The sequence below is a fragment of the Heterocephalus glaber genome, unplaced genomic scaffold (assembly GCF_053883595.1).
Source record: "Heterocephalus glaber isolate CG9 unplaced genomic scaffold, H.glaber_assembly_v1.0 deba00001757, whole genome shotgun sequence".
NCBI classification, from domain to species: Eukaryota; Metazoa; Chordata; class Mammalia; order Rodentia; family Bathyergidae; genus Heterocephalus; species Heterocephalus glaber.
Window position 1 is genome coordinate 3,397,712 of NW_028258454.1, and position 241,343 is coordinate 3,639,054.

Here is a 241,343-nt window from a genome sequence, read left to right on the forward strand (position 1 = left end):
CATACATCTGACAAGGAACTTATATGTGTAATACCTAAAAATGAATACAATTGAACTATGAAGAGAGAAATCAATTAAATAGTGGTAAAAATATGAAATGACAAACCACAAAAGAGGATATATAAGTGATATATAAATGACTAATAAGTATTTGGAAAGACCTTAATGTCAGTAGACATTAAGCTGCAGAAAATGCCATTGGGCATTAGAAAAAAAGCACATTAAAATCAAAGTGAGATACTACTTTACACTCAATGGGAGGAAAAAGATTATAGAGACAGACAATACTCCATGTCACTGAGGACATGGAGCACATAGAACCTTCCTGCATTGCTGGTAGGAGTATAATGTTACTGCTATTTATGCTAGTAGTTTCTCATAAATATGTACTTACCATATGATCCATTAATCCCATCAAAGTATTTATCCAAAATAAATGAAAACATGTATCCAAAGACTTGTACACAAATGTTCATAGAAGCTTTTCAATATATACATAATATACCTCAAATCAGAAACTAATGTTTATCAAAAGGGAATGGATCAGTTATGGTCTACCTATATAATGGAATACAACTTAGCAATAAAAATGAAGAATCTACTGATACATGCAACACTATGGACGAGTCTCTTAAGTATTATGATAAATGAAAGAGGCCTGATACATTCCATTTGTATGAAATTCTAGAAAATCCAAACTTTTCTTCAGGGACAGAAGGAAAATTAGTGCCTAGGGCTAGGAAGAAGAGATTAATTGCAACAGAATATAAGAGAAATTTTGAGAGTTATGGAAATGTTCTGTGTCTTGATTGAGGTGATGCCTACTACTGTATACATTTCTCAAAACCTATACAACTTTTACATTTAAAATGGAAGCATGTCTAAAATATGTCACAAAGGGCCGGGGATTTACCTCAGTGACACTGTGCCTGTCTTGCAAGCACAAGGTCCTGAGTTCGAGCCCCAGTACCTAAAAATAAATAAATAAATAAATAAATATGCCACAAAAAGCCTTGCTAAAAACTCCACAGGATGGAGTCAGGTTGGCTATCACAATGTGATTCCTAGTAAAGAGAAGGAGGTCCAAGGAACCTCCACTTGAGGTGGGGCCAGAGGCAAGTTGAAGGTCCTACTCAATACCGCTCCCATTCTTGATCCTTCGTAGCTTTCTTATACCCATGTAGAGAGCACTGCTGTCATCAGCCACAGCTTCTCAAGGTGTAACCTCAAGGGAGAAGGGTTCAGGGAATAGAAATCACCCTGTTCTGCTTATAGCTCTCTCAGGAATACTCAGCATCATTTATTGATGATGCTTTCCCTTATTCTCTTCTTACAATTCTGAGTGTAACTCCTGTAGTACAGGTCTACAAAGGAAGGAGCAAAAGGAGTTGAAAGGCTGAGGCTGTTCCCAGCTTTCAGATCTAGTACACAGCATGATGGGACCCTGGAAGCATAGGTCAAAGCCTCTACTCCCAACCGCTGGAGCCCATCTATTCATCCAGGCTCTCCTCACCCTAATCAGAATCAGCCTTGGGCTCTTGTTTAGAACAGATGGGACTGAGACCCAGGAGACAGGGTCTCTGCTCTCCAGCTACATCAACAGGGCCCAAAATTCAGAATCCCATTAAGTCATTTTCTCTGTAATTCAAATACAAAAGAACTTTCAAGAAACGCCCAGCATTCCTACTATTCCTGATGTGCTATAAATATGTAATTTATGGGGGAAAATGGAAACTCTGAGTCACATTCAAATGAAGAGCTATTTGAAGGAAATAGAAAAATAGCCCACTGTACTGAGGCATGGAGGGAAATAACCATAGTACATCATACTAGTAAATAGGAATGTAAAAACAGCTCCTGATCAGAAGTGTAAATTAAATGTTAATGTGGCCTTCAATTTATTGCAGGCATTTTCATTAGGCATTTTCATTTTCACAACTTGATAAAGTTCCTGATATTAAACCAAAGTCAAATAATTTTTTACATGCTAACTTGAAAGACCTTAAGATCAATGTGCTCAAAGTCTTTGTAAAGAAGAAATATAGGACATTTGTTTCTTGAAGACAGATATCACAGCAGTATAGGTCATTGTCAGTGAAGAGCAAGACCTTTGAGATGGAGCCTGTGGCTGCTGTTTCTTTGGCCTGCCTAGAGCACATGTTCCATGCAGGAAGCCACCTCATTGTTCTCCTGTTTTCAGCAGGCCTCTGCACTGGGAAAAGTGCCTGGCACCCTGACCATATGGTTGCATGAGTACTGGCATCCTGAGCAACCAGGTTTGAAAGCCAACCATCTGGGCTCTTCATGTCCTTCCCAATACTTTTTGAAGTTGAACTAAAGAAAGAGGCACAGCTGGGGAAAGGTGAGCTTAGGCACCTCTGGTGGCTTGTTTCTGGCTGAGTGGGGACAGCCAGTTTTCAAGAAATAGCCCTGATACCCTGGCTTGTTCCCTCAGCCACCAACCTGGTGGCTTGCCAGGGTTTGGCTACATGTGAGATCACAGGCAAGACACTGTTTCAAGGAATCTGTACTCTGTTTTGTTCTTGATTCTATGCTAAAGTCACAGAACGAAAGAGCTTTCAGGTGCTATTTACAAACAGTGCACCATGTTTCACAGCTCCTACTCTCTCAGGTACATTATGCAATTCATTTTGTTCAATCCTGACAACACTATGGAAGTCAGTGCTATTATTAATCATCATTTTACAGATGAAAAACAAAAACCAAACAAAATTTGAGGCTCTGAGGTGTTAATTAGCTTGCTCTTTATCCCATCATCACAGCTTCTTCCATTACTCTGAGGGAAACTAGAACTTTGCTTGCTATGGATTTGGACTGTTTGCCGACTGCGCTCATGCAGGCACATAAACCACAAAACGAATATAAATGAAAAGCCTGATATAAATGTTTCCCCTTTTTAAAATGGAGCTGGCAACTGGGAAGCTGAGCCCAGGACCTGCGGCCTGCCAAGCATGCCCATTGGATTGGTCCTTTAGAAAGGGGACAGTTTGGTGGCATTAAGTACATTTGTACTGTTTTGCAACCATCATCACAATCTATCTCCAGAATATTTCAATTTCCCAAAATGAAACTCTGTAGCCAAGAAACACTGATTTCCCTTCACCAGCCTCTGATAATTGCTATTCTGCTTTCTGTTACTGTAACTCTTGACTATTTGGGGCACCTCATATAAGTGGTAGAGCACATCTGTTTGGGGGGTGATATTGAATTTGGGGCATGTGCATGCTAAGCACATGTTCTGTACTGAGCTGCAGCCCCTGCCATGCTTTTCATGTTGATTTTTCAATCCTTCCAAGTCCTAAATAGGCCCCATTTGCTGAGCATTTTACTAGACTTCATGGGGGTCTCTAAAATATAAAGTCTGACCACAGCCACTGAAATCACCCAGTGGAGCTATGAAGGCAAGGCCAGCTTCCAGGAAACAGTGTATGGTGAGCATGGTACTGGTTTGGAGCATGGTACATGGACGTGGTAGATCAGAGAGGAAGAGTTTGGATTAACTAAGTCACAAGTACAGGTGAGTAGGCTGGCAGGTTCCAGTCCAAACCAAAAGGCAACAGCAAGCTGATCTTCTGAGGACAGAGCAATAACTGTAGATCTGAACCAGACTTTTGCTTGTCCCCGCAAGCCACACACACAGGTGAAGATTTCCTTTTCTCCTATTGTAAAACAGACATGAAATAAAAAATTATAATAATGCCAGAGCAGGAGGAACTGTTGTTCTTTGTAATTATCTCGGAAAATAGCTGAAGCAACTCTTTCACGCAAGTTTGTATTTTCCTCTGGCAAAAGGAGTTTGTAAACTTCTGAAGTTTGTGTGGTATGTCTTCTCACCAGGGCCAGGGCACACCAACTCTTACCACAGCTGCAGATGGGCTCCTGGAGTCACGATGAGATAAGCCTGCGGGTGTTCCTTCCAGCCAGGCCCTTAGACCAGCAGCAAGGACACCACCCCCACCGCCCGCACCTCCAGGGAGCAAGGGGCCAGGCTAGCTGTGCAATGTCACCCACGACTCTTGCCTGTTCCAAGCTCTTCTGCTCATCCAAGCACAAGTTTCTCCTAGGGACACTCACATACATGTGACTATGAACAGGAAGTTCTACCTTTTCCTCCTTCTTTCCTCCCCTCCCCTCCTTCCTTCCTCCTCTCTTTCTCCCTCCCTCCCTCTCCCGCTATGGTTCGGACATAGACAGAGGATTTCCCCAAAGCTTTGGATGGCCCCCAAAACGGTGTCCTCTACTTCTTCTGGAAGTTTAGTCAGACCTCCAGGAAGGTGACTGGGTCATGGGCACCACCCTGGCAGGGCACTCATGCAGGGCTTATGGGAGGATGGGCTGTTCTGGAAGAGCCTGGCACCTGCTCCATACACACCACACAATGCTCTCAGTGATACCCCCTCCACTGTTCTGCTATCTGCCATGAAGCCTTCAGTAGATGCCAGCACCATGCTCTTAAACAAACAGATCTGTAAGCTAAATAAAACTACTTTCTTCATAACATACCAGCCTCAGTTACTATTGTTATGGCAAAGGAAAACAGGCTAGGATACCTACCACTTTCCTTTAAGATGTAGCAGTTTTATTATAAAGTATCCCCTACGTTTTTTGTGTGTGTTGTTTTTGTTTTTGGTACTGGAGATTGAACTCAGGACCTTGCACTTGCAAGGCAGGTGGTGGCACCACTGAGCTACATCCCTGGCCCTATCCCCTATTTTTAGACAAGAGCATTTCTCAGTGGGTCCCATAAGAGACAGGTTTGATTGTCACTGTCCCATTGCCTCCATTTATGTTAAGAGGAAGTGCAAATGTGGAGGGAGTGAAGCAGCCAGCGAGGGTACCAGGGAGGAGGTGTCTCAGAATCGCAGGATAGGAAGCATGTGAGGATGCAAGGGTGGACACTGCCCTGACGCCTCTATCCTTCCCCAGGCTTAGGCAAGTAGTACTTTATGCTGAATAGAGGCATAAAACACAGCCAAATGCAGAAAGGCAGACTAATGGATTCTTAAAAGGAGCTGAAATTCTGAAGCAAATCTCTGAGCCATTTCTTTCTAATAGTTCTGAGAAATATAAATTAATTTCTGAGGCTTCCCATAGGAGAAGAACCATTTCTATCTGCTATCAAATGGTCCTTGCTATCAGCAGGATATCAATGGTCTCTGCTATGAGCAGTCTGAGGACACAGCTCTGTAATTCACATCTTGAGAAAACCTCCATAAATATTTTCCTCAAACTCAGTAGCATGGACCTGCCCACACCTTGATTTTGGCTCTAACCTCTAGAACTATGGGAGAATAAATATCTGTCTAAGCCATGCAGTTTGTGGCACGCCTTAGGACCACCTTGGGAAATGAAGAGAGTGGGGATTTTGTATTAGACTTTTAGCCTTCCTATAGCTCAGCCCGGAAAACAGTCTGTTATATCATCCACCTTGGAATTAAAAGGTCCCATTCATTCAGGGGACACAGACACTGCCATATCAGGAAAGCACAAGGGACGCAGTGGGCAGCTGTCGTGGATGGCACCATGACTCTAACATTGATCATGAATTGTATGAGCTACTTCAGAGAGGTGGCCCCTCAAGGGACAGCTTAGTGAAAGCAGACATAGAACCAGATGACACGGACATTACTGCCAACTTACAGAAACAACAGGATTTAAAGGAATATTATTAACAACTGTGTAATAACTATATACCAATTAGAGAACAAATGAAATGGGCAGATTCTTCAAAAGATACAAACACAAGAAGATATAATCTGAACCTGCAACAAATGAAGACACTGAATTAGTAATCAAAAAGGGACCCACACAAAGGAGCCAATCGCCCTCATTGGAGGAAAGATAGCCTGCTCAATAAATGGTGTTGGAAAAACTGGATTTCAACCTGCCAGAGATTAAAACTAGACCCATACCTATCACCATGCACTAAACTAAACCTGAAGTGGATTAAAGAGCCAAATATCAAGACAGAAACAGTAAACTTGCTGGAAGATAAGTTAGGTAGAACTCTCAATGACATTGGCATAGGAAAAGACTTTATGAACAAAACTTCAGTAGCACGGGGGCTAGCACAAAGAATCAACAACTGGGACTTCATCTTATTAAAAAGCTTCTGCACTGCAAGAGAAACCATCAACAGAGCTAAGAGACAACCTACAATATGGGAAGAAAATTTTAACAGCTGTACCTCAGACAAAGGTCTACTATCTAGAATATATAAAGAACTGAAAAAAATCAGACCCCCCAAATTCAAAGACCCAATTCAAAAATGGGCATCCGAAATGAACAGACATTTCTCCGACAAAGTAAAAACAGCAAATAAATATATGAAAAAATGTTCAACATCACTTGCCATTCAAGAGATGCAGATGAAAACAACACTGAGATTCCACCTCACCCCACAAAGAATCGCTGCTATCAAGAAATCAACCAATGGGCCAGGGATTTAGCTCAGTGGTTTCGCTGCCTGCTGCACAAGCACAAGGACCCAAATTCGATCCCTGGTACCAAAAAAAAGAAATCAACCAATAACAAATGCTGGCGGTGGTGTGGAGAGAAAGGAACCCTTCTCCATTGTTGGTGGGAGTGCAGACTGGTGCAACCACTGTGGAAATCAGTATGGAGATACCTCAAAGAACTAGGACTAGAGGTCCCATTTGACCCAGCTAGTCCCCTACTGGGTATCTTCTCCAAAGAATTAAAAGAATCATACCACAGCGATATATGTGCACCTATGTTTATAGCGGCACAATTTGTAATAGCTAAGGTTTGGAAACAGCCCAAGTGCCCATCAACTGGAAACTGGATAAAGAAGATGTGGTTTTTTAATAAAATGGAGTACTACTCAGCCGTAAAGAACGAGAAACTAGAGTCATTTATAGCTAAATGGATGTGTATTGAGGCCATAGTCTTAAGTAAAATAAATAGGACACACATGTGTAAATATCAAATAGTATCTCTAGTGTGAGAAACTGAAAGTATAAATAAGGATGAAAATGATTAAAACAAATAATGGATAATTTGAGATAGGAAAAGGTCCAAGGGTGGAGGGGTGGTGGGAGGGGAAGGGGAAAGGGAAGAAAGGAAAGAAAAAATTATGAGAAAGAAAAAAATGGAAACAAAGTCTATGTAAATAGGGAAGGGGGGGGTGAAGGGCACACAGGTAATGGGGAAAAAAAATAAGAACTAAGATACATAATGTTCAGGTACGAACACCCAATGATAAATGTAAATGCACTGGATACTTAAAATGCACCAATTAATATATAAATTAAAAAAAAATTTAAAAGGGACCCACAAAGAAAAGCCACTGTTAAAAGAATCCTTTACCATTTCTTACAAATTCTTTATCATTCACACCTTTACTAGTTCTTCACAGACCCTACCAAAAAACAAAAGAGGGAGAAATAGTTCTCTATTTCTTTTATGAAGCCATTAGTACTCTTGTACCCAAACCAGATAAAACAGCACAAAAAATGGAAAAGCTACAGACCAAAAATATGTTTAGGATGTACTGAGAACACATGACTCAAGCACATAGCTCTACAATTCATGTCTCTGAGGCAATCTCGTTTCCTTAAATTGGGTTATCAATAAGGATTAGGTGGAGAATTTCAAGGTTATAATTTCAGGGACGAATCTGGAGAGCAAATATTCTGCTTTAACAGTAAAAGGCAGGTCCTTACTCTTTGCCAAATTCTAGAGCAGAGGCTATAAATGAGGTCATTTATGAAAATGAAAAGTTTTGTATTTATTGTTAGAAGAGTATCCAGGGAACTGCCACGACCAAACAAGAACTGAAGCTGAAACTTGAACAAAGAATGTGAAGTGAAGAAGAGTTAGTAGATATTTGAAACATATAATTTTATTTACAATTCCTTTTAAAAGAACAAGGAAGAGATTTCTGATTACAGAAAGTTCAAACACTAGATCAAACATGGGAAGACAGGCTTCTTTTCTCTGGACTTTAAAAAATAAACCCAAACTATACTTCCTAGGATAATGAATGGATAAGGCCAGGAGTTCAAGTCCCTCCATTTCCCAGGTCTTTCCCACTGCTTTAAAAAACATGTAGCTTTCTCAATTTGGTGTCACACTTGACAGTTTCCTCTTATATCATGTGTTCCGTTCTTCCTCTTTCCATTTTACTGGAGTGTAAGCTTCTTCAGAGCAGGAATGGTCTTTTGAAAGTCTAGACTCCTATTGATACTGCTTTGGGAGCCAGGTGTTAAGGGCACTCCTATAATCCCAGCAACTTCTGAGGCTGAGGCAGGAAGATGGCAAGTTGGAGACCATGGGGAACACAGTAAGACACCATTAAAAAAAAAATCCTGATTTTCCCATAACCAACACATAGTGAAAACTCTTCTATGAGCTCATGAAAATGTTTTATTACATGGTCAGTTTAAAGCCATGCAATTTAGCAACTTAATGAGACCCTGTCTCAAAATAAAACACATTAATAAAAAGGGCTAGGGATGTAGCTGAGCACGAAGGCCCTGGGTTTAATCCCCAGGGATTAAACAAAGAACAAAACAAATAACTCAGAAACAAAAACAAGGCCAGTAGCTTAGTGGTAGAGCATTTGCTTAGCATGAGTGAGGTCCTGGGTTTGATTCCTAGCACCAAAAAATAAATAAAGCTTCTTGTTAAAAAAGATTGCTAGATACAATAAACTTTAAAAATCTTTTCATACATTAAAACATGATGTTTTAAAACATGATTTAAAACTTACAGATGTTTTTAACCTGATTCATTTACTTTTAATCATTAGACCACATTAAGAATGTCCTTTGGACCAGAAGAAAAGTGGTAACCTAATAGTAATGATTCCCTTGAAGACACCAACCAGTTTTTCCTTCTGAAATCATTCGAAATTCCATTAAATGGACTTTGCAATCCAGTACAAAGAAAAAAAATCCATTTAAAAAATGACAGGCCAGGAGTGTAGCTGAGGGGCGGAGCACGTGCTGCTTGGTATTCACGTCCTGGGTTTCATCCCCAGTACCAAAGGGGTAAAAAAGTCCAAATCAGTCAGGGTGGATCATATTACCGTACAGTTTGCTGCCAGCCACTTTTTCTTTTAAGAATGACGCTTCCTTCCCGCCCATTGGCTGCAGGCTTAGTCATGTTACTTGCCTTGACCAATAACACAAGAGCAGAGTGTCACGTGTGTGCCGGTCCTGTCTAAAGCTGTTACATCCGGGAACGTCCTACGGCTCCTGTTAAACTATTTGCAGTTCGAAATCGGCGGTGGCAACATGGCCATTGAAAGAGCAAAGACTATAAATCAAGACTTCTCTCCCCCGCCCCTGAAGTTGGTCTAGCAGCTCTCCAAAGAGTGGTCTTACAAAGGAGATCTCAGCTGGATGTGATGGCGCACGCCTGTTACCCCAGCACTCTGGGAGGCTGATCCCTGGGATCACAAATTCGAGCCCACCCTGGGCAATTTAGTGACTTGGCGAGACCTGGTCTCAAAGTAAAAATTTAAAAGAGGCTGATAACGGGGAGGGGTAACTGCTGCAGAGGATGTAACTTCCTTGGGAAGTGAACCCCTGTTCGGAGCTCGGCGTTGCGGGGCGGTTTCTTACCAGAGCCCAGGGCAGCGGGACCCCAGCTAGGACTGGGCACGGGTTTCTCCTCCCAGCCGGGGCGGGGCCGCGGACGCCCGAGCCAGGTCTTGGAAGGTGAATGACGCATACGCGAGGACAGCAGCCCCTTCCCAGCCTCTCCAAGCTCCGGGGACCCCCCGAGACTCGAGAATTGGGTGCTGTGTCTTTAAAGGGAGTGGGGGCTTCCGGTGGGGTCTACGCGCCCTCAGGGCGCCGGGAGAGGACTGGCTGAGGGGACCGAGGGGGAGACGGAGCGGAGATCGTGGAGGACACAGGGGCGCAGGGCTCGGGTAGAGGGGTCCAAAGCCTGCCTACCGCGGCTCCACTCCCTACCCCAGCCTCTGAGGCCACGCCCCCCGCCGTCCCCGCCGGGTCCCGCCCTCCCCGCGGTGCTGAACAAAGGGACTCGGTCCTCGGGGCGCCCTGGGCGGTTCTCTGTGAACACTGACTGCCGGCCGAGGACCTGAAGTTTCGCCAAGCCAAGGGTTTTTAGCCCTAGGAAAGGAAGGAAGAAGGACTCGCCCCAGCTGAACTTGTGATCAGCAGCTACTACAAGGACACCGTGTTTCAGAGCCGCTGCTGTAGAAATAGCTTAGTAAGTGGCCATAATCAGGGTTATTCATTGTTGTACTTTTTATTAACGGGGTTTTAATACATTTTTTTTGGCCAGAAATAGCTCGAGGCAGCCGAGAACAGAAAGCATGCAACAATATGTTGAAATGCCAAGAGAGACCGGGAATTTAGCTCAGTGGTTCCGCTGCCTGCCTTGCAAACACAAGGACCCGAGTTCGATCCCCGGTACCAAAAAACAAACAAAAAAAGAAATGCCAAGAGTCAGAAATGCCAAATGTTCAGTTTAAAGATCTTTTGAGTTAAGGCCTTCAAAGTAGGGCAGCTTTAAGTCCCTCTAGTTCACATTAAATTATTCATTTTTTACAAGAAAAAATAGATCACTACCTTTCTTTTAGGACCTTATATATTAAAATAATTCAGATCTGAAATAAAAGTCTACTTTAGGGCAGAATGCTTTACAACACTCATTTTTAAAATGCATTAATAGAGAAGAGAGTGCATCGTTCCTGTTAGCTAATGGTGGAAATATCTAAAAGTTTGGCATATGATGTTTTGAGAATATCTCTGATTCACCAGATAATTAGCTGTGGGTCCAGTACATTTTTAGTCCATACATAACCTTTTTCTAACCTTTTATTTCCCACCCAGATGTCTATACTTTACAGTTTAGAGGCATTTGTGCCTGCTTTTTAATTTCATCTGAGCCTTCATCCTGATTATTCCAGACTAATTTTTCTAATTGTCTGGACCTGTTTATAAGATGAATACATGTAGATCAACAGATATGGACACATAGTAGATGAATGAATTGCGGTGTTCTTAACATTTCCGTTGTCGAGGTTAATTATTTTATTTATTATGTCTTGCTTTGGTTTAAGTTACTGGTGGATACAGTAAAATGAAAATGTTTTTAGCATTTCCACACAATCTGTGAATTTCATTAGTGTGAAACTAGTAATTGCTAATGTGAGTAGACTTTACTATAGGACAAATAAAAATGTAATTCATTTGTTATTTCCTCTTGAGAACAATTCTTGGTTCTTTGGCTTTTGACCTGCTTACTATCTTTATGTGTACAGGCATAAGTACAAAATAATAAAATTGATCTTTGTGGGTGACTTATAGGAAGATCACATCTATTAAATAAAGCTATATGGGTCTGAAAAGTAATACTTCAGAGAAGAATGCTTCAGAATCTATAAAAATTGAATTTATGAAAATTATAAAGCATTCTTCTTTGAAGATCCATGGGGAAGTTATATTGAAGAATCTGGGTTCTAACTTGATAGGTTATTGGAAGAATAGAACTTCAGGAAAAGATCCAAATGCTGAGAAAATTAATGCAAATTTATGATCTTCCACAGGCTCAGACTTCCCATCATTCCTTCCAGATAATGGATGCTCAAATCTAGTTCACTCAAAAGAGTGTTTAGAGGCACAGTACCCCTTCATTTTCTCTCTCCCTTTCCATGAAATATCTGGACTCTACATTTGTTTCTTTTTTTAAGTTTTTTTCCCTGAAATTAGACTAAAAAATTTCCACTGTTAAATTAATTTTATGCTAGCAGTGCTTTTATGTACCTTCAAGGCATTTTATCTTCAAATAGGAACATAGGCATCTAGATACACATAGAAGAACTGGGAATTTATTGGTGCCAAGCACTGATTGTAATGGGTTTTGTTGATGGACAACACGGTGCATTTTATACCCAGTAGGGGTGGGCACAGAAGGGATGCTGAGCATTATAAACATCGAGGTCAGGGTCCCCAAGTCTCTGCCCCTTGGGCTCCCTTTCTCCAGTGTACACATGTGGCATGATGGAATGTATCCTAATGAATGAATAACAGCCTGACCTTTACCAGGGGTATCACACTTATTGTCAGAAACATCTCTTTCCCCATCAGGTGGTGAACTTCCTGCTACAGACCATATTATATTCCTCTTGGAATTCTTGGGGGCAAGCATGTCTGTGACCCTGACCAGGGGCACAGTGACCATTTGAATGAAAGAGTTGGATAGAGTAAATGGATGTAAGTGAAATAATCACATCTGTCAGCACCTTTGTGGTAGTTTTTTAAATGCCTGAAGAAAAATCAAGTGAGTTCTTATTTTTTATTTTCTTCTTGTTATCTAACCACAAATGAGTGACTCTGCATTTTATTGGGTACTTGATCAGGGAGAAATTCATATCACAAGAAACATGCATTGGCAAATGATCTAAGACACTCCTTTGGGCATCCCAAGGCTAATCAAAACCTCAACTTTATGTCTTTTGACCTGAGTAATGAGCAACCTGTTTTGCATGAAGGTCAGTTTAGGAAGTGAAACTAAATTTGGAGAGTGAAGGTCTTAGATCTATTATTCTTTTTTTGAATTTGCTTTTTGTATTAAATTCCTTAGGGGATTCTTCCAACTTAGACTACCTGCTGTATTGAATAATAGAATGTCAGTCTTAGCCACGTTTCTGAAACTGAAACAAAATACCCAACAACCACAATTTAAAGGAGGAGAGTTTATTTTGGCTCACAGTTTAAGTGGATTCCATCCATGGTTGGGTAGCTCCAAGGCTGAAATAGCATGGCAGAGGAAAGCTGTTCACTTTATAGTGTCCAGGAAGCAGAGAAGAGAGGACTCTGGGGAGAGAATACATCCTCCCAAGTTATTCCCCCAGTGACCTGCCTGTTCCAACCAGATCCCACCTCCAAATGTGAGACTTTTGGGGGACATTTTAGATCTAAGCCATAATATTGCATTCCTGATCCCCAAAAGGCTCATATTTATCTCATTGTGCAAAATACATCTAGTCCATTTCTAAGAGTTGCTGAAGTCTTATCAGTTCCAACATTGCTGAAAAGTCTAAGTCCAAAGTCTCCTCTGAGACTAAAGGCAAACTCTTTAACTGTGAACCTCTCTGAAAATCAATGAGAAAGTTCAACACTGCCAACATACAATGCCACAGGATAAAATTCCCATTCCAAAAGGGATGAATAGGGGAACAGAAAGCAATCTACCAAAAGAATATTGAAAGCCAACAGGTCAAACATTAAATCCTATAGCTGCATGTCCAGCACCCAGGGTAGGTTGTGGTGAGATGTGAGCTTCAAAGGGCTGGGCCATCCCTACCCCTACAGCATTGCTGTTTGCAGCCCATATAGCCTTTCTCTTGGGCTGGCTCTATTTGCTGCCTGTGGGTTTCCTCAGCAGGCGATCTACGTTCCTGACATCTCTAACTTCCTAGGGTCCCCACTACATTTCTGGCTTCACTCTCATAGATTCAAGAATCACCCTTTCAGGGATACCTGTTAGGGACTGTAACCCTGTCACAAATTTTTGCCTGGCCTCTCGGGCCTTCTTCTAAAATCTGCATGTAAGCCTCCCTGACCCAGTAACTCTTACATTCTGTGTGCCTAAAAGACCAGTGCGACATGGATGAGGACAAGGTGGGCTGCTATCTTGAGCAGTCTGGGCCCCCTTCAACTATGACTGCAGTGGTGTCTGAGTGCCTGGATGGCTGAACTCTGATACACTTCCCTTGATGCCCCTGAATGAGTAGACATCCTAGACTCTGTCTTCTCAAATGAAAGATTTAACGTTTTCCACCTCTGAACCTGTTATGGATGGAATCTTGCTGATTCCTGAGATGCCCTTCAAGGTATCTTTCTTTTTGTGCCTGTACAAAGTTCTTAGATTTTTAAAATGCTAATTTTTTCACCAACTGTGCTCTCCTTTGCCCCAAATTTGAAGGTGCTTCCTTTCTGGTGAAACTGAAAACTTTTTACATCTGCTGCTTTTTTTTTCCTGCTTCTCACTATAAATAAGGCTAAAAGCAACTAGCAGTACCTATGCCACAACTTGAACATCAGACTGCCTTGAAATTTCATCAGATCAATTAATTCACTGCAATTAATCTGTCTCCTGAAAAATCTCAAAACGTTAGCAAAATGAAGACAAATTTTCTGCCAGGGTGTAGCACACATGGCCTCTAGTCAAACTGCTATGGAGTTCTTATTCCCAGCTGAAACCCACTAAGCCTGGCCTTTACTGTCTAACCTGCTAATAACATTCTGGTCTTCAGAGCTCTGCCCAGAATCTCCCATCAATCTCTGTTTCCTCTGCTAATAGCCTTCTAAGGCTCTCTACTCAGCACCTTCAAACCTTTCCTAAGTCCTCCCACAAACCAGTTCCAAAGGCTTCTAAAGCACATGATCAGGTACAATGATCCTATACCTGGTACCAATTTTCTGTTATTAGTCTCTTTCCTGCCACTGGGAAACTTAAAGGAGGAGAGGTTTCATTTGGCTCACAGTTTCAGTGAGGTCAGGCCATGGTCACCTGGCTGCTAGGCAGAAATGGCAAAGCAAAAAAGCTTGGGAGAGGAAAGTTGTTTACCACGTAATGGCCAGAAAGCAGAGAGAGAGAGAAGGGAGGATCTGGGGATGAGAATACCCCCCAATGACCTGCCCCTTCCAAGCAGGCCCCACTTCTGAACATGAGATTTTTGGGCAACATTTTAGATCTAAACCATAACAGTGTCCAACAGAAAAATAACACTGCCTTTTAGCCACTGAAATGTCAATGTTAGCATACCTGAGCAGTAAATGTTGATAGCTTCTTTGTGGTTCATACCTTAAATATATATAGCACTGCTAAGTCCAACTGTGATTATTTGGAATACCTGATTTCCGCCACCTGTTTAGAGGCAGGTAACGTTATCATTTCATTTAATGGATGGGGAGACTGAGACTCAGTGACCTGCAGCTACAAAACATTGTAGGGAGGATGTCATTTCATTGAATGCAGCATCCCTCAGTGCTCACCATGAGCCAGAAAGATGAATGAGATTAGCTCCTCCCCCATCACATCCTGCTCCTCCTGTAGATACAGGATCTCCTGCTTGGGCAGGGGACTGGCCCACCAGATACCGAGACATCCTACATACTAAGTTTTCTCCAGCCCACGCAGCAGTACAATATGTGCACGTATCTCCCAAGGGGCCCAGCAATGGGCTTCCCTATGAGGTTGTCCCCTCCAACCTCCAAAGATAAGGCTGGCCTGGCCCTGATAATGCTTATATGCCTGAGGAACCAAGGATTATTTTACACAGCTATTTTTTATTTATTTATAAATCCTGTGTTATATATACAGTCTATGTAAATGCATACACATGATCACATGCATGCTTAATACCTTTCAATTTCATTTTTGGTTTATCTATTCCCCCATTCACTCCTTTCAAATCAGCTGCCATTACCTCAATCCACAATGTCTCCTTCTTTATTTTTCTTCATATCTATCTATGCAGAAGGTACCTGACTAACAATTGTGCAACTTAGGATTTTTTTGACTTTACAGATGTATTAAAACCATATACATTCAGAAGAAACCATACTTGAATTTTTTACCTTTGTCTGGGCTAGCAATATGCAGTATCATACCTTTGTGGTGCTGGGCAGCCACAAGGAGCTGCAGCTTCTAGTCAATCACACTATCACAAGGGCAAACAACAATACAGTACTATGTTGCTGAGCTAAGACGTTGAGTAGGTTAGCTATATTAAATGTGTCTTCTGCTTACAATACTTTCAACTTACGACAGGTTTATAGGGGCACAACCCCACCATAAGTTGAAGAACATCTGTATCTTTGTAATTCCTATACAGATCTATGTGTTATTTAATAATGATGACATCATATTACATACACTGAATGATTCCTCCAGAAATCCCTCTAGGATCTCTGGCAGAGCTTTTATCTTTTCATATGGCTGGGTTATATTCCCTAGTGTGAGCAGATATTAGGTATGCAGCCATTCTCCTGCCTTTAGGCCTTCCTCTGTCTTTTGCCATTCGGAATAATGCTGCAGTTGACTTACTGAAACATATGACTTTGTAAATTAGTACTTTTAGTTCTACAAAAGAGATATTACGTCTATTTTTAGTTAATCTGAAAACTGCCAGAGTGCTTTCCTAAAAGTCCTCGCATCTTCACTAGTAATGTGTTAGTGTGCCCCTTTCTCTGCCTCCCTTCTAGCACTGGCTCTTAGACATCATCATTTTTTAAATGTGATGGATATGAAGTGATGTCTTATTGATACTTTTATAGAATATTTCTGAATATAAGACATGTGTGTCTTTTCACAAAATTCCTGGCTTTTTCAGCCTCATCTTGAGTCATTTGCCTACTCACATTCTTGCCCATTTTTTACTGGGTAACTTGCCTTTCTTGTGTTAGTTTGTAAGAGCTCTTTTGTGGTCCACTGTGGCAGAAGAGTCCCTAAAGGCTCTCTTCCAAGCCAGGTAGTTGACTTTCAGGTCCCCCCTTCTGTGCATAGTCAGGGCAGTTGAAATGAGATCTGGATTGTCTTCTGGAGCCAGTCAGGCTGTCAGCACTGACCACTGACTGTACTCTTCATTCTTGGATATCCATTCTGAACAGATCACACTGAACTGAAATGCAGCCAATGTGGAGGCCGAGAAAGTGAGGTGGCTCTGTACTGTGCTGCCTTCCACCGGTTAAGTCCTCCGAGAGCAAATGGCTGCCCAGACAGGTTATGTCCCTTTGCCACTCTCAGAGGGGCAGCACTGTCCTGGCCAACATTTGTGGTGCTGCGCATGCCTGGCTCAGCAGTGACTGTTGGATTTGACTCTGAGTATACTGTGTTAAAACCTAAGGGACCCACCTTCTCTGTAGGACTCACATGAGTGGGGGCCCTCTGGTAGATCAGGTAGGTATGTTATGGACAGCAGTGTATATGGTTTCTCCCCCAGTTTTGTTAGCACTGTGCAAGCTGAAAGAGTGTGGGAGCAACCTATGTTAGGGCTTCTGCTTGATGAGATCACTACATTTATATTATTTTTTTCTATTATTGCTAAGGGGGTAAATTTTTAGTAGGTATCTTTAGCTCTCCCCTCTCTATGCCTACTTGGGGCCTGGTCATCACCTGGGGATTTTTGTGTCCTGTTTTTTGAGTATTGGACAAAGTTTTAGCAGGACTAGGTTATGGATAAAGTTCAGCTTCTCTCAGCTGGGCTGGGACTATAGCTCAGGGACAAAGTATTCACTCTACATATTCAATTGCTGGGCTCAATTGTCAGCACTTCTTCAAGAGGTGAAAACAACCAACAGTAAAAAAGAAACAAAAACAAACTTAAAGGCAGACCAGATATAGACGTACAATAAAAACCTATTTACAAAAAATATCTATAACACCAATAACCATAGAAAGGAAAATGGCAAAAATAATATGGAATAGACTAAAAGGATAAACAGTGAAAGTTAAATTAATAATTTAAAAGGGGAGACTAAAAAGAAACAACCAATTAAAGAATTAAAGGTATGTAAAATTACATAAAACTGTCAAAGAAATATTGAGGAAAAACAAAACTCCTCTAGTAGCTGAAGATGCTCTCGCATCCCCTGTAGGCATTTTGAATAGCTAGTAGCAGCTAATAACAAATTATCTATATATGGAAGCAGGGTGAGGTTAGGGTGGTGGGATCTAAAACTCACTAAGTCTTTTTAGAGGGCTTCACCAAAGAGGGCAGGTGTGTTTTTGAATCTTTGAGGCAGCCAGGTCCAGGTGAGCTGGCATGAGTCACTGGAAACTGGGTCAGTCCACGCGAAGGGGAAGATGGGCTGGCTAGCTGGGGAAACCGGCACACTGAAAAAAATATCTTTTAAATCTAGCACAGTATATACTTGGTGCTCAGGAGACAGCAAACTGAGGAGGGTATATGGGTTGGGGACAGTAGGGTGTAGAGTTATCACTTGCTGGTTAACCTTTTTAAGTCTTGAACCAGCATGTAATTTGACATCTCCAGTTTTTGTACCAGCAGGAATGATGTGTTTTATGGAGACTGACAGGGAGTTAATATCTCAAAGTTTAGGAGCCTCTTAATGTGAGAGGCTATTTTGTCTGGCCTTTTGAGAGATAGGGTATTGTCAAACTCTCACAGGCGTGGCTGTTGTCAAGAGCTCAACTATTATTGGAGGGTGGTGAGCAGCCAAACCCGGTGGATTAGTTTTTGTCTACACCTTTGGAAACTGCCTGGAGTCTGTTTAATAGGCCCTCAGGGCTTGTTTTTGTTTGTTTGGTTGGTTGGTTGGTTTTGTTTTTGGGGGGGATTGAGAGAAGAGATTTTTTGGACAGGGCATTAGTCAAGGACAGTTGATATGAAGGGAGTGACATCTAAGCCTTGGTTGGAGTGAAAGAAATGGTAGCTTTTAGTTTATGAAGGAGGTCTCATCCCAGCAAGGGGAATGGGCAGTCTGGTATCACCAGAAAAGAGTGAGTTACTTGTTTTGATCCCAGGTTTACCAGTTGTTTACTCATGAGTGGGCAGTTCTGAACTGCTCCCGTGCCCTCATGGATGGGAATGGTTTGTGATGAAAGCTCTTTCAGAGGAGTTTTTAACACTGACCTCTCAGTGCCAGTGTCCACCAGGAAATGGACCCATTGGCCCCCTATTTTAACATTTATAATGGGCTCCTGGGGACCAAGAGAGAAGGAGCCCTGGCCCCCTCAGTCTAAATCTTCTTTTCCCTCAGATATGGGGAGGGATAGTATCTTGGCAGAGGACCTATGGGGGTATTTTTTTTAGTGTCCTTTTTTCTTGTAATAGGCACATTGATTTTTGTCCAATGGCAGGTGTACTCTTGGCCTTTTAGACACCTGTCCTTTGGGCTTTTTGGAGTTGGGTCCTATGGGGTCCCTTCTGATGGCTGTCATCAAGATCTTTGTTTTTTGGCTAATCTTTTTGTCATAGCTGTGGCCAATTTTTGTTTTTTTTAATCTCTATTGTTAAACACCTTTTGAGCTATTTTTAGTAGCTGTGAGATGTTTATTTTGGGCAATCTCTCTAATTTTTGTATTTTTTTTTTTTAATATCAGGTATAGACTGAGTAACAAAAGCCAAATTTATAGCTCTATTGTGTTTTGGAGCTGAGGGGTCGAATGGGGTATAAACCTGGAAGGCCTCTCAGAGTCTCTTTAGGAATGTAGTGGAGAACTCTTCTGGTCTCTGTGTTGTTATTTTAGTGGTTTTTGACAGAATTATGGGTGTTTGAGCTGCTGCCCAGATCCCCTTTAACAAGTTTTGGTGAAAAGTGATCAAATCTTGTTCCCCCTGAAGAATTTGGGTCCCATTTAGGACGCTCAGAGGGGAATCCATGTTTTAGCAATCTGTGGGCCTCCTCTGAATGCCCTCCCAATAATATCTTTTTAGCCTCAAACCTAATCCTATCCCACTTCTCAGTGGTAAACAGGGTCAACAACAGCAACTATTGACAATTATGCCAGATCAGTAGATGAGTCTTAAAGATAGACTCAATCAGGGAAATCAGAACCTGGGGCTTCTCAGAGAGTGGTGGATTTGGGGTTTTTTAGTTGTAGAGGTCAGAAGTGGAAAAGGAACATATACCAGGAACAGGCGGGTTCCTGGTCCTGCCCCACTGAGAGGTAGGGCTTCCCTCAAAGGCAAGAGAGCCTCTGGACTGTGTCTTTTGGAGGTGGTGACCTCCTGCTGGGATGGGATATGGGGCAAGAGGTAGTGGGGGAAGTAGAGGAGGAAATGAGCGAGTCCAGGGCAGGCAGGTCTGGACAGACAGGAGAAGGTGGTGAACTAGGGTTATATGGAGGTGGACAGGGGAGACTTTCTCAGCATCTGACTGTTGCAGAACCAATTTTTGTCTCTTTGGAGTGTGTCCATGAGGGGGACAAAACCTTTTGGAAACAAACCACTTTGAAGAGGCGTTTGTGACACAGGCCTTTATGAAGGAGGATGTTGTACTAGAGTAAACCAGGAGTCGATGTAAGGGAACTGATCAGGGTGTGCTGGTGACCCAGTAACAACCTTTTAAACTGTTTGTTTGAACCAGGGCCAGGTCGAGGGAGCCCTCAGAGGGCCATCCCACACCAAAAGAGGGCCATTTGAGCTCGCAAAAAGTGTGAAGTTTGCTTTTTGACATTTTTATTCTATAATCATCAGAAAATCCTGAGGAAAAATTTTTAAGCATGTAGGCCCGTGACGTAACAGGTTGTGAGGCTGATGACCCCATGGCAGAGAGACTTAGGGCAGGCAGGAGATAACCAAGAATGGGAGCTGTAAGAACAAATGAAAGAGAAGAACACACAGGGGGCATCTGACATAGAGAAAAACCCTCAGTATCTATGTAGTATACCCTTGAACAATGTCATGACACACAAAGGAAGGGGGTGTTTGTGGGAGGAACCACTCAGTTGGTCAACTAGCTGTGGGCCTCTCAGCCACTTTAAGTACTGTCTAGGCTTTGGGGCATATTTATCTCATTGCAAGAGCACCCACTTGGCCTTTCTTAGACAGGTCCATGGAATCACAGTATGACCTCATTCAGACCCCAGCACTCTGAGGGGGAGAAATCCCCCTCTTTTTCATGTGGCATGGACAGGACAGTCTATAGTTTACACTGTCCATTTCTAGTCACACACCCATTTATACAACAGCCATTCAGAGGTTAAAAACATTCCAAACCCTTCCCCGGGGATTTCTCAGGTTGGCTGACTTGCAGCCAGACCAGACCAGATCAGTGGGCCACCCCAGTCAGGGTACTGACCTTAGGAGGAGCCCAGGGAATGCCTTTGTCAAGGACTGTTGTTTTCCACCAGAACCAGAAGTATCCTTACCTTCAGACCAGACCAGGTAGACTCTGGAAAATTTGGAGGTATCCTAGGCATCTCTGCAGTCCTCTCAGTGTTGGCAGTGAGACTACGGGCCCTAGAATGTCTCAGGGAGTACCTCCCCTATAGTTTCCTGCTGCAGATGGGAGGGACCACAGTGAGGCCAGTCCACCCATCATGGCCATCTCACTGGGACCACCATCTGTTATGGACGAGTGAGTTACAACAACAGAGATGTGTCACATTCTGCATCAGATTTGAGTCTGTTTATTTAAGCAAGTGATTGAGAAGGGGCTAGTACCCAGAAAGTATTTTTGGTGCTGAGAAGCAGTTTGATTTTTTTTTAAACCATGTTTTTAATTGGGGAGGGCTCAAGAGAAGCGCCAGTGGAATTTTACAGAAGCAGAACCAAGTCAGGTTAGTGGAGGCAAAAGAAAGTTTCATACACTAGGTGAGCTATAAAACATCCTACAGCTACAACAAATTTTTTTGCCAAGTAAGATGCGGGTTTTGGGTGTTTTATCTAACACAGATACAAAATGGTGTTGAGGCTCAACATAGAGTCAGGTTGACTATCACAACAGCTGGCCTTGCTCCTCAGCACAGAGGTCGGACCACCAATTTTAAATTGAACCGGAGTTTCTCAGACCATCCTTCAGTCATCAGGAGCTCTCTGCAGATCTGTGTCATAGTCCCTTCCTTGGGCCCACACAGTCGATCTCGGGTATTGGAGATACAAAAATGCAGGGCCTTCTGATCCCCTAAGCAGTAAACTCAGATGATAGGACTTAAGATGGGTCCCAGTTACACCCTGGCCACATGTGAATATGCTGGGAACCTCTTGCTCGGCACCAGGTCGCCGTGTGGATCCCACCCAGGTCTCCCGTCTGCTCAGGCCATATGTTTGCAAGGTGCCAGATTCTGCACTTGTGCAATTCACTGGGGCTCTGTCCCTCTCATCTGTTCCTTTAAGCTGGAGCTCTCCTCACCCTGGAGTTGTCCTCCAGCATCTTTATTCAAACTGCAGCACCATACAGTTACACACCTGTTGTTTTGATTCAACCTCAAGGACACACAGACATGCTAGGTATCTCTAATCTGCCGGCTTCTTATCCTCTTTTTTTAAAATCCAAGAGATCTGTTAAATGGCACACCTAATCCTGAGTGGACTTGCTTGGTGGGAAAAAGAATAAATTAGGTTTAGAGAATTATAATGCACCTGTAACAAGACTATTATCAATTGAATTAAAAGCTTCCAATAAATGCTGTTATTGCAGTGGCTTATTTTTCCTGTTCTCATCTTTGTCTCTAGTCCTTCCCAGTTGTGTTTAACCAGAGAGCATCTGGACCTTTAGCATCTCCTTGTTGCTGATTCAGAAGCTGGCATCAGGCACAGGCACTGGAGAGGTCACTGAGGTAAATTCTCTGAAGGCTCCAGGAGTCTGTCCTGTGTTCTCTCACTGTCATGAAATGTCCCTAGAAAGCTTGTCTAAGATCATGTGTTGGGTTCTTTATGAAAGACATTTTAAAAAGCTACTCACTTCTACCCCTAAAGAACCAAAATTCTGATCCTAAAAAAAATTTTTTTTGCTCGTTTCTGAAGTTTGCAGCACCCAGAGAAGAATGGCCCTTGTTCCAAAGAGAAAAAAATAACCTTTTTTAAAGGATGTAAAGACTAGTTAAATCTAACCTATGCCCACAACACATACTTAGGTGGCTTCTTTCTGTTCAAGAAGTTTCACTTCCCACCAGTAGTGTAAATGTTACCTGGAGTAATTTGATCTGAAAGAGGATTCCTAGCATGAGAAAGGCGAGACCCTTGTAACTTGCTTTTCTGTGGCATCCTCGCGGTTAGTACTATAAGGAGGAAGAAAACCCAGGGATCTATAGGAGTTGCACGTGTAATAAACGGAGGCACAGTTTCATCGGCTAATCACAGCCATAAGTTGTGTGTATATGATAATAATTGCTCCTCTTGCTCTCTGGGTGCAGACACTGCGAAAGCGATGCCCAGTGAAGAGCCTGCACTGACCATGGAAGAGAACAGCGGGCTGGACGAAGCTGCGGTGCAGGGCGGCCCATGCCCGGGCCGCCTGGGGGCGCCCTACGCCGAGGCCTGGGGGTACTTTCACCTGGCACCTGCGCGCCCCGGGCACCCGTCTGGCCGCTGGGCCACTTGCCGGCTGTGCGGGGAGCAGGTGGGCCGCGGCCCTGGCTTCCAGGCGGGCACCTCGGCTCTGTGGCGACACCTGAAGAGCGCGCACCGGCGGGAGCTGGGGAACAGCGGTGCGCCCGGCCCTGTGGCAGCCGCGGAGCGCGAGTGGGCGCGGCTGCGGGAGCAGATGGGCGCGCTGGCCGAGCAGGGCCGGCGGCGTGAGCGCGAGCTGGCGCGGAGGGAGGCGGCCGTGGCCCGGGGCGAGCGCGCCCTGGAGCGCGGGCGGAGCGCGCTGCGGGCCCTGGAGCGCCGGCTGCAGGCGGAACGCGAGGCCCTGCAGACGAGGCTGCGAGAGCTGGGCTGGCCCTCCGCGCCGCCCCCGGCCTCCGTACCGAAAGAGGACCCCGAGGACCGGGTCGGGGACAGCTGCGTTGCCGCCAAGGTCCTGCTATAGAGGTTGGCTGATTCCACCGTGGGCCGCGATATGCCAAATGCGGGGCCTCCCACGCAAAGTTCATACCAGTGCGAAACCAAAACCACCACGTCACGGGTGCCTTTGACTTCCTGTGCCTTGACGCATGTGAAAAACAGAGTCGCACAGAAGGGGAACCAAAGAGCCCCAGCATCCTTGGTGCCATATCACTTGAGGCTGGTGACTGAAAGGACAGAAGCTGCTTTACACGCCAAAGACTCTTCACTCTGTGTGCTTTATGCGCCGTGCCAGCCCAGGGAGGGCATGGAAACACGGATCACGGTTTTAACCAGTACGAGTTTTCCTCAACTCTTGGTGGATAATCTGCCCAGCGCTAAGTTGTGAAAAGGGGACTTTAGTTTCCATGACTGCTTTCCACCCTGATTCATCTCTAGAACCTCATCCGGGCAGTGTCCGAGTGCCTCCCACACGGTGCTCATCCAGTGCAGGAAGCACCTGCACCTCAGCTATCTTTTCCCTGAGTTACAACCCAACAGCAGGTGTAGCACATTTCCGCCTTTCTTGCCTTATACTTCCTGCCACTTGACTAGCAGGCCATGACCTCATCCCTTGTCACTAGAGTGCTTCCTTCTCCGTGTCTCCACCATCCTGGCCCAAAGTTTATAGCATCCCTCCCATCCAAAGCCACTTTCCTCTTCTGCGTTTACTGCCTCCGTCCCCGTCCCTATTCGCCTCCCTTTCCCAAGCAACCCTCAGTCTCTCAGAAGAAAACGAAGACTCTCAGCTGACAGGGTGAAGCAGTCCCTGCTGCCTCCCCGCAGGTCAGCTTTCATGGGTCACTCAGGTCTTTCCAAGTCACCACTCTCCAAAGACCAAACAGGACTTCTTTCTGCCTTTATCTTCCTTAATGTCTTGCTTCTTGAAATCCCTCCTTTGGTAGGTGGAACATGCTTTCCCTCCAACGAACTCCTTTTCAAGGTGTAGACCAGTTCACCTAACAATTTTTCCTCAGGCCTCTTTAGTTTTCAATTTTTTTCTGTTGAAAATTCCCAAGCATCCAGAAAGAGTTGAAAAGCTAGTACAATAAATACCATATGCATCCCCTCCACCTAGACTGCACAGAGATAATGTTTTGCCTTATTATCACCACCCCGCCCATGTGTAACCGCTTTTCATCCCTAAGTAGTTTACCTTGTATCTCCTAAGGATAAAGATATTGTTGTCATGGTTACAGTATGATTATCATACTTAAGAATATAAACAACTTCCTTTTATTCTTTATTTTTTTATAACTTCCTTTTAGACTCTGATACAAAGTCCTTACTCAGAGCTCCCCAGTTGTCTCAATGACTTTTTTTCAGGTCGGATCAAGGTTCATGCATATATTACTATTGGTTATAACCCTTCCATCTCTTCCACCCCCAATGATTTCGTGAAGCATCCACTTATCCTGGGTTTGTTTTTTTATTTCTCTGGGCCAATTTCTACAGTCCCCTCCTGGCTCATCTCCCTGTAGAGCTACAATGATCTGTGTCAGTGACTCCTACCCTAACCTCAAATGCTCTCCTTGGGGTCTGGCCCTTCACACCCAGTCCCTGCTCCACATCTCCCCTTCTTTTACATTATGGCACCGCCAATGGAAGGGCAAACCTGCTGCCCTTCACTGATAACCAGTATTTTGTAAGCACTTCAAAGTTCATCAGGTACACAGCCCACATGTCATAAGCATTATGTCACTTTGTTTTCAGCAGCTCCCTGGGGAACAGTTGATAGGACCTGCTTTAGAGCAGAGTGATGTGAGGGATGAAGCAGCCTGAACAAGAAAGAGCTGGGAAGTAGTAGAAGGAATCTGAACACAGTCCGCCTGCCTCAGGTGCCAGGCTTCCAGCTACTGTACTGATTTCCGAGAGCTCTGCGTCCCTGTCCATCACCTGAGTGAGGCACTTGTTCCCTTCCTAATTCCATTTCCAATTTAGTAGAATTAACTGGAATTAGGGACATTATTAACATTTACTGAGCACTCACCATGTGTCACAACTAAGCTAAGTGCTTTAGATGAGTAATTTCCTGTCACGTAGCAACCCCATGATCTATGCGCATTTGGTAGATGGGAAAAACTCAGAAGTTAATATCCTCACAATCACACAACTGCTAAGAAACTGATTTTTTTTATTTTATGAAAAAATAAAAATGTCATAATCAAATAATAGAAGAATAACAAGTTATTATACCATGTATTGTTATCTTTAGTTACTCAGAGTACAAAACATAAACCAAAAAAGGATTCTTACAAAGAAGAAACAAGTAGATAACACAAATCAGTGATCTGATCTCCAGTTTCACTAGATCCTAGACAGTTATTTCACCAAGCCTATTTCCACAAAATCCTGAGCCCCCCTTACTTCTTCTTTCTTTTTTGGTGGGGGGTACCGGGGATCAAACTCTAGTCCTTGGGCTTGCGAGGCAGGTGGCAGAACTACTGAGCTAAATCCCCAGCCCTAGCCCACCTTACTTGTAATGTCATGACACAGCAACTACTTACCATCCATCTGGGACTCATCTTCCCGTCCTTGACTGTCTCGCCACCTCTACTGAGCAACTTGGCCAATTTTCAAAGCATTGACCTAAGTTAATATTGATTAAATCACTTTTCCTGTTCCAAAGCCTTGAAGGTCGCCCATCACTCACTTAGAAAGCTTTGATTCTGTGGCCTTACATTTAAGCCTGGCATGACTGCACATCCCCCCACACGTACTGGATACTCCAGCCAAATTGGACTCGTCTACCCGACACACCCTGGGCCTGGCAACTCTATGCTTCAGTTTGTGCCCCCCACCCCCACAAAGCCCTTCAATCTCTTGAGTGTGAAAAATCCCACCCAGGCCTGGGTGTTGCTCAGTGATGGAGAACTCATCTAGCATGATCCCCAGCATCATCAAAAGACAAAAAAAGCACAAAAACCAAATAACACCCATCTTCTAAGGCCCCGTGTCTTCTTTGACTGTTTCTTCAACTGGATGCATTTCCTTATTTTATACTCACAACTCTGGGAATAGGCCATCCAGCAGATAGCTGTAGGTTCCTGTCTTATTCCTGCCAGACCCTGAGTGCTTGGGAGTAGCTTACTCACCCTTCTACTCACACAGTGCCTTGCAACTAATAGCTGCTCAATCAATATTTGAGGCATTGACTCCACTATGCTTAAGATTTTTAAAGTTGGTTTTCCTGTAATTAGTAATGTAATTCTTCATTATTTTTTTCCGAATATAATTCCTAGTTTTAAAAAACTTAGCCTAAAAGGACGTAGCAATTATCTGTTAAAACTCTTTGGCCAACAAAAATTGTTAATGTGTTATTTATTAGGGTGTTTTGCTTGAATCCATTCAACTCTTCTAGCATAGATTTGTCAAAATGCTTGTGTAGAACTTTTTAAAAAATTATATGAGCAATGCAAATGTAATGCTGTATCTAGGTTATAGTTTAGATCAAGAATAACCCCCAAATTCTCATGCACTCAGAGGCGGGGCTTCTGGAAGGTGACTGGATCAGTTGAGTGTGATGTTAGGAGGTGGGATGTGGTCAGAAGAGGTGGTCACTGGGGGTGACCTGAAAGGATGCATGTCCCTCCCTTGTCCCTCCCTTCTCTCTTGTTTCCTGGCCGCCGTGATGTGAGCGGCCTTCTTTCCCCTAGGCCCTTCCACCATGCTGATTCTGTGTTTAAGCTTACCAACCACAGATAAAATCTTGAGACCATGAGCCAAAATAAACTCCCCTCCTTTAAGCTTCGGGTGTCAGGTATTTTGTCTCAAATACAAGGAAACTAAGACAACAGCAAAAAAAAAAAAAATCCCATAAAGTTCTGTCACTTCTTTTGTCTTCTGTAGCTTTTGTATTACTCTAAAAACAGTGAAAGTTCTCTCTCAAGTATTGGAATTTAACTTCATGTAGATTTATTAATTAGGCTGTAAGATCTGAATTTGGATCCCTTGGGTCCAAAACAGACTTTTATACATGATACTCTTCTCCTTCACCAATTGTCAGAAGCATCAAAAGAAAACAAAGATTCACCTTTAGAATCTCACCCACTCTCCCGAGAGTGCTGATAGGTGGCTGAGGTCCTCTCCTGGATGGAGAAGCATCCGCCTGGCACTGCCTGGGTGCAGGGCGAGGCAGTTAAGGGAGAGGTTTTGCTCTCTGTTCTATATTTCTGCATTGTACTTACTTTTATAATAAAATGAGTTGCTGTTATAATAAAAAATTATATTAATTATAAACAAATCCTCTCCCTCTCCGTTCAGCTTCCTTAAACAGAACCTCCAACACAAGGATGGATGTAATCTCCATTTCCAGAAAAACCTGGAGAGAAATGGAGCCCTTATCCACTCCAGCTCCTCCATTTGACAGATGAGGAAAATGAGTCCCAGTGATTCACCTACTCTCAGGAGACAGTGGCAATGGCAGGTCACCTGAATGCAGCTTGATATCATTAGCTAAGGGAGATGTGAGCGCAGAGGGGAGTTTGGGAGCCTGCTGCGGCTGACGGCTCACAGGGCGTTGTCACTGCTGATGAGATGGCACCGTGCCTTGCACGTAGCAGCAGCACTCCGGACTGACAGGCCTTGCTCACGGTCCCAGCTGGTGCTGCCTTTGGCAGAGGTGCACACAGGGTCAAGGTGGACGGCTGGTGCTAGGGCACACACTGTACCCTGAACTTCAACTCCTTACATTCTGCCCTGAGGTAAAGTACGTGTTCATTCTTTAGACTGAAATCTGGCAGGAGGAGGGGGTAAGGGAAAAGCAGAATAAGAACCAAACCTGCAATGGCTAGGTCCCTTCAGATACCTAAGTTCATCCTTGAAGGCTCCAGAAAAGTTGGCATCCTTTGAGGCTTGAGAACTGTCTGGCTTCATATTATAGCCTGAGTTTCCACTTTATATAGCTGTCTGTGCTTAAAATCTCAGAAGGAATTCATAAACACTGGGTTTATGTTCCTTTTAAAATTTGAGTTTTTCTATTTGTAAAGGGTTCATCTTATTTTTCAACAACCTGAACATGTGTCTTTGCCTGAAAAATGGATGAAGTGATCATTTAGCACTCATATGCTATAATTACAGGAAATACATTAAAACATCAGTCGGCATTTTAGCAAATCAATTTCTTGGCTGAACAGGATTTTCTTATTAACTGCAGATTTAGAAGAAAATGATGAAAACCACACATCTATGCTTTACCAAAAACAACAACTGTATGAAGGCACCAATTCCATCAGCTTCACGACAGAGAACTGAACCAAAGTAACTGCACAGCCTCTTCTGTGCTGTATTCCCTTTTGTCCACACACCTGGCATGGAAGAGCAGACAGAACTGTCATGGTTTACAGATGTCCAAAATCTCAGAAAGGTTAAGTGCCCTACTGAAGAGCACATGGCTAGTAAGGAGCAGATGGGAGCCTGGAGTTCAGCCTGTGAGCCATTCACCATTCACATGCCAAGCACAGCCAGCCGAGCTTCTTTCAAGGCCTCTCAGCCCATTTCCTTGGCAGTCCTGGGACTGCAAGATCTTGACCAGAATGTCTTGTTAACACTTGGGTGCTTGGTGGCTATTCCAGTACAGGAGCTCTGGTGTTGGGACAGGCCAGGTAGCTCTCTCAGAGGAAGCCAGATTAGCACATTTTAGTAATTGAATGAATTTGTCTTCCAGCTCTGCAGGTCAGAAGTCCAAAATGGATCTGAGTGTACTGGCGATCTGTTTCTGGAGATTCTAGAGAATTGTTTCTGCCTTTTCAGCTTCCAAGGACTGCCCCATTCTTTGGCTTGTGGCCACCTCCATCCCCAAGGCTAGCAAGGACCAGTCAAGTCTCACACTGCACTGCTCAGTCTCCCTGTTCCACACTTAATGGATACTCCATTATGGTCAGCTGGCCAGCAACCTAATTCTATCTACTACTGTGCCCCACTTCCACGAAATACATGAACAGGTTCCTAGGACTGGATACAACCTTTGAAGGGATTGCATTATTTTGCCTAGCACAGCATTACACTGTAGGCTAAAGCAGATGTGAGAAAGAGATGTACCGGATGGGTGAGCCCCTTTCCTAAAAATTTAACACTATGGTGGGCCCCTAATCTCTCCCTTCTTGTATTAACCTCTCTTCCAGTGCAGGGAGCACTCGAAGACTTTTCTGGGACATACCTGGCAGGAAGGTGGGTGTCCAGAATTCCTCCAGTGGGGAAAGAGGCCTGCATGTTTCTGAAAATGTTTGTGAATTTGTGCAGTGATGAACACTGTGTGATGGGGTGTGAGGAGTTACCAACCTTCTGTAGTCAAATGTGAATGAAAATCTAAGCTTCTAAGATGGGGCTGTAGCTCAGTGTTGCAGCATTTGCTAGTATCCTTGAGACTGTGGGTTTGATCCACAGTACAAAAAATAAATTTTTAAAAAATCCAACCTTCCTACTGTTAGGAGTTAACTTTGGGAACAACCTAACTCTCTGAAATCCAGTTTCTTCATCTGTAAAATGGGGATACCTTATAGAGTTGGTATAAGGAAGATGGCATTTAGAAAAATTCTGACATATGGTTTGAACTGTATGCCTTCTATTTCTCTTACTTATTGAATAGGAACAGCTGCAGGCAAGCCACAAGTTTGCCAAGTCATTCTCATTCCCAATAGGGCTATTTTTCTACCAAATAAAACTGTCACTCGATTTGTCCAGTGAGCTGTTCCAGTCAAAATTCAACATATCTAGTAGCTATACTAAGTAATCTGATAAATACTGTAAGTTCACTCAAGACAGTTTTCCCTTCAAAGTGGTCACTCTGGAAGACTACAGTTATTCTAAAAGAACTTCCATGCTTAAATCCTTTCTGGAACACCTCCTTTAGAGTGCCCATCCATCTCTGGAACACAGGATAACATCCTTAAGTCAGCAAGTATTCACTTTCCAGGATAAATTTTATTTTTAAGGATAGCTGCCAATTATTCACAGCCTAGTGTGGTGCATATGGCAGGTGATTAACCAGATTAATATTTCTGGTTAGTAAGGTGAGGTTATAATAAAGCAATGTTACTTTTGTGTAGCTAGTAAATTGGTCTTAATAACATTGTACATTAAGGTTAAATAAAGGAAATGTAGCCAAGGTAAAGATAAAAGCTCACTTTAGTTTATGATGAGAATGAATTCAGATAACACTGGGAGTCATTATAGATTTAAATAGTATTAAATGTTTCTCTTAATGAAAATCTTAATTATGATATTCTCTGAAATCTGATTTCATAGTATTAAAATGAGGCTTTAAAGAACATTAAATGGTAGGGCCGGGGATTTAGCTCAGTGGTTTCACTGCCTGCTGTGCAAGAGCAAGGACCCGAGTTCGATCCCCGGTACCAAAAAAAAAGAACATTAAATGGTAACGAGGATTTTATTCTTTCAGTGTATATTCTTGTGGGCTTTTGGTCAAGACAAGTAATGATCAGATGAATGAGTTGGTGACCTTCCTACCCATCTGCTAGTAACTGGAAACTAAGTAACACACTATCACATGCTTAAACACATTTAATAACATCCACCAACTTCTCCTTGTCCTCTGCTTGCTGGCAATGAAACACCACCTCATTTTAAAGCAGATGAAGAAAGCTAGCTTTTCAATGAAAGAACTTCTGAGTCGTCATTCTTCCTCCACATGCAGAAATGACTGGTGCTATTCCTATGATCTGATCTTTCCCAACTCTGTCTGCTCCATTCTCCAGGGACTTTCTGGTTCACATGCTTTCCCTCAACACCAATTTCCAGTGACTGGATTCTAAGTTTTGTTCTGTCTTCTTTCTTTTCACTTGTTGGTTTGGACCTTCAATAACCCATTGCTAAGATTCAGGGCTGTAAAATCCAACATCTGAGCAGGCACTATTACTCCACTAGAGGAGATGGATCATTAAGTGAGGAGCTGCAGCCCTGGTTAGCTTTTACTATTGTCTATGAATCTCAACTCTCAGAAACAGAGGTCTGGTTAAAGATGGATCTGAGTTCCCTGACCTCCTCAAGAATTTTGGCTTTAAAACTTTGGAATGCATATGAACGATCTGAAATTATGGAACCATCAGGGCCTTCCCAGCCAAATGCTATCTAAAAAGAAATGTACATTCATGAAGACAGTGTTTTTTGTTTTATTCATGCTATATCCCATGACTATCTCTAGTCCCTAGGGCACTTGGCCTGGCCTGTGCTGGGTGCTCAATGTATGCTGCTGAAAGCTTTTTACAGACAAGTATCTGAACTCTACTTCTTCCTGGAGCTGTCCCTATAACTTCCCGCTCCCATGGGGTACCTAGAGCTAGGGTTGGCCTGTGTGATCTCCCCATTTCTCCAGATGGCTTCTTTCCTAGTCATGCAGAATCTCTCTCCTCCCAAAGGTTTTTGGCTTTAAAACTTTGGAATGAATATGTATCACAAGTTCCTTTAATTTTTTGTTTTGAGACAGTGTTGCTAAGTTGCTCTGGCTGGGCTCAAATGTGTGATGCTCCTGCCTCAGCTTCCCAGAGTGCTGGGATTACAGATGTGTGCTGCCTTGTCTAGTCTAGCTTCCTGCCACTTTATGAACCTGAAAACTTTGGCTTAAGAGATTTTTATATGGCTCAAAGTAAAAAAGCCTGTGCAACAGGAGTGACAAAGTGGGGGCTTTGATCTTTTCATTCCAGCAGGGTGTGTTAGTCTGGATTGGGTTCACGTTACACTTCCTCACTTCTAAGCTGACAGTACCACTGACTGAACCCTCTATACCTCAGTGGCAGGTATCAGGAGTGTTAGGTGCTATACCACATGGGTACATTCCACATGCTTGCTGAAGGCCCCAGGGCAGCCGACCTCTTATGAGGTACTCAGGACACAGCAGAGAGTGAGACACAATTTCCAGCCTTCTAGGCCTGCACAGCCAACTTTTCCATGCCTGAGATTTGTATTTTCTTTTACTTGTTCTCTAAAGTTATATAAAGTTAATAAATAATGTTTAATATGAAAAACTGGAAGGTTTTTATTTGGATGGACCATTAATTTTAAGATCACAACTAGAATAAAAATAAAATACTAGAGGTGAAAATTGTTTCAAAAGCAGAAAAAAAACCTTTTTGAAAATAAAAGTCTTTCCTCTATCAGAAAACTGCTATTACTTTAACGTGGATATTATCTTCTGCTCTCAACTGTGCCAGTTTCTCATATTCTGGCAAAAATATGAGATGTTAGGTTGTTTAAAATTCAGCAACCTAGTTGGGTGTAGTGGTGCATTCCTATAATCCCAGCACTCTGGGAGTCTGAGGCAGGAGGATCCCAAGTTTGAGCCCAGCCAGGGCAATTTAGCAGCTTAGGGAGACCCTGTCTCAAAATATAAAAAAGGGCTGGGGATGTTGCTCAGTGTGAAGGCCCTAGGGTTACACTCTAGTATTGCCAAATAAATAAAACTACACTAAAAGGCCAGCAACTTTTACCTCTATTTAAAATAAACATTTAAAAGCTATTAGCAAATTTATACTGTGTAAATAACCTAGTATTTAAAATATTACACATAAAACAATTTTGTGCATAAACCAAACTACGTAAGCATAACAATAAAATTATGCTTTTAAACCAATAGAAGCTCACATCTGTACTACTTTTAGTACTTACATATACATTTTCTCATTAACTATCCAACACAGACATGTGACTAAGAATTATTCTTCTTTTACACATGGAAACAGACACAGACATTATTCAGGACATTAAACCCTATACAGTGGAGCCCTGAGAGTCTGGATCTGAAAAAGTGGTTTAATAATGCAGACACTACATATATTTCAATTTTTACCACTATTTTCAACTTTTCCATTTGCTTAGCAAAAGAAACTATGAAAAAATGTTTTCCCCAAATGTAATAAAAATGGGAAATATTATGGGCTGTCATATACTAAGTCAGTGAGATCCAGCACAAGCAAAAGTTTATTTTGAGGACCCCATGCTGTTAACCACTCCAGACAACAGCATGAGAACCACATTTAGACCAATCACTGTTTTGTTCTATTTTAGAGCAAATAATGCAGGGCAGTCCTGGTGCCTCCAAGCCTACTGTACATATATGTGTGTAGCTGGGTAGAAAGACTTCATCTGGTAGGGGATACAGGGCCTAATTATCCCAGCCTAAGCCTACAGGGACTTGACAATCTGGTCCTACCTCTCCTCTGCAGTCATAATTTATTTCTCTCTCCCCTTTCCCCCTAAACCATGTACCATGTAGACTGGCAATACCAAAAGGTAGCTTTTCTTTCTGAGTTATCTTCCCTACTATATAGTTATTTTCAGAATTTTCTTTTCTTTTTCTAAATCTGAAAACATTTATCATAGATGGGGAACCTGTATATTCACTGTCAGAAAAGAGTCAGTTCCACTGTTTATTTCCCAGCAAAAAGTATACAAAAAAGCTGAACAGAAAGGAAAGCAAGAGTAATATATAGAGTGGGGACACCTTACCGGGGAGCTGCCCTGCAGCTCTCCACCACAGGAATGACCTTCCTCTGCCATTGTCCTGCAACCTAAGAGCAAGATGCTGGCTGGTTGCAAATTCGAAGTGTGTCAACAGATTAAAGTCTCTGTTCAATGAGCTAGTCCTTTAAATAGTAAAATGTTTTTATTGTATTTGAGGACATTTTCGATGAATATTTGAGTTGGAGGCCTTGATTAAGAATCCACTAGTACTAGAAATAAAATCTCTCTGGTACAAGTCCATTGCCTGCAATGGTATTTATCAAAATTACAAATGCCAGAACACAGACTATGTCAATGCTATGCTCCATTGTCCCCATCCTTAGCTAGAAACGAACCAAATGTAAACTCGGAATATACAGTGCAAATCAAAAGATTCTTCACAGAAGAAAAGACTAACATACTGATTTTCTACATGTCACCTGTTCACTAGTTCTTAAGTAACATTACTTCGGCTATTTCAAGGATAGTAAAATTTACTGCCCATGTTTTATTAACATGTTTTATTAACATGTTTTATCTAAGTCCTAAAAGGAATACCGAAGGATGTATATAGTCAGAACTGTTTCTGTAAACTTCTGGTATTTCTTTTGCTGTGCATCTTATAACATGTGAAGGAGAATGTACATTTAAGTTGTTAGTGGTTACATGAATTCTGATCATGTGGCTAGTTGCGTATATATGAGTGCTGTAAGAGAGAAGAGAAAGTTTGATATGATCATTTGTGCCTGGCAACTTTGGTCCACTCACGATGTAACTTGATTCAGTCACTGTCCACTCATTCATTAGAACAATGGTTTTTACAAGCTGCAAACCACACTTTATTACACATTTCTGAATCATGAGAAAATTAACTGACACAGCTCTCTGTGTCACTGACTCTACTGGGGGGAAAAGTTTTTGCAATAAAATAAGTCTCCGAATTCTTTTTGGTAAAAGAAGTTGAAGTTTTTTTCTGATGACTGCTCTTCACTCCACAGTCCCTTTTACCCAAGGTGTGGTCCCTGGTGCATCCTTTGGAGGTTTGGTTTCGGGGAAGCTTTCAGCAAACCTCTCTCGTGCTTTGTCCCAGTTTTTTTTGCTCTTGCTTTGGAGAAGGGGAACATCTTCAATTGAGGATGTTTTGCCTGTCCCCAAGCCTGCATGTGTTCGCCGAAGCTGAAGCTGGATCTGTCATCAAAAGTAGAGCAGACAACTTATTTACACACACTGACATCTGCTGTGTCCAACCTAGTACTCTAACTACAATTCTTAGATTTATTAAAGATTTATGTGAAAAAAAATCTGTTAACTGCATCAAATACATACAGGAATACATATACCATTATCTGTGAAAATTGACCTCGCTGTTCACACTGTTTGCTTGTCAGTAAGTACTATAGAAAACAGGGCTGCTTAAGAAGCAACCATCAAAGTACATCCAAATGCTACAGAATACATCATCCCATTCTAACCAGAAGTAAAGGGCATGGCATAAACCTCTCCCACCTTCAACTAAGTAAACAGAAGTTACACATTAAGAATCATAAAGAAGGACTGGGAATGTAACTCAGTGCCAGGCACAAGCAAGGACCTGGTTCAATCCCCAGCACTGCAAAATTAAATAAATAAAAATCATAAAGAGAATTTTATTTTCCTAACATGAAGGAAGGACTTCTCATTATTTTGTAAATGTTAAAACCTACCAGTTACTGAGTGTCTTTATGTAAGTGCCAATCTTAGGGGTTTATCTTCTGGACATCATAGACAAATAGTTTTTATACCCAAGTAAGGTCTAAACTTGCCTAAACCCATAAACTAATCAATGACAGATCATATACATATTCTAACCTAGGTCTCACACAATCTATGTTCTTTACAGTGTGTCTCAATGAAAATGAGAAAACTGGTATCATATTCATACTGACCCATCTATTTCTGTTAAGTACCAAGAAATATCAGGAAAGTTTTGTTACTCGGTTAATTTACAAGGTTTATTTGTGAAAGAGAAGTGGAAGAGCCTATGAATCACAGGATTAAGGAATTAAACCTCTGTATTGTTTTCTAGACATTATTCTTCATACTGAACGTTACACGCTCTGATTCTTAAACTTAATAGATTCTCCAGGTAATACAGAATTCACCTGTTAGTAAACTAACACTGATTATTCCTCCAATGTTCAGTACAGTCACACAAAGAATGTTACTAAAACTAACTAAAAGGGATGGGGATATAGGTCAGTGGTAAAGGACTTGTTCAGCATGCAGAGGCCCTAGGTTTGCTTCCCAGCACCACAAAGCAAACTAACAAAATTAGAAGACACAGTTGGCTCAGGAATTATCACATATTATCCTAGCCTTCCTGTAGGACAGAATGCTAATAAAAGAGGCTTTCACAAAACATAAAATGCCAGACAATAACAAAAACCCACATTTGGGAATGGCAAAGGCCATGAAGGCAGAACCTTGTCTGTTTGGGTTTGCTGTTATATTCCTACGGTTTAAGGCATTATGCCGTATGCAGCAAGTGTCACTGCAAGGACACATGAATGAAAGAAAGCGCAAACCTTACCGGAGTTTTCATTCCTCCACCATCTTTTCCCAGGCCCTCTCCTTTTTTCCAACCCATCTTCTCCAGCATCTTCCGACCTTTGTTGCTATCGGTAATTTCACTTAAAGAAAAATCAGGATGACAACTGATTTATAAAAGATCTTTTAGGCCATATTTGTAATAAATTCATGAATTAAAAATAAGTGGTACAAGTACTTTAGAAAACTCTTTGGCACTACCTAATAAACTGGAAAACAAATTCTACTCCTACACATACTACTTAACAGAAAAGTGTGTACCCATGCTCCTAATGACAAATATAAGAATCTTCTTCCAGCAAATCTAATAGTAATAAACTGGAAGCAATTCAGATCTCCAAAAATCATAAAATGGAAAATAATTTCATAAAACAGTATTATACAGCAATGAAAATAAACTATTACTAACAAAATCATGTAGGATAAAAAGAATATAGGCACACAACAAACTCTATATTGTTCCACTTGTTTAAAATTTTAAAATAAGTGAAATTAATCTATTGCTGTCAGGATGATGGTTACCTTCCAGAAGGAGAGAGGGACAGAGATTAGCAGTGGGTACAAGGAGGGTCAGCTGCTGGGATTACTATAATTTCTTATTTATTGTCTAAAACTAGTATATTCTATAATATATTAATTTTATCAGCTAGCATTGAGCTAGACATTTAAAATTTATACACTTTTCTATACATAAATCAATTAAAAAGCACAATAAACCTTGTCACTAATTACATTTTGTGCTGTGATTTTACATTCTGCTAATTCAAAAGTTTAATTTTATGTTCTTTGTGACATTTTCAGTTCTACTAAAGATGCTAATTTAGCATTTTAGTAATAAACCATGCCATGTCAGACCAATGTTTCATTTTTTGAATCCTGCCTTCCAATTTATATCTAATGTTATCTTCATATTCTCCAATAGTTATTTTTAAAATGTTCAAACAACATGTCATATTGCTCAGTGTATGTAACTAGTAACGATATAGTTCTTTAAATCTGACTTAAATTGTTAGAAGCACCACTGTTTTATGTACCATTAAGAAAAAACTACCACCATTTGTAACTGTAAAGCTCTCACAAGTAAATCTTGGAATCAACCAAATATAATATTGAATCAAAACCTTACAATTAGTTACAATTTCTATATGAAAGATTCAAATTTTGACTCATACTAGAATGAGAAAAAACATAGCTAATATATGACTAAGTATAGAAATCCAGTCATACCATAAGCCTCAAAACCCCATTTTTCATGTTTACTGAAGCTAATCTACCAAAAACAAAGAACTAAGTCAAAGAAACATGAGCAAAATAATGTTTCAGAGTCACCAAGAAAATATTTGAATGTTAAAATAATTATAAAAACCACTAGCATACTAATTTCTTACTAGCCCAAGCTTCCTGATGTCCAGTATTCATAAAAGTATATTTACACGACTGGATGTCTAGAATGTCAGCCATGTGTACAAGGGTGTGATTACATATGTGTGCACAAGTATAATTTTCTGAGAATAATGGAATAAGAGCATTAAAATGTAAACAGACCTCAGTGTTTGCATCTTGTTCTAATTTTCCTTTAAAGGCTCCCTATCAGGATACAGTGCTCTATAAGTCAAATGACCTCTGAATGTAGTTATGAACAATGGCTGTCTCAAGTGGTGTCACTCAATACTCACGAGTGGATGGATGCAGGAGCATCGTCTCTCTGGAAAGTCCCCTCGCTTCCAACCTGCTCCCTACGTTTTCCAGCTCTGTCTTTATATTTTGGATTCTTCAGTGCCTTTTCATCTTCATAATCTGTATTCTTAATGAACACAAAATATTCATTGACAAGAAGAAAGCTAACAGATAAATATATAACTTTTGTACATTTGCTTTACTTAGGAAATAAGGTTTGATGTGGCCACAACAATGAAATAGAATAAGCTATGATATGACATAAGACAAAGTGTTATTAGATATTATGCTGATTTTATTGTTTAAATTTTTTATATTATTTCAAGTTGTACCACAACATAAATACAAATGACAAGGATGTAACATGGTGAAAATGTAGTACATCTTGTCTTAATGTTGTGTTTTTAATTATCATATGAACTACTGGTATTTAAAGAAAAATACAGAGCCCCTGAGGTTGAAAGAAACAATCTGTTTTTCCTTTTCTCTAAAGAACTGAAAGTTTCTATGGATAGAACTTAACACAATATGATACTGCTTTTTGGCTTCTGTCTTTCCTTCCCCATCGTGTGTGTGTGTGTGTGTGTGTGTGTGTGTGTGTGTGCGCGCGCATGCGTGTGTGTGCGCGCGCGCGTGTGTGTTTGTTCAAAAGGGTATCAGACTTCTCGGGATTTGCATTTCTCATCTGTCACTGCATTGCTAAACTAAGGTCCCCCCATTTTATTGTATATAGCTGTGGTTCATTTATGTTTTCTCTTATAAAGTGTTCTATGGTGTGAATATTCTGCAACTTGTCTGTTCACCTGACGATAGGGTTCTGGATTGCTTCCTCCCTTTCTCCCTTCCTCCTTTTTGGTTATTATAATCAGTGCTTTTGAAATTCTTGTATTTATTGCTTAATTCTCATGTGTTAAGATATTCCTAGGCATGGAGTTACTGGGATGCAGGTAGGATGTGAGGTGATCTACTTTAGATAAAAACACTAAATTGTTTTCCAGGGTGGTTATGCAGCTACCAGAGAACTCACTGTTCCGTCTTCCCAATGGTTGGTGTTATCAATCTTTTTAACTTTTGCTAAGACAGTAGGTATAAAATGGTATCTTTACTATGCAACCAAAAAAATATATATGATATTGCTTTTTGAAAGGGAAAAATATATAAAAGTCTTTGAAAAATGAGAAAAAGGAAAATACTCTTTCACCCTGGTAATAATAACAGCTTATTTCTTCTATACCACTTTATTTTTATGACTAATCCACCATCAAACAAATATTCACTGAGTAAAGTGTTAAACTCCATGTCAGGTCGTGGAACATATTTAAACATAATCCTGAAGGAAAAACATCTAACTCAACCTACTACAGTGAGGCTGTAGAGGTATGCCAAACTATGGCAGTGATATGAAGAAGAGACAGATACACAGTGATCTTTCAGTTGAGGTTTCCCTCTCCCACTGTTATTAATTGCTGACGTTTACATAAAAAGAATGACATGAATCCAGGGGTGCTGGGGACTGGAGAGTAACTCCAGGAAAGCACATACTACAGAAGTTTTAATTTTGCTGTTAAACAGACAAAAAACTAGAAAACCACTAACCTCATGAATTTATTCCCCAGAAGATAATATAGTACAGTTTGTTTGCCTGTATATGATGGGTATCCCAGTTTTAGGCTATTACAAAACAGCAGCTACGAGAGGAGGCTTCCAGGTTGCCACACCACCCCCAATAGCACACAGGAGGTGAGCCACATGGGCACCAGCAGAACCTGCCCCCCTCACCCCCGTTGAAATGAGAAGGCACATAAACAAGTTTCAAAACTAGACTTCCAGATTACCTACAGCAACCCCAAAGGGAAATGAAATGAAACACTCTGATACTCAACCACATGGACTCCCTGAACTGGGAACAAAAGAGATCTGGAAAAAATGAAATCAGAAATAATTTGTCAGATAACAGCAGAGGTTGTGCTCATAGTGCAAGACATGATTAATAAATCTAGAGAGGAGCTCAGGAACATGATGGGACCCCAACATAGGAAACAAATGGGATCCATAAAACAGCTGCAAACAGATTTCCTGGAGATTAAAAACTCCACTGAAAGTCTACGCAGCAGAATGAGCCAATGTGAGGAAAGAATTTCAGATACAGAAGATAAGATTGCAATTAGTGACCGAGAAAAGAAAAATTGCTTTAAAATTGTAAGGAACTATGAGAAATCAATCCAGCAGCTGCTAGATGATGCAAAGAAGAATAACATAAGACTGATTGGAGTCAATGAAGAAAGAGGAGAGAGTGCAGATGACATAAAAAAACTGTTCACAGAAGTGATGGCACAAAACTTCCCAAGCAAGGGAAAAGAACTTGACATACAGATAAGTGAGGCATATAGGACTCCAATTAGCTTTGATCAAAAAAAATCTACACACAGGCATACAATTGTTAGGATTCTAGAAACCCAACAGGAGAACAAAGTGCTACAAGCAGTGAGAGAAAAGAAACAAATCACATACAAAGGAAAGCCCATCGGAATCACAGCAGACTTCTCAATGCAAACCTTCAAGGCAAGAAGAGCTTGGAGTGATGTATTTCAAGCCCTAAAGGAGAACAGCCTCCAACCCAGACTGATGTACCCTGCAAAACTATCTTTCAAAATGGATGGAGAAATAAGATACTTTCATGATAAAGAGCACCTTAGGAACTTTATGAATACCAAACCAGCACTCCAAAAAATTTTAAGACAATATCCTAGGAAAAGACAATGAGGATCACAACCCCAGGAAGCCCAGCAGAATGAATCCGTCGGGCGTGACAAGAAATTAAACCCAAAGGAGGAGAATCCAACAAAAAGAAAAAGTCATGACAATGATAAGTCAATATGTATGAGTTATAACCATCAATGTTAATGGTCTCAGTACACCAATCAAAAGAAATAGACTGGCAGAATGGGTCAAGAAGCAAGATCCAATAATATGCTGCATACAAGAAACATATTTAATTCAAAAAGAAAGTCATAGGCTGAAAGTTAAAGGATGGAAAACAATAAATACTCCATGTGACAGGGACCTGATAAAAAGCAGGAGTAGCTATCCTCTTTGCAAATCAAGTGGATTTCAAATGAAAATCTGCAACACTCTGGTCCCAAGAATTTCAGATAAGGGATACTCAACTTGTATGTACAAATCTACTGTGAACATGTGTTTTCATTCTTCTCAAGTAAAAACTTTAGAACAGGACTGTTGGTTCTTAACAGTAATACAAAAAATTTCTATATTGTTTTCCAAAATGGTTTTATCATTTTACATTCACATTAGCAGTATTAGGAAGTTCTAACCGGTTCACACCTAAGCTGACATTTGTTCTTTTAAAACTTTTAACTTCATCTCCCTAATGAGTGTATAATTCAATCTTGCTATTGTAATGATTAGTATTTTTCTGATTCTAGTGTTGCACACCTTTCCTTGTGCTGTACTGACTATCATCTTCTTGTGCCTACTTTTTAATTGGGTTGTCTATTAATGAGGTGTAAGAGTTCTTTATATTTTATGGTCATAGGTTATATGCATTATAAATATGGTCTGTCTAAGGACTACTTTTCATTTTCTTAACGATGTCATTTAAAGTTCTAAATTTTGATGGAATCTCATTTATCAATTTTTTTCTTTTAGACATCATGTTTTTTGTATCCTAGGAAACTCTTGCCTACCCTAAATTCATAAACATTTTCCCTTATAATTTCTTAAAAGTTTTATAGGTTTTAGTCTTTCATATTTAGGTTCACAGATCCTTTCAAGTTATTTTTATGTATGGAAATAAAGGGTTGAGGTTAATTTTTTATATCTGGATACCAGGTGTTCTAGTGCCATTTGCTGAAAACACTATGTTTTCCTCTGCTCTTGAATTGAGTTTATGTTCTATAAAATGTTAATGTTCAATAATCTTTCAAAACTCAGTGGACCATATATGTGTGGTCCTATTTCTAGATTCTCTGTTTTATTCCAATGATCTATATGTCTTTCCTTACACCAACACTGCCTTGATTACTGTAGCTTTAGAGGAAGTCTTAAAATTAGGTACTAAATGTCTTCCAACACTTTTTTTTTTCCTTTTTACTTTTCTAGGTCCTTTGTACTCCTACATAACTTTTAAATTTCAATATCCAATTCTTCATTTATAGCCAGTATACACAGACTTGAATTTTTTTATGTACCTTGTGTTTTCTAATCCTGCTAAATTCAAATACAAGTTTAGGGGATCCTAGAGATTTCTTAGTATATTCCTCTGTAGATAATCATTTCATCTACATATAAAGATTTTAATTCTACTTTGCCAATCCTATGCTATTTGTTTCTTTTTATTGCCAGACTGTTTTGGTTTGGGCCTATTTTTTCAAAGTTTAATGGGCAGATGAAGAGTAGGCATATCTGCCCTTGTTCCCCACCTTAGGGAGAAAGCATTGTATCTTCTCCATTTATATAAGGCGTTCTCGCTGGAAGTATGCAGTACATGTCTTTAATCTGTTGAGAAGGCTCTGTTCTACTTCTAGTCTCCTTACTGCTTTTACCATGAACAGCTATAGAATTTAGTCCAATACTTTTTCTCCAATTACTGACAGGATCATATGGCTTTTTCCTTTCCTCTGTTAAAATGATGACTTTTGGGGGTGGATCTTCCAATGCTGAAACAACACTGCCATCCCTATAATAAAACCACTTTCTACATATTGCCAGATTTGACTTCTAATAGTTTGTTTCATTAAACAAATTTCTATCTATGTTCATACTTTTTTCTTCTCTTTATCCAGTTTTAATATTAGCACAATGCTGATTTCCTAAAATGAGGGGAGAAGTGTTCCTTCTTTCTTCTGCTTTAAATGTTTGATATAATTTATCAGTTAAAATGTTTATGAGCCTGCTGTTGTCATATAGGTAGGTTTTCAAGCTAGGAATATACTTTCTTTAATAGGTGCTATTCAAATTTTATATTTCCTCCAGAGTTAGTTTCATTAATTTGTCTTCCGAGGTACTTCTTAGAAGTTACCAAATTTATTTCAAAAAAGACTTTTGTAATACGCTTTCTATATCCTTTTAAATTCTGTAAAATCTGTGGTAATGTCTCCTAGATCTTGATACTGTAATTTTTAAAATGTATAATTGATATTGTGTAATAGGAAGAAAGGGTCTAAAGGAGCAGGGGAAGTGGGAGGGGTAGGGAAAAAGAAAGAAGGGAAAAGAAAAATATGAGAAAAGGAAAAAAATGGAAACAAGGTCTTTGCCAATAGGGAAGGGTGGAGGGGGTGAAGGGAGGGCAGGGAATGGGGAAAAAATAAGAACCAAGATATTCATGTAATGGTACAAGATCCCAATGATGAATCTAACTGTATTTTATACCCAAAATGTACCAATAAACGTAATGGGGGGAAAAAACCCCAGCAGCTATGAACATCTATTTACTAGTATGTATCAACACATGCTTGTACTTCTCTTGGGTAAGTATCCAGATGGTAGAACAGCTGGATCATACAGCAGGTGTATATTTCACTTTTTTTAAAAAGTGGTTCTGGGGATGGAACTTAGGTCTTCCTGCTTGCTAAGCAAATGCTCTACCACTGAGATAGCCCCTAGTTCCCTTCAGCTTTTAAAAACTGACCAACTGTTCTGCAAAGCAACTGCACCAATTTATACTCTTACCAGAATTATATGAGTTCCAGTTCCTGTATATTCCTTTCAATATTTGGTATAGTGAGTGTGAAAATTTAGCCATTCTAATAGATATGTAATGATATGTCACTGAGGTTTAAATTAATGATTAATAATACTGAACATCTTTCCTTGTGTGTACTTGCCATGTGTGTATATTATTTGGTAAAGTGTCTGTGCATATTCCTGGCATGTATGCATTCATTCATTCATTCATTCACTCATTCATGCAATCCTACCTCAGCTTCCTAAGTAGTTGGAACTACATGTGACACCACAATGCAAGGCAGACATTTTGTTTGGTTTTTGTGTTTTTTGGAGTTGTTTCCTCTCTATTAAATTTTGAGGGTTTTTTCCATATTCTAGATATGTCTTTCATCAGATACATGACTTGAAAATTTTTTTTTCAGTCTATGGTTTGTTTTCATTGTCTCTATCTCTCCCTACCACCAAACTGCCTTCATATCTCTGTTGAAAATCAGCTGTCAGATATATTTATCACACACACACATATATATTGGTCTATTTCTAGACTCACTTAATCCAGTTATTTATCTTTAAGCCAATATGATACTGTCTTAAATATCGCTTATTATGAAAGTCAGATTAGTCCACTATGCTCTTCTATGGCATCGTAGTGTAATTTTTTTGTTTAGAGCCAGAAATGTCTACCCAAATATAAGCTATTATTATCATTTTTATACTCCAATCTCAATAGCTATCAGGTTGGGAACACTAGAACTAACAGAAATAAATCTCAAAATTCAGGCTAAGTATGGGCCAGGGATTTAGCTCAGTGGTTCTGCCTCCTGCCTTGAAAGCACAAGGTCCAGAGTTCGATCCCTGGTACCAAAAAACAACAACAACAAAAAAACCCCGATTTTGTATACCTACAATGTACCAATAAAAGAATTTAATACAAAAAAAAAAAAATTCAGGCTAAGTAGCTTTTTTTGGTTATAATTTATTTAGTATCACTATTTTTTTATTCAAAACCAGGTATATGGTTTAATATATGAAACAATGTTTAACATCCTTACCTGCAAACCATATTTTACTCGTATTTTCTTTAATTCTTTTCTTCTTTCCAATTCTTTTTCTTCCTTACTTAATGCTGGACCAACTAAAACAAAAAAAGTAAGCGGTGAAAAACATCCACTAAATCTGATAAACTCTTCAAAATATTATTAAAATGTTATTTAATTAAAAAATAATATTACTAGTACCCTATTTAGATTAACCAGAAGTTGAGATAAACATTAATGTAAAAGATCTTGGTTATAAACAATGTGCTTTCAGCTTTCTGAAAACTAAATATTCTTGGAAAGCAAACCAAAATCCAAAGATTAGGACATGACAGCACAGATACCAAAATAAACAATGAACATCTTACTTGCTCAATATGATTACTGTAATAGAATCCTAGACACAGAAATATTAAATAAATTGTCCAAAGGAACACAGAAACATACAAAAGGAAAATAAAAATCATAGAACCGAAGATTCACATTACTTTATGATGTTGACGTACTCATTTTCAAATTAGTATCAGAACACAATATAAACAACAATGAATATGTATGCTTTGTATACAGAGAAAAAGCTGAAATGAAAGAATTCCCATAGTAAACTACTGTATTTATTAAAAATATTAGTATACATAGACAATATATCAGAATCAATTAACAATGGAACAGAAATCAATAACCCTTAGTGGTTTGGCCTACTGTTCTCTATCTTAATGTTCTATGATAAAGGAAGGCTGGGAGTACAGTTTAATGGTAGAATGCTTACCTATGATATGAGAGACCCTGAGCTCAATCCTTCACACCACAAAAATAAAACAAAATAAACAAAAGTAAAAGTCAAGTGCATAATCTATTCATCTAGGTCTCAAATTCCAAATATATGTCATTTCTTGGTCTCGTAATATTCACTGAAATAGAAATGCATCCTAATCTACTATTCCATCAACTAGATACAAGGCTAATGGCTTTGAGTATCTCAATACCTATCACAATGATTAGACATGCAGCCCGCAGCTGACACTGCCTTAGAACACTGAGTCAGAACATATTTACCAATATGTTTCACGTACCAAAAGATTCATCTTTCTTATCGAGGCGAAGGTGGGCTCTAACCTGCCCTGGCTCGCAGCCATCACAGGTATCACTGCCAGGGTGAATGTGAAAGGACAACACAGTCTCTCCAATTTTCACTTCATCTCCGTGTTCAAGTACATAAGGGTCACATTTAGTTTTTGGCTGGAGAGGGAAAATTTAATAAAACAGATTCAAAACAGTCGTACATAGTCATTTTATGGTAATATCTGATTATAATAAATATTTGAAATGGTTCTCAGCGAGATTATATGCACACATTTTTACAATGTGATAAATGACATAAAAATGACCTACTAGGGTCAGAGGATATACCTCAGTGGTAGTGTATGGACTTAGCACATGTGAGGCCTCAAGTTCCAAACCTACCATACACATACAAAAAGTTCTACTACAGGAGACAACTGCTGAATCCTACCAGAAACACCCAGCTCTGGACCTCAAACAATGCATTACTACTACATAATTACCCCAGTTAGCAAGATGGCGCATTGAGAGAGAGCTAAAGCATCATCCCTTTCTTTTCTCTTCTTCTCTGTTTATAATTCAATTTTATTTCAATTTTTTCATTCTTAAAGACTGAGAATACAAGGGCCAGGCATTTAGCATAGTGGTTCCACTGCCTGCCTTGCAAGTGCAAGTTCCCGAGTTCAATCCCCAGTACCAAAAAAAACACCTGAGTTTAAAGACTGAGTTTAAAGCTTTCCTCTACCCCTCTCTCCACTTCTTCCATGTATTTACTATAGCTCAAGGTCTTTGCTACGTGCTGGAATAACCAAATTAAATGGACAGATAGTCCCTGCTTTTTAAGCAATTTCCAGTTTAGTAATATTTCCATTAAGACAAAAATTTTTTTAAAAAAACCAAAGGAGTTGGGCTGGGAATTTAGCTCAGTGGCACCACACCTGCCTCACAAGCTCAATGTCCTGAGTTTGATCCCCAGTACCAAAAAAAAAAAAACAAAAAAAACAAAAAACCAAAGGACTGGCGTGGCCTGGTGGCAATGCTTGTAATCAGACCTATGTGGGAGGCTGAGGCCAGAAGGTAACAGGTTTAAGGCCAGCCCGGGCCACTTCCTAAGACTCTGACTCAAAACAAAAAATACAAAAGTATGGGGATGTATCTCAGTGTGAAGGCCCTAGGTCTGATCCTCAGTACTGCAAGTAAATAAATAAGTGAAGAAGGAAATAAAATTTTTAAAAAAATAAGGAATAGATACAAAATCAGAAGTCAATAGTCAACAGCCAAGTATCTACTGATTAAACAATCTTTCCAGTCTTTTCTGGCAATTCTCTTCCAAGTGACACATTTGGGCTTCAACTCTGATCTGAACCAAATGCTATCTATAATGACTACTGCCTAAAGATATAAAAAATTTCAGTTATTTAAAAAGTAATTTCAGTTAGTTTTAATAATAAATGTTTAGATAATTAACATATATTTACTCACCTGAAGAATGTGTTTTCCATTAACAATTGTGCCATTTTGACTGCCTTGATCCACAAGGACATAACTTTGTAATTCATGGTCAAAATAAATTTCTGCATGAAACTTAAAGAGAAAAGAAATCAAGCAATTATAAAGTATCATACATTTTATTAAAACCATGGATAAAATTTCCCTATGATACGATGTGGGTTTTAGTTTCTGGTAATTTACCTTACATTAAAACTTTTTTCTGAATATAAATTTTATACGATTCTGGAAGAAATATGAAGGCTAAAGGAAAAATCTTTTATAATTCCACCTTTAACTACCATTAATAATTTAATATATGTCCTGCCTTTTCTACTTTTTTAATATGCTCCAGGATTAGACCATATATATAAAATGTGAAATTTTTCCCCTAAAAGTAACTATCTATGCCACTGAAAATTCTCAATAGAAAAAAAAAAAAAAAGACTTGAAACAATCAAGGCGAACTTCTCAGAGAAGTTTCCCAGATCTTTGATACACAGGCTTGATCACTCCCTCCTTGTTCTACACACTTTGTGCACATATTCCTCTTACTCTGCTCCACAGGCCTAACATTATGTCATGGGCTTCATCCGATTACTCCATTTTGTTGAACAGTAAACCATTATGCAGATAGAAATCACAATGTACTCTTCTGAAAACAGACATGTAAGTTTTTCTAGGGTTTTATTATTTTCAAAAATACTGTACAAACAATCTCTTTGTATATAATGCAAGTGTTTCTCTAGGGTATATATAAAAGGATACAACTGCTAAATCATGGCATATATAAATCTCAAACTGAATATTGCCATACTGCTTTTCCAAAATGGTGTATCAATACATTTCCACCAGTAGTCTATGACAATTCTTGTTGCTCTAAATGTCCCTAACCAAAACTTGGTATTGTGAGCCAGATATGGTAGCACACACCTATAATCCTAGCACTCAGGAGGCTGAGGCAGGAGAATCTCAAGTTTAACACCAGCCTGTGCTACACAGTGACACTGTTAGACACACACACACAAAGCACTTGATATTTTCAGAATTTTTAATTTTTCTTAGCCTAGCAAGTATGAAATAATGTCTTACAACTGTGATTTAAATTTGTGTTTCTCTGATTACTAGTGAAAACTTTTCTTATGTGTAGTACTCATTTGGATTTTTTTCTGTAAATTTTCTTTATGTCCTTTGTATATTTTTTTCCAACTTGGTTATTCAGAATAATAACTATATCAAAAGGTTTAAACAGTTCTAAGTCTTTGGGTCCTGCCATACTCTATTCCAAAAAGCTGTTCTAAATGATCCTCCCAACAGGAATGATACTTATTAAATAATAAATATGATGAATAAAAACTGACATCTTGGTTTCATCTATATTTCTTAGGTAACTATAAAGAGAAATGGTTTTTCGTCTTAATTCTGTACTTTCCTCTATTGTGAACCGCCTGTTTATATCCTTTCTCATTTATCTAACAGTGTCACAATGGTGCTTGAGAAGACAAATCTGCATGAGCTTTTGAAACAGAAAGGACATTTGTGCTTTTCTAATCTGCTCCTTAAACACTAGTTCTTAACATACAGAGATTTAAATTTAGTCAAAATTACTTCGACCCTTGTGATTTTTACCATTTTTTAAAAATTCAGAAAGCCTTTTGTCTGTTGATTTAACATTTGAACATTTATGTTTGTCCCCTGAACATTAATATCAGTTTTTAATTATTAAGTGTTTTTCATCTCCTTGAATACATGGTATATATGCTGTCAACCTGATTTGTCAACAAATTACTTATCCCACTAGCAGATGTTAGCTTAAAAGAAAGAAATTAAAAACATGAATTCTCTGGTAGTATTTGTTTTTAATTTCCTTCTACCTATACTTTAGATTGGGGGTGGGAAGGACTTCTTTACCACTAAAGTTACAGATTGACTTTTCTTTGGAAGCAAGAAAATCAAGGGTCATAGTAAAGTAAAAAAGCCAGATAATTTGGATAGAGTTAAATTATGAGGATTTTCCCTCCTCCAAATGAGTCTCCCAAAAATTCAAAGTAATTAAAGTTTGAAACTAATAAAAAATTTCATTCCAAATGACAAAAATCACACAAAGGGGTACAGAACAGTGGCAGGGTGCTTGCCTAGCATGTGCAAGGTCTAAGGTCAACCCTGCCACCACAAAAAAAGGAAGACAGAAGGTCCAAAAGAGAAAGACAAACAAAGAAAGAGATAATAAGCACAAAGGAGAAGAACAAAATAACCTTTGTTACTCTGCACTCAAACAACTGCATACTAAAGCAGCTTGAATCTAAGTCTGATTTATTTCTAAATTGCCATAAAGTATAGCATGCATATTTTACTCAATAATCATGTTAAATGGGTACCATCGCTTTAATTTATAGATCAAATAAATCCATGTTTTCTACTCCTACTTCAGACTGTTGAAAAATAAACACAACTAGCAGGGTATAACAGCAGTCCCACAGCTTAGGAGGCTGAGGCAGAAGGACCACTTCAGTCCATGAGGTCCAGATTAGCCTAAACAACATAGTAACATGCTATCTCAAAAAACAAAAAACAAGCACAATTCAGTTTATTCAAATTGTGATGAAAAGCTTTTATTTTCTCAAGCACTGGACAAACAAATCTACACTGCTTTCATGACCACTGCCACAGTGGACATTAACCATTCATTAAATGGGATAAACTTTAAGCTCTCCACATCATGATTTTTTTTCTTATTCTATGATGTTGTTTTTTAAAAATTTTATCTTGGTCACTATACTTGAAAAATCAAGGTCTTACCTTACTAACACCAACTTCAGGGATTCGGAGAGTGTGCTCCATGTCTTTTTCTCTGCAGAGTTGAATAAAGTATTTTAAATAATTTCTGAAGCCTATATAAACACAGCACTTAGTGACATGGTAAAATGTGCTTAAAATGGATATTAAAATGCAAGTCTATGACAGCAGATATCTTTGTTACTCTAGATTTCCTAAGTTTTCACCTAATTACTTTTTCATGTCTTTATCTTCAAACTTCTTTCTCTGATTAGAGATCTTGCCTTAGTCCTCTTTGTATCCACAGCACGTAGGACAATGATTGATACAAAATACATGTTCAATAAAGCCTTTCTGAAGTCAAATAATAATATAGTAATATTAACCATTTTTACCTTCCAATTGTAGCAGGCTTTACAGCTGTGATGATGAAAAGTGATCCTGTCTGCAACACAGGCGACCTAATAACAATGACTCTAATACACGGGGGCCAAATCTTTTCTTCATCTGACAAGGAAAGAAGTGACCAAACATTAACTCAAATGGTACCTAACAGAAAATTTCACATGGATACCCAGGAGGCATCCATAAAACAAAAATGTATCAGTTATAGATGAGGGTAGAGCTCAGTGGAATGGCAGGGCTTAGAATGCAGAAGGCCCCAGAGTCAATGCTTAGCACCCGGATCACAGGCATAAAACTGCACCACTCAGCAGGACATGGTGGCACAGGCCTGTAAGCCAAGCACTCTGGGAGGATGAGGCAGGAGGACCACAAGTGTGAGCTCACCGAGCAACTTAGCTAGACCCTATCTTAAAATAAAAGGGTGGGGGGTTGGGAATGCAGCTTAATGCAAAAGCCCTGGGTTCAATCCCCAGTAACGAAAAAAAGAAATGTAGTGGTTGAACTCTTAATTCCAGGGGTTGGGGATAGATACTTCAGTGGTAGAGCCACAGCCTACCATGGAATGAGACCTTGCGTTCAACCCCCAGTACTGGGAAAAAAAGAAAAAGAAAAAGAAACAGACTAAAACAAATTTCTAACATTCTGCTATATGATATTGATAGCAATGAGTTAGGCTTAACACTATTATCAAAGTGGTCAACATAAAGTTGTACAGCATATTTAGGGTCTATCCAGGAATTTAAAAAAACTCTCTTAAAGTTTTTAAGGATTTTTAAAATATCCCAAATATTTTTACATTAAGTCAGAAAAACTGAGTCTAGTTTTTAAAAATAAGAGAAATTCCTCTGAGAACACAACTCATATACTATAAAACTCTGTGTTTTAAAAGTGTCTTTCATATCAAGTAAAAAATACATTTAGCAGAATACTTATATACTGAACTCACGAGCTATACTTTTTTAAGCACCTGGCTTTTTCCTCAACAGCAAAAGTAGACTACAAATAAGTAACTCACTAAAATAGCCTACAGATAGTAAAGAGTACATATTATGGTTAGATCATAGGAAGCTTGTTCTACTGATTAGGCTATTCAATACAACGGAATGTTTTTAAGGTCAAAGGATTAGTCATCCTACTTCCTAAAAATTACCAAGAGTGGTAGCTCACATGATTTTCAATAATGTCATTAAAATAATCAGTTTAACTTTTGGCACACATCTACATGGGTCACTAACATTTTTAACTATTTTGCTCTTTTACAATTACCAGACTGGGTTATTTATCTAAAATTAAGTACTGGTCACTTACTCACCTTCATCCTCTGTCTCCTCTTCAGTCCTGTTGTCTTCACTGGTAATATCTTCATCATAACTACCTTCAGTCTGAGAGTCTGTGATTTCACCTTCTTCTGGCTCACTATCACTCTCTATGATTATCTCATCTTTAAATGAGGCTGAATTAGAGATGTTCTCATTAACAGGAGATTCTACACTGTCTATTTTGACCTTCTTTTTCACATGTGCAAAATTTTCTCCCTCACTGCAGTTTAAATATTCGACACTGGAGGCTTTTTGGTTTTCTGAATTCAAATCCTGGAAAAAGATAGGAAGGTAGGTGCATAACAGGGAAGAATAATTTTAAACATTACTATAATAATAGATGAAGTGACTACTTTCAATGAATAGTGACTATATACATGGTGAAAAAACAGTAAGTGAAATTTGTACCCATTCTTTCTTGGTCAATGATGTTATCATCCTCTTATGATGCACATTAAAAATCTTATATTCATCACTGACATCCCCTTAACCCAACATGAAATCAACTGCTGAACGCTCTGGACTCCACCTACAATTTAGCCCAAGTTTTTCCCCCTCTCTATTCTCAAGTGTCTCAATATTCCCAACCCAGGCACTCGTTATGTATGGCCTGGACTGTGTGACAGCCTATACCAAAGCTGTTCAACAGAAACATAACTTCAGCCATATTTGTACATTTAAATCTTTTTATAACATTTAAAAAGCAAAATGATTAATGAGACAGTTTACATCCATTTTTGTACTAAGTCCTCAAAATTCAAAGTATACACATACAGCACATCCCAGTTTAGACTAGCTACTCTTCAAATGGTAGTCATACATGGCTAGTTGCTATCTTACTGGATGAACCAGAGCTAGAGAATGCATTTACTCTAAATTTTCTTTTCTTTAAATTTTTAATCAATTAGCAAGTCAATACACATAAAATATAGAATTAGTTTCATTTACAATACAAATTTAAAGATCCAAATGTGCCCAATATAGTAAAACTGTAGTTTAACCAAAACTTAGTACTTTACAGTTGACTCAATAATGCACAGAAGTTTATCTTTTATTCCAAATTAGTTTTATCTTTTATTCTTAAATTTCAACTTAGCGAATATAAGTCTTTTATTATTTATTGTACAGGTATAGCTGGCAAGTCTTGTGAAAACTAAACAAATTGACTATTTTTAATAGATAAAAAGTATATAGTTTTTTCCTGTACTACATGTTTTGAAATATGTATACACTGAATGGAATTACCTTATGTATTTTTTGTGGTGAAAATAACTCTATTGACTCTCAAGAATATAATACATGGGCTGAGGGTGGAGCTCAGCAGTATTTGCTTGCCTAGCATGTGTGGGCCCTGCATTTGATTACCAGCAGGGCAAAGAAAAAAAAAGTGAGAGAATATAATCTATTGTTATTAAATATAGTCACTGTGTTGTACAATAGGCAAACCTATGATGTCAACCTTGGCCAAACCAGAAAGTTATTTCCCTTTTTCCCTTTGGTTTGTAACATAATCTCTATTTTCCTTCTATTGTAGAGCAACATGATGAAGTGAACTGACAGGTTCTTCTGTTATTTTATATAATATGTGAGGATCTTATATACATATTTCTAATAGCAGCATAAATTCAGTTTAGAGACTGGCTAAACATTCACAGTGTGATCAACTATATATACTCCTAGCAATACAAACTCACCAAGGCTAAGAGCTGAAAAATTATTAGTTCTACAGGCCATATGATTTATAGCAAAACATTTCCCTAACTATATGTACTTTTTAAAAAACATTTCTAATTTTGTATAGTTTATTATTATTGCTTACTGGATGACATTTGCTGGGGAAAAATGACTGAAACTGCCAGAAGGGCTGTGTTTTATCAGCTTTGCCCACATAGAATGCTTGATAAATACTAAGAGAAAAGAAGGGGTCTTACAGGTAAGCTTTGAGGCATATTATGGATATCTCAAGTTATCTCCTCCAATCTCTTCACCCTACTGCCTCAGTTTTACATCTCATCATCTACAAAAAGGCTCAAGAGTACCTTTAAAAATAAAGAAGATAGTGAGGATGTTTTAACTAGTCTTGCATGGCTTCACAGCTATTTTTGAGAATCTTCAAAGAATTCTCAAAATTATATAAGGATTTTTCTAAAGTTCCTGTGCTGGAGTTCACATATTTTGAAAAAGAATGGTAAAGATGAACAGTTAGGAGAGCTAGGCAAGATCACACTATCAAAGAATGCTTTTCACCCCCAGTCCTTACAGTTGGTCAGGAAAGGTCACTTGAGGGCCCCTTTCCACTCTTTTCTCACTGCTAGGGAGAGGTGCTTTTACAACCTAGTCTTTCAAACAGTTCAACTTCTAGTAAAAGGACAAGTCACTAAAACAGAAATCCTGAAAACAAATAGAAAAATTACTTTTAGTAATTTAGTCATATACTCTTCTATTCCTAGCACCATCAGTAAAAAAAGAAGAAAGAGAAACAAAAACAAACTATATAAGAAACAGAAAATGAATCAACAGTACACATTCCATACGTGAACTTCAGAATTTAGTATGATTTTCGGTAAATGTTCTTGGGTTAAGAAGAGAAAAATAGGAGATTAAAATTTCCAGAGTAAATTATCAAATACATAGTTGACACAATTCAAAACATGTCAATAAAATAAGCCTTCTGTCCTGCATATAAACTACCAACCTTATCTGCTTAAGAGTACAAATAAGGACACTGATAACATTTTAATTAACATTATATCATAAGTGTTGGAAAAAGTTCCCCTCAGTCTTCACATTTACCATTTAAAGGTCTACATAATATATTTTCAATTAAATAAACCATCTTTTTCATAACTAATGTTTTACAGACTCAATCTTTTTCTGTTTTGTAAATATTGCTCTGTAACAACGCAAAAATTTTTTTCTTCAATATGATTTTAAGAAATCAATTACAAGAAATGAGATTTTCCAATTAAAGTACTATATAAACATTTTAATGATTACTGATACTACAGCTAACCTCTTTTCCAAAAGCAAAAAAAACCCCAATTTACAGTCCTAATATACAGCCTATTCCATTATTTGTCAGCAATAGGCTTTTTTAAAAAATGTGTCCTAAGAAAGCACTCAACGTGACTGAGAAAGTTGAATGTATAACTAAGTCTGCTTATAAACTATGTTTTTCTTTTATTGTGAATGGTGCGATGACACTGACATATCAGTTGAGGCTCTGAATGTTCTTATTCCAAACTGTGTACCCCACAAGGCATTTTATCTGCCCTAAGTGTACCTCCATCAAATTGTGAGAAATACTTCTATTTTTAGTCACTAAGAATTTGTGAAAAGTCCTCATTTGCTCCACTGAATTCTCCTTAGTTGTTTGATTCTAATTATCTTAATAGATATGTTTGAAATACAGTTACAGAATGATCTTGTTTCATTAAAAAATTATGGCTGAATCATGTTATTAAGATTATATAAACTGTAAAAATTAAGAAGACATTACCTTTTCTTCATTTGTTGAAGAACAATCTGGATCCTTTCTTTTCTTTTTCAATTTTTTATTTTTACTTTGTTTTGTGGTAGCAGACTGATAAGGCTGCAAATCTATTCGAGAGTGAAATTGGTATCGACCACTTTCCACATCACAATAGTAATAAATCCCAGTGGAAGGATCATAATATAGTTGATTTTCCTTTCAAAGTCAAGAAAACAGTAAGTTCTATTCATGTATGATAAAATAAAATAGAAAAATAAGCTTAACAGAAATACCAAATACATTCAAATATACTTCGCTTCTCTTAACTACAGTACTTACAGAAGGTAATGAATTAAAAATAATAAAATAAAAAGTGCTTATAATTTTTCAAAATACCACTCAGTATCTGGTCTAATTTTCCTAGTGTGAAAATAAACCTAAATATTATACTGAAGCACATGAAATTGCCAATATTTGATGATTTTTTACTCTATAAGGAACAGGAATTTCATACAGTTCAACTTAATCTATTAACTTTAAAAAATGATAATAAGAATCTTTCTCAAGGCCTAAAAACTAAGGCATGCATCAGAAAAATTCTGTATGAAAGCAATTCCAAAGGCATTATGCTCAATAACTGCACAATGATGCTTTGGTAGCACAAGCCTCCAGAACTTCCTCCCACTGTCATGAACAAGAAATTGCTTTTTCATGTTGACTAGTTAATGTCCCTGAAGAGAATTTGACAAAAAAGAGAAGCTTGTAATTATCACCACATAACATACTATATAACAAAACTGACAAAGTGTCTTACTAATTAATTTCATAGGAAAGTAAATAAGTAAGACTTATGAGTAAAGCAGCCATGCACAAATGAATTTTGGCAAATTGTGATTAAAAACTAGAAAGATAAAAGTATGTAATTACCTGCACTTATTTAAATACTGGACAGTACTCCACAACTAAGATTTAATTGAACAGTCTATATTTTATTAACATCATAAATCTATGCAGACCAGACCTGGAAACATCCTATGATGTACTGAGATTGAGCAACTAAAACTTCCTGAAAAAGAATTTGTTTTTCTAACTGTTGATAGTACTGCAATTTATCATCTTTAATCCAAGCATTTTGCAAATTTCTTACAGAAATATTTAAATTCTCATCATCTTTTCCTTAACTAAGAAATCAAATGGGCTTTTCTAGTCATTATTTCTAGTGATAATGGAACTTTTATATAAAATCCTTTTAAACTGGGTAGGTCTGTCAGTTCAATATACAGGCATTTTCAAAATATAAGAAAAATAGTATCTGATTAAAATAAAGTGAAAAAGCACAATAAAAGTGGCAAAACAATGAAATCCCTAATAAAAATATATCCTGTAGAAAGTAACCATTTAGAAAGTAGATGTCAGGAGGAAAGACACGGAAAGGAAGGCAGAGGAATAACAAAAGCTAATGTCTATGTGGAAACTGTATTTTCCTAATTTTCTGGCTATTATTTGGCATTATCACTTATCACACTCCCATGAGAGAAAATCTCTTCAAACTTAAGTCTATCATGTGCAGATACACAATCTTTCTTAACTAAGCTGTTTAGTATTATCATGACTTCTTCTGATTAGTTAACAATAGTCCAGTAACAGCACTGATAAACATCTACTCCACTTCTGGCCCCACAGTCTGTAATCTCCTAGGATGCCAGATTACATGATAGACCCTTGAGGGTGAGGTCCAGGGTGAGTTCCATCATCATCTGTGTGTGTGTGTGTGTGTTCTGAGGCTTGAACTAAGCGTCTCCTGCACGTTGGCCAAACACTCCACTGCTAAACTAAGTCTCCAGCCCTTTCCCCCTTTTTTTCCCTGTACTGGGGATTGAGATTGATTCCCAGGGATTTCACACTGAGCTACATCTCCAGCTTTTTTTTTTTTTTTGAGAGAAAATCTCCCTAAATTGCTTAGGCTGGGTATAAACTTGCAATCTTCCTGCCTCAGCCTACCTTAGTGCTAAGATTACAGGCATATGGTTAGCCCATCCCTTTATGTTGTCTGAGACATAAACTGGCTAAGGTGCCCAGGCTGGCCTCAAACTTGTGATCTTTTTGTCTCACCCTTTCAGGCAGCTGGGATTACAGGATGTACCACCACATTCGGTGTCATGCAAGCATGAATGAAATCCAAGTACACATTAATTTCTGCAGCCATTATGCTTTATAGTGGTACCAATATTCATCATTAATTTGTTCCAGAAGTGTGACGACTATCAAACGAATTGTTTTGGCTGAAAAAGGTAGTAAATCACCAAGCAGCTGAAACTGACAAGTTCTAGCTTTTCAGTTGAATACTAAACAAAGGACAAGTACAGGGACAAAATGTTCATGTCAAAATTCATTGAATATAAGTTTGATGGGTTTCAAAGCAGCTGAGCACTAGGGTATGACTTTATTACAAATCATTCTAGTCCTGTCTTAATCAGTGGCTCATTATATTTCTAATTTCACATTAATTCTCTAGCTCTCATTGTTAAAAGATTGATTTTGATTTTATTTTTTAATTGTGGTGCCAGGGATCTAACCTAGTGCCTTGTGCATGCTTGGCAAGCACTCTACCACTGATCTGCATTCCCAGCCCAAGACTCATTTCGTTTTTTTTTTAATTTATTTTTTCTTTCCGGTACCAGGGATTGAATTCAAGACTCTGGGCTTGCGAGGCAGGCACAGTGCCACTGAGCTAAATCCGCGGTCCCTCAAGATTCATTTCTTAGTTACACTTTTTTTTTTTTTTTCCAGTACAGGGGATCAAACTCGGGTCCTTACGCTTACGCAGCAGGTGGTGAAACCACTGAGCTAAATCCCCGGCCAAAACATTTGGTATAGTTACACGTTTTTTTTTGAAACACTTTTTTTTTTTTTTGGTACTGCGGATCGAACTCGGGTCCTTGCGCTTGCAAGACAGGCAGTGGAACCACTGAGCTAAATCCCTGGCCGTCAAGACTCATTTCTTAAAATTTAAATGGTTAAAAACCACAGAATAGGCTCCCAGACCAGAGGAGGCAGCTTCTGGGTCACCTTAACACTGATTCCAGCCCACAGGAGGTGAGCCACACGGGCCCAAGGGGCAGCAATCCACCCCTCACCGTCGAAATGAGAAGACACATAAAAAAGTCTCAAAACAGTGGCCAGGGATTTAGCTCAGTGGTTCCAGCACCTGCCTAACAAGCGCAAGGTCCTGAGTTCGATCTCTGGTACCAAAAAAAAAAAAATCTCAAAACCAGACTTCCAGATCACCTACAATAGCCCCAAAGGGAAACGAGATCGAATACTCTAATATTCAACCACCTGGACTCCCTCAACTGGCAACAAAAGAGGATCTGGAAAAAATGAAATCAGAAATATCTTCTCAGATAACATCAGAGATTGTGATCATAGTGCAAGACATGATTAATAAATCTAGAGAGGAGCTCAGGAACATGATGGAATCCCAACTTAGGAAACAAATGGAATCCATAAAACAGATGCAAACAGATTTCCTGGAGATTAAAAACTCCACTGAAAGTCTACAGAGCAGAATGAGCCAATGTGAGAACACAATTTCAGATATAGAAGATAAGATTGCAATTAGTGAAAAAGAAAAGAAAAATTCCTTTAAAATTGTAAGGGACCACAAGAAATCAATCCAGCAGCTGCGAGACGATGCAAAGAAGAAAAACGTTAAGACTGACTGGAGTCAATGAAGAAACAGGAGAGAGTGCAAATGACATACGAAACTGTTCACAGAGGTGATGGCAGAAAACTTCCCAAGCAGGGGAAAAGAACTTAGCATACAGATAGATAAGTGAGGCATATAGGATTCCAACTAGCCTTGATCAAAAAAAATCTAGGGCCAGAGATTTAGCTCAGTGGTTCTGCCTCCCACTTCGCAAGTGCAAGGACCCGAGTTCGATCCCCAGTACAAAAAAAAAAAATCTACACACAGACATATAATTGTTAGGAGTCCAGAAACCCAACAGGAGAACAAAGTGCTACAAACAGTGAGAGAAAAGAAACAAATCACATACAAAGGAAAGCCCATCAGAATCACAGCAGACTTCTCAATGCAAACCTTCAAGGCAAGAAGAGCTTGGAGTGATGTACCAAGCCCTAAAGGAAAATAGCCTCCAACCCACAATGATGTACCCTGCAAAACTATCTTTCTAAACTGATGGAGAAATAAGATATTTTCATGACAAAGAGCACCTTAGGAACTTCATGAATACCAAACCAGCACTCCAAAAAATTTTAGACGATATCCTAGGAAAAGACAAAGAAGATCACAACCCCAGGAAGCCCAGCAGAATGAATCCATCAGGCATGACAAGAAATTAAATGCAAAGGGGGAGAATTCAACAAAAAGAAAAAGTCATGACAACGATAAGTCAATACGTATCAGTATAACCATCAATGTTAATGGTCTCAATTCACCAATCAAAAGAAATAAACCGGCAGAATGGGACAAGAAGCAAGATTCGACAACATGCTGCATACAAGAAACACATTTAATTCAAAAAGAAACTCATAGACCGAAAGCTAAAGGGTGGAAAACAATACCTTATGCGACAGGAACCTGAAAAAATGCAGGAGTAGCTATCTTCTTTGCAGATCAAGTGGATTTCAAACCAACACTGACTAAGAGAGACAAAGAAGGATACTACATACTTGTAAAGGGAACAATCCAACAGCAAGAGATAACAATCATAAATATATATGAACCAAACACTAGTGTGCCCAACTATATAAAACAAATACTAAAGGACAAGAAAAGTCATACATGCACTAATACAATAATAGTGGAGGACCTCAATACCCCACTGTCACAAATAGATAGATCAACTAGACCAAAAATACGTAATGAAATACTAGAACTCAATCAAACACTTGAACAAATGAACAGAACAGATGTTTACAGAGTGTACCACCCCATAAAATCAGAATACACATTCTTCTCAGGTGCACACAGGTCGTTCTCAAAAAGAGACCACATACTCACTCACAGAACATGTTTAAGTAAGTGCAAAGGAACTGAAGTTATCCCCTGTATATTATCAGACCATAGTGCAATGAAACTGGAGATCCATAGCAAAAGAAACTCAAAAAATTTCATAAACATGTGGAAATTGAACAACACACTTCTGAATAACCAATGGGTCACAGAGGAAATTAAAGAAGAAATCAGGCAGTTCCTTCAATTAAATGACAATGACAATACAACATATCGGAATCTATGGGACACAATGAAAGCAGTCTTACGAGGGAAATTCATAGCAGTGAATACGCATATTAGGAAAACAGAATGAGCCCAATTAAACAACCTGATGCTGAACCTCAAGCTTCTGGAAAAAGAAGAGCAAGACAAACCCAAAGCTCTTACAAGGGAGGAAATTATAAAGATCAGAGGAGATATCAATTCAACAGAGACTAAGAGAACGATACAAAAATATCAATGAAGCTAAGAGTTGGTTCTTCGAAAGAATCAACAAAATTGAAAAACCATTAGCCAACCTTATCAGAAAAAGGAAAGAAAAGGCCCAAATCCATGCAATTAGGAATGAAAAGGGTGAAATTACAGCAGACCCAGCTGAAATCCAGAGGATCATGAATACCTACTTCCAGAACCTATATGCCAATAAGATGAAAAACACAGAAGAAATGGAGATTCCTAGATACGTATGAATTACCAAATTCGAATGAAGACCTAAAAATTCTAAACAACCCAATATCAATCAATGAAATTGCAAACATAATTAAAAACTTACCACCTGAGAAAAGCCCGAGGTCCTAATGGCTTCAATGCTGAATTCTACAAGACATTTTGAGAGGAACTACTGCCACTACTGTTTAAAATCTTCAATGAAATTGAAAGGGAAGCAATACTCCCAAATTCATTCCTGGAAGCAAGCATCACCTTGATCCCCAAAGCAGAGAAAGACCCAACTGAAAAAGAGAACTATAGGCCAATCTCACTAATGAACATAGATGCAAAAATCCTTAATAAGATACTGGAAAATAGAATGCAGAAGATCATCAAGAAGATCATACACCCTGACCAAGTGGGATTCATCCCAGGGATGCAGGAATGGTTCAACATACGTAAATCAACCAATGTAATACACTATATCAATAAAGCCAAGGACAAAAACCATATGATCAACTCAATAGATGCACAAAAAGCATTTGACAAAATCCAACACACATTTATGATAAAAACCCTACAAAAATTGGAATAGATGGTCTCTATCTCAATCTGATAAAAGCCATCTATGAAAAACCAACAGCCAGTATTATACTAAATGGTGCAAAACTGAAATCCTTCACACTAAAATCAGGAACAAGACAAGGATGTCCACTTTCACCGCTCCTGTTCAATATAGTTTTGGAAACATTAGCCACAGCAATTAGACAAAGAGAAAGAAATGAAAGGAATAAAGATAGGAAATGAAGAAGTTAAACTGTCATTATTTGCAGAGGACATGATACTCTATATAGAAGACCCCAAGAACTCCACCAAAAGTCTTGTAGACTTAATAACCAAATTCAGTAAAGTATCTGGATACAAGGTCAACACACAAAAATCAATAGCTTTCCTCTACACCAGCAACAGACTCACCGAGACAGAAATAGGGCAAACAATTCCTTTCACAATAGCATCCAAAAAACTGAAATATCTAGGAATCAACCTAACAAAAGAAATCAAATACCTCTTCTCTGAAAACTATAGCACTCCGAAAAGAGAGACTGAAGATGATATCAGAAAATGGAAGACATCCATCCCTTGCTCCTAGGTAGGAAGGATCAACATAGTGAAAATGGCCCATACTTTTAAAACTGCTATATAGGTTCAATGCAATCCCAATTGAAATCCCAGCACCATACTTCATGGACCTTGAGAAAACAATCCAAAAATTCATTTGGAACAAGAAGAGACCTAGAATAGCAAAAGCAATTCTAGGTAACAGAGACATGGCAGGGGGTATCACAATCCTCAATCTGAAACTATACTACAAAGCTACTGTGACAAAAACAGCATGGTACTGGCAAAGAAACAGACCTGAGGTCCAGTGGAACAGATTAGAAGATGCCGAAACAACTCCAGACACACTCAGCCATCTCATCTTCGATAAAGGAGCCAAACACCTTCACTGGAGTAAAGATAGCCTCTTTAATAAATGGTGCTGGAAAAATTGGGTTTCAACTTGCCAAAGATTCAAATGAGACCTCTATCTCTCACCATGCACTCAACTAAAATCTAAATGGATTAAAGATCTAAATACTAAAATAGAAACGTTGAATCAGCTGGAACAGAGGCTAGGTAGAACTCTTGAAGAAGGTGGAGGAAAAGATTTTATGAACAAAATCTCAGTTGCCCATGAACTAGCACAAACAATCAACAAGTGGGATCTCTTATTAAAATGCTTCTGCACAGCAAGAGAAACCACCAGCAGTGGGAAGAGACAACCCACAATGTGGGAAAAAATTTTCACCTGCTGTTCCTCAGACAAAGGTCTACTATCTAGAATCTATAAAGAACTTAAAAAATCAGACCTCCCAAATTTAAAGACCCAATCCAAAAATGTGCATCTGAAATGAACAGACATTTCTCAAAGAAGTAGAAATAGCAAATAAACACAAGAAAAAATGTTCAACATCACTCACTGGTCATTTGAGAGATGCAAATGAAAACAATGCTGAGATTCCACCTCACCCCAGAAAGAATGGCTGCTATTGTGAAATCAACCAATAACAAATGCTGGCGGGGCTATGGGGAAAGAGGAACCTTGCTCCACTGCTGGTGGGAGTGTAGACTGGTGCAACCACTGTGGAAATCAGTAATGGCAATACTTCAAAGAACTAGGACTGGAAGTCCCATTAGACCCATCTATTCCTCTGCTAGATATCTTTCCCAAAGAATTAAAAGAGTCATACCACAGTGATATATGTCTAACCATGTCCACAGCAGCACAATTTGTAAGCGCTACAACTTGGAAGCAGCCCAATTGCCCATCAACTGGAGTCTAGATAAAGAAAATGTGGTTTTTTAATAAAATTGAGTACTGCTCAGCCATAAAAAAGAGAAATTAGAGATGTTTATAGCTAAATGGATGCACATTGAGGCAATATTCTTTTTTTATGTTAAAATGTGAACTTTAATTGTAAAAATTGGTTTCTGTAAATATATAAACCTCTCTGCACACAACTTGATTCATATATACACAGATATGATATACATAGGTATTAATTTTAGCACAGAATAAGATCAGGCTGAAAAACATTTAGTCTCAGGATTAAACCCAGCTTCTTCCAGGCCTTTATGTTACCACTGAAAACAGAAAGCATCTTTTTGATTTCATCACATGAGGTAAAAACTTGAAACAAAAGTAGATTCATTTTTTCTTATTGCTGTAATTCTTAGGCTGGGGTATTACTCAAAATAGGGTTTTTACATTTAAGGTGACAGAGAGCTATACTGATCCTAACTTGGAAAAACCAGGAAAAGAGGTTTTCCAAGGTTACCATGATTTCTTTTTTAGGAACGGTTTATATCCCAGATTATACAAAAATTTAGTCAATAAGCTTTGGGTAAAGGAAGTTCACTTTGTGTCTTCTCTGAGCCCCTGAAGTCCTCATCCAGGCTGTTCAGAAAGAAGCAGTGTCTGGAACATGTCCTATTGGGGACCACTACAGGCATGCTAGACCCAAATTCTCTGTTAATGCCTCTCAATATTTTTTTTGTACTTTATCTTTGCTTGATTTAGCCAAAGAAAGGAGTTTTCACTCTAATGTTAAATCTATTTGCAACCAGCTAACTCAGTTACTTCTGTGTGGATTTTTCATTTTGTGTATCATCTCTGGCCAATTTATAATGCCTTACCATACCCCCCCCCCCCCATACCCCCACTGTCCTTAGAAAGCAAGGTGCCTTATTAGGCTACACAGGCATTCTATAATAAAGAGAAGTCACACCTATCTACTATAGTATTAAATAAACCTTTTGAATTTAGGTAACACTACTTCTAAAAGCCCATGTTATACTGAAATTCTAGAATAAATTCTAAACAGGTGGAACCAGGGATTTATTCTTCATGTCTCTACAGAATACCAGAAAATTCCTCTTCCCTTTCCACATTTGTAGTTTTTCTTGCTTCTAAATTCCAGCTCCCAAAATGAATTAAAGTGCCCCTTATAAGACGACTTCCGATTCCCATCTCTCTTCAGTTGACTGAGAACCTGATAATCAGAACCATCACATATACAAGGCAATACTCTTGTGAAATAAATAGGTCACACATGTGTAAATACCGAAAAGTTTCTCTAGTGTGGGAAACTGAAAGTGTAAATAAGGACTAAAAGGTACAATAGATAATGTGAAATAGGAATAGATAATGTGAAATAGGAAGAAAAGGGGTAAACGGGGAACAGGAAGTGAAAGGGGTAGGGGATAGAAAAGAAGGGAATGGAAGTAATATATGAGAAAATGAAAAAATGGAAACAAAGCCTTTGTAAATAGGAAGGGATGGAGGGGTTAAAGGGAGAGCAGGGGAATGGGGAAAATAGGAATCAAGAGAGATTATGTAAAGGTGCAAATTTCCAATGATGAATGTCATTATATTGTATACCTAAAATGTACCAATAAAATAAAATTTAAAAAAATATATATAAAACAATGACTAATAATAAACATACCACCAACTACTGGAGAGGCTGAGGACAACTGCAAGCTCAAGGCTAGCCTCAGCAACTCAATGAAACTGTCTCAAAACTAGCAGAAAGACTAAGAGTGTAACTTAGTAGTAGAGTTCTTATCTGGCATGCATGGGGCCCTGTGTTCAACCCCTAGTCTCTCACACACACAAATATACACACAAATCGATACTGAGAATTTGGAAAGTCTCCCTGGCTGGCCATGGTGGTGGACCCCTGTAGTCCCAGCTACTAGGGTGGGTACAGAACTGAGCAGGCACCATTTCAAAAAGAAAAAGATGAGTCTCCTGTGGCCTAAAATATATTCATAAAGATAAATATTTGAAACAATTTTTAAAAATCTTATCCCAAGCTGAGAATTAACAATCTCACTTCCTTATACATTCTATGAGAAAATACTAGTTTAAATTCTTAAATGCTTTACACTACAAATAATCATCTGCTTTTATTAGAGATCTATCATTTTAGTATGTTACTTTATAAAAGGTTATCAGACTTCTCTAAAATGTTGATCTATAGCAGTGATGCCATATCTATGGCACATGTGCTGCAGCAGACTGTTATCAATGAAAGCTCTAGGGCCAGGGATTTAGCTCAGTGGTTTCACTGCCTGCCTTGCAAGCACACAGTCCCGGGTTTGATCCCTGGCACCAAAAAAAAAATTCTAAAAAAAAAAAAAGAAAGAAAGAAAGAAAGCTCTAAAAGGTTCGTCATCACTGATCTACAATAATAACATCTAATTAAAAGCTTAGAAGTGTAGCACAGGAAACTATTTTATAATTTTTTTGTCAAATAGCTTTGAATCAAAATTTTACAATGCTGCTTCTTGTTTTTACTTCATTTTAGGGTTTAATACTTGCTATCAGGCAGCTACATACACAAACAAACATTAGAAAGGTCTGAGACACTTACAGAATCATAATAGAAACCAGTGCTGTGGTCAAAGTACAATCCAGTACTTTCATCGTAACTAAATCCTGTCTGTGACACAGCGGCTTCTGCAGCAGCTCTCAAGCTTTCAGCTAATGATGAACCTTCTGAGGATGCACCTTCTGTTGCCAACGCAGATGTTGGCTCCTACAAAAGACAGTCACATCAAATGAGACACAACTTTCATATATCCTTATTCAGACTTAAAAGTCAGGATTCAAACATCGCCTGTCTTAAAGCTATACTCAAATGGTTGGTGACTTTAATTTCTACGATAGAAAGATGTAGCTTTCAATTACAATTTGAATCTTTCAAAACAATATTGACTAGTGTATTATTTAATTTAACTCTGACCCAGTTTTTTTGTCACAGTCCTGCCTTACCAGTTTAAAGACCCAAGAAGCAAGGGAGTAACTATTATCAAAAAGAAAATGTATAATACCATAGGGAAGCAATTAACAAAATACAGACCATGAAATATTTTATAAAACCAATGATCAAGATTGTTCAACACAAATGGGAAGGGGAACAAGGGAGGAGGAACAGAATTAGGAAGGAAAAAGAAAAAGTAAAAATAGAAGGAAAAAATGGAAACAAAGCTTTTGTACACAGGGAGGGAAGGGGGCTTGAGGGGAGAAATGGGATAAAATAAAATAACATTTATTAAAAAAAAGATTGTTCAACAATTATTTGCTCAGTAAGAAAAATAAGAGAGAGGAAAACAGTATAGATTAAATCACATCCTTTGAACAAAATCATGATTCAAAACAATTTAAAACCTAATGTGTAAACATTAGGAAAAACATTCCAAGAAATTTAAACAGTGACAAGACATTTAATATAAAGAAAGCATTAAAAAAATTTTAGGGCTGAGAATGTAGCTCAGCACGCACAATGCTCTGGACTCAATCTCCAGCACTGAGAAAGAAAAGTTTCAAGTGTAGCTGGGTGCCATGGCACAAGCCTGTGGTCCCAGCTACTTGGAAGGTTGAGGCAGGAGGATCCAAATTCAGTGCCAGCTTTGGGCTACAGAGTGAGACCCTGAATCAAAAAACAAAACAAAGTGTAACCAGGTATGTGTCACATGCCTATAGTCTCAGCTGTTCAAGAGGATAAGACAGGAGGGATCCCTTGACCCTGGGGTTTGAGACTAGCCCGAGCCAAACTGCAAAACCTCATCTCAAGAAACAAAACTTTAATATTCTTGGCACAGTTATACATAAGAATATTTATAAACTTTGTATACGACAAACCAAAAAAGTTTCTCTCTATATATAACTACCACAAGGAAGGTCAAGTTCTTGGTATCAACAATTTCATGCTTAATGTTTCAGTACCTGTGAATCTGACATGAAATGGTCCTCTTGTTCACCTTTAACATTTCCTGTTACATCTGTACTGGTACAGGTATCACTTTCTATTTGTGACTGGTCTTTAGAATTAAAAGGAGGTGCTTCAGTATACTGAGATTGCTGAACTGAGAATTCAGTCTCTTTATTTGGAGGACAATCATCATTATAATATGTCTGATGATAATAATCTGTGCCAAAACAAATTGATTCAATTAGTATATGTATAAGGGTCTTAATTCTAAAACACTGGCATTGAGCACAGTTCATACTGAAAATAAACATGATTTTTACAACTGTACATATTTTAAAATATTTAAATTGATAGTGAAAATAAATTTGCAAAAATGTTTATCTCTGATGCTAATGTCTCAGTATCCCAGCTACCAAGGTAAAAAAGTAAGCAGATTTGGACTTTCCACAGTAAGAGTAAAAAAGAAAATACATAGATTGGTTGTCTTCTGTCAAAAACAAAAACCTGACAACTCTTTAACAACTTCTAACTGCATACCTAACATTGATGCTTATCAAATGACAAAAAACACAGGGGACCAGGGTCTCAAATTTATCTTGTGATGCTGACTGCTTAAAAAGCTTATTATACAGATATGCTAGCCCTTTTGCTAAACTGTATCTGAGTGAACCCAGTCAACACATAACGGAAAAGATTCCTGTTTCTGGTGATCCACATTTACTAACCCTCACTGGCTCCCTTATTTTTCCATGTAATACAATGCTGCTGTTGAGGCTGTGGTGGAGGACTCGCCATGCCCACAAGACCTAAGAGCCTGGAACTGCACACATCAACAAGAAAACTTTGCCCTTTCGATCTCCGGTACCAAAAAAAAAAAAAGAAAAAGAAAACACTGCCCTGGTCAGAGAGAGGCCACATAGGAAAAGTAGGTTTACTACACAGTAAAATTTATTAAGTGACCTGGGGATAGCAGTATGCACTTGTCGTCCCAGGTGGGTGGCTCACTTAGGCCCAGACTTTGTGACCAGGCTGGGCAAAACATAGTGAGCCCTGACTCAAAAAAATTGTTCAGTGAGTGAACCACTGAAAACACATTAGCAACATTACAGAAATTACAAGAATGATAATACAGTTCTTTTTTTCCAGAAGGGCAAACTGATTATTTGAAAATACAAAAGGAGAGGAGTAATTATTTTCACTTATGTAGATCATTTTGTATTTAAAATTCAAAGAAAACACCAAACAATTTGAATATTTTCACTGTAAAGTGAATACCTGAACTTGACCAAGAAGCATGGTTTTCTGTTTGTACTTCTACATCAGACTTTTTATTATCTTCACTTCTCCCACAGTGAAGTATTTTACTGAGTTCTTCCACCTGAAAGAAAAGAAGGCTTTAGGAAAAATAAATCATAAAGCAATATAATACACATTCTCTTGATATCACAACACAAAATTATTTTTCTTGGTAAAAGTTTGAGAGCTATGGGCTGGCCACGGTGAATGCCTGTAATCCCAGCTACTCATGGAGGCTGAGGCAGGAGAATCTCAAGTTCAAGAATGACCTGGGCAACTTAGCAAGACTGTGTCTCAAAAAGTAAAAAAAAAAACATAAATAAAAATAAAATAACACTGGGGATACATATCAGTGGTGGAGCTCCCATGGGTAAAGTCCTCATACTGAAAACATAAGTTTTAGAGATGTGCCATGAATAGCTAAAAACTAAAAATAATTCCAACTCTTACAGTTAATTTTCAGAGAATTCAGGGGGGAGGGAGTGGAAGAGACAGAGTTCATTACATTGCCCTGGCTAGTCTTGACCTCCTGGGCCTCTTGAGTGCTGGGACCAGAGGTACATGCCATCATGTCAGGCTCACAAATGTTTTTACTCTTAAGCTCTCTGGCTAAACACCCAAATATCCTCCCCCAAAATGAGACCGACTGAATTAATGGAACTTTGTGAAGAGGACCTTTCATTTCCAACAAATAGTAATGTTTTGAGCTGGGTACAGAGTTTAGTAGTAGAGCGCTTGCCTAGCGTGCAAAGAGGCCCTGGGTTTAATCCTTACTGCCACCCCATGACCATCCCCCAAAGAATGCTTTTGTGCTAATATTTAAAATCAGCAGTTCTAAAAGATTAAAAAATTTTAAAGCTATAAATGTCCATGTGCACTGAATTGTCTAATATCACTCAGTGCCTTCTACCTGGATTTAACTATTCACCTAAATATATTATTACCATTTCTACAATTCAACATGCATATTTTTTCTTTTAATAGCAGTTTTATGATTAAATACAGAAGGGAACAAAGAACACAACTGTCTAAGAAGGGCAACTGTCCTCCATGAGCCTCATACACTGAGGAGGTCAGAACAAGAGTGTGGATGCTCCGGGAATCAGACGACCCGCCTCAGTCAATTCACCCTAGTCTGACAGGATCTCAGTGTGCAACAGCATCTGCTAGATGCATGAAACTGACTAAAAACAGGCTTGTCAATATTTCTTTTTAATGATACATAAGCTTACACTGAGAAGGGATAAGACTGATCATATACAGTTATCAGATCTGCTCCTATCACTAAGACTTGATAGGTGAGAAGGTACCTAGAGTAAAAAACTTGCACTCACAAATTAATGCAAGTACAGAGTCCATACCTGAGTAAGTGTGCCCTGAAGTTTCTCATCCTTAGGAAACTGACCATCTTGCCCTAGTCCTGGCTCTGGCTACCACCATTCATTTTACAATGAACTCCATTACTTAGCATCTATTGCACACTAGGCATGATAGTGGTGCATGTGATGACATCTTAATTCACACAAGCACCTTACAAATTATGTATTTGTCCTAATGCCCATTTTACATATGAAATATCTGAATCAACAAAGTAACTTGCACAGGTTTTTTGACCTCCAAAACTGTAGATATTATGGCTATTAGTTCACAGTTCATTTCTTTCAATTCTCAAGTGCTCTAAACAGAATACATTCAGTAATACACCCACTCTCCCAGCAGGGAAGGCTGACCAGGAAAGCAATCACTATCAGCAGTAAAGACCACCATCACCTCTCCAGTGCTGGGAAATAAATTTAGAGCCTCTTGCATGGTTAGGCCAACATTCTACCACTAAGCTGTGTCTCTAGCTTCTATTTTTTTTTCTATACAAGGTCTCTACATGTTGCCCAAGTTAGCCGCAAACTCCAAGGCTCAAGCATACCCTGCCTCTGCTTTGAGTAGCTGAGACTACAAGTTCCAGCCACTTTATCCAAGCTGTTTTTCTTTGTTTTGTTTTGTTTTTTTGTACTAGGGATTGAACCCAGCCCCTTCACACTGAGCTACATTCCCAGCTCTTTATTTTGAGATGGGGTCTTGGCTGGGCTTGAATTTACGATCCTCCTGCCTGGGACTCCCACAGTACTGGGATTACAGGCGTGCATTACCATGCCTGGCTTGTATTTCCGTTTTTGATGGCCAACCACTATTGTTACCCTAACAATGAAAATACTGGCTCTTGGAAAGTTAGCAAAAAATGTTAGGGTCTCTTAGGCAAGCAATATTTTAACAATATATAATTATAAAAAGGTTTTATTTCAGGCTCTCCTCCCATATTTTTATATTTGTATTTTCCTAGCACAGTTCCTATGTATTGTAGAAGTTAAAAAAATTGCTGTTGAGAAAAACAAAAAACTTTTCTATGTCATAAGGTCAATTATTATATACAATGGGCACAGAAATCATTTCGAATCAACAGCTGTTTTTGTAGCTCAGCAAGAGTATGACGAAGTTTGGTGTTTTAGTGTTCTGCCTATATATGTAGTTTTAGGAAATGAATGAATTAGCTATGAAGGACTAGAAAAGTTACTCTTAAATTAAGTACTTGGAAATAAACTTGTTAGGAGAGTGCAGCTGCCCAACAGCTCGAGTTAGAGTAATTGTTTTCTGAACTGCTGTTTTAATATCTGTCCTTACTGCACATTATCAAAATGATATAAGACGTTTATGTGTCTAACGAGGAAGGCTCTACCTCCCTCCTTCCACAAGAAAACTCAAGACAGGGCTGGGGATTTAGCTCAGTGGTTCAAGAGCCCGCCTTGCAAATGCAAGGTCCCAAGTTCGATCCCCGGTACCAAAAACAAAAAAAGAAAAAGAAAACTCAAGATAATGAACGCCCAGAATAATCACTTCAAATGATTTTATGGGCAACTCAGGCCCAGTCTAAGTTTACACATCTCATGAGAGGCAAAGGTGAGCTTTTGATTCAAATTCAGACCTTTAACAAACTCAAACATAATCTAAAAAAGTATTACAAATGTTCCTACTGGCAGTGGGTCGTTGGGACAAATGAGAATGAAGACCATGTGCCCAAAATACCGGAGTTCAACTTAGGGCAGCTGTAAGACACTCATCCAAATCAAAGACCCGTAAGTCTTAGGTCTACTCCATATGTGACTTAACTATAACTGCTTTGAGGTTTTATTTATTTCAAAGACTCTGTAAAGCCGTGGTGAACCCCAGCCAAGCAGCCTTTCCAAGGCCATCAGAGCCTCGTCCCGGGCAGGGCGGACTGCGCACCTGCGTGCGAAGCTCCTGGTTGTTGCTCTCGGCGCTCTGATACAACCGCTCCGTATGATGCAGCAGCTTCTCAATCTCCCGCACCTGCCGCTTGCAACTCCGCAACTCGCGTTCCAACTTCTCGACCTTCCGCCTCAGCTGGGCCAGTTCAGGTTCTGGGGAGGTAGGCGGCGACAGTGACCGTGAGGGCGACGGCGGCGGGGACGGCGCCTCGGAGGCCATGAGGTCCCGCGCAAGAAGGCCGCGGGCGCGGAGAGACTGTGCTCAGACCGAGACGGGCGCCGGCGGGCCCAGAGGCCACAGGAGCGCGCGGGCGGCAGAAAGCGGCCTCCCGCACGGCCGGCCGCGGCGGCCCCTGGCCATGACGCCCTGAAACTCGTCGCCTGTGGCCGAGGACCGCGGGCAACGAGCAAGGGCGCAAAAGACGGCCCCTTTCCGATCTGCGGAAAACGGCAGTGAATGGGCAACACTTTCGCCAGCGACTGAGACAGCCAGAGAAGCGCTGGAGAAGCAGAAGGGACTGAGCACTAACAGACACAAACGCTCGGGGAGCTCCCGGATTGGACCGGAAACGCCGTGCCGATAGGGGACGGGCCCAAAACTGGAAAGGAAGCTACGGAAAGCCGGAAGGGTCTGCAGTGTACATGCGCACTACCTGTCTGGGGGAGGTCTGGGCGGTACTAAGGGGTGTGGGGAGTTTTCAGGAAAAATGGCTGCCGGTGCTTTGTTGCGGTGGAGGATCACATCTACTGGTCCTACGAGTTTGCAGTTGCGGACCTTATTTGAGAAAGGTTTTCGGATGGACTATGATTCTTAGTGCCTTATTTTCCAGATGAATCTCCCAGAAATGATTTGCTAGTGTTACAGGTAATGATAAACCAGAACTGGAACATAGTGTTTAGTTTGCTGTGCTTGTTTAGTGAACTAGTTGATTACATGACTTTAGAATCCCCCTAGAAAAGAAAGCAAGTTCGACAAGACTGAGTTGCAGACAGGACCATTCCTGGTGGGAAAGTACGGGGCCATATTTCTGTAGAACAGAAGAGAAAAACGCTCTGGACTGGTGGATTTATTTGGGTTTTCGTTTGTGTGAACCTTAGCGTTGTTTCACCACTTATTTATTTTTGTACCAAGGGTTGAACTCGGGACCTTGCGCTTGCGAAGCAGCCGCCGGAACCACTGGCCTAAATCCCCGGCCTGTTTCACCACTTGTTAAACCGATTAGGGTTTTTCTTCAAACAATTCCTCCCTTCTCCAAGGCCTATTACAATTAGATCTTGACCTCACAGTGCGGAGCCTGAGATTTTTCAGAGGCCATCAGTTCTGTTAGCCTGGTTCTTCCCTCTCACTCTAGAGCACAAGGCCTGTTATACCAAGCGCCCACACATAGTTGCTGAAAATAGCTAAACATAAGAATCCTGTTTGGTGTCCTAGTTTAGTGGCTACTTTTATTAACTATGTTTTTCCTTCTGCTTCCTGAGGACTTCGGTGCTTTCCCACATGGCTCTGTGTAGCATGGTGTGCCTCTTCCTCTTGAATAATTAGTGAGTAATAAGCTGTCTTTTCCATGACGGTATCTGGTGGCTTCACCCTACCTGAATAATAAAATCTATATTTCTACAAGTCTGCTAGTAAGGAGGAAGAGCAAATGGATGCTAGGCAGGTGAATAGCAATCTTGCCACACCTAGTTTTCACATTTAAGAGATAATTAATATAGTGGGCAAGTTCCATGCCAACCCTTTAGGGTGTGATTTTGTTTTGTAATATATTTTCCCACATCCTCTCCAACACTTGATATGAACCAATTCTTTTACTTTTTGCCATTACGAATCTAATGAGATTGTTCTTTCAAATTTGTACTTTTCTGATTTATAGAAGATTTCATACATTTGTTGAAATATATGTATAATGGAAGGGCTACTCACACTTCTGTGAATTTCTTATAATATCTTTTGGGCCATTTCTTGATTATTATTTTTCAATTCTTTGTATAAACCCAGTATTATCTCCCAGTTTGAGATGTTGCAGGTATCTTCTCCCAGTCTGTCATTTATATGTTAGCTTTGTCCATGATGTACTTTATTTATCAGAAATTTTTATGTAACCAAATCCATCTTCATTTTCTACCATTTAGTTTAGTCTTTCAAATTTTATTCATGAAGCCTTTCCCCATACAGAGTCATATTTTTCTATAAACCTTATAATTTGAACTTTCACACTTCATTCTATACTCCATGGGGGGGGGGGTTCAGACAGAACTCAATTACCTTAACACCATGTTCTTTGTATTGCTTTTCGAGACTACCATTATCATCTGTCAGGTTCCCATTTCTATATATGGGTTTATTTTCGAGGTCTCTATTTTCCATTTGTCTTTCAGTCTGTTCCCAAACCAGAACCATTGTATTATCATCACTTTGTTTCTGTGGGATGTCTTTTTAAAATCTGCATACAAATATTTCTTTTCACCAAGGCTTGGTAGTACACACCTGAAATCCCAGTTTGGGAGGCTGAAGCAGGAGAATCACAATTCTGAGGGCAGCGTGGACAAGTTAGCTAGACTCTGCCTCAAAAAATATAAATGGGGCAGGGATGTAGTTCAGTGGCAGAGCAATTGTTAAGTGTAAATGAGGGCCCTAGATTCAATCCTCAGTACTGAAAAAAAGTTAATTTCAAGTAATTTCTTCAAACTTTCAGATGCAAAGTTTGAGTGAAATCTTTACTCAAAGATATAAAGGGTTGGGCTGAGGATATAGCTCAGTGATAGAACATGTGTTAGCCTGTGTGATTACCTGGATTCAATCCCAGCAATACACACACACACACACACACACACAAATGGTTAATGAATGATTTCATTAAGTCACAGAACACACTTCAGACACAATCTTATCTTCACACCTGCCATGTTCACAGTGGAAAGAAAAGGCCATTAGTCATTTCATTCCATATGTATAATTACAACACTTGGCGAAGCACATTTGCTGCTTTATACATTAGAACAAGACAGTAAAGATAAAACATTTTACATCATGAGGTCAATTTACAAAATGTTTCGTTAAACAAAAGGACCTTCCTGAAATGTATTATACTGATTAAATTCCTTTAAAAAAATTAACAAAAAGCAAACCCCCAAATAAAATCTAATCATTCCAATCGCACAATGAATTCATCTAAAGCTTTTACTCTGAAACATAGCAACTCTTCAGCAAGAAGGAATTGTGGATTGAATTTTGGATTTTTCCTTTTTTTTTTTTAACAAATAAATGGCTACGCTTATGACAAAGTCTTGACCCTATTTCCAAAACCTGACTTATAGTTTTACCTTGATTAGAAAATGGGAAGACAACCCCCACGCACACCTCTTTTAAACAATAGAGTTTAGATGTCAGAGATTGAAGAATTTGTCAGAGCCTGGGTAGCCCCAGTCACAATACCTGGGTTTCCAGCTCTTGGACTTCCACAAGATCAGTGTTAATAATTGGATTAAAGTAAAGGGCCCCAAAGACAGTTACAAAGCAACTGAGAAATGGGGGCCAAAACATGGTCCTTGTGTTCACACCTTCCAAAAGTGGCTGTACAGGCTTTGAGGTATAGTCTTCAGTTCACTCTTTGACCAGATCCTCCAAAATGAGAATAATTCATCATGGTATATTGATGATGAGAAACTGCAGTGTCCTGTCAACTCCACGAAGATTCAGCAATCAGACAGCATGGAAGGAAGGAGTATGTGACAGGAATTCTCTCCGAAGCTTCCATATAGACTTGCTCGAGTCCAGAAGCTTGGTGGTGATGTCATGCCCATACCTGTCTTCTTCCAGAGGCAGGTCTGGTGGAGAAAGGGCAGAAGGTGTCTGTGTAGTCAGACAGATACAGGTACAGCAGGCCCAGGCCAGGGACCTTTTGAGGGCATACAGCAGGAGTGGTCCTGGGTTCCCAGCCTTATATTCCCAGAGATTTTGGGGGTGCTTCATACCTAGTGCTTTGGCATGGTCTAGCCCCATGAGAATGGCTCTTTTGTAGCTGCTGTTTTCCATACTATGAGTCATTCTTGAAAATTCTACCTCTGGCCAAGTTAAAAATAAAACCTACTTACTCTTTCAGACAAAAACTGCTGGCCCAAGGGCCCAGCTGCTCCAACCCAAGAATAACTTATGCCATCCACTTGACCTTGTGGACTTGGGTCATGCTAAGATTTGCAGCTGCTCCACTTCTACACAAGCAAGACCACTGCTGCACAGTGACAGCCATGGGCACTCTGGAAAAAGATCTCCTTCTCTCTGCTGGTTCCCTTGGCCTGTGTTGGGACCAAAGGGAATCTGATCATTCCTGTATATTTGAAATGCTTCAAAGGCTTTGGATTCTGTCATTTTTCTGATGAATGTCCTCGAGTCTCATTCTAATGGGATTTTTCAATAGTATCCTTGAGGAAAATACTGACTTTGAGAAACCTTCCAATTTTTCTTTGCATCTCAGCATCTGGACACTATTGCTTTGGAAGAGATCTACCATCAATCTAGGCAATGCCACGTAGTCAGAAAAGTAATGGCAAGAAATTCAGTAGTAGAAATCTTAGGGCTGCGGCTTTTGAGAGTGACATTTTTGGCAAGACACATTGTATTCAGATCTTTTTTCTGAGGTTCCTCCATCTCTTAGTAAATTCTAGGAACCACAGAAAATTACAGAATTAGAAAACTTCTACAAAGCATCACTAAATCATTCCATTCCTCCAGGCTGACAGGGTTATCCATGGCCCCACACCTACACCCTGGGGAAGCATAGGAGCTGTAGTGTTTTAATAACTGTTATGGCAAGTCTCCTCTCTGTTTTTCCTTTTCAAATCTCTCTTAATGCAGTTAGGGATGTAAGTCCATTGTACAATGTATTTAGCATGAGCCAGGCCCTGGATTTGATCCCCAGCAACATGGGAGAGGGAAGGAGTCAAAATTGACATAATCATCATGAACTTCTATTTTTCCCTATAAATTTTAGAGTAAGTTTGCTTAGTTCCTCAAACAATCCAATGGAATTTTTATGAAGACCACATTGAATGTGTAGATTTATTGGGGGTAGAATTAACATAAAACTGTACCGATACCAATATCTTTATTTTAGAACTTTGTTATATTTTTTTGTTTTGGTTTAGTTTTCTTACAGTGCTGGGGATGGAATCCAGAGCCTCACACATGCTAGACAACTGCTTTACCACGGAGCTACGCACCTAGCCCCTTGCCTCGGTGTACTTTTAAAACTTCCTGAAAAGGTCTTGGGCATTCTTTCTTATGTTACTTCCTATATAACCTGTACTTTTGGTCTGTAGTTTTATTATGAATTTTTATTTTTTGATATATTAGGGAAAGAAAAGTCAGAGTGGTGAGTGGGTTTCTCGCTGGCACAAAGGAGGTGATCATTGGAGAAGAGTGTATTTCACGGAGGAGGAAGGTATTGTTAGTTTTGATTTTGTTATGTTCAACTTATGGTGTTGGCGGACCACTGTACAGATGTTCAGAGGACTTCAGAAACCTTTCTGAGGCTGGAGAAATAGATTGTGCTACAAGACTAGTACAGGGTAAAGCACCTTCTTGGCAAGGGGTTCAACCCAGTGAGTTCAGAGAGCAGTGAGTGGCTACACCTTGGTTCCTCAAGATGGCAGAACCATGTGGAAAATTTCCCCCTGCCTTGTGGAACTTCCACTTTCAAGGAAAGCCAAAACCCTGTGTTTTTAAAGGTAAAAATCTTTCTATTTAAAACAGATTAGAAAGATTTTTTTTCCTGTGACTTCATTGTCCTTGTCACAATTCCTGTTTGTGTCAGGTACAGCTCTGTGGTCTTCTCATTTTTTAAAGTTAATTTTGCTTTTTTAGTACATGTTGCAGTACATAGTGATTACATTCATTGTGGGGAGCTGGTACGTATACACATCTTAATTCTTTTTATTTCCCCTTTCTATCCTTTCCTGCCCGCTTCCTCCAACTCTAGATCCTTTTCTCATTTACAAAAGATCTCTGATTCCTATTATCTGTCCTCTATTTTGCTCTTTAAATTATTCATACTTTGGGTTTCTCATATAAAGGATGCCATGCAATATTTCAGCACATGTGTCTGATTTATTTCACTTAGTACTGTGGCCTCAATGAGCCCATTTTCTGACAAATGACTCAAATTTATCCTTCCTTAAAGTACTCTATTGTGTATAAATACCACATTTTTTTTTAACAACTCATCTGTTATGGACACATAGCCTACTTTTAAGATATAGCTATTACAAGTTGTGGTGCTATAAACGTGGATATGCACGTGTCACTGTTCTATGATGTCTTTAACTCTTTTAGGAAGATATCTAGAAGAAGAATAACTGGATCAAATGGTATTTCTAGTTTTACTTTTTGAGGAATCTACATGCTGATTTTCATAGTGGTTGTTGATTCACACCAGCAATATAGAAGAGTTCCTTTTTCCCCATAACCTCACCAGCATTTGTTATTATTTGATTTCTTGCTGATGGCCATTCCTCTTGGAGTAAGATTGAATCTGAGTTGTTTTAATTTGCATTTCTTTAATGGCTAGTGATGTTGAGCTTTTTAAAATGTATTTACTGGCCATTTGTACTCCCTTTGAGAAGTGTTTATTCATTTCAGTTGCACATTTTTTGATTGGGAATCTTACTTTTGGGGTCTAATTTTTTCAGTTGTTTATATATTCTTGATGTTAGTCCTCTGTCCAAAGTAGCAGCTGGCAAAAATGTAGGTTGTCTCTTCACTCTGTTGGCTGTTTTGTTTGCTGTGCAGAAGTTTTTAATTTGATATGATCCCATTTTGATTCTTCATGTTATTTCTTCTGTAATTGAAGTCCTATTCAAAAAGTGCTTACCTATGCCTATGTCTTCCAGAGTTTTACCTATTTTATCTTCCAGCAGATTATTTGTTTTAAAATCCATGTATTTGATCCATTGTGATTTCACTTTAGTGCATGGTGAGAGACATAGGTCTAGATTCAATCTTAAACATGTGTATGACCACTTTTCCCAGTACCACTGTTAAACAATCTATTTTTCTTTCAGTGTAAGCTTTTGGTTCTTTGTCAAAGATCAGATGAATAAATTCACCTGGGGTTGTTTCTCTCATCTGTTCCATAGATGCATATTTTTGTGCCAGTATCATGCTGATTTTAAATTTTTATTTATATTTTTATTAGCATGTATATAAATACCACATTTTATTTATCCATTCATCTGTTGATGGGCATATAGGCTGTTTCCAAGATTTAGCTATTATAAATTGTGCTGCTAGAAATATGGATATGCATGTATCACTATGGTATGATGACTTTAACTTTTTCAGGAAGATACCAGAAGGGGAATAGCTGGGTCATATGGAACCTGTAGCTTTAGTTTTTAGAGGAATATCTATACTGATTTTCGTAGTGGTTGTACCAATTTACACTCTCACCAGCTGTAGAGAAGGGTTCCTTTCTCCCCACAGCCTCACCAGCATTTGTTATTGATTGATTTCTTGGTGATGGTCATTCTTTCTGGAGATGGAATCTCAGTACTGTTTTCATTTGCATTTCCCAAATGACCAATAATGTTGAACATTTTTTTGATCTATTTGCTGTTTGTACTTCTTCATATGAGAAATGTCTGTTCATTTCAGATGCCCATTTTCTTATTGGGTCTTAAAATTTGGGGGGGGGTCTGATTTTTTTAATTCTTTATATATTCTAGGTGTTGGTCCTCTGAGGAATAGCTGACAAAATTTGAGCTTGCTCTGTTTTTGTTTTTAATATAGGCTTTCACAACAATAAACTTTCCTCTTAAGACTGAGTTGTCCAGTTTCCTCTTCCAGCCCCACCCCCATACTGGGTTTTGGGTTCATCCCTTCATATCAGATTTTCATTACTGCCCCTCTCAAGGTACCTGCTTTTATCTGGTGCACTATTCAGTGTCTAATCTCTTGCTGCCACACCCTTGCTGGACATGATGATCTCTCCTTGATTTTGTCATTTTTACCATCACCATCACTGCTGTATTCATCCCTTTTCCTCCCATTCTTTGCTTTCTAAATTGTCTATTTCTTCTCCTCTTGCTTTTCCTTATTTTTATGGTTTTGTTTGAAGAAAGTTTCACTGTATGTAGATATCATCAGTTGTTAGACTTCTTTCTCTTGCAGTCAAGGACTCAGAGTTCTTCAAAGAAATAGTAACAACCAGGAGATGTCAGGAATTGGCTCATGTGATTATGGAGGCTAAGAGGTCCCACAAAATGCTGGCTACAAGACAGAGAGCCAGGACAGCTGGTGGTGCAGTTCAGAAGTTGCAGAGCTTGAGTGCCAATGGTGTAGACCATAGGTCAAGTCTGAAGGCCAAGAACCAGAAGTTCCCAGGGTAGCAGACTAATGGTCTACTCCAGCAACTAGGCAGAGTGAGAATTCAGACTTCCTCTGCCCTTTGTTCTGCCCATACCCTCAATGGGTGACTGACGCACACTCATACTGAGGGACATAGAGAGAAACATGCTTACTAAGTTCACCAAATCAAATGCTAATATCTTTGGAAATCAACCCCACACACTCCAAAACTAATGTTTTAAGAGCTAGCAGAGTATCTTCTGGCCCAGTCAAGTTGACACAAAAAGTTAACCACAGCATTTTGGAGATCCCATTAATGGCTCCAATATTTATCTGCCCTATGCCCACATCCTTTGCCACATAGTTTTATGGTTTCTCCCTCTGTCTTTTAGTCTGAATTTGGCCATGTGATTTTCTTTGGTCAGAAGAATGAGGTGATGAGCTGAGGAATGTACCTAAACCTAGGTCTCAGGAGGCCTGAGTGGTATAGCCTGCTCTCAGGGACCCCTGCCATTTACCTGAGAAGTATATACAATGAGTGACATTGGAGCAAATCTGTTCCAGCTGAGATGCGCCAGTTAAGCTCAGCTAGAGAAGAGGCTCCTCGGAACCCTTAGAAACATTAGTGATGCCAGTGTTGATCAGCCAGTTCCACTCCACCCCCAGGCTTTTGCGAAGTAACAAGTGTTGGTAGTTTAATGCCTCTGAGGTGTTGGGTGTTCCTAAGCAGCAACAGCTAACTGTTGCTCAGCCTAATCTGGAGCCATTCCAGGAGTCTGTGAGCTTTAGGAGGAGTTTGGATGCCACAGGATGGGATCCAAGGAGATCTCCCCAGAGAGCAGATGAGACCTCACATTGCTGTCAGCCATAGAATAAGTTCATGGTTTGTTACAGAAAAACATTTTGGGGCACATCAGTAACAGGTATAGACCAGAAGGTCCACACTCAGAAAGGAGCGAGGGTACCCAAGGGGTGGGCCAGATTAAGGTCCAGGTTGGGGGTTTTTATGTGGTCTTGGGGTGTCCTCAAAACAGATGACCTGAGATGTGTATTCCTGAGGTCTGCCAAGTTACCTATTACTGGGCTAGATTAGAATGCAAACCACTTGTATGTGTTTGAACTGAGAGATATGAAGCTTAGAAATACGAAGTTTGAAGCTTGGTCCTTGAGCCTGGAAGCCTGTGGACACTGTATATCAAGAAAAGTGTGGGCTCAATTTACAGTCAAAAAGCACAGTCCCAATTTATAAGCTACTGTATCTTTTAAAACTCTTAGAAATTTTGAATTGAGCTTCCTGGGAGGGAAAAAAGAAGGCCTGTACCCTTGGATAACTTTGTGTCCCAAAGCTACAGTTTTTTAAAAGTACAATTTTACAATTATGATTGTCTTTGTCTTCTTTCTACTTAACTTTATTTTTGTAATCCTGCCACACAAATACCTGAGATACTACTATATTCCACAACAGAGGAAGGGTGTCAACTCAACAAAGCCTGACTTATAGGCAGTTTCTTTTAGAGAGCCATCAATTCTCTATTTAATGAATATTCACCTGTCATAATTTATGTTGAATCCTGGGGGAGCCAGTGCTCCCTTACCCAATCCTGCTGTTTGATGTCACACAAAGCTGCCTAGGGAGCTATAGCATCCCAGTACTTCTGATTTATTGCTCCATATTACTTTTGGTCAATTGACCATTACCTACTTCCTCCCCTGGAGGCCCAAGGAAAGAAGAGGTGGGTGTAACATTGAAAACCTGGGATGATGGTAAAGGAAGCCAAAGAAAACTAGGTAAGCCCCTCTCCTCCACCCTTGATGACAATAGTTATATTTATACCCTCACTGTATGATTGTATCATGATTACTATACTGTAAATTGCCACATCCTCTCCTCCCTCTCCACCCCACCAAGTAATGAGAAAACTGGCCCTAGGAAGACTGTCTTTCTCCACTGGATTAAACCTAGGTCTTCAAGATGCAAAATTTATACTAGAGCTGGCCTTTCCAAACTCTCTGCAGTATGGGGTGCTGTAAAAAAAAAAAGTTCCAGTCCATTATGAACTGAAACTTTTGTAAGATACAACAATGGGTATGAATGAATAGGGGCAAAGAGAGCAAGGAATGCAGGAAAGGTTTCTGGATCATATGAAACATGTCACTTTTAATTGCTTTTTGGAGGTGTAAGTTATGGTTTGGATTTTGAAAAGAAGTTTCTTGTCTATTTGAACTATGTTTTTGTGAATGCAACTGGCTTATTTCACAATCGAATTTCTTATTGTTGAAATCAGGTACAAAATACAAAAATGAGCACACTTGCATCACTGTTAAATCCCTTTGAAGGCCTTCAATCCTTCCTGGACCTTTCAGGCATCCTTCAGCACAGCCAGGAATCTGACCTCCCAGGTCTGTAAGAGCCACTCAAGCCAGTTCATGCTGAACTATGTCCAACTGCCCTCTGGTAGGAGGGCAGGTAATACCTTTAGCCTAAGCATGAGCCTGAAAAGGAGTTTTATTCAAAATCTTAAATAAATCATTTATTTTCTCACTCTTTTCAAAGAGCCCAGGAGTTAAACGTTTTCTAGGTTCTATTTTAAAAAATGTTTTTGTGGCAGTCAACCCAATAGCCATTCTTCCTTGCAAGACAACCCAAATTTTGTTCAAGGTTGCAATACACCTAACTTAAAGTCTATATTTTTCATGCTTCTTTCCAGGTGGCTGACATGTGACACAATTATGGCCAATAAGATATTAAGTGGAAGTCTAGTGGTGGGACTTCTGGGAAAGCCATTGCTTTCTGTTGATAAAGGACAGGTTTAGTCCTTTTCCCCCTCTTTTTCTTTCCTCTTATCCTCCCTTGCTGGAAGGTGGATATTATGCTAGAGGTACAGCAACCATTTTACGACTATGAGGCAATCACAAAGGTGACCACCACACCCCAAGTAAAGTAAGCCAGAAGGATGAGAAGATTCTAGGATGTTAATGGTATTATAAACTGCCTGTCTCTGGAAGACAAAACCTAATTGGAGTAAGTCATCATAATTGAGTTTCTATTTCATTCAGCTAAATTTAATACCTACCTATCACATTTTTATGTACTTTATCTACTTTATTAGACATCTTGGTAATTTTTAATAACCTAATTTTAAAATGACTCTATAATTTACTCTACCAGTCTCTAGACACATGTGGATAAATTTCAGCTCAAGGAATGATTGCTGCCACCATGATAAAATGACACTAAGATTAAGAACCTATGACTTCTGGTGCCATTTTGATTAGCAGTGGAAGGTTAGAGAATATGCAGATTCTTCTTGGCCTTCCTTTGTTCTTCTTTCTCTGTGAATGACCCTAGGAGGCTTCCAGCTAAGAAACATTTCATTTGGCTCGGAGCCAAAGTTTTATATCTTCCACCCTTTTCCCCAAAGGTAAAATATTAACTGACAAATCTCCAGCAATTAATAACTGAAAGCTTAGTAGGACTTTGGCTAGAAATGTTCACAGATGTTTCCTATAAAAGTACTCCTGGTATGTTTTGAAGATTTTGGCTTTTCTCTTTCTCCTTTAATCCAAGATGTAGTGTACACAAGTTGTGATGATGGTAGAGAGAAGAAGCTAACTGTGTGTGTGTCTGTGTGTGTACTCTATGGATTCACTTGCAAATTACAATTTGTTACATTAACAGATGCCTCTTTGATTCAGACATTTAAAATGAGTAGCAAATTTTGCTGTTAACCTAATACTGTCTAAAAAATAAAATCTATCAACCACTGAGTGATTGGGGTGGGGGTGGGGCTCAGTGGTATACTGCTTGCCTAGCATGTGAGACTCTGGGTTCCAGCCTCAGCACTGCAAGAAAAAACAAAGTGAGTAGTGATGAGAACACTGTGTGCTAAGCATAAGCAGCATAAGCAGGCAGTAAACATCTCATATATGCTGCTGAATTGAACTGAAAATCATTTAATGTGCAAGAAAACTATCTGTAAGTAGATGGGTTCCGTAGTGTTGGACTGTGGAACTCAGAGTTTATGAGCTGAAAAAATTGTGAGAACCTGGGCTCAGTGACCAGGGTGCACCTGTAGTCCCAGCTACTCAGGACACTGAGGCAGGAGGACAGCTTGAGGCCAGCTTGGGTTACACAGTGAGACCTTTCTCAACAAAAGTACAGATGTAGGATGAGGTTATCAGCATGAGAACCCTATCATCCAGGAAGGCAGCTCACTCATTAGAAGCATCGTCCAAAATGCAGTGGGAGTCACATTTAAAGAACTAATGTGTTCATGATAATTACAGAAAATAAAGTTAAGGGAACTCTTCTAACAGTGTCCTTGGTTTCACTAACTAGATGTAAAATGGGGGGAAAAAAGCAATGCAGATTCTCTTTTAGAGGATCAAAACAGACAAGCAGGACAAAATAGACCCTCTCTTCTGTAGGCAAACGAAATCCATTCAGAGCATTTCCCACAGCTGCCCCAGGTTCAAATGGTAATGTTCATACAGCTCATGTAGAAAGATAATAATGACATAACAGCACATCAAATCAATATTTTGTGTAAGGCTGAGTGTAGTTCTAGCATTAAGTCAAAGGCCCTGGGTTCAATCCCCAGCAAAAAAAAAAAAAATTTAACGTTTTCTATTATTTTACTAAATTTATGATTTAACATTTGTAACATCAAAATATAAGAATAGTGTAATATAACAAATGTTATAACAATTCATATAAGTGTGTAACAGTATTACTACAAGAAAATAACAGTAGTTTAACAATTATAATAATTTAACAATATGTTAAAATATTACAATAATTCTATATTATATCATTATAAGTAGAATAATTAATTTCACTGATTTTCTCCTCGACACTTACGTGGAAGGGTGTCTTAGTCACTTCCCTTGTCACTCAGACAAAATACCTGACACCCACAGCCCAAAGGGGGAGAGCGTTTTTTAGGCTCACACCTGGAGGCCGTGGTCCCTCAGCTTTCACAGGTTGATGGAAGGGTCGCCAGAGGAGGCTCGCTGCTCACATCATGGTGACCCGGAAGCATAAATGGGAGGCGCTGGGGAGGGAGATGCACCCTTCCAGGCTCCACCTCCAGTGACCACCTCCTCCCACCAGACCCTACCTCCTAATGGCGAGGCAGCTACAGCGCCCCCATTATCCAGTCACCTTCCAAAAGCCCTGCCTTGGAGCACATGAAGCTTCGGGGAAACACTGAGATTTAAACCATAGCAAAGACCTGAAGGTCCCTTTTACCCCAGTCTCAAGGACGGAGGAAGGAGTGAGTTCAGAGGCCCAACGTACTGTCTTTCTTGGAGGAACCAAGACTAAGGTTTGTGGAATGAGAAAGAAGGATCCAAAGGAAGGCCTGGGACAGAGGCATTAAGTATTTTTGCTAAGACCAAGAGAAAATAAGATGAAGTAAGAGGGAATAGGGTGTTTGGGGTTGGGAGCCAGGAAAAGTTGTCCAAGAAGAAAGCCAGGCACGGTGGTCTACATCTGTACTTCGAGTACGCAAGAGGCTGAGGCTGGAGGATTGCAAGTTTCAGGCCAATCTGGGCTAAATAGCAAATCCTAGACCAGTCTGGACTGTACAGTGAGACTTGGTTTCAGAGAGAAGGAGAGGGAGAGGGAGAAGGGGGAGGGGAGGGGAGGGGCAGGGGAAGGGGCTCGAGTATGGTGCCCCGATGCTTTAGGAGGCTTCTTCCCTCCTGCCCTTTTCTCCCCGAGGTTCTTCAAAACTTACTGAAAAGTCTTTTATAATTATTTAAAAATATTTACAAATATAAAGAATGAAGCAAAAATTATTCAAAGCTGGGCTAGGGCAGTGGCTCAATGTCAGAGCACTTGCTTAGCATCCCCAAGGTCCTAGATTTGATCCTCACCATTGCATATGTATCAGCACTGGGATACCATGACTGTATATCTATCATCTTGTTTTAAGGCAGGGCCTTGTCATGATCCCATCATTTATTGATATGTGTAGACGTCTAACCTTCCTTTATTCATGAAGATTCAATCTGAGGGCACATGAATGAATACTTAATCAACAAAGCGATGGATCAGTTTGTTGAAGGAGACTCTTGTACAGCAGGGACAGACTGTTTAGAGCCCAACGACTTCTTTATTATCATCATGTGGATATTGAACATAGTTGTGATATTTTCTTTGGCATTAAATATATCTCAATATAAAATATCTATGAATGAATTAAGAGTCACATAAATATGTACCAAAAAGCTGGAAGAAAAAATAATATTGAGTCTTATACAGCTCACTAAGTTACAGAGGATCCCAAATCATATGGAATCCACTCGACCAGTTAGTGAAATGGTTGACATGCAACAGGGACATACATGTAGGTGTAGTACAAGGACTTTTAGATAGAGACAGATTAACATAGCCTTAGCTCTGCTGCACACTAGCTGTGCCGCTTTAAGCAAGTTATGTAAGCTTTCTGTGTTCAGTGTGCCTCTTTTGTAAAGTGGAGATGCAACAATAGCACCCTTCACATGAGACCCTGGGAGGATGAAAAGCAATAGTGTGTCAAAGTGCTAAATCTAGAACTCATCCATAGTAAGTGTACTGTGAATACGAATCACTATTGTTCTGTTTAGTAAATATTTACATAGTGCTTGCTATGTGCTGTGCACTATTTTAGTTACAAAAATAATTTATGTGCTAGGCACTATTTTAAATATTGTACAAGGTTAGCCATGCTGTAATCCCAGCACTCTAAGAAGCTGAGGTAGGAGGATGGCAAGTTCAAGCCCTGTTTGGACAGCTTGGTGACATAGTGAGACCTTCTCTAAAATAAAAAAGAACTGGGGATGTAGCTCAGTGCAAAGGCCTGGGTTCTACCTCCAGCACCAAAACAAACACCAAAACACTGGGCAGATACTAATTCATCTAATCTCACAGCTGTTCTGTGGGATAGGTAACATTACCACCGCCGCCATCATCATCTCTTCTTCTCCAATGAGGAAACCGAGTTCCAGAGATTAAGTAACTTGCTTAAGGCAACACAGGCAGTAAGTGTCACAGACAGGAATCCAAATGCAGACACTGCACCTTCCAGAGGCTGTGCTCTAACTGCGGGCTACCCACCCCTGCATGGAGGCAGAATGTCCATTACCACCTTAGTCTTCATCCTTGTCATCCTCATCACCAGCATCTTGAATCATAAATTGAGGGTGATGTGTGAGGCATTAATATATCCATGTTCATCTACAGGTTACTAAGGCTTTGTCTACACAGTAGATGTATTCATAAAGTGTGTACATCACTCCTCTAAGCTGAACTCTACTTTCAGTACAAACGCAGGCTTGCCAATGAAAAAGTTGATATGGAATAATTCTAGAAAGGTTAAAAAGATTTGTTATGGATTGAAAGTCTATTAGGAAATTTAGAGCTCATTGACAATTTTATCTCTTTGTGTAGGATTGCTGTAAGAATTGTCCCACAATTAATTCCTCCTTGCTCTGAAGTTAGTAGAATGACCAAACGGAGAACACTTCATAAAATATTCTAAAACCTCAAAAACCTATAGAAATATAAGCCATAGCTATTTGCCTTTCATACCCTAGCAGAAGGAAAGCAGTATTCATTTGTATATATCATAAATGGACACATATATGTATGCACATCTGTGAAGAAATTCTTGAGGGCTCTATACTATTCTGACCATGGTGACTGCCACTGGGGAAGTGAGATTTCTCTTCTGAGAGATCAGGTTAATCACCAACTTTTCTCAAATCCTTTTTACTGGGTTCAAATGATGATATGAAGAAATACGACAAAACACAATTTGACCAAAAGGTGGCAATAAAGAATTCATATTTTCAAAAGGTTATGACCACAAGTTTAATAACATAATATGATATTGGACATCTGAGGAGCCAAAATATTATCCAATGAGTCTCATGGCTCACACTCTATGCCTGATGCTCTTTGGCTGATAACCTGATCAGAGACCTGTGCTTAACTATGCTGAGAACTCTCCATCCACACTCCCACCTGGTGTCCCTAGGGGGGCCCCAGGTTCTGACAAGAGTAGTACAGATAAGGGGTTAATGACACTACCAGGAATGCATGGGGTACACAGCCATTTATCTAAAGAGTATGTCTCCATCTTGTGGCATTCTGAGAGGATATTAACATGAAACCAGTTAGGAATCCAATTTAAGCTAACTTTACTGTGTTAATGGAATGATTACTGGAATGTTGTGGTTATGTTTCACACTTTGGTGTTATTCCATGTACCAATTTTGTTGCATCTAAGGCTGTGATTTCTTCTCTTTGTTCAGTGTCTAAGGAATGGGAAAGAAATACTGGAAGAAAGTAGCGTGTCCTTGGATTTGGTCCAAGACACTCCCACCCCCACCCCAGGTATCCAAGGAATAAGATCCTGCCAGTATTCCCTTGATTCTGGAAGGTCTACATTGTTCTGTCCAGACTAGGATGAGCCTGGGTTTTAAAATTTATTTTAATGAAAAATTATTCTGACCTGTGTTCACACAATAGGGAAGAGTTCATTCAGGACTACTGCAGCAGGTGATAGTGCCATGACTGTTGCACTAGGGGAGAGAGATCAGGTTAATCACCAAATGCAAGGGATCTATAGCCAAGGAGCAGGTTGTGGGCATTGGTGGCTGGGTAGTTACTCAGTAAAAACAGCAAGGCCAGAGGGGATCCTTCCTAAAATTAGCAAGCAAACAGGATGCCTGCTGAGGGCAGGCTGGGGTGATGATTGTCAAGGATGGGGGTGAGGAATTTGCCTCAATATTGACAGCGATCAGATACCAAGGGTGAAAAGATTCTCTCTAAACTGGCTTAGCAAGGTTCTTGCCAAAACTGGGCTGTGCAAAATGAAGGTTACTTGAGAAGAGGTCTCAGAGGAGCCTGACGCAAGTCCAGCAGAAGCGTCTTTGTTGAGTTCAGTGTAAAGATAGCAGCAATACCAGTTAAAGCAGAATTTGGCCCCTAAGCTGGCAGAGTTTTTTGACCTTTTGCCAAGTGAGTGGACAGCCATAAAGATTCAATGGGAATGAAAATGTTTGCTATATTTTCTAATATAAACTTGTTAGTCAATTTATCTTTATCATGGTGTACGAGCATGTAATCAGGTACTTCTCTTTTAACAGCACTTTTTTTTTTTTTTTTTGCAGTTTTGGTGATTGAAACTAGGGTCTCACTCATCCTAGGCAAGCCTTTACCGTGGAGCTACATCCTCAGACCAATGGCACAAACTTACATCAATTAATCTTTATACACTGGTTTTCTTTTTAATTGTTGTGGTGCTAGGGCTGGAACTCAGGGCCTCACACCTTGCTAGGCAAGTGTTGTGCCCCTGTGCTACATTCTCCAATCTTTATATACCAACATACTTCACTTGCATTGTGGTCATGTTGCTTTTGCTGGGCACTTGAAGAACACAGTATGTATATAACAGAGCAGTGAAAGATAGGTTTATATTCTTTCAGACAATCCCTTAAGCCTTAGCTCTTACCAGGATGATAGCTCTTACCAGAATGAAGCAGTGGGTGGAGGATTAAAATATCAAAGGTACCTTGGGTCATGAACTTAATTTGTTCTACCATTCTGGAAAAGATGCCACGTTTGTATTTGTGTGGGAAAGTTTGCAAACAAAAACAAAATTTTGCCAAACATTTCTGTTTGCGAACTAAATTGCAAACAAAAGTGTTCATGAACTGAGGTGCTGCTGAATATAGTAATCTAGAGCCTCCTAGAGACTCTTATTTTTAAAACACTAACAAAGATATGCTGAGTATCTTAGAATTCTTATGTATTTTGTGTTCAAATTGGCACGTGTTTATTTCATAGAATATCTTTCTATGTCATTAATTTGTAGATATTATTTTTGACTTAGCCTGATGTGTGTGCAATATTGGATGGTCCAGGAGTGAGTGTAGATTGATGCAAAGAAAAGTGGCCTGCAGCTTGGTCAGCTTGTGCTCTCCTGACAAATTGGATGGTGTTAGTTACAGCGTTATAGCATAGGCAGGGATAACAAAACAATAGACCAAAAATGAATGATACTACTGAACCAGCTCATTGTTTTGCATATGAGTAAGTGGCACAATTTGTCCTGCAACTCTTGCATAAACCACGCCATTGGCTAAACTGACACTAGATAAAGAGAACTTTCCATGTATAGAAATATTTCAGGTAATAAAAAAATGACAAAATTAGAACATCAACATTTCACAAACTCTAATAAATTTGTTTTCTTTTTCTTTCTTTCTTTCTTTTTTCTTTTCTTTTTGTTTTTTGTTTTTTGTTTTGGTACCAGGGATCAAACTCGGGACTTTGAACCTCTAATAAATTAATAGACCAAAATTTTGATCATTCACGTCTGAAAACATCAAGAGAAACAACCAGACATTGCATGGCTCTTAATAGATGCTCCTAACAATGTCTGTAAATTTATCTTACCCCAAATTCCAAACTGAATCTGCTTAAGTCTCTACCAACTTATGGAAAGTCGAATTGTTTTCACTTGAATGGCTGTATCTTAGGTTGGACTATACAAATTTGAATGTTCATTCTTCCAGTTTGATCTCTCTGAGGTTCCTGAAGCAACCGAGAGGTTACCCATCCTCCCATCTCTAAGCCAAGAAAACAAGGCTTCACCTTGGATGCTTACACCTGAGAGGCTTTAAAAATTGCTTATGTGTGGAGCTAGAGATATTGAGCTAGAGCTCTTACCTGGTTCCAGCCCTATTACCATAAACAAACAAACTGCACATGGCTTCACCTAGTCACACTATGGCATTATAGTCTCATTATACCATTTGTGACATAACCCTAAATAAAGGTTATGGCACAGCTGAAATGTTGGCATTAATAGATGATTTATTTTTGGTAGATTAATGAGTGTTCCATTATAAAACCACATTAATAATGAAGGCATAGTGGTTTCTTTAGAAATGTTTTGAGTGTTGATGTTTATTTGGCTGTCTGCCATGTTTCCTTCCTCATAATAATTATCATGTTCCATCCTCCTTTGGACCATAAGTCTAAGTTTCTATGTCAGTATCTGACAATTAAACATCTGATGTCAATTTAGTCATTTCCTGTCTTCTATAGGAAGCTGACAAGAATTATTTTATAATTCTTATGGGATCCATGTGTTCATTTTCTGTGATTTTATAGATAGTACTAGGTCTGTTACTAGAGGGATGATAATGGCCACTGTGGCCATTGTCCCAGTCCTAAAAATCATACAAATAGTCATTGTCACATAGTGGTGTATCATTTTCCATAGCGACTAGTAGATCTCAGCTGGTGATAGCTTTTCCTCTCCTTTTGGAGACTAGGTTCTTGGTCAGGGATTTTTCCTTGTTATTTACCTTTATGTTTTCAGCAACTTTAAATACAAATGATAGAATTTCATCTTGAGCAGCTCTTTTTTTTTTTTGCGGTGCTGAGAGTTGAACTCAGGGTCTTCATACTGAGTAACATCCCTCGCGCTTTTTATTTTTTATTTTGAGACAGTGACTCACTAAATTGCCCAGGCCAGGTTTGAATTTACAATCTTCCTGCCTCAGCCTTCTGGATTTCTGGGATTATAGGTGTGCACCACTACACCTGGCTCTGAGCAACTCCTTTCACAGTTGTGTGCAACTCAATGGATTGGTGATCTGGACAACATCTGGAGTGTCCCGTATTTTTAATATCAGTGTTACTAGATCCTCAATAGGTCTCCACAGCGGATTAAAACATGGTCTTTAGTACCTTAAATTAGTTTAAGAAGTGCAAACAAACTAGCCATATTTAGAGACAATGTTCAGTCCTTTACTTTTATGTATACCAAATATATAAAACTTGTTAATTTGTTATTCTTATAAAGAATAGTATCCAAATCCAGAAAAACAATAAAGAATAAAAGTGGTATGTATTCCTCTACTCTTACATACTTATTGTCCGTGCAAGCAGAATTCTGCTATCCAGTTAAAGTTTCTGAAAGTACTAAGTACATTATTATTTATGTTAGAAAAGTTTTGCACTATCCAATTAACTTTGCAGAAGTGTTTGTGAGCATGACCTAGAATTTCTGCACTTTGTTAAACTCCTAGAAATTCTTCCCCATAATTGGAGTTGATAATGCAGTGGCATATTAAGAGTGCAGAGGAGGGGCCGGGGATTTAGCTCAGTGGTTCCGCTGCCTGTCTCGCAAGCACAAGATCCGGAGTTCAATCCTCGGTTAAAAAAAAAGTAAAAAAGTACAGAGGATTATTTTGCAATTTCCTTTCTTTGCTATAATTTCACTCAAATTAGATTCATTAAATTTTAAATTTGAACTTTGTTCAACTATTCACCTCTATGCACTGTGTGAAATCTCACTGACTCTACCAGTTGTTGATAGTGGAAATGAGGAGATGATCACAGTGTGATTTCATGAATTGCAGTGTTTATTGCCATAGAAAGAGAACTTGTTTTGTGGTGGTTCTTTTGGTACCGGGAATCGAACTCGGGTTCTTACGCTTGCGCAGCAAGCGGTGAAACCACTGAGCTAAATCCCCGGCCCCCAAAAGAGAACTTTTTACTTAGGTTCACAGTGCTTAAAAGGGAGAGACTATTGTGAATGAACCTTGTGGAAGATACATTATAGGTGATATTTACCACATCGTGAGTTGATTCCAAAATCATTAAAATGCCCTTGCTTAATTTGGATGGAAGCAGACCTCTGTGGAAAATAATGTGTAATTGAAGCTGAGATTTTCCTTTATGGGAGCGCCTCTCTGGAGAAGCTGGCTTGGCCACCACAGCAGAGATCCATGAGAGCGTGTCAGGTCCCTCAGTGCTGGAATGGGTGGGATTGGTGGGGTTGGTGGTGAGGCTTCTGAGAACAGTTCTGAGGCTACCAGGCTATTGCTCTTTCACACCCCGAGCTCTGGGCCTTCAGACAAGTGGCTAACAGGTATGGCCCTGCCTCAGCCTCAGCTTCCAAAGAGTCTATCAAACTCTTGATGTGTCTTGGGAAGTGCAGTTGTTGAGGTCAGTAACTCACATGTAATGTGACATTCATGAGGGTAGGGTGAACTCACCCCAAGTTCTCAGATACGGGGTTTGATAAGATATCTCACCCTAAGGGAGGCAGGAACACATCCCAAAACATCAAACTATGTAAGTAACTAGAATCTTTCCAAAGTTATATAACATATGGCCCAGCACCCAACCATACTGCCCTTCAACCTGGGTCCAGGCTCATCCCATGGCCAGATGCCCATCCCACACAGGTGCCCATTGGCTGAGGTCCTTGTCCATTTAGGAGTCTGAGGGATGGTCACTCAAGAGCCACAGGAACAAAATGAGTAGACAGAATGAATTCTCAGAAGAAAGATCTGGGTGCTCTTACCAGCAGGGCCATGGGTTCTACATGGCAGGAATAGCTCAGCTGTGCACTCCAAGTTTCCATTGATTGTGACTGCTCTTTGGAGGGCTGGCCTCCTCCCCCCGGGCTCTTCAGAAATCCCTCTCAAAATATTACCATCACCCCTAAACCTTGCCATACTGATGAAATCACATTTTCTATGCTTCTTACTTTGCAATATTACTGTTTTCTGCCTCATAACATACTATGTGCTCACTCAGACGCCACATGTATCCTGCAGTGAGATTGGGTAGCTTTTTTCTTAGCTCTGTGTAATTTTTATGTTAAGATTGTCCCTGGGTTGGACAGAATCATAGAAGCTGTTAGAGAAAAGCAATGAATCACTTATAAAGATAAATCCATTAGAATTACAGCCATCTTCTCTACACAAACCTTAAAGGCCAAGAGAGGTTGGAGTGAGGTGTTTCAAGCCCTAAAATAACTTCCAGCCTATACTTAAACATCCTGAAAAACCATCTTTCAAAATTGATGAGGAAATAAATAAAGCATTTCCATGACAAAGAACACCTCAAGAAATTCATGACCACCAAACCAGCACTATAAAAAAATTCTCAAAGATATCCTAGAAAGAGATAATGAAGCCATGAATATAAAAAAGTCAAATAGAATGAATATACCAGGCAGGTGAGCAGTTAAGCAGAAGGGGTGAAGGAGATGAGCAACAGGAAACTAATACAATGGCAGGAATAGGTCAATATCTTTCTGCAATAACTTTCCATGTGAGTGTTCTCAATTCTCCAGTCAAGACACTGCTTAGCAGAATGGATCAAGAAACAAAGCCCAGGGCCAGGGATTTAGCTCAGTGGTCCCGGCGCCTGCCTCGAAAGTGCAAGGTCCCAAGTTTGATCCCTGGTATGAAAAAAGAAAAACAAAGCCCAAGCAGTTGTTGTATATAAGAAATACATTTAATTTAAGAAGAAATTCACAGATTAAAAATCAAAGGATGGAAATCAAAATTCCGTGCAATGGGAACATGTAAAAAAAGCAAGAGTAGTTATCATAATTTCAGACAAGGTGGATTTCAAGTGAAAACTGATCAGAAGAGGCGAACAAGGTCACTACACATTGGTTAACAGAAACAATTCAACAGGAAGAGATAATTATAAACATAAATGCACCAAGCACACTCCACTTCATAAAACAAATATTGCTAGACATTAAAAAATCAGATAAATACCAACACAATGATAATGAGAGACCTTAATGCCTCACTGTCACAAATAGATCAAGAAAGAAAATCAACAGTGAAGAGACAACCTACAGAATTGAAAAAAAAATTGCGAGCTATTTTCCAGACAGAGAACTAATATCTAGTATATATGAAAGACTCAAAAAAAATTAGACTCCCCTAAAGAAAAGACCCAGTCAAAAATGGGCAACTAAAATGAACAGAAAAGCTACGAATAGCCAATAATAATAATAAAAAAATTCAACATCTTGGCCATTAGAGAAATGCAAATTAAAACAACACTGAGATTTCATCTTACTCCAGAAAGGATTGCTGCCATCACAATATCAAATAATATTAAATGTTACTGAGGCCACGGGGGGAAAAGCAGAATCCTTCTACATTGTTGGTGGGAATGTAAACTGGTTCAACCACTATGAAAATCAGAATGGGGAACCTCAAAAAACTAAAACTTCAAGTTCAATTTTCCCAAATATTCTCCTTCTAGGTATCTTCCCAAGAGTTAAAGACATCATATTACAGTGAAACATTTATACCTATGTTTATAGCAGCATATTTCACAATAGCTAAATCTTGGAAGTGGCCTATATGTCTGTTATAACTTGTATCTATATGTCCCTCCAACATTTCATGCACTCATAGATGGGGCTTTTCAGAGGTGGGTGAATCATGGGTGTATAAATGTGGATTAAGGGTGTGTGATAACTAAATTAGTCCATTGATTGGTTTAACATAGTTCTGGGTGTGGATAATGGGAAGACCCACTGTGGGTATGGATGACAACAACCAATAGGCTTATAACCTGAATAGAATAAAGGGGAAAAGAGGCTAGCTACTGCTGCCTGCTGCCTCCTGCCTACCACACTGAACTATTTCTCCTCTGCCACGCACCTCTCCCATGCTGCCCTGCCTTGGAACCAGCTGACTATGGACAGAAACTTCCACAAGTTGTGAGCCATAAGCCTTTTCTCCTTTAACTTTGGGTGCTGAGTACTTTGTCCTAGCAATGAGAAAGTAACTAAGACAATGTCCATCAACAAATGAATGAAGAAAATGTGGTATTTTTACACAATGAAGTACTACTCTGCCATAAAGAAGCATGAATCATTTGTAGGAAAATGAATGTACCTAGAGACCATAATATTAGGTGAAATAAATCAGATATACAAGCTTAAATATTGCGTAGTTTCTCTTATATCAGAAACCTAAAGTATAAGTAAAGAGCAAAATAAAAGATAGGTTATAGGAAATAGGAAAATAGATCTTTTGCAAATGGGAAAGTGATCAATACATGGAGCTAGATATAATGGAGGGAAGGGCAAGGGGAAATAAAAAGAATTAAGGTGTGTTATGTACATGTACCAACTTCCCATAAAGAATGTGATCATTATGTACTACAAACATGTACTAACAAAAAAATATTGAAAAAAAAAGATTGTACCTGGGATGTTCGCATTTTTATATCTACTCTGAAATAGACTTAATCTTTGTTTTAATCAGGTTATTGGTGATAGAGAATCTATTGATATAATAGTATTTTTAGTGACATGAAGACAAATAATGATTAATTTTTATCTTTCTTTTTACTATCTTGTCTACTGGGTGCTGGGATTGTAGCAGTAATATCCTTCAGCATGCTGGCTTGATCCTTGAATATTTCTGACCTTTAGAGAGTGATCATGGTACTGGTTATGGAGTTGAGATGTACCAGGCTGATCAAAAACTATAGTGCATGTTTAAATTTAAAAAATTTATTACAGTAAGACACATTGTCATTAGTCCCTCTCAAAGTACTCCCCTTGCTTTGTATCTATCCGTTATTTTTGCCATTTTCTGAAGCAGTTCTAGAAGTCCTCTTTCTTAAGTGTCTTACATGGTGTGATTAAAAAAAAAACAACATTGAATGCTCCTTCCCAGTGCCATCCAACAGAAAGGCAGACTCGTAAAACATTACAGTGTGTTGTTGGGAGTATTTCTACAGACATTTAGGGGAAAAAATCATTTCATGATTAAAGTACAACTATAACTGTCTAAGGCCCAATGTTGCCTTGCCCGAGAGCCAGATATGGCATGTGGAAACATAACTCTGTTTTGCCTCTGGTCACAGCTGTGGCCTCAATGGTCTGTGAAGCTGTGGCTCTCAATGGCAAGAAGACACTAGCTGGAGACATCTTGGTTCCTTGAGAACCAAGTAATATTCAAGAGAAGGATTTCACCTGGGGAGGGAGGAGTGCCTTATCATCTCAGCTCATCCCACCTACTGAACTGGGAAGACTCCTTACTCCTCTCACCAGCATGAGATTTGCATCGGCACCAGATCAAACATAAGATCACCTCCACCTTCCAAGTCACTGGGTACTCCCTCCAAGAATTGTGTGTACCCAATAAATAATGACTAACTTGGAGAGTCTTTGTCTTTGTCCACTCTGAGGCACTGACCTCCCCCACCCCATACTTTGAAATTACGCAAGTCTCTATTGTCTTTTTTCTTTAGCCCTCATGTAGCTCTATTGTGTCCTCATCCACCTAATCACCATGTGACTCTGGCTCATCTTCAAAGCCAAAATGACTATGAAAGGTAAATGTTTTGAATGAATTCAGGATGCCGAGGCAGCCAGAACAGCACAACTAAAGATGTGAAAGAAGACTTCCAGAACTCCTTCAGAAAGTGGCAGGAACTACCCTCGACCCGGCCCTGAACACCTACCTCCCTGAGCCCCTAGCTCCAGCCCCTGGCTTGGGCTCTCTCTGGGGCAATATGACCTAATCTCCTGTGCTGACTTGGACCCCTTCCCTGACCTTTGTTCTGGTTCCACAATCTGCTGTGGCTTGGCCCTTCTCCAGTCCCCTGTTCCAACCACATGCTCCACTGTGCTCTCCCTTTGCTTAGCCTTGTGCTTCAGCCCCTAACCTTGAGCTCCTTGCTCTGGCCCTTGTATGGCCCCTTGCACCATCTCCTGTGATGTCCCTTAAGCCAGCCCCTCCTGTAGACCACCAGCTGGCACCCCTACCTCTGACCCCTGTGTTGGCCACATGTCTTGGCCTTTGTTCTGGCTACTCACCTGGTCCCCTGCCCTGGCTCCTTTCTTGGACCTTTCCCCTGACCTGGTCCTTGTCTTGGTTATTGCCCCAGTCAGTCACATGAATCTGGTCACGCATGGCCCCCTTTTTCTGACCCCTCTCTTGGTCCCTTGTAAGACCATCACCTTGAGGACTTAGAGGATTCCCTTTTTCTAGCTCCTCACATGCTCCCTTAAGAAAACCCCTTGCCTGGTCCATTTGCTCAAAGCCTTTAATGACCCCTTGTGGGGATCCTTAACATGATCCCTTGCACAAACCCCTTGATTCCACCCCTTGCTTATCTCTATAAGCTGGGCCCTTGCATGGGACACCTGACATGACTCCTTGCCTTCACCCTTATCCTGACCCCTTCTCCTGCTTGTCGTGAGGGCCCTTGCAGAGCTCTTTCCCTAGGCCTCTGCCTGGCCCCTTAACTAGCTGTTTACATTCCCCTGTTCCATCCCCTGCCCATTGCTTGGGTCCCTTGCCTAGAAGCCTTGTCCATCACTTGTCCTGATTCCTTGACCTTATCCTTGCCCTTTCCAGTGCATGGCCCCTTGCCATGGCCCTTTGCATGCCCCTTGCCCTAGACCCTCATCTCATCCTCTTCCCTTAGCCCCTTACTCTCGTCTTACTCCCTGGCACTTGGCCTTACCATCCTGTCCTTAACTGCAAGGCCTATGTGTTGATCTTTCCCAGAACTCCATGCCTGTCCTTCCTGCCCTATCCCCCAGTGGTCCCTTAACCTGGACCCTTGCTCCATTCTTTTTCCCTCTCTCCTGGTTTTCGGCTTCATGCCCTGGTACCCTCCTCAGTTCCTAACATTCTGGCCTGTCACTGCCCTTCTGGCCAAGCTTCCCAGGCCTCCTGTCCCAGCTTCTCACATGGGCCCCGCTAGGGTCCCTTGCCTGCCACCAGCCTGTGTCTCGGTCTTATCCAAGACACTGCCATAATAGTGGCCTTGCCTGCTTAGCCGTAATTCCATGCAAGGGACCACTTTGCCTTGCTCTTGCTGTTCTACCCATCCTTTCCTTTGCCCCTGGCCCAGCACCTCCCCAGGGCCCCAGGCCTGACTCTGTACCCTGTTCTCTTGGCTAAGCCACCTGTCCATAACAACTTGGCCTTACACAGTGGCCCTGCTTACTTATCCAGAATCATGGCCGTCCTCCCTGGTCTTGCTCTTCTGCGCTCACCCCCTACCTGAGCACCTTGTCCAGGCTTATTCCCCAGCACAGACTCCCATCCTGGACCCTGGCCTTCACCCGATGGCCTCACACACAGTCTTGCCCACTGTTCTAGAACTCCATGGTGATGCTCCCACCCTTGCCCTGGCTCCTAGCCAGCATGTCGTCTGGGTCTTTAACAATGGGTCCTTTCACAATGGCCTTGCCCATGAGGCCATTGTCTGTCCTCACCCTTCTTCCCTAGCTCTGCAGGCTCCTTGCCTGGGCTTCCATCCTGTGCCTTGACCCTTTGTCCAGGTCCTTTGTTTCTTCCCTCAGCCCAGTTCCCTGTGCTTGTCCTGGGCCCTGGCCTTAACTTCCTGGCTCTATACAGCCACCTGGCTCTATTTGCCCTCCTGTCTTGCACTCCATGTCCATCCTTCCTGTATTTGCCCTTCTGCTCCCCTCTCCCAGCCCCCTGCCCTGGCCCTGTGCTCCAGCCCCTTGCCCCATCTCTAATCCCTAGCCTTAATCTGGCCTGAACAACTTGCCCTTGGGCACTGTCTTTGCCCACCAGTCCGGAATGTCCCTGTCCTTGCCCTTCTGGCCTTGTCCCCCGGCCTTGCCCATTTTCCTTTATCCCCGGGCTTTGTTCATCTCCTGGCCATACTTGCACAAGTAACATTGTGGCATTACCCACTTGCCTTCACCCACATAGTTCAGACCTCCCTGCCCTACCTACCGACTTGAAGTAGCCACTTAGCTTTATACAGCTGGCCCTTAATCTACTGGACTTATCCAACAGCATTGCCCATTAGGCCTTGTTCATCTGGCCTTAAGCACCAGATCTTATTAACCTCCCACCTTCCCTGACTTTATCCTGCTGGACCTGCTCTCTCTGCCCATAGCCCTTTGTCCACAGACTCTGCCTCTAGCCCTCTGGCACTACTTTGGACATCCACAGACTTAGCCTGCTGATCTTAACCTCTTGACCACACCCCACTTGTCATTAAACTCCTGGCCTTAATCTCCTGGCCTTCTCTACTTGCCCTGACCCACCTCGTGTTACCCACAGAGATGAATTCCATTGGGCTTCACCTCTTGGCCCTACCCTCTCATTCTTATGTACCTGGCTGACCTGCCTGGACATACTAGCCCTAGCCAGACCTCCATGACTACCCTGTCTCTCTGTCAGCACCCCCTCCTGCACCCTTTTGGGCTTACCCACATTGCTTACCTGTTTTGCTTTACCAGCACAGATTCATTAAGCTCCTGGCCCCAACCGCTGGCCTTGTGCACACGTCCTTGCTCGTGAGGCAGGCTGCCTGAACATTTTTGCATTGTTTCTTTCTTGTTTACCACCCATTTTATTTGGCTGGTCCTCCCCTCTTGGCCTAAACCTGTTTTACTTATACACCTAGTGGTAAGCACTGGCACACTGCCCATCAGTTCTGCCACTGGGCCTCCCTTCTTGAGCCTCCCTGCCTGGCCTTAAAGAATTGGCTTTTGCCTCCTAGTGACAAGCATGTGGCCTCACCTATTGGTATTCATCAGCTAGCTTCATTCAGCTGGTCTCAATGCCCTGGACAAAGAGCTTGGCTTGGATCCTGCATGGTCCCCTGTTTGACCACAATGACAGGTCCAGGACAGAGTCTGGATCTTGGTCTTTCCAACCTCTGGTGTTGGTATCTAGGCACATAGGTCCCCACTACAGTTTTCTTTGTACCAAAGCACACTTTCACCTACTTTTTCTGCATAGTACCATAGCAGATACAGTGGCACTAAGGGCCCCTCCAGAGTCACTCCTTACTCTAGTTCTCTAGCTGTCCTTGAAGTTGCATTGCAGGCTCCTGGGGAGTCAAGGCCCTGTGCCCCTGTGCCATTGCTGATCCTGCATGATGGACCTGGACCAGGGCCCTCCTCAGTGTTCAGAGCTAGACACCAAAGGCCCCCATGTGCCCTCTGCATTTTCTTCTACCTCAGCTTTCCAAGTAGGTGGGAATACAAGCACACACCCCTGCACTTTGATCTGAATTCTTTTTAAATATTAAATTATGGCAGGATTAAACACAGAGGAAAGAGCGAAAGCTCCTGAGGCGGGTGGCAGAGGCTTCTCTGAGCATTGTGTTCAAAGTCGGCGGGAAGCAAACGTATCGAAAGCTACAGGCTCCAACGATCCCTTTTACCAGCATAATGGCAGTCCCAGGTTGCAACAAGGACAATGTCAGAGCAGGCTGTAAAAAACGTGGCTATCCTGGTCATCTGACTTTTGAATGCTGCAATTTTCTCCGAGTAGACCCCAAAAGGGACATAGTTTTGGATGTCAGCAGTACAAGCAGTGAAGACAGTGATGAAGAGAATGAGGAACTATATATATTGCAGGCATTACAGGAGAAAAGAATAAATGAAGAAGAGGAGAAGAAAAAAGAAAAAAGTAAAGGGAAAATCAAGTTGAAAAAGAAAAGGAAAGGGTCTTATTCCAGTTCCACTGAAGAAGACTCTTCTAAACAAAAGAAACAAAAATTTCAGAAGAAAGAAAAGAAAAAAGAAAAAAAGAACAAATCAAAAAAAGGAAAACATCACAAAAAAAAAAAAAGAAGAGAAAAAAGGAAAAGCATTTTTCTATTCCTAATCGTTCTGAGTTCACAAAAAAGTAACTGAGACCTTGGCCTAAGTCATTAAATTTAAAATACCATCTTTAAAAATGGCCCTTTCTTGGATTTTGCTATATAATTATGCTTTGTGATAAACCCCATTCTTTTCCATATAGACATTTTTCATCAGTGGGACCATTATCCCTCTGGCCTTATGTATTCAGATAAGTCTTATTACCTGATAGCCATGCCCCAGGTATAGATATTTGGGCATACAGAGCACATGATTTTTGGTATTTGTATCTCTGTTTGGCTAGTGTTATTACTTCATAAGTTGATTGTAAATGACTTTTTTACAGTCAACATGAGCAATCTACCTAACAGTTAATGAATATTCCTGAATCAAGTGTCCACCTTTCAGCAAAGAAGCTAGGTAAAGAGTAATGATTTGTTGTTAATGCTAAAAAATAGAATAGCTTTATATATTATGACATAATATGTAAAGATAGTGAAATTCATTACTCTGGTTTTTAAATCTCTAGGCTTTTTAAAATAGCATAGGAGATGAAACTGCTTTACTGATCTTGAGTAGTTCTTTTTAAATGAATGGTGTGTGCAGGAAGATGATAACGAGAATATTTATCACAAAATTTCATTGCTTTATAAAATGAAGAGTTTCTAGTACCTGCCTCCCTTTTGTTTAGTAATAATTAAAACATTTATTCCTTGGTTAGAAACTAGTTCAACCTGTGAGAAAGTCTGGCAGAGATGATGCTATGTTGGTCAGAGTGTTTAGGGTAGACTCCTGGGTTTTACAAATGTGCCATATTGGCATATCTTACAGAGATACCTCAAAACAGCCAAATCTTCATTAGAAATGATATTTATTGTATTTAATATGTAAACATTGTGAAGCTTATGTCTATGAGTAATGTGGAAAAATTTTATAAACATTAGAGTATATAAAAAAAAACGCAGAGGAAATTTAATTATCATGCCAATTAAAACTGGCTTGTTTGGGAAATTTGGTTGTGACCTCTCATTGCTCCTCGTGCTTTGGAAAGCCAGAAACAACTCAGGTTCAGCTTGGTGATATGGAACTGTAGCATGTGTCACTCTATTTTCATTTTTAGCCAGTTCTGTTAAGGGACTTAGTCTGACAAATGAGGGCCTCCTGTGATTTTTATTTGACACTGCTAACACTCCTCTGTCATCACGTACAGTGAAAACCCGTGAACACTTCTTTGTAAACCTCCAAACCCACCGCTGAGTGAGATGGCTTCCCAAGCAGAATGCTCCCTGCCCTGCTAGGATGGATATGGAGGGGAAGTGGCCAGGGCAGGGTCCTTCATTGCCCATGGGCCAGTCTGTCCCCATGTACAAGCACCAGAGTGGAGAGAAGCCAAGACAAAGAGACAATTATCCCCTTATGGGCCACTGAATGCTATGCAAGATGCCCCCTGCAGAGGGCCTGGACATGGTGGTAAAAAGAGTGGTTTCTTAGAAGGCTCTGAGTGTTGTTGGCCATTGTGATACCGATATATAAATGCTAGGAGGTTATTCTTTCCATGATCTTTTGAGGCTGAGGACTTAAAACACTTTCTTGGAGTCAGCAGCTTTCTGCCCAGCAGATCTGAAACCCAGGTCATCATTGTAGGCAGGAAGTCAGTGAGACAAGCTGTTCCCTGGTCAGAAGGCAGAATGTCTGAGGCGATGCTCAGGATGCTTGTGAACCGAATGCCAAATGAGCACCTGAGCATTCTGTTGACAGTGGTGATGTGGACTGAAGACCGAGCTCAGAGCATTGGAACAGTGGTGCGCACCCAGCCTGGAGGAGAATCCAGTGGTTCCTGGGGCTGCATCTAGAGAATGTCATCTAGAGAAGGATATGGGTGGCTTCTGACTTGGACCTGTTAGGTTTACCAGAATTTGACCTCCATTCTCTAGGAGCTTCTGGGATTTAGGAAATGGGAGGAACTAACAAGAAGGATGAGGTTCCTAAAACAGTGTTGGTTACAATGCAGACCTCCAGATTCTATTGCATTCTCATCAAATCCGAGTCTCTGGAAACATGGAGGTCCTGGAGGTTTGTTTTTTTTTTCTGGTCCTAGGGTTTAAACCCAGGCCATACACATGCAAGGCAAGCACTGTACCTCTGGGCTTCATCCCCAACATCACCTCTTTCCAGTGTTTTTTGAGACAAGAACTCTTTAAGTTGCCCAGGCTGGCCTCAAACATCAGATCCTCCTGCCTCAACCTCCCTAGTACCTGGGAATACAGAAGTGCACCCCCACCCCTGGCTTGGGAATATGAATTCTGGATATATTTCCCAGGGGTTAGTAGAATATCTAGGTTGTAAATGGGGTGACAATATAATAGGAGCTGAAGACATAACTCAGTGCTAGAGGGACTGGGAACAGCATTTTCTGATTGGTCCTGTGAGCAGCTCTGGATTGAGATGACAGATTGAGAATGCATCTATTGATGGCACTTTACTGATGTACAGTGCTCTAAGCCCGGAGTCATTCTGGGTTCAGGGTTCTGCCTGGCTTCTGTTTTTAGGAAACATCTCGCTCAACCTGTTAGCAATGGATTTTTATGAACTTTGACACACACATTCCTCCTGGTTGGTTGTCCAGTTAGCCACAGACCTAATTTTAGCTATAGTTAGCTAGTTAGCATGGCCACAGAGCATGTCATATTCCATTACTCCAACAGGGGGCAGGCTTCCCAAACGTAAATGCTCTGCTCTATGGAGAAGCAAGTGAAGCCAGGGAGTGCTCTCTGGGGTGTAGAATCTGCTGACTTTCCCAAATCCAGTGCAACCATTAAGAAACCTAAGAAATAAAAAGCAACAAAATGTTTCTGAGGTGTAAAAATATTCCTGTTTGACCACAATGGCTCTTTGTCATCTGCTAGACCTGGTCTGCCTCATACTTGTGAAACACGCAAAGGAAATGCCCAGAGTCTGTAGCCATACTTTTCCCTGCCTTTGCTTCCAGGCCCTTGTCCCCTTTCTCCCTGTGTCTTCCTATTTCCCCTTCGTTCCCTTCTCCTATGGTAACCCATCTTCAGGAAGAATAACTGCAATTTAGAAAATAAAAATAGAAGTTCCTTAGTGTCAGGAGCAATTCTACATGAATTTGGGAAAAAATCATTTCATAATTAAATCATAATTAGGGCCTAGTTTTCCTTGCCTACAGGCTAGCTACAGCATATCAAGCTGCAACTCCATTTTTGGCTCCAGTCACAGCTAGACCTCAATGGTCGAGTGATGCTGTGATGCTCCAGAGCAGGATTACACCAGCTGGAGACATCCTGGGAGGAACCAAACCTTCATCTGCATAGTTCCCCTTTGTTCTACTATTATTGTCACCGCCCTCTGAGTCTTTTGCTACTTTTGTTTCTGCTGATGTTCTGAATAAAGGTGTGGCAAGTGTGGGTCTGGGGTCTTTGCTGCCCAGAGCACCATGGATCAGGCCAAAGCTCAGCTTCTTCTCAAAGTCTCATTTCTGTCTATATATTAATTAATTTTCCTTGTGCTGTCAGAGCTCTCAGGAGACTAGGACCTGATGCAGAGGTTCTAGTAAGGTCCCCTTCCCCTGTTCCCTACACCTTAGGATTCTAGTTCACTCCATACATAATTAAGAGTGTGACCATAACTAAAAACAACTTGGATTTTCAGGTGCACTACCTACATTAGTATTAGAAGAGGTGTAGTAGTGATATAGGGGGAAGAGGTGTAACTCCCAAACCTTTTAGATATCCGAAACACGAATTCATATTCTCTAAAATCGAAGAATGAATTCTAGGAACAACGGAGGTTAAGAGTAGGAAAAATTTATTGCGAGAAAGAAAGCTTCTGTCTAATACAGACAGAAGGGGGACCAGAAAGTGGGTTGCCCGCCCACCCTACTTTTCAAGGATGTTTCAAAGCCATGTGGTAAGGCGGGTACAAAGTGGGGCAAAACTATAAGACCCAATGGAAATTTACAAGGTGGGCATGAGGTGGGACAAGACCATGACCAACCAATGAGAATACAAGTACAGCCACCCAGGTAATATTGATTAAACAAGGATCAAATGGGGGAGCAAGTCACATAGCAAATGTACAAGGATTTTCAGTAAGAGTGGGTCAGGGATATTTCCCTGAAAGGCTGGGTTAAGACCTTGGCCCCCCGCCCAGGGGATTGATAACTGTTTAGAATATCAATCACTGCTATTCATCCTACATAGGTGCGGTAGTTTCTCTCCTTTTACAATGCTGACCCTCAGTGAACGAGCCTCAATTGTTCTCCAAGTTGGCTCCTTGCTGTGTTAGCTCCTGGAGGGCTGGTGCCTTAAGTGAGGCCCTGTCTAACTGCCTACTAGATATCTAATTAGCTTACCTATCTGCAATAGTAGCAGTAGTGCTTTCAAGCAAGAACCTCAAAGGGGTCAAATCCTGTTGGAGGATATACATGCATCAGTAGCTCTGAGACCAGGTCCTAGTGCTGTAACATTGAGTAAGATGCTAAGCCTCCATCCTCTCCTCTGTAAAACAGGAGTAATAACAGAATCTGTCTTGGGGTTTCAGGGACAATTCATGTATAGTGACTAGTTTTGGCACAGAAAGCACAGTTGTTATTAAAATAAAAGTGTTATTATTACTTTATTACATTAACAGATTATTAGTGATGATTGTATTTCTCTTTAAAAGTGCATTTTATTTATTTAATTTTTAAAATTAATGTTATTGGTACACTTGATATACATAAAGGTCACATCATAGGGAATTTGTACCTGTAAATAATGTATCTTGATTCTTCTTTTTTTCCCCATCCCCTTCCTCTCTTCAACTCTTTCTTGTATTTCTACTGCAATCCCATTTTATCCTGTGTGTTAGACTGTTGCAGAATTCAAGAGCTCAGAGAGACTAACCGGTGAAACAGGAGAATTTATTTAGGTGTGCACCAGCCCACCGGATTCATACCTGAAGACTGAGGCTGGAACAAAGAAGAGGTTCTAGTTTTATAAATATGGCTGAAGGGGTAGGGCTTCCTACTGGCGCACACTGGCAGGTGGGCAAGAGGGTTTCCAGAAGCAGAACAAAGGCAGTCAATCAAGTAGTGACAGTTTTGCAACTTAGAATAGTTTGGTGGAAAAAACAAGATTTTATAGAAGTGAAGGATCATAAAATCTTACAGGATCAAAATTAACAGCCAAGGGAGAGGGGAAGTCTGAGGGCAAACTGCTTAAGGTTGGGGAGACTTGTTTTTTCTTATTTTTAAAGTTTTGCTTCAAGACAATTTAGAGGGTGCTACCTTCAGGTCTGAACTGGAGGAAGAGGGCACTGAAAGGGTCGCCGAAGAAGGGGGTGCACACACGGACATTCAAGCAAGCTTTATTGGGGCAGCAGTCTGCAGCCTGCCAGGCTGACTCACAGAATGGAGACCAGCAACTGTATGGGCTGAGCTGGAAGCTTATATAGGGGTCTTGCGGGTGGGAGAGCACTAGGCCATTGGTGGGGGTGGGGGATTGGGGCTGGGGTATGTAGCAACAGGTTCGGTTGGGGGGATGGAGTCACCGCTTTCAGGAAGCCCCTATCTTACTGGAACATCTGACCACGAAACCGGTGGGGCAGAAAGACCTTAACTAGGCAGAGAGTCACTAACAAAGGGAGGTCATGCCTTAGTTACGTGGAAGTTCCCTGTTCCTTGTGGCCGGAGTGGGGTAAAGGGAAAGGAGAGGAGGGGGCTTGTTCTGTGGGGGCTCTGAAATACCTAACAGGCACATTTTAAATGGAAAACTGACTGGGAAACACAGACCAAAATGGACAGGATGATGAAGGTTCAGGAAACTCTCATTAAAGTTTGTTTAAAGAGTTGGATCACTGGAACTGGGCAGTATAAGATGGGTAGGGAACATGAGAGTTGTCTTCAAGCATACAAACAGCTGGAGGAGTCCCAGTGGTTTGGACAAGAGCAGGCTTTCACATTTGTTTCTGTTATCTGTCTGAGGGACGTGCTGTGTCCCCCTTGCCTTCTGTTTCCTTCCCAGCTAGGGGTTCTTAGAACCAGCATGATAGATCCATGATTACAGTGGTGCCTTGGTTCATGAACTTAATGTTTTCCACCATTCTGGTTACAAACTAAATTGCCCTGAGTACTAAACTTGAGTACTAAACTAAAACCCCATGTCGTCAAGCCCCGCAGCTCCCACCCTGAGCAACTGTGACACCCACATAGGCACTTCCTGGCGAGTTTTCTTCCCTAGTCCTTTAGGACCAGAGACTTTCCTTACTTTCTTCTAGCATTCACACATACCCTAAGGGAGACTTGTTTGACTGGATCCACAAGTTGTTGCTCTTGTTCCCAAGCCTCAGCTCAGGCTAACTTGGGGAAAGTCAAGGACAAGGTGCTCTAACGCACCACATTTCCTTTCAGATCTCGTTTTCCTTTTTATTCACAATTTTCTTCCCCACCTCTTTCCATTTCAAATAAAAATTGTTTCTCTTCCTTTTCTCTTTCCCCTTCCATTTTGCTATTTGATGACCTATGTCCAAAGGAGGCTATGGCTCTCAAGCACTTGGGAGATGTGTCCCGGAAATGTGTGCCTCCTGGGAGTGGGAGAGCTGCAGTGTGTAAATAGTTTATTTAAAAGACATACTTGAGTGGAACTAAGGTTACTCCCCCAAATAACATAACTCTCAGTCATCTAAAATCTATAATGTTTTGTTGAGCAGCAGGAAAAGATGTGGAGTTATCACAAATTTATCCAGAATTATGCACAACTGATAGTGTTGCTTGTTACTGATCTACATTTAATAACTCTGGCCATAACAAATGAATGTAGTGCTTTATAGCTGCACACACAGAAATTGTTTTTGATTCATTAAAGTCTGAGCATGCCTGTGGGAGTGCTGCATATTTAAGTGTGAGTTATAGAACAAAAAAGATTGAACACAGCTGCTCCAAGAAGCAACTAAGAGAAATCCCATTACTGTAGGGAAGTCTCCAGTGAAGGGTTGATATCATCCAAGAGAAGCTCTCGTGTAATAAATATATTGTTGGATCTCGAGTAGGTCTTAACTTTTGAGGATCATTCCCCCTTTAACATCCCTTTTAAAATTTCTCTTTAAAATTTTTAATTGATAATAATTGTACAGATTTATGGATTACGATGTGACATTTCAATCTACACACACCATATGTAATTATCAGATCATAGAAGTTGGCATATCCATTACTTCACACGTTTATCATTTCTTTGTGTTGAGGATATTTAAAATCTTCTCTATCAGCTATTTTGAAATATACAGTTAATTATTGTCAACCGTATAACACAATGGGCTACAGAACACTAGAAGTTATTCCTTTGGGAAGTCTTGCTATGTTGTCCAGGTTGGCCCTAAATTTCTGGGCTCAAGTGACCACTTGCCACAGCCTCTAAAGTGCCTATAGCTGGAGCTATAGTCATGCTACCCACCACTGCACCCAGCAAAAGAATTAATTTTAAATGTTCCAAAGAATTTCACAGATGCAAGGAATTGAGAAATACTAAGAAGTCTGAACAAAAAATTTCTTTTATTCTTGAGCATTTTGACAATAGAATAATAAAGTCTTTTGAGACTGATTAATACTCTGGCAAACTTTCAAAGTACTGTAGATGATGTTCCCATTTGCTTTATTTGCTTCCACCCGATAATTTCTTGAACTTTTCATACTATGAGCAAGTTCTCTTAAGACATATGGTGGTTTAAATCTGTAAGACCTCCTAGGAGACTCATATGTTGGAGGAGGGGCTCACGGAGAAGATAGGATCATGGGATGCTAACCTTGTGGATGAATTCATCCATTGATGAATTCATAGCTGAATGGGCTGTTAGGAGGTGGAGCCAGGTTGGAGGAAGTAAGTCACTGGGGATTTACCTTGAAGGGTATATCTTGTCCTTGGCCCTTTTCTCTCCTGAGCTTTCCTTCTCTTTCTGCTTCCTGGCTGCCCTAAGGTGAGCAGGGGAATGGGGGAAAAATAAGAACCAAAATACATCATGTAAAGGTACAAGATCCCAATGATGAATGTAACTGTATTGTATACCTAAAATGTACCAATAAACTTAATAGAAAAAGAAAATATATATCCTTTCTTTAAGTTGTTCCCTCAGGTATTTTGTCACAATGATGAAAAGCTGACTGACACACACTATGAATATCCTCTGTGGAGAGCATGCTTTGAACAAGGAGTGGTTGGATGTGGGGAGAACATGTTGGTGCCATTCCTTCAAAGCACATGTGTGGCAGTACACAACTGACTCAACTGGAATGTGATTCCCTTGAGCCAGGGGCTACATCTACTTTGGTCATTTTTGTGTCTTCAGGACATGTCAAGTGTATGGTGTAAGGTAAAAGGCCAAAGACCAAGACCAGGCCACAAAAGACCTTATTAGGGGAATAGATCTGCCAGGCTGTCTCTGAACAAAGGAGAGACAAAAGTGATATGGTTGGGCCAGGGAGAGTCTTTTATAGAGGCTAGGGTGGGGTTTGTAGGGGCTGAGGTGGGGTTGAGTGAGGTAGTGACTAGGGAATGGAGGAGCCAGTGATGTCACTAGGTGGTAGGAAGTGAGCGAGTATTAGGTTGCTTTCTAGACGGGAACAGGGGCATGCTGGGAAGGAGGGTTTATTCTTTGGTGGGAGCAACCATCTTGGCATGACGTCACACAGGGGAGGGGGCAAGGCACGATAGGAAGAGGGCAGGTACTATACATGATAGCTGCTAAGGTAGTGAGAGACCTATCATATGGCACATAGTAGGATATTGATATTTGTTGAAAGAATAAATGAGTGAGCAAGTTAATGAAGTGAGTGTAAGAGCAATTTCTCATATGCCAACTTTAATGAAAAGTGACTTTTCTTGCCAAAATGGCTATCTCAGTCATGAATCTATTGAATAAATGCTGCTCATTTCAAAGGGTGTTGTTACTCAGACTTTAATCATAGGCTGCCTTAGGGATTGTAATTGGATTTATTTGCACATTTTTCAGACTATATTAGAACCTAGAATATTCCTTGAGTAATAGGAGTCTCTATTTTATCTGGAGTATTTCAGGTATCACAAGCTATGTTGAAGGGATGTTGATATTGTTTGAAAGTGAAACTGCAGCATGTTTAAATTAAGTGGTCCTCCCGCCTGCCTCGCAAGCACAAAGTCCCGACTTCCATCCCTGGTACCAACCCCCCTCCCCCCAAAAAAACCCCACATAAATTAGTATGGAAGCTGCCATAGGTCTGTGTCAAGAAACAATGAGATGATAACTTTCTATTTTATGGACCTCTTTCAACAACAAATTATAAAACATCAACACTTTTTTATTATTGTAAAGCACCAGGTGTCAGATTAATAGTTACATAAAGATTTTATTCATTTACTAAGAAAAATCTTAAGCCTGAGTCATAAATAACAGACAATGCATTTATTTTGTACAATTCAATCCTCTTTAATAGCAAGGAAATTGGCAGCGTATTTCCAGAGTTTTAATTCCATTGCAAGTAGATGAATCATAGAATTTTCCATGACATTTTTTAGAAGCCTTTCACTTTATTTAGGCTTAATTACAGTGGCAGTGCACAGTGCACAGTTCTGGGTTGACTGAACACTCATATCTGATCTCAAGGTCCATAAAATGTCAGAAACTCATAGTAATCAGGGAGCCAGTACTTTTAATTTGATATGCTATATGCCCATAGAATTTAATTAATAAAATATGAGCCAGTGATCTCTACTGTTTTTTAACTGCTTTGTGTCGTTTCCCAAATGTTCTCAATTTCTTCCACCCTTCATTATTATTTTTTATTTGGGGTAGTGTGGCACACTTTTATAGGACTCTTAATAATTGAATATCAAGGGCCAGGTATTTATCTCAGTGGTTCTGCCGCCTGCCTAGCAAGCACAAGGTCCCGAGTTCGATCCCCGGTACCAAAAAAAAAAAAAAAAGTCAATAATTGAGTATTAATATATTTTTGTTTTTGTTTTTTTTGGTACCAGGGATCGAACTCGGGTTCTTGCGCTTGCCAGGCAGGCGGCAGAACCACTGAGCTAAATCCCTGGCTTGATAATTGAGTATCATAGGTACAAAGAATCCAGCAACCCTGGGATACATTTGCTATGACTTGGGCTCTGCTTGGATGATGGGACAAAAAGATTAGACAAGAAGGGACCTTGAAGTGACCTCCTCAACATGTGGTCACCACATTTTTCATTTCCACTTCTCCACAGAGTAGGCTTTCCTCTAATGAGCAGGAGAAAGTGACTTCACACGGCCAAGGAGCTGTGGATGGCAACCAGCCAAACCAGCAGAGTTTGATTTCATCAGCCAATGACTAAAAAGAATAGCTTTTAGAATGGATCTTTTTAGTTTATCTATATAAAATGCTATACAGATTAACTGAATATTATTTTCAAGGAGGAAAAAGAAACAAATAAGGGCCAGTGTGAGTACATTACTATTTTTGAGCATCCTAATGAAATTTATAGAAGAAATTTACCTTCATTTTTCTTATTGTGATGAATTCAGATTTCATCATTTCTTTTCAGTGAAGCTGGAGTTTGAAGCTATCAAGTGACTTCCATAGCCAATGAATTCTACTCAAATACTCAGTGTCTTGAGATGTGCTTGGTCATTTAAAAATTTCTATTATATTTTTAGTTATATATTCCTTTTCAAAAGAATGAGGTGGGGCTAGGGATGTAGCTCAGCGATAGAGTGCTTGCCTAGCATGTGCAAGCCCCTGAGTTTGATCCTCAGCATGCAAAAAAGAAAAAAAGAAGAAGAATGAGGAATATTTGATGAATGAGGAAAGATCCTAGGTAATTGGCCACCAGGTAATTCTTCCAAGACACAATGGAGCTAGGGGTTGGTGTAACCACACAAGACATTGTGGTCCCTTTGATGAGTGGCACTCAAGCTAACAAGAAAGTAGAGCCCAAGGAATGTGATCTGAACTGGCTTTGTAAAGTCAAAAATTGAGAAGTAATGTAAAAGTAGACCATAGGCCATATCCGTACAATGAAATGCAGCACATATACTAAAATATATGGCTATGTTGATTATAGTTAATTGCATATTTTAGTTAATATAAATCAGATTACAAAGCACTATACATAGTAAGATTCCATTTCTGTATGTTTATATATGCATAGGAAACAGCCTACATAAATAGCCATCACAAGATATATGAGTGCTATACATTATTGAGAGATTATAGTGTTCCTCTTTATTTTTATTAAGTATACTTCCTAGGTTTTAAAATGACCTTGCAGTAATTCTATAATAAAACTTTAAAGGATGAAATTTTTAAAAAGAGAAGATCTAATAAGGAACTGGTTCTATCGGAATCTGAAAGTTAGCAATTAATTCAGTTGCCATTATTCCCTCAAAAAATACTCATCAAATCTGCTATGTGCACAGATCTTTGATATGTCCTGAAAGAGGTTTAAATATGAGTAACAAATTCTCCACTGTCAAGAAGCTTAATCTTAGTAGCTGTTGAGGCCTACATGTGAACAATCTAAATTAACCCAAAGGTATGACACAGGAAAAGTACAAACAAGGCACTATGGGAGGACAGGGGAGTCAGTGACTGTCACCAAAACACAAAACTAGGACCAGCAGGAGAACAGACACATTCGTCAGTTAGGAGACCCTTTGGATGGGAGCTTTGCACCACACTCAAGTCAAGCTGAGGCCCTCTGATGGCAGAGTTGAGTCCTATCTTTCATTTAAATCAACCACAAACTTCATGTTCTTGCTCTTGGACAGTTTTAGGAGTAAGGTAATTGACAAAGAGATTTTTTTTTTTTTTTTTGTACCAGGCATCGAACTCAGGACCTTGCGCTTGCCAGGTAGGTGGCAGAACCACTGAGCTAGGTCTCCAGCCCCAGGAGTAAGGTAATTGAAACCTACCATGCACTTGCTAATGTCTGATATTGTGTATTCATCAGGAAATAAGTGAACATATTGCCATTTAATGGATGAAATGTACTTCTCATTGCTTGAAACAATATGCCCAGTAATACACTCAGTGAATTGTAAGCAGCTGGGCAGTGGCCAGCAGATGAGCTGCAAAGATGTATGGAAGACTAACTGAGGAGCCAGGCAGCCTGGCCACCAGTTTGGGAGAAGCCAGAAAGGAACTCTTCTTCCTAGGAACACCATCTGGGTTGAACTGCCCAGTAGACCAAGGGGAAGAAGGAGTGACAAGGAGACTGGCTATGATGCTGAGGCGTGGATCTCATCCCCGAATGACACCACTGACATCCAGCAGGGGCCAGTTGTCACTTGGTAGCATACTTTGCATTTTCTCTCCTCTTTATCCAATGCTTTAAAAATAGAGACAAAACTTTCCTGCTCATTTTCAGACTCCACTGTAAATTTTCCTCCTTGGAGCTCAGTTAAGGGTCAAAAAAAGATGTGAATGGAATTGATAATTAACCAACTCTTGAAAGTTCAGAGCGCCATGATAATGGATTCTCTCTTATGGATGCTACCAGGATTATCATATATGTGCATCAGAACACCAACAATCTCATAAGGACATCAAATAATCTCATGCTCTGTTTCATACCATGCTTGCATTTTTGCTCATCCTGTTTTCTTTAAGAGGCACACAAGTGCTCATCATTTTTCCAGGGCCACTACCTCTATGTACTCTGTAACAAAACATCAGGATGGAGATCATATTCTGTTATATGTGATACTGAGTAGGATGTCAGTTGTAGCTGAGCAGGATGAATTTTTCCTATTCCAAGGAATTAAATTCAGCGAGGTGTGCCTGAAGGAATGGCTGAGCACTGTGAATGCAGGACCCCTCAGAGTTTATCCTCCTTCTCAAGTACTAACAATGAACCTGTCCATTCTACTTAGAGAGTAGGCTGATCTCTTCCCCAAGCTGGTAAGGGAGTGTTACGGTGGTATTCATCTGTAGTTAAGTCTAACCCTTCTGCAACTGGAGATAGTCGATCTGCTTGTGTTACAGCTTAACTTGCCACTAAAATATGCACAGAAGTGCCTTTCTTTTCACAGTAGTACTCTCTTGAGGATGGTTCTTTGGCATTGGGATTGGTTCCTCACTGAACTGCATTATAATTTCATCAATGTGATCAATGATTTTTTTTTAAATAGCAATAATTTGGTTTTTATTTCATTTATTTTTACAGTACTAGAGAATGAACCAGGGCCTCATGCCTGCTAAGCAAGAGCTTTACCACTGAGCTACATCCCCAGCCCTAGTTTTCAAATTTTTTACTTTTGAAAAGTTGTTGCATTAAACTGCACTTCATCTTAGCCAAAAAGCCGAGAAGCGATTGCATTAAACTGCCTATTTATTTAGGACTGATAATCTATGGGTATGCAGCTTTCTGGTTACTAAGAAGTATATGCAAATATAAAATATGGTCTCTATTCTTCAACAACCTAAAGTCTAACTATGGAATCCGGATGCACAGACTTTAAACAAGTGATTAAGAAGATAGAAGAAACGACACAGTTTATAATAGCTAAAGCTTGGAAACAGCCCAAGTGCCCATCAACTGGAGACTGGATAAAGAAGATGTGGGGTTTTTTTTTATAAAATGAAGTACTACTCAGCCATGAAGAATGAGAAACTAGAGACATTTACAGCTAAATGGATGCATATTGAGGCCATACTCTTAAGTGAGATAAATAGGACACACGTGTAAATACCAACTAGTTTCTCTAGTGTGAGAAACTGACAGTGTAAATAAGGATTAAAATGATTAAAATGAATAATTGATAATTTGAAATAGGAAGAAAAGGTCCAAAAGGGTAGGGGAAGTGGGAGGGGAAGAGAAAGGAAAGAAGGGAAAGGAAAAATTACGAGAAAAGGAAAAAATGAAAACAAAGTCTTTGTAAATAGGGAAGGGTGGAGGGGGTGAAGGGAGCACAGGGAATGGGGAAAAAATAAGAACCAAGATTCATCATGTACAGGTACAAGCACCCAATGGTAAATGTAAATGTATTGTATACCTAAAATGTGCCAATAAAAGAATTTAAGCAAAAAAAAAAAAAAGAAGAAATGATTGAGTGCAGATAATTCTCTAAAAGGAGGGGATTAATCTGACACAACAAAGTCTCCAGCTGCACTTAAATGACAGTGAATACTTAAATAAGTAAAAGGGAGTGGGAAAGACATTTTGGGCAGTGGGCCAGGCTGGGCACTTAGCTAGTCACTTAGCTAGTCACTATTGAACCTAGTTTATTTAGAGACGGGAGGAGTGTTTGGCAAATAGAAACACTAAATGATAGATAGACAGACAGATAGATGGATAGATTGATAGATAGATAGTGTTACAAATTGTCACACACTCAATAGCTTAAAACAATGCAAATGTATTCTCTTACAGTTCTGTAGGTTAGAAGTCTAACACGAGGCTCACTGGACTAAGATCAAAGTGTTGATAGAAAGTGCTTTGTGATGCTAGGGCACAATCTATTTCTTTGCCTTCTTCCATTGCTTGATGCATGGTTCCCTCCTTCCATCTTCAAGGCCAACAATCTGGCTCCTTTCTGACCATTCTCTCAGAGTCACATCCCCTCTACACAAGGAAAGCTTTTGTTTTTAGGGACTCATGTGATTACACTGGGCTCCCCTGGATTATCCTGGATATTCTTGTCATCTCAAGGTCCTTTATCTGATAGTATCTGCAGTATCCCTTCTGGCACATAAAGTGGCATACTTACAGGTTCTAGGGGTTATGATGTGAACATTTTTAGGGAAGGGGACCATTATTCTGCCTAAGATATCACATTCAAAAAGTGTTTTACTCTTGTTTAGTTTTTGTTTTTTGCAGTCCTAGGAATTGAACCTAGAGCCTCACACATTACACAAGTGCATTTGCACTGAGCCACATCCTCCACCCTGCAAAGTGCTTTTGTTTGTTTGTTTGTGGTTTTTTACAAAGTATTTTAATAGATGGTATTTTGGGAAAAGCTGGGAAGTTGATAAGTAAAGAAAGGCAGGTGATAAAAGACTTTGAATACTATTTTGGAACTAAATCCTAAGCATGTTGGGCAGCTTTTTAGTGTAAACAAGAAAGAAATAGGGTGAAATTGATGTGTTAAGATTTTCTATATGAAATTGATGCATGGGCTGCATCAATACATTGTAGTAAAAAGAAACAACTCTAAAGAGAGCAATCAGCAGGGTATTGTTGGAATTCCACATTTGGGGATAAAAATCCAGACTAAGCTACATTGATGAGATTGGGAAAAAAGGAATTAGAGTAGAATTTAGGAAGAAAAACCACGAACTTTGGAAAGGGTTTATGGGCATGAATAAAAGGAATGAACATTAATTTTTTCTCTCTTCCCCTGTCAGGTAGCCATGATCTGCAAACTGGTGTTTTAGAGCTGTAGAAAAGCCACTCTCTTAAAAGGATCTAGCAGAGCTGGGGATTTAGCTCAGTGATGCTGGCGCCTGCCTCGCAAGCGCAAGGTCCTGAGTTCAATCCCTGGTACCAAAAAAACCAAACCAAAAACATGAAACAAAACAAAAAAACAGTAAAAGGATCTAGCAGTGGGAGTTTTTGCAAGGAAAAAACTAAAACAAAAATGTATTGTGATATTATGATAAAATTATGAGCTAATATATGTTAATTTTTATGCACAGAACATATTTCTTTGAATATAAGTATCTTAGAATAAAGCTTATTCTGCTTAGCCAAAGAAAACTAAAGGTCAATTGAGAAACCTGCCAAAATTGAACCATGAAGGCAGAAAACCTGAACAGACCAATAATGAGTAATGAGAGTGAATTAGTAATAAGAAGTCACCCCCTCCCCAAAAGGCTCAGTACTGGATGGCATCCCTGCTGAATTCCAGAAAACTTTTAAAGAACTAAAACCATTTTTTCTCAAACTGTTCCAGAAGACTGAAAGGAAGATAACTCTTCCAGACTTATTCTATGAGGTCAGCATTACTCTGATACCAAAACTAGATAAGGGTTTGACCAAAACAGAAAACTACAGATCAATATTCTTGTTGAACACAGATGCAAAAATCTTCAACAAAGTAAAAAGCAAATAAAATCCAGCAGTTCACTAGAAAGATCATTCACCATGACCAAGCAGGGATGTATCCCAGGGATATAAGGATGCTTCAACATACATAAATCAGTAAATGTAATCCATCACATCAACTGAATGAAGGATAAAAATCCTACAATCATCTCAGTTGATGCATAAAAAACATTTGACAAAATGCAACATCTCTTCATGATGAAAATTGAACAAATTGGGTGCAGAAGGACATATTTCAACATAGTATCTGACAGATCCACATGTAAAATTGTATTAAACAGGCAAAAGCTGAAAGTGTTTCCTCTAAGGTCTGGAACAAGACAAGGATGTCCACTTGCACAACTCTCACTATATATAACAATACCACTCTATATAACATTGATTACCACAGTAATCCCAACCAGAACACTTAGATAACAGAAACAAATAAAATCATACAAGCAGGAAGGAAGTAAAATTATTCCCATCTGCAAATGATATGACTCTAAACCTAAAGACTTAATCTAAACCTAAAATTCCATCAAAAGATTATTAGCACTGATAAATGAATTCAGTAAAGTTTCAGGATGCAAAATCAATATACAAGAATCAAAAATCAGTAGCATTTTTGTACACCAATAATGAACTTGCTGAGACAGAAATCATCAAGCAATAATAATCATAATAGATACAAAAAATCAAAACTCCTGGGAATAAATTTAACTAAGGAAGTAAAAAATTTTTACAATGAAAATTATTACATACTGATGAAATAAATGGAAAAAGATGCAAAAATACGGAAAGTAGATTGGAAGAATTAATATTATTAAAACTTTCATAATTCCTAAAGCAATTTATAGGTTCAGTGCAATTCCCATCCAAATACCAATGGTATTCTTCATAGAACTAGGGGAAAAAAGTAAAAATATTCCAAATTACCAAAGCAATCTTGTACAAAAAGAATAAAGCTGAAAGCATCACAATACCTGATCTCAAGATATACTACAGGCCTATAATAACCAAACAGAATGGTGTTAGCACCCGAGTTCGATCCCCGGCACCAAAAGAACCCAAAAAAACAAAACCAGACACATAGACCAGTAGAACAAAATAAAGATCCAACAATCAAACCCAGCCATCTATGGCCAACTGATTCTCAACAAAGGCACCAAAAACATACACTGGAGAAAGGATAGCCTCTTCCATAAGTGGTGTTGGGTAAACTAGACATCCATACACAGAAGAATGAAACATTTCTGTTATCTTTCACCCCAACCAAAAATTCATCTCAAGATGGATTAAAGACCTAAATATGAAACTGCTAGAAAAAAATATAGGAAAAAACCTCAAGAAAACATTGGTATAGGCAATGATTTCTTGAACAAGACCCCAAAAGAAACAGGAGACAAAGAAAAAAATAGATAAATGGGATTATATTAAACTAAGAAGCATCTGCATAGCAAAAAAAAAAAAAAATCAAGAGGGTTAAGAGCCAATTTATAGAGTGTGGAAAATATCTACAAGCTATGTAACAAAGGATCACTGTACAGAATTTAAAAACTCAAATGCAAAACCCCAAATAATCAAATTTTTAAAATGGGCGAAAGATGTGAATAGACATTTCTCAAAAGAAGAAATACAAATGGCAAACAAGTACATGAGAAAATCATCATTCGCCATCAGGGAAATGCACATCAAAAACACAATGCAATGTTGTTTCAAACTAGTCAGTGTGGCTATTATCAAAACAAGCAAAAACACAACAAATAGTGGAGAATGGCAGCGATCAGAAAGCTCTCATATACTGTTGGTGGAAACATAAATTAGTTCAGCCATTAAGGAGAACACTGTGGAGGTTCCTTAAAAAACTAAAACTAGATCTACCATATGATACTGCTTCCCACTTCTCAGTATGTATCCAAAGGAAATGAAATCAGCTCTCAGAGAGATATCTGCATTCCCATGTTTATTGCAATAGCCAACATATGGACTCAACCTACATGACATTCCTGGGTGAGGGGTCTGCAAAATAGTCTGCCATAAAAAGAAGAAAGTTTTGTTATTTGTAGTAAAAAGATAGACCTGGAGGATATTTTGTTAAGTGAAATTAAGGATGGAAAACAGACAGCACATATTCTTATTTATATGCAGAAGCTAAAACTTGGAGCTGAAAGTAGGTTAGCAATTACTAGAGACTAGAAAGGCAAAGGAGCAGGTGGATAGAGGCAAGTTGGAGAAAGGATACAAAAGCACAGATAAGAAGAATAAGCTCTAGTGTCCTACTGCATGGCAGGCTGACTGGAGTTCAAAATCCTATTTTATAAAGAACGAGAAGAATGGCAAGCCAAGTCTCCAAAATCGGGAAATGATGAAGAGACAGAAACCCTAATTACATGGATTTGATCCACACGCTTTGTATACATGGATTAAAATCGCTCTCTCTTTTTTTTTTTTTTGGTACCGGGGATCAAGCTCAGGACCTTGTGGTTTCGAGGCAGGCGGCAGAACCACTGAGCTAAATCCCTGGGCCCTACATGTATTAAAATATCACACTGTAGGCTGGGGATTTAGCTCAGTGGTTTCGCCGCCTGCTGCGCAAGCGCAAGGACCCAAGTTCTATCTCCGGTACCAGAAAAAAAAAAATCACATTGTACCAAATAAATTTGTACAATTATTATGTATCAATTAAAAATTTAAAAATGTTTTTTAAGCCAGGCATGTTCAAGCATGCATTTAATCCCAGAACTCAGGAGGCCGAGGAAGGAAGATTGCCACAAGTTGGGGGCCAGCCTGGGCTATATAGTGAGTTCAAAGCCAGCCTGAACCACACAGTGACACCCTGTCTTAAAAAAAAATTAAGAGGCCCAGGGATTTAGCTCAGTGGCACCGCGCCTGCCTCCCAAGCACGAGTCCTGAGTTTGAGCCCCAGTACCGGAGAAAAAAATTAAGAGCTTGGAATGTAGCTCAGGTGTACAGGGCTTGTCTAGCATGCAAGAGGCCTTAGGTTTGATCCCCAATACTGAAAAAAATTAAAAGTCAATTGAGAAACTTTGAGTTTCTGTGAAAGATAGATGAAAAAAATTTCAGTTTCTAAGAAACTAAGATAAGTTTTCTTGGAAAATGTTGTGAAAAGGAGACTGGCCAAAGACAAAGCTGACAATTTTTGAAGACAAGGTTCCTGATGTCCTCTTATGATTAACTACCTCATGACCTTCCTTCTGAACCTACCTGGGTGGCCCCTAATACAGGGTCTGCCTAGGAGCCAGGCAGCTTTGCTCGTTAGGAGCCCGACTTGGGGCCAAACGGTTCTATTATGTCTGGCATTCTCTGTAGGACTCACACTGTTTCAACTTCATCCACACCAGAAGCAAAGCTGGAATACAAGCTAAACACACAGTGTCCCAAAATGATGCAGAGGGCAGAGAAGGACAAAGTGAATGAAGGTGTGTGTGTGCGTGTGTGTTGTATACAATATATATATAATTTATATTTATATTTATACATACATTATGTGTGTTCTTATGCAGATATTGTATGTTGTCTGATTGTTAGGTGCACACGTGTATGTGTGCTTATCCCTGAGCCATGTTTCTATGGTAAAACTCTGAAGGACGTTTGATTAAACTAATGATATGCTACTTAAAATGCTGCTTTGCCTGAAAGTCTCTGACTACATTAGCATAAATGTTTAAAATTGGGAGATCCTTTTTTATGTTACTTGGATTTTTAAATAATTATACATTCAATAACTGCTAATCATGGCCTTATTAGTTTGCTGCGGAACAATATAACATTATTTGTTATCAGGTTATTTCAGACAGGTAAAAAGACATTAAAAAACATTTAAGTCATTAATAATATAGCTTGAGTGAAAAAAGCATGTTGCAGGATGTGTGTAGTATGATTATAGTTTTGTAAAATAAGAAAAGCTAAACATACACACGTATGTTAGTGTTTATACAGAGACGAAGGTCTGGTAGGAGACACACCTAATTGTAAAGAGCATTTATTCCTGGGGAGTGGGAAGTGACACAGGTACAGAGAATATGGACCCTCGGACACCACAGCAGGATCTTTGACCCAGAGATGGAAGAAATGAGAATGGGCCAAATATTGCAAGCACACACTCTTGCACAGGCAAAGCTTTATTAGATTGGGGGAGTGTCAGCCAAATTAGGGCTTTGGCTGAAGGGGGCAAGAAATTGATAGAGACGGTGGCCAAACTGCTAATCCCAGAACAGAGAGAACAGCAAATTTTTATCGATTTGCTGGGGTGGACTAAACTTCAGTCATTTCCATTGGCCAAGGGAATAGTTTAAAAAGATGTCTCTTTTGTGATAGACTTGGATTACTGGGTGGTCCCAGTCAATCTGTCCTAGAAGCTGCTGAATTTTCATGTATCTGGTGCCACCATCCTGAGCAAAACGTCTTGGTCTTGTACTTGATGGGCTAACAGGCACTTGACCTTGCTCAAGAACTGCTGAGTTACTCTTACAGGTGGAGCCCTCATCCTGCATAAACATCCTGGCCTAGTGATAGTGCTGAGGGACTTTAAACTCTTCAAGATAGAAGAAACATAGACCAGCTCCAACAAGCAATAGGCCAAGTTAGCCCTGTATCATAGTCTTGAACAAAATGTTTCTGAAGTGATCCATCCTTACATGTGCAGAGCTGAATAGAATCTGACTCAAGGGGAAAGGCAGTAAAAGGGACAGACAATACAAAGTCACTAAATGCCAAGCCTTTTATCCCATGCCATCACCCATCAGACATCTGCAGGCACAAGTGAACAGTCAGTGCTCACAGCAAAAGTGTCCTTGAGGTTCCTGGAAAGTAACCTAGGCAACTGTTACCATAACCCACATGCTGGTATCGGAAAACAAAACAAACAAACAAAAAACACCTGCCTACTTTTAATTGGTCTTAATGCTATTTTCAATAGTATTGTTTCCCTAATTATTTTCTCAGTAAATTAATTGTTGGTGTATAGGAACACTACTGATTTTTGTGTGTTGATATGGGCTTCTGCTACATTGTTAAATTTGATTATTAAATATAGGAGTCTTTCTAGGTGTGGTGGCACATGCCTGTAATCCCAACACTCAGGAGGCTGAGGCAGGAGGATTGCCATGAGTTTGAGGCCAGCCTGGACTACATAGTGAGTTTAAGATCAGCCTGGACTACTCAGATCCTGTTTCAAAAAAAACTAAAATAAATAAATAAATGAGTCATTTGGTGGAATTTTTTTGTGTCTTCTATGTTGAGGATTATGTCATCTGCAAATAATAATAATTTGACTTCTTTTCTTGTACATATCCATTTTCGCTCTTTCTCTTGCCTGATTGCTCTAGCTAATGTTTCAAGCACTGTATTGAATAGGAGTGGTGATAGTGGATATTTTTTTTCTCATTCCTGATTTTAGAGAGAAAGTACTCAGCTTTTCCTCATTTAATATGATGTTGGCAGTAGGTTTCTCATAAATGGCTTTTATCAGATTGAGATAAGGTCCTTCTACACCTATTCAGGGATTTTTTTTTTTTTATCATGAATGGATTTTGGATTTTGTCAAAACTCCCTGAACTTATTGAGATAATCATGTGATTTTTGCCCTTGCTTTTGTTTATGCTTATTTTATAATAAAATATTCTTATTTTAATTCTTACCAATATGACTCATTACCCAACCCTTTCTCAGCCCTTCCCCTAGCCAGCTGCCTTATTAATAAGCTAACTAAATAAATAATTTTCTACACTTTTCTCTTCTGAAGAAATATCTAAGGGGTGAAGACTGAACCTGGCTGCTTTGAGCAGAGAAGGCCTGATGTAGGGGAGACAGTGGTCTGGAATTTTTTCGAGAGCTAATCTAAGAAGGCTTGGATAGAAGTCATGTTGGGGTTTAGCAGTTATCAAATCTCTTCAGAGGGTCAATCTAATGGACCCCACTAAGAGAAGTTCAGCACATTCATTGTTGGTTCTATCTGCATGACCATTTGGAGTTTTGACAGACTCTACGTGAAAAGAAAAAATTTTAATGCATAGCCCAAACTTAAGAACCAGAATGAAAGACATTGGGATTGGAACCAGCTGGATCCTGAACCTGCCCACTCATGGAGGTTATCTTTATTTTTAAATTTTTATTTTTAAGGTCTATTTTTAACTTTATGATAATTTATCTAAAGATTACAAGTTTTATTTATTAACGTACACGTCCCTCTAGTTTTGCCCATAAGAAGATTGAGGTCTTTGCAGTTTTGAAGAACTATTTTAGCTAAGGAATGTAAAGACTTGCTGAGCTTTTATAGCTGCAAATGTGGTGTTTTAGTTTCATTGAACTATAATAGTGATAAACTACAGGTGTAGCAAGAGACTGCTAACAGAGGTCAGTATAACAATTGGAGTCTCCTTTCTATATCTAGCCATTACCATCATCCTCATCAACATCATATCATCATCATAATCATCATCATCATCATCATCATTATTATTATATACTTTTGTTATACTTTTTTGCTGGGTGTTTAAAATGAAGTTAAGGTGAGACTTGTATTAATTAAAAATTAACCTCTTGATATATATATATATATATATATATATATATATCAAGGTCACTTAAGGCTCCACAGGGGCTACTTTTAGGACCGTGTGTGGAGCCTCTTAACTCCTCTGTCAGTTTTATCTGCCAGGGTGAGTCACGGTCTTGCTTGACCATATAGCTTCCCTTAGAAGCATGGGAGACATTTCCCTCTTTGGTGACCCTCCTTTACCAAAGTGTACACTGGCTGACTCTGTCTTCTGGGGTCCAACAATCTATCTGTACAGGAGTTTGGGTGACTGGCCAGAGCTGTAAGATCTTTTTGGAGAGGTCCCCTCGTGTCCTGGGTCCTTGTTGACCTTGGAAGGCCAGGGCCAAAATATCAGGTGCCCTCTTAGCTCAGTTATCTTCTCAGCTTTGTTCTCTAAGGTAGGAGGTCATTTATACCAATATTGAAGTAGGAGCAGAAGGTTTCACTATTATTATTATTATTTTTTTTGGTACTGGGGATTGAACTCAGGTCCTTGCGCCTGCAAGGCAGACGGCGGAACCACTGAGCTAAATCCCCGGCCCCATAACTATTATATTCTTATCTGGATATCAAGCACCTTGAAATGTAAAGTATGGCCAGAGAATTGTTATTTCCTTACCAAAAATTATTGTATTATCAAATTTCTATAGAATGTTAAAAGATAACAATTGCAAAATTTTACAGGAAAAATTTGAGATCAGTGGTAACATAGCATTTTAGCATAGCAATCATAATGATATTATTATATTGGAACCATTAGGTTTTGTTATTATCTCTGAAATATATTTAAATTTCCATTTTAGTATAAAATAATTTTAACTGGTTACCTTTATCCAATTATAAAATATTAAATGATATAAATAAACCCTTTTAAAATTTCTTATCTTTTAATAAGGTGACATTTAAGTGGAATGTACTTGTTTATAGATGCACTTTACAGGTTATTAATGCCTAATCTCTAATCATTGAAGTGACATTGTCTGGACTACATAGTGTTTAGGTACCTATAACTGTTATAACACAATTACATAAGAATCATACAAGCATAAGCCTTAGATTAACAGGCATATTTCATTACAAGTAGCTGGAACACAAGTAAGGGAAAGCCAGATGCTTGCACCTGAAAAAGTTTACCATCATAAACAACTTTAGCCTGAAAGTCACCAGTATGATAAGATTTTTTGTTTTGTTTTGCATCTTTAAAGACATGTATACTTGGGAAACACAAATATATTTAATATACCATGAGGTTAACACTAATTAACTTCACAGCTATAGAGAAATATTTACATATATTTATTTAGTTTTTATTCTTAAGGTAAAATTTAGACTATTTTAATAGGTTTACAGTGTGTAACTGCACTGACAAAAATTAAAGGACATCTTCAGAGTTCTTATAAATTTAGGAGTGTTGATGGTAAATGGATTTATTACCTAATATACCAGTGTATCTCATGTATATAATAACAAAATCTTTGCTAATCACAGCCAATAGATATAGATCAAGTTTTAAGTAGTAGGACCAAATTTAAAGAGATACCAAATTTTGATCATTTTACATCTCTAAGGTGTATGTCATATAAAAGAGAGCACCTATTAGTTACTTTGTATGTATTAAATTTATTAGTCTAAATTCTACAAATTTAAAGCTTAGATTCACAGCATGCCTTGTTTTCAGATATATTGCCACAACATATAGGTTGTGTCATAAACTAAGGTAATAGTCATTCATTTAACTAAACATAAACTGATTATTGAAAACACTGCACAAGCCAACACTTAAATAATTTTTAAGTCTTAAAATTCACTGTTTAGTAACCAAAAGCCTAATAATGGAAAACACAAGAAACTATCTTAGTAAAATACATAATCTTTGTCTTTCAACGTCGTTTAACCAAAAGCATCTTAACATCTTAAGAAAACTTAATTGTTTTAGACATAGAAAGCTTAACCTTTTAATTATAACCAATTTAAATATATTAAATAATTTATTTAATAATGTTTGTTGGGGTGTGCCACCATAAGACAAGAGAAAAAAAACAAAAGTGTCCCATCAGTTGAGGAATTGGGCAGCTGCTTTTTTAGCCCCAGAGAGGAGTTTTGTCTCACAGTTCCCCAAGCCCAAGGAGTCACCAGTCTGTGACTTACTTAGTTACCTTAATAATTACTTCAGGTGACTCATGAGAACCAAATCATAACAGTTGAAACACTTTTACAAACTATATATATTATCTTTGACCAAGGAAAAACTTAAGCTATTATACACAGACAACAATAGATGCTGCATTTATAAAACCAATTTTTATATTATATCGATTGGCTAACAACCTGAATAGAAATATGTCACCAACTTTGATTTAACTTAGCCTACTCTTAAACTATGTGAATAAGCCTTTTGGGGTAATATCATGAATGTCTATCTATAAGCCAACTTAAGTAGGACTTTTGGAGGATAATATATACCTGAAATGTAACACACAGAAACATGTATATTAACCTGAATCATACATAACTTTTATGTCACCAAATTTTAAGGCTTTTATTTACAAGTCCTATGTAAGTCTCAAGTCTGTCATCCCTCATCTGGTAATGTTTTAAGTGAGTTTGGCTACTCTCAAAAACTTACATGACCAGTTTTTCACAGAAATCCCCCAAAAGAGAAGTTTACAAGGGCAAAAATAAAAGGAAAAATAAAATTGATATGGGCTCAGAAAGTCTTTAATGAAGCAGCTGTGGGTAATTTAACCAATTATTAACACAAATTAAACAGGGAAAGGGACAAACACATGGGACACACAAAACAACTAAACAACTACTTTTAAATCAGAGTGTACCCTTAGATGCATTAGCCAAGTTGAACTATGACAGCCTTTTTATACTTTTGAGTTTGTAACTATAAATAACCTAGCACAGATAACTAACTTGTCCTTATAAGTTATCAATTAGCACTTTTTAGGTGAATCATAACAGAGATCTATTGGAATAAGTTAACACCAATAAGAAGCAGAAGGGGAAAAGAGAGAAAACCACTTTTACATTGTGAAAGCAAGGATTGTTTAAAAAAGGGTTAGGCTGATCATTTATCTTAGTTTTGGAATAGCTGTTACCACAGTACAAGCTCCTCAGGGCCCTCTGTATTAGAGTTACTAGAGTAAACTGGTCTTGTGATGGCCACAGCTGGTTTTTGTTTTTTTTTTTAAACATAAATGTTTCTCCCAAGGGACAGACTGTTAGAGATGCAGTGTTATAATTTATAGCTTTCTTTGGCAACTATTTCCTCCATTTTCCAGGGGGTGTTCAGAGCAGGTACGGATGTAGAAAAAGATTAGGTGATTTTTTTTTGAATCTCAGGTTTAAAGAACGCCTAGTAAGTATGCATTCCAAAGGGTGAGGAAAGTTAAAGGCCTGCCATAGCCCCAACATACCCTACTGCGGGTAAACACCATGGTGCCACAGTGAGATTTTCCATTTTGATAAAAAAAAGTGGGGAGAGCCCCAGACCATCCCTACTTATTTTGTCCCTTTACCTAAAGGCACTCTTAGGTCTGACCCTGTCCAGGGCCAGCAGTGGCAAGCTGGAAGTGATGGAGGGAGTGGCCAAAACTGGATTATCTGATCTCATTGGTGCCTGAACTCCCTTTTTCATGATCTTGTGACCCCTTGGTTCATATTAGCTACAGGGTGTTTTCTTTTTAGCCCTCAGTTACCACATCTGGGTATAGAACTCGACTGGCAGTATGGTGATATGTTCTAGAGACAAATTATAGCAAGAGAGATGCATCTCTTGGCTCTCTTAATATCTTTTTTGTCTAAAACTATTATTAAACTCATAAAGGTCTCTTAAAGTATTTGTTCTCTGTGCTGGGATGGCCTGATCTTAATACCAGTCAGTTTGCCCTATCCAAGCAGCATTCCTGAGGGGAGGGGAAAAGAGTGGAGATATTCCCTAGTTCTCAGCCCTATTTTAAGGGCAGAAAGTCAGACAACATGGGACTAAAACTCTCTCATTTATTTTTTGAGAGTTTGAGGATTAAATTCAGGCCAGTTTTAAAAAAATATAGCCCAGAGGTAAGTCAGAAGAAATAGGAAACACAAGACATGGGTCCTATGGAAATGTTTTATCCACTTGTAAGAATCCTTTAGGATAATGCGAGACATGTGCCTCCTTTGGAACATCCTCCAATTAGAGCAATTTTCCTACCTGTGAAAGTGAAAACCAGCTTCACTCTGGAGTCATGTAACAATTAGCAACAGCTGCAGTCACAAGCCAGACACTGTGGTCACAGGAACAGGGAAACTCACCATCCTGGAGAGATGGAAAACCTGGTCACTCAAGAGTCCTGGAATCTGGAAGCTACAGAGCCAGAGGTTGACAGGGGAAACAAATTTGCCCTGGACAAGTTGCTGCTGCCAGCTGCATTATTTCTTGGGAGAAGGGTGACAGAGAAGAGGTAGAAGAGTGCCTGATCTCTATGCGTGGCACAGGAACACTATCTAGTAGTAGCTTTCTATATAAGGCACAGGAACTTTATTTTCTGGGCTTGTCACTAATGTTTTAAACCCTCACTACTCCAAGGGCAGAAAGAGAATTGGGGCTAAAAGCTTTTTTTAGGGTGGGCTCTTGGTCTTTAGCAAAACATGCCTCCAAGAAATGAGAAAGGAAAGTAGAAGTGGCAGGAGAAAGTTGGAGCTAAGAGGGCTTAGCAGTGAAAGAGATTTGTCTTCATCTTGTTGGACAAGTTAATGAAATAATTCATCCAAAAGCCATCAGTCTCAGAAGACACACCGAGAATGTCAAGAGCTAAAATTGCTCCCTCACCAGTGGGAGAATCAAATCAGAAAGGAAACTGAGGAAGGTTAGGCTCACACTCCCTTCCACGTGCACAGGAGGGACTCAGGCCAGACTGCCGCACTGAAACCCATTTCCGGGAGATTTAAGAGCAGCAGCCAGCACTAATAGCCTTTTAAATTGGCTGATAAGGTCCGCTGTTTTAATATTAGGCATATTGTTCCCCAAATCTACTCACCAGAGAAATGACAGAAGGACCCAGTAACGAAGAGAGAGCCCAAATCTGTCTTCTAAATGAAATCATGGTTTAGCATGAACATATTGCAAGAGGAAAAAGACAATAAAAACTCCCCACTGGGGACTTACTCCTATTTTTTTTTTTTTTGGAACCGGGGATCAAACTCAGGTCCTTGCATTTGCACAGCAGGCGGTGAAACCACTGAGCTAAATCCTTGGCCCGGGACTTAATCCTATTAATCTCATATCTCAGTGGAATCTCCATTTTTGTGATGGGAAAAATAACTCCCAACCTGTTAGAAATTAGATATGTCAAGTTTGCGGTCTCACAACATTGAGGAATAAAGTTGTGAACCAAAGGAGGAGGTTAGGAGAGTTTTATTTGAAATAATAAGAAGAATAGTTCCTGGATTTCCAAGAGGGGTTCTGAATGGGTGGCCACATGGCCTTTCAGTCTAGTTACTTTCTTAGTGCTGGGACAAAATACTCGACCCTCACAAGTTAATGGAGCAAAGATTTATTTTAGCTCATATTTTGTAGAGGTTTTTGTTCATAGTTGGCTGGTTCCAAGGCACGGCAGCATGGAAAAGAAGACAGTTCATGGCGTGGCAGGCAAGAAGCAGAGCCTTCTTTCTTCTTACCCTTTTTATTCCATCTAGATTACTATCTTATTGGTTGATGCCACAGACGCCCAGTGTGGATCTTCCTTCTTCAGTACTCTATTCATTGTACATACCCAGAACTATGCTAAACCAATCAGTGGACTAATCCATCATCACACACCCATGATCCGGTCACTCCCCAAAGCCACATTTATGAGTGCATGAGGCTTTGGGAAGACATCTAGATATAAGCCATAATGCCCTCAATGCAGAGCTAATTATAGATAACAGAAATTGCTCAATTGTTTAGTGGTCACCTATCACAAATAGCTCTGTAGATTTAAAACGATCAATTGGAACTCAAATTTCAAGCCTAGATTTTTTGTTTTTTTGTTTTTTTGTTTAGATATGCAGGGTATAAAGGAAACTGGGAATTTAGAGGAAAAAACCGGATATTTTGCAATTTAAGTTTCTCAAAACTCAGGAGCTTACCAGGAAGTAGCTGCAACTCTGTAGCAGGGAGTAGGTTGTATCCCATTTTACCTGAGGAAGTTCATTCTCTGTTCAAAGTCCTAGTCCACTCTCTATTCTTATTTTAATTCTTATTGATAAGGCTGGTCATCCAACTCTCTTTTGGGTCTTCCCCAGCTAGTCACCTTACTCATAAGCTATCTGATATGGATTGTATTTAGATGTCCCCCCAAAGCCTCATGTGGTCATAGGTGGGGTTTTTTAAGTCCATTATCTGTTTAGTTATATTTTCTTATTGATCTGAGTTTTAAAAAATCTGTTATCTTTTCAAATAATTTGGTTGGGTGATTTTTTATTTCTTCCCCATCAATGCTTCATCGATCAACTTTGGGGGAGTTGGGAATTTTTGGAGGCATTTTGTTCTCTTGTCTTCCCATGTTTCTATTGTGTGTGTGTGTGTGTGTGCACAAGTGCACTGAAGTCTGTGGGTTTGTTTGAGTGGAAGATTGTCTTGCTAATAGAAAATCTCTTCAGTTAATGTCTTTCAGTGATGTACTCTGGACATAGTTCACCATAGGCCTTTGGTTCTGTCTTATGATCCAAATGCCTCTGTTTTTTTTGTTTTTTTGTTTTTTAAGAAGCTAGAGTGTGTTTAGCTCAGCACCTAGTTGTCTGGTAAGAGGCTACAGAATTGGTAATTACACAAAGGCAATCCAGATATTGGCATACAGAGAAAACTGATTATAGCAACAACTATGCCACATTGGTAACAGCAGTAATACCATGAACAGTAATAGACTTTGGACAAACTGGATATTGACGTAACCAAGAACCAATAATGTACCACTCTTAAAAATAGAAAGATCTATGATTATAGTATAAATACTAAGACAAACAAAATATTAACCTACAGTAAATGTCTACTAAATGCAGCAACTATAACTCCACTAACAATAAAACAGTATCCTGTAGCATAGAGTTAACGAATTATCTAAAGATTCATAAAGGATAATGGTTATGCTAGTAAAAATAAAAGACATGGGAAAGTGAATGAAAAAAACAGAATTTGAAAAATTGATCAATGGAAGAGAACAGGAAGAGATAATAGTGAGATAAAGGATCCCATTGAGGAGTAAACAGAAATCAATATTAGATAACAGTAACAGAAAAGAACAAAGAAGGAAAAGAACAAAGAAGGAAAAGAAGCAAAGGCAGAAAGCAAAATAAAGGAAAAAAGAAAAATTAGAAGAAGAAAAGAATTAAAAGGATAAAAGAAAAGAAAAAACAGTAGAAGAGAACCCAAACACCTTCCAAAAATAAGGAAAAAGAAAGAAAAGGAAAAAGAGTCCAAAAAAATTGCTGTGTCTTTTTGAATGAGTATTTTCTTTTCATTATCTGCCTTCTTGGAATCCAGCAAGCCATGATTTTCTCCACCTACTTTTACAGCTTGTGGGTTTGTGAGGTGCCCTGTGGTCCAGATTCCCCTCTGCCCATACACTCCAGACTGGGACAATCATCCAAGCAGTAGTGTCCTTGCTCACATTGGTAGATTGGGAAAGTAATCGACCATTGGTCTCTCCTGGATGTAGCCAGCATGCTGGAGTTGAAGTAGACTGTGAACTTAATGCCAGCACTTTCAAAACCAACCACCTCTGGCTTTGAAACCATATTCACCAGGCCTGGTTTCTCACTATAGAAAGTCAGATCTGTTTCCTTCCTGGCCTGAGTTTAAACATCTCAGAGAGTCTATGTCCAGCCTGCACCCTCTCCATGACTTTGTTCTGTGGCTGTTTCTCACCCAGTCACTGTGGAAAGATAATACTGAATGCCTTGAAGTGGGGTGTTCTATAATTGTTCTGTGGCTCAATCTTAAACAATTAACCCCTTCCCAAAATGGCATCTGATTAAACACTCTGCAATATGACAGGCACTGTACTGAGTTTCTTTTCCAACTCTAGCCTGCTATGAAGAAGTCACTTTTAGAGTAAAACTCCATACTGCATGTTTTTTAGTTTACAATAGTCATGGGTTTTCTTGGGGCTCTTCTTGGCATTTCTGGCCTGTTCCACTATTTCTCCCTTTAGTTGCCAACTCTTCAGGACTTTCTCTCCCAGGGCATTGGCCTCATCCATGGTCAAGTCATCCAGTTAGTTGATACCTCTGGTGCCCCATTCTGAGGAGAAATAAAACACAGAGAGAGTTTAGAGTTGGTGGGGGTCTGTGGCCAGAGAGTAAAATTCATGGATATGGAGTTGCCCTGGGGAAAATGCCATGGGGGTAGGTTTTGTCTGTGATCCATATGGAATGAAATTTTAAAAAAATAAAGATATTGGAGGGATAGGGCTGTATCTCAGTGGCACAGTGCCTGCCTGGCAAGCACAAGGTCCTGAGTTTGATTCCCAGTCTTCGCCCCCCAAAAAAGGATATTGGATTAGAGATGAATTTTCTGAAGTTAGTATAAACCTTAAATCATAAAGAAAAATATTTAATAAAGTTTTCTACTTAAAAATACGAAATGTTGACATGAAAAAATACCTAAGATCCAAGAGCAAGTTATAAATTAAGGAAAAAATTGTCACATTATGTAAGAGTCCTTACGAAACAACTCTTAATGAGAAAAATATCAACAACCTAATAGAAAAATGGACAAATATTATTACCATATAATTAGAGACTTACAGCCAATTAATACTTCAAAAACTGTATAACTTCCTTCACAACTAGAGATTCCAAATTAAGACAATGAAATAGCACTTTTAATTGTTAAACTGAGGAAAAATCAGAAAGTTTTTTTTTCTAATTCTTTTATTGGTACATATCAGTTATACAATACATTTACATTTCTCATTGGGAATTTGTACCTCTACATGATGTATCTTGGTTCTTATTTTTTCCCCATTCCCAGCCCTCCCTTCACCCCCTCCATCCTTCCCTATTTACAAAGATTTTGTTTCCATTTTTTCCATTTCTCATCATTTTTCCTTTTCCTTCTTTCCTTTCCCCTACCCCTCCCACTTCCCCTACCCCTTTGGACCTTTTCTTCCTATTTCGCATTATCAATTATTCATTCTAACCACTGGCACATTTTATGTATACAGTATAATGACATTCATCATTGGAAATTTGCACTTTTACATAATCTCTCTTGGTTCTTATTTTTTCCCCCTTCCCCTGCCCTCCCTTCAACCCCTCCATCCCTCCCTATTTACAAAGACTTTGTTTGCATTTCTCCATTTTCTCATATTAATTCCATCCCCTTCTTTCCTTGCCCCTACTCCTCCCAATTCCCCTTCCCTTTTGCCCCTTTTCTTCCTATTTCACATTATCTATTATACCTTTTAGTCCTTTTTTACACTTTCAGTTTCTCACACTAGAGAAACTATTCGGTATTTATATATGTGTGTCCTTTTATTTCACTTTAGAGTATTGTCTCAGTGTGCATCCATTTAGCTATAAATGTCTCTAATTTCTCATTTTTTATGGCTGAGTAGTGTTCCATTTTATAAAAAAAAAAAGCACATTTTCTTTATCCAAACTCCAATTAATGGGCATTTGGGCTGTTTCCAAGTTTTAGCTATTACAAATTGTGCTGCTATGAACATGGGTGCACACATAACACTGTGGTATGATTCTTTTAATTCTTTGGGGAAGATCCCCAGCAGGGGAATAGCTGGGTCAAATGGGACTTTCAGTCCTAGTTCTTTGAGGTATCTCCATACTGATTTCCACAGTGGTTGCACCAGTCTACACTCCCACCAGCAGAGGACCAGGGTTCCTCTTTCCCCACATCCCCACCAGCATTTGTTATTGGTTGATTTTGTGATAGCAGCCATTCTTTCTGGAGTGAGGTGGAATCTCAGCGTTGTTTTCATTTGCATCTCTCAAATGACCAGTGATGTTGAACATTTTTTCCTGTGTTTATTTGCTATTTCTACTTCTTTGTCTGAGAAATGTCTGTTCATTTCAGATGCCCATTTTTGGATTGGGTCTTTAAATTTGGGAGGTCTGACCTTTTTAAGTTCTTTATAGATTCGAGATAGTAGGCCTTTGTCCGAGGAAGATCAGGTGAAGATTTTTCCCCACATTATGGGTTGTCTCTTCACACTGCTGTTGGTTTCTCTTGCTGTGCAGAAGCTTTTTAAAAAGAAGAAATCCCATTTGTGGATTGTTTGTGCTAGCTCAGGGGCAACTGAGGTTTTGTTCATAAAATCTTTTCCTACACTGATGTCTTCAAGAGTTCTACCTAACCTCTGTTCCAGCTGATTCAGTGTTTCTTTTTTAACATTTAGATCTTTAATCCATTTTGGTTTTAGTTGAGTGCATGGTGAGAGATATAGGTCTAGTTTTAATCTTTGGCAAGTTGAAACCCAATTTTTCCAGCACCATTTATTAAAGAGGCTTTCCTCCAGTTAGAGTGTTTGGCTCCTTTATTGAAGATGAGATGGCTGAGTGAGTCTGGAGTTGTTTCTGCATCTTCTAATCTGTTCTACTGGTCCTCAGGTCTGGTTTTTTGCCAGTACCATGCTATTTTTTATCACAGTAGCTTTGTAGTATAGTTTAAAGATGGGGCTTGTGATATCCCCTGCCATGTCTCTGTTATCTAGAATTGCTTTTTCTATTCTAGGTCTTTTCTAGCTCCAAATGAATTTTTGGATTGTTTTCTGAAGGTCTGTAAAGTATGCTGCTGGGATCTCAATTGGAATTGCATTGAATCTATATAGCAGTTTGGGAAGTATGGCCATTTTCACTATATTGATCCTTCCTACCTAGGAGCAGGGGATGTCTGTCCATTTTCTGATATCATCTTCAATCTCTCTTTTCAGAGTGCTATAGTTTTCAGAGAAGAGGTCTTTGATTTCTTTTGTTAGGTTGATTCCTAGGTATTTCAGATTTTGGATGTTATTGTGAAAGGAATTATTTGTCCTATTTCTGTCTCAGTGAGTCTGTTGTTGGTGTAGAGGAAAGTTATTGATTTTTGTGTGTTGATCTTGTAACCAGCTACTTGACTGAATTTGGTTATTAAGTCTACGAGACTTTTGGTTGTATTCTTGGGATCTTCTATATAGAGTATCATATCATCTGCAAATAATGACAATTTGCTATCTTCATTTCCTATCTTTATTCCTTTATTTCTTTCTCTTGTCTAATTCCCATGGCTAATGTTTCCAAAACTATGTTGAACAAGAGTGGAGATAGTGGACATCCTTGTCTTGTTCCTGATTTGAGTGTAAAGGATTTCAGGTTTTGACCATTTAGTATGATACTGGCTGTTAGTTTTTCATAGATGGCTTTTATCAGTTTGAGGTAGAGACCATCTATTCAAATTTTTTGTAGGGTTTTTATCATACATGTGTGTTGGATTTTGTCAAATGCTTTTTCTGTGTCTATGGAGATAATCATATGGTTTTTGTCCTTGGCTCTATTGATATAGTGTATTACATTAATTGATTTGTGTATGTTGAACCATCCCTGCATCCATGGAATGAATTCCACTCATACTCAGGGACTATGATCTTCTTGATGATCTTCTGCATTCTGTTTGCCAGTATCTTCTTAAGGATTTTTGCATCTATGTTCATTACTGAGATTGGCCTATAGTTCTCTTTTTCAGTTGGGTCTTTCTCTGCTTTGGGATCAAGGTGATGCTTGCTTTCAGGAATGAATTTGGGAGTATTGCTTCCCTTTCAATTTCATTGAAGAGTTTAAACAGTAGTGACAGTAGTTCCTCCCTAAATATCTTGTAGAATTCAGCAGTGAAGCCATCGGGACCTGGGCTTTTCTTAGTTGGTAAGTTTTTAATTATGTTTTCAATTTCATTGGTTGATATTAGGTTGTTTAGAATTTGTAGGTCTTCTTCGTTCAACTTTGGTAATTCATATGTATGTAGGAATCTGTCCATTTCTTCTGTGTTTTCCATCTTATTGGCATATAGGTTCTGGAAGTAGGTATTGATGATCCTCTGGATTTCTGCTGGGTCCATTGTAATTTCACCCTTTTCATTCCTAATTGGATGGATTTGGGCCTTTTCTTTCCTTTTTCTTTTTTTTTGGTACCAGGGATTGAACTCGGGTCCTTGCGCTTGCGCAACAGGCGGCAAAACCACTGAGCTAAATCCCTGGCTCTCTTTCCTTTTTCTGATAAAGTTGACAAAGGTTTTGTCAATTTTGTTTATTCTTTTGAAGGACCAACTCTTGGCTTCATTGATTTTTTTGTATCATTCTCTTAGTCTCCATTGCATTGATTTCTCCTCTGATCTTTATAATTTCCTCCCTTGTATGAGCTTTGGGGTTGTCCTGCTCTTCTTTTTCTAGAAGCTTGAGGTTCAGCATCAGGTTGTTTAATTGGGCTAGTTCTGTTTTCCTAATGTGTGTATTCAGTGCTATGAATTTCCTCTTAAGATAGCTTTCATTGTGTCTCATAGATTCCAATATGTTGTATTGTCATTGTCATTTAATTGAAGGAACTGTCTGATTTCTTCTTTAATTTCCTCTGTGACCCATTGGTTATTCAGAAGTGTGTTGTTCAATTTCCATCTGCTTATGAAATTCTTGTGGTTTCTTTTGCTATTGATCTCCAGTTTCATTGCACTATGGTCTGATAATATACAGGGGATAACTTCAATTCCTTTGCACTTACTTAAACATGTTCTATGTGTGAGTATGTGGTTTATTTTGGAGAACAAACTGTGTGCCACTGAGAAAAATGTGTATTCTGATTTTGTGGGGTGAAACACTCTGTAAACATTTGTTAAGTTCATTTGTTCAAGAGTTCGATTGAGTTCTAGCATTTCATTACATATTTTTTCTAGATGATCTATCTATTTGTGACAGTGGGGTATTGAGGTCCCTCACTACAATTGTATTAGTGCATAAATGAATTTTCATGTCCATTAGTATTTGTTTTATATAGTTGGGTGCACTAGTGTTTGGTGCATAGCTATTCATGATTGTCATCTCTTTCTGTTGGATTGTTCCCTTTACAAGGATGTAGTGTCCTTCTTTGTCTCTCTTAATCAGTGTTGGTTTGAAATCTACTTGATCTGCAAAGAGGATAGCTATTCCTGCTTTTTTTCGTGTTCCCATCGCATGAAGTATTGTTTTCCACCCTTTCACTTTCAGTCTATGAGTTTTTTTTTGAATTAAGTGTGTTCTTGTATGCAGCATACTGTTGGATTTTGCTTCTTGACCCATTCTGCCAGTCTATTTCTTTTGATTGGTGAATTGAGACCATTAATATCGATGGTTATAACTGATACGTATTGACTTGTCATTGTCATGACTTTTTCTTTTTGTTGGATTCTGCCCCTTTGCATTTAATTTCTTGTCATGCCCGATGGATTCATTCTGCTGGGCTTCCTGGGGTTGTGATCCTCATTGTCTATTCCTAGGATATTGTCTAAAATTTTTTGGAGTGCTGGTTTGGTATTCATGAAGTTCCTATGGTGCTCTTTGTCATAAAAGTATCTTATTTCTCCATCAATTTTGAAAGATAGTTTTGCAGGGTACATCAATCTGGGTTGGAGGCTGTTTTCTTTTAGGGCTTGGAATACATCACTCCAAGCTCTTCTTGCCTTGAGGGTTTGCATTGAGAAGTCTGTTGTGATTTTGATGGGCTTTCCTTTGCATGTGATTTGTTTCTTTTCTCTCACTGCTTGTAGAATTTTGTTCTTCTGGTTGGTTTGTGGAATCTTAACAATTATATGCCTATGAGTAGATGTTTTTTGATCAAGGCTATTTGGAGTCCTATATGCCTCACTTATCTGTATGTCAAGTTCTTTTCCCCTGCTTGGAAAGTTTTCTGCCATCTCTTCTGTAAACAGTTTTTTATGTCATCTGCACTCTCTTCTGTTTCTTCTTTGACTCCAATCAGTCTTATGTTATTCTTCTTTGCATCATCTAACAGCTGCTGGATTGATTTTTCATGCTCCCTTACAATTTTAAAGCAATTTTTCTTTTCCTGGTCACTAATTACAATCTTATCTTCTATATCTGAAATTCTGTCCTCACATTGGCTCATTCTGTTGTGTAGACTTTCAGTGGAGTTTTTCATTTCCTGGAAATCTATTTACATCTGTTTTATGGATTCCATTTGTTTCTTATGTTGGAATTCCATCATGTTCCTCAGCTCCTCTCCAGATTTATTAATCATGTCTTGCACTACGAGCACAATCTCTGCTGTTATCTGATAAATTATTTCTGATTTCATTTTTTCCAGATCCCCTTTTGTTGCCAGTTCAGGGAGTCCATGTGGTTGAGTATTAGAGTGTTCCATCTCATTTCTCTTTGGGGTTATTGTAGGTGATCTGGAAGTCTGGTTTTGTGACTTGTTTACATGTCTTCTCATTTTGACCTGGGGATAGGGTGCTCTTGTTACCCATGTGGATCACCTCCTCTGAGCTGGCCGTGGTGGGATGCTGGCCCAGAAGCTCATTCCTCTGGCCCAGGAAAGGGAGAAAGGAAGGCCGCCTGAAAGACCCTACCTCTGGGCTGGGAGTGGCGGGTCGGATGGCAGCACGGAAGTCCCTTCCTCTGAGCTGGGAGTGGTGGGATGGATAGGAGCCCAGAAGCCCCTTCCTTTGGGCTGGGAGCAGTGGGACCAAAATCAGAACGTTTTTTACCTCCAGTAAGGGCCTAAAGGAACAAGCATGCTCACTGTAGTGGGAGTAGAAATGACTGCAAATTATTTAAAGTGCTATTTACCATAATTATCAAGAGATAAAATGTTTCTTCCATTTTGTTAAAATGTTTCACTTTTAGTACTGTATACTCACACAAGTACACAAAGTTGTTCTTTATATTAGAAAACTGGAACTGTAATCTCAAAGTCTGAATCTGTAAACTGGTTGTGTGCCTTGGTACATTCATCCAGTGGAATAGTGGGCACACCATGGTAGAACTTTGTGGATAATGTAGAAATATTTCCATGATAAAATGTTAAGGAAATAGCTAATATCAACCAACATTTACTGAGTTCTTACTTCAAATCAGCATTGAAGTCTTAATAAGTAAACTATGTGAATATATTTAAGGTATATAGGTGCTCTTACTTTCATTTTTCCAGTGAGGAAACTAAAGAATAAAGAGGTTTAAATAATATGCCTGAAACTCACAGCAAGAAGTAGCAAAGCTGAAGTTTTCCCTGAAAACTCACCATCTTGGCCATTTCACCACAACATTGTCTCTTTAAAATAAAGATCAGTGAGGGCTGGGGATTTAGCTCAGTGTTTCCGGCACCTACCTCGCAAGTGCAAGGTCCTGAGTTTGATCCCTGGTACCAAAAATAAATAAGTAAATAAAAAAATAAATAAATAAAATAAAATATAGATCAGTGTTATATGCTGCTCCAATTTGTGTCTGTTGGGTGTTTGCAGTGATTCACATGTATTCTGTACTCTCATATAACTTTTCTGAAAGGATACCCAAGAAAGTGCCATGGAGCCTGGAATGTAGCTGAGTGGTACAGTGCTTGCCTAGCAAGCATGAGGTCCTGCGTTCAATTCCTGGTACCAAAAAAGAAAAAAAACAACAACAAAAAAAGCCCCTGAAAGAAATTGTCATGGCCTGAGATCTGTTATATGACAGTGGGCAGAAAACACATGGACTGGGGATAGAGGGAAGGAAACTTTAACTCCCATTTCACATCTTTCATCATGGAGTTTTTGTCATGTGCATGCACTCTATGAAAATAAAAAAGCAAACTAACTTCCATGAAAAATTATATTTATTTATTTTTATTTACCAAAGATAACTTAGAGATGGAAAGAAAACATTATGACTATTTTTTCTCCACCCAAGCATAACTACTATTTGAATGAGTGAAATGTTATTTTTAAAATTTTACCAAAAATGCTTTTTTTAAAAAAAAAAAAAAATTAAGAATGGTTAGATACCACCACAACATTTTTCCTTAAAGTTCTAAACAAAAAGTTCTGAGCATGGGGCATGTACGGAGATAAATACTTCATAAAATGCTTGTCCTGATAGAGGCCTCCTGGGAGGGAGATGAAACAAAGATGAGCATTCTACAAGTTGATAATCCAGTGGATAAGTAGTTACATGCACTGCTTCTTGAAATTTAAAAAAAATTAATGATTGTGGAAAGACTGTTACACTGATAACTTGGTTAACATTTACAGATTATGGTCATAATGAATTAGTGCTAGGGTTTTTTTTCTCCTGGGAAAACCACATACAGAGACAAGGGAGAGAAATACTATAACATTTTAATTAACATTCTTCTCCCGGGAATTCACCGTGGAGTCAGATATCCAGGATTTAGATCCAAGTTCTGGTTTTTAGGTTTGTTTTTTTCCAAGATCCATGATTTTGGAGAAGTTGTCTAACTTCCCTAAGCCTCGCTTTTCTCATTTGAAAAATAGAGATAGAAATGGTGGTTGCAGGGACTGAGTGAGATGAACCTGGGCGCTGTGTTTGGCAGAAGAGTTGCAAGGCCCTAGTCAGTCTGGCCTGCCATGAGGTATCCAGCATGACCTCGTAGATCTTTGTTGGTAAATAAGTTAGGCTGATGCAACCTTAAGTGATTTTTTTTAAATTTTTTTTTTTTTAATTTCTAAATCAAACCAGTTAATTACAAAAGTTTGGGAGCAATTCCACCATTATAGCTGAAGTACAAAACTCAGACAAAGAGAAAGCTCTGCATCTGTGAAAATAATGAGTAAGGTGTGGGGGTCATGCCTGTGATCCCAGAAGCTGTGGACATGGAGGCAGAGACAGCAGAGTTGAAAGTTCAAGGTCAGCCTGGGAAACTTTGTGAGACCAACTCAAAATAAGAGAAAGAAGGTTGGGAATATAGCTCAGTTGTAGAGTGCTTGCCTACCAGGTATGAGGCCCTGGGTTCAATCCTCAGTACTGCAACAGAATAATAATAATGAGAAGGAGGAGGGGGAAGAGGAGTAAGTTATCTGGCGCTGATATAGAAAAAAGCCTCAAGACATTAATTATATGAGAAAAGAAGAAAAGCAAAAAATATTTGTACACGATAGAGTTCTCGGCCAGACAAAATGGCCTCAATGGTCCTATATTCTAAAATGGCTTCCATTCCTAAAATGGTTCCCGCTTTTGGAAATGAGCCACTTGGAGAGGGGGAGTGAAACCTACCCCTTCTGGAGAAGCAAAACCTAACTTGTTGCCCCACCCTGCTACCCATGTGATCCTCCCCTTCCAATCATACAACGAACTGTGTCCTGTTGCTCAACTCTCCCCACCGCACCACCCCATACAAACCTCACCCGTTAGTCTCGCCCTCCCTCACCATTGTTCAAGGCAACCCAGAAGCTTCTTCCCCAATAAAGCCTTGCCTCAGGTGCTCCTGTTTTGGCTCGTTTTCTTTCAGTACATGCTTTTATTTACATAATAATGTCTATAAACTAAAAGTGGTTAGCTGTGGGGATGAGGGAGACCCAGAATTCAGTGGATCTGGGAGAAAAATGGGAGAGATAATTTTTATTATTTTTTTCATATATTTTGAAATGTTTCAAACCATATATTTCTAAATTTAATAAGTAAAAAATTTAAAGAAAAGCAAGGAGCTGGATGAATGTTTTTACACCAGTGAGTGCTATGGTACAATGTTAGCAGGTTTTTGGTTTTAGTTTTATGTTTTTGAGATAAACTTACTTTGGAAAGAGTTCACTCATACTGATCAAAATTCAAAAGTACAAAGAGCAATAACGAAAAATTTCCTTCCCTCTCAGTGTCCCCTTACTTTAGGCAACCAATGCTTTAAGATTCTCGAATAAGAGAGAAGTTTTCAGATGATAAGAATGTGTTCACTGGGGCTGGGGATTTAGCTCAGTGTTGCTGCCACCTGCCTTCCAAGCACACGGTCCTAAATTTGATCTCTAGCACCAAAAAAAAAAAAAAAGAATGTGTTTGTTGCTGTGATTTCAAGGGAGATGATGCAACAGTGGTTTTAGTAAGTCAGGACTCTTACTAGGAGGTAGCTCTTCAGTTAAAATATTGCTTCTTGTATTGTAGATGAGACATTGCTGAGAACACTGATGAGTTCAAGCAACACACAAATATGATGGTTATGGTAACAGGCAGATGAAGAGGAAACTGATTCCTATGGAGGTCAATGACAAAGAAAATACATAGGCAGAAAATTCTCACACCACACCTGTGCACCTGCTTCTGCCCAGGCTCCAGGAAGCTAGGGGTGCTTCCCTCACTTCCAATCTCCAGGAGAGGAAGTTGTGAGAAAATGGCAGTGAAGTCCAGAGATACCTGTCAGGAGCATCTTTGGTGTATAATGTTTCCAAGGCAAAGGAGTCACCCTAGGAAACTGGATTGTTTAAAATCAGAGATTCTCTTGAGCAGCCGTATCAACACCAGCTGGGAACTTGTTAGACATGAGAAGTCTCAGGACCTGCCTAGACACACCAAATCAGGAACTGGGAGTGGAAGGAGGATGAGGGCTAGCAAACAAGCTCCTTAGGTGACAGTCATTCAGAGAGAACCTCTAATTTAAGGGTTTTTTTCTTTGGTTGTTTTTGCAGTGCTGGGGATTAAACCCAGGGATTCTTGAAGGCTGGGCAAGTGTTCTGCCCTGAGCTGCATCCCAACCCAAGATCATTAGTTTAAATCAACATTCTGTCCCTTTCCCTGATGATGACAGTCATTTAGAGGGGAGTAAGAGGACAGGAAACTTGGGGAAACATGTCCTCCCAAGTCCCACCTCAGACCTACTTTGTTAGAACTTTGCAGAGGGGACTGAAAATCTGGTAATAACAACCTATGGCCAGATTTGTCTGGGAATGTGGATTAAACAATTCCTGTTATCAGATTGCTGATGCTAGAAAAACATACTTACTTTTCACTTACTAAACATCAAAGTTGATTTTTCGCGGACTCAAACAAACATACTAGCCTTACACCTCAATCAAGATTCTTTCAAAGTACCAAAACAGCAGCCTCTTCAAGGATATGTGTGGGATATCTGATCCATAATCCCATGGCATGGCAAGCAACATCTCAGGAATTCAAATTCAGTGGTCATCAGAATAAGAACATCCAGATCCTTTGGTTGCTTTGTTGATACCCAATCCCATCAGAAATTTACAGATGATCCATCTATGACCCAGGACCTACCATTATCACACAGGAGTGGGGTTTTCAGGAATGAAATCTGAGATAACAAATGTACCTGGAGGAATTTAGGACTGTGGTGCTTTCATTGTACCTGGTAGGCAGCTCTGAAGGCCCAGGGTGACAGAAGCATCTGAAGGGCAGTGTCACCATGTCCTAAATGGAGTCACGCCACACAGGTGATAGAGTGGCTGCACTATTTCTTATTGCTAAGCAGAAAAGAACTTTCCCAGGCCCAAACCTCCATTCAAACTCCCCATCTTCTGCCCAAGGCTGTAGAGACAGGAAACTGGAAGTGAACTGGGAATACATGTTGTAGAACAGGCTTTTTAAGCACTAACATTCTGTTCCTAAAACCTAAAGCTCTCACATCCCATCTAGGGAAGGATCCATGGGCTAATGGAGACCAAAAAGCAATCCAGTTCACAGCGATAAAGATAGCACACTCAAAAAAATGGAGAGCAAACATAATTTAAACAACAACCTTATGTCTCCTGTTCGTTACACATACTATAAAATAATGAAAACCTTCAGCATTTTCCTTCCAAGTTCAGCTCCTTTGGGTGATCATTTGCTGGTCTGGAGTGTGTGATCAGACAGATCACAGGTACCAAAGACTACGCTGCCCCCTCTACCAACAGCATTGGTTCAGAGCAGCACTGTAACAGAAGGGACCACAACTGTTAAAATCACCCAGGGTTCCCAAACAGCAATTGCCACGAGGTGTTTCCCTTCAGCTGCCATGGACCACTGCCTGTTGAGTGAGACAGTGCCTGGCTTTTCAACCTGAACTCACTAATGTCTTAGATTGGAACATCCGCGTGCCCAGGCCCCTGGTCTAGGAGGATAAAAAGCTCCCAAATTAAACATGGAGCTCCACCATTGCAAAACTTCAAGTGTGAGATGCCTCAAGAACACATTTCAATTCTCACCTACTCTTGGGTGCCATTCCATGGCAGGGAATTAGGTTGCCTTTTTGTAACATCATCATTGCTGCTGTCTCACTTACACAGCTTGCTACATGTTACCTACTAACAGGATTAAAAATATAGACATCTGAGGGGCTGGGGATTTAGCTCAGTGGTGCTGTCACCTGCCTTGCAAGCACAAGGTCCTGAGTTCGATCCCTGGTACCAAAAAAATATATATATACACACACATACACACACACACACACACACACACACACACCTGGTGGAAAGGACAGAGGCTGGCTCCATCTACAATGAATATACATTCCATGAGGTCAAATCTTTGTTGGTTTTAAAATATGATCCTCAGTATGTACAAAAGGGCCTGGAACATAGTAGGGGCTCTGTAGATATTTATCATAAAAATAGTATCCAGTTAAGAGTAGAAGCCAGCACTCCTAATGGTCATTGGCAAAAGGCTAAAATGGGCTCTGTCCTTGTAATGGTCTGTTTTTGTTAGGATAATGAAATACCTGAGGTAACAATAACTTTGTAAAGAAAAGAGGTTTATTTAGCTCATAGTCCTAGAAGTTCAAGTGCATCAGCTCAGCTCTGATGAGAACCTCATGGCACAGGCCACCACAATGATGGTATTGTAGACAGATAAGTTAGTTAAAAATATAGGGAGTCAGGGCTCAAAAAAGTCAATGCAGAAGATAAGAACACATCAAAACTGTGGCTGGAGGTGAATTTGTTGAAGGCCACACTTTGAGACAAATAAAATCAACTACACCTACATACTACCCCTAGGGATGAACAGCAGTGATTGATATTTTTTTTCCCTTAGATTCTTTCATTGGTATATTTTAGGTCTACAATACATTAGTATTTATCATTGGGTACTTGTACCTTTATATGATATATCTTGTTTTTTATTTTTTCCCCATTTTCTGTCCTCCCTTCACCCCCTCCACTCTTTTTTATTTACAAAGACTTTGTTTCCATTTTTTACTCTTCTCATAATTTTTCCTTTCCCTTCTTTCCTGTCCTGTACCCCTCCCACTTCCCCTACCATACTGGAATTTTTCTTCTTATTTTCCATTATCAATTATTCATTTTAATCATTATTTACATTTTCAGTTTCTCACACCAGAGAAACTATTCGGTATTTGCATATGAGTGTTCTATTTATCTCACTTAAGAGTATGTCCTCAATATGCATCCATTTAGCTATAAATGTCTCTAGTTTCTTGTTCTTTATGGCTGAGTAGTAGTACTCCATTTTATAAAAAAAAAACCCTCACATCTTCTTTATCCAGTTTCCAGTTGATGGGCACTTGGGCTGTTTCTAAGCTTTCGCTATTACAAACTGTGCCGCTATAAACATGGGTGCACATATATAGTTGTGGTATGATTCTTTTAATTCTTTTAGGAAGATACCCAGCAGGGGAATAGCTGGGTCAAATGGGACCTCCAGTCTTTTAGGAATCTCCATACTGATTTCTACAATGGTTGCATCAGTCTGCACTCCCACCAACAATGGAGAAGGGTTCCTTTCTCCCCATACCCCTGCCAGCATTTGCTATTGGTTGATTTCTTCATAGCAGCCATTCTTTCTGGGGTGATGTGGAATCTCAGTGTTGTTTTCATCTGCATCTCTCCAATGACCAGTGATGTTGAACATTTTTTTATGTTTATTTGCTGCTTTTACTTTTTTTTCTGAGAAATGTCTGTTCATTTAAGATGCCGAGTTTTGAATTGGGTCTTTAAATTGGGGGGGTCTGATTTTTTTCAGTTCTTTATATATTCTAGATAGTAGTCCTTTGTCTGAGGTACAGCTCCTAAAAATGTTTTCCCACATTGTAGGCTGTCTCTTAGCTCTGTTGGTGGTTTGTCTTGCAATGCAGAAGCTTTTTAATAAGATGAGATCCCAGTTGTTTGGTACTGAGGTTTTGTTCATAAAGTCTTTTCCTATGCCAACTTCAAGAGTTCTACCTGATTTATCTTCCAGCAAGTTTAGTGTTTCTGTTTTAATATTTAGACCTTTAATCCACTTTGATCTTAGTTTAGTGCATAGTGAAAGATAGGGGTCTAGTTTTAATCTTTGGCAGGTTGAAATTCAGTTTTTCCAACAACATTTATTAGATAGGCTATCTTTCCTCCAGTGAGGATGGTTGGCTCCGTGGTCAAAGATGAAGTGACTGAGTATGTCTGGAGTTGTTTCTGCATCTTCTAATCTATTCCACTGATCCTCAGGTCTGTTTCTTTGCCAGTACCATGCTGTTTTTAATCACAGTAGCTTTGTAGTATAGTTTCAAATTGGGGATTGTGATACCCCCAGCCATGTCTCTGTTGCCTAGAATTGCTTTTGCTATTCTAGGTCTCTTCTAGTTCCAAATGAATTTTTGGATTGTTTTCTCTAGTTCTGTGAAATATATTTTGGAATTTCAATTGGCATTGCATTAAATCTATATAGTAGTTTTGGAAGTATGGCCATTTTCACTGTATTGGGTCTTCCTACCCAGGAGCAGGGGATGTATTTCCATTTTCTTATATCCTCTTCAATCTCTTTTTTCAGAATGCTATAGTTTTCAGTGTAGAGGTCTTTTGCTTCTTTTGTTAGATTGGTTTCTGGATATTTCATTTTTGGGGATGGTATTGTGAAAGGAATTGTTTCCTTAATTTCTCTCTCAGTGAGACTGCTATTTGTGTACAAGAAGGCAATTGTTTTTTTGAGTGTTGACCTTGTATCCAGCTACTCTACTCAATCTGTCAATTAAGTCTAGAAATCTTTTGGTGGAGTTTTTTGGGTCTTCTATGTAGAGTATCGGATCATCAGCAAATAATGACAGTTAACTTCTTCCTTTCCTATCTTATTCCTTTTATTTCTTTCTCTTGTCTAATTTCTGTGGCTAATGTTTCCAGAACTATATTGAATAGGAGTGGTGATAGTGGACATTCTTTTTTTGCTCCTGATTTTAGCGTGAAGGTTTTCAGTTTTTGACTATTTAGTATGATGTTGGCTGTTGGTTTTTCATAAATAGCCTTAATCGGGTTAAGATAAAGACCTTTTATTCCAATTTTCTGTAGGGTTTTTATCATGAAAGGGTGTTGGATTTTGTTGAATGCCTTTTCTGCATCTATTGAGATGATCATATGGTTTTTGCCCTTGACTCTATTAATACAGTGTATTACATTTATTGATTTATGAATGTTGAACCATCCTTGCATCCCTGGGATAAATCCGACTTGGTCAGGTTGATGTATTCTGTTTGCCAGTATCTTGTTGAGGATTTTTGCATCTATGTTCATTAGGGAGATTGGCCTGTAGTTCTCTTTTTTGGTTGGGTCTTTCCCTGGTTTTGGAATCAATGTAACACTTGCTTCCAGGAATGAATTTGGCAGTATTGCTTTCCTTTCAATTTCATTGAAGACTTTAAAGAGTAATGGTGATAGTTCTTCTCTAAATGTCTTGTAGAATTCAGCAGTGAAGCAGTCAGGGGCTTTGCTTTGTTGGTAAATTTTTAGTTACATTTTCAATGTCACTGATTGTAATTGGAATGTTTAGAATCATTTTTTTTTGGTACCGGGGATCAAACTTGGGACCCTGTGCTTGCGAGGCAGGCGTTGGAACTACTGAGCTAAATTCCTGGCCCTGTTTAGAATTTTTATATCTTCTTCATTTAACTTTGGCGATCGTATGTATCTAGGAATCTGTCCATTTCTTCTGTGTTTTCCATTTTATTAGAGTTCAGGTTCTCAAAGTAGGTATTGACGATGTTCTGGATTTCTGCTGGATCTGTTGTGACTTCACCTTTTTCATTCTTAATTGCATGGATTTGAGCCTTTCTTTCCTTTTTTTGATAAGGTTGGCTAAGGGTTTATCAATTTTATTTATTCTTCAAAAAAATCAACCTTTGATTCATTGATTTTTTTGTATCATTCTCTTAGTCTCCATTGCATTGATTTCTGCTCTGATCTTTATAATTTCCTCTCTTGTACAAGCTTTGGGTTTGTCATGCTCTTCTTTTTCTAGGAGCTTGAGGTTCAGCATTAGGTTGTTTATTTGAGCTCTCTCTGTTTTCCTAATATGGGCATTCACTGCTATGAATTTCCTGTGTAGAACTGCTTTCATTGTGTCCCATAGATTCCTGTATGTTGTACTGGCATTATCATTTACTTGTAGAAACTGTCTAATTTCTTCTTTAATTTCCTCTGTGACACATTGGTTGTTCAGGAGGGTGTTATTCAATTTCCATGTGTTTGATGGGGTTTTGCAGTTTCTTATGCTGTTGATCTCTAATTTTATTACACTATGGTCTGATAATATACAGGGGATAACTTCAATTCTTTTGCATTTACTTAAACATGCCCTATGAGCTAGCATGTGTTCTATTTTGGAGAATGATCCATGTGTAGCAAAAAAGAATGCATATTCTGATTTTGTGGGGTGGAACACTCTATAAACATCTATTAAGTCCATTTGTTCAAAAGCTTGGTTCAGTTCTAGAATTTTGTTGTTGATTTTTTGTCTAGATGATCTGTCTATTTGTGATAGTGGGGTATTGAGATCCCCCACTACAATTGTATTAGTGCTTATTTGGTTTTTCATGTCCATTAATATTTGTTTTGTATAGTTGGGGCATTCGCATTTGGTGCATATATATTTATGATTGTCATCTCTTCCTCTTAGATTGTTCCCTTCACAAGGATGTAGTGACCATCTTTGTCTCTCTTAATTAGTTTTGGTTTGAAATCTATTTTGTCTCTAAATAAGGTTGCTACCCCTGCTTTTTTCTGGGTTCCTGACACATGGAGAGCTGTTTTCCTTCCTTTTACTTTCAGTCTATGAATGTCTTTTTGAATGAGGTGTGTTTCTTGTATAGAGCATATGGTTGGACTTTGCTTCTTAATCCATTCTGCCAGTCTATTGCTTTTGTTTGGTGAATTGAGGCCATTAACATTGATGGTTATAATTGATAAATATTGACTTATCCTTGTCATGATGCTTTACTGTTGTTGGCTCTTTTATTTTTTGTTTTCCCCCCCTTTCCCTTTAGTTTCCTGCCTTGCCTGGTGGCTTCACTCTGTTGGGCCTCATGGAGCTGTGACCTTCATTGTCTTTTTCTAGGATATTATTTAGAATTGTTTGGAGTTGCTGGTTTGGTGTTCATAAAATTTCTCAGGTGTTCTTTGTCGTGGAAGTATCTAATTTCCCAATCAATTTTGAAAGATAATTTTGCAGGATACAACAGTCTAGGTTGGAAGTTATTTTCTTCTAGGGCTTAAAATACTTCACTCCAGGCTCTCCTTAACTTGAGGGTTTGTGTTGAGATGTCTGCTGTGATTCTGATGGGGTTTCCTTTGTATGTGATTTGTTTCTTTTCTATAACTGCTTGTAGGGTATTTTTCTTCTGTTGCATTTCTGGGATCTTGACTATTATATGTCTAGTTGTAGCTTTTTTTTGATCATGGCTAGTTGGAGTTCTATATGCCTTACTTATCTGTATTTCAAATTCTCTACCTCTGTCTGGGAAGTTTTCTACTATTACTTCTGTGAACAATTTTTTTTATGTCATTTGTACTTTCTCATGCTTTTTTGTGGACTCCTATCAGTCTTATGTTATTCTTCTTTACATCATCTAGCAGCTGCTTGATTGATTTTTTTCGTGGTCCCTTACTATTTTTAAGGAATCTCTGTTTTCATGGTCACTAACAACAATCCTGTCTTCTATATCTGATATTCTATCTTCACATTTGCTCAATCTGCTGTGAATACTTTCAATGGGGTTTTTATTCTCCTGGATATGTGTTTGAACCTGTTTCATGGATTCCATTTCTTTCCTATGTTGGGCGATCATGGTTTCCATTTCTTTCTTATGCTGAGCATTCATGGCTTCCAGCATGTTTCTGAGCTCATCTATTTATTTATTTTTTATCTATTTCTGTTCTAGAGCCTCTAATCATGTCTTTCACTCTGCTCACCATCTCTGTAGCTATCTAGAAAATTATTTCTGTTTTGAATTTTTCTATAGCCTCATTCTGTTTTGTTACTTCCTGTGCTATCAGTTCAGGGTGTCCAGGTGGTTGATTGTCATGTTTTTCCACCTTGTTTCCCCCAGAATTTGCCTTTGGTGAGCTGGAAGTCTGTGTTTGTGTCCTGCCAAGGTAACTTCTCATTTTTAATTCTGTTGTTGGTGCTGTTTTTTGCTTTAATTCCTATGCTGATACTCCAATATTTCTTATTTTGAGTATCTTTATTACTGGTGTTTAAACCCCCTATGGAGTGATTGCTTCTCAGAGATATCTTCCAGGTATAGCTGGACTTTTTAGGCTTTGAGTCTCTAATGACTCTTAGGCAACCTCATTTTCAATATACCAAGGAGGACAAATGATGAGATCAATCACAACACCTTAGCCCAATTGACACAATCAGCATCAAACACAGCTTAGAAAATGACAATTTGTGGTAGAAGTTAATCTGTCACCTTTAACCACCAAGCTAGATCAAAATGTAGGGACAGACCAAATATGTTTGTAGTAAGTAAACCCTTCCATATGGCAAATTTACCCTTCGGGATAAGGATTTAGCAGGGGTCAAGGAGGGAGTGGTGGAGAGATAGAGGGGGAGGGAAAGGTTAGAGGTGAGGCTACAGTGTTCCAGAAATCACAGAAAGAAAGACACGGAGACACAGAATTCGGTAAAATACTAAAAGTTCTACTTGCTAGCAGGCGGAAGCCCCAGGAACTGGTCTGGTCAGTTTCTGTTCTGTGTTCTTTGTTAGTCTCCTACTTTATACCTTTATTAGTCATTATCTCATCCCTAGTGGTCTTTGACATAGAAATACAATTCCAGTTCCTATTTACAAGTGACAGATGCAAGAAAAGCACATATACATTGTAAATTTACCCAGGCATTGTAACTTTGTTAGGTGAAAATGCTATCTATAATGAAGTTACTGTTAAAGAATCTGATAACCATCACCTTAAACAAGAGTTAGGGGAAAAGCAAATCTTAAAGGGATACATTACTTATTTTGCTTCTAAAATTACCTTAATATTCAATCTACTAAGTTATCTAAAACTTTTCCCTATCAAGAGGACAGGGGAAGATCATGCAAATTGTGGGGATCTGTTGAAGACAGGAGGAGAAAACAGAGTGAAAGGACAGAGACAAGTGCAGAACAAACTGACAGTAGGGAAGCTAGAAATTGTATTCACCTTCCTATAAAAGTGACAGTTGAGAAGACAGAGAGAGAGAAAAAATTCAGAATGGGACAGGAACAGGAACAAAGAGGGAGAGAAATATAGATCCAGAAAGAAGTATATATAGAGAGAAAAAGTAAAGAAATATATATATATATATATATATATATATATATATATATATATATAAAACAAAACAAACAAACCAAAAAAGGTCTCCCTCAGGATATGTCTCTGCTGTCCTAGTAGGCAATGTGGGCAGCAGTGTGCGAGTCTAAGCCAATTAGTCTCAGCAAGCCAGCTGTAGTCTACTGAGATTCAGACTGATTTCTGGCTGCAAGGTCCAAGTTGAGATCTCTGACCTCCTGCAGGATTAAACTCTGGAAGGTTCTACTGTAGGTTCCAGCTGTCCTCCCCCCTATGCAAATCTGGGTTTCTATGGGAGGTGCTGATCCCACCAACTTACAAACCCTAATGGTCCAGTATGCTTTTATTGGAGTTTTTCTTCACTTTCCCAGTGGGCTTCAATTTTTGAGGAGCGTTAGAAAGGATCTCTCTGTTTTTCACTTCTGCTGTATCTTCTAGGGCTCATAACCATGGCCTTTATGTTCCCCCCAGTGCCTCTGTTGTGCAGACTCGGATGCCACCAGCATGCAGCATCTGTGCTGTGCACATGGTCGCCAGCAGGGTCCGCAGGCTGCTGGCCTCCATGCCTTGTGGTGTCTGGCAGGGCCAGTGATTGATATTTTTAAAAGGCAACAATCACCTTGGGTGGGGAACCAAAGCTTCCCTAGCCCATTCCTCCCTAGGAAAGTCCTTGTTGGTTCCATGCATGCTTGCTATGTGACTTGCTTCCCCATTTGATCCCCATTTAATTAATATTACGTAAATGACTATATTTGTAATCTCATTGGTTGACCATAGTTTGTTCCACTTTATACCTGCCTCACCTCATGGTTTTGCTCTATCAAACTCCCTTGAGAACCAAGATCCATGGGCAACCAAATTTCTGATCCCTCTTCTGTCTCTCAGACAGAAGCTGTTTCTCTCAATAAATTCTTCCTACTCTTAACTTCTGCTGTTCCTAGAATTCATTCTTCGATATGAGAGAACACTAACTCCATGTGTTGGACATCTAGCTGGTTGGGAATTATAATATTTCCCATATATTATTTGGAGGCCCATATATAATCCTTATATCATATGCCCTATATCAATAGGAAGAGATCACATTGCTAGACTGGAAGCCAGCAAGGTGGAAAAATGACCAGGCTTGTTCTTTTATAAAAACTCTCTTGTGCAAACTGTATTAGAGAGAGAGAGACCATCTGGGTAGGCATTGTGTGGGCAACAAGGCAGTTTATGCACTCTGGTGGGAGTGGGATGACTCGGGACTCAGTGTACAGTGGGCAGAGAACAAAGAATTTAAAGGGAAGGGGCAGGATTATTGCAGTGAGGAATTTGGGGGCATATAGTGAGGTCATACTTCTTGGGATGCGTGGTGGTTGTACAGGTCATCAGGCTTCCTGGAACTGCATCAGCTGGGCCATGACTTACTGTCTTTGTTCATATCTGCCAAAGGCTGGGGGGGGGGTGTCGGTGTGCCATGGAGATGGCATGCACTCTGGCCCCTGTAGTTGCTTTACCCTTGGGGTTTGACAGGAACTAATCTAGTATCCCAAGAGAGATAGTACACTTATAAACAATGGAGCTGAGAAAGTCATGTCCTTCCATCCATTTAATTCTTTTTGGTTGATTTTTTTTTGGTACCGGGGATTGAACTCGGGTTCTTACACTTGCAAGGCAAGTGGTGGAACCACTGAGCTAAATCCCCGGCCCATCCATTTAATTCTAAACAGCACCCTGTGGCCCATTCCTCCACTGTCCTAACAGAGGTAAAAAATAAAATACAAAACTCCAGGAGATCTGTGATGCTCTAAGTGAGAGCACATGCATGTTGAATCTCTTAGCCTGACAATCACTCACTTTCTTCCTACTCCTACCTCATTACAAGATCATAAATATGGACCACATGTCATGCATGTAATTAAGATCAGAGTGAATTCTGAGACAAGCATGTGTGATGAGAGGCCCTAAGATGACTTAGCACTCTGTCAATCATTCCTGTCAATTACACTTAGAGATTCAGGGGAGGCACCTGGACTGAGGTGCATACCCTTTAAACTCCAAAAGCCTGATCTACTAAGGGTTGCTGTTGCTGCTGTTGTGTGCAATGCTTTCAGTTTTCTGTCAACCCAACACCATTTTTCTGTCTGTGTCATATCTTTTGTCCACATGGACTTGCCCTGAGCACATCTTCCTGTGAGCTTCGATAAATAGAGCTGCTTACCACTTGCTACTGGGTGTACACTTGGCAATTCATTGCTCACTGTACACAAGACCCTGGGCCATATCTGCCCACTACATGGCAAGAGAGCCACCTCAGAGAGCAACCCCATGGCCTTCTAATAGACTTTGCCTCTTAAGGATCCCACTCTTCTACACTGCCACACAGGAAGATTTGGAGAAGAAACCACATCCAAACCAAAGCACACTGTCCTCCCCATCAAGATTTTTTCTGTTTGTCATGCTGAGGAGAGCCAACAAATGACTCCATTACACATCTATTTGGGTTTTATGAATTTTCTTTGCATGATGTTTTATCAATTGAGTCTTGCTTCATCACTACATATACATGTTTCCCTTCCTTGGCATTTTTGTCCTTCAATGCCTCTGAGAATCACAGATGAATATTGTGTGCCCTTGCAGAGTCAGGTCCTCACCCACATCCCTGGGACACACTGATCAGCTGAAATGAGTGACTAGGTATAAGCAGAGCCTTGGACATTATATACTTCAAAATCCTTGTTATCAAGACAAAGGCACTTAGGTCAGGAAAGGGAAACCATCTACCTGGGAGCCCACAGACCATCCCCTTCAGAAACACCATAGCCCATCATAGCCCAACCATAACATCACTCTGATATTCTCATCATTTCTTTGGCTTCTGAGTCCCAGCTAAACAATATCTGTTATTTGAGAAAATAAATTGGCACTGAATCCATCTCAGAAATCCTAATTCAACAATAATCAGATTTCTCTAGTGGTTATACTAGTTTATATTCCCACCAACAACGTTCCCAAAAGAATTAAAAGCATCATACCACAGTGATATATTCACTCCCATGTTTATAGCAGCAAAGTTTGTTTTAGCTAAATCTTGGAAACAGCCCAAATGCCCATCAACAGATGAATGGATAAAGAAGATGTGGTTTTATTTATACAATGGAGTAGTACTCGGCCATAAAGAAGGATAGACTTGAGGTATTTCTAGGTAAATCAATGCACCTTGAGACCATATTCTTAAATGAAATAAATCGGACACGTGTGTAAATATTATATTGTTTTTCTGGTGTGAGAAACTGGAAGTGTAAATTAAGACCAAAATGTATAATAGATATTGTGAAATAGGAAGAAAATGTTCAAATGAGAAGAGGAACTAGGGACAATGGAGGGAGAAAGGAAGGAAAGGAAAAGAAAAAAAAACAGGGAAAAAAGGGTAAATTGAAGCAAAGATTTGTAAATAAGGAGGGGAAGAGAGGTTGAAGGAAAGGAAGGGGAATGGGAAAAAAAGAATCAAGATATGTCATGTACAGGTACAAATTCCCTATGATGAATGCTATCATTATGTATATCTAAAATGTACCAATAAACTTAACTAATTATAAAAAAAAGAAAAGTCCCCCCTATCCTCACCAGCAAGATTATGGTACCTAATGTGTTAACTATTGTTGTTTACTAATTATTTTGTTATGAAATTTTGGGGTTTTTTTCATTAAAAAATTGTAATAGGAGCTTTGTTATGGTTTATATCTAAAATGTCCTCCAAAGCTTCATGTGCTCATAGGTTGGGCTTTTGGGAGTGGCTGGATCATGGATGTGAGACACTGATTTCAGGTGTGATAACTGGATTAGTCTACTGATTGGTTTAACATAGTTCTGGGTATGGATAATGGGAAGCCCTACCCTGGGTGTAGGTGGCACTAACCAGTAGGCTTGCAACCTGTACAGAATAAAAGGGAAGGGAAGGCTCACTGTTTGCTCCCTCTGCCTGCCCTGCAATGAACATTTTTCTCCTCTGCCACTCCACCCTGCTTTGGACCCAAGCAACAACGCGCTGAAACCTATACAAACTGTGAGCTAAAATAAACCTTTCCTCCTTCAAGTGGGTGTTGGGTATTTTGACCCAGCAAAAACGAAGTAAGACAGGCTTATATCCACCATGGGTGAGTTAATTTGTTTCAAATAGTGAAGTCCCAAATCTTGAAAAACAAAGAAACAAATAACAGTAATCAGAAAAAAGATTTACAGATTGCTTGTCTTTTGATATTCGACCCAATATTGATTAAAGCACTTTGATTCCCATGTTCATTTTAGAGTGAGGAATCTTTAACAATAGATTTTATGAATAGGTTTATCCAACAAGCTAGGAATGGAATGCAGGGCAAATTAGTCAGGATGGGAAAAGTGTTAATTCACTCTACAAGGAAAAGAAAGTTTATCAACCCGTTTGGAGAGAAGGCACATCATAGAAAGTAAAGACTGGAGCCAGACAGCATGAGCTCAAGCCACAGCCCTGCCATTCCCTAGCTGGCTGCCTTGGGAGTAGTTACTCAACAGTTCTGTGTCTCAGTTTCCTTATCTGTCCTCATCTCCAAGTGAGAAGCAGCAATAGTGGAACTTGTTATCTATTAAAGGGCTTAGTACAGCATCTCACAAGTCCCTAACATAGTTATCAATTTATGGAAGCCATTGTTTTCCTTTCCAGGCCTTTTTGGGTAAAGCTTTGCTTACAGTTGTCACTTGTTTCTATGATACAGCGTGTCTGATCCATGGTGTATGACCAAATAACTTCATAAAAACTTACTGTAGGTCCAGGGATTTAGCTTAGTGGTTGCGCTGCCTGCCTCACAAGCTCAAGGACCCGAGTTTGATCCCCGGTACCAAACAAAACAAAACAAAAAACCCCAAAAACTTACTGTCCTTCCACGTTGACTGTGAGTGGAGGGATGAAGAAGGCTACAGGGAGAACAGGTTCCTGGGACACCACACACAGTGCTCATTTGAAGGGCAGATATTGTGGAAAGGAACTGTACATTTGGATAATATCTTCATTTTAACCTATTATATGATAGTTTTAAGAATTGGAACTCAGTTTGGTGTTTATACTTATTACTTTAGGGTCCTGAGGTTCTTCATCCAGAAAAGGTAAACATGTGATCTGAGTAACATGAATAATCCAATCAAACAAATGTTTGGTAAATTCATCTCACATGCAAGATCATTCATTTACCAAGTTCTGAGGGAGGAAAGATGACTAAGAAATCCTTTTTGTGTTGAAATAAAAAAGTCTATTGAACAGATAGATGAGTATATCTAATGACATTCCTATATAAAATAGGTGAAGAAGGAATCATTTATGAAAGATGATTGCATCATCATGAATTTATTTTAAATATCTTTTATCTGCTTTGCTTCATATGTCATAACATTATCCTGAACATCCATCTTAGAGGCTCCAAATATCCTCTGTGATGAGAAACTGATGATATGATCAGGGATTATTCTGAATGTCTTCAGAAGAAATGAAAGTTTATTTTCTAATACAAAAAGAAAGTGACAGCTGCATAAAATGGAATGTGTTCTTTGTCCCAGCCTCAGTTGTGTGTAGAATAATAAAAGGAAAAGATGTTCCATCTTAGCTTTCTGATGAATATCCAGTAAGCTTTTATTTTAAATTTGATTTAAAAAAAAATCTTTGAACATCTGAATTGTTAATATTCATTTAGGAGTTTTATTATAGGCATTAATTTGTTACTAAAAACTGAAAGTCATAGTAACATGTAAGGCTAGGAGGACCTATTATTTTTTTCAGACTTTTTTTTTTGGTACCGGGGATTGAACTCAGGACCTTGCACTTGAGAGGCAGGTGGTGGAACCACTGAGCTAAATCCCCAGCCCCGAAGGACCTATTATTATAACTTTTTCATATGTGTCTTGCAGCAGCCTGGACAACACCAGCATGGTATAGTGCTGAGTTCTAAACACGAGCTGTTGGTGGTAGGTAAGTAGCTAGTGGTCCAAAAACTTAGGCATTTTGAATGTAAATTCTAGTTTGGCATTAACTCATCAATCTTTCTGAAAATCTTTGGATCTTGTGTTTTCTGGTGTATTAAGTGAGGATACTCAGGTCTATCTGGTTCACAGAATTGAGTCCATGCACACAAAAGAGATTAAATTAACTAAGAGGAATGAAAATCCTTTATGAAATGTTAAAAGAAATACAAATAGAGCAAGTCACTCTATCTATTAGAGTACAGCAGGTTACCAAGCAACCTAGATCGTACAAATACCACATTTGTATCATGTAAGGCTGAGCGAATTACATCCAGAATATGGCTCTGTCTATTAGAGTGGCATCCAAAGAAATTCCAGTTGGTCCATCTTATGTGACCAACAACAGGTGGCATGTTTAACTTCCTTTAACAAGCACATCCCCTCACTCAACCTAGGTTACTGCAAGCCTTTTCTGTGACAGCATGACAGCAGGCAGGACAGATGGGTTTCCCTCAGACTGGAGGCCTTTCCCTTGGAGTGTGATGCTGAGTGGGACAATTCAGAATTATACAGATTATTATCACAAGCTGTGGGGAAAGAGAAACCAGTTCTAGATGGAGACCCATCCCCTAATGTAGTGAGATTTCTGGAGAGGTGGATGGAAATTCAAACTGTAGAGGTTGGAAGAAGTTGTTTCCACAGAAAGCCATGACTTGAGCCTTGATTAAAATGAGGAAAGAGGGTAGCTTTATGAAGGGCTTAATTCTTAGGATTTTTATTGCTTTTGTGATGTTCAAAGCAAAGTGGATAAGAGACATTTGGAACACATTCATGCCAATGTGATCATCTTTTATAAACGACTCCTTCCTTCACACAATTTAAAATTCTTTCCTATACACCTTTCACAATTTCCCTTGTTTGTATTAGCCTCCTGGGTGGCTTCAACCAATGAAAATTTATTCTTAGCCAGGTGCAGGGGTGCACACCTGTAATCCCAGTTACTCAGGAGGATCAAAAATTCAAGGCCAATCTGGGCAACGTAGTAAGGTCCTGTCTCAAAATAAAATGGGCTCAGGGTGTAGCTTAGTGGTAGAAGGTCCCTGGCTTCAATCCCCAGTACTAGGAGAAAATTTCTATTCTTTTCCAGTTCTAGAGCTGGAAGTTCAAAACGAAACTGTCAACAGGGCCAAGCTGCTTCAAGGGCCCTGGGAAAGGGCCCTTTCTTTTTGCTGATGTTCCTTGGCCTGTGGCCGCCTCGATCTCTGCCTCCATTGTCGCATGTCTTTTCCATGTATTGTCTCTGTCTCTGCCCATCCTTTCCTCTTCTCAAACACTAGGGAGTGGATTTGGGGCTCCTCTTTACCCAGTGTGACTTTATCTTTATTAATCACATCTGCAAAGATTTTTCCAAATAAGGTCACATGCTGAGGTTCCCGGTGGACATGAACTTTGGAAGAACATTGCCTAACACCCAATACTCATCAGTACCCTTTTCAGCTCAGTGAAGCAGTATCATGGAGGGAAGGGAGAGAAGACCATGAGGAGACCCAAGAGCTGCACTGTCTCCTAGACCATGTGTCTCAGTATCAGGGGACAATTGGGAGCTGAGATCCCATGCCTCACAGTGAATGAGACAACCTTCCTCCCTTCTCCCCTTCAAGTCAGGCTTTGGGGGAGGAGCAATAAAAGAAGAAATGTCACTTCGTCCATAGCCAGAAGTCCCCAAAGCACAATAAATAAGCAGACATTTCTAGATTAGGATGGCTAATCAGGAGCTTTTGTGTGTGGTATGGGTTGGGCTGTTGATAAGTGGAGAGGGCTGTGAAGGTGACTTTCTCAGGACAAATACATCACAGACTGGGTTATAAATGGCCAGACAAGGTACTAACAAGACAGGGATATCGATCAGGATAATAATTGTTTGCTGGAAGCCTGCGCTGCTGTGCTCTTTTCAATGGGTAATTAAGATGGTGTCACTTGATAACTACTCCAGGGAGAATCACTCTTCCAGCTCAGTGCCATTAATCTGGTGTCATGGCAACAGGCTGGCCTGGGTTCTCCCTCCGGGGCTTGCTTTTATTAATGTGTCTTCTGTTCACAAGTTACTGCTTGCTCCAGCTCCCAACGCAAGTGACGAGGTGGAAAGAGAGTGTGGTAGGTTTTTTAATTTAGCACAAGCCTTCAAGAAAAACAAAACCAAAAACCCAAACAGCAGCTAACTTCATTGAAAGGCAGTCTCCTGCCTCACAGGTCTGTTTTTAACCTGTGGTTCTTGTCCCTTTAGCAGCAGTATTCTTGGGAGCTTGCTAGAAATAGCAGAACCTCACCTTCCACCCAGTACCAGAACCTGACCATTAACAAGATCTCTAGTAATTCCTAGTCATGCTAAAGTCCAAGAAACATTCAAGCAGAGTACACACCTGTAATCCCAGTACTCTGGGAGGCTGAGGCAGGAGGATCACAAGTTAGAGCCCAGCCTGGGCAAGTAAGAACTTTAGTGAGAGTGAGGTAGGAGATTTGGGTGTGGCCTGTCAATCAGAGATACAGGACCTGTACAGAAGACAAGCCCTGAACCTGGCGCCAATCAGAAAATGCTATCTTTCATTCTTCTGGTGGGAAATCAAGCAGGTTTTGAATAAGATGGCCTAGATCTGAGGAGGAGGGCTTAAAAAAGACACTGCTCATTAACCTTTAGGCCACTGTGTGCTCTTTTTCAGTGGCCTGCTTTCACTCTGTACAGAATACTTCTTTTCTTACCTCTAGTAAGTGTGGGACTGCATAACCTTTGTTCCTTTTTCTCCAGCCCCATTGTGATTAAAATGTGAGTTAATGGATGGAGATGCTTGTTAGTCTAGGGACGCTAGATAGGGATCTGTAACAGACCTAGAGTCCCAGAGTAAACTACTCAACTCTTTGTTTATCCGGAACTGATATTCCAGGCACCACAATTGTTAGAACAAGCTGCAGATGTCTGCTGACCATCAATATGTGACAGTCGACCACTAACCTTTGTCCCCTTTTCTTTAATATGTTAACTTCCCCCTCAACCCCCTATAAAAACAGCCTCGGATTCTGAGCCAGTTGCCTCTCTAAGCTATTTTGCTTTGGGAGTGCCGTCTGGCCAGACTAATAAAGGTCTGTTTTCCAACTTGTCCGGTGTGTTCCTTCCTGGGTGTTCTTCGCTGTAGTCAGCTCCTTGGAGCGTTTGGTAAGGCTCTTGGTCTTATATTCTGAAGACACCGCTGGGATTCCTGGGTGTGCTTCACTAGTCAGCTCCTCGGAGCATTTGGTAAGGCCCTCGGTCTTACAGTAAGTGTAAAATCTCACCATCTTTCACATGTGCCTTGTCCAAATCTTTGTTCAGGACAACAAGAACCTGGGAAGAATCAGGACCTCATAACACCTGGTAACAAGACCTGTCTCAAAATAAAAAAGAGCTGGGCATGTAGCTCAGTGGGAAGGCCCTGGGTTCAATCCTTAGTGGCACCAAAGAAAAAAAAAAGAAAAGGAAAGAAAAGAAAAACACTGCCAAACATAGACTTCCCCTTGGTAGCAGCAGCAGCAGCTGCCCACAATGAGGTTCTCAACAGAAACACCACCTTTCGTCATTAGTACCAGTGGCCTGTTCGGGTTTCAACAAAAAGTGCACCAGAGACCCAGTTTCTCCACAGAGGCCTGGCAACTTAACTCACCCCAGAATCTCCCTTCTGGATATCCATCACCTTTCAACAGAGGCACCCAACAGAGCAGGATGTTCTAGCACCTAGAAACTGCCTGTCTGTTTCAGCCAGGGCACCAGATGCTGCGGTGCCCTTTACTGATCACAGCAGTGAGTTTCTTGTCTAAACCTTGACCTAAAAATCAGTATGAAAGTACTATAGGATAAGTATAACTATAACTCTCAACCTGCTAGATGTCAGATGTGTCAAGTTTGTGTGTTTTGAAATCAAAGAATGAATTTTAAAGACTAACGGAGGTTAAAAGTAGGAAAGAATGGCCAGGTATAGGGTTGCACCACTGTAATCCCAGCATTTGGGAAGCTGAGGCAGGAGGGTTGCTGTGAGATCAAGGCCAGCCTAGGCTACATAGTGAGTTTAAGGCCAGTCTTAACTACATAGGGTTAAAAAAAAAGAGAGTAGGAAAGGTTTATTGAGAATACCTCTTGAGAGACAGGAGGGATCCTGATTAGGTTGCCACCAAAGCACTTTGTCAGGGGTAATTTATACAGCAAAGTCACAATGTGGGTACAACGTCATTCAAACTATGACCTATAGGATTACAAGTATAGCTGCTTAGCTAATATTGATCCAGTAGGGAAGCAGGTTGTGTAGCAAGGGCATATGGAAAGAACAAATGCATTTTGGGGAAGGGATGGGTCTGGATGCTCAACCCATCTGGGTGACTATTGCCTATCTGGACTTTTTGGACCAGGTGATGTTAATTATAGTATAATCCTAAATTTTGGTTTATCCTTTAGGGAGGCACATAGGTCTTCCCACTGGATCCTTATCTTGAGGCCTGGTCTTCTTTAGATGCACCACCAGCCACAATTCTGATGACTTTATTTTTTCTGCTGACTTCCTTCAGAGCTCAGTCCCTCTCTGACTATATATTTTCTATCTAACTTAGCTGTCTATAATATTCCCCCCTAGAGTCACATGGAACATGCCAAATCAGCCTGCTGCAGACAGGCAGGTCTGCGAATGCCCTACCGAGGTTGCGAGTCACGCGGAACATGCCGAATCAGCCCCCACCCCAGCAACAACCCACTGGACACCACCCCACACTCCTCTGTACAGCCACCTGGTTCCACACTACAAAGACGCAGAGGACACCGGACCACTGGACAACGGTACTGAGTCCCATGGCTCCCAGCCCAGAGGTAGGGGCTTCTGAGGCACTGTCCCACTGCTCCTGGTCCAGAGGAAGGGGCTTCACAGCCACCATCCCTCCCGCTGCTCCCAGCCCACAGGAAAGGGCTTTTGGGCCACCATGCCTACCACTGCTCCTGTCCCCTGTCCCACCTCTCCCAGCTCAGAGGAGATAATCCATGCAGGTGCCAACAGGCCCCCACCCCCAGTCAAAATGAGAAAGCATGTAAATAATTCTGAAAACCAGACTTCCAGATCACCTACGGCAACCCCAAAGGGAAATGAGATGGAACACTCTGATACTCAACCACCTGGACCCACTGAACTGGCAACAAAAGGGGACCTGGAAAAAATGAAATCAGAAATAATTTCTCAGATAAGAGGAGAAATTGTGCTCCTAGTGCAAGACATGATTAATAAATCTAGAGAGGAGCTGAGGAACATGATGGAATCCCAACATAGGAAACAAATGGAATTGATGAAACAGATACAAACAGATTTCCAGGAGATTGAAAACTCCATTGAAAGTCTACAGAGCACAATGAGCCAATGTGGGGACAGAATTTCAGATATAGAAGATAAGATTGCAATTAGTGACCAGGAAAAGAAAAATTTCTTTAAAATTGTAAGGAAACATGAGAAATCAATCCAGCAGCTGCTAGATGATGCAAAGAAGAATAACATAAGACTGACGGGAGCCAATGAAGAAACAGGAGAGAGTGCAGATGACATAAAAAACTTTTCACAGAAGTGATGGCAGAAAACTTCCCAAGGAGAGGAAAAGAACTTGACATACAGATGAGTGAGGCATATAGGACTCCAACTAGCCTTGATCAAAAAAAATCTACACATACGCATATAATAGTTAGGATTCCAGAAATCCAACAGAAGAACAAAATTTTACAGTGAGAGAAAAGAAACAAATCACATACAAAGGAAAGCCCATCAGAATCACAGCAGACTTCTCAATGCAAACCTTCAAGGCAAGAAGAGCTTGGAGTGATGTATTTCAAGCTCTAAAGGAAAACAGCCTCCAACCCAGATTGATGTATCCTGCAAAACTATCTTTCAAAATTGATGGAGAAATAAGATACTTTCATGACAAAGAGCACCTTAGGAACTTCATGAATACCAAACCAGCACTCCAAAAAATTTTAGACAATATCCTAGGAAAAGACAAAGAAGATCACAACCCCAGGAAGCCCAGCAGAATGAATCCATCGGGCATGACAAGAAATTAAATGCAAAGGGGGAGAATTCAACAAAAAGAAAAAGTCATGACAATGATAAGTCAATACGTATCAGTATAACCATCAATGTTAATGGTCTCAATTCACCAATCAAAAGAAATAGACTGGCAGAATGGGACAAGAAGCAAGATTCAACAACATGCTGCATACAAGAAACATATTTAATTCAAAAAGAAACTCATAGACCGAAAGCTAAAGGGTGGAAAACAATAGCTTATGCGACAGGAACCTGAAAAAACACAGGAGTAGCTATCTTCTTTGCAAGTCAAGTAGATTTCAAACCAACACTGATTAAGAGAGACAAAGAAGGATACTACATACTTGTAAAGGGAAGAATCCAAGAGGAAGAGATGACAATCATAAATATCTATGCACCAAACACTAGTGCACCCAACTATATAAAACAAATACTAACGGACATGAAAAGTCATATATGCACTAATACAATTGGAGTGGGGGACCTCAACACCCCACTGTCACAAATAGATAGATCAACTAGACTAAAAATAAGTAATGAAATACTGGAACTCAATCGAACTCTTGAACAAATGAACTTAACAGATGTTTACAGAGTTTTCCACCCCACAAAATCAGAATACACATTCTTCTCAGCTGCACATGGGTCATTCTCCAAAATAGACCACATACTCACACACAGAACATGTTTAAGGAAGTGCAAAGGAATTGAAGTTGTCCCCTGTACATTATCAGACCATAGTGCGATGAAATTGGAGATCCATAGCAAAAGAAACTCAAAAAATTTCATAAACATGTGGAAATTGAACAACACACTTCTGAATAACCAATGGGTCACAGAGGAAATTAAAGAAGAAATCAGGCAGTTCCTTCAATTAAATGACAATGACAATACAACATATCGGAATCTATGGGACACAATGAAAGCAGTCTTACAAGGGAAATTCATAGCAGTGAATATGCATATTAGGAAAACAGAACAAGCCAAATTAAACAACCTGATGCTGAACCTCAAGCTTCTAGAAAAAGAAGAGCAGGACAACCCCAAAGCTCATACAAGGGAGCAAATTATAAAGATCAGAGGAGAAATCAATGCAATGGAGACTAAGAGAACAATACAAAAAAATCAATGAAGCCAAGAGTTGGTTCTTCGAAAGAATCCACAAAATTGGCAAACCTTTAGCCAACCTTGTCAGAAAAAGGAAAGAAAAGGCCCAAATCCATGCAATTAGGAATGAAAAGGGTGAAATGACAACAGACCCAGCAGAAATCCAGAGGATCATCAATACCTACTTCCAAAACCTATACACCAATAAGATAGACAACACATAAGAAATGGACAGATTCCTAGAGACATATGAATTACCAAAATTGAACGAAGAAGACCTAAAAATTCTGAACAACCCAAAATCAACCAATGAAATTGAAAATGTAATTAAAAACTTATCAACTAAGAAAAGCCTGGGCCCTGATGATTTCACTGCTGAATTCTATAAGACATTTAGAGAGGAACTGCTGCCACTACTGTTTAAACTCTTCAATGAAACTGAAAGGGAAGCAATACTCCCAAATTCATTCCTGGAAGCAAGCATCACCTTGATCCCCAAAGCAGAGAAAGACCCAACTGAAAAAGAGAACTATAGGCCAATCTCACTAATGAACATAGATGCAAAAATCCTTAATAAGATACTGGCAAACAGAATGCAGAAGATCATCAAGAAGATCATACACCCTGATCAAGTGGGATTCATCCCAGGGATGCAGGGATGGTTCAGTATATGAAAATCAATTAATGTAATACACTATATCAATAGAGCCAAGGACAAAAACCATATGATTATCTCCATAGATGCAGAAAAAGCATTTGACAAAATCCAACATGCATTTATGATAAAAACCCTACAAAAAATTGGAATAGATGGTCTCTACCTCAAACTGATAGAAGCCATCTATGAAAAACCAACAGCCAATATCATACCAAATGGTCAAAAACTGAAATCCTTCACACTAAAATCAGGAACAAGACAAGGATGTCTGTTGATTTTTATTTTTAATAAAGGTCTCTCTTGAGGGAGATCTGGAACCTCGGAAAGCACAGACTATTAAAGCAAGAAAAGGAGACAGCCTGGGGGACCAACAGCAGTTTAATTCCTCTGGCACTATTCGACAATCACAAAGAAAAGAAGCAAGGCTTTTATACATGTAGGAAAGCAGCTTAGTTATTCTGGCTTTTGTCTTTCTGATTTTCATCTCTGATGATAACCAGTGACTTTAAGTGATTCATAAAAGCTACAGGAGAATTCACAAGTCCCCTGTTTCCATTCACCAATCCTGTACATCAAAGAGCACACTACAGCCCTCTTCTTATCAGACAGTATCAAGAGAGCAGGATGACTTTAGCCAAAAATCAAGCCCACCGGCCCACCATAAGCATCAGAGATGTGCATAGTGAGTTCTATCTCTCTTACCACCCGTGGAGTCATTGGGTTGCAATGGTACTCTGATCCCAGAAAATGGTAAATAAGAAAACTAGGAAAACCTGTTTTTCTCCTGTGAGACTTTTACAATGTCGCAAAGTTTTCTGGCATTCTTTTAACAAACAGACTTGTGGAATTTCCCAGAAATGACTTAATTCTCTTAGTTAACAAACTTCTTGTGATCTATTCTTACAACTAGATAGCTGAATTCTACCATTAGGCACAGATGTCCATTATCACCACTCTTGTTCAATATAGTTCTGGAAACATTAGCCACAGCAATTAGACAAGAGAAAGAAATAAAAGGAATAAAGATAGGTAATGAAGAAGTCAAATTGTCATTATTTGCAGATGACATGATACTCTATATAGAAGACCCCAAGAACTCCACCAAAAGTCTTCTAGACTTAATAACCAAATTCAGTCAAGTAGCTGGTTACAAGGTCAACACACCAAAATCAATAGCTTTCCTCTACACCAATGACAGACTCACTGAGAGAGAAATAGGGCAAATAATTCCTTTCACAATAGCATCCAAAAAACTGAAATACCTAGGAATCAACCTAACAAAAGAAATCAAAGACCTCTTCTCTGAAAACTATGGCATTCTGAAAAGAGAGATTGAAGATGGTATCAGAAAATGGACAGACATCCCCTGCTCCTGGGTAGGAAGGATTAATATAGTGAAAATGGCCATACTTCCAAAACTGCTATATAGATTTAATGCAATTCCAATTGAGATCCCAGCAGCATACTTCATAGACCTCGAGAAAACAATCCAAAAATTCATCTGGAGCAAGAAGAGACCCAGAATAGCAAAAGCAATTCTAGGTAACAGAGACATGGCAGGGGGTATCACAATCCCCAACCTGCAACTCTACTACAAAGCTACTGTGATAAAAACAGCATGGTACTGGCAAAGAAACAGACTTGAGGACCAGTGGAACAGATTAGAAGATGCAGAAACAACTCCAGACACACTCAGCCATCTCATTTTCAATAAAGGAGCCAAACACCCTCACTGGAGGAAAGATAGCCTCTTTAATAAATGGTGCTGGAAAAATTGGGCTTCAACTTGCCAAAGATTCAAACTAGACCTATATCTCTCACCATGCACTAAACTAAAATCAAAATGGATTAAAGATCTAAATATTAAAATAGAAACTCTGAACCAGTTGGAACAGAGGTTAGGTAGAGCTCTTGAAGATATCGGTGTAGGAAAAGATTTTACAAACAAAACCTCAGTTGCCCATGAACTAGCACAAGCAATCAACAAGTGGGATCTCTTCTTAGTAAAAAGCTTCTGCACAGCAAGAGAAACCACCAGCAGTGTGAACAGACAACCCACAATGTGGGAAAAAATCTTCACCTGCTGTTCCTCAGACAAAGGCCTACTATCTCGAATCTATAAAGAACTTAAAAAGGTCAGACCTCCCAAATTTAAAGACCCAACCCAAAAATGTGCATCTGAAATGAACAGACATTTCTCAGACAAAGAAGTCGAAATAGTAAATAAACATATGAAAAAATGTTCAACATCACTGGTTATTCGATTGAAGCAAGTGAAAACGATGTTGAGATTCCACCTCCAGAAAGAATGGCTGCTATCAAGAAATCAACCAATAACAAATGCTGGTGGGGTGGTGTGGAGAGAAAGGAACCCTTCTCCATTGTTGGTGGGAGTGCAGACTGGTGCAACCACTGTGGAAATCAGTATGGAGATACCTCAAAGAACTAGGATTGGAAGTCCCATTTGACCCAGATATTCTCTTGCTGGGTATCTTCCCCAAAGAATTAAAAGAATCATACCACAGTGATATATGTGTGCCCCTGTTCATAGCAGCACAGTTTGTGATAGCTAAAACTTGGAAACAGCCCAAATGCCCATCAACTGGAGACTGGATAAAGTAAATGTGGTTTTTTAAAATAAAGTGGAGTACTATTTAGCCATAAAAAATGAGAAATTAGAGACATTTATAGCTAAGTGGATGCACATTGAGGCGATACTCTTTAGTGAAATAAATAGGACACACATGTATAAATACTGAATAGTTTCTCTGGTGTGAGAAACTGAAAGTGTAAATAAGGACTAAAATGTATAATAGGTAATGTGAAATAGGAAGAAAAGGGGCAAAGGGGAAGGAAGTGGGAGGGCTAGGGGAAAGGATAGAAGGGAATGGGATTAATATGAGAAAATGGAAAAATAGGAACAAAATCTTTGTAAATAGGGAGGACTGGAGGGGTTGAAGGGAGGGCTGGGCAAGGGTGAAAAATAAGAACCAAGAGAGATTATGTAAAGATGAAAATTTCCAATGATGAATGTCATTATATTGTATACCTAAAATGTCCCAATGATTAGGATGAATAATCGATAATGTAAAATAGGAAGAAAAGGCCCAAAGGCATAGGGGTAGTGGGAGGGGGAGGGGAAAAGAAAGAAAGGAAAGGAAAAATGATGAGAAATGGCAAAAATGGAAATAAAGTCTTTGTAAATAGGGAAGGGTGGAGGGGGTGAAGGGAGGGCAGGGAATGGGGAAAAAATAAGAACCAAGATGCATCATGTAAAGGTCCAATTCCCAATGAGAAATGTAATTGTGTTGTATACCTACAATGTACCAATAAAAGAATTTAACAACAACAAAAAATATTCCCCCTCAGAAGAGCTTTCCCTAACTGTGGTTAGGGGAGAATGGTCAAAATTTCAGTCTAGCTGCTTGGAACTGAGAAGTATCAGTGTAGGGGAAATCACAGTCAGGGGCCTTTTCCAGAGAGCTAATCTAATGAGCTTTGGTTAGAAGTCACGTTGGGGTTTAGCAGTTACGGACTTTCTTTATAAAGTCAATCTAGTGGATCTTGGTAAAAGGAGTCTGACACATTTGTTGCTGGCTCCATCTGCATAATCACTTGTCATTTGGCAGCCTAGGGTGAGAATAAACAAATTTTTTAAAAAGAGAGGAAAGCATGTGTGACCAAAGCATGAATATTAGAATGAAAAGAGAGCTTGAGAAAAGAAGCCATATGTAGACACTACTCTTAAGGGACTATAATAGTGATTATAACCAGCTGGTTCCTAGACTTGTCTATTTATTGAAGTCATCTGTAAGTCTGATTTTTATTGTCATAAGTCCCTCCAGTTTTAGTTGTAAGAAGATACAGAGTTTGGTGGTTTTGAAAGACAATTTTAGCTAAGGAAATTAAAGACTTATGGAACTTTTGTAGGTTTCTATTTTCACTGAATCATAATAGTAGTCAGCTACATGTGTCATTGAAAATTGCCAGGGCCGGGGATTTAGCTCAGTGGTTCTGCTGCCTGCCTCACAAGCGCAAGGACCCGAGTTCGATCCCCGGTACCAAAAAAAAAAAAAGGAAAGAAAGAAAATTGCCAGCAGGGGTCACTGATTGGAGCCCCTTTTCTATATGTACCTTTAGTAATATGGTATTTTTTTTTTTGCACATCTTTTGCTTATACTTTTTTACTGGGTGTTTAAGACCAAGTTAAAGTGAGACTTGTATTAATCAAAATTAACTTCTTGCTATCTGTCAAGGTCATTTAAGGCTCTTTAGGAGTTACTTTTGGAACCATGTACAGACCCCTTTAGCTCCTTTGTCAGTGTCAGCAACCAGGGTGGGTTACGTTCTTGCTTGACCACGTGGCTTTTCATGGAAGCATGGGAGACATTTTTTCTCTCTGGTGACTCTTTTTTTTTGGGGGGGGCATAAATTCTTTTATTGGTACATTTTAGGTATACAACATGTTTACATTTGTCATTGGGTACTTGTACCTGTACATGATTTATCTCGGTTCTTATTTTTTCCCCATTACCTGTGCGCCCTTCACCCCCTCCACCCCTCCCTATTTACAAAGACTGTTTCCATTTTTTCCTTTTCTCATAATTTTTCCTTTCCCTTCTTACCTTTCCCCTTCCCCTCCCTCTTTCCCCACCCCTTTGGAACTTTTCTTCCTATTCCAAATTATCAATTATTCATTGTAATCCTTTTAATTCTTATTTTGTTACTCTCTTTTTTTGGCATATTGTATATTGCTTGACTCTTGCCCACCAGAGTCTAACAATCTCCCTGTTCAGGAGGTTGGGTGGCTCACCAAGGTGGCAGGATCCTGTAGGAAAGGTCCTCTCATGTCTTGGGTCCTTGCAAACCTTGGAGAGCCAAGGCCAAAATATTGGCTTTCCTCTTAGACCAGTTATCTTTTAGCTCTAGTCTCCAAACCTCAGTTGTTGAACACCCAGGAGAACAGTTGAAATATATAATATGACCAGAGAACTGTTATTTCTTTACCAATCATTGTTTTCTTAGAAGTTGAATCTCTGCAGAATGTTAACAGATAACAATTATAAAGTTTTATAGAGAACACTTGAAATTAAGGGAAACATAACATTTTAGCATAACAGTCATAATGACATTATTCTATTAAAACTATTAGGTTTTGTTATTATCGCTGAAGCACATTTAAATGTTCATCTTAGTACAGAATAACTTTTTAGTCTGTTATCTTTATGACATAAAGAATTTTTAGCCAAGTTTGTCATTCTTTGATAGGGTGCTATGAAAGAAGAATGTACATGCCTACAGATGCACCTTATGTGACATTGTCTGGACTGTACAGTGTTTGAGCATCTCTGAATGTTGTGATACATATATGACATACATATAACAATCACACAAGCCTTTAAAAAAGTATCTGCATCATCTGGTTGATTGTTTTATGTTGGATTGTCATGTACCTTTTATCACAAATAGCTGGAACACAAATAAACCTGATACTGAGCCTAATACGTTACTACCATAAATAACTTTAGCCTGGAAGTCACCAGTATGATATTTTTCAATTTTGCATCTTTGAAGGCCTATACACTCAGGAAACAGAAATATACCATTTAATATAATTAGTAACATACCAATAATTAGCAATAATTGTTATCATGATTATACACAAGTATGTACATCTTAAGACAAATTTTAGACTCTTTTAACCACTTGATAGTTTATCCTGAGCATCACTCAGGCAGCATGTTTATGTACTAACTATCCTAAGCATCACTTGGGCAGATGTCATTTCAACTGTTTGATTCTTGTATTGAATATATTTGACAAAATTGTCATATTTATATTTCCTGTTACATTATCTTATAAAAATTAATGAAAAAATATGCAATTTTTGGTTATCCTCTACTTAAACAATTGGACTGGTAAATGGCTAACAGGTTTTCCAAGGTGTACCTATATTGGCAAGAATTAAGGACATCTTTACAGCTCTGGTAAGTTAACAGTGTTAATGACCACAAATAGACTTATTACCCAACATACAAGTGTATCTCATTTAAACAATAACAAAAATGCTTATTTAATCAAAGCCAATAGATGTAGGTCAGGTTTAAATGTCAGAACCAAATTTAAAGAGATGTCAATTTTTACCATTTAATATGTTTAAGGTTTAAACATATATTGTATAAAGGGAGCATTCATTAGTTGCTTTATATGTATTAAACTTATGTAGTCTTAATGCTATAAACTTAACTTTAAAGCTTAGATTCACAGTGTCACTTGTTTTTAAATGTGTGTGTGTATATATATATATATATACATACACATATATGCCCAAACATATGTTATCTCATAAGTTAAGATAGTAGTTATTCATTTAGCCAAACATATAAGTTATGTCATAAGTTAAGATAATAGTTGTTTATTTACCCAATCATGAATTGATTATTGAAAACATGTTACAGGATAACATCCAAATACTTTAACTCTTAAAGCCCACATTTTAGTAACCAAAAGGTTAATGATGAGAACACAAGAAACTTATTTTAGTAAAATATAGAATCTTTGCTCTTACATCTAGTTTTATAAGTTTAACCGAAAACATCTCAATATTTTTAAAAAATATATTGTTCTAGACATAGAAAACAATCTTTTAATTAGCCAAAAACAATTACTTTAGAAGACTCATGATGACAGTGTTATGGCTTATGTCTAGATGTTCCCCCAAAGCCTCATGCAGTCATAGGTGGGGCTTTTCAGAGATGGCTGGATCTGGAGTATGTAATGCTGGGATTAAGGATGTGACATTGGGATTGATTCATGGTGTGATGCTGGGATACAATTAATGGTGCCCCACCCTGGGTGAGAGTGTTACCCACTCTAAGGATAGGAGGCTGGATAGAATATAAGGGACAGAAAGAGGGCTGCTGTTGTTGCTGCTTGTTGCTTGCTGCTTCACTACTTAACTGCTTGCTGCCTTCTGTCCACCATAAACTGTTTTTCTTCTGTGATGCCCCTCTGCCATGCCATCCTTCCTTGGAGCCAGCCAACTATGAACTGAAACCTCTGCAAACTATGAGTCAAATAAACTTTTCCTCCTTTAACTTTGGATGTCTGGTGTGTCTCAGCAATGAGAAAAGTAGCTGACACAGATAGTTAACACTTTAAAAAAGTTTTACATAGGACTGGGGATTTAGTTCAATGGTTCTGGTGCCTGCCTCCCAAGTGCAAGGTCCTGAGTTCGATCCCTGGTACCAAAAAAACAAAAAAGTTTTACATATATATATATTTTTTTTTCTTTGACCAAGACAACCTCTTAAGTTATGATACACAGACAATAATAGACATTGTGTTTATAAAACTGATTTTGATATTATTTTGGTTACCTAGCTACTTGGATAGAAATATGTTACCAACTTTAAAGATATCTTTACTCTTACCAAGTGATTTAAATTAGCTTACTGTTAAACTATATAAAGCACAAGCATGTGAGATAATGTCTTGAATATTTGTTTATCTATAAGGCAACTTAAGTAGAACTTTTGGAGGATAATGTATACTTAAAAGTTAATACAGAGAAGCATACATATTAACCTAAATCATATGTAACCTTTGTGTTATCCAGCTTTAAGGCTTGTATTTTTTATGTAACCCTTGAGCCTGTCAGTCTTTATCTGATAATATTTTAAATTAGTTTGGCTACCTTGAAAACCTATATAAATGGTTTTCCATGGAAATCTCAAAAAGAACCAAAAATATAAAAATAAATTATTGAGCTCAAAAAATATATTTTTCTTAAATGAAGCAGCTGCAGGTGTTTTAACTAGCTACTGACACATATTAAACAGACAGATGGACAAACATAAAAGTACACAAAACAATTATTTTAAGTTGCAATGCACTCTCAAATATACTGGCCAAACTGAACTACCAACCCTTTTATAGTTTTTAGGTTTATAAACAGACTAGTCAGAACTTTTCTTACAGGTCATCAATTAACAGAGATCTCTTGCAATAAGTGTCAGAAGGAAAAACAAAAACCTGTTTTTTTATACCTGTGAAAGCAAAGACTATTTTTAAGAAGGGCTTTCGACCAGTGATTTACCTTATTGGAATAGCCAGCTATACAGGCTTTCTGTTCTTGTTTTGATAGCCATAGTTTGAGAGTTACAGCTTATAGCTAAAATTGCTGTTTTGATAGCCACATGTAACTGTTCTCTCTAAAGGGATGGACTGTCAAAGGTAATTTCAACTATTTTATTTTCAGGGAATATTCACCTTTTTCCTGATTCATAGTTGACAATTTAAAGTAATTGAAAGGCTTACTTCTTGTCCTTAGGGTACAGAGGACAAGAAAGAGGAATCTCAGGGTCAGTAATGATGGATGAATCAGACTTTGCTCCAAGGACCAGTGGTGTCTGACATTCCAGTGGCCCCATGCACACCTCAAACACAAGCCAGGATCATCTCTCAGTGCAAAGAAAGTATGAACATAAGTCACCTCTGACCATCCTCCCTCTCTCTTACAGTATAACTCCAGCTGCAAAACAGTACCAAAATCAATACTTTCTCTGCATTCCACTTTGTCTTCAAGGGTAGGCAAGCCATGCGTGTTTGCAGAAAAGTATTAAACAGCTCTTCCTCAGAGTGTGAGGGTCAAACAACTTCAAATGCTTAAAAATACACTCCGGAGGAGTAAGGAAATTTGAGTTTCCCATCTGCACAAGAGGAAAAGAAGATGTGCCCCTTTTTTTTTTTTTTTTTTTTTTGGTACCTGGGATCAAACTCTGGTCCTTGTGCTTGCGCAGTAGGCAGTGAAACCACTGAGCTAAATCCCTGGTCTGAAGATGTGCCTTTTAATCCCTCTTGGTTTTTATATGCCCTGAAGTTTCTCTGTTCCAGAGCCTGTGACTGCTATCTGGAAAGTGACCAGAAGATAGGTCAGGCTGTATTAGCCACTCTTACTGATGCACACCTACCTTTTCTGAAAACTCACATTTCCAGCTCCAGAGTATGTTTCCAAAAACACAAGCTACAGCTGATTCCTGCTCTGACAGCCATGTTTAAGAAGGGAACCATTGCAAGCAAAAAATTAAACCAGTGATGTAGAGACTTTGAATGAGTATTTTCTAACTTTATGAAAAGAGTGAGGGAGAGTGAGAAAAAATCAAAGGACAGATTGGAAGTGTTCCAATTATATTACATAAGTATGTATGCTCCTTTGAGGTAGCTCCCCTTGATGTCACCCTGGGATTGATTCCCTCACTGTGTCTCAGGATGGGTATTTTTTCCTGCTGGTCCTGCTAGTAGCAGGAGAAAACTTTTGCCCAGGCACTGGGTCAGCCAAAACCCTCATGTGTGCTTTTCTGGATGACAATGGATTTCAATTCCCTTCTAACCCAGGGATAGGGATTATGCATCTATAAAGGAATAAGAAGCATATTACAATTTACTGACAATGATAACAACCATAACAGTTGAACTGCCAAAACCTGCCCCCTAGACTCAGACATACCCTAGAGCATGAGTTGCAAAGCAATTAGAAATGCAAAAAGAGCTATCTAAAATAAGACAACAAGCCATCTCATAACCGCCAAGAAAGTCAAGAAAGGAACACAAGTAAATTCAGCAACTAGCACAGAAGTAAGTCTAAATGCAGCATATACAAAACAGGAACACAAGGCTCTGCCTGCAAAAATAAAAATGTCCCATCAAAGAAACCTAAATATGAAGACATTACAATCTTCCCATGTTCTCAACTTAAATCTATTATCATTTTACAAAAAAAAAGACAAGGCATAGGCAACTGACAAACAACAGATAATAATTCTTGACTATCTAAATGAGACAGAACCCATTCAAAATATTTAGGGGAGCCATAAAACAAACACAAACTCTTACATCCTTCCAAAGATCTCACTGGGGCCTCCAGAATGATATAGGAGAAATAAAACTCCCAACCTGCTAGATGTCAGAAGTATCGAGTTTGTGTTCCCTGATATTGAAGAATGAATTTTAAAGGACAACAGAGGTTAAGAGAAGGAAAGATTTATTGGGGAAGAGGAAAAGCTCCTGAGAGACAGGAGGGGTCCCAGAAGTGGGTTGCCACTGAGGCCCTTGTTCAGGGGTAATTTATATAGCAAGGTCATAATGTGGGTACAACATCGTTCAAACTACAACCAACCTATAGGAGTACAACTATAGCTGCTTAGCTAATATTGCTCCAATAGGGAAGTGGGTCACATCGCAAGGGTACATGGAAGGAACAAAGGCATTTTGGGGAAGGGATGGGTCTGGATGCTCTGGTCACCCACCTAAGTGACTGTTGCCTATCTGGATTTACTGGACTGGACTGGTGCTAATTACAATATCCCTTTATCCCTTAGAGAGGCATGTAGGCCTGGCCATTGCATCTTTAGCTTGAGGCTTGGCCTTCTACAGATGCGCCTCCAGCCACAATTTTGACTTCTTTATTTTTTCTGTTGACTTCTTTGAGACCTCAGTCCCTCTCTGACTGTATATTAATTTTTATCTAACTTAGCTTCCTATAGTAAAATAAGAAAAATAATACCACCTACCACTTTGGACTGTTGTAAGATTGCATGAAATAATACACACAAACCATTTTACAGGACTTCATATATAGTAGGTACTGAATAAATGTTAGGTTTTATTATACAGAGATGGAAACTTAAAAATCATTTAGTGCAAAAATGTGAGTATCAATTAAATTAACATCTACATACACAAAGAAGTGAATTAAGCATGTACAAGGCCCTGGGCTCAGTCTCCAGCACACACACACACACACACACACACACACACACACACACACAGCAAACAAGCAAAATTGAAAAGTTTAGGAACTATATGAGATTATTTAAGAATAAAAAACAAACTGGGTATGGTGATGCACACATGTAACCTCAGTTACTTTTGAGGCTGAGGCAGGAGGATAGAAGTTCTAGGACAACTTGTACAACTTAGTGAGACTCTATCTCAAAATAAATTTTATAAAGTGTTAAGGATATAGCTCAGTGGTAGGTGCTTGCCTAGCATGTGAGAGGCCTTCAGTTCCATCGATAGTACATTAAAACAAAATGACTGTACACTGGATCAGACCTGGGAGAGTCTGCCATGAAATACTAATTTTGTTTGCTTACATTCATTGAATTAATGAGTAATCAGTTCTTCATAGCACCTTCACAGCTATCATCTTTTAGATAGTAATTTTCAAGAAGAATACTTTTTAAACTTGGCAAAGTATCTGAGAATATTCACCTCTGTAATGAGGAGAAATAGAAGAGCTAATATCCTAAACCAGTGGTCCACTCAGATGGTAGACCATCTCATTCAATCATTCCTATGGCCTGACTTCTCTTTCAGAACTGACTGTCTAATTAGCAATGTCCAAGCTACTGCTGGGCCCATCCATTGTGCTTTGTATTTTAATGACCCTTTTCTTCATTTCCTACATCTACTACATTTTAAAAAATTAACCTCTGCACCACCCCCATAATGTTCTGCTCTTGTCTGGTTACAGAGCAGCATTCCAGATGTTTCTGCAATTGGAACGAAGCACCAGCCTAAAGTGTATCTAATCAGAGACCTAGGAGACACATTGCTCAGCACGCACAAGGGAGCACTTTCTAATTAAAGACATCCTGCAAGAGACTTCCAAATTGGTTTCATTGAAAAGAAACGAGGAAGCTTTTTTAAGCACTTCATTTGTGATCTGACATTAGCCAGAAAATCTTTGTTAACAACTAATGTTAAGCGATAACATTTAATTAGCAAGGGTTGTAAATAGAATACTGCTTGGAAATGACGTAGGCACAAGCTTAAGTTTCTGTGTAGCTGGTGGCTTCTCTTTGTATGGTTCTTCCTAAAAATGGGAGGGTGATATCTCAACCATTTTTAGTTTGGACTCTTTTTTCCAGAGAAGTTTTCTTTGCTTGAGAAGTGAGTTTCACTTAGGCACTTGCTGTCCTCATGCCAGTGTGTGGTGTGAGGGGACTTCAGGAGGGTCTGAGGCATCTCTCACCTCCATCAGTTTGTCCTGTGCCCCTGCATGGCAAGTCAGTGTGACTGGGCAGGGGGTAACACAAGACTGAGAAGAACAAAAAAAAGGACACAATCACCTCAGACTCCTCATTAGTCAACAGAGATTTAGCAGTAATTTTACTTACCACACATTATGGCTGAGTGCAAAGAAAGGTTCTTCAGACAAAAAGAAAAATTAGTAGCTTTTAGTGTGTTGGTCTATTCTCCAGGGAAATGGCTAGTGGGATGTTCCTCTTCTTCTGAAGAGCTCTGGATTTTTCTCTGAAGGTCCTCAACTGCTTAGATGAGTACCCACATTAAGCAAGGTAATTTGCTTTATCAGAGTCTATTGATTTAAATGTTAAGCTCATCTTTTAAAAAACCTTCATTGCAACAAGTGTGGCTAAACCAAAATGACACATAAAATGAGCCATCGTATTTGGCCATTCTTAGGGTTGGAATTAGGTTCATTTGTTATAATATCCTCGGAGAAAGGCCCAAAGGTCACTTTGAATCCTATGTTTTGACAAAGGAGGATGTCAGTCAGAGAGAGCTAGTGATAGTTGCCAGCAGGATGTTGGATCTTGAAGTCTGAATCCTGACTCTTCTGCTCTCCCACTGTGTGATTCACTTCTCTATGCCTCTATATACATTTTCTCTGTAAAGTGGAAACTGCTTCTTCCCCTCCCCCCAGTACTGGGGAGTGAACCTCAGGGCTCACCCACGCTATAGGCTAGCGCTAAACCCTAGTCTTAAGGGTTAAATAGTTTAACTGTAAAACCGTGTAAGGGACATATAAAGTATAAATGAAGATTAGCTTTATTATCATTTAAATTCAGAATAAAGCCATACATTTTCTTAGATCTTAAGAGACAGGGCTTGGGGGTTGTTTTGTTTTGCTGTTTAAACCTGCAGCCTTACAGAAAGTTATAGCAGCCTTGCCCCTTCCAGTCTCCCCTGGGGCTTGGGGTTCCTGGTTCTGTAAGGAGCACTCAATGTCCTTGGCTGTTTTTCTCAGGAAAGGCCAGAGATGGAAGCAGCCCAGGGGCCCCATTCAGAAGACCGATGTGAGGCTGGAGGGCTTGGTTCTCCCTGAGCAGAAGGCCTGGCAGACCTGCATTTTGTCAGCTGTGCTCAAGGACGGATCTATTATGATGGATGAATGGGTAAATAAATGCTAAAGAGGTAAGGCCATTTCAAGGCCATGTAATGTTAGAAAAAGAAAGAAAAGCAACAAACTAATTTCTTTTTACTAAATAAATTCTCATCGTGTAACAGCCAGCTCCATTTCCTTTAAAGAGAAAACTTCTTTATAGAATTTGAGATGAAACTATTTACCAAAGGTTTGATTAGTCTGCAGCCTCTCCGCTGCAGGAACAGACACAGTAACAGTGTTATCTGCTGTGTGTTACATAAATGCATGGGGCTTCATGTAAGCCATCTGGTTAAAGGCTGCATCCCTCTTCCCCTTTCCCTGGTGCTCAGGGGCAGCAACCTGCTCAAGGTGGTTGAATCAGAGCTCAATTTTTTGGATCCCTGAGTTCTGCCTATACCCATCCCCTTGTTGATGTAGCTGAAGGTCTGGGCCTTGCTTTGAAAGTGGGTCCTTATGTGTTCATTATGTCTTCTGATCCATTCTTCTCAAACAAGGTTGCACTCTGAGCTGGTCCCATGCAAAACTGAGAAAGTTCATGAAGTTTGTCTGTGTAACAGTCTTAACTCCTTAGCAAGTGTTCCTTTTGCTGAGCTCCCTGAGCTTCCGGACAGCCAGTAGTTTCATCCATGCCTTGCTGACTTCGCAGGCAGCCTCGATGAAGCCTCTGAGTCTGTCTTCTTTTTAGCAGCTCATCCTCTTCATTTCACTTCATAGCCTCTATCAAACTTACCTGCCAATTCTACATCATGTTGTGGTGATTAGCAATATCTTATAGGGCCAAATTAACTAATGATATGTAAGTTAGCTTGTTACCTATTTACCTCTGTGTGTTGGAACCTTCAAAACAATAAAGTACTAATAAGCTGCTTGCTTAGTTATATATACATTTTTAAAAAAGAAAATGAAAAGGATTTTAAGGGTGGAAGCTTCAGTGGGAGCGATGTTTTCAATCACTTGGGCTTCAGGCTGTCTCTCAAATCACACATATGCAGCCACTCTACCTGGGCATCTGATTGGCTTGATTATGTCTGAAGCATTAATGCAAGACACATTATCTTCCACTTAAAACCTGGGGAGCAGCCAAGGGAGTCTATCTTTTTACTGGGAACCCCCAATATCTGACAATGCTTCTAACTACGAAGGATTCATCCAGCTCATCCAACTATTATGTCTTAGTGGTGATATTAAATCTTTCCCCTAAAGCACAAGACACTTGTTTTCTTTTCCAGCTGCAGAGGGATTGAGTACACTGCCTTATCAAGAGCAAAGCCCAGAATCCAATTTAGAGACTTTGATTTTCATTATGTGTTCAAAACCTCTAATCAAGCCTTCTTTCTCTCACCCAGATTTCTTCCTACTATCTCTGGTTCTTCTCTCTTTGTACAGTTTGTCTCCACACATGAAGAAACAACTTCTAAATGCAAAGAGAAAAATGGGCAGTAATCATTACCAATGATCCCCTAGAACAGAGGCCTCTTGACCTGCTTATTTGAACCAACAAAGCTGAATCTCTGCTCTGTGATGGTGCTCTGCACAGGGAAGAGGTACTCAGATATAATTTCATATGATTACCCTGTAATAAGAGCTCTCTCCATGACTCTCCAGTAGGTGTTTTTGAGCACATAAACAAACTGCCTACAAGTAAATCCTGTCCATCAAACCCCTTCCCCCTTTCTTGAAGATTCTACTTGCAACCAAACCTAGGCAACATAGTCTTCCTGTTAAAAGAACAAGAAAGGAAAATTTTCACTTGGAAGAGATGCAGAAAGATCTTTGTCACTCAAATTTATCTCAAGGCAGATGTATTTCCTTCCTGAGGCAAAACTATATGGTAGGTGAAGAATATCCATCTAGTAAAAGCCAAAATTGCATGGTTATGTAGAGACACAGAGATTAACTCTCTATTATGGACCCATTTACAGACAAATTCATGGATCCTTTTAACTGAAGAGAGGACAATTCAGAAGGAGAAGACTACAATAAAATTGACTTTTATCATTATTTACAGTGAGAGCCGGTCTCTTATTCTAGACCCTTGTGTGAGCCTCCGGCATCTGTGAACTCTCAGACACTAAGGAGATATATCCTTTATGTGGGCACTTTTTTTTTTCTGAGAGACAATCTGCAGATTTTCAAAAAAATCTAAGAATCACTGTTATAAGATTATTTAAGAGATATGAAATATTTGGATACAATGACATCAATTAAAGCTTGGTATTCATGAGATCAAAAATGTGCATTTGAAGTGTTTTTCTTTGGAAAAGAGTCAGGTCAGTTGGAAAGTTTGGATAGTTGCAGCAAACCAACTCACTGGAGAATAGCTGAAAATCAGACTTAGGCCCACTGTATACAAGATGACAACATTCAGTTATATAGAGAGTTTTTTATACTTCAGTGGCTTAACAATATGCAAGTTTCTTATTCATCCAAAGTCCAGTGAGGATCTTCCTAGTTGGTTGACAGCTAGAATGAAATAACCCAGATGCAGGAAGATTACAGTGATGGGGAACAGGCACAAGGGCACATATGCAAAACAGACTCTGAGATGATTTGTACATGACCAGCACTTCGGACAAGAGCTATTCAAGGTCAACACCAGTTCTGCAGCCTTGCAGAGCCTGCTGGTAGGTCAGCTGTAAGCAGAGGCACATGGGAACGAGATGAGACCTGACTTGACCTATCCTCAGATGTCACCAGCAACATATCTGAGCTTCTCAGCCTCAGTCACCAACACTCACATCCTCATCCTGGGATGAAACAGCATAACTGAGTCAGTGCAAACCCACCAAAGCACAGAAGACACCTCTCCAAGAATACAGAGGACTTGGGATGGCACATTTACTCACAAGTAAGAAACAATAATAAAAATATCAAGCAATACATGCAAAGCACAGTTCTTGGGTTTTAAATTTGCAGTAAAACCTTGGATTGCAAGTAACTTGTTCTGCAAGATGAGCAAAACTTTCTAATAAACTTTAACTTGATAAACAAGTGATGTCTTGCAATATGAGTAGTATGTGATGCTGAATGTCACATGATCACAACTGAGCCTATGGTCTCTCTCTCTCTCTCTCTCTCTCTCTCTCTGTCTCTCTCGCTGTGGGATTATGGGTCATTGTTTCCCAACAGCAAGAGGTTATAAAGATCTTGTCTATGGAGGAGAAGGAGAAGGAGGAGAAAAAGATGGAGGAATCCCTCTCTTCAAGTGAGATTAGGGAGATATGTACAATGTGGGAAACTGAAAAATTTTGTAGCAAAGCACCGCCTGAATGAGGCTGTAGCAGTGTGAATGATGAATCTGTTTAATGACAATGCAATCTCACATTTCCATGAATCCTCAAAAGGAGGTAAAAGCAAGTGTCATTGGTTAGGTTCCTTGTTAAAATGGCGTGAAAGGAAAAAGATTCCACTGAGCCAATAGATAGCAGTGATTCCATTAGACTGTGGAAGTTGTCCTATCCTCCTCTCTCTTATCTCCCTCACACCAGCCATGCAGGTTTTCAAAGGTAAGTGCAGGTGAATTTGTTCATTTTTCTTTATATCTTGTGTTTTCTTTATTATTTTGTATTCCAGTAACATAATCATTTTTATATAAATATTTTGGGGTTGTGGAACAAATCATTTGAGTTTCCATTATTTCTTATAAGGAAATTCCTTTTGATACACAAGTGCTTTGGACTACAAGCACTTTTCTGGAATGAATTATTCTTGCAAACCAAAGTTTTACTGTATTTAGGTATTTCATCTTGACCAAAGCCTTATGGAGAATGAACCTTGATGATCTCCATTCTACAGATTAAAAACTGCACAATGGAGAATTCATAAGTGACTTTCCCAAGGAAGTGGTAGACCTGGGATTGATAGACGGTTGGCTCCACAGTAGATGATGTTAACCACTCCCATAAATGCATTTCTTAGCAAAATTTGGCCCATGTTTCATAAGAACTTTCACTCACTTAGTGGACATGACAGTGAGGACACACCTTGGAACTCTCCCCAGAGATCTCATCTCCCATTTTGTTTCCAGAAACTGCCCATCCTTTTCAGTGAACACCAAGGAAGGCATGGACCTCCAAGAACAAGACATTAATGATCCCCCAGAGGGGCTGTCATCACAAAGAACTTAAGCTATTATTCACCAAAAGTAAGAAACAATAATAAAAATAAGAAGCACAGTTATTCACAAAAAGGCTTTGGTATAAAATGGATGACTGCAGAATGCCAAGGCTAGAAGTGACCACAGTACTAACTTCACTAGAAAATGACATTTTATCAGCATATAATAAAGTCCCGAGGGTTAAGAGCCAGAAACTTCTAATGGTGCCAGAACTGCCCTGATACTTAGGTTGCCAAAGGGGCTGTAACAAAAGGGCTCAACTTCATAACATATATTTATTTATTATTTATTTATTGGTGGTGAGGATCAAACTCAGGGCTAGTCAAGCTTTCTACTGCTAAGCTACATTCCCAGCCCATACAATTTATTTTTTATGATTGGAGAAATCCAATATCTTATATAACTAATCAAGAATAATACAGTCCACCTATCTATCCACTTATCCATCCAGACATTTATACAATAATTTTCCAAAGTACTCATTCATCTGCTGAGCCAAAGCTTGTGCTAAATCTTAGGTGTTGGGCTGGGGGTTTAGCTCAGTGGTTTCACTGCCTGCTGTACAAGTGCAAGGACCTGAGTTCGATTTCTGGTACCAAAAAAATAAAAATATAAATAAATAAATAAATAAATAAATAAATAAATAAATAAATCTTAGGTGCTCGTAGCACTTTCAATCACTTTTGGTTTTGATTTTGTTCATTTATTTGTTTGGTTTTGGTTTTGGTTTTGCAGTACTGGGATTGAACCCAGGGCCTTAGCACTGAGCTACATACTAGGCCCTTTCTTTTTTTTTTTTTTTGGTACTGGGGATCGAACTCTGGACCTTGCACTTGTGAGGCAGGCGCCAGAATCACTGAGCTAAATCCCAAGCCCTAGGCCCTTTCTTATTTTTCATTTTGAGACAGGGTCTTCATAAGAACTAAGTTGCCCATGCTTGGCTTGAACTGGTGATCCTCCTGCCTCAGCTTCCCAGAGTGGTGGGAGTATAGGTGTGCACCACCGTGCATAGCTTCAGTTAGTATTGTTCCTTATGTCTGGTTTTTAGATTTTGTAAAGCCCAGGATATGGAATTCCAGTATATTACAATGTACTTCTTAGTAAGCATGTTTTGGGAATCATAATCAGTCCATTACTTATGGTATACTTTGCAATTCCTTGCATTAATCCAAAGTAGAGGGCTCCCTTAGGAACATTTCTCAGGACTTCATTTTGCTCCAAGATATCTTTACATTCCACATGCTTTATCTCAAGCCAAACATGGAAAAGGCTCAGTCTTTACAACCCAAAGAAGTGCTCAGATTTCTACAAGCTGCATCTATGGAGATGTAAAGTCGTGCTGTGCTTTTTGGAAAGTACATCCGTGTGACAAAAACATGTATTCTGAGTTTCCTTACAGCAGGGGTGTCTAGCCCCAGGTCAGTGGACTGGTCCTGGGTGCTGGCCTGTTAGGAACAAGGCCACACATCTGGCGGTGAGCCAGCGAAGCTTCACTGTCTCATAGCCATTCTCCATGTCTGGCACCACTGCCTGAGTTCTGCCTGCTGTCAGATAGCTGGGCACCAGGTTCTCATTGCAGTGGATCCTACTGTGAACTGCATATGACTGAGGTCTAAACCCTTAAGAAGCTCTAATGCCTGATGATCTGAGGTGGAGCTGAGGCATTGATGCTAGTGCTGGGGAATGTAATTATCATGTGTCACAAACATATGCAGTACTAAGACAAAGAACTATCTCCTCCATCCACCCACCCACACCCACACCCCCATCCATGGAAAAATTGTCTTCTACGAAACCAGTCCTAGCTGCCAAAAAGGTTGAGGTCCTCAATCTGGTGGGACACAGATGTCCACCCCCAGCTTCCCTGCAAGGACCAAGAGTTTGTGCCACTCATACAGACACTGTGAATCTCCCTCTATGCCACAGATTTCTATCTAATGGCCCAGAGTTCCAGTAACTCTAAGAAACCCAAGACTCGGTTCTGCATCACATGGGAACATTATCTTCAGAGAGCAATAAAGGACAAGACCACTCAGGAAAGCAAATAAAGCACAATGTTGAGGTACCAACATTCTGAATATATTTATTCACATTTATATTTGTGGATGGAATGTTTTTTCCATGCTACAAAGTTTTGTTAAAAACATGTATTACAAATAATAGTTACAGCTTCTACCTATTGTAAACAGGATTATAAACAAAAAATAAACAGACACAACTCCTTTGGTGTACACAAGACTTTGAAATTTTTTCTGGAATAAAACTATGAGTGCCACCATTTTCCTTTCTTTGTAGTATTTTCCCTTGAGGTGTCAATGTTCATTGCCCATTGCTTTATGCCTGTCTTACCAGTTCAGGTTTGCAACACACCAAAGAACTATAGACATTTCCAATTAAAACGCGTTATTTACCACATGGGGTTCATTTTCTGCCATGTGTCATAAATATATTACAAACAAAAAGGAAGCAATGTACAAAACTTAATGTGTGTGTGTGTGTGTGTTCACAGCTGGGAATACTGACTGTTATGAAAGGCTTTTCACTAGCTGGTCATGAGAATTATGTACAATAAGCTTTGAGAATACTCTTAGCTAGCAGCACGGTGGGTGTGGAGCAGGTTATTCAAAGACTGGACAGGCAGAATTCTGGGATGCTGTTTCTGGCTGGGTTCCCCAGTTCATACGGTTCCAACTGGCGATATTCAAACGTCACGCGATTGACATGCTTTCCGCTAGAGACCATGCGCACCACAGAGTTGTCACAGCCAATTTTCATCTGGGCTATAATTGATGGAAAAAGTAAGCTTCTCAGCAAGTTAGAGCCACACAAACCACTGCCATTGCCTTGCTAGTTTAAACTCAAGGAAAGCAAGGGGATGTGACATGCTTTGGGTTTTGTTATTATAATATATAATTAATTCTAGAATCAAGAAATTGAACTTAGTTTTTCTTCTCCAGTGAGAACTGAGCATAAGACAAATAAATCTGAATGGAAAGAGGCAAGGGGACATTGCCCAGCCTTTTTCCTGTTCTCCTGCCTGCAAAGATGAGGTGGTAAAGGGAGCAGAGATGATTGGTCAGCCCTGCACCTGTGCTCTGCTTCAGTGCTCATGTTGGGGACAGCACTGTTCTCTAGGGACGGGTTGGAAATTTTCAGGGCATTTTTTGTTTGTCAGGATATCTGGGTTTCTAAGTGGCATTTAATGGGCAAGGGCTACAGGTCAGAGTACACCGCTTTCTGTTTATGTAGACGAAATTATCTGTTCATTATTTTCTGAATCTAGGAAATAATTTTTCTTTACACATAAAAAATTCACTTTCATGGTAAAGGCTTACACTGAATATAGTAGTCTCTGTCCTATGGTCCACCTGCACCTTTTTGCTCTCATTTTTTCGAGTACTCCTCATATGGAATAGCTTCTAATACTTCTACTCGTCTTACATCCAATATTTTCATTATCTGGATAAGCACCTGACAACTGTTATTTCCTCATGCTCGTCTGTCTGAGCAGTTACATATAGAAAGTCATAGTATTTTTATTAAAAAGTACATTCCTTTTACTTCTCCAGCCTCAAACCAGTTTCTGAGCCAAGATTTATCTGCCCTATAATACTCCTTTCTGCTGTTTTAATTTTCTGTCTTTTCCCTTCATTCTACAAGTCATTTCTAAATTCTAAGACACATCAGCATCATCTTATAACACAAGTACCTCACAAACATGTATCTGGGCTAAAATGAAATAAAACAATTCAAGAATGTTAATCTGAAAACATAATAAATATAATCCTTATAATTGTTTTAATATAAGAACAAGGGAGCCTAGGTTAACTTCTTCTAGGTGGGACAAATTTATCTTTCTTTAAACAATTCAGAAGAGGATCAATTAGGATCAAAAATCCAGTCTTCAGCAAAATGGGCTTTTAGAAACTTTTTGCTTTTACTTTGATAGGAAAGCTTGGGCCCAGTCCTGCCTGAAATCTCATCTGAAACCTCTTTCTTGCAGAAGTACCAGGGAGGGCGGAGTACACGCCAGGGTTAGTGCTTATCTGTGTGTATCAATTCCATTTCAGAGATGTTTTGTGTATCAAGGTTCTAGAATTAGCTCAAAGAGAGAAAAGATTGTTGGGTTGATCTGGTTTTAATTAAAATGAGCCACAGCTGATCAACATGCCTGTCTCCTTTGCAATTTCATTACCTACAGTGGGTGAAGGGTCTGTGGTGGCAGGAGAGGAAGGGACTAGGTAATAATTAACTATGAGATTTGAGTTCTTTGTCTTCTATTTTACTTTTGTCTTTTTGAAGATAACCAGACGCCTGCACCTGAAGTACAGGTATGGGAGTGACCCTTACAGGAATGTTCTATGCGGTCCACAAACACACTTAATGAGGTTGGTTATGGGGTCAGTGATTCCCACCCCTCCTCACCCCACCTCAGCATAATCACATGGAAAATCCTCACTGGCCCCTGACAAAGAAGACCTTTGGCAGTTGTGTCCTAAGCCAGTTTTTTAATATTGGTCACCACTTTTAGATCTCAGAATTAACATCTGGATCACCATGGCCTCTGCTAGAAGTTGAGGACAGTCAGCTGTTCAGAGAAGTTCTAATAAATCTTACCACTTTGTGGTTTCATTACTATGAATAATGCATACACGTACAACACGTACGGAAAACTTATTTAGTTATTACTTCATTATATTCCTATTAATCTATGATACTGAAAAACATTAGTTTTTCAGCTAGCAAACAAATCGCGTAGTCTCCAGAGGATAAAAGCAGGATAGATGGAATGAAAAGCTTGTCTTTTTCATTTAACACCAACCCTAAATATACATCTACATTGCTTCATAGTTTTTTCTCAATGTTGGATTTTTTTTTTTTTTTTTGGTACCAGGGATTGAACTTGGGACTTTGAGCTTGTGAGGCACACGCTGGAACCACTGAGCTAAATCCCCAGCCCAATGTCGGATATTTTGATAACAGATTCTGACCCTGTACATAGACTCAAATGTAGAATTCTCCTACTGGCTTCACATATAAAATGGAAGTTTTTCCTGGCAGAACTCACTTTCTAATGTATTAAAAACAAGGAGTGTTTTATGTAAAGAAATACTCTTGATAGGTACACAAGTACAACTGAAAAGTGTCTCACCAGGGCCATGAAAGGGGTAGCAGAGATCAGCTAAAGGCATCATCTTGGAAGGGTCCAGGCCAGTTCCTCCCAGCAGCTCCACGAAGTCTCCTTTTCCCCCGCAGCCTGCTGAGGGTTTCTAAGAGAACAAAGCAGCAGAGTAAGACACATTTAAACCAAGACAAAAGTCAACCCATTTGCCCAATGGTAGAAGGGGAAATTTACTTATCAGCCCTCAACATCCTGGCAGTGCCAATGAATTTAACATCTAGAATTCTGGAAATTAAAAAGCTTTTAAAAAGGAAACAATCATAGGAATTGCTTTCCTAAAGCAGTCGAGTAATCATTTTTTTAAAAAAATTATGCTCATATTAAAAAAAATTTAAGCTCAAGGGCTGGAATGATGAAACAGAAATCTATACACTTGATATAAGATGTATGAGAGAGACCTGAATATGCTTTGCTTTTGAATCTCTTGGATGTACATTCTCAATAATTTGAATTTCTTAATGCATGCAGACAGAGCTAAATGAAGCCAACTATCTGCATTTTATACAGAGAGCTTCTGTACTGGGTGTCCCTTTAATTTACCTCTTCTCCTCTTCTTTATAAAGGACTTTCTCTGCTGTTTGAAACAATGATTTCTACCAGTAAAGATTTAGGTTAATTTGAGTAGACTTTAAAAAGTATAAAACTCTGGTTTGGAGCCCAAGTTAGCTAGACTTACCATCATCTTTCTCTGTTCAACTAAAGCAAAGTTATTTTAGGCTACTCAATTTTAGTATATGTGCTGTCGAGGCGAGCACATCAAACTACTTAAAAGAAGACTTGATTCTAAGCCTGCATGTGATCCTCTGTTGCTACTTTTTCTGTTTCCCTTAGTCCTTTCCAGTCTTGTCCACAGCAATTCCTGTGCCTCAGTTTTCCACAGAAAAAGCAGCCACCATTACCCACTGGTGATGCCCTTGGGGCCCCTTCTGTGACCAGGGCTGAATCACAGGCAGTGACACACAGGGCTGTGGTCAGAAAGACCCCAAGTTTCACTTACTGCTCTGTCTTGAAATTCTTAATAAATTTTTAATAAGGCCCCCTGAATTTTTGCTTTGTACCACTCCCATAATTCGTGTCACCAGTTTTTCCTGCCATCTTTTTCTCATTGAAGCATAATTGAGAGACCTATGGAGAGTGGCAGGTGCCAGAAGAGAACTACATAAACCCTAACACATAGGAACCAAACTCTAAACCCAAGAACTTTAGGCCAGGGATTTAGCTCAGTGGCATCATGCCTGCCTCATAAGCACAAGGTCCTGAGTTTGATCCTTAGTACTGGAAAAAAATAAAATAAATAAATAAATAAAAAAGAAAACCAATAACTTTAAACACATGAGAACTTACGTAAGCGCACAGTCAGACAGACACTGAGCTAGAGCTAAACTACAAATTAGAAAAACAATAGAATGGCAACTGTTTGGCAAATGAAGGCAGGCAAGAGGGGATATCTATTTTTAAAGGTCCTACTCTGTGCAAGGTTCTATGCGTACTTATCCATAATTTCATCAAATGATGAAACATTTAATTAGCTTCACTGTGCAAAAGGCTTCATGTTTGTGAATTGAGAGTTAAAGAAGCTATTTGGGGATGAAGGGGGAAAAAGTACTTAATTGACTTTCCCTTGAGTAGATGATGTCCAAGGGGAATATCTCTAAAGACTGAAGTTTCCACTTGGTTCCTTAGGTTCCAAATGTTATCAGGTAGTATTGAAGGGAAACAGCAGGCTTGAGAGAAAGAAATGGGAAATGAAGTTGGGAAAAAGTAGACACTAAAATAAAGGGACAAAAATGAACAAGGAAACTGGGTGCACCTATTCCTTGGTGTTCAATGACATCTCCCTCCCCTTTGGAAACCCCTCAGGTTTTCTTATAAACAGTGGCAAAACCCAGCTGTGTAGGGACCTCTCTGCGGTTCTACTCTTCAGTGGCAATCCCCTAGATATTTCTGTTGGGCTTCTAAGGCATGATCATCTCCCCCTAGACTACAGCAATGTGCCACTGAGTACCTGGACTCGTGTGCCACATGTAAAGTCCCCACCCTGCTCAGTGTGCAAAACCAAACTCTTCCTTGGTGGAACTCACTTTTCAGTACATAAGAAGTCTGGAGTGTTTAAGGATAGGTACAGTAATAATGATCATCAGAGAGACATATCTGGGGCCATGGAAGGAGAGCATGGTTTGAGAGCCCATCCATTTATCATGCGGAAGCCAAGTGAGCTTAGACAGTACCTTGGTCACATAACCACTTACCTGACCCCTTCACCGTTTCCCACCAGACTTAAAAACAGGGACAGCAGAGCGCTCTCACCCGGCCCATCTTCCTAAGCTTCTCACTCCCACCCATGCCTTGCCTTCTTCCCATTTCTGGAACCCAGCAAGTCCACTGTACCCTCCGTTTCCTGTTCTTCCCATGGTCCTGGTTGCTTCTGATCTGTCACTCAGGTTCTCTCTTTCCTCAACACCTTAGCCCAGGTGGTTCTTCCCTTGACCCCCCACCCCCACCAACACATTGCCAGTCATTCTATCAAACCATTCTGCTGGGTCTTCTGTATAGCACTTAGCACTGCTTGAAATACATGGCCATTTTGTCTGGCCCATCCCATTAGAATGCACACTGTCAGGGACAGGATCCATCTGGCTGGCTGCTCATTTCCAGTGTCTAAAATGGTCCCTTACATACAGGAAGCACTGAAAAAAATCCTTTAAAGTAATAGATCCCTAGAACACTATAGACTCTCAATTGTCAAGGAGAAATCCCAAATTTTTTTCTTGTAGACTCAATACCTAAAGGACAAATCTCCCAGTCTGCTGGGAGACATGTCCCATCTTCTAGGTTTTACATCAAGAATGACATGAGAAATATCAGCCTGTACCAAAGACATTCAAAGTCATCCTCATCAAAGGATTAGTCTTATACCAAGGTAAGCATAAGCTTATTTAGGACTAGAAGAAATTGGATATACTTTCTTGTCTCCATCATGGTCCTGTTTATTTGACTTTCACTAAAATCTGATCAGGAACTATGACCACATTTGATACCAGCAAATACACAAGTTATCTTAGCCTAGGCAGATGAACAAGAAAAAGGAAATGAGGATGACTCATGGGAAAGGCGCTACCATGCCAGTGAATGTGTTCAAGTCCTGCATTCATTTTAAGGTTATTCAGAAGCTCATTTAAAACCAAATTGATAGGGATTCTCAACAAATATGTTTGAGGTAAAATGTATTAAATGAAATGTAGTGCCAAATCTCCAAAACTTTATTGCCTTTTGCAATATAAAAACACCCAATCTCACATTTTATGTTGCAGATAACATCCCTTCCTACCATAGTTCTGTCCATGAGATACTTGCTTCGTGTCAAGATTCCAATAATCAGAAAAGCAGCTGTGTAGATGACTCATGCTGGGTTCTGCTAGGAGAGAATTTTATAAAAGACGCAAGTACAAGAGAGTTCAATTGTAATTACATACCACAACTTTACCCACTGAAAGCATTCCTTACATCACAAGGAAAGTGTGGAAGCAGTCAGAATGGGCACCTGAGTGTGTGATTCGAAGTATAACTGAAATAGCAGGGAATTGGTAAAAAGCAGTCAGGAAAAGCGCACACACACGTGGGAGCTAAAATCCCAAGGAACCTGCTCTGCCAGTTTGCACCTGCTGTGCTAAAGCTGTGGCCTCACCAAATGCTCAGGAAGCAAGTGGCACTCACTTTTAACTGAAGACTGTGCACATGTCCCAGGGTGAGATCCGATATTTTGATCACCACTGGATAAATGATGGAGAAGCTGCAGTTCCGATGCTGTTGAGGAACCACCAGGGTGAACCTTCCATTTGGGGTCTGAGAGATGACGTTGCAAGCTTGGCAGAAATAAAGAGGTTGCATTTGCATTATTAGGTTTAATGGGGTTTTATAGAAATTTATTGTATCCTTATTTTAGCTTACTGTTCATAGTCTGGGGGGAAGAGAATATATACCTCAATGACAATTACAAGAAAGGAAGGAATTGGGGAATAAAAAACCACGAGAAGGCCCCAAGTCTTCTGACCTTCGTCTCCAGGGTTTACCTTATTTATAACATCACAAGACATGAATCATTAGCTAGAAAGCAACCCTAGCTGGTAGTTGACCTAGGAACACATCTTTTATTGAGGGTCTGTATTCAAGCCAGGAATCTGGACAGTCAAGGCTTAAGATGAGTCCAGAACTCAAACTCTGTCTAACTGGGCATGGTGATGCAGGCCTGTAATCACAGCATGTGGGAGGCTGAGGCAGAAGGGCTGCCACTAGTTTGAGGCCAGCCTGGGCTGCATACTGAGTTTAAGACCAGACTGAATTATGTAGTGAGACTCTGCCTCAAAAACAAACAAACAAACAAAAAAATTGTCTGAAGTCTTCACTCAGAATTTGATCCATAATGTTATTTTTAAAATAATAAAGCAAACAATTTTATGTATTTTATAATATGACACAATCGATTGAGTAAAAAGACAGGATACTTAAATTTGATAAATGTACATTCAGTGTTGATTGATGTTGACTAAAAGATAAATTTTTAATGCTGACTCTCAAGAATCTGAAATTTTTAATATCGTACATCTACACTTAAAATATATTTATCCTTCTAGCTAAGAAACAGAAATATCAAAATTTGCATTTTTATGACTATGGATCTAAAAATTCTGATTGATCAGGACAGATCAGACCTACCTCTTGCCTCTTTCTTTTATTTTTAATTACACTTACTTTCAAAAAAGAACTGAAGGGCTGGGGCTTTAGCTCAGTGGTTCCGCCGCCTGCCTCGCAAGCGCAAGGACCTGAGTTCGATCCCCGGTACCAAAAAAACAAAAACAAATAAACAAACAAAAAAAAGAACTCAAATTCCTTGATAATCCTAGAAGGCTTCTTCTGACTTCTTACCAAACAAAATTCGGGCCAGACATTTCATTTAATCTCCTAGGAGCATTCTGCTTCAGTCTTCAGAAACAGCTCTTTTGGAGAGATCCTTTTAAAAGTTCTTTTTTTAAAAGTGGAAATCAGATTAGTAGTATATTATCCTTTGACAGATGAGGCCCTGTTCTTCAACTACATGAAGTATTAGTATTAATACTACTATTATATGCTACCTAAAATGAATGATATGCTTTCTTTTTCTGATTTTTAGAAAGATTTGTGTTTTTTCTTAATGGAGAAAAATAAGCAGATGAATGAACTCATTCTGATTAAAATAGTGTGTGTTTTATACTCTGGGAGGCTGAGGCAAGATCACAAGTTCAAGGCCAGTTTGGTCAATTGAGCTACTTAGTGGTACTCTGTCACAAACTAAAACATGAAAAGGGCTGGGATGTAGCTCAGTCTGAAGGCTTGGGCTCAACTCCCAGTACCACCAAAAAAAAAAAAAAGCACATGCTTTAGGCCTGGGCTGCACAGCTTGATAGCATAATCTCCACATGTCTCCATCAGAAAAGAACTAGATTAGGTAGTGGGGTTGGCATCAGAGCACAGCACAAAGGGATTCTGATCCAATCCTCTGCTCAGAACATGGCCTTTGACACGCAGCCCGCCAGCCTTTGCCTCCGTAGCTAGTTCTATGGCCACAACTTCATTTCTGAGCCTCCAAGTTTATCCTAGATCAGTAAAATGACTTGGGAGATTAAAGTTTCCTCCCTGAATGCATTACAGTAACTTAGGATATCAGAAGAAGACTTTGGGGAAAAAATAGAATTATAGCCACCATAAACTAGTTTACTATTCTACCCTGGACAGTAAATTAAACACCACAATTTGTTTTCCTAATAACAAACAGACAATATCATTTGGGTCACATCTAATTATAAATGAATTTTCATTCAAATAATTTCTCAGCTCAAATTCCCTTAGTCTGTGGTGTAATATCACCATTGCAAAGGAGATTTGATCCCTGAATCCTGTCCTTTGATTGAGAAAGCAGGGAGGTCACTTACGAAAGAGGTTGGGATCTGTCTTTATGGTTAATGTGAATCCATTTCCTGGTTCATGGACCCGGAAGAATATCATGGCCACATTCTGAGAGGATCTGATGCTGCCTCTGCTGAAACCACTCTCACAGAAGTCTATGTAGCGATCGGTGGTGGGGAGAGGATGATCCTGGGAACTGGGGAATTTCTCCCCCTTGAGGATCCAGCCATCAAATACCTTCCAAAAAGTAAAAAATAAAACTACAAATAATACAGACATAGGTGGTCACTCTCACGAGCTTCTGAAATCACGGGTGTGTTGAACAGGGGGAAAGGTGTCGGGCACTGGGCCTTGGGCTGGAGGTGAGGAGTTGACAGCCCACACTTCCCCATCCACTCGCCTTTCATCTCTAGTACTTTGGCTGTCAGGTTGCAAGTAACACTTTTTCTGTTATGCTGACAAAATCAGTGAACTTTTTTACACTTATTCTCCATATCCTATCTTCAGAAGAATTCAACCTTAGCATAATTTGGGCTTCATTCAGCTCCTTTCCTCTAGTCACTGGAATGTGAACAACATAGGAGTTGGATAAAGGGTCGGAGTCAATTGACTTTGTTCTCAAAATCACCACGGGTGTCCAGTTTAATGAGTCCAAGCTAGACCACATTAGACAAATGACCAAACCATACGAATTATCTCCAATATGTTTGACAGCTTCCAAAACAGCTCTGCCTTGGGGGTTCCAATCCTGTTTAGGATGGACAGGAGGGCGCCCAAGGTGACCCGTTAGCCTTCTGCAGGAGAGTGGCGGGGGGGGGGGGGGTGCTGTGAGGTCGGGGTCTTGTCCTTCCCTCACTATCAGCGTAACCCTAGCAGCCAGTGCCCCAGGGTTCCCGCAGGCTGTGAAGACACCCCCCTGCACCCTGGGAACATCCCGCGAGTGTGGAACAGCACGGCTGGCGCAGGGACTGGGGCAGTCTCAGTACTGTACCCCGGCTCCCTCGGTGGACTCCAGAGCTCCCGCGAGCGCCTTTTCATGGTATTTTATCAGCCCCAGATTCCACCACAGGAGATCGCTTCGCAAGTTCCAGCATTTGGAAGTCCCAGAGGCACCGGCCCCACACGCTGTGGTGAGGTCTTCCATGGGGTCGCGTGCTGGAGCATCCACGGAGGGTGTCATCCAGAGTGGGGACGCAGAACCTCAGCCCTCTCCAGCCCCCCCACACCCCGCCTGCTCCCCGCTCACTCGGACGTCTCGCGGGCAAGCGCCTCACCTTCAAGAGGTCCCCGCGCGCGCAGTCGATGGACACCAGGTCGAAGTGGATGGAGAGCAGCTCCTCCGGCTCGCCGATAAAGAAGGCGGCGCAGTGCAGCTGCGGCCGAGCCGCGGTGAAGGTGAACTGTCCCGTCAGGCTCAGCATGTCCAGGCACCCTAGGGACGGGAGCGGGGGTCGAGGTGCTGTGCTCCCCGAGCCCCGCTCCGGCTCGGCTCTGCAGCCCCGGCTTCCGCGCCCTGGGCTCGCGTCCTCTCCCCGAAGGAGGGGACGGAGCTGCGTCCCAAGGTCCCGGCCACCCCACCACCCCGCCACCCCAGACCCGAGGGACCTCAGGAACCTCCACTCACGCAGCGTGCGGCTGTACGGCTGCTCCCCAGCCAGGTCCCTCTTCGGGCTGGCACCGAGGAGCAGGAAAGGGTCGTAGTCCGCGGCTTCTTGAAGCTGGCAAGAAAAATGGATCAGTCCGGAAAGTTGGAGGCATAGATAGGAAAGTGAACCAGGAGCCGGGCAAAGAGAACGGAGAGGAAATTAGTGTCCCCAGGGTGTCAGGAGACGCCTGGAAGGTCCCTGAGCCTTTCTGCCACTCCAGGACCCCCCCCGGGGGGGGGGCGAAGGAAGGCTGTCACCCGGGATGCCCAGAGGAAGGGAGAAGCAAGTCTGGGAAGGCAAAGCCGGGGGAAGGACCCGGCAGAGACAAAGGAAAAAGCTAACCCCATCAGAGGCTGCTAGCAGAGGCAGCCCACTTGCAGCCTGGCCACCCTTATAAGAAGGGTGTGGCAGGTCAGCCCGGGGATGGCTCACCTCTAGGTACCTGCCATTCCCTCTCAGAGCCGCCAGGAAGATAAGAATGAAGTGCCACTGGAGTTTGAGGTTGGGTGGCATGCTGACCTTCCTTCCCCGTGGCCCGTGCCAGATCTGGGCTCTTCTTCCGGCACCTGCACCTAGGCTGAGAGCCAGAAGCTGGTAGGGTCGCTTTGCTGGGTCTCTTTTATAGAGCAGTAGGGAGGGGGGACTCTGCCCCTTCACCAGAAGGAGCTTAGTTACCATGGGTTACCCTGTCTCAGTGACAAAGTACGTGGTGATGACGAGGGTCCAGCTCTCAGTCACAAATTTTCAGCGTGGCCCCGCATTATTCACCAAGAATGATTTCAGTTCCTACAACTTAGTGAACTAAAAGCGTAGGAGAAAGAATAAGGCAGGGACAAAGACTAAGGGAGGACATTTTACTTGACCTGCCAAAAGCTACATTGTACTCTCCTGTGGACATTCTGGGAATTTTTAATCTTGCAAAGCAAAGTGACAGTTACATACATGCATGAAATACCCAAACATTGTCCTGCAGCCTTGTCACATAACCTTGAGGGGAATCACGCTGGAAATTGTCAATGTAGTACTCATGCAGTTGCTCTCGGTAAATAACTTGAAGCAATTTCAACTCCAAAACTTCTACAGAAATCCGAGTCTGATTTTGCAGAATGTTGCAGTAATGCAATTACAAGCTTTCTCCCTATCCCTTAATCTTTGCTTTACCTTGGTCCCATTTCTTTTAAGCATTTCCTTACAGAAAGCTGACTTTCAGTGGTGTCTGTGGACTCCAGATGACTTGGGTGATCATTCCACATACACATCTGGACAGGCAGATGAAGTTAGGTCCATCTGAACCACAAAGAGTACCACCTACTCCAAGCAGGCAAACACGTGGAGTACTGTGACACTCTGGTAGCAAGAACTGCAGAGAAGCTTTATGATCATTGCTGATGAGCAAACTTGTGAGCTGAATCCACTGGCTCAGGGATCCAGGCATGAGTAAAGTACAGGCTGATCTCTGGTGATGAAGAGAGAAGAGCATCGCTTCTGCTTTGGGTCAAGAACTGTGGGAAACAGGAAGATGCTCAGCTTTTGGCTTTCCTATCCCCTGCCCGATATAGGTGCTAAGCATTGTTCTTAAAATTATCACACAGAACTGGGCCACATTACAGGGTTTTAATGGAAGAAAATAGTTATATTTTGAGTTTTTAGATACTCGAAGTCAACAGTGATTTGCCTAATGGTGTCAGAACTTGATATTTTCAAATTCAAGATAATTCTGAGCTCTGCAGGGGGTGCACATAGTTGTTTAATCAGGAGGTCTTCCACCAACTTTGTAAACAGTCCTCAGAAGAGGACGAAAAGGTCAAACAATGGCCACCACATCCTTCTGCCCAACCCAGCAACTGTTTAGATGTCTGAATTTTAGAAAAAGTACAAAGAAACCTGAGAGGAAGAAAAGAGAAAAACAAATGGCTTCGCTTACTTGCTTGGCCCGAATATGTCAGTTGTCTTCAGGTCTATCTCCCACCCTGTTTGTGCCCAGAGCACATGAGCCCTCCCTGCCATCATCAGCTTCTCCTCGCCTTGGCAATGGGCAACCTGCAGCCCAGCCCAGCACTTGGAGACCTCTGTTTCCCTTCTCTGGGAGTCTGGTATCTCGGGTCATCCCAGCCCAGGGCTGCTTATTAGTACTACCAAGGAGGCTGTTCTCCAACCTGCCCTTCACTCATACACACAAACCCAGCACACAGACAGCAACTATGTCCCCAGTGTGTTTCATGATGCTCCTTTCTGGGGTACCACACACAACCAGAGCTGGGATGAACGAGGGCAGACATAAGACTGGCAGGTAGTGTCTGACCTTCCGTAGGAATACACAAGTGGAGCATAACATGAGCTTCACTCCACCATATCCTGTGGGGAAATCCAGATGGTGTATGTACCAGCTTGGCAAATATCTACTAAGCCAGTAGAAACTTTTTTTTTTTTTTTAAAAGAATTTTTTTTCTTTGGTACCAGGAATCAAACTCGGGCCCTTGCGCTTGCAAGGCAAGTGCTGGAACCACTGAGCTAAATCCCTGGCCCTTTTTTTTTTTTTTTTTAATTAAGAATTGTTCAAGGATACACACTAGAACCCATGGAGAAAAACTAAAACTAAAGAATTTGTAGACAAAGAGAAGCCAGGTGGCCATTTCCATGAGCAAAAGAATTGAACATGGGCTTGGGAGGAGTTGCAATGCAAGAGGAATTTGGATTAGACAGAGAAAAGGTTTCTGGATAACAAACATGCCTATGTTTGAAGACTAGGGATAAAGTGCTTTCATAGATTGAAAATAATTAGCTTAATATTTGAAAGTTGCTTTGTTCAACCAAATTAACTGGGAATTTTGTTGTTTTTCTTTTCTTTTCTTTTTTGACATCTGTTCTGGATAAACTCAGAATCCCCAAGCGTACTAATTAGAGATTATCGATAAAAATTATCTATGTCCATTCCCTGAAAATATTTTTCTTTTTCTCCATACTTTTCTACATAGCTTCTCCAGGGTTAAGTATTCTATAATCCCTAGTAGGTGTTTTTTAGGTTTTTGATCTATTGTTGGGCAGAGTTAAGATTTTCTTCTTAGGTACAATTATGATGTTTTTTTCTTTCACAAAGCCTTAGAGCAAGTTGTCACCTGAAGGTCAAGGTGGCCACACAATATCAGATCCAGACTCAATCAGTGAACATGGGAGGAGGGGAGACAACATTTGAAATTGTGCCAAGACTGAAAAGCTACACAGACAACATATAAGTAGCATATAGAGAGACTTGTCACCCTGAAGACATGTTCTGAAGTGTCCTTGTGATAACCAAGAGTGAACTGGTGGAGTCTCTGCCGCAGCACATGCATGGAGGTGCCAGTGTCACCAAACCTCCGATCTCTTCCTATTTCAGGGTCCTGTGACCCACTAAGCATTCCCCACTTGTACTCTTTTGTTTCTCTCATTGAATATCACCAATACATGCCTAGAAGAACTTCTTTTTATCCTTTCCTGACTAATGTGTTGAAATGTTGGAAAATGAGACATGCAAGAACTAAAGATGACTGAATAAAACACATTGCAATTAGCCAAGAACAACAGGATGGTTTCCAGTTGCTTTCAAGATGTCCTGTTTGAATCAATTAGACTATCCTTTTTATGGTACTGTGGTAAGAAAACAATATGAGATCTAGTCTCTCAATTTAAGTGCACAATGATAGGCACAATGTTGTACAGCAGATTTCTAGAACTTAGTCATATAACTGAAACTTTATACCTATCAACTTTGGACCCCTTTTATGTCACAGATATACTTCGTTGTATGTGGAACCACGTTTTCTTTATCCACCCATGGACATTTCAGCTGTTCCTACACTGTGGATATCGTGAATAGTGATGCAAAGAACACAGGAGAGCAGATGTCTTTAGGATCCTGATTTCCACTGTTGTGGATAAATGTTAGAGGTAGGATTGCTGGGTTGTATGTAATTCTGTTTTAAATTTTTTGAGGATCCTAAATACTATTTTCTATAGCAGCTGCACCATTTTTCAACCCTCACAGTTTGTAAGGATTCTTTTTTCTCCACATCCTCACCAACACATGTCACCCTTCGTCTTTTGGATAATAGCCAGCCTAACTGGTGTCAAGTATATTTCTTTGTGGTTTTTATTTACATTTCTCTGATAATTAGTGATGTCAAGCATCTTTTCACATATCTATTAGCCATTTGTGCATATTCTTTGCAGAAATGTCCATTCAAGTCCTTTGCCTAATTTTTTGATCAAGTTATTTGGTGTTTTCATTTTTGCTGTTTCGCTATTGAGATTTTGTTTGTTGAGTTTTTGAGCCCAGGTCTCATTATATAGTTCAGGCCTTGAATTTGTGAGTCTCCTATCTCAGCCTCCCAGATGCCGGGATTACTGGTGCATGCCACCATACCAAGGTTGCTAGTCACTTATAGGAGTTCCTTACACATTTTGGAAAATAATCCCTTATCAGATGTATGGTTTGCAAATATTTTTTCCCATTCTGTAGATTACCTTTTAATTAATCCTATGGATTGTGTGAACTTTGCCATGTGGAAGATTTTAATTTGATGTAGCTCCATTTGTGTATTTTTGCTTTTGTTGCTTGTGTTCTTGGTGTCATATCCAAGAAATCATTGCCAAGACCAATATCATGAAGCTTTTACCTATGTTTTAAAAGTTGTATAGTTTCAGGTCTTACATTAAAGGCTCTAATCCATTTTGAGTTTCTATAGGATGTAAGATAAGGGTTTGATTTTTTTGCATGTGGATATCCAGTTTTCCTAACACTATTTATTGAAGATACTATCCTTCCTTGTTGTATATTTGGGGGTGGGGAGGCTGGAAGGTTGATGAAGATTGAATCCAGTGTCTTACGAATGCTAAATACTCACTCTACTACTGAATTACACCCTAGACTCTTTCCATTGTGTATTCTCAGTACCCTTGCTGAAGATGGGTGGACCATATATTTGTGAACTTAATTCTGGGCTCTCTGTGCTATTGACCCATATGTCTGTCTTCTTGCCAGTACCATACAGTTTTAGTTAGTATAGGTTTGTAATATATTTTGAAACCAGGGCGTACATAAAATGCCTCTTGCTTTATTCTTCTTCCTCAAGATTGTTTTTGGGTCTCTGAGATTCTTTGCAGTTTCAATGAAGTTTAGAACATTTTCTATTTCTATGAAATGTAGATTTGTATCACAATTATTTTTTAACAGATAGGATAGACTTTTCAGCTGTATTTGAAATCAAGAAGGGAGAAACTAAGCAAATGTTCTCTGGTGAACTAGTGTAAACCAGTCTTTAAATGAAATCTTCACATGCCAGCTACTTTCAAGCTACAAGAAGATCAGCAGTCGGTAAAAGTTAAGACTCTGAAGGTTATAAGTGACTTATACCACACTGGAGTTGAGCAAGAAAATTCCTTATCAAGACACATGGACTGGAAGACTGAAGACAGGGGCTTAAATGCTGCTCCTCAGCTCCTGGTCTGAAGGCTGCCACCCTTAACATGTGCAGTCCCTGTGGTCATAAAGAAGCCGCTGACAATTCATAAGCTTTACATGTCAGACACAGGAAAATACCATGAACTAATATTCACATACTTCCCAGTCCCCAAAACCATGGGAAGAAGCTCAGAGGCCAGAAGGTAGGATCCTGTTTTAGTCACTTGCTCATCACTGGGACGAAATATCCAATATCTACAACTTAAAGGAGAAGAGGTTTATCTTGGTTCACGGCTTTCAGAGGATTCCATCCACAGCCAGTGGGCTCCTAGGCAGGAAGGGTGTAGTGGAAGGGCTGGCAGAGGAAAGAGAGCTGCTCATGAGATGGCAGCCAGGAAGCAGAGAGAAAGGAGGAGCTGAGGAGGGAGATGTGTCCTTCCGGGTGACACCCTAGTGACAGCCTTTAACCAGGCCCCACCTCCTAACAGCACAGAGGTTCTGAACTAATCAGTGTATTAAACCATTGATGAATACAGGCCTTCACCTTCAAAAGCCCCCCATCTGTACACATGAGCCTTTTGGGGGTAGATGTTCAATATCTAAGCCACAACAGATTGTATCACAACATGACTCTTTCATGAAAGCCATACGGGCAGAGAAGGAAAGAGACACAGTTTTCTGAAACAAGGATGCTGCATTTACAAATTGAACATATCAACACAAGAGTAAAACAAAGCAAAACCTACTTGGATCTTTGATTATAAATTTTCTTACCTATGAAATGGTGTTATGTACTGGGAATTATTGTAGGCATTAAAAATGACATGTAATACACAGAAGGCAGATTTAAATGGTAGCTATTATTAAATTATATCAATCATATCATGTTTTTTCACTAGGTTTGATTTCTAATGATAAGTTTTGCCAGAGTGCATACACAGCAAGTTTTCACATGATTATTAAACCAGAATGAATGACTTCATATCAGAACATTTAACAGACTTTAAAAGTCATAGAAAAAGAGATGACTGGCTCAAATGTAATTATAGAACTGCATTTCAAAAGATGAATGAGTTAGGACTGAGTTCCATTAAAGATTATGCACCATAATGGATGTATCTTAACTCATCAGAGAGAAGAGCTGAAATGTGGAGTGCAATGCAATTGAGAAGACTGAGGAAAGGGGAAAATTGAACTTACAAAGTAGAATAGAAAATAAAATAATTAGGAAGTGCCCAAAGGAGGAAGTAGTTTGATCCCATTGCAGGAATTATTGAATGACATCATTGCTAAAGCCTAGGAACTTCTCTTATTCTGGAAATAAGAAATTGGTGACTTGGTGAGAAGGTTTACAAAGAGGAACAGTGGGAGGGACCAATGAGTGATCAAATGATCTGCTCAGATTATCACAAGGAGTGAGAAACAAACTCCAAACCAAAAAGGTCTCTAATTTGAGCCAGGTAATCAGTCTTTCTCCAAAGGTAACAGTCCTAAAAATGAACCAAAACAATAATATTTTAGATGTAGAAAATAGCTAGACTAACAGCAAAAAAAGCGTGCTGGTAATTCCAAAGCAAGTTGCCTGCAAATCGACAACTGTGAAGGAGACTGGGGATTGTTTGTGTTTGTGCGATGACTTTCCTGACTTTGAAGTGGCATTGTTATCTCTGCTCCCTCCAGGCTTGCTCTAAAATATGCCATGACTAACATCTAGAAAGAGGGTCATAATGAAATGCCATTTCCTACCCCTCACTGCCTGCATCAAAGGGAAAAGTACAACTTGGTCCAGAGCAGGTGGCATGTGCGTCATTAGGTTGCAAATTCATGCCCAGCCCAGGTAACTTAGCTATTTAGTGAGACTCTGTCTCAAAACATAAAAAGGACTGGAGATATAGCTTATGGCAAAGTCCTTAGTTTCACTCTCTAGTACTGCAAAAGCTAAAGTAAAATAAAACAAGGCCAACAGCAAGAAAACTGCAAACTTGGCATTGCTTACTTCCCAGGTGTCTTCTTAGGCTCCACACTTTCATTGGACCCCAGCCATAGGCCGGCCTGCTTCTCACTCAGCCTCTCTCCCTCTTTCTCTTGCTTCCCTTTCTTTCCCTTCCCTTCCCTTTCCCTCCTTCTTTGAGCAAACTGAACAACAGATTTACTTGTTATTATACTCACCATTTTCTGTATATGGTCTGAACGGCCTCTATTATATTTTCATTCTCATTGACTCTGTCTTCCACCCTAAGTATAAAGTCCTCAAAGTCTAACCCTGCATCTGATCCTTCTCCCTTCTCTGTACCTAGTGCACACTGGGTGGTATTCTGGGGCTTCTGCTTCCCCTGGTTAAAATTCAAGAACAGTCACAACTATCCTGCTGACAACACCCGAGAGCTGGCACCAGCCAGGCTGAAGTGGGAGTAGTAAGACCCTGGAGGAGAAAGGGATGTGTGTTGGTGACTCTGAGTGGGCGGGGAGCTGCAGGCAAGGAAGGGCCAGTGAGGACAAAGCAAGCACAGCACTGTGGGGGTAGCATGTAGGCACCCCTCCCCCCAGAGGAAGAAGCAGGAATTAAGTTCCAGCTGCCACTGGATTGCAACACTGTGAGAGGCCCCAAGCCAGCATTACACCATCTAGTGCTTTCCATACCCTGCCACAGGAGCCACAAGAGATCAGGGATGACTGCTGTGGGTCAGGCCACTAGTTCTGGAGTGGTGTGTTGTTCAGTGCAGATAATCAACACAGGCTTTCCAGCTATTCTCCCACAGTCCTGGGCTTTGACTTGGGGGTCCCCGAGTGCCCCTGTGTCTGTGAAGTTCTGGAGGTGAGTCACTGTCTGTGCCTCATGGCCTGGTCCCCAGACAGCTCCTTCTAGACTGAGCCAATATCTGCAAGAACAATCTGGGGGCCAACCTCAGGCTCGGGGGCCCAGGAAGTGGCTGAAGAACAGATGGGAACCAGCCCCAAGGTCTCAGCCCTGAAACCAGTCTGCCCTCAGCAGCTGGCCTTAGGATTAAGTACGAAATATCAATAAAACACTGTCCTGTCCCACACTGATACTCTCACATTTCTAATGATCAGTCCTGTGTAAGCATTGAGAGGAGGAAGGGAATCTAATATTGAAGAAACCGAGTTTCTGCCAACATGATAGTTATGTGTTGGTCTCGTTCCTGTTTCTAAATCTCACAATAAAAAAAAAAATGGAATAGCAAACAAGTTTAAGGTTGAAAAGCAAACATCCTGAACAAACTAAGAAGTTTCAATGGCCAAAAATGGAACGATTTGAGTAACAAAATAAAGTAGTACTAGATTGTAACCCAGTGTAGAAGATAAATTTCCGTGAGTCTATATTTAACATAGACAAATGATTGAATAAATTAGTAAGGGTTAAGAAGAGCCAAGTGTCAAACATAAAAGAACTCCAAATCACTTATGTTGCTATTCTACCATCAGGAGGTGGAGGGTAATCTTACTCTTTAAGTAGGATCTCTGTGTAGTTCCTTCCTTCCAAAAGGATGGGGAGGGGAGGGAGGCAGCAGGGAGTCACTCCGGCAGTGGAGAAACCTGACAAACACTATCTCATCCAGACGAAGCTCAATAGTCATAAAACATATTAATGGTCTGTGCTCTTGAGATTATACAATAAAATAGCGTGTTTCACTCTGAGACACCTCCCTCATAAGCCCATGATCCAATCTAATCATGAATAAAACATCAGATAGACTCCAACAGAGGAGCATCCTGTAAAATACCTGACGAGTACTTCTCAAAACTGTCAAGGTCAGAGAAAATAAGAAAAGTCTGAGAAGTTGTCATAACCAACAGGAGCCTAAGAAGACATCCAAGTAAATGTAATTTCATATCTTGGATGGGATCTTGGGACAGAAAAAGAGCATATTAGGAAAAGCTTTAAAGATCTGAATAAACTATGGACTTTAACCAATATGCGAATGTCAGTTCATTAATTGTAATAAATATCCCACACTAATGTTAATAATAGGGAAAAATAGGGGAGGATATGAAACTCCATGTCATCTTATGTTTTTTCTGTAAACCCATTCTTTAAAATGTCTATAAATAATCAAATAAAATCTTGCTTAAAAAATAAGCATCCACATATGGGTTTTTCAGCATCACAATGTATTCAGTATTTCCCAGACTAGACTCAAAGATGTTTTATTTTCCAAATTTCCCAGGCCTTCCCTTTGATTGCATTCAAAAATTGTCTTCTAATTCTATTTGTATGTTAGACCCTATTTTTGTATTCAATCTCCTTTGCCCTTGCTCCCACTTCCATCACGCTGCCCTGTTGCAGAAATTTCTTTCACGTAGACTATTCCAAATTTCTACATCTAACAATCCCTTTTTTTCTCCCCTCTCCACTAGGAATCAAAACCAGGGCCTCTGCCACAGAGCTACACTCCACTCCCTCAGAATTATTGTCATTGTTCTTTGATCTCTGCATTTTTTGTTTGGCACTTTTCCTTTTTCTTCTTTTAGAAACTTTTACTCCTCTGGTTTTAGGTAAACTTGATTGTAAAAATAACATAAAATTAATTTTTTTAAACATTGAAAACTAAATTAAATCCCCATTTTATTTTCTATTTCACCCTTTCCATGATAAATAGAAATGCATAGCATCAAACCCAGTGGTTGATTATATTTGCATCTTAGACACTGCAAGGGCAGAATCAGAGTACCATGGTTAACTTTTGGTCCTTACAAAATTTTTTTCTTTCTAAAACTGAAATATATAGTTCTAAAAAGTAAATAATTTGTAATTTTCTAAGTGCCATAATAGTTCATCCTTAAGGTTACTGACCATGTTTTAGAGAGGTGGTTGAGTGTGGAACATAGAGATGCATATTCCAAGATTTCAGCTTTTGATTTAGAATACTTTACTTCATCAGCAGAGAAAAGGATAAAGGTATATTGCACCAGTTTAGAAAGATGGGAAAAAAAATTCCATATGGGAAAAAAGTTGATCCCTACCTCACACCATACATAAAAATGATTTGAGATGAGTCACAGTCATAGACATGAGAGCTAAAACTATAAAGTGTGGAAGGATATGTCAGAAGCTTTGGGATAGACAAAGACTTCTCAGAGTACAGAAAATATTAACTATAATAAAAATTGATATGTTAAACTTCATTAAAATTAATAATTTCTAGTCATCAGAAGACATCATAATTAAAATGAAAGAGAAGCCACAGAGAGAAAATATTATTAATGCATATATCTGACCAATCAATAATACAAAGAAAATTTTGTTTTTAAAATGGGCAATGGCTTGAATAGGTATCTCACAGAAAAATGTATACTAATTACCAATAAGTGCACGTAAAGGTGTTCAACATCATTAGCCATAGGCAATACCACACTGGGTAAACACTTCACATCCACTGAAGTGCTAAAATTAAAAAGACTACAAAAGCATTGAGAAAAATGTGAAGCCACATAAGCTGCAGTGTATTTTTAATGGAAAGCTACTATTCTGTGGATTAACATAGATGAATTTTTTTAAATGTTATGATTGAGGAAAAAGAAGAAAAATCTAGACAAAAATGAGTATATGGTACATAATCCAATGTTAGAAAGTTTTAGAACAGAAAAACTTAGCTCATGGTGACAGAATCAGAGCAGGATTTGCCTCTCAGGATGGACTGGCACAAGGAAACTGCCTGGGGAGATGGAAATGTTCTATATCTTCATTGGGATGGTAGTTATGTGGTGCATCCACTTGTAAAAACAGGTCAGGTTGTACAGCTAAGATATATGTATTTTATTGTACATAAATATGCCTCAAATTTAAAACTATTGAGGGATAAAAATCATGAAGAAAAATGTGTTATACCTATTAGAAGTTTCAAGAGAGGATCCACAAGAACACTAGTGAGGTGTGAATGAGAGATCTAAGGTAAAATGAGAGGAAATAAGAGAAAAATAGGGAATGAGAGAACAAGGAAAAGAAACTAGGACTGAAAAGAAGAAAGTGAGAAAAACACACAGGGGAGGAGGAAATACTGGGTTACCTAGTCACTGTCTTCAGTCTGGTGATACCTTTTTGGGATAGCATCAAATTATTCTTACATCATAAAATATATAATACAGAGGGAGGGTATAAAATGTACATCTATATCTTGCATAAGAACAACAAAATATAGCCAGGCACAGTGGACACATCTGTAATTGCAGTTACTCCTGAGGCTGAGGCAGGAATATCACAAGTTTGAGGCCATCCTGGATAATTTAGCAAGACCCTGTCTCAAAATTAAAATGAAATGGGCTAGGGATGTAGCTCAGTGGTCCCTGGGTTCAATGCCACCAAAAACAACAACAACAGTAAAAAAACATATTACCAAGCACAGTCCTACCACTCAACTGAAGAAATGGAAGAACTCGAACCTACCAGGATTCTATCACAATTGTATTCCCCTTCATCTCTAGTATAGAAAGGAAGAATATTCCTTCCTTTATATTTATTTTTGTTTCATCACCTCTATGTGCATCCCTAAGTGAGGTCTTGAGGAGCAAGCCTAAGTGTGCCTGTGAGGAAGTCCTTTACACCACCTCTCACTGTTCAGGTAAGAGTCTGGCAGTCAGGATGGCCCTGTGTCACTTACTCCTTCTGCTCTGGGTCTGACACCGAGACCTCCCACAGTGTGTGGCATGCGCAGCAGAGACTTTGTCTGGAGAAGGAGCCAGAGTGTTGAGATCTGCCAGCTTCCCCCAGTGCTCCTGACTGGTGCCTTTGCTCCCTCACATTACCACCCCTGACCCATCACACTCATTTCCAGGACAGGGGCAATTTCTGCCCTGATAGTCACCAGAGGGCATCTTGGTTTAGCTTTCCCTACACTGCTTTGAGATCAGGGTTCCTCAGCCCACCAAACTGTTACCATGCTCCTAAGGGCTGCTGGGGCCCCAGTGGCCTTACTGTGTGTGGTCTCCTTCACCTTTGTGGTTCTCTTGAGTGTGTGTGTATGTGTGTGTGCACGTGCGTGTGTGTGTGTGTGTCAGAGAGAGAGGAGCAGAGAGAAACAGAGAGAGAATACAATACCATTCACATAAGAAGATTAATGTAGTTTTGGAAGAGAGTGAAATTGCATAGAGCTCACTCTGTCGTACCCACTTTAGAATTATAAAACAATTAGTTTTTGTCCTCTATTTTACAAGGAAAAAAACCCCCCACATTTGTGGCTTAAAGACATTTAAAATACAGACAAATTAAAAGGAAAACCCATAAACCACTCTTTAGCCTACTATGGAGCTATAACCATAGTTAATATTTAGGCATTTCTCTTTCCCAAGATTATATATACATAAGTTTCTTTACAAAAAAGAAGTTATACTTCACATGAAATCTTATATCTTCTATGTCACATAGCACAAAAACACTTTTATATAGTATACTTCCCCCACATCATTTAAATGCTTGCCTAGTATTTTATTGGTATGAAATATTTTATTTAACCAACTGGTGAACATCTCTATTGGTTCCATTATTTCTAATAATTTATTATTGTTACTAAACTGACATGTTATTTTATATTTTTATTTTTTTTGTTTGGGGTTTTTTTTTTTGGTACCGGGGATCGAACTCAGGACCTTGCACTTATGCAGCAGGCGCTGGAACCACTGAGCTAAATCCCTGGCCCAACTGATATGTTATTTTAATTCTTAAGATTTTAAGATAAATATTTAAACCTCAAGGCTGGTAGCTCTAAGAGTAGGGAGTCAAATATACCTTTGGGTATCTTGAGATCAGACAGGTCAAATTAATCTCAATGATGTGTCAAATTAGTAATCATATTAATGCCATATTATCACCTGCTCTTTGGCAAGTTTGATAAAGCACATGTAAAATTGATTATGCAAATTATTTTAGGTAGATTAAAACAGCTGTTCCACACATCACCAGACTTCAAGGTGACAACCTTCCTGAAGGTGAGTTGCAGCAAACATGGCCTGGCTATGGCTACGCTGGACTTTGGTTTGCCAGCATCACAATTTACCATTTATGTCTTTCTTTTCTTATGGACAGTAAACTTTTTTTTTTTTGTACAGGGGATGGAACTAGGGACCTTGTGCTTGCAAGACAGGCAGCGGTACCACTCAGCTAAATCCTCAGCCCGATACACTATTTTTTCACATATAATACACATTGACATGAACCATAAAAATGGAAATGAAAAATATGGAATAACTACAAGAGATTTATCTTTTCACTTCATAAGAGGATGACTCATGAGGTCATAAAGAATATATACAGTGGGCACACTAGAAATCATTCCAGAAGCCCCTACCAGACTCTATGGTTTTTGTCAGTTTTCAGAGTCTCATTGTTTTAGACTGTTTGTGCTGTCATGACAAGAAACAGGAGACTAGGTCATTTATAAGGAACACAAATGCATCTCTCATGGTTCTAGAGAACAGGAAGTCTAAGATCAAGGTGCCAACAGATTCAGATCTGGCCAGGGCTACCCTTTGCTTCCAAGATGGCGTCTCAGCACTGCTGCTTCCTTTCGAGTGGAAGAACACTGTGCCCTCATATGACAAGAGGGATGGGCAGGCAACCAAGTCCTCCTTTAGCCTTAAGTCCTTTTCTAGTGGCGCTAATTCCATTGATGAGAGTGAAGCCCTCAGGACTTAATCGCTTCCCAGGCCCTGCCTCTTTGTGCCCTTCCACTGGGGATTAAGTCTGAACATGGACTTTGAAGAAGACATCATCACTCAAACCTCAGCTCATGTCTGCACATCACCCTCTCTCCACGATCACTGAAAACAAACCAACTTGTCATCATGCCTTCATTTTCTCCACCACCTCTTCTAATTTTATTCTTAATAGAGAAGAATAAAGCAATTCTCCAACTTTGGATTTACATACTCAGTAGACCTGGAGTGGAGCCGAGGAGTCTAGTTTTTGTAATCGCTCCAAGTGTTTCTGATCTAGAGGTCTGTGGGATACCTTGGGAGAAGTGCCTGTCAGGTACAATTAAGAACATAGACTCTGGAGTCACCTCCCTAGACTTAAATTCTTCCTGTCATTTATTCCCTGTCTGGTCTGAAGCAAGTCACTCTGTTTCAGTCCAGTTTCCTAGTCTATAAAAGGGAATGCTAGAACATGAATGAAATTTGAATACACTCTGCTAAGTGAAGTATGATACAAAAGGACAAATATTGTAGGACTCCACTTGTCTAGAATAGGCAAATTCATTGGGACAGAAAGTAGGATAGTGGCTACCAGGGACTAGGGGAGGGAGAAATGGGGAGTTTTTGTTTAACAGTGAAAAAGTTCTGGAAATGGACAGTGGTGATGGCTGCACAGCACTGTGATTATATTCAATATCACTGACTTGTGAAGATGGTAAATTTGTTACGTATATTTTACCATAATAAAAAGAAAGATGGCCATAAAGGGATGAGAGTAAAATCTCAAGTAATATTTTTAATGAGGATAATAATTTCAGTTCGCTAAGGTTGTGGTGACTATGGAGCAAAATAATACATGAAAAGAGCTTCAGACCAGCCTAGCTGGTGGCAGATGACTTGTGGCTGGTTGCTACTGCCCCTAAAGCAGCTGCTTTTTCCCAGACATACATAGTGTCTCGGGCTGCATGAGGAGGTGTGTGGTTGTCACCAAGGCTCCTGGGAGGAGAGACATGGCAGCTGTCTGAGGTGGCTCACAGTCTGTCCCCATTTCCCACCAGCTCTAGAACTATTCTTTAAGAGGCTGTTTTGCTCCATAGGGGTCTGTCCTGCTCCTGACAGAAGCGGCATCCCTTGGGGACATTCTCTTGTCCCTGCTGTCCCTTGGGTGAGGTGAAAACTGCCTGGCACACAGCAGAGGACAGGAGAGGGAGGCCTTGGCCTGAGACCTAGCCTGGCATCAGGTATCTTGCCAGGCTACTCTGCAGCACCCAGCACCCCACCTCACACCCCTCCTGTTCCTGCTCCTGAGTCATCTCAGTTCTATACAAAACTCAGCACACTACTGACTTTTCAAAAGTACATCCTTTAATAATCTTAAAAACAAGAAAAACCTCCCACAGTTGCAAATAGCAAGAACTAAGATTATTACACTAAATTAAATTTAATTATAAAAGAACTAAGATTATTACACTAAATTAAATTTAATTATAAAAATGCTTCATTGTTTTCACCTAGATTTGTTTTAGCACTGATAAAGCAAGCCTAATTTTGATTTCTAATTAATTTTTGTTCCCACTGGTACTAAGACACTTTGTTTAGGTTTTAAGTGTTACTAAGAATCATTAAAGGCTTTTCTTCTCTTGGTTTACTGCTTTTAATCTTTCTTCTGGAACCCAACCAGAAAAAAAAGAATTCTAGCTTTAGTTATTTGTATTTTTAAAATGTTAATGAATAAATAATTTTTCTTTGGAAAGGGTAATGATGAAGTCACCCCCTCCTGGGGGTTGGGGATGGATAGATAGCTCAGGGCCTTCTTCCTAACCTGGAGTTTCAAAAACAAAACAAAATTCATGTTGTTGGAAGCCTGTGAGAAAGCTCAGCAAAATATTTGCTTTCCAACTTAACCAAACTCTGTTCCTTAGGCAATGCCTATGGGTTAGCAAAACACCTAGTCAGTCCTGTACGAAAGCCAAATGAACGACAGCAACAAATCACTTATCATTTTAACAGAGAGAAAAACAAAAGTTAACAGTAAATGCTTGAATTTATAGCATACTGTTTGGAAAGATACAGATACAACACAAGAGACCTTTGAAAACAATTGGCATCTTGTGAAAAGATACATCGAGAAAATTCTTGACATAAATTACATATAAAAGTAATAAACAATTCATTTTAGAGAAAGCAAGTGCTACAGATGAATGAAAAAAGATAACCCAACTCATAATTTGGACTCAAATCCTATTTAGTTCCTTCCTATCTCTTCTATTTATGTCTGGATGAGAGTGTATATATACACTGTTGTCAAATTGTACATACTATGACTTAACATATGTTAAAAAAAGACAGAAAAACTCAGAACTGTCTTCTTTATAAAATAATCTCCTCTCTCTCTCTCCTTCTCTCTCTCTCTCTCTTTTTTTTTTTTTTTTTTGCAGTGTTGGGGATCAAAGCCAGAGACTTCCACTAGGTATGTATCCAACCACTGAGCTACACCCCAGCCCCTCATCTTGTTCCTGAGACTTGCATCTTGTCCTGGACATTAGGCTCCTACAATCAGAGTTCTCCTAAGCAACCCTAATATTCTCAAATTCTCTACGCATCTGGTTCTTTCCATAGCATTTTATCCCTGCCAAGTTTTAACAATGTAAGAGGAATGAATTGAGGGCACTTGATATTAGGGACTGAATGCTGTGTTCCCCCAAACTTGCATGCTGAACCTCTGATAATGTGATGGCGTTAGGAGGGACCCATGCTTGGGAGGTAAATGGGTTTAGATGAAGTCACCAGAGTAGGGTCCCCATGATATCAGTGTCCCTGTAAGAAAGAGACCAGATCTCTCCTTCCCACTTTGTCTATTGAGCACACAGAGAAGGCAGCTGTCAAAAGGCCAGGAAGAAAGCCCTCACCAGGAATTAAAACCTTGATCTTGCACTTCCAGACTCTAGAACTGTGGGAAACAAACGTCTGTTATTTAAGCCATCCAGCCTTTGGTCTTTGGTCATAGTATTCAGGGCTGACAAAAATGCCTCCATTTTCTATTTGTGCAATTTAGAGGAATTTATTCAGTTCCCTGTGTTTGGGGATAATCTGTGAAGAGAGGGTAAACTTACTCGCTTTTTTCATTGTTGGAAGGATTAACTAAGATAATATATAATAATATGTCTTCTACTAGGCACCAAATAGGATTCAACAAATTCTAATCTGCGTCCCTCTCTGTCTCTTTGGAGAGAAACAGGCCCAATGTAACTAGCCACGGCCTGAGTTATATTAGTCAGCTTTCCTGTTGCTGGAACAAAATACCCAACACCCAAAACTTAAAGGAGAGGCTTCATTTGGCTCACAGTTTAGGAGGATTCAGTCCATGGTAATCTGATTCCAAGGCAGAAACAGCATGGTGGAAGAGCCTGGATGGAGGAAAGTGGCTCACCTCATGACATCCAGGAAGCAGAGAGGGAAGGGAGGAGCAGGGAAGGAGGTTCACCCTTCCAGGTTACACACCTGGCACACCTCTTTCAAACATGTCCCACCTCTTAAGAGCACATTTTACTATGAACTCATTTATGGATAAATCCACAGATGAGTACAACATCCCCATGATCCAATCACCTTCCAAAGAGCCAGCTTCAGAAGACTTTGGGAGCACATTATAAATTTAAAGCATAACACTGGGTTGTCTCCCTTAGGAGTTAATTGACTTACCAAGGAAGTGCTCAGCAGGCTTAAGTGCAGAGATAATGGAGCACTTTATCTGAGATTATTGTATAAGTATCATTTGAAGGGCTCTCTAGCCCCCCTCACTCAAATCACTCCTTTTGAAATGCCATTGTCCCTCAAGAAGCAAAAGTATCCTGTTTGATCCTCTCTGTTGTTTTATTTATTTGCTTGCTGCTAATCAGTCCATGTGTTTCAAATTTAGATGGTTTTAACTACCTTAGGAGATGAAGGTGTAGCTCAATGATAGAGCACTCCCCAGCACTGCAAAAAAAAAAAAAAAATTGAAATAAAATAAAATGAGGGCCGGGGATTTAGCTCAGTGGTTCTGCCACCTGCCTTGGAAGCTCAAGGACCCGAGTTTAATCCCCAATACCAAAAAAAGAAAAAAAGAAATAAAATAAAATGAAACTTTCTGGCTTCAAAATGGCCAGACTTTACTCCCAGACATAAATGGCATATATATATTTCAGTCAATGACAGACTGCATATAAGATGGTGGTCCCATAAGATTGTATTGTCTAGTTACATAACATCTGTCTTAGTTTATGTAAGTATGCTCTGTGAATGTATCCAGAATGACAAAAATCACCTAGCATCACATTTCTCAGAATGTGGCCTATCATTTTAATGAGCAACATATGACTTTATGTGCTGATGCCAACATGTTAGCCAGGCACAGTCGTGCACACCTATAGTCCCAGCACTCAGGAGGCTGAGGCAGAAGGACAGCTAGCTCAAGCCCTGCCTGGGAAACTTAGTGAGATCTTTCCTCAAAATAAAAACAAAATAAATAAAGAAGGCTGAGGATATAGTTCAGTGCAAAGGCCCTGGGTTCAATTCCCAATACCTCAATAAAAAAAAAAAAAAACAGTCAATGTGTCAAAAACATGTCTGTGTACAAAAATATGTGTCAACATCAATTTAATTATGTAAGTTTGGGAACTCTTGTAGCTTTACTTATAATAAATGCAAAAAACATTGGCTTATACAAAGAAGAGAGAGAGAAAGCAATGAATATATATACCTTAAATTAACATCTTAGGCAAAAAACATACTAACAAGCCTGGGTCTACATTTGTTTCTCCATCGCAGATTGCAAATGATCCCTTCAAGCCTATGAAGACTTTTTGCTGTTTTGCAGTTCTGTGAGTGTGCAAACCTCCTCTGAACCCTACTACCTCCAACCCTTCGGGCGAGGAAGCTCTGAACTTCGCAGACCCTGAGCTGCTCTCTTGGGCTGCTCCTCACTTGATTTAGGTGTAATTTCCACAGAGTCCACTGGATGATATTTTTAAAATATCCTCTCCAGTGGATTCCTAAACCATCTCCCAGATGGGTCATATGCCAGGAAATCACATGACCACAAACACTTTTCTTGTCCTTGAGTCCCCACTAACCCTACTCCTCAGACATAATGGTCAATCACCGCAGAATGCCGGCAAGTGAGTCAGCCCCATGATCAACAGAACAGGGCTCAGTGGTATTACACAGCCACCATCTGAAGGGAAAGCAGTCCCTGCTGATGAGCTCATTGGAACTTCAGAGCTTCCCAGTGATATTTTTGTAAGGCAATAAGCTCATAAAGAACTTCCTGCTGCAGATGAAACCGGAGAGGTTGGTCCCACCACTTTCTACCCTAGCAACCAAACCTTAGGCCTGCGGTCCTGAAACCCTCATTAGGAAATTCGTGTTTCCTAACATGGAAATTAAGTCAGATTGGGATATGTGCTTCTGACATGTTAGAGAAAAGATTATTCATGACACTTGTAAAAACAAGTAAGGAAGACTTTATTCAAAAAGGACTATGCAGTGGAGTTTTGCAGTAAGGCAGAGTGATAGAGTTCAACTCTGAAGACAACAAGAAAAAGTGGGGATTCTATAGCCAAGGACCAGCATGGCACATGAGTGGATGGGAAATTAATAGGATAGAGGGATTCTTACTAAATTCACTGAACACAAGTCTTGCTGAAGCCAGGCAGGGTGAACAAATTACCACCGGGATGGCAGAGGATTAAGAAGATGATTGGATGTGGAGGATGGGATTTGAGGTCAAGGGACTTAACAGGATTCTTGCCAAAGCCAGGCTCTTGAGGACCTGCAGAACCATTGTCAGCCCTTGGTTCCATCCTGGTGTCCTTTCTGTGCACCTCAGGTTCCTCCTTGGTGACATTCTGACTTGTAGTAGTCATGCTGCCAGGCTGCACCAGCCTAAGAAGAGCAAGGAGCTTTTTCAAGGGTGAGAGCCCAGATATTTCCCTGGAGCTGCCGTCAGAGTCCAGGGTGTGATTCTGTTACTGAGCATCACAGATGAAAAACGACTCTGAGTGGGACGAAAAATGACATGTTTACTGCAGATATCTGACCATGTTCTAGAAAAAGCAGACAGGCAGCTAGTGTCTGCATTTTAGGATGCTGACGTACAAGATGTTTTAACATTGGCCTCTTCACCTGCCTCACTCCTTTCCTTTTCCCTGTTTCTTACAGTTCCTATTAATTAGACCTCTGTCCCTTCATGGGCGGGGCTTCAGACAGACACACACACACACACACACACACACACACACTCACACAGCTGTCAAAACCATTCTTGTGAACTGTTTAAAAGAAAAATAAGTACCATATAAATCTATCTCCATCCTTCTCTCCACCATATAAAAAATCCATGATGGTTATATTCCAAAGCCTGGTTTTAACAACTGAACTTTCTTGTGTGTCTTTCATGTATGAGGTGCATTCTTTAGCTAGGACATTTCATTCCATGTTCCAGGCCTCATATTTTTCTCTCTGCCACATTCATCAACAAGGCTGACTGCTCAGCTCCTCCTGTGGTGGCAGCACACCATCAGTGTCAGTGCGGCCCACCAGTAAGGGATGCTGGCGTTCGCAGATGTCCAGAGAGCCTGTGTGGGTAGGAGAAGAGAAGAGCTCTTACTTGAGCTCTTGGGCCTGAGCTGCTTCTGTCTTCAAATAATCCTCAGTGCTTTGGAAAGGGAAGATGGAAGCTGTGTGTGAGTTTGATAGTTTGCTACTTTGTGTATCATGATGGGGAAAGAAAGCAAAAATTAGGCCCCCAAATAAATGATCCAATCAGAACTGGGCAATAGAGATGAATGGATGCTTCTCAGAAGTTCAAATGGCCAATAAGTAAATGCAAAAATGGTCAGCATCTTTGACCATTAGAAAAATGTAAATCAAAGCAACACTGAGATTCCGTCTTACTCCAGTAAGAATGGTATCATCACAAACTCAAAAAACAATAAATGCTGGTGAGGATGTAGGGAAAAAGAAATCCTCCATGTTGTTAGAGGGAATGTAAATTAGCATAATCGCTATGGAAATCAGTATGATGATTCCTCAGAAAACTAAAAATAGAATTGGCCCAGCTATACTTCTTCTGGGTATCTTCTTTAAAGAGCTAAAGGCATCATATTAAAGTGGTCCATGCATACTCATGTTTACAGCAGGACAACTCATAATAGCTAAATCTTGGAAGCAGCCTATATGTCCATCAACATATGAACAAATAAATAAAATGTGATGTGATACACACTGGAATCCTACTCAGCCATAAAAAAATAAAATTGAGTCATTGTAGGAAAATGGATGCATCTTGAGCCCATATTATTAAGTGAAGTAAATCAGAAACAGAATTTAAATATTTCATGGTTTCTCTTTTATGAAAAACCCAAAATATGAATAATTTAAAGAGCAAAATTAAAGGGAAATGATAGGAAACAGAGAGGTAGATTTGTGGAGATAAGAAGGTGATCTGGGGATGGGGGACAAGGAAAGGCTGGGAGAGCAAAACAAAAGAACACAAGCATCCACTTTAAATAGCTTCTCCCTCCAGGTGAAGCCCTTCTTTGAGTAAGTGTCTTAGGAAGCGTTACCTCACTTTCAAAACTGGCTCTGATGCCACAAGTTCAAAAACACCTGCATTGAAATTGCATTCTGCCAAGGAAAACACTACCCAGTGTTCTAAAATCTCAGGCACATTCTCTACTTTATATCTTCCCCTTCTCTGCACTAGGGAGATTGACGGCTCAATTATGGTCCCTTTTCCCTTTGCTATTGGAGGACCAAAAAGCTATAATTTATAGAAGTTCCTATTGTATAAAATGACTGTGAACTTGAGACTCTGTCTCAAAACAAAATTTGAAAAAAGTTCTGAAGGTGTAGCTCAGTGGTAGAGCACTTGCCTAGCACACATACCTGAGGCTGCTCTGGGTTCAACCCCCAGTACTGCCAAAAAAAAAGAACTATAGAAAGGGATATTTTGAGACAGTCACGAAAATTTGATTTCGATTTTAGGCTGCTTACTACATTATACCACAGAATTATTAAGTATGACAACGGTGCTATAGGTGGTTTTTTTAAACATCCATAGTTGTTTGTTTTTTTGTTTTTTGTTTTTTTTGGTACCAGGGATTGAATTCGGGACTTCGCGCTTTCAAGGCAGGAGGCAGAACCACTGAGCTAAACCCCCGGCCCCAAATGTCCATAGTTTTTACAGAGGCATGCTTAGACATACAGGGAAAATGACCTGATTCTAGGATTGGCTTTCAAAGGAAAAGGACAGAGAAAGCAAATATCATAACAGAAACTTAAAAATTGTTGAATCTGGTGTTAATCATTTTCTTTTAAAATTCATAAATAAAAGTATATGGTTTTATAATATCCAGGGCCATACTGCCAATATATTATTTTTATAATAAAAAATTATAAGTATTTAAGAATAATCATTAACTCTCAAGTGGAAAGGAAGGAAGAAAAGAATAGAAAATGTTGTCCAGTTCTACCTCTGCTACCTACTGGGACTTTGTTTTCTTCATTTGTAGAAATAAGAGTTAGAATGTCCATCCAAAGAGAAAAAAAATTTTTATTCAGTCTTCTAATATAACTTCAAAGCTCTTGTGGTATTGTTAGCAATAGAAAGATTAGAAATAATTTATATGCAATAGAGAATTAAGTAAATATATTGTGATATACTATTTAAATACTATTTAAAAATAATAACATAGTTACTAAGCTGAAAATATACAGATTACAAAAGATGTTTCATGCAATCTTATTTTCTGAAGCATAGATACATAGATCCATGTCCCAGGAAAAGTCAGGATGGAGAGGTTAAAGGTGATCACGTATGGCGTGAGAGGATGCCTGATTTTTTCCCCCTACAATAAGCATGTGTGGAGAGAACTAGTAAAAGGCGTCCTTTCTTGCAGAAGTTATGGGTTTTAATCTCCAGGTACCTCTCACTACCGAGGCTGCAGTAGCTGCTTCCCTGCTGCTCGCTCCACTTTATCAGCAGGAAAGGGTTTCAGGCAGCTTTGCCCCAGGCCCACGTGTGCTATTCTAGGCTGACTGCTCCTGTGAACAAGGGTTTCTGTGGCCCCCACTGAACACCCAGGAGCTTCCTGACCTCATAGGCTTCTTATAAAACTAACATCATCTGATCATGTGATCAAGCAGTTGTGCTCTTTGATCTTTGTCCAAATGAATTGAAAACTTATGTCTACACACAAAATCCAGCACATGAATGTTTGTAGTGGCTTTGTTCATAATTTGCCTCAGCTTGGAAGCAACTAAGATCTCCTTCAGAAGGTGGCTGGATAAAGTATAGTGCATCCAGATAATGGAATATTATTTAGTACTACAAAGAAATGAGCTACCAAGCCATGAAAAGCCATGGAAGAGACTCAAATGCTTATTACTATATGAAATAACACAATCTCAAAAAGCTATATATTGTATGATTTCACCTATACAACATTTTGGATAAAGCTAAACTATGGAGACAGTAAAGATTTTGGTGGTTGTCCAGGTTTGGAGGGAGGGAGAGATGAATAGCAGGAGCACAGAGGGTTTTGAAGGCTTTCTAATAAAAGTGTTGTTGTATGACACTATGATCATGGATGCATGTAAGTGTGCAAAGTGTGTACAATACAAGAATGGATCTAATGTAAACTATAGACTTTGGGTGGCAATGCCAACGTAGGTCCACTTTTAACAAATATTCCTTTCTAGAGTGTGATATTGATAGCCTAGGAGGCTGGGGGTGGGGCAGGTAGTAAACGGGAACTCTGTCTCCGTAATTTACCTTTTGCTGTGAATCTAAAACCACTCTAAAATACAAAGTCTATTTTTTTTTTAAAAAAGAAAATTATAAACTGTTTTGTTCAGGCATGGTGGCTTATGTCTATAATCCCAGCTACTCAAGAGGTTAAGACAGGAGGATTCCTAATTTGAGACTAGCCTGGGCAAACTAGAGAGACTCAGTCTCAAAATAAAAAGGGCTGAGGATGTGGGGGAACATTTGCCTAGCATGCATGAGGTTCAATCCTCAGTAATGAAAAGAAAAAGCAACAACAACAAAAAAATCTATAATGTTGGAAAAAATAGAGTTGGAGAATATCCAGTGTTAATGAAGATGTAGAAAAACAAGACTCATGCCACCTGCCTTGCAACCTCAAGGTCCTGAGTTCAATCCCTGGTACAAAAAAAAAAAAAAAAGAAAGAAAGAAAACAGAAAAACAAGACTCATATAACAATATTGGAAGTAAAAATTGGTGTAAGTTTTTTTGATGGAAACAACATCATCAATGAAAACTTTAAGTGCATTGTATTTTGACACAGTTCTGTTTCAGAAATTAACCTAGAGAAAGACTCCCTAAAATTTGTACCAACATATGGTTAAGGGTGGTCATTGCAGCCCTATTGGTACGAGCAGAAAGCAGGAAACAACCTAAATGTCCATCAACAGGAAACTAGAATTTTACATACACTGGGCATTCAGGTGCATTTAGAATCAGTTTCGACCTTGGTATTCAATCAAATTCTAATTTTTGACCTAAGCTTCCCCTGGAGATCTAAAAGATCAAATAGCCATATGCCTTCTTCAGTGTCATTTCTGAACTTGTGCATGATTGTGAAATTCTGTAATTACTACCTCATACTTAGCCAATTGAACATTGTCAGTAATATGAAGCAGGCATGTCATTCAGAATGATTTTGACTATGTAGGAATAGTATATAGAAGCATGTTAAATGAAAGTCAAACTGCAGCTAGGCATGGTGGTCCACACCTATAATCCCAGTAGTCTGGGAGGCTGAGGAAGGAGAATGGCAAGTTCAAGCACAGCCAGAGCAACTTAGCAAGATCCTGTCTCAAAATAAAACATAAAAAGGACTGAGAATGTAGCTCAGTACAAAGGCCCTGGGCTTAATCACCAGTACCATTAAAAAAAAAAAGAGGAGGAAAAAGAAGAAGGAGGAGGAGGAGAAGAAAACATAAAATTGGGAATCTCTTCATGTTTTATGCTTTGAAATTCTATTAGATGGTTGAAATATATATTTTCATAATAATTAAGTTTTTTGAGATAATTATAGATTCACATATATTTATGAGAAATACTGATTTGAGACTTTCCTCTTTTCTTTTCTTTTTTTCTTTTTTGGTACCAGGGATTGAACTCGGGTCCTTATGCTTGCAAGGCAGGCAGCGGAACCACTGAGCTAAATCCCCGGCCTCCTCTTTCCTAATGTAAGGATTTAATGGACAAATGTCCTTCTCAGGACTTACCTATCTACTATCTCCCCCAATTTTAAGTTTGATTTATGTGGGGGTGGGTGTAGTGGGGGATGACCCTAGGGCTGGGATTATAGGCATATGCCATGATGCCCAGCATCAGTGTATACTTAAATTTCCCTTAAAACTTCCTTTTTGACTCATGGATTATTTAGAAGTATGTTATTTAGTTCCCAAGTGTTGAAGATTGTCATACTATCACTCTGTTTTTGATTTCTAGGTTTTTTCTATTGTGGACAGAAAGCATGCTCTTGTGATTTCAATGGGTTTTAATTTGTTGAGTTTTGTTTTGTGCTTTTCCACTTTTTAATTAATCAATCAAATTTTATGTGCTAAGACATAATCTGTCTTGGTGTATCCTGTGGGTACATGAAAGGAATATATGGTCTACTGTTGTGGGTGGAGTGTTCTATAAGCATCAGTCCAACCCTGTTGATGATGATATTGACTTATTCTATACCTAATTTTCTGTCTAGTTTATCAGTTGTTGAGAGAGTAGTGCTGAAATCTTCAGCCACAGCTGTCTATTTCTCTTTTCAGTAGTTAATTTTTGTTTACCACATTTTGTAGTTCTGTTATTTAGTACATATGTAATTAGTTTTGCTACATCTTCTTGATGGATTAACTCATATCATCCTAATGCCTCTCTTCATCTCTGATCATTTTATTTTGACTTAATGTTTAATGCTATTTTTTGTCCTCTTACTTTCCATCTACATTAGTATATTTAATGTGAATTTCTTAGAGATATCACATAGTGGATTATGTTTTAAATCCATTCTACCAATCTGTTTTAATTATTATTATTATTATTATTATTTTTGGTACCAGGGATCAAACTCAGGTCCTTGCGCTTGTGCAGCAGGTGGTGAAACCCCTGAGCTAAATCCCCGGCACTGTTTTAATTATTATAGCTAAATCATTTGCATTTCATGTAATTGTTGATATTATAACTTAAATGTACAATTATATTTTTTGTTCTTTACTATTCTTTATTTTTCCTTTCTATTTCTCCCCCTACTTTCTTAAGGGCAATGTGAATACTCTTTAGAATTCCATTTTGATGCATCTATAAGAATTTTTGGTGTATCTCTTTGTATAACTTGTGCAGTGAGTTTTGAGTAGCATATTTGTGCAGGAGCAAATCTGGCTATGGAAAAATTATTGTACCTAAATATGATATTCATTAAGGAAAATGTGACTACCTCAAAATTAAATATGATTGGTAATAATTATATTTTTTATATTGAATTTATTCTTTTATGCTGGACTTCACTTCCATGATAGTGATACTTCATTTCAGCCTCAGCTTTACTCAAATTCTACAAACTGCCCTCAGAAAGAATAAAGTGAACTAGAATGGGAAATATGATTTGGAAAAATAAACACAAAATTATAAGATTCAGAGTATCATATTTCAAGAGTCACTGTAAAGCAATAGTCATCAAGACTACGTGGTATTCCAGACACTCTACCAAGATCCCGAGTCTTGCAGAACATGCCCAGTCACCCCGCTGCAGACAGGCGGCCACCTGGTTCCACACTACAAAGATGCAGAGGACACCGGACTACCAGACCACATTACTGAGTCCTGCTGCTCCCGGCCCAGAGGTAGGGGCTTCTGAGCCACCGTCCCACTGCTCCTGGTCCAGAGGAAGGGGCTTCCTGGCCACCATCCCTCCCGCTGCTCCCAGCCCAGAGGAAAGGGCTTTTGGGCCACCTTCTGTCCCGCTGCTTCTGGCCCAGAGGAAGGGGCTTCCAGGCCACCATCCCTCCCACGGCTCTCGGCCCAGAGGTAGGGCTTCTGAGCCACCATACCACTGCTCCTGGAACACAGGAAGGAGCTTCCCGCCCACCATCCATCCCTCTGCTCCCAGCCCACAGGAAAGGGCTTTTGGGTCACCATCCCTACCGCTGCTAACAGCCCCTGTTCCACCTCTCCTAGCTCAGAGGAGGTAATCTGTGCAGGTGCCAACAGCCCCCCACCCTGAGTTGAAATGAGAAAACACATAAATAAGTCTCAAAACCAGACTTCCAGATCGCCTACAGCAACCCCAAAAGGAAATGAGATGGAACACTCTGATACTCAACCACCTGGACCCACTGAACTGGCAACAAAAGGGGATCTGGAAAAAATGAAATCAGAAATAATTTATCAGATAGCAGGAGAAATTGTGCCCCTAGTGCAAGACATGATTAATAAATCTAGAGAGGAGCTCAGGAACATGATGAAATCACAACATAGGGAACAAATGGAATCCATAAAACAGATGCAACTAGATTTCCAGGACATGAAAAACTCCACTGAAAGTCTACAGAGCACAATGAGCTAATGTGAGGACAGAATTTCAGATAGAGAAGATAAGATTGCAATTAGTGACCAGGAAAAGAAAAATTGCTTCCAAATTACAAGAGAACATGAAAAATCAATCCAGCAGCTGCTAGATGATGCAAAGAAGAATAACATAAGGCTGATTGGAGGCAATGAAGAAACAGGAGAGAGTGCAGATGACAAAAAAAACTCTCCACAGAAATAATGGCAGAAAACTTCCCAAGCAGGGGAAAAGAGCTTGACATACAGATAAGTGAGGCATATAAGACTCCAAATAGCCTTGATCAAAAAACATCTACTCATAGGCATATAATTGTTAAGATTCCAGAAACACAACAGAAGAACAAAGTTCTACAAGCAGTTAGAGAAAAGAAACAAATCACATACAAAGGAAAGCCCATCAGAATCATAGCAGACTTCTCAACACAAACCATCAAGGCAGAAGAGCTTGAAGTGACATATTCCAAGCCCTAAAAGAAAACAGCCTCCAACCCAGATTGATGTACCCTGCAAAACTATCTTTCAAAATGGATGGAGAAATAAGATACTTTCATGACAAAGAGCACCTTAGGAACTTTGTGAATATCAAACCAGCACTCCAAAGAATTTTACACAATATCCTAGGAACAGACATTGAGGATCACAACCCCAGGAAGCAAAGCAGAATGAACCCATCTAGCATGACAAGAAATTAAATGGAAAGGAGGAGAACCCAACAAAAAGAAAGAGTTGTGGCAATGACAAGTCAATATGCTTCAGTTATAACCATTAATGTTAATGGTCTCAATTCACCAATCAAAAGAAATAGACTGGCAGAATGGGTCAAGAAGCAAAATCCAACAATATGCTGCATACAAGAAACACACTTCATTCAAAAGGAAACTCATAGACTGAAAGTTAAAGGGTGGAAAACAATACTGCATGCAACGGGAACCCAAACATAAGCAGGAGTAGCTATCCTCTTTCCAGATCAAGTAGATTTCCAACCAACACTAATTAAGAGAGACAAAGAAGGACACTACATCCTTGTAAAGGGAAGAATCCAAGAGGAAGTGATGACAATCATAAATATCTATGCACCAAACACTAGTGCAACCAACTACATAAAACAAATACTAATGGACATGAAAAGTCATATATGCGCTAATACAATTGTAGTGGGGGACCTCAACACCCCACTGTCACAAATAGATAGATCAACTAGACTAAAAATAAGTAATGAAATACTAGAACTCAATCGAACTCTTGAACAAATGAACTTAACAGATGTTTACAGAGTCTTCCACCCCACAAAATCAGAATACACATTCTTCTCAGCTGCACATGGGTCATTCTCAAAAATAGACCACATACTCACACATAGAACATGTTTAAGGAAGTGCAAAGGAATTAAAGTTATCCCCTGCATATTATCAGACCATAGTGCAATGAAATTGGAGATCCATAGCAAAAGAAACTCAAAAAATTTCATAAACATGTGGAAATTGAACAACACACTTCTGAATAACCAGTGGGTCACAGAGGAAATTAAAGAAGAACTCAGACAGTTCCTTCAATTAAATGACAATGACAATACAACATATCGGAATCTATGGGACACAATGAAAGCAGTCTTACAAGGGAAATTCATAGCAGTGAATATGCATATTAGGAAAACAGAACAAGCCAAATTAAACAACCTGATCCTGAACCTCAAGCTTCTAGAAAAAGAAGAGCAGGACAACCCCAAAGCTCATACAAGGGAGCAAATTATAAAGATCAGAGGAGAAATCAATGCAATGGAGACTAAGAGAACGATACAAAAAATCAATGAAGCCAAGAGTTGATTCTTTGAAAGAATCCACAAAATTGACAAACCTTTAGCCAACCTTGTCAGAAAAAGGAAAGAAAAGGCCCAAACCCATACAATTAGGAATGAAAAGGGTGAAATGACAACAGACTCAGCAGAAATCCAGAGGATCATCAATACCTACTTCCAGAACTTATACGCCAATAAGATGGACAACACAGAAGAAATGGACAGATTCCTAGATACATATGAATTACCAAAGTTGAAAAAAGAAGACCTAAAAATTCTGAACAACCCAATATCAACCAATGAAATTGAAAATGTAATTAAAAACTTATCAACTAAGAAAACCCCTGGCCCTGATGGCTTCACTGCTGAATTCTACAAGACATTTAGAGAGGAACTGCTACCACTACTGTTTAAACTCTTCAACAAAATTGAAATTGAAGCAATACTCCCAAATTCATTCCTGAAAGCAAGCATCACCTTGATCCCCAAAGCAGAGAAAGACCCAACTGAAAAAGAGAACTATAGGCCAATCTCACTAATGAACATAGATGCAAAAATCCTTAATAAGATACTGGCAAACAGAATGCAGAAGATCATCAAGAAGATCATACACCCTGATCAAGTGGGATTCAACCCAAGGATGCAGGGATGGTTCAATATATACAAATCAATCAATGTAATACACTATATCAATAGAGCCAAGGACAAAAACCATATGATTATCTCCATAGATGCAGAAAAAGCATTTGACAAAATCCAACATGCATTTATGATAAAAGCCCTACAAAAAATTGGAATAGATGGTCTCTACCTCAAACTGATAAAAGCCATCTATGAAAAACCAACAGCCAATATCATACTAAATGGTCAAAAACTGAAATCCTTTACACTAAAATCAGGAACAAGACAAGGATGTCCACTATCACCACTCTTGTTCAATATAGTTCTGGAAACATTAGCCACAGCAATTAGACAAGAGATAGAAATAAAAGGAATAAAGACAGGTAATGAAGAAGTCAAATTGTCATTATTTGCAGATGACATGGTACTCTATATAGAAGACGCCAAGAACTCCACCAAAAGTCTTCTAGACTTAATAACCAAATTCAGTCAAGTAGCTGGTTACAAGGTCAACACACAAAAATCAATAGCTTTCCTCTACACAAATGACAGACTCACTGAGAGAAAAATAGGGCAAATAATTCCTTTCACAATAGCATCCAAAAAACTGAAATACCTAGGAATCATCCTAACGAAAGAAATCAAAGACCTCTTCTCTGAAAACTATGGCACTCTGAAAAGAGAGATTGAAGATGATATCAGAAAATGGACAGACATCCCCTGCTCCTGGGTAGGAAGGATTAATCTAGTGAAAATGGCCATACTTCCAAAACTGCCATATAGATTTAATGCAATTCCAATTGAGATCCCAGCAGCATACTTCATAGACCTCGAGAAAACAATCCAAAAATTAATTTGCAACAAGAAGAGACTCAGAATAGCAAAAGCAATTCTAGGTTACAGAGACATGGCAGGGGGTATCACAATCCCCAACCTGCAACTCTACCACAAAGCTACTGTGATAAAAACAGCATGGTACTGGCAAAGAAACAGACCTGAGGACCAGTGGAACAGATTAGAAGATGCAGAAACAATGCCAGACACACTCAGCCATCTCATCTTCGATAAAGGAGCCAAACACCCTCACTGGAGGAAAGATAGCCTCTTTAATAAATGGTGCTGGAAAAATTGGGCTTCAACTTGCCAAAGATTAAAACTAGACCTATATCTCTCACCATGCACTAAACTAAAATCAAAATGGATTAAAGATCTAAATATTAAAATAGAAACTCTGAACCAGTTGGAACAGAGGTTAGGTAGAACCCTTGAAGACATCGGTGTAGGAAAAGATTTTATGAACAAAACCTCAGTTGCCCGTGAACTAGCACAAAAAATCAACAATTGGGATCTCTTCTTATTAAAAGGCTTCTGCACAGCAAGAGAAACCAACCGCAGTGTGAAGAGACAACCCACAATGTGGGAAAAAATCTTCACCTGCTCTTCCTCAGACAAAGGTCTACTATCTAGAATATAAAAAGAACTTTAAAAGATCAGACCTCCCAAATTTAAAGATCCAATCCAAAAAAGGGCATCTGAAATGAACAGACATTTCTCAGACAAAGAAGTAGAAATAGCAAATAAATACATGAAAAAATGTTCAACATCACTGGTCATTCGAGAGATGCAAATGAAAACAACGCTGAGATTCCACTTCACTCCAGAAAGAATGGCTGCTATCATGAAATCAACCAATAACAAGTACTGGCAGGGCTGTGGGCAAAGTGGAACCCTGCTCCACTGCTGGTGGGAGTGTAGGCTGGTGCAAGCACTGTGGAAATCAATATAGAGATACCTCAAAGAACTAGGACTGGAAGTCCTATTTGACCCCGCTATTCCACTGCTGGGGATCTTCCCCAAAGAATTAAAAGAATCGTACCACAGTGATATATGCAGGCCCATGTTCACAGCAGCAGAGTTTATAATAGCTAAAACTTGGAAACAGCCCAAATGCCCATCAACTGGAGACTGGATAAAGTAAATGTGGTTTTTTAAAATAAAATGGAGTACTACTCAGCCATAAAAAATGAGAAATTAGAGACATTTATAGCTAAGTGGATGCACATTGAGGCTATAGTCTTAAGTGAAATAAATAGGACACACATGTGTAAATACCGAATAGTTTCTCTGGTGTGAGAAACTGAAAGTGTAAATAAGGACTAAATGTATAATAGGTAATGTGAAATAGGAAGAAAAGGGCAAAGGGGAAGGAAGTGGGAGGGCTAGGGGAAAGGATAGAAGGGAATGGGATTAATATGAGAAAATGGAAAAATAGGAACAAAATCTTTGTAACTAGGGAAGACTGGAGGGGTTGAAGGGAGGGCTGGGCAAGGGTGAAAAATAAGAACCAAGAGAGACTATGTAAAGGTGCAAATTTCCAATGATGAATGTCATTATATTGTATACCTAAAATGTTCCAATGATTAGAATGAATAATCGATAATCCAAAATAGGAAGAAAGGATCCAAAGGGGTAGGGGTAGTGGGAGGGGCAGGGGCAGGGGAAAGGAAAGAAGGGAAAGGAAAAATGATGAGAAATGGCAAAAATGGAAATAAAGTCTTTGTAAATAGGGAAGGGCAGAGAGGGTGAAGGGAGGTCTAGGAATGGGGATAAAATAAGAACCAAGATGCAATATGTAAAGGTACAATTCCCAATGAGAAATGTAATTGTGTTGTATACCTACAATGTACCAATACAAGAATTTAAGAAAGAAAAAAAAACAACTTCGAAGCAGCCCAATTGCCCATCAACTGGAGACTGGATAAAGAAAATGTGGTTTTTGTATAAAATGGAGTACTACTCAGCCATAAAAAATGAGAAATTAGAGACATTTATAGCTATCTGGATGCACATTGAGGCAATACTCTTAAGTGAAATAAATAGGACACACATGTGTAAATACTTTGAATAGTTTCTCTGGTATGAGAAACTGAAAGTGTAAATAAGGACTTATGTGGAACAGGAAGAAAAGGGTCAAAGGGGAAAGGGAAGTAGGAGGGGTAGAGGAAAGGAAAGAAGGGAATGGAATTAATATGAGAAAATGAAAAAATGGAAGCAAAGTCTTTGTAAATAGGGAAGGTTGGAGGGTTTGAAGGGAGGGCAGGGGAATGGGGAAAAAATAAGGGCCAAGAGAGACTATGTACAGGTGCGAATTTCCAATGATGAATGTCATTATATTGTGTACCTAAAATGTACCAATAAAATTAATTTTGAAAATTAAAAAAAAAGACTACGTGGTATTAGAAAAGAATGGACATTGTAGATCATTCTAACATAATATTTCAAAAATGGACCCCACACACTCAACTGATACTCAAAAAAGGTACAAAGATAATTCAGTGGAAAAAATGATAGTATTGAAACAATTGGACACTTGTTTTTTAAAAAGGAAGAACAGAATCTCCAATAGCAAAAATGTGGAATCAACCTGTGTCTATTAATAGACAAAGAAAATTTTATATATACACACAATTGAATTCTATGCAGCCACAAAAATAAATGACAAAATCCTGCCATTTGCAACAACATGATAAACCTGGAAGACATAATGCTACATGAAATAGGCAAAAAAAAAAAAAATAAGATTGCATGATCTTGCTTGAATGTGAACACTAAAAAAGTAGAATTGGTAGGAGCAGAGAGTGGAGTGGTGGAGACCAGGTGCTGGGTGAGGAGGAGGCAGAATTAGGAGATGTTGCTCAAACAGTACAAAGTTTCAGACAGATGCAATGAATAAATTCAAGACATTTATTGTGCAGCATATTGCCATATAGTTAGTAATATGTACCTGCAAATTGCTAAGTCAGTAAATCTTAAATTTTTTCACCACTGGCCGGGAATTTAGCTCAGTGGTTCTGCTGCTTGCCTTGCAAGTGCAAGGACCCCAGTTCGATCCCCAGTACCAAAAAATAATTTTCTCACCACCAAACAATAAGTATGTGAGATGATGGATAGATTCACTAGCTTGATGTAATCATTTCACAATGTATACATACATCAAAAAACATATTTTATACCATGAATAGATACAATGGTTATTTTGCCAATTATACCTTAACAAAGCTGGGAGACACCTTGAAAGAAAACAGTCATTATTTGTAAAGTAGTGTGATGGTTCAGCTACTGAATCCAAGTTCAGATCCTGATTAAAAAAACAACAACAACAGAACTTTAATCCATACCTTGCCACACATACAATAATTAACTTAATGACCCATAGGCTTAAATGTTCAACATACAGTTATAATTTTTTTCAAAAGCATAAAAGAACAGTCTTTGCAGCCTTGAATTAGGCTTGTCAATCTTGGTACTCCTGCCACTTGGGATTGCATAATTCTGGTTGTGGGAGGCTGTTCTGTGTGCTGTAGAATGTTCACCTGCATCTCTGGCTAAAAATAAACCACCCAAGATGACAGTAGCGCCCCCTTCCTCAGTCAATCAAAAATATCCTGAGACACCCCAAAATGCTCCAGGGAATGGGGAAGGGTGTGTCTGCCATCTGAAAACCACTGGATTTGTCAAACATTTCTTTGATACATCAAAAGCATGGTGCATATAAAGAAAAATTGGATAAGTTTGACTTTGTCAAAACTAGCAATTTCTGCTCTGCAAAAGATAATGTAAAGAGAAAGAATGCAAAAAATACAAAGGAAGAAACAAATTTGCCGAACACATATTTGATTATAGTCTTATATATAGTATAAAGACTCTTAAAATGCAATAATAAAAACATAACCAATTTTTTTAAGATAGGCCAAAATTTGAACACAGATTTCACCAAAGAAGATATATAGAGGTCAAATAGCACATAAAGCTGAGCATAGTGTCACATGCCTATAATTCCAGCAGTTGGGAGGCTGAGGCAGGAGGATCCTTTGAATTCAAGGCCAGCCTGGGCTATATGAGTCCAAAGCTAGACCAGACTACGCAGCAAGGCCCTGCCTCAAAACAAAACAAAAAAAAAGAAAAGAAAGAAGCACTCAAAAGCATTAGTCACTAGAAAAATGCAAATTAAAAGTACAATAATACTTCATACCTACTAGAAAGGTTAAAGTTTTAAAATCTTACCATACTACCTAGAAATCTCATTCTTAAGTATTTCTCAAAGAGAAATGGAAATTTATGTCCATATTAAAACTTATTCATCAGTCACCCCAGGTTGGAAACAACCCCAAAGTGCAGCAGGTGGTATATGAATGAACAACTGTGGCATATGCATACAGCAAAAGACACTGAGCAATTAAAAAAAAACTCATAACATCATAGATGGACCTCAAATGTATTGTGCTAAGTGAAAAAAGCCAGACTCAAAGATTATGTTCTACATAATTCCATTTATGAAGTAATCATCAGCCTTTTTTCTAAACAGAAAAATATAAGGATGTCTCTGGCATATTTGATTTTTGAATTTTCTTTCTAAAAAAAGAAGCAATGCAACCTAATGAATGTAATGTCAAATGCTATGTGTTCAATGGTAGTGCATTTACCTGATCTGAAAAAGCATTTATTTCCCCAAGAGAGTAAGTCTGTCCTAATGCATGGAAAGAGAACTCCTACAGTGAGGCTTGGTTAGGAGACATCAGGGCTTTCAAATGTTCTTCAGCATTAAGTTTCAACTGTTTCTTTGAGGCAGTAAAGAATATGTGATGACTAAATGTCCACAGTGTGGAAATTTGAGAACTGGAGGGACGTTTGCAATAACCCCTTTAAAAAGATCCATTCTGTTTATCCTTGAGGAACTCCAGGGAGCAACACTACAAGTTCCTGTCACTGAGTGAAGGGGCAGATGGCTCTGCAATTGGCTGGCACTGTAACCATACAGTGGAAAAGCTTTGAACTGGTGATATGTAAACAACAACAACAACAGTCCCAGGCATTCTCAAGATAAGTGCATTTCACAATACTTGTGCTTGGTTTGTCTGATTTGTTGGTGCTATGATAGGTGCCAGTGTTACAAAGAAATACACTGACAACTGAAGGAGATGCAGCAAAGCAGAGCTGAGGAGCTGGGTCCTAGAGAAAAAGACCTTTTGTTTTTAAGAGTTGAGTAAAGTTAAAGAGAAACATTTGAGAGCTGGAGCAGAATTCTCTAAGAAAACCAAAGAGAAAGCTGAGCAGATGGCACATGCCTATAATCCCAGAATTGGGGAGGCTAAGGCAGGAGAGTCACTGGGAGTTTGAGACCAGCCTAGGCTACATAGTGGGTTCAAGACCAGCCTCAACCACACAGCAAGACCCTGTCTCAAAAAGAAAAATAGAGAAAAGAGCAGACTTGTTTTCCTGATTACTGTTAATTATTGAAGCATCAGAAATTAGATAAAAGTATGAAAATAATTAAAATTACCTAAAATACAACTATCCACAGTAAACACCTTATTGGGTCTCCTTCTAGTCAGCCCAGGCAAATGGATCCGGATTTAAAATTCTGGCTGAATTTGACCCAGCTATCCCCCTTCCAGAGTTAAAATCAGCATGTTGCAGGGATACATGCATATCCATGTTTATAGCAGCACAATTTATAATAGCTAGATCTTGGAAACAGCCTATATGCCCATCAACAGATGAATGGATAAAGAAAATGTGGTATTTATACACAATGGAGTACTACTCTGCCATAAAGGATACTTGAGACATTCATAGGTAAATTAATGCATCTTGAAACCATAATGGTTTTTGCAGAAGTTTTTTTCTTTCTTTTCTTTTTTTTTTCTGGTACCAGGAATTGAACTCAGGCCCTTGCACTTGTGAGGCAGGTGGTGGTACCACTGAGCTAAATCCCTGACCCATTGAGACTATAACGTTAAGAGAAATAAGTCAGACACACAAGCTTAAATATCACATGATTTCTCTTATATGAGAAACTCAAAATATAGATACAGTGATACCTCAGTTGCTGAACTCAGTTCATTCCACATTCATGCTCACACACCAAAAAGTCCAAGAACTAAACATATTTTCCCCATAAAAAAACAATGGAAAACCAAATAATTGGTTCTGAGGCCCCAAAATTATACTGATAAATTCATTTTTCCAGGACTTTAACAAATTTTGCAACGATTTCTTTCTTTAACTCTACTGTGGTTCTTGTAATTTTCCTCTTGGTTTTACTGCTGGTGTCACTTTCTTTGGAGCCACAGTTTTGGAGCCTATACAGGTCTTTTCAAGTCAGACTTTTTCAACTATCCAGCAAGGTTACAAACACCGAGCAGATTTTTTTTCAAAATTTGCTATTCAAGTAGTGTAAAGTTCGAGCTCGGAGTTATTCATTGTATTTATATAGTGAATGGTAGACAAATAGGAAGTAGGGAGAAGTTCAAATAATTCCCCAAATTACCTATTCTGTTGTTTCAAAAATATTTTAATATATTTGCTAATTTTTTCATTTATATCATTAGTTTCTTATTTCACTGAAAAGAAAGTTTGGTGTTACTATCTGTTTCATTTTTGTAAGAGAATCTTTTTTCTCTATGTCTGGCACTCTTGAATAAATACTTGGAAGTTAACAACATGGTATATTTTTTAAAATTTTTATTTTATTGGTACATTTTAGGTATACAATATAATGACATCATTGGAAATTTGCACCTTTACATAATCTCTCTGGGTTCTTATTTTCCCCCCTTCCCCAGCCCTCCCTTCAACCCCTCCATCCCTCCCTATTTACAGAGACTTTTGTTTCCGTTTTTTCATTTTCTCACATTAATTTCATTCCCTTCTTTCCTTTCTCCTACCCCTCCCACTTCCCCTTCCCCTTGGCCCCTTTTCTTCCTATTTCACATTATCTATTATACCTTTTAGTCCTTATTTACACTTTTAGTTTCTCACACTAGAGAAACTATTACACGTGTGTAATAGGTATTTATACATTTGTGTCCTGTTTATTTCATTTAAGAGTATTGCCTCAATGTGCACCCATTTAGCTATAAATGTCTCTAATTTCTCCTTTTTATGTCTGAGTAGTACTCCATTTTATTTTTTTTAAAAAACCCACATTTTCCTGATCCAGTCTCCAGTTGATGGGCAATTGGGCTGCTTCCAAGTTTTAGCTATTACAAACTGTGCTGCTATGAACATGGACACACATATATCACTGTGGTATGATTCTTTTAACAATATGGTGTATTAACTATTGTTATTCGTATTATTTTGTTATGAAATTTTGTTTCAATTTTTTCATAAAATAAAATTCTGGCTGAGGCTTCAAGACAATAGACACTACACTCCAAAGGGAAATTGGGGAATGAGATACAAGACTTGCAAAAGGAGGTGCTACAAAGCAGGGTGCACTCCAAGGGTTCCCCTACCTCCAGGGTGGCTGGAGAAAGAATGGAGAAGTGGGGGAAGGGGAGGTACCAGAAGAAGATTCCCCACACAGCCTGCAAGTTACCCTCTGGGGACACCTCATGCCTCTCTCTTCCCTCCAGAGCAGGGAGTCCCTTTGACCTCCCAGGAAATCTTTGCCTTTGGCTTTTCCTTGGAGGCATGGAATGCAAAGGCCTCAAGGGCCCAGCCTCTTGGAAACAGAGGCTAGAAAGGGAAGTGGTTTCTGAGTAGTCACTCACCTGCCCTTGGCAATGAAGCCTGTTCTCTTCTTCAGAAGGATAAAGAAGATGAAAATGTACAAGTAGAAACAAAGTAGTATTTTAAAACATGCTGTAGTACATTTAACCAAATTGGGACTGTGCCTGATATCCTGTTGTTTGAAGGCAATTACACACTTTTCATCATAGTAATGTTCTTTGAAGTCATATTCTGCTTAGGAACTACACAGTGCTCCGTCACTTAGAAGGAAGCCTTTGAGAAAGCTGGAGAAGCCCAGCGAAGGATCCATGTGGGAGCGCCCCACTTTTCCTGTGGCAAAACCTGCAGACTCCACTGGTAAAGGCCAATTTGAGACTGCAGGATGGACAAAACCCGTGTGCTAGGGAATTGAGGCTGGACCACAGAGGTTCGCCATACCACCACTGCTACCACATAGCACCACAGTTCCTAGTCATCAAGTGTTCTACCATGATGCAGATTCTTGCCCCTCCTCTTCCTCTAGTCTGATTCACTGGGACTCAGGTGGGACCTGGGAGTTCCAGCATTCATAAGGACTCCTTGTTGCCTCTGCTGTGGGTAGGGTACTGAGGTGTGCCATAAAAATGAGGTCTAAAGAACATAAGCAACTTGCCCAAAATCTTTGGCCATCTGCTAGTTTCCTCCCTGCATTCCAGGGTGCTAGAGGATGTTCTTCCCTGATCTCTCCCACCACTCTCCCTTCTCCCTGGCCTTCTCTGTCCCTACTGTCCCTACTGTCGTGTGCTGTCTTATGTCTTCTGAAGGGAATATGATCCAGCAATAACTATTTATTCTACGGGTGCCTGAGTTCCCAAACTACTCCTCCCAACTGCCATTCAAGAGTTTTCTCTTCAGCCAAGAATCCTGTCAGTCTCTCCGTTTCTACAGCACTGTGCATATTGCTGGGAAGTCGTTAGGAATGCAGAATCCTGGGCTCCACCCAGACCTAGCAATGCAGAGCTGCAGGTGATTCATGTGCAATTGAAATTAGAACACCTGCTGTCCCCAACAGTTCTCACTCAGACATTGTACTGATTGAAGCTATTCACCCTAAAAGAAGTGATTTGCAATCCTGGTTGCATTGAGAATCAACTTTTTGTGCAAAAACATGTTGATGCCTGGGTTTCATCTCCAGACTCTTTATTAGAGTAAGGCTTATTTATTTGTATTTTTTAAAATACAATAGTATGAGTGAATGTAAGTGGAGTAAGTGGCCAAAGCCATTGCTTTAGAGATTTAAATATTTTAGGAAGATATTTAGAAAAAATAAAGCTCCTTTAAGTAACCAGGTGTACACAGTCCTATAATAGTTTTTCGTAATATTCAGGATAAACATCAAAGCTCTCACCTTAGCACTCATAGCCTTTTTTGACCCTGAGTCCTACTGACCTCTCCTGCCACCCCTCACCCACACCCGAGGCCACCAGGGTAGAACTGGTGTCCCCTGTGCAGGCCCTGCTGTACCTTACCCAAACAGCAATGTTCATGTTCTCTTTCTTCAAAAACGCCCCCCCTCCCCCCCCATTTCTTTGCCTCACCAAGACTTGACTCAAGGCATGGTCCTTGAAAACCTTTTTCTGACCCCACTCTCCTTGGGGAAAAAAAGGATAACACCTAGTTTCAAAATTAAATTTTAAGATTGTGTTTCATGTTCTAGCTGTTGACACTGTCAGTTACATCTCAAACACCAGCCCCCAAGCAGACTTAGGTGATTGCCTCCTCTAGTCTATTCTGTCTAAACAATCAGTCAGGAAAGGATAAACATTAAAAGGTACTCATTTAGAGCTGGTCCTTGAATGTTGTTTGAACTTCAAATTTATTTAAACTTCAGCAAATACAAAGGCAGTGCCCTTGGATGTAGGAAACAGTCAATTTTCCTACAAAATTATTGTGTGTACCTTACCAAAAAAAGAAAGAGAGAAAAAAAGAAAAAAGAAAGATTTTCCTCACTGGAGAATGACTTTTGATATATTGTGTGATTCTTACTTATTTGAAATCTAATTTGAGACATAAATTGCTTTTTGGCACTTTTGATTGATTTTTACCAGCACCATGAAATGAACATTGTTTTCCGTTTATTTCTCTATGTCCTTCCTGGAATAGAACATGAGGAGAATTTTGGATTTACTTTTCATATTTTGTGACCTACTTTAGAATATGTGAACTTTGGACCAAATTAAAATGAAAAGTTTAAAGGCCACTGAGAAATGTTCAGACCTTCTCTTGCATGAATTATGTATTAACTTGTAAGAAAAGAACCTAAACACATCCAAAATATGTGTTCAATTCTTTTATTTTCCTTCTATCCTTTTGAAAGACAGGAGCAAGCCACTGCCAAGAATGTGCATTTCTTCTCTTGAATGTTCTGCTCTCTAAATCCTTCCTAGACTATCTGCTAAGAACTGGTTTGGAGATGAAAAACAGTATTCTGTTTAAGGGGGGAAATAGAGAGGTCTTAGCTCTAGAAAGTCAACCAACAATTGGCAGGTTGCTTCATTTGTTCATAACATAAGTATTTACTGAGGAGCCCCTATGACCTGCCAGGAGGGAGATCGGCCCTTTTATAAGTGACATGTCTCCAGTCTGCATCATTGCTATCATGATGCTCTCTACCTCCTCTTGTTGAATTTTGCCTTTTCTACTCCTCTAAACACTTTCTTCTCCAGGTGTCTTGGTTATTTTCTCGTTGCTGGGACAAAATACCTAACATCCACAAGCTAAAGGAGGAAAGCTTATTTAGCTCATAGTGTGTAGCAGTCTCAGTCCAGTCAGCTGGCTCCAAGGCAGAATGGCATGGCAGAGGACAAACAGTCCATGGCAGGGAAGGTAGAAAGCAGCAGCAGCAGCGGTAGAGACTCCCTTTTTATTCTTTCCAGGCTATACCACATCGAGGGTGAGCCTTCCCATTATCCACACCAGAATTATGCTAAACCAATCAGTGGACTAACCCAGTACCACGCACCCTTAATCCCAGTATCACACCCCTGTGATTCATCCACTTCCAAAAAGTCCCACCTATGAGTGCATGAGGCTGTGGGGGTCCATCTAGATATAAGCCATGACACCGGGCTTCTGAACCACCATGTTCCCCTGGCTGTCTGCCTCTCTCCCTGGACATGTCTTAGCTGGATCATTTGCTGGCTTCTCCTTTTCCTGACAGTGGTTGGACTTTTATTATTCTCTATCTCCAGGCCCCTCTTTACCTGGAGCTCTACATTTGTTCATATCAATACCTCGGTTCACAAACTTGATTCTTTCCACGATTCTGGTTGTAAACCAAATTGGACAAGAACTCAATCAAATTTAACAATTAGATTTGATGTTTACCTTATGGGGAAATTTGATTTGGTTCTCATCTAGTTTGATCTGCATCCAGAATTGTGGAGAGAATTGAGTTTGTGAACCGAGGTACCACTGTAACTTCCTGTTTGACATCTGTTATGGTTTTTATCTTGATGTCCCCTCAAAGCTTTATGCACTCAAAGGTGGGGCTTGGGGGAGGTATTAGATTATGAGGGCATGGTATTCATCAATGGATTGGTCCTAAATGTGATGTTGGGAGGTGAAGACTGGTGGGAGGGGTGGGTCACTGGTGGTGTAGCTTGGAAGTGTTACTCTCCCTCTCTCCTCCTTGGATCTCCTTTCTTCTGCTATCATGCTACCAGCTCTTTCTCCTTTGCAATGCCCCTCTGCCAGGCTGCCCTGCATTGGTCCCTTGGAGCCAGCCGACCATGGACTGAAACCTCTAGAAACTGAGCCAAATAAACCTTTCCTACTTAGAGCTGTGGGTGTTGGGTACTTTGTCTCAGCAAGGAGAAAGCAACTAAGACAATATCACCATTTGGATGCCCAAGAGCTGGCAGAGAGAGAGCAACCCTCTTCCCTAGGTCCCCACACCAAAGCTGTTCCTCCTTTCTCTGGGTCCCATTTACTCATTTGCTTTATTTGCTTGAGCCAAAATCTAAACACTAGAGGTTGTTTTTGGCTGTGTGTAACAGAGTCCAACTTAACCAGTCAGCTTTTCAAATAAGGGGGAGATCAGAGGCAGAGAACTGGGCTGACACTGACAGCAATGTCCCATCTTCTACCTTTCTTCTGCACGGTCCTCATGGCTGCAAGATGGTAGCCCCACTTCCAGCCTCACACCCACATTCTAATGGAAAGGAAGTGAAGGAACTAACAAGGTGGAGGGTGCAGAACCTATAGCAGAAATAGCAAAATCGTCCCAGAAATTCCTAGAGACTTTTGCTTATCTCACTGCCCAGAAGTGTGCTACCGGACCCACTCCAGCTGGGTGAAAACCTAGGAAATAGAGCTTTTGGGCTGGGTACATAACTGCTTTACACAACCCTAGGTTCTGCTGTGTGGGAGAGAGGGAGAATGGAAGTCAGATAGGCAAACAGCAGTGGCTGCTGCCACCCTGTGCGGTGCCTCCTTCCGCAGGACCTTTGGGTCTCTCCTCCAAAGCACCGTTGTAAGACCGAGGGCCTTACCAAGCGCTCTGAGGAGCTGACTAGTGAAGCACACCCGGGAATCCCAGCGGTGCCTTCAGAATGTAAGACCGAGGGCCTTACCAAACGCTCCGAGGAGCTGACTACAGCGAAGAACACCCGGGAAGGAACACACCGGACAAGTTGGAAAATAAAACAGACCTTTATTAGTCTGGCCAGACGGCACTCCCAAAGCAAAATAGCTTAGAGAGGCAGCTGGCTCAGAGTCCGAGGCTGTTTTTATAGGGGGTTGAGGGGGAAGTTAACATATAGAATTAAAGAAAAGGGGACAAAGGTTAGTGGTTGACTGTCACGTATTGATGGTCAGCAGACATTTGCAGCTTGTTCTAAAAACAAGGAGTTGAGTAGTTTACTTTGGGACTTTAGGTCTGTTACAGATTTTTTATCTAGTGTCCCAAAACTAATAAGCATCTTTATCCGTTAACTCACATTTAATCACAATGGGGCTGGAGAAAAGGAACAAAGGTTATGCAGTCCCACACTGTCATCCAAGGGCTCCTCCTCACCCCCTTTGCTGAAACCCTGGCTTGAGACACCACTGTGTCTTCCACAGACCACAGCAGCATCTTCCTAACTCACCTCTGTCCTCCACGATTGCCCTCTACATTTCTTTCTTCACCCAGTACCCAGAGGAATCCTTTCAAAGTAGAAATATAAGCATATCACTCCCTTAAAATTCTCCTAGGAATTGGTCATAGCCCAAGTTCCCCAGAAGTAGACCCTGAGACAGCATTTGCAAGCAAGTTGTTTATTTCAGAGGTGCAGGAACAAATGTTGGGGTGCTGTAATGATCCAAGAAGAGAATGGAGCGTCCTCACTGTGCACTGAAGCTTTCCCCAGGAGGAAGCACTAGGAAATGCAAGAACAGTCCTGTCTCAGAATGATCCAGCCCATGGGATAGGGAGGGTATTTACACACCAACCCCCGAGGATTGCTGGCTTCAGCTCTTTCAGACAGAGGCCCCAGCCCTGAATCTATCCATAAAATACCTTCCCTCCTCTTTCTGCTTACAGACCCTCACAGCTTCTTCCATTTGAAGCAGAATCACAAGAGTGATCTAGTTTATTTTTTTTAACAGGGTAAGAAGTTCAGAAACAATTTAAGGATGAGAATAACTTTAAAATTCACCAAATTCCAGTATCATTTGAAAATAGCTAAATTTTTATGATCTCTCTTTGTGAAATAAATGCATACAGTATCTTTAATAATATAGCTAAATTCACAGAACATATAAGATTTGGAATGTTTATGTAAATCAATATATTAAGGTGCACATAATTTAATAATACCAGCAATAGCAATTACTTATATGTATATTAAATCTATAAATGATATTAATGTGTCTATAGATCTGAAGAGTATGAGCAGCAAGTCAATAACTTTGTATATATTTTTGCCTTTCACTTAGCTAACTACTTATCTTTACTTTCCTTTCTTCTTCAATTGTTCTACAAAGTAATCATTACAAGCAACCGTCAGAGCTGCCACCATGACCACGAATTCATTAAAATCCACTTCGTTGTCCTTATTGGCATCCAGGTCCTGCATTATCTTATCAACCAACTGGGGATCCTTTTGGCACTAAAAAGAAAAAGAAAATTTCTAACTCCCAAGCTTTGAGGTTTAGGATGACAACTGAAATTTTATTTTCCTTTAATTTCCATTTTTAGCAGCTGAGGGCAATTCCCAAGAGCCTAGCTGCAGAAAGGTTTGAGCCAGGCACATACTCTCAAAGAGTCCAGTCTTTGTCTCAGGCCTGTATAATGTTGGCTCAGACTTAAAGACCAAAAAGAGCAAACAGCAGCTCATCAAAATGAGCTACTGATGCTAGAAATGCGTTTATAGGATATCACAGCCCCGGGACATGAGACAGAAGCTTTGATGTCAGAAGAAACCCTGGGGGAGCTCTACCATTTACCAACAACAGCATTTTGAGGAATCACTTGATATTTTCAAATTTCCTTATTTGTAAAATGGGAAAAATAATATTTACCCACTTCAACACAATTTTGAAAGTGCTTAGCACCAGGGTTGCTAGATCTAGCCAACAAAAATCAGAACACCCAGTGAAATTTGAATTTCAGATAAAGAATATATAACTTTTTAATACAAGTAGGCCCCAAATATTGTGTGGGACATAGAACACCCTACTTAGTGCAATGTCCGACATACATGAAAAAGGCAACCAATAAAGGGCAGATAAGGGTGACTACAAGCTATGGGTGGGAAGAAAAGCAGGGAGCATGCAGGAGGCCATGAGGTCATGAGGGGGCACCCACTCCTAAGACTAGAGGTGAAGACAAGTGTTACTTAAAAAACTTTGTTTCCCCCAGGAATTCCCCAATGCCTTGTCATTAGCTGACAGCCATTAAAGTC

At 39.7% G+C, this 241,343-nt stretch overlaps 4 protein-coding genes, 1 non-coding gene and 2 pseudogenes across 7 annotated transcripts in view; 3 read left to right on the plus strand and 4 right to left on the minus strand.

Annotated features, from left to right (window-relative positions):
• The first annotated feature begins 9,179 nt into the window (after positions 1–9,179).
• Positions 9,180–27,737, plus strand: Zbed3 (zinc finger BED-type containing 3). 2 transcript variants are annotated; one of them, XM_087201170.1, is made up of 4 exons: positions 9,180–10,227; positions 12,111–16,929; positions 22,172–22,275; positions 22,852–27,737. In XM_087201170.1, the coding sequence occupies exon 4, from the start codon at positions 22,866–22,868 to the stop codon at positions 23,466–23,468; it is 603 nt and encodes a 200-aa protein (XP_087057296.1). In that variant the 5' UTR covers positions 9,180–10,227; positions 12,111–16,929; positions 22,172–22,275; positions 22,852–22,865; the 3' UTR covers positions 23,469–27,737. The 2 variants fall into 2 exon arrangements, with proteins under 2 accessions (XP_087057296.1, XP_004870233.1); XM_004870176.4 differs by lacking the exon at positions 12,111–16,929.
• LOC147821237 (small nucleolar RNA SNORA47) lies at positions 16,669–16,805 on the plus strand. Its single transcript, XR_015447419.1, has one exon. It is a non-coding gene; the product is annotated as a small nucleolar RNA SNORA47 (small nucleolar RNA).
• Positions 27,738–34,081: 6,344 nt separating the features above from the next.
• Aggf1 (angiogenic factor with G-patch and FHA domains 1) lies at positions 34,082–72,225 on the minus strand. The gene is made up of 14 exons (XM_004870175.4): positions 72,004–72,225; positions 68,707–68,809; positions 67,446–67,648; positions 66,091–66,255; positions 55,471–55,659; positions 51,965–52,244; positions 50,643–50,754; positions 50,272–50,323; positions 47,467–47,568; positions 45,996–46,161; positions 44,938–45,020; positions 38,200–38,327; positions 36,507–36,606; positions 34,082–35,125 (listed from the first exon to the last, which is right to left on the minus strand). Exons 1-14 carry the CDS (start codon positions 72,223–72,225, stop codon positions 34,925–34,927), a joined length of 2,106 nt encoding a protein of 701 aa, XP_004870232.1. The 3' UTR covers positions 34,082–34,924.
• A 437-nt stretch (positions 72,226–72,662) lies between these two features.
• LOC110346798 (protein SREK1IP1 pseudogene) lies at positions 72,663–110,251 on the plus strand (annotated as a pseudogene). Its single transcript, XR_015447383.1, has 3 exons — positions 72,663–72,870; positions 77,359–77,446; positions 89,512–110,251. The product of XR_015447383.1 is annotated as a protein SREK1IP1 pseudogene (transcript).
• Positions 74,873–76,653, minus strand: LOC110346797 (bifunctional apoptosis regulator pseudogene; annotated as a pseudogene).
• A 74,796-nt stretch (positions 110,252–185,047) lies between the features above and the next one.
• Crhbp (corticotropin releasing hormone binding protein) lies at positions 185,048–196,388 on the minus strand. The gene is made up of 7 exons (XM_004870173.4): positions 196,191–196,388; positions 195,737–195,830; positions 195,387–195,544; positions 194,139–194,349; positions 191,887–192,035; positions 188,143–188,260; positions 185,048–185,770 (listed from the first exon to the last, which is right to left on the minus strand). The coding sequence occupies exons 1-7, from the start codon at positions 196,269–196,271 to the stop codon at positions 185,613–185,615; spliced, it is 969 nt and encodes a 322-aa protein (XP_004870230.1). The 5' UTR covers positions 196,272–196,388; the 3' UTR covers positions 185,048–185,612.
• A 42,630-nt stretch (positions 196,389–239,018) lies between these two features.
• Positions 239,019–241,343, minus strand: part of S100z (S100 calcium binding protein Z) — a 17,199-nt gene continuing 14,874 nt past the window's right edge. The window contains exon 2 of the mRNA XM_087201168.1: positions 239,019–240,548. Coding sequence (XP_087057294.1) covers positions 240,390–240,548 — 159 coding nt within the window. The 3' untranslated portion in view covers positions 239,019–240,389. The remainder of the gene's footprint in view (positions 240,549–241,343) is intronic.

Bases quoted from the DNA above. Each gene is read 5' to 3' on its own strand.
- Zbed3 (XM_087201170.1), top strand. From the start codon at position 22,866: ATGCCCAGTGAAGAGCCTGCACTGACCATGGAAGAGAACAGCGGGCTG.
- Aggf1 (XM_004870175.4), bottom strand. From the start codon at position 72,225: ATGGCCTCCGAGGCGCCGTCCCCGCCGCCGTCGCCCTCACGGTCACTG. The intron at 66,256-67,445 runs GTACTGAAACAT...TGTCTTTTGTAG, and splicing joins ATTTCATGTCAGATTCACAG to GAGCCAACATCTGCGTTGGC. The intron at 45,021-45,995 runs GTACGTGAAACA...TTTTTGTTTTAG, and splicing joins TAAGAAAGATGAATCTTTTG to TTGGTCCAGCATTAAGTAAG.
- Crhbp (XM_004870173.4), bottom strand. From the start codon at position 196,271: ATGCCACCCAACCTCAAACTCCAGTGGCACTTCATTCTTATCTTCCTG. The intron at 195,545-195,736 runs GTGAGTGGAGGT...TCCCGTCCCTAG, and splicing joins GCCGTACAGCCGCACGCTGC to GGTGCCTGGACATGCTGAGC. The intron at 194,350-195,386 runs GTGAGGCGCTTG...ACTTTTTGGAAG, and splicing joins CGCGCGGGGACCTCTTGAAG to GTATTTGATGGCTGGATCCT.